The sequence below is a fragment of the Pelodiscus sinensis genome, chromosome 11 (assembly GCF_049634645.1).
Source record: "Pelodiscus sinensis isolate JC-2024 chromosome 11, ASM4963464v1, whole genome shotgun sequence".
In the NCBI taxonomy this organism is placed as follows: Eukaryota; Metazoa; Chordata; order Testudines; family Trionychidae; genus Pelodiscus; species Pelodiscus sinensis.
In genome coordinates, this window is record NC_134721.1 from 30,927,343 (window position 1) to 31,175,327 (window position 247,985).

General features: G+C 44.7%; 1 protein-coding gene and 1 long non-coding RNA gene across 4 annotated transcripts; both read left to right on the forward strand.

Moving 5' to 3' along the window:
- Window positions 1-91,804: 91,804 nt before the first annotated feature.
- Window positions 91,805-240,585, forward strand: BICD2 (BICD cargo adaptor 2). 3 transcript variants are annotated; one of them, XM_006129723.4, is made up of 8 exons: window positions 91,806-92,424; window positions 174,548-174,760; window positions 208,375-208,527; window positions 212,470-212,919; window positions 215,285-216,304; window positions 218,223-218,374; window positions 235,031-235,241; window positions 238,421-240,585. In XM_006129723.4, exons 1-8 carry the CDS (start codon window positions 92,185-92,187, stop codon window positions 238,424-238,426), a joined length of 2,445 nt encoding a protein of 814 aa, XP_006129785.2. In that variant the 5' UTR covers window positions 91,806-92,184; the 3' UTR covers window positions 238,427-240,585. The 3 variants fall into 3 exon arrangements, with proteins under 3 accessions (XP_006129784.2, XP_006129785.2, XP_006129790.2); XM_006129722.4 differs by having other exon boundaries at window positions 91,805-92,424; window positions 235,031-240,585; XM_006129728.4 differs by lacking the exon at window positions 91,806-92,424 and adding an exon at window positions 119,163-119,544 and having other exon boundaries at window positions 235,031-240,585.
- On the forward strand, window positions 110,737-116,748 carry LOC142830935 (uncharacterized). The gene is made up of 2 exons (XR_012906497.1): window positions 110,737-112,374; window positions 112,419-116,748. It is a non-coding gene; the product is annotated as an uncharacterized LOC142830935 (long non-coding RNA).
- Window positions 240,586-247,985: the final 7,400 nt, after the last annotated feature.

Sequence of the window (247,985 nt, forward strand, 5' to 3'; positions counted from 1 at the left end):
GAATGAGCTGTGCATTTGCCCTGCATGTCCAAATAGCTAATAGAGTTCTCATATTTTGGGGGGTAAAATCGCTCCCAGAGCTGCCACTGGAGCAAGACAGCTCCACACCCCCAAAACCCGATGTGGGACAGCATGTAAGTTATAGTCTGTTCCTAAATGCCTAAAAAAATGTGTGCTCTTTCCGGAGAGAAGTTTAGCATATCAAGTAAATCAGGTTTTGCTGATTAGAAAGCAAGAAGACAGGGATCTGTCAGCACAGTGTGATGCACCAGCGAGGTTGTATAATAGCAAACCTAACTATGAGTCAAAAAGCTATTCAGGGCTTTTTCAGGGAGATTCTCTCCCCTGTACTAGGCTGATCTCCTGTGCTGTGGATTGCCCCAGCGTGGGAGAGTCCCCAGCAGGAGTAGAGCTGAGAGCCACTTCCTACACCACCCTAACCTCACAGCAAAGGGTACAAAGGCTGTGCTAAGGACATTGGTTTTTCATGGCTAGCACATAGTCCCTTGGGGCTATTGCTAGCTCCTCCCCCGGCTAATCTAATCTGTGCTGCGGCCAGGTAGAGAATATGGGAATAATATCTGCTCCCTGCCAGCCTCCATCTCTGCTGCACCAAGAAGATCTCAGCCTCAGCAAAGCATTAGGGCATCAAACTCCATTTAGACTTAGCAAGCATTTTAATATAAATTCACTTTTACCTGAACAGTCTAGCAGCTATTTTATCAATTATAACTGTGACATCAACTCTCTCAGAATGTACCTTAGATTTCAAACTGCATTTTCACTCATGGTACAAGCTTTCTGGGTTTTTTAGCTGGGACTAGATTTTGTTAAATTATGTTAGTTTTCTCCGTGAGTTGTATAATTTAAGAGTGGGGGTGCAAATCTTCAGTGTGTTTTAAGATTGTGTCCAATGTGCTGACACACTCCAGCTGCTTTGTATTATTGGAGCAGCAAAGGCAGCCACAGCGAACCGTGAAACTGGCTTGTGGTCTTTTGTTAAGCCATTAGGGCTGTGTGGCAAGCAGCTTGAGAGCGCATTTCTCTCGGTTCCTCTTCTCCCCTTTGCTTCAATTCAGTCCTTAATCAGTAAGCCTTGTAACTGGCACCTTCCTCTTTCCCCTCAAGTTCTGGTCATCAGCAATGTCAGGATTCACAATGGACTCTCCAGAAATTAAAAGGTCCTTGTACTCCTGGAATTCAAACAGTGCTCCCTCAATACTCATCTAATAGGATGCTCGCTGCCTCTCACTAACTGACCAAGTTAAGTCATACTCAGCTATAGACTGTGCTTAATCTGTGTCAAGGCTGAGCCCTGGCACTTCTGAGCTTGGCAGTTTGTTGCCATAGCACCTCTAGGCTTGCTGCGTCAGTTATCAAAGTAAAATAATGGCTTCAGCCCCAGCACCTATTTCATTGCAAATTAATCTGCTAGTCTTTAAAGTGCCACAGGACTTCTCATTTTTGCAGATACAGACTAACACGGTTATCCCCTCTGAGACTTACAGATGGAAAATCTGCTTTGCTCCCACCTTGGCATCATACACTCAGGCCTGGTCTTTCTTGCTAAAAAGGATGCATCTTTTAACCCAGAGTAACTACAGTAATATGCATGAAGTATTCTGAGGTGAAAACAAGTTTTACTATGAAGTAAACTTGCAGAGGTCAACTCCCTAAAGGGGTATAGGGCTAACTACCTCAAGCTTACCTCATAGTAAAACCAAAGTTATTTTCCTTTGCTGTTTTCACCTCAAGAAAATTAAATTTAAAAAAAAATAAAATTAATGGAGATTGCCTATCTCCTAGAACTGGAAGGGACCTTGAAAGGTCATTGAGTCCTAGTCCCCTGTCTTCACAGCAGGACCAAGTACCATCCCTGACAAATTTTTGCCCCCAATCCCTAAATGGCCTCTGCAAGGATTGAACTCACAATCCTGGGTTTAGCAGGCCAATGCTCATACCACTGAGCTGTCCCTCCCCCAATACATTAGTTACCCTGAGGTGTAAAAAAACCCAAAACAAACAAAAAAAAACCCCCCACACAATTATTGTTAGTAGTAAAAGATTCTGATGCCAACATTGGCTTGCTGGCAGGTATCTGCTGTAAGGTAGTGACTGTGAAGGAAATGGACAATGTTACTTGGCTGTCCAGCCTGCTGTAGGGGAAGACTGACACCATCTGTCCCTTGTCCTATTGTTTCTATGTTTCTCTGTCTGTTGTTAATTCACTTTCTTTATCATTCTTTCTCAATATCCTTTCAATTTGAGATATACCTCAGTATTTTATTTACTAGTGAGGATTTATTTATCTATATTGTATGTTTTTACTCATCTCTGTGTTAGCAGGAGACAAGGAATAAAAAATGTCTCCTTGAAATCCCATCCAGTCCTTCTGAAGACTATAGCTTGAATTAATGGTCCTCTGTTTATTTCCCCTGTATTTGCAGTAGGATCACAGGAGGTCCACTCAGATTCTTTCTTATTCACTTCTGCCTCCCTGCAAGGCTGTGGAGAGGGTAGCTGTAGAGCTTCTCTAACTTCATGGCTGAAATAGCTTTGGCAGGCTTTTTTACATCCCCAGCAGAGCCAACAGCCTCTATAGGCCCCAGGGCAAGGTACAGCAGGTGGGGCATTGGGCAGAAGGGGCGGGGCTGGAACACCCAGACCATAGTGCTCACCTCCAGTCCTCAGAGCTGCCCAGAGCACACAGTGCTCCAGCGGTGATTTAAAGAGCTCAGGGATTCAGCTGCTACCACAGCTGCAGTAACAGCAGCAGCCACAAGGAGCCCCAGACCACTTTGAATTACCTGGCCCTGAGGCAACTGCTTTTTTTGTCTCTTCCCACCTCCATCCACAAGCCTATACATCCCTCATCCCTTTGCATCCATCTCCTGGCTTGCCAGGACTCCCTGTATAGTAATATGCAGGGAACAGAGGAAGTGCCAGTGAGCAGCATTCTGCACCACAAAAGGTGTTCACTGCGCTTCTCTAGCTGCTTGGCAACCAGTCCCTGCACTGACTGGTTCCACAACTGCAGAGGCAGGGACTAGATTTGGCTCAATGCAAAAGCTACGAAATAGGGACAGAGGAAAATTATCACCCATCACCAGTTTCCAGGAGCTTCTGGCTCTGATTTTCCCACTGCAGCTGTTCCCAGTAGAGTTATTTAAGCACAGCTGCAAGCTGGAACATTAATTCCAACAGGCCTTTGTCCCTACCCAGGCACTTCTAGCCAATAGAAGCAGAGAATAGTCCACTAGCTCCATCTTCATTCATGGTCCTGAGCCGAGGTAATTAACCCTTTTGTTACTGGACTAAAGTGCAATCCTGTGACGAACAGCTCTGCTTCAGTGGGAATGTCCTTATGAGCCTGGTTTGGGAATCTGCTCTTTCCAGATGCATGTCCTGTTTTTGGCCTACTCCAGTGAGGCCTTGCACTCCACTCAAATGGCATTTTTTATGTTTGGCTGTCTAATGTGTTCACTTGAAAACCTCATCTGACCAATTCCAACGAATATTCTTGACACTTGTGGTTGATTCTGGTGAAAACCCCAAATCCCTGATTTCCATGAAAATCCCCATTTGGTCATTTAGGATATAGGGGTGAGGCAGGAACTGCACAGAGACTGGTGTGAGGAAGAGAGGTTAAGGTAGTGATCTCAGGATTAGAGCGAGTGGGCCCTGCACTCTTATCTGGCCAGTTCTCCTTCACATTCCAGCCTGCCCTCCTGAGTAGGACCTCTTATGCCTACTTGAGCCAGGCCCCTTTTTTCTGATTTTTTCCCCTAAAATCAATAGGTTTCTGTCAGCAGAGGACTGGGAGACTGGCCGTAGAGAATACATCAACACTGCATGCTTACTTCAAAATAAACTATTCTGGAATAGTTATTCCAAAATATCTTATTTTGAAATAGCACATCTACACTGCAGGGAAGCCTGCCTCAGGCTAATTTTGAGGCTTCCCTAATGTAGACATGCTATCTCCATTTAGAACCCCAGAAGGCACTGGGGAGGAACAACTTAGAATTGCCTTGGTGAGGGGCTATTTCGAAATAGCAGCAGTGGAGCGTCTACACACACCTTATTTCGAAATAGCTATTTCAGAATAGGCGTTATTCCTCGTAGAATGAAGTTTACAGATTTCAGAATAAGCCGTTGGTTATTTCGAAACAATAGAATGACTGTGTAGACACATTGTTATTTGGAAATAACGCTAGTTATCTCGAAATAACGGTGACGTGTAGAAGCACCCGAGAGGGTACAGCTTGTCCTGAATAAACAGTTGTGCATTGAACCGAGTTAAGCAAAGAGCCATGGAATAGATGCTATATTTCTGTCTGATAAATGCGGCCTGGCAGTGCTTAGCTGTTCATTCAGAATTAGAACTTGTTAGTTTATCTCCTGCCATAAGTGCTCAAGGAGAAGGTGTGAACTGCAGATATACCCTTTGCTGTGGCTGCTCAGGCAGACCTGATTTTGATCCAGTAGCCCTCACTCCCCTTCCTGTTTTTCATTCTTTGTTCCTCAGCTTCAGTTGAGATCTGGATCCTGTGGCTCCTCACTTTGGGCTGTGGAGAGGCCTTTAGATGTGGGCAGGCTTGTGCCTGCCATTCCCTAGGTCATCAATAGGTACATTTCTCACCTCAGGGCAGGGTAGGGCACCAGGAGAGATGGCAGTTCTACCTTCTGATCTAGAACAGAGAAAGTCCGGGGGCAGAGGAGAGAAGGGGAGCTCCATGTGCTTCAACAGTTTGGGCAGGCTGCCCCCAAAATAAAACCGGGACATGCTTTTTTCGATCTGTTGTCTTCATGCACTGTGTCCTGAGCCACTGTTGAGGAGCTGGTTATGGATTACAAGCCATCTACAAAAGGAGGCTTAAATTTAAAGGCATCAGATTTTAGCTACCCAAAGTGAAACACCTGAATGGGCCCTGATGTTTACAGGACAGGTGCTCATCACTGTCTGAAAACTGGATCCTTCCGAGGTGTTTCAGAGATACCTAAATTCACTAGTCACCAGCCTTATTTTCTTATTCTCTTGGCAGAGTGTGTTGAAATGTCCTGTGCACTCATTACTTTTATACTTGAGGAAATAATACATGCTGTTTGTGCACAAGACTGAAGCTATAACTTGTTCCCCTAAAACCATTAGAGAACTAAATTGTCTGGTCCATGCTATGTACAAAAGAGATTAGAACACTGATACCCTTTGCAAGACAACATGCCGGTGTGCAATGAAACATGTAGATTAGATGTTCACTTAGAGTGGAATTGCAAGGGTTACATGTTCTGCAGGAGGCATGTGGAAATACCAGTGTCTATGGGGAAATCACAACAAAAAATGTATTTCCTCATCTGACAATTTCTGTAATGCAGTTCTGTGTTGTCAGTATAAAATTCTACAGGTTGTTGAAAATAAAAGACTGGGAAGTGGTATAAACTGAACTGAAAGCCTTTCTCATACTGAAATTTCTTCTGAACTTCACAAAATCCACAATAAAACACAGTCCAAAGACAAAAGCAACTAGCATTAACAAAGGAATCAAAGGCTGCAACTGCAAAGAAAAGTGGAGTTTTCAGACATTTACAATTTTAATTAAGTATAACCCTAAACAAAGTATCTATCAGCACTTCAATTTTCAGATCAAATGTCTGATGAAAATCATATCCTCAGTACACCAAACATCTTGGTGAAAACGTATCTTATGGGAATTTGAAATGAATGGAGATAATGCTTTGCAGACACTCTTAGAAACAAGAACTTCTCGTTTGTTTAGCCAGATGCTGCTTGCTGCTAGCAATTTTGTCAGGTCTAGATTATTACTAGGATAAATCTCTGATTGCAAGTACTATATGCAGATCATTACAGCTAATTCAAATGTGACTCAGATCTTGAAACATGTCTCTGATACAAGCAAGAAAAATAACCATTTCCTGCCTGTACTCTGGGTCTCACAAGCAGCTTGTATTTACACAAGTTGGTGCTACTTCCCCATGTCCAGCTGTTAGCAGCTGAGGTGTGAGAGGCTGAAAGGATAGTCCTGGCATCCGTGAACTGCTTATGTGCATCCTCTGCAGGCCTAAGCATTTTGTGTGTGTTTTGCCCATGGATCCATGGAAATTCAGATCCATGTGGAAGCAAAGATTTTACTGGGCACTGAGAATGTGCACATCAACCTCTCCCTAACAAGCCAGTCTCAAGCCAAAATTTGTGTAGTTGCTTGGCGTATTTTTGTTCAGGATTAGTCTCGACCAAAAACTTCTTTCCACTGAAATGTTTTGCAGAAACAAATTGATTTTGATGAAAATTTCCTCAGGAAGGTTGCAGTTCCAGGTCCCGTGAAGGATTCAGAATGGAGATTCAAACCTGAGTTTCTCCTATTGTAGAAAACTGGCCTGCCCACCACTCTGTTGGCTATTCTGGAGTGGGTGGTTCTCTCTCAATTTCTTGAAGAATTCTAAAGGTTTCGGTTTCATTCCAAAGGAGGCACAAAAGCAAATGTGAAACCTTATGAAACCGATCTTTTTTTCTGGCCAGCACTATTCTGGATATGATTAGACTGAGTCTCACTATAGCGAGCAAGACATGTTGGATAAATGGCAAGGCTAGTATGTAGGACACTATCTTTCATCCATTGATGTCAATGAGGGCTTTCCCATTGACTTGAATGCAAGCAGAATAGATCTGAATACTAGATTTATATTTAAAAGATAGTGAACCCACTTCTCCATGAATATGTTACATGTACAGAGAGGCTGGGTTAAACTGATGACAGCATTAGCTACTCCTTTTGTACTCCCCATCCTTTATTTTACCAAGCATGACACATTTTAATTAATTATAATTAGGCTGTGTGGATTCTATTTTTATCAGTAAATGTCAATAAACATTGACTTTTACTGTACATGCATAAACCCACAAAAAATTTCTGTTGGTGATAACTGAAATTTACAGATCCCAAGAAAGACGTACTGCTTGAGAAATTATTAGACATTGATTTAGGAATATTTACTTTGTATATGATGTCAGTTTGTATTTTAACATGTTTTATAGCTTTAACTTTTTGAATCTCAACATCTACTGAGATTAGTGAGATTAAATAGTGAGTGCCTGACCACCTCAAAATTTCCCACAGCTTTGAAAACTGAAATGGATAAAAATAAAAAACAATATTGAAAACCCATAATTTTGCACAACTGTGAAAATGTAAATTGATAAAATATATTAAAAAATCAAAATTGAATTCAACCAAACCTAGTTATAACACTATCACTTATATTATGTGGTGCTGTGCATCTTCAAAACCCTGAGTGAACATGAGCTAATTAATTATAATGAGTTAAAATATGTGTTTATTATATCTGTAGCTGGGACCTGCCTTTTGAGTTGAATTAATGACCTCTCCAGGTCCCTTCCAGTTCTATAATTCTACGATAATAGGAAATGCTCATCTTGGGGATCACAAAATCTACAGTGTCGGTTGTAATTATTTGATTTCTCCTAAGGGCAGACCCCAAAGTGTCCACTCTCTTCTACCCATTCTGTTCCTCATTGTCAATAGCACTATTAGTGCTGGAGCTATAACAAGCTACAGTGTTGGCTGTCATGTCTCACACTTTCCATCCTTTTGGGCATGTGTCACAGCGATGCTAAATAGTTCTCTTATGCCTATGGAACTCAGTAAATGGCTTTAACAGGCGTAATCAATTGACAGACCATGGGTCAAATCTTGACTTCCAGATGCTTTTGAATGGACCCCAAAACCTTTTTATTTACCTATTATTCTCTTTTTTTATTATTATTTTTGCTGGAGTTTGGACCTTGAATATACATGGACCAAGAAATTTAGACCTCGATAAAAAATAATTTAATACCCCATGACAGGTCTCCCTGAAAGTACACAGACAAATTTGCAGCATCTCGGTGTTTCAACTCTGTGATCAGTAAATTATGTGATATCTATTAAGTATTGTTACTGCTTCATCACCTAGCATCATGGTAGGTACCATACAGACCTATGAGGACTGATCCTCAGCTGTGCCTGGTGCCACTCAAGGAAGAAGGATGGCAAAGGTGGCATTTTTACCATTTTTGCAGCTCCACAGTTCTGGGGCAGCTAGGGATTAGAAAGGCTGTCAAGATGCTGAAAGTTATGCAGCAGCCCATAAAGGGGCATTCAACAACCATGAATCACCAGAACCCAGTGTATGTGGGTGTATGTGCATATTATATACCAGCTTTTCTTAAACTTTTTAAGATGGAGGAACACCAAACAATTTTTTTTATGAGGAACACCAAGGACTTTTTGTTGAGGGGGGGAGAGGAAGAGGATAAAGAGAAGTTATTGAGCAAAAAAAGAAAAAATAGGCTTGGGGGGAAAGTTATTGAGGGGGAAAAAAATGTCACCTGTCCCTTTAAGGGTGGCCATTTTGAACTTTGTTGTTCTCCGCGGCACATCTTGACTGCCTTGCAGCACACCACGGAATACAATTTAAGAAACACTGATATATACTATATACACACACATACTATACATTTATATTTTAAATCTGGAGTTTAAATATAGTTGCAGCCTTCATTTATAAAGCTAAAGTGACCAAACTAAATACAGGAGTCAAATTACAGAAATGTATTTATTTTGTCCACATCCATAAGCGTGCATTTTTAGCATTTTAGCATTGTAATGATTAATTACCAAATGTTTGTTCAACCTTAGAAGCAGCTGATTTTCAAAATTATCAGAGTCAAGCCTTGCTTTCATCGGACATATGAGTCCAGCAACGCTAAAGAGTTTCTCACAGGCAGCTGAGGCAGGTAGAGGTGTGTTGGCCCAGATGAACACCTCCCTGATTGTAGGAAAGGACCGCAGCAGATCCATGGTGTTTGCTGAGCAGGCTAAATACCCATCAAGCTGCCTTGCAGTTTCATGTGTGCAAGAGGACTTCATTGAAGCAAAGAAGTCCTCTTCATCAGAGGAACCATTCTGCTGCTCAAGTGGGTCCAGTAGGGGCTCCATCTGTTGTGTGATGTAGTCAAGACCTGTAAAAAACACGAAGCACCAACCAAGTCTGAATTAGCAGTCTGTTGAGACACCACAACTAAGAAGCATTACATACGTAGTTAAGTAAACTTGATCCAGCAAAGTACATTATACAGTCCACATAAAGCTATCATCATAAACTAAATTGGACAGCTAAAGAAAAGAGAATTTTAAATACTTCCACGTACTTCTTTAAATTTGAGGGCAAGTTGATGTACTCTGCCACTTCCACTGTCTTTGGTGAACAAAGAAGACACTGAAGGCGTACTGAAGATCCTGTAACATCTTTCAGTTTAAAAAGATCCTTAAGGTACGGCCGGGGGTGAACCATACTGTTGTCCACCATCTTAAGTATAAAACAACAGCTATTGTGGAAGAAGATGCTCCTTGTGAAAAATTGTAGGTCGGGATGCGAACTTTTTTGGATTGGGGGCCACTGATCTGCAGAAAAATCAGTTGGGGGGGCCACACAAGAGAAAGGCAACCCCCCCAAAAAAACCATCACTGATGTTGCTCTCAACTGAGATACCACTCCCCAGATGCTCCAGTCACATGGTGGGGGAGGGAGAGGAGGGGAGGCAGAGAGGACCAAGCTTCATGGCTTCCCACATGCCAGATTAACACTTTTGGGTTTCCAGGTTTAGTAGATTTTGTGAGCCCCCCCGAGGCTCTGGGGGGGGAGGCCAAAAAGAGGGGTACATTATGTAGGAGGGGGCTGCCAGAGAGTAGGATAGGGATGGGGGTGAGGGTGGGGGTCTGCGGAGGAGACAGGATGCTGGAGCAGGCTGGGAGTGGAGGTCTGGCCGAGAGAAAGATGCAGGAGTGGGCTGAGGGTGGAATGTCTGGAAGAGTGGGTGAGTTGGGCGAGGGGGGGTGTAGGAGCTGACCAGGGCTGGGAGAGCTGGGCAGGAGGGGGGGCCTGGGAGAGGAGGGTGTGGGGGCTGGCCATAAGGGGAGTCGGGAGGCGCTTATCTAGCTCTGAACTCCATGCCGCGCCCTGATGCTCCTATTGGCTAAAATGTGGCCAATGGGAGCAGCAGGGAAACCCTCCCATGAGCAGGTTCCAGCACTGAATGCCCCCAGCCGGGGGGAGGTGAGCAGCAGCATGTGGTGCCATGCTTATTTTCCCCCACACGCCACATATGGCCTGCAAGGCTTGGGGTGTTCCACCCCTGTTTTTGAATGAAAAGGTGTTGATGCAGCTATTAAAAGGCTTTTTCTTTGGCAGGGTCACTGTGCTTGTTGATTGGTTTTTTTTTTTAATTGTTGCTGCATGATGATTGGATGCTTTGTGCATGCGGCTATGCTTTCGCAAATCAGAATGCCGGTATGCGCAACTGTCAATGGGGTGCTGAAAGTAGTGAGTAACTAAGCACTTCTGGAAATGGTAATAGAGTAAACAAGTACAATATCTTCTCAAAAGGCTACTTGAGTAAGTCGAAGTATCACAAAAATAAATTACTTGAGTAAAGTACAAATACTGAAAAAATGTACTTGAGTAGTATAACAAAGTATTTTTTAGTTACTATCCACCTCTGCTACAGAGCAAAGCAATATGCTTCTCTCTCTCTGAGCTCTTTGTTAGGCAAATGCTAGAGGATGCCTACATACAAGTCTCCTTAGTAGAAGGGTTTTAATGTTTGTTCATGTTTCTGTAGAAGAGTGTAAGGCCACTTCTAGATGCACAAGGTGAGGCAATTGGTAAGATGTATCCTGACAGTGTTTTATACTCTATTTCTGCCTTGTGAGAATGCATAGCATCATCATTTATGAAGAATTACTGCCATCTTGTGGCTCAGTATTTTATTTACTTCCTGAATCCATGGCTGTGAATATGCAGAACATGGTACCAATGAAAACCTTACGTATTTTAGTAATAGAAATGTAGCCGTGTTAGTCTGGTGTAGCTGAAGCAAAATGCAGGACTGTGTAGCACTTTAAAGACTAACAAGATGGTTTATTAGATGATGAGCTTTCGTGGGCCAGACCCACTTCCTCAGATCAAATAGTGGAAGAAAATAGTCACAACCATATATACCAAAAGATACAATTAAAAAAATGAACACATATGAAAAGGACAAATCACATTTCAGAACAGAAGGGGAATGCGGGGGGGGGGGGGGGGGAAGGAAGGAAGGTAAGTGTCTGTGAGTTAATGATATTAGAGGTGGGGAAAGTTAGATGTCTGTGAGCTAATGGTATTAGAGGTGATAACTGGGGAAGCTATCTTGGTAATGGGTAAGGTAGTTGGGGTCTTTGTTCAATCCCACCGGAGAGTGTTGAATTTTAACGTGAATGACAGTTCAGAGGATTCCCTTTCAAGTGCAGATGTAAAAGGAAGTGGGTCTGGCCCACGAAAGCTCATCATCTAATAAACCATCTTGTTAGTCTTTAAAGTGCTACATAGTCCTGCATTACGTATTTTAGAGCTGCTTGGCTTCCATTATCCCAAAATGGGTCCAGATTAATTCAAGTTGGTTTTATGGCAAAATTATATATAATAGATACAGTATTGTTGTTACATATGATAATTTCTGGTATTAGATTATATCTTCTAGATGACAAACGTTTAAGTGTAGTGTTTGGAAAGAAGGGAAGATTGTCTCTAGATTTGCAGTGCCTGTCACTCTGTGTTGTATAAAATACAGTTATTGGGAGGGTCAGAAACTGTAATGTCCCATCAGGATACTAATGTCCTTGAAAGCACCTGAATGCATGAACTGATTGAATTGAATTTAGAGTTTTCAGAGTGGCTTGTTTCTATTACCCTACGTATTGTAAAATGACGGCCTTGGTCATCTGTTTTCGGGAAATGAAATTTTTCTATTAGAACATTAAAATGTTTAATGGAGAAAGCAGAGAGGGCCCATTTCAAACCTTTGGGAATTCTCTGCTAGCTCCAGCTGTAAGTTGTGACAACCAAAAGGCTGATATCTACTTGCCCGAGAAGCAGGGAATATGATATCATCTTTGTACTCCTACTCAGTGCTGCAGTCCAACAGTACATGCAGGTCGGCCAGGCTAGACAGTGTGGTCCTAGATAGAGAGGCTGTGGAATTTTTATTTGGGCCCATCTCCGCCTATTCAAGGAATTACATTTTCTCATAACTTCAACCCTTCTTCCACATCCATGCGCTTTATTGGTTTGGATAAAAGGCAACTTTAGTTGAATCTGATTCTGGATTTGCAAAATCAAAATCTTATGGTCTCAGCCCATGTTTTTAACTATTAAATATAAATTGTGGGTGACTCCAAACATATTAGTGAATGAGATGTGCATTTGTGGGTTTGGTTGTTTGGATTGGTATCTGGTCTTCACCTGTTCTTTTTATGGCTGTACTTACTCCTGGTTATATAGGGATATAGAAATTGCCATAACAGATCAGACCCCTGATCCACTTAATCTATTGCCAAATCTGTCACAGTGGCCAGGACCAAATGCTTCTGAGGCAGGTTCAGGAATCCCCAATCAAACCCAAATACAGTGGATTCATAGTTAATTATGGTGCATTGAGCAACAGTGTGGTGGTATGATCTACATCTTGGATCTTTTTCTTAAAACTGAACGGAATTGAGATTACACTGTTGCATGCCACAAAAAATGAGGATGTTTGCTATAGTCATTGTTAAATATAGAATTGGTACTGACAATTCTTTTCTGGGTCAGTTATAAAATATCTGGCAGACTCTTGTGATTTATTTTTTTTTGCATCTTTTCTTCTTGCTATCATAGGTTTTGAAGTTGATTTCAAAATAATTTAATAAACACAACAGAGGAAGAAAAGGAAACCTGATACATGCTACCAAGTAGTGAGCCGATGACCTACCACATTACAATGTTGCCACGTTACCGTATTTGAACTTTCAAAAAAGAGGACACACCTGAGAGGGAGTGTATCTGTATCAGTATCTACTAATAGACTACAGTCGTATCAAAAGAGCCTTGATCTCTAGACCTGCCACTAATAAGATGTTAATTTCAGAGAGATGTTTTTTGCCTTTTCACGTGAGAAACACATCAAAGACTAGATTTATGGCATTCAGAATCTCTGAGATTTGCCAGTGTATTCGTTAGTTCAGTTCTGTGTCGCATCCCTGACTTGCAGTTAAGTCAGTGGAGATTGTTGTGTGTGTTTATCTGATCACAAAGTACTTTCCAATTATTAATTGCCTAACTTGTGGTCAGAAAGGCCCAGTTATGGCTGTGCTTACACTGAGTCAAGGGGAAATCTAAAAAGAAAGCTCTGGCTGCTTAATTTCCTGTTGTACTCATTTGACATCACTGTCTCAGAGAGAGACACTGTTGCCGGCAATAAAAGAAATAAGGAAATAAATAGAATTGTGAGCCCCTTCTGTGATTGCATTTGGAGCCAATTTGTTCTTTCCTATGGTTGCTGAAATGCCTCTTTCACATTTTTTTCTATTGCTTGGAATAGACAAGTGATAAAATGTATCAAAAAGCAGCAATGAAAAAGCCCCACAGTAGGTCATAAATGGACGCTAAATGACATTATAAGTAATTGCAGTGCTTGTAAGATTGACAGCACAGGAAAATGAAGCCATCTACTCAGAACACCAGTACAGCACTACAAAGCTCCCTCCTCCATTACCAGCCTGTCATTCACAGTACTGAACTAGAGCAACCTGAAGCAAAAACTTCCTTTTCCTCTTGCAAGATCTACACCTCCACCGAGCTTTCTCTGAAAAAATCTCTCGAGCCTTGTAGGGATGTTAAGTAGTGATTAATTTGCTAATCAAGTAGTCAATGGAATTTCCATTGACTACTCGACTAGTCGATAGGCACTTCCATGTTCTGGCTTTGAAATACACAGGAACCCCTGCCGGGGTTCATTTCAAAGCCACCATGCCACATGTAGTCTGGAGATAGCAGGGGAGTCCCCCCGCTGACCTCAGACTCCATGATGTGCTTCCTCTTTGAAATGCACAGGAGTCTCATCTGGGGAATCTTGTATGTTTCAAAGCTGGCATGCCCCATGGAGCCTGGGGTCAGCCGGGGAGTCCCCAGCTGATCCTGGTCTCCACATGGTGCTGCCACTTTGAAATTCCACGAGAAGCCTGATGCCAGGTTTCCTGTGGCATTCAAAACGGCAGCACCGCACAGAGCAACTGACCCCAGGATCTATGCAGTGCTGCCACTTTTAAGTACCCCACTTTTTTTCCTCCCCTCTTACTGCCTCTATTTGATAGAGACAGCAAGGGGGGAAGCAACTAGTCAATTATCCTGTTGACTATCTGATAAGCATTTGCTTATCGGATAGTCGACTAGTCCTTTACATCCCTAAGTCCTTGTTCTCTTAGAACTCCACCAGAGCTAGAAGTGTAGTATTTACCCCCATGGTATCTAGCGGAGATATAGCCAGCATGTTAATTAAAATGCCAGCAGCTGGTCTCTACTAGAGCTCTGGTGTATCTGCATACCAGTGCAGCCATTCTGGTTCTGCAAAGTTCAGAAAAGGCCAATAAGTGCTGTTTCCTGAAATGCTATTTCAATCCAGGAATGGGACTGGCTGGCAGTTTTCTGATTTGGCACCTGGGCAAAATCCTCCAGTTTAGAGAAGTAACAGCAGTAGTGGGGACTTAGTTGTTACCATTCCCTCCCACAAAAGTGTCTCTTTTTCCAAGAAATGAAGGCCGAGCTTAGTTATTAGCTGTCTGGCTCTGTCTCTCATTGAAACCAGGAGGAGTCAGGACTGTGCAGCCAAATGCAGAATTTTTAAACCTTTGTAAAATGGCTTCTGAACAACTTTTCTCTCTTCCCAATTCTCAGGCTGGATACACACGTTATTTTATTGATTTCCAACAGCATTTTCAACAAGCCACATGAGTGTTAATCATTCCTCGAGACATTTTAGTAGAAAAAAAATTATAATGAATCATACATGTCTATGTAGATTGAATCTACAACAGGGAGATTGCTTTATGGTTTATTTTCATTTCAGCTATTTACAGATAACTTAGCCATATACATAAATATTAAATTGGAAAAGGGGAAGAGGCATTACAAAGGATTTGGCATGAAATGTGCAGGGTATTTTCTTCAGCTCAGTGAATCTGTCTTCTCAGAGTCATCATAATCAATGTGATGCTCCAATAACCTCCATTACTGTTTTTAGCTGGTCCCGTAAGTTGTCAGTAATTTCTCTTAATTTCCTTACCTTTTGAAACCGATACTTGCAGTCAGTGACACAAGCTTATCTTGTAATGGTTAATCTTTGTGCCATAGAAATGAGTAGTTATCAATGTTCTCTCTATTTGTTTCCATCTAAGTGTGGCATAAATTTTGTTGGGTTCATTGAGGCATGTGCGCATGTGCACTACCAGTAGAAACTCATGCTGTTGGCAGCAGTGGGCGCTCTGCCAATCACCTGTGCGGCACCTGAATCTCTCCTGGCTGCCTAACCACTCAGTTTACTGGGAACACTGGGTATCCTTGAGTAGGAAATGGGATATCCTGGGCCTGCACCATCCTGAGATCTGGAATCTAATTTCTGTGTTGAGATAAAGTTTGCTGCAAAGAAGTCTTGATAAAACAAGCTCCTTCTGGGCAATTTCCTTCCTCACGAGGAATTCATTAGCAAGATATTCAAACCTTTCATACAACCTCTTGCAGGAGGTCTCTCTGCTGCATTCCTGCTCTGTATGTATCATAGAAGACATGTTAAAATGATTTAAAGATCGTAACTTGCCAAGTTTTCCCTGAACCAATTGAATGGGTACCCCAGTGCACTGAAGTAAAAGAACAAGGTAACTGGATCCTTGAGTTTTGGGGGGTTTTAAAATTCATGTGTCTTCAGTTTCACTATATATATATCTCAGCTCATTTTTCAAAGCTTCATCTAATCAGTTATAGCTTTTTTAATGTTTTGGTCCTTGGTAATATCTAGCTGCAGGCAGCTATCTGGGCTGATAAAAATCAACATGTAGCAGAAAAAGCAACAGAATCACTTGCAAAGTGCTATGTATTCATGACCATCCATCCAACCATCTTGAAGTTCCAGTTGCTTTCATTAGTCTGTGTTAGGGTAAAACACAGCAAGCACTCTAATTACCTATTCTGTGGAAGCCAAACAAGAGTAGCTGATGTTATCAGTTGTTTTATTTTTTCCCCTGGCAATGCTGTGTCATGATCAGTTCTCTGTGTGGAGTATCTGGGTTTAACCAGCTTTGGTGAGAATCCTTTGGAATTCCTGTTGAGACCTTACATTGGGAACAAACAACCCTTATTTGCACGAGTGGTTGATCTTATCCATATGTGTTTCTGTATGTGAGAGAGGGGCAGTGCGATCTAGTGCATTAGAGGAGGAGAGCTATAGTCAGGATTCAAGATTTTAAAGCTGGTCCACCACTGACTTTCTGCATCATCCGTTGTGCCTCAGTTTACTTATTTGTAAAATAGTAATATAGGTTGGACCTCCCTGGTCTGGAACCCTTGGTAGCTGATGAATCCTGGACAAGGGAGTTTGCTGGACCAGGGGATGTCGGGGTTCTCCCAGGAGCACTGGCCTCCCGGCTGGCTCCCCTCCTGGCTGTCACCTTGCTCTTGCCCCCAGTGGCTGCCAGCCAGGCTGTGCTCCTAGCGCAGGGGCTGCAGGGATGGCAAAGATGCACTCCCAGTCCTCAGGATTTGCACTCCCAGCCCCCAGCAGCTGCCAGGCTGACTGGGGCTGCCAACCCACTGCTGGCCACTTTGACATTGGACTCTCAGCTGACAGCTGCAGAGGCTCTCTGGTCCAGGGTTCTCTGGTCCGGCAATATTCGTGGTCCTGGTGGACCACGGATGTTGCCAAACCAGAGAAGTTCAACCTGCGCTTAGCAGCTGTGTGTTAAGAACTAGTGAATAAGAAACTTTGATATCCCCAAAGTAAAAAGCGTGCATGTAGTTTTGATGTAACCCACATCATTGTTGTTACAAGTCCTAATATAGACCAGGCTTCTATGAACTGATGACATTAGGGGCTCGTCTACATTGGCCCCTTTTCCGGAAGGGGCATGGTAATTTTTGAAATCGCAATAGGGAAATGCCCGGGGGATTTAAATATCCCCCGCAGCATTTAAATAAAAATGTCCACCGCTTTTTTCCGGCTTTTAGAAAAGCCGGAAAAGAGCGTCTACACTGGCCCCGATCCTCCGGAAAAAGCGCCCTTTTCCGGAGGATCTTATTCCTACTTTGAAGGGCGTCACACTTTGAAGTAGGAATAAGATCCTCCAGAAAAGGGCGCTTTTTCCGGAGGATCGGGGCCAGTGTAGACGCTCTTTTCCGGCTTTTCTAAAAGCCGGAAAAAAGCGGCGGACATTTTTATTTAAATGCCGCGGGGGATATTTAAATCCCCCGGGCATTTCCCTATTGCGATTTCAAAAATTACCATGCCCCTTCCGGAAAAGGGGCCAATGTAGACGTAGCCTTAGGTGAGTTAATTGCCTATCAGAGTTGTGAAAAATCTACCCCGCAAGTGACATTTGGAGAAAGGTGAGGATGAAGGGGTAGGGGGGGAACGAGGAAGATAGTGGTGAGGGGGTGGGCATCAGGGAAAAAAAGTGCAAAGGGGGCAGGGGCAGTGAGGGAAGGGGGAGGCACCAGGAGGGTGCAGGGCTAAGGTAAGGTGCAGGAGCTAGGGGATTCTGGGTGTGAAGCAGAAGGGCAGACACCTGCTGGGGAGGGACCAGCACCAGAGGAGAGAGGCACGGCAGGTGTTTAGAGGGAGGTGTTAGAAGAGGGGATAAGGAGGGGTAACTCACCTGATCAGAGTGGTGCTACTGAAGGAGTAGTCACAGTGGGGAGAGAAGGGCTGGTGGAGGGGGGCAGGTCATAGGAGGGCTGAGGGCAGTGAGAAGGGTAGGAGTCAGGACAGCAGAGGAGGGTGAGGAGTTGGGGAGCAGCAGACACCAGGGGAGATGATGGAGCAAGGAGAGGAGACATGGCAGCAGAGAGAAAAGGTAAAGGTTTATAAAATATTTATTAATAACATGGTATGCTGCCCACGGCCAGTTTGTTTGCGCCCCACGCTGCAGTTTGGGTTTATGTGGGGATCAACACGTGGCCAGCGAGTGGGAGCCAAAACAAAAGTAGTCAGTGTAATGATCTTCTGTTGATATGTGTTTTAGTAGCTAAATTCTTGGACTGTCATTGCTCATGAAAAGTGCTGTCACATGAGTAGAAATCGGGTAAATATTGCATGTTATTAATATCAGCAGAACTCACTTAAATGGGGCCTGTGTGTTGTGTAGTCTTGCCTTAATCTTTGTATTCATGCCTGTCAGCGTGAGAGAAGCTATTTGTGTATATTTGCGTGCATATGCAACCACACTTAAGTTGAAGCCCTCAGCATGTTCTATAAGTATCAGTGTGGCTCCTGGGGCTTCCAAAGTTGAGTTGCCCTAGCTCATCCCTGACAAGTGTCTGTCTAACCTGGTCTTAAATATCTGCAATTTAAGCCCGTTGCTTCTCATCCTAACCTCAGAGGCCAAGCAGAACAATTTTTCTTCCTCCTTCTTATGATACTGTTTTAGGGTATGTCTACACTACCCTCCTAGTTCGAACTAGCGAGGTAATGTATGCATACCGCACTTGCTAATGAAGCCCGGGATTTGAATTTCCCGGGCTTCATTAGCATAAGCGGGGAGCCGCCATTTTTAAATCCCCGCTGCTTCGAACCCCGTGTAGCGCGGCTACACGGGGCTCGAACTAGGTAGTTCGGACTAGGGTCCTATTCCGAACTACCGTTACTCCTCGGGGTTCGAAGCAGCGGGGATTTAAAAATGGCGGCTCCCCGCTTATGCTAATGAAGCCCGGGAAATTCAAATCCCGGGCTTCATAAGCAAGTGCGGTATGCATACATTACCCTCCTAGTTCGAACTAGGAGGGTAGTGTAGACATACCCTTAGATACTTGAAAGCTGCTCTGATGTCCCTTTTTGGTCTTCTCTTTTCCAAGGTAAACAAGGCCAGTTTCTTCAGCCTTGCCTCATATCTCATGTTCTCTAGACCTTTCATCATTTGTGTTGATCTTCTCTGGACTTTCTCCAGTTTCTCCACATTTCCTGAAATGTGGTGCCCAGAACTGGACATGATACTCCAGCTGGGGCATAATGTAGATGGCTCATTCCCTGCCTAGGGGACGTGAGACTAGGTGGGTTAATTTCCAATCCTCCTGTTTATTCTTTTCCTAAGTTAGGAGGGCGCGGTAGTTCTGGTGGGGGTTGGAGGGGGGATGGAAGCCAGATCCAAGATCAATGAGCCCTGGGAAGTGGGCCCATTGAAAGGAGACTGGACCAGTGGATGCCTTGGGGGTCTGCAACAAGGGCCTGCTTTGGGAAGCCCCCTCTTTGGAGGTGAATGTGGCAGCATTGAGACACCACCCAAAAGCAGGCGCCTCAGACACTAACTGCAGAGTCATGGGATGGCTCTCACAGATCTTGCACATGCATAAGATGATAGATCTGCAGGAGGGGGGGCAGTGGTGCAATGAGGGGGCCGGAGGGGTCAGTTGCCCCTGGGAGAAAAATAATATAAAATTTAGTCAAAAATAGACGTCACACGTTTTTAAAAGGAATACCATATCTCCCGCCTTTTGTCTATTTTTGTCTCTTTAGGCCCCCAGTTAAAATTTTCAAAAGCACTTGAGTGACTAAAGTCATTTTTGAAAATTGGACTTGGAAATCTAAGCTCAGATTTTCAAAGGTAATTAAGCTCCTAAAGAGACAGTTGCCAACTCGGATCTTCAAAGATATCTATCTGATCTTTACACACCTTTGAAAATCTGGTCATAAGTGTCCTAGTCAGTTCTGAATGTGAGATGTAGGAGCCCAGTCCTAATTGCTTCAGGCTTTTTTTTAATTTGAACATTTATCTACACTAATTCCCCCTCCTTTATCTTTCACTATCCAATAAATACATAGATCAAAATTATAGGTGCTTTGTGAATATGCTGACTTGAGAGTGGAAAGATTTCATATTGTCATGTATGATTCTTGGTAACCCATCTCAAATATGAAAAACTAGGTTGATACCTGTACATATCAGGAGCTGTTGAATTCAGTTCACCATTTGCAGTATCTCATTAGGATGTTTAGTGGAGAAGGGCAGTGCAAAGGAGGCAGTGGTGGTGCGGTACCATATTACCTAGTGAAATCATTGGTGCTGAAATCACTAAGGACTGGAATTTGACCACAGAACTGACACTTAACAAAGACTCCATTTTTGCTATTTAAAAAGTAAATCAATGTAACAGAAAACTGCAACGCTCTCTGGTAACTTTTTAAAAATCAAACTTTAAACTTTATTGAAAAAATTGGATAGTTTGCAATTGAAAATATTTGACCTACACTTAAGGCAACTGATTTAATTTTGTGTAAAATTTTGCATAATAAAGGATGGCATTTTTTTAATGTTCAATTATATAGATATACATTTTGATCAGATCTACTTGATGTGATATTTGTGTGTGGTTGTTTTTTTTTTTTTTTCCTCAACAAAAAATCCTGGGGGGGGGCCCGCCAAAACGGTTCGAATTGGGCCCCTCACTTCCTAAAGCCGGCCCTGGCTGGGAGGGAGCTGTCTCAGACAGATTGGGGCCAACTGACTCCTCTGCTGGCTGACTGAGGGCCTTTAAAAGCCTCAGCAGTTGGAAGCTGGGGGTGTGAGAGGACGGAAGGGAGGTGGTAGAGAGACAGAGAAAGAGTTTTGAGAGAACAATCCGGAAAAGCACTAGGTGGAGGCAGTCTGAGGAGACGTGGCTGGGCTCCCTACCACAGAGACCTGCTGCAAACCCCAAATTCTGGGGTTAAGAGCGAGAGACCAGCCCAGTAGTGGCCTGGGTCGTGGCCATGTGTTAGGAGTGGGATCATCAGCTGTGAGGCCTCATAGCGATGCTAAATCCAGCCAAGGTGACCCCTCAAAAGGAGAAGTACATATGGAGGACCTGGTGAAGGCATTGGTGCAGGCCATGGCCACCCAACAGGAAGCTACCCAGATGCAAGCGGCCGCCCAGCAGGAGTTGGTGCAGTTCCAACAAGAAACCAACCAGTTGTTGATGAGCCAGGTAGCCCAGGACTGAGCCACCCTGCAGAAGGTAGTGAATCAGCTGAAAGCCCTGGTGGTCCAGGTATGAGGTCAAGGTGGGGCCCAACCGTTATGGGCCAATTACTACTTAGAAAAAATGACAGGAGATGATGATGTTGAGGCCTATCTGTTGGCCTTTGAAGGACAGCTTTGTGGGAAGCCTGGTCTCAAGCCCAGTGGGCCAGTAGTTTAGCCCCTTTTCTGAGTGGAGAGGCCCAGAAGGCGTACCTTGATATGGCAGAGGAAGCCACATCCAACTACCCCCAATTGAAAGCTGAAATCCTGGCACAGGCGGGAGTCACAGTCGCGGTGAGAGCCCAGAGATTCTCCAAGTGGAAATATCAAGAGGACCAAGCACCGAGAACTCAATTGTTTGATCTGGTCCATCTGGCAAGGAAGTGGCTGCAGCCCGACATCCACAGCCCCGAGAAGATTATCGAGGTGATCATCCTCGACAGGTATATGAGAGGGTTGGCTAGAATGACCCCACAATGTTTGAGCTGGTGGCTCTCGTGGAAGGATGGCTGGCTGCTAAGGAACTTTCCTGAAGTCCCGGGGTCAAGGTGTGTCGGAATAGGAGGTCCACCATCACCCCAAGAACCTGTGCCCCTGAAGGTTCAGGCCGAGTGCGGGCAGAGAGAAAGGGGGCAGAAGAGCAACCGGAGCTTGCAAAGGAACTTGAGGGCTACACTGGAGAGGGCCAGGGGGCAAGTCCCAATAGCCCAAAGAGATGGGGGGGCATCACGCCCAGGTTATAGGTGTTACGCCTGTGGGGAGATCGGGCATATAGTGGCTCAGTGCCCCAACTTAGAAGAGCCTATGCAATGTGCCCTGGTCAACCTTGTAGGTGTAACAATGGGCCCCCATCAGTATACCCAGTCCGTGAAAATGAATGGGGTGGAAACCACTGCACTAGTAGATTTTGGGAGCGCAGTTACATTGGTCTTAGGGAAGCTAGTAGGATAGGACCAGCTGACCCGAGCCAAACGCACTGGAATATCGTGTGTACATGGAGACATTAATTATTACCCCACCATCCCCGTGAAACTGGAAGTACAAGGGCAGGTCACAGTTTGGACTGTGGGGGTGGTCCCAAAGCTTCCCTACCCGGTGGTCAAGACTTCCCCAAGTTTAATGATGTGCTGCCACGGGACTGGGAGGAAGAGAATAGCTCCCTCCCAGCCTTACATGAATTTTCCCACAATCTGTTCTTGGTGCCTGGGGAACCCCGGAAGACCCGGCGGGAGAGGAGGGCAACTAAAAAGTTGGGGATGAAGATTTTGGCCCAAAATCAGGCACTGGCAGGGGGAGAAGCCTACCCAGCTACTAGGGCAGAAACCCCAGGACGCAATGAGCTTGAGGCAGGACCCAGCTCATCAGGAGAGGAAACTGGAGTAGGCTCCCTGGAGCTTGGACAGGTTGGATCCCCAAGCGAGACTTTTGGGCAGGATCAAGCTAATGACCCAATATATCAAAATGTCCATAAGGATGTGGTTGAAATTAATGGGGTCCCAGTGGAGGGAAGGAACAAAGGCACTGGGCCCTACTATATAATTAAAGGGGATAGCTCGTATACAGGACCAAGAGGTGGAGCAACTCTTGGTACCTCAAAAGCATTGGAGGGCAGTACTGGAATTAGTGCACAATCATTTATTTGGAGGACATCTGGGGGTGGATAAGACCCTGGACCGCATTCTCCGGAGGTTCTTTTGGCCAGGGATCTATGCAGAAGTTCGCAGATATTGTGCTTCCTGCCCTGAGTGTCAATTACACTGTTACACAATTACACAACTGAGGGCCCCACTAGTACCCCTACCCATCACTGAAGTCCCCTTTGAGCGAATTGCTATGGACATAATAGGCCCACTAGAGAAGTCTGCACGGGGTCATCAGAGTATCCTAGTTGTAGTGGACTGTGTCACTTGGGATCCAGAGGCAGTGCGCCTATGCAATACCCTGTCCAAGACAATTGCTAGGGAACTAATTGTCCACAATCCTGACTGGGGGACACACCTCGAGAAAGTAGAGGCGGTGTTGGAGACCCTAAGGAGAGAAAACCCTTACTGAAAACCCTGTGAAGTGTATAATTGGGCTGGCTGAGGCCAAGTATCTCAGGTATGTCGTGGAAAAGGGTGTAGTGAGGCCCCAACTCAACAAAGTGGACATGATACAAAAGTGGCCCCGACCAACCCAAAAGAAATAGGTCAGGTCATTCCTGGGATTGATTGGATACTACCGTAGATTCATCCCCAACTTCGCTTCCAGGGCCTGCCCTTTGACCGACCTGACTAGAGCTCACGGTCCCAACATTATAAAATGGACTACTGACACAGAAGAAGCTTTTAAGGCGCTCTGCGGTGATCCAGTTCTCATAGCCCCTGATGTTAAGAAGGAGTTTATCCTGCAGACTGATGCCTCAGAAGTAGGGCTAGGGGCCGTATTGTCACAAATGTTTGGGGAAGAGGAGCACCCAGTCCTATACCTCAGCAGGAGACTTCTGCCGAGGGAACAAAACTATGCGGTAGTTGAGGGGGAATGTCTTGTGGTAAAATGGGCCATGGAAAGCCTACGTTACTACCTCCTTGGGCGGACGTTTACCTTGGTCACTGATCATGCACCCCTGCAATGGATGCACCAAAACAAGGACAAGAATGCAAGGATGACCCGGCGGTTCCTGTCCCTGCAGCCCTTTCACTTCTGCGTGCAACATGGATCAGGAATCCAGCATGGGAACGCAGACGGGTTATCAAGGGTGCATTGTTGTCCGATCCAAGTAGCCCAATCCCATGGTGTTGAGCAGAGGAGGGGGAGGGATATGTGACAGGGTCAGGCCAGGGAGCTGCTGCAAAAAAGGGGAAAAGGCAGCCCAAAAGGATAAAAAACCCTGTAAGTAGAAGCAGAGAGCTGCAGGCCAACTAGATGCAGCTGGGAGGGAGCAGGCTCAGGGAAATTGGGTCCAGCTGACTCCTCTGCTGGCTGACTGAGGGCCTTTAAAAGCCTCAGCAGTTGGAAGCTGAGGGGGTGAGAAGACTGAAGGGAAGTTGTACAGAGAAAGAGGTTTGAGAGAACAATCCTCAAAAGCATTAAGTGAAGGCAGCTAGGGAGGGAGCCTGAGGATGCATGTCTAGCCTCCCTACCACAGAGACCTGCTGCGAACCCCATACTCTGGGGTTAGGAGCGAGACCAGCCCAGAGGTGGCCTGGGTAAGAGAGGTCCGTGCCACACGGGCCATATAGAAGTGAGAAGCAAATAAAAAACCACCCCACCGAAAAACCCTGACTGAGAAGCAGAAAGACACCACACATCTCCCTCACAGATCAGAGCCTGAGTAGGGGCAGGCTAGTAGATTTTAAGGGCCCCTCTACACTCTGGGGTGGGACCAATAATGAGTTCAGTGTGTGGGAGGGAGCTGCTGGGAAGTAGGCTTGGGGTGTGGAGACTGTGTGGGATGGAGGGTGCAGGAGCAGAGAGAGGTGTGGGCTCTTGGCAAGAGGGGGTGCAAGGCTGGAGTGCCAGCACTGGCTTCCCGATGCTGGGAGGGGAGTCCCAAGATTCAGGGGCTGGATCCAGGCAAGTTGAGGGGCCAGATTCGACCCACAGGCCATAGGTTCCCATTCCTAACCTACACCAACATCAGGGTTCTCCTATCAGTTTGGGTATGTCTACACTGAGTATTACTTAGGGTTGTCAGATACTTTCACAAAAAATACCAAACATGGTGGGGAAAAAATAGTTGAGCACAAAAACCGATCAAAGTTATTGAGGGAAAAAAAACCCAGTTGCTGCACCCTTAAATCCCCATGCTCCTCCCACCAGACGCAGCAGGGGAAGAATGTCCCAAGTGGCCTTCCATCCGGAAAAATGTTTTTTTTACTGGACAGAGGCCATAAATCATGGACTGTCCGGGCCAATACTGGACACCTAGCAACCCTAGCATTACAGGAGTGCCGCTAGGGTTGCCAGTCCTCCAGAATTGCCCTGGAGTCTCTAGAACAGGGTTTCCCAAACTATTGGTCATGACCCAAATATGGGTCACCATTACATTTCTAAAGTGTCGCCAAGTGACTCCCCAGGCGCCTCTGCCTTCTTCCCCCTGTTTTTGAATTGTCTTGGGTCACCAAGTCTCCCTGAATTGTCAAAATGGGTCCCCATCTGGAAAAGGTTGGGAACTGCTGCTCTAGAAATTAAAGATTTATCTTTAGTGTAAGATTATGCCATGCGATGAAGCCTCCGGGAATATGTCCAACCAAAATTGGCAATGCTAACCGCAGCTATACCGCTGTAGCATTTTAAGTGTAAACAAGCACAGAGGTTGTGAGATGGGTACATCTGCTAGAGTTTTTTCCACCTTCTGTCCTATCTTACTGTCTCTAATTTAAGCTGTATAGATTCATGCTTTGAGAACTAGAGGTCACTGGTGGTAACTACTGTGGCAGCCACAGGCCTGACAAGAGGGAGGGGCAGTTGCCCAGGGTCCTGGGTGATTTAAAAAGGTCTGTGGGCCCCCAGCAGTGTTCCCTGTAAATTGAACACTTGAGCAGCCATCCAGGAGAAATTAAATGCCACCCAGCTGATTAGCAGAGTGTCCACTGCAGGCAACATGTGTTTCTACCGGTGGTGCACATCCTCACATGCCTGGGTGCATACAACATTTATTCTGCACATGGAAAAAATTAGAGGGAGCACTAGCCCCCATCCGCTGCTGTGGTAGCAGCAGTCAGGAGCCCTGAGCCCACTGAAATCACCCAGGTGGGCCGCAGGTCTCCTAGGTACATGTGTGGTGATACCAGTGGTGACGAAGGCATTTGGGTGGGCATGTGGAAGCCTTGGCCATGCTGAAAGAGCATGCCCAACAGTGCAGATAGGGCTGGTATTGACCTGGGCAGTCTGGTATTTTCGCCTCCTGTCCGATTAAAAAAAACCCAGAAAATACCGGACACCTGAAATGTTTGGTATTTTCGGATTTTTTTTTCCTTGCCAGGAGGCAAAAATACTGGACACCTGGCAACCCTATGACACACACAGCAACTGGGCCCAGCCCCCCGGTCTCTCCATGGACCTCTCACCAGGCATCCTGCCCCTCCCACACACACAGCGTCCTGCTTATCTGGTTCCGCAGGGGAGCTGTCTTGTGGCTGGAGCAGAAAAACAAGATGGCCACTGGCAAAAAGCCTCTTCTTAAAAGGGCCATGCTGGTTTTTTTTTTTTATTTTTGCTTAATAACTACTGTCAGGGTCCTTTCTCTCTCTCTCTCTCTCTCTCTCTCTCAACAACTTTGGTCTCCCCCTTTTTTTTACTCAACAGAATTTTTTTCCCCAGTGTTTTTTTTGGGGGGAGGGAGGTGTTCGGTATTTTTTGTTAAACCATCTGGCAACCCTAAGTGCAGACAGCAGCCCTCTGGGCACCCACCCGTGCAGGCGCAGCATCGCCTGAAAGTCACGCAGACTGTGTCCATGTGGGCACAGTTTGTGCATCCATGGGGACATATTGACAGTTCTGCCCTGAGGTCCAGAATTTCTGTCAACAGTCAGCCATCGTACAAGTGAGCACTGTACCATAAAATCATGATGCTGTTTCTGATTCAGTTACGTTACCAGAAAGCAGAAGTTAACTCTCAGAACAGAGCTCAGGGTCACCGGTCTTTCAAAGCATTGAACACAGCTGTAGAGTCTTATGCAGCAGCCAGATTATGTATTAAAACAATAAATCAAACAGGCATTCTGGAACGCTCTCTTTGCATCAACACAGGCTTCCATTTTATTTTAGTTTTTATTGCTGTAATGAAGATCTGAACATCAGTGGGACTGGAAGTTGCCACAGATTCCACAGGGAAGTTCTGCATGCTCAAACAATCCATCCCCTTGTTTTATTTTCTAAGCCTGTGTGGTTTTATGTTACGTTTTTGTGTACCAATGCATTTTAAAGGCTAAAAAGGTCAATGATCACTTGATCAAATTTCAGCTGACGAGCCAACAGAAGTCTGGCCTTTAAAAGAGCTGAGCTGAAAAATGTGTAGTTCCAAGCTGTTACATAATTAAATGATGCACTTGCATACAGGATTTCAGAGCCCTGACTCCATTTTCTTTACCTTGTATGCAAGTAGCCCTACTTTCAGTCTGTGCAGATAAAGTGACACATCTACAGGACTTGGGCTCCCTTGCATTGGTGTAAAACCACAGGAACTTCTCTTGACAGCCCGAGACGGAAAGCAGATCTCCCCATCTTTAATCCCCTTCTTTAATTAAAAGAATAAATTAAAACAGAGCAGATGCTGGATTCAGCTTGCATAGCTCCCCAAAGCAGATGTGTAGAGGAGGGGCCCGTTTTGAATATTCCTCTTTTTTTCTTCATGTGTGCTGCAGAGTAAAGGTCTAAAGATGCTTAAGACAGAGGGAAAGAATGTAATTTGGGTGCTTCCTTTTGATGGAGCAACCGGTCCTCCCACAACTTGAATGCTCAGGGTGTACCTAACGCACGCTAACGGCCATGTTAACAATTGAGCCATTCTACAACTAGTCTACAGAATACACAGAGTCAATCCTCCTGTTCAGAAAGGCTGCATACAAGTGTACAGGCCTCTTTGGCTCCTTTGTGTTTAGTTACTCCTTATTGATAAGATCTAACCCCACTACCCCACCCAACCCCACCACGTTAGAATAGAAATAAATATAAGAGTTGTGAAAGGTGTGGGCCTGACAAGGCTGGAGACCGAAGTCCTGTTTATCCACAGAACAGATACTGCATGAGCATTGGGAATCCAGGCTTCCTCCACACGCATAAAGTTGTGTTCTGAAGGGATCTTTTATTATTAATGTCATGTACATTTTCAGAATAAACAGCCCAGTGGACAAAGCCACATGATAGACCAGTGTTTCTTAAACTTTTTAAGACCAAGGAACACCAAACAATAACTTTTTTTATGAGGAACACCAAGGATTTTTGATGGAACAAAAAAAAAAAAAAAAAAAAGGTTGGGGGGGAGTTAGAGAATAAAATGGCTGTCTGCCCCTTTAAAGGTGACCATTTTGAATTCTGTTGTTCTCCGCGGCACACCTCCGACTGCCTCATGGCACACTGGTGTGCCATGGAACACAGCTTAAGAAACACTGTGATAGGCTGTTACATGGTAACAGCTGACCTGTACTTACATAATAATGTGCCTGATCTATGTATAGCAATGTAATGATTGGCCCTGTTCCTCTCCCATTGCAGTTAATGGCAAAATGCTCATTAATTAGTGACAGCAGGATCAGGTCCAGTGTGTTATACATACTACATATCTGTTCCCTCACAGAGGTGTAACCTACAAGGGACTGAGGCGTGAGAGGGGAAGAAAAGATGAATTTACATGACAATAGTTCCTAAGTGTTTACTATTTACTCAGTGTCATCAATCTACAAAGGAGAGGGGAGGGGTTGAAAAAGCTTTTGCCACTCAAATCCCTTTCACAGGCAGCATCCACATTTGTCACAATGGGTTTGACTATACTGGGGAAATGAAGTGTTTGTAAACATGTGAAGTTGATTTTGTTTTAGGCACAGTTTAGCACCTGGGATAGACAAATACAGTCATGTTGAAAAGCATGCTGGCTAGATGTGGTTGACCCTGAGGATGGTCATGTCCTGCTGAAATGATCTCAAAATTGTTAAACCCTGTCTACACTAGGGATGTTAAATATCGGTTAATTGAATAGTCAAGTAACCTCATGACATTTTATTGATTAATTGACTATTCTATAGTCCCCGGGAGCAGGGCCGGCAGCCACTGGATCAGAGGCAGCAGTGTAGGGTGCCAGGTGGGAGCCAGTTTAAAAACCAGCTCCCCTCGCAGACCAGCTGCCTATCGCCCTGTGCTGCTGCTTCTGAGAGAGGCAGCAGTGTGGGGTGGCAGCTATCCTTGTCTGGGGGGGTTAGCTCTTGGACCTGGTGCATGCCAGAACACTTGAAATGCAGAGCTGAAGTGGGAGTAGGTCTCAGACCCAGCATGAGCCAGGACTAAGTTGGTCTGTCTGCCCACCCAGCTCCCAATACACTTTAAATACAGACCTGCATTTAATGCAGAGCTGAAATGGGGTTTGGTCCCAGACCCATCACAAGCCAGGACTGAGCCAGGCTGCTGGCCAGCCTGCAAAAAAATTCACTGGGAGGGAGGAGAGGGAAATGCGTGCTGTCTATAGCAGTGTTTCCCAAACTATTGGCCCGATACCGGGCTGCAGGAAACAAAATAACGGGCCTCAGTGTGGTTGCTGGGGTGTTCCAGGCTCCCGGAGTTCTCGTATGGCACCGGGTCCCCCAAGTCCTTGGCTGGCCTGGGCATAACCTGCAGCCCGATGTTCCGGCTCCTGGCAGACGCGTAGCTAGGGAAGGTCGGGAGCAGGGGGAGGAAGAGGGGAGAGCTGGCTACCTGAAGCAGCACTGGACAGGGGAATCGGGGCGGGCTTTGGAGATTTGGGGCAGGGGGCAGCTGGTGGAAGCAGAGCTGGGCAGGGGGCTGGCCAGGAGATTGGGAGGAGGAGAAGGGGAGAAGCAGCTGCCGGAAGCAGGGCTTGCCTCAGGCATCGGAGCTGGCCAGGAGAGATTGGGGGGCTGGCAGAAGCAGGGCTGCCAGGGGGCACGAGGTTGGGGGTAGGGAGCAGGCAGGGGAAGATGTGGGTCGGGGAGAGAGAAGCGGCAGCTGGAAGCAGGGCTGGACGTGGGCAACGGGGCTGGCCAAGGGAGATTGGGAGGAGAAGCGGGGGAGAACTGGTTGTCCGGGAGGGGGTTGGGGGAAGCGCAGTGGGGGGAGCGGGGCTGACCCGGCCATATGTAGATCTCGAGGTGCTGTCCCCCCCCCCCGGCAAAGCACGAGTGAGTCTGGCCTGGGAATTCTAGTGTGCCCCTCATCCCCACCCCCTCAAGTCGTAGCGAACTGTCTGGCTGGTAGACACACTCACGCAGCCTGAGCACATTTAGCAGCCAGGCAGTTTGAAACTACAAACTGATACATCTAGTAATAATACAACTTACCTAATGAGAAAATACCAGACATGTTGTATGTCTGGTATTTTCTCAGTTTGTTTTTTATGTGTTTATATTTTTGGGCTGCAAAAAGCAGTACTGAAAAAAAAAAAGGGTTCCAACTAAAGTAAAAAGTTTGGGAAACCCTAGTCTAACCAGATTTCTGTGTGTCTTACACTCCATTTATCCAATCCATATTCTTTAACTTGATGGCAAGAATATTGTGGGTGACCATATCAAAAGCTTTGCTAAAGCTGGCACTGGGGGCTTTGGGAGGACCAGAAACAACTTATTTGAATATTCATCATTTGATTAATGAATATGCAAATATGAAGATGAATGTTACCAGTTCTCCAAAAGTTCGTGAATGGATTTACTGGTCCCTGTGTCAAAAAGTTTGGGAACCCCTGGTCTATAGCATTAACCTATAAGCTTTTGCTAATCGGTTAATTGACATACTTTTACATCCCTGGTCTACACTAGCATTTAAATCATGCTAGAGTGGGTTAGCTAATATGTTTTAAACAAGACCTTATTTCCTTAGCTCTGATGGGGCCAATATGAGAAAATGCATCAATCGTTTAAGACTTTTTTATAGTCTCCTATGTTCAATCAGCAGCTTTGACTACCTTTGGGCATGTCTGTTTGAAATAACAAGGCAGGCATCCACACTGCCAATCCTGTTGTTTTGAAGTAATAACTCCTGCTTCTGAAGAGGAATAAGTTTATTTCAAAATAGTTATTTTGGGAGCTACTATTTTGAGATAACTTATTTCGAAATAACCTGGTGATATACACAAAGACTTAATGTTCAGCTTTAGGATTTGACCCACCCCTTACAAACTGGGGGGCTATGTCTAGATTGTGCCAGTTTTGTGCAAAAAATATGCAAATGAGGCAAAACATGGACAATTGCAGCACCTCATTTGCATAATTAATTAGGGGCTGTTTTTGCACAAGAAGCTTTTGCGCAAAAAGGAGACATCTATATGTCTCCTTTTTGCAAAAAAAACCATCTTGCGCAAGAGCTGTTCTTCCTGAAAAAATGTGGAAGAACGGCTCTTGCGTAACAGGGGGATTTTGCGCAAAAGCCTCTTGCACAAAAACATAGCCTAATTAATTATGCATAGCATAATTAATTAATTATGAGGCGTGGCAATATTCCACACTTCACCTCATTTGCATATGTTTTTGCGCAAGACGCTATAGTGTAGACATAGCCTAGGTGAAAAAGCAAGTCAATGGGAGTTTTGTCATTGACGTCCAAGCCTGTATGCTGGGTGGGTGCAAACGCACCCCTCATGGTTCCTAAGTAAGCATGCTGCAGTTGGCCGGGGGAAGGCAGGAGCGGTGTAGTGCCTGAGCTTGCCTCCTTCATGCTCCCACTGGCTGGGGGAAGGTTGGGGCTGATTTCCCCCCTCCACCAAGAGTGAGTCCGTGAGTGGGGCTGGGCCTCGTTCCTGGGGGAGAAGAAGGTAAATAAGCACCAGCCAAAGCATGGGGGAGGGAGACTCAAGCAGCGTGCCGCTCCTGCCTTCCCTTGGCCAGCCAGAGCATGCTTACTTGGGAGACTGGGGGGAGGGGGAAAAAAGCACACCCACACCCTACCAAAATTCCTGCATATGGGCCTAACTTCAATGGACCTAGGACTTCTCTCCATATGTGCTGTATTGCTTTCATTTCATTCTTGTGTTCCCCCCTCCTCAAGATATTTAACCAAAAAAAGTCATGGAAAGCTTTACATATGCAAATATTAATAGTTTATTACAGATATATGCATAATAACTTAAGAAGGCAAGCATGTTGTGATAACATGAAATATGCCATAGCTAAAATGGATATTGCAGGCCACAAGAAAGAGCCAAATAAGGCCGAGACACAGAATAGAATTTTTCAGAGGTTCCTAAGTGACTAAGGAGCTTGAGTCCCAATGGAAATCAGGATAATTTGTTCTCCTAAGTCACTGAGGTGCGTCTAGAAAAATTCCCCCTCCAGTTCCTTGCCTGCCTCCATTTTTCTCCAACTTTATCTTATTTATTGTTTACATGTATATATTCTCGTTCAGTATCTTTCCTGCTTTTCTTTGTGTTGCGTTACCTATATTAGACTTGAAGTGATCAAAGGATTTAAATCACAAAGATTTTCATGAACCTGATGCAGAATTTTCCAGATCTGATTCAATTAACTGTATACAGTTGATGGCAAGGAGAGAAGTTGTTGCCATATTAACAAGAAATTTGCCATGATCGGCGAGTCATGGTACATGATGACAATGGACATAGACACTATTGTGTTCAATGACCTCTCATGGAGACAAAGCACAAGTACAAAGGGTTTTGTGTAAGCCCTTAAGGGTTTTAGGGCATACACTGTGTGTCCAAGAAGACAATACTTAAATGGCCCTATGGACATATGCCAAACACCCGGATTATCCATCAACAAAAACTTGAAGAGCATAGCTCCTGGGATTTCCTTGGAAAGTAGAGCAACTAGGGGGAGGGGAATTCTTAGCAGTGGTTTAAAACATTTATTTTAAATATGAAGATAAGCCGGACTCTTATTCAAGGGAGCTGGCAATAGAAAAGCACAAATCTCTCTTATTTTAGCCTGAGAGCACAAAGTTTTTACTCACTTCTAAACTTATTCTGAGAATTAGACTGTATCTGTAATGACAAAAATGGGGCCTGTAATTCATGATATGTGCAGCTCCACCCGTGGAAGCAGGGTTTACATAGGCTCAATGTTTTTAACTCTGAGCAGAGTTAAACAATAGGGCATTAAACACAACTGAATCCTGTCTACTCTACAAGCTAGCAGAATGGGGACAGTGTGGCGCAGAAGGCAAGAGACAAGTCAGTGCACCCAGCTGTGGACCTGATGTAGGGGCTGGAGGGTACCTGAGTGCTGGGGCCTGCAGAGAGAGAATCCGTATAGGAATGAGGATACCCAAACATTTCCCTCCTGGGAATGCACTGAGAGATGGCAGGGGCTCTGCATTGGTTAGAGGTGTCTTTCTTTTCCCATCTGCCAGCCACTGAGTGACTGTCAATTCCCAGTGTGCAGCAGAAAAGGGAAGTGAAGGGTGGGGGGAAGGGGGGTAGAGGCTGAACAGAAAACGGATTAGAGGGAGAGAGGATCTGAACAGAAGGAAGGAGTTTAGGAAAAGGATGAAGTGTCGTTTTGCTGAGGGAAGCATAGGCAACTCCCAGCTGCCAGGGAGGGCTTACAGGCAGGGCAGTCTGGAGTAGTGGAACTTGCTGCTCCCTGATAATTAGAATCTTGCTGCCTTTAAATTGCAGTCATGGAGGGAATAAGTACGCGGTGTTGTGGTAGGCTCATCTGACAGTGGGTCAAACTGTGCTCTGATTCATCATGCAATGGAATTAGCCTAAATTTGCACTAGTGTAAGAGTAGAAATTGTCACACTCTGTGTTAGGAGACAAGATACAGTTACTGGTTTGACCCAAGCCAAGGCATGAATCAGATCATGAACAGGTACAGACTCTCAACATTGGGGGCAGCTTGGAACTCTGCTTTTGCTTTAAGGCAGCTTTGCTTAGAAGATGATTCCTTGTCAGTATGGTCTGTCAATATGGGCAATTTCAAGGAACCATTCACTTTTCCTCGGTAGTATTTCAAAATTTCCCATGGTCTGACCATTTACAACAGCCTTTTCAAACCAAAGAGCCAAACTACATCAAAATTCAGAACAAAGGGTCAACAAAGAGCCGTATAACTAAGAATGCCCCTTTGCATGACTGAAAATACGCAACTTAATATTATTGATAATTGACATGATGATTAATAACAGCATAAAGGAAACATTGGGCTCTCAGAGGTGCAGTTTGTGGATGTGGGGGTGCAGGTGTCAGGGTTGAGGTGTATGAGGGAGGGGCGAGGGGGTTCAGGTGTGTGGGAGGTGCAGGAGGCAGGGCAGGGCGCTGTGGGTGGGAAGTAAAGTATGTGGGGGAAGGGGCTGGGGTCAGATTACACTGTGTAGCCAGGGCTGGGCTACTGCACCCAGGCAGCAGTGACTGGATGAGGGGCCAGGTTAGGATCACTGCAGCTGGGTTGTGGCCTCCCCTCTCACCCATGCCAAAGCAGGAGTGGGGCCACCACCAGCCCTTCCAGTGGCCAGATGGGGGCTGGGCTGTGAGGCCTGCCCCAGAATTGGAGCCAGAGACGGGATGCTGCAGCCATTTTAAATAAAGTGAAATATTATGTCCAACACAAAAGGTTTCAACATTGTCTTTATTTGTGGCGCGGGTGGGGAACCTTCTTTGGGACGGGAGCCACTGACCCACAGAAAAATCAGTTGGGGAATACACAGGTGAGAACCCCCCAAAACACCGCCAAACCCCCCCCCCCATCCTCACTGATGTGGCCCCCATCTAAAATACCTCACTCCCCTGGTGCTCCAGTCCCATTGATGGGGAGGAGGGGCAGGGAGGACTGAGGTTCAAGCCCTCAGGCCAGATTAACTCTTCTGGGGATTCAGGGTTAGTAGATTTTGTGAGCAACAGGCTCTGGGGTGGGGCCAAAAATGCGGGGTTTGGTGTGCAGGACAGGGCTGCCAGTAAGTGAGCTAGGGACGGGGGTGCAGGATCTGGGCAGGAGGTAGGGATGAAGGTGCGAAGTCTGGGTGGGAGGTAGGGTGCAGGAGCAGGTTGGGAATAAGTTGTGGGACCAAGGAGGAGGGTGCAGGAGCAAGGGAGAGTGCAGGAGCAGGCTGGGAGTAGGGTATGGGGCTAATGGGGAGGGTGCAGGAGCAGTGGAACAGCTGGGTAGCCACCAAAAAGTTCCCCAGGGCTGGAGCTGGCACCAGATGAAAGTAGGAAGGTGGGTCACCAGCTTCCCCAAGATGTAAGCTTGCAAGCCGGGGGACTTGATCTGGGGCCGTGTTGAAGGTAGGAAGGATAACACAGCCTCTGACGATAAGGAGGTGGAGTGGGTCATCCAGTGGCCTAATGGATATGACATCCACCTCCAGAGCCTGGGCTTGAAGCCCGCCTGTGGGTGCAGCAGGGCATCCAGCCCCACCTTCTCCAACTCTGGAGCTAGCACCAGCTGAAGGTAGGAAGGTGGGTCACCAGCTTCCCCAGAGTTGGAGCTGGCAAGCCAGGTGACTTGATCTGGGGCTGTTCTTAGGCATCTGACTCTGGAGCCTGGGGTTGTGGATTTTAGTGCCGCTGACCCAGCCTCCCCAGGTGCAGCACCAGCTGAAGGTAGGGAGGTGGGTTCCCACCTTCTCCAGGTTTAGAGGTGACACCAGCAAAAGGTAAGGAGCTGGGTCACCAGCTTTCCCAAGATTGCAGGTGGCACCAGCTGAGGGTAGGGAGGCTAAGACAGCCTTTGAAGACAGGGGGGTGAGGGTGGGGTAGGAAGGGCCTAATGGATAAGGTCTCTGCCTGTAGAGCCTGGGGTTGAGGATTCGAAGCCTGCCCATGGCACAGCAGGGCAGCCAGCACCACCTTCTCCTGGGTTGCAGCTGGCACCAGCGGGAGGTAGGTCATCAGCTTCCCCAGGGCTGGAGCTGGCATCAGCTGAAGGTAAGGCAGTGTGGTGGGTCCCCCAGTGGATATGGCATCCACTTCTGCAGCCTGGGCTTGCAGGTTCAAAGCCTGCTCCCAGGTGCAGCAGGGCAGCTAGCACCACCAGCTTCCCTAGGACTGGAGCTTGTACCAGCTGAATTTAGGGAGATAGGTCACCAGCATCCCCAGAGCTCTAAAATAGCTGTTTCCACACAAGAAGGCGATCTTGGAATACTCGTGGAGAGTTCTCTGAAAACATCTGCTCCATGTGCAGTGACAGTCTTAAAAAGCAAACAGAATACTGGGAATCATTAGGAAAAGACTAGATAAAAAGACAAAATACCATATTGCCTCCATATAATGCCATGGTATGCCCACATCTTAATTACTGTACACAGATGTGGTCACCCTCCCCCCATCTAAAAAAAGATGTATTGGATTGGGAAAAGGTACAGAAAGGGCAACAGAAATGATTGGGGTCAAGGAACAGCTTCCATATGAGGAGAGATTAACAAGTCTGGGACATTTCTTGGAAAAGAAATGAGCTATGTTAGAGGTGTCGAAAATCATGAATGCTGTGGAGAAATAGAATAAGGAAATGTTATTCATTCCTTCACTAACATAACGCAAGAAGCTGACCCAATTAAATTTACAGGCAGCAGATGTAAAACAAACAAAATAGGCAACAGGCGATGGAGCATGATGATTGCCTTTTCTGTTTATTCCTTCTGAAGCACCTGGTGTTGGCCACTGTTGGGAAATAACGCTAGAAGGTCTGACCCAGTATGGCCATTCTGATGTTCTTATATAGAGCTGAAATTTATCTCCCCCTGCTGTAACCCACTACGCCCCTCTCCTCTTCCAGAGCTGAAATAGAGTCTCAGGAGTCCTGATGGGGCCTCTCTCTCTCTCTCTCTCTCTCTCTCGCTCTCTCTCCACAGAGTTAGTAACAAAGTAAGAATATATATTAAAATGTTAAGGCTAATGTGTGTCCCTTAAGTGACTTGCCCCAGGATGTCAGAATATGCTCGTGTTAGAGCTAAGTGGGTCTAATATTTATTTAATTTTTCTTTCTTGTATATAAGAATTAGATACAGTGCTCCTGTCAGCTAACTGCTAAGTTGTCTGCCAAAAAATAGAGTTTTCCAGTGCCTTAGTAACCCCTGGATAGAGCTGATGTGTATGTATGTGGGGGGAGTGGTGGTGGATGGGGTTGGTTCCCCCCCATTTGATGCTTGACTTGTACTGAGGATGCTCAGTAACACTGCTGAAGCCTCTGTCCTCAGTCCGTTCCCCTCATGCTCTGACTCTCTTCCTTCTCCTCTCCCCCCCCCCCCCCCCCCATCATGGCATGCACAGGTCAGTTTTCCCCTACCAAAATCTGAAATGGTGCCCAGGTCATGAACTAAAAAAGAGAGCACACAGCAAAGTGGCAAAATTGGAAGATGACACTAAATTTAGATGAGTCAAGATTTGAGAAGACTGAGAGGAATTTTAAAGGGACTTACCAAAGATACATGAAATGATGCAAATGAATTTAAGTGCTGATAAATGTACAGTAATTCATATTGGAAGGAACAATATGAACTACTTGCACATGTTGCTAGGTTATAAATTAGCGGCAACCACTCAGGAAAACACTGGGATACATTATTTTCAGCTCAGCGAAAATCTTCATTCAGTGTTCCACAGCAGTCAAAACAGCAAACAAGGCTTTGATATGTATAAAAATTGAATATAAAATAGTACTGAATGTACTGTAATGCCATTATATTACTTGGCCGATATGCTCTAACCTGTAATACTATGTTCCAGTCACTGCCCCTCCCACCCAAAAGAAAAATATAGCAAAAATAGAAGAGATCCAAACAGATAGTATGACCATGCCATGAGCACTGGGAGAGAGGTCTATGTAAACTACCTCTGCGAGGGAGTAGCTAACAGTGCTGGGACCAAGACTCCCAGCACGACAGCCTTGTTCACATTAGCACTTTACAATGCTGTAACTTGCTGTGCTTTTGGGGGGGGTGTGTTTTTTTCATGGCCTTAAGTCAGAAAGTTACAGCGCTGTAAAGTGCCAGTGTAGACTTGGCCCAAGTGTATGATAAAAAACTACACAATGATAAAAACCTGACAATATGGAGTCTCAAGAGTCTGGATCAGCTGACTCAGGCTTGTAGGGCTTAGGCTGTGGGGCTAAAAATTGCAGTGTAAAAATCCGACACCTTTCCTGCTCCTGGGAGTCTTTGAGGCTGGGCTACTGCTTAAGCACAAACATCTAGAGTACAATTATATAGCCCCACAAGTCTAAGTCAGCTGACCTGGGACAGTCACAGCCGTGCTGCAGGTCATGGGCATCTGGAGGCATTCTGGGGGTGGAGTGTTGCTGCCCCAAGTGCCCGCCCTCCTGTTGGGTTGCACAACACGCCCTCCTCCCTCCCCCAGTGTCCTGGGGTTATGGAGGCTGGGGCAAGCACACGCCCGCCCGCTCATCTCCCCTCCTTGTGGTTGGGGGGAATGCACGCACAGTGCACTGCCCTACCTCCCCATGATGGCCTGGGGGGGGAGGGCGGAGCCTCAGCAGAAAGGGCGGGGCTGAAGGTGGGGCAGGGCCTCTCCCAGCCTTACCTTCACCAAGCAGCAGGTCTTTTATTGCAGTTTAGATGACATTCCCTAAGCACTTAGCAAGATTCAAAATCATGATAGTTATGTAGATAATGAAATTTTATCTACATTTGCATTAACTAACTATACTCAAACTATATCAGAGATACAAACCTTCATGCTTCAGGATGTATGCATCCCAGCAAGGCAGGCAGGAAAATCATAAGAATCCTAGGGGTGGAAGAGACCTCAGGAGGTCATCGAGTGCCACCCCCTGCTAAAAGCAGGACCAATCCCAACTAAATCATCCCAGCCAGGGCTTTGTCAAACCAGGACTTAAAAACCTCTAGGGATGGAGATTCCACCACTTCCTTAGGTAACCCATTCCAGTGCTTCACCACCCTCCTAGTGAAGTAGTGTTTCCTATTATCCAACCTAGATCTCCTTCATTATAACTTGAGATCATTGCTCCTTGTTCTGTTATCTGTCACCACTGAGAACAGTGTCTCTCCATCCTCTTTGGATCCCCCTTCAGATAACTAAAAGCGGCTATCAAATCCCCCTTCTCTCCTGTAGATTAAATAAGATCAAAACCCTCAGCCTCTTGTAAGTCATGTGCTCCAGCCTCCTAATCATTTTTGTTACCTTCGGCTGGACTTTCTCCAATACGTCCACGTCCTTTCTGTAATGGGGGCCCCAGAATTGGATGCAATACTCCAGATGTGGCTTCACCAGTGCTGAATGAAGGGGAATAATCACTTCCCTAGATCTGCTGGATATGTTCCTACTAATGCTCCCCAATATGCTGTTAGCATTCTTGGCTACAAAGGTACACTATTGACTCATATCTAGCTTCTTATCCACTTCCCCAGGTCTTTTTCTGCCAAACTGCTGCTTAGCCAGTCAGTCCCCAGCCTGTAGCAGGGCTTAGAATTCTTCCATCCCAAGTGCAGGAATCTGCACTTGTCCTTGTTGAACCTCATCAGATTCCTGCACTTGTCCTTGTTGAACCTTATCAGATTTCTTTTGGCCCAATCCTCCAATTTGTTTAGGTCACTCTGGACCCTACCCCTATCTTCCAGCATATCTACCTCTCCCCGTAGCTTAGTGTCATCTGTGAACATGCAATCCATCCCCTCATCAAGGTCATTAATAAAGATGTTGAACAAAATTGGCCCCAGAACCAACTCTTGGGGCACATTGCTTGATACCAACCAGACATCCAACCGTTGATCACTACCTGTTGAGCCCAATAGTTTAGCCAGTTTTCTAGCCACCTTGCAGTCCATTCATTTAATCAGTACTTCCTTAACTTGCTGGCAAAAATACTGTGGGAGACCACATCAAAAGCTTTGCTAAAGTCTTTTGCTACAGGCAGGTTCTTCCATAATTGTTACACTTCAGAGGAAAGTGTAGGAGACTGGATTAGGTAGACCACAGTGGCCTTCTGGTATTTTATGGGAAATGAAATCTACAGATGCCTGAGCTATGGGATTAAACAGAGAACTTGTATTTATTATAGTAACTAACACTGACAACTATTGAACAGACTGTTGAGATATGTGTCGGATCTGTCCAATTGTTGAAATAAAGGATAAATTCTCTACAAAATCTCTGTAAACACCAAGGGAGACTGAATCACCCATTAAAATTGATGGGCTTCTGTGTCTCCTCTCATCAGTATCAGTTTATAACAGAGTGGTTGGAACCACTTCAGAGCCAGCTGTGAACTTCCCTAGAGTTGGGAGTAGTAGTGGTGCATGTTTGGATTGCGGTTTTATTCTGGTTCGTCTATAGGCTATAACAGCAGTAATGACCATGGTACAAGGTATCTCCTATACACTAACACCCAGCAGGCTTTCTTGGGCCACTGATTCCTCCCAGATGGTCATTAATCCCCAGAAGCATATTGCACCTCAGTTGTTACTGCTTAATTAATCCTATACTGGCTACACCTGTTATAGCTACGGGTTTTATGTCTTACCCAGTGTTAGCTCCAGTATAAACAGTTTGATGCTGTAAACAGGGCTCTTTTTTGAAGATGTGCAGCAGATTATATGCTACCAATTACATCACACTGGAAATAAGAGATGAGTGTAGCATAAATATGTAAAATGAAATTCCATACAACTGAGGGTAGTGCAGTAGCCATTTTTAAAATGACTGAGCCCTGATTTGTGTGTGCACTCCAGTTTCTTAAAAAACAAAAAACAAAAACACCTCCCTAGGAATCCATTATAATATTTAGAAATTACCAGCTTTCACATTTTTTCCCTTAGGGTGCTAGTCCTGGTTTGCTGCATGTTTGAAAATATTTTACCTTCATGTGCCCACCAGATTGAGATTTTGTGGATCTCAGCTATCCTCAGATAGACATTGCAAACAAAGGAAAGTTTGGATCAATTTTTTTTCTGAACCCTCTTGTGAGTGAAGGGAAGCATCTGCAGATGCAAAGGGAAGGAAATAGCATGTCACACAGCAAGTGAAAATGCAAACTGCTGAAATTATATGTTACATACAGATATATGTTAAGATTGCACAGTCAAGCACTCAAAAATTAGGAAATGTCACAGTTAAATTGATTCAACCTTAATTTGGCCCTCTTGTGTTGATGCACTATGATAGTCTTTATGAGATGCTCATACTCCTTTTTCCACATGCCTCATTCAGTGTACAGGATGGATGGATATCACTTAATGAGCCACAGAGAGATTAAAGTCAATAGTATCCACTGATGTTAGGTGCCCAATCTGAGACACCTGAGACCTGATTTTTCAGAGTACTTAGTATTATATAGTACTCCATATAACCAAAGCACAGCTCCTATTGACTTCCATTGCAATGGTGAGTACTTAGCAGGGTCTCAAGGCAACACATCCAGAAAATCAGAACCACACTATGAACAGCCTGATTTATAATTTTAGACTAGTATCACAGAGAACTCTGTGGTAGAGAAAGGGCTAGACTACAGGACAGCATTCAACTGCCTTATCCATGAGAACATCCTTTCTCTCCCTGAAATGCCATCTCATTCACCACACTTCCAATTACCCACTTCCCTGCAGCCTGTGCTTAGTGGTTCCTGCCCTTTAGTTGAGGGTGTGGCCTTTTAGTGTTGGGCAAAGGTGGACAGGTTTATCCCAGGCTCATAGCATACATCTTCCAAGCTTTCCACTGGACTGAATGCATCTGATATTACAAGGTTAAAAAGTCTGAGGGCTGGTGAGTACTTATGTGGTAGGCCACCTGGGAATTATGGATGCATTAAGCAACATACTTTTTCCAATTTCTGCACCAAACGAGCCTGTAGTCCTACAGACAACAGCTTCTTGTAGTATACAAGTCTGATTCATCTCCAGAGCAGGACCAGCTAGTGCAATGTATGACGCAGCAGGCTTGTGGACAAAAAAGTAAGTGATCATGGTGTATTTCATATGCACGAGGGGATCAAATAAAGGTGGCACAGGTTCTGAGCCTGTAGTTGACTGAATCTGTAATTGCTAGGAAAGTACTGCTTAGCACAGGGCTGGAGCATGCCCACTATAGATGAAGCTTTTGGAGACTTTAGCTGCCAGGGTCTACTAAGCATATGTGAACTGCTTATAACTTGATCAGATTTGGGTGCATGTTCACAGGAACAAGAAAATGCTTATCCCTGACATAAGTCACCAACTACCAAATCTCAAGTCTCTTCTCCCAAACATGGGGAATCCAGAGCTTTTCAATAAAAGGTTGCCAACATTTTTTAACACACGCAAAACAATATTTCCTGTTAGCTTTGATCTCAAAAGTTGCAGAACCATTTTGGCTGAAAGAGCCAGGGAACATACTTCAAGGAAGTGGAGGGACTATCTTGGTTTCTCCCCTACTCTGAAAAGTATAGGAATACAGTCAATTTGAAATCCAGGTTGCAGTTTTTGATGCTAATTCAGGTAGGTGGATTCTGAGGCCAATACAGATCAATTGCTGGGATCAGGTACTAAGATCCTATGTTTCTTTTGTATGAGACCTATGGAGGAAGGCCTGAAATGTATTTTATTTTAAATCTTTGAATGTAACATTAAAAGTCAGGTCCCATCTAAGCCTGCAAAACTGGGGAACCAGATAAATGACCTGACAGGAGCCAAAGCTCTCCTTCAGAAAGGAGTTCCCTCCAGGCAGATCCCTGCAACTCCATGGTGTTGAAAGTTCAGGTCGCAAAAGAGTGAAAAACAAAGAAATGAGATATTAGGAGGGGTGGAGGATTTGTAGCCAGATTTAAAACTACTTGCTTTTAGTTTGTTTTTTTAATTCTTATTTTTATATATAATTTTTTTCAAAATACAATAAACATTGCAAACTGCTCAAGTCTTCATAATACCCAAAGTAAATAAAGAGAGTTGGGATAGAGGAAGAGGGAGTGCCGTATCTTGTTAATCATAGACCTCTAAGTCAGGCCAAATTGCTTTTAATTTTTCAGGCATTATTTTCACCTGCAGAATGCCTGTAGTTAGCTCCAAGGTCAGCCATTTCAGTAGACCAGGCATCAATGTTTGCAGTGGATTGACTTATCCATTTTTGCAAGATTAGTTTTTTAGATACCAGAGTTTCACAGTGGAACCATAATGCTTTATTAATGGGTAACATCCAGGTATCAGGAATACATTCAAGGGTATAATTTAAGGAGAAGGGCTCCAATTTAGCATCCAATATCAAATTGACCTCCATGTGCCAGAAATTTTTGATCCAGGGGCATCCCTAACCATTTGAGCTATTGTAGCACAAAGGAAGTTACATTTCCAACTGCAGTGAGCATTTATGAGGCCCATTACAATTAGTTTATGTGGAGAACATTATATTCTTTTGACATCTATTTACTTTCAGTGAGCAATTAACATTTCGGAGAAAGGGAGGCTCTACTGAAGACTGAGCATAAATGTTCCCGTTCCTCCAATTTGTTGAGGTACAACTCCCAATAGTCAGGCACTGAGACATCCAAGTGAAGCCAAGAACAAAATGACTCCTGCTATTCCAAGACATTCCCGATACTGTTAAGGTAAATATTAAAAAAAGAGAAGAAAATCTTTAGCTCCCCTCTTTTCTTCCTTCTGCCCCCCCAAAAACCCCCTATCTAAACCAACCACCAATCATTCAGCTCATTTTTGAACATTACACAGACCCCTTCTTCCCCCCCCCCCCCCAAAGGCAACTGAAAATAAACTACATAAGTATGATTTGCCATTTAACATTTCATTCAGATGTGTCCCTCTTTTTCTCTGGCTCCGGGGCCAGTCCCAGCACTGAGAGAATGTTAACATACTACAGACTGAGTAAAGTACAGGTAGATGAAGTAGTATCTTTTATTGGACCAAATTTCTGTTGGTGTGTGACACACACTTTTGAGTTTACACAGTGCTCTTTAGGAAATGCAGTCTGGTAGCTGGAGTCTTTCATTGTCACTCAGCCCAGTCCCATGCAACATATTAATGTATTTACACCACGTGTAAGGTTGCCAACCCACCAGGTTTGTCCTGGAGTCTCCAGTAATTAAAGATTAATCTTTAATAAATATTGTCATGTGATTGATGCCTTCAGGAATAAGTCTAGCCGAAAATGGCTATCCTGTGTCTGGATCAGCTGGGCTATCCCCTTGTGCTGTCCGAATCTGTGCAATAATTTGAAATCCTCTGTAGTGTCTCAAGATGGCTGTGCAGTTGCTTACTCTGTTGTTCCCCCTGCAAATTAGAGTGGTGTCGCCTTAAAGTCCCTTTTCTATGGATTACATAAGAGAGTAAGGCTAAAAGATTGACACAAAGGAGGAGGGTAAAGAATTGTGATTGTTGTCTGGCCTAAGATCAGGGGAGCCAGCAAGGTTGAGGACACAAACGACATTGCAAGGTGAGACCTTGAATTGATCAGTAGTGACTACATGGCCCTGGGAATACGGTGAAGGAGTTCGGAGCACAGGTGGTGGTCTCTTCAGTCCTTCTGGTCAAAGGTTGGGGCCCAGGCAGACACAGGTGCAACCGGGAGGTGAATGCCTAGCTGTGAAGATGGTGTCACTAGGAGGGCTTTTGCTTCCTTGATCATGGGATGCTCTTCCTGGAAGAAGGGCTGCTAAGCAGAGATGGGGTTCACCTATCCAGGAAGGAGAAGAGAGTATTTAGATGCAGACTGTCTAACCTACTGAGGAGGGCTTTAAAGTAGGTTTGATGGGGGCAGGTGACCAAAGCCCACAGGTAAATGAAAAACATGGGGACCTGGGAGATGAGTCAGAAATGGAGGGAGCATGGGATATAATAGAGGTAAAGGAGAGACAAGGGAGAACTGGGGGGGGGGGGGAATCAAATCCGTATCTTAGTTGTCTGTATACAAATGCAAGAAGTATAGGGAATAAGCAGGAAGAACTTGAAGTGTGAGTAAATAAACACAACTATGACACAGTTGGTACCACAGAGACATGGTGGGATAATACATATTTGGAATATTGGTATAGAAGGGGAAAGCTTGCCTGGGAAGGACAAACAGGGAGGAAAAAGAGAGGGGTGTTGCCTTGTATAGTAAAGTATACACTTGGACTGAAGTTGAGGTGGACATAGAAGACAGGCTTGTTGAGAGTCTCCAGGTTAGGTTAAAAGGGGTAAAAACAGAGATGATATCCTAGTAAGACCACCTGCCCGGGCAGAAGAGGTGGATGAGGCTATTTTAAAAACTAACAAAATCATCCAAAGCAATGGGTTTGGCGCTGATGCGGGACTTCAACTATCCAGAGATCTGTTGGGATACTTACACAGGGCACTGATTATCCAGCAAATTCTTGGAATGCATTGGAGACAACTCTTTATTTCAGAAGGTTGAGAGAGCTACTGGGGGGGGAAACTGTTCTAGATTTGATTTTTAACAAATAGGGAGGAACTAGTTGAGAATTTGAAGGTGGGTTGGGTGAAAGTGATCTTGAAATCATGGAGTCCATGATTCTAAGGAATTGTAGAGGGGAGAACAGCAAAAGAAAGACAATGGATTGCAGGAGGCAGACTTCTTTAAGCTCAGAGAACTGGTAGTAAAGGGGAAGCAAGACTAAGGGGGAGGGGGAACAGTTGAAGACCGCTGGAAGTTTTTCAAAGGGATATTAAGAACCCAAGAGCAAACTATTGCACTGTGTAGGAAAGCTAGGAAGTATGGCAGAAGACCATCTTGGCTTAACCAGGAGATCTCAAATTACCTAAAAATCAGAAAGGAGTCATATAAAATGTAGAAACTAGGTCAAATTACAAAGAATGAATATAAGTATGTAGGGGCAAGATTAGAAAGGCGAAGGGGACTGGACTTGACCTCTTGAGGTCCCTTCCAGTTCTATCTGGTAGAGGGATAAAGAAAGTCTGATTAGTTGCAACCCTATACAAAGCCCTACATCAAGAACATCCCCAGCTGTACCAATCTGTTCTGCTCTTGCAAACTCCCATAAGGATAATGAAACTGAGTCCTTTTTGCTTAGTGCTGGCAGAGAGCTAGGAAAAACTTCCATTTCCCCCTGAAAACTTAGCCTTGTGCAAAATCATTCTAAATTGTAAGTTTTGCTTATCAAGAGATCTTAAATGTTCTGAAAGATGCTGCTTTTTTCAAAGAACATTGTCTTTAGGCTCCAGGCTTAAAATGGGAAGCAGTTTAAAAACAATTGTTTTAAATGCACATTTTTATTGGTGTATAAGTGACTAATTTGCTTAAATTTAGTGCTTTACCTTAAGTTTAAACTAGATTGGATTTTTTTTTCAATCAATAGGAGGTAGTTTAAAACATGTTAATTTTAGCTCTATGCCTAAAGCACCATTCCGAGTTCTTTGTGCAGGTATTTGTGTGGGAGAAAAAACTGTAGTAGTATATTAGTCGAGGCTGCTATTTTCAAAAGTGTTTATTCTTTGTGTGCCTATGGGCCCAACTGGAGGATTCAGTGGCCTGTGTTTTGGAGATGTGGAGCTCCTCCAACTCCCAACACAGAATCTCTAGAAACAATTCACAACTCCAGATCCAATTTAATTCCCCTCCACACTTCCACTGCAAAGTGGAATGTCTCCATGGAAGTCAATAGTTACACTGTAGAATAGTGATAGAAATGTAGCCGTGTTAGTCTGGGGTAGCTGAAGCAAAATGCAGGACAATGTAGCACTTTAAAGACTAACAAGATGGTTTATTAGATGATGAGCTTTCGTGGGCCAGACCCACTTCCTCAGATCAAATAGTGGAAGAAAGTAGTCACAACCATATATACCAAAGGATACAATTAAAAAAAATGAACAAATATGAAAAGGACAAATCACATTGCAGAACAGGAGGGGGATGCGGGGGGGGGGGGGGAGGAAGGAAGGTAAGTGTCTGTGAATTGATGATATTAGAGGTAGGGAGAGTGGGATGTTTGTGAGTTAATGGTATTAGAGGTGATAATTGGGGAAACTATCTTGGTAATGGGTGAGATAGTTCAAGTGTTGAGTCCTTGTTGGCAAGTGTCGAATTTTAACATGAATGACAGTTCAGAGGATTCCCTTTCAAGTGCAGATGTAAAAGGTCTTTGTAGCAGAATGCAGGTGGTTAAGTCATTGAGAGAGTGTCCTTTCTGGTTAAAATGGCAAGAAACTGTTTTTTCTTTGTGATCTTGTCTGATATCTGTTTTGTGGGCATTAATCCTTTGGCGAAGTGTCTGAGACGTTTGTCCAATGTACATAGCAGACGGACACTTTCGGCACGATAGCATAGATTATATTTCTGGATGCGCAGGAATATGTGTTCTTGATCTTAAAACTCACTTGGTTAGGTCCAATAATGGTATCAGCAGAATGAATATGTGGACAAAGCTGGCAACGGGGTTTGTTGCAAGGGAAGGTACCAGGGTTGGTATTAGTGTGGTATGTCCTGTGGTGGTTGGTAAGAATCATCTTGAGGTTAGGTGGTTGTCTATAGGAGACTATGGGTCTGTCTCCCAGAGCCTCTTTGAGTATGGTATCCTGTTCCAGTATAGGCTGTAGTTTATTGATAATGTGTTGGACAGGCTTAAGTTGGGGGTTGTAGGTGATGACAAGTGGTGTTCTATTGTTGGTTTTCTTGGGTCTGTCTTGAAGTAGATGGAGAGCCAGACGAATACCTAGAAACCATCTATACCTAGAAACCATCTACTTCAAGACAGAAGAGAGGTCATACACATGAAAGTTTGGAAGGGGAAAGACAAGGCGGGAGAGAGATCAATGGAACCAAATAGAAGATTATCAGGACTTCACTTTTAGTATTCTATTCAGGTTCTTATGCTACACCCATCACTAAAATATCTGAGCACTGGATACCTTTCCATTGTCTCCTCCTGTGTCTAATCATCTCCTCTTTATTCCATTCTTCTGCTCTCTCCAGATTGTCTACACAATGTTTACTTTCATTTTCTTCTTCTGGCTCTTGCTCCTGGGCCCTTGGTTCCCATTCAGCTGAGTCAGTGAGGCAGTCCTCTTCAGTGAAGGATAGGAGAGGCTGCTTTTCAGACGCAGCAGAGCTCCAGCAACATTGTGGCAGCATCTACGAGCAGTAAGAAAATGTAAGAAAAAAGATAGCATGATTGTTCACACTTATGTTTCACAACATTTCAGTGTTTACATTGCAGGTCCGTAGATTAGCACCATGTAGATTCTGAAAACAGAAACATGCAAATGGCTCACAAGGCCCTGAATAATCTTTCTCCCACCATAGTTCTCTGCCCCCATTTCCCCGTCTCTTTCCTATCCTTTGACTTTAATGCTTCAACCAGTGGTTCTCAGCCCACGGACTTCTTGTGACCCAATCAGTGCACAGCTTCAGCCCATGTGACATCTATAGGGCCATACTGGGTGGGTGGGTGGGTGTGTGTGTTTGTGTGTATGTGTATTAAGCATAGCTGCAGCCCACATAACAGAGAGATGTGTATGTGGCCTGCAATGGTAAATAGGTTGATACTCAGTGGCTTCAATCATCTCTGCCTCCAACTTAGAATTAGACCTGTCATGCTTCCTTGACCTCACCCAAACAATCTGTGTTCCTGTGCTTCCATTCCTTTCCCTGTCCTTATTATCGATTCTAACCCACCCACACTTCTTTGAACAACCTCTCTTCCCTTTTTCTCTTCCTTAGTAATATCTGCACATATGCCTCTCTTCTCTCAACTGTTGTTTCTTGTCTGATCTTGTCTAACTTCAATCCTAGGTGCTTTCATGCCAGGGAATGTCTTATTTTATGTATGCGAGATAATTAAATTAACACTGCTCTTTATAAATGGTGGTTAATCACATCTTTGATAAGGCAGCCAAAAGACTGTTGAATTAAAGATGCAAGATCCAAAGGAAAGAATTATTTGACAATGTTACCTTTAGTACATAACAATTATTTTTGTTCAAAACCTGCAATGAAAATAAGCCTCCTTGTCCCCCAACAAACTGTGACATTTAGGGCTCAATTTATTCTAGAAAAGTAAACTGATTGTGCAGGTAAGATGCTGCATCAGGTTCATGACCATAAAAGAATTTGCTCTGCTGCTATAGTGTGAAGAAAGTAAAATCCAAGTGACACTGGAAGTGAATAGCTAGCTCAAGACCTCTATTGCTTCTGACTGACATTGCTGGCTATCAAAGGAAACCTTGCTTTTGCTAACTTTTTTTGTAATTGGAGTCAGAGCAGTTACATGTTTGGAGAGCCTGAGCTTACTATAGAGGGGTATGTCTACACTACCACCCAAGTTCAAACTAGGGTGGCTAATGTAGGCAACCGAAGTTGCAAATGAAGCCGGGGATTTAAATATCCCGGGCTTTATTTGCATCTTGCCGGGCGCCGCCATTTTTAAATCCCCAGTAGTTCGGACTCCGTGCCCGCGGCTACACGCGGCACGGAGTAGGTAGTTAGAATTAGCCTAATTCGAACTACCTACTCCGTGCCGCATGTAGCCGTGGGCATGGAGTCCGAACTACCGGAGATTTAAAAATGGCGGCGCCCGGCAAGATGCAAATGAAGCCCGGGATATTTAAATCCTGGGCTTCATTTGCAACTTCGGTTGCCTACATTAACCACCCTAGTTTGAACTAGGGTGGTAGTGTAGACATACCCGAGGAGACTCCAGTAATAAGCTGAAAATGTTATGGAGGAGAAGGAGGAGAAGGACATAATGTAACACCAACAGGTGGAACCAAACCTGGGAAGCCTGTACAGCTTAAGCTATAAAGCTAGCTGGCTTTTAGAGAGAAAGAATGAGTCTCCTCTTCAGCCTTAGCTAAGTGGTAGAAGTGCCACTACAAAGAGCAGTGAACCGTACCCAGTGAGTTACAATTAACATGCAGTGAAATATTTTAAGTGAGATATAAGGAATGTAAACATGTAAGATGAGGTATAAAAACAGGAATCTAATCAAGGCAAGTTTTGTTGACAAAGCTGCAATGAGGGAGACAGACCCTAGATACAGCTACTTAACCTCGGGCTAGCATAGAGTCTTCAGAAAAGAAGTTTGGGGGACTGTTAGGAGGGAAGGGTGAGTGGCGTAATGGAACAGAATAAAGGAAATAGAATTATTGGGGTTGGACTTTGTTATGCACTGAGTTTTGCTACCATTACATTATGAGCACAATGTGTCAGAAAAGAATGCAATATTTGATCAGCATTTGCCCCTCCCCTCCCACCACCGCCACACCTGGTCTGCGAAGAATATTTTCAGAAACAACAGAGTCCTGTGGCACCTTAAAGACTAACAAATGTATTGGGGCATAAGCTTTCGTGGGGGAAAAACATTTTGTCAGGTGCATCAGATGAAGTGGGTTTTACCCAGGAAAACTTATACCCAAATAAATCTTTTGGTCTTGAAGGTGCCACAGGATTCCTCACTGTTTGCAGACACAGACTAACACGACTACCTCACTCTGAGACTTAAGAATATTTTGTCACTTATTGTTGGTTCACCTGGACTGTAAATAACTTGTTAGAGCATAGGCTCTTGAAGCAGCAGGGATTGTGAGGCAGAGATATAATTGTTCATTAAGATTTCTTCAGGGGATACCTTACAATCTCAGTTCTCTTGCGCTCCCTCCCCCCAGTCCTCTTCTTTTCACTTTAAATCAGAGCATGAATGCCAGAAACAATAAAAACAAAATTGTGCAAAATGTTGCTGGCTTTTTCCATCAAAATTTTGGAAAATTAAAAAATATCAGCCAGTCCTACTCAAAGTGCAAACTGATCGATCACTGGTATAGAAACCCTGTCAGTGATTGATGACATGTGTAGCCCCCTCCCACACATTTCCATTCCAATAGCTTTAAAGTTTCCTCTTTAATGCACTGTGGGTGATGCGGGAGAGGGAGGGTATGTCTACACTAGAAAGTTAGTTCGAACTAACGGACGTTAGTTCGAACTAACTTTCCTATGCGCTACACTAGCGCTCCGTTAGTTCGAACTTAATTCGAACTAACGGAGCGCTTAGTTCGAACTAGGTAAACCTCATTTTACGAGGACTAACGCCTATTTCGAACTAGCTAGTTCGAACTAAGGGCTGTGTAGCCCTTTAGTTCGAACTAGTGGGAGGCTAAGGCTTCCCAGGTTTCCCTGGTGGCCACTCTGGCCAACACCAGGGAAACTCTATTGCCCCCCTCCCGGCCCCGGAGCCCTTAAAGGGCCACGGGCTGGCTACTCACTTTGTGCCAGTTGCAAGGCTGCAAGCACCCGTGCCTGCACAGCCTGCACCTGCCACACTATGAGCCAGCCATCCGAGGGCTCCCAGCCCTCCACTGCTCCCCACGACCAGCCTGGCGGCTCCCGGGAGCCTGCCCGGGGGCGCAAAAGGCGGGCGCCCGCCTGGTCAAGTGCGGAGATCGTGGACCTCATCGAGGTTTGGGGGGAAGCCTCCAATGTCCACGATCTCCGCACTAGCCACCGGAACGCGGCCGTCTATGGACGCATGGCTGCCAGCCTGGCCGCCAGGGGCCACCAGCGCAGCCGGGAGCAGGTGCGCTGCAAGATTAAAGACTTGCGGCAGTCCTACTCCCGGGCCTGCCTGCCAGGGGCTGACCCGGAGGCCTGCCCCCACTTCCATGCCCTGGACCGCATCCTGGGGCCTCATGCCGTCCCTGCCCCCCGGGACGTGATTGACCCCGGGGCAGAGGGACCGCTCCTGGACACCGAGGAGGAGGAAGAGGGCTCTGAGAGCCAGGAGCCTGCTGCCAGCCTTCCCAGGACCCGGGACCCCCGAGGCACCCCACAGAGCCGCTCGCCTGCATCATCAGAGGCCGGGGAGGCATCCACCTGTGAGTACCCTCGTGTTCCCCTTATGTGTACGGGGGGCTGGGGCGAGAGGGAGCCCCGGGACCGTGCGCCTGGGCCTTGCCCACTACGGAGCAGCAGCTGGGGATCCTGCAGGGGCCCTGGCCTTGCAGAGGGGAGCTGGGTTTCACACACCTGGGCCCCTGGGGTAATTGACCGCTGGTCTTCTTGCACCACAGCTGCAGCACCGGGGACTGCAGGGCGCACCACCCCGCCTGCAGCAGCCGCCCGCGCCCGGGCAAGCAGGACAGCCAGGAACCAGGAGGACTACCAGAGGCGGCATCTCCGGTTCCTGGACCGACAGCTCCGTCTCCAGGACCACTGGGTCCAGGAGGACCTCAGGCTGCGCCAGAGGAGTCTGGAGGCCCTGGAGGAGCAGGGCCGTGCCCTGCGAGGCCACCTCCAGAGCCTGCTAGACCGCTTTCCATTTCCTCCTCCCCCTGCTCCCCCTCTTGCTCCCCCTCTTGCTCCCCCTCTTGCTCCCCCTCTTGCTCCCCCTCTTGCTCCCCCTGCTCCTCCTGCTCCCGCTCCTGCTTCCTCCACACCCCCTGTCCTCTCTGCCCCCCCCTCCACAACCATTCCCCACCGACGCCCCCGGACCCGCAGTGTGGCGAGACGGGAGAGGCACCCAGACTCCCACCCCTGAGCTTTCCTTTCCCTTCCTCCCTTCCCTCCCCTCCCCTTCCAGCTCCCTCGTCCCAGGTTTCCCCCTCCCTTCTCCCACCTTCATTCCTCCCTCCCCCACCCCAGTTCTCTGAAATAAACAGACGTTTTTGTTGGAAAAACAGGTGTCTTTATTTGACAGTAGGTAGGGAGGGGAAAGGGGAAGGGGGGGGTAGGGTGGAAGAAGGCCCCGGTGGGGCATGCAGGGAGAGGTCAGTCCTCCTCCTCCTCCACCTGGAAGCTCTCCCGCAGGGCTTCCCGGATCCGGATGGCCCCCCGCTGGGCTTCCCGGACGGCGGCGGTGCGGGGCTGACCGTAGTGTCCAGCCATGCGGTCAGCCTCAGCCATCCAGGCTGGCAAGAAAGCCTCCCCCTTCCGCTCACACAAATTGTGGAGCACACAACATGCCGCCACCACGGGAGGGATGTTGTGCTCGGCCAGGTCCAGACGGGTGAGGAGGCATCGAAAGCGGGCTTTCAGTCGCCCGAAGGCCCCCTCCACCACGATGCGGGCCCTGCTCAGCCTGTTATTGAAGGCCTGGCGGGAGGGATTGAGGTGTCCCGTGTAGGGCTTCATGAGCCAGGGCTGCAGTGGGTAGGCGGCATCCCCCACCAGGCAGACGGGCATGTCCACGTCCCCGACCCTGATGTGGCGGTCGGGGAAGAAGGTCCCGTCCTGCAGCCGCTGGCACACGGAGGAGTTCCGGTACACCCGGGCGTCGTGTGCTTTGCCGGACCAGCCCACATTTATGTCCGTCAACTGTCCCCGGTGGTCACATACGGCCTGCAGGATGACGGAGAAGTACCCCTTGCGGTTCACGTACCGGGACGCCTGGTGTTCCGGGGCACGGATGGGGATGTGCGTCCCGTCGATGGCCCCCCCGCAGTTGGGGAAGCCGAGGGCGCCGAATCCCCGGATGACGGCATCCGGGTTGGCGAGGCGGACCACCCTGCGGAGCAGCACCCGGTTGATGGCCTTGACCACCTGCGGAGAGAGACACAGCAAAGCGTCAATCAGTGGGGCGCCCGGGTGGCTGGGAGCGTGCGTGCCCTGGCAGTGCCCCGCGCCCCACTCCCGGAAGCAACCCCCCTGGCGGCGTGTAGTACGGCCGGGACAGCCCGACCCCTCCGGTGCGGGGCGCTTTCGCCTCCTCCCGCCCCCCCCTTTGTCCCTGGGGCGGCCCATCCCCTCCTCGCAGCCCCCCTCCCCCCCGGCTCGGTGGCCGACGAGCGCCGTACCTGCATGAGCACTGCTCCGACAGTGGATCTCCCCACGCCGAACTGGTTCCCGACGGATCGGTAGCTGTCCGGCGTGGAGAGCTTCCAGAGGGCGATGGCCACCCGCTTCTGGAGGGGGATGGCGGGCCTCATGCGAGTGTCCCTTCTTTGCAGGGCAGGGGCGAGCCACTCGCAGAGCTCCAGGAAGGTGTCCCTCCTCATCCTAAAGTTCTGGGTCCACTGTCGGTCGTCCCAGCGCTCCAGGACGATGCGGTCCCACCAGTCGCTGCTGGTGTCCAGACGCCAGATGCGGCGGGGCACGCCGGTGCCGGGGCGCCGCCGCGGCTCCTCCACGGCCCCCAGGGCGGCCAGGCGGAGAGGCAGGGGGCTGACGTTCCCCAGGTGGTGCCAGGCAGCCTCGAGCCATTGCTGGCAGGCTTGCAGCAGCAAGTCCAGAACGTGCACCAGAAGGTGCAGGGCGAGCCGTGGCTCCATGTTGCCACCTGCGGCGGCCCCCCCGAAGGGAAGCACCGACACAGACGGGCACAGAGACCGACGCTTTGCTGTCCCTCGGCGAGGTTGGCAAGCAAGCAGGAAAAGCTGAGAACCGGCTGTCCAGGGGGGGTCCCTTTAAGCACGAGCCTCAGATAGCCTCAGACAGCAGCCACACAAAGCAACTGCTGACCTGATGCCCTGCCAGAACCGGTTTCAGCTGCCCTTAAATGCCCCCCTGCGTCCAATCAGTGTGGACGCGCTAGTTCGAACTAGCAAAACGCTAGTTCGAACTAGTTTTTAGTTCTAGATGCGCTAGTTCGAACTAGCTTAGTTCGAATTAACTAATTCGAACTAAGTTAGTTCGAACTAGCGCTGTAGTGTAGACGTACCCGGAAGGAAAATTCTGCCACAATGTATATGATTTAATTGGTGTCCAGGGGCTCTTGTACCTCCCTCTGGCAGTGTGTCGAAGGACACTGTGGAGATGGAGAGATGTTTGTTTTAAACAAAAACTGTATGTGCTTCAATTCACCTGCTTGCTATTGTTCTGGCTGGTTGTATGGAGTTAACTCAAAGGAGGGCGTAAGGCAGGAACAAGCAGAAAATGAAACCAAGGTAGAGAGATGGTGGTGACAGGTAGGATTCTTGAGCAAGGTAGTCTGCTAGGGGAATACTACCTGTCTATTGCCAGCCGGGTTAACAAGACTGTTTTTCTAAGGCCAGAGAAAGCCTAAGATTTAAAAAACACTGCTGTTAAACCCTGGCCAAGAAAGACACAAGGGCATGAGCTGGCAGCAGTTTCACTCTGGGAGAGGCACAGGGTACTGGGAAGGGGGAGAGAAACTGAGAGAGAGACTCTACTCTTACTCACTACTCAGGTATAACCTGGGCAGAGCCTGCAGCAGCAAGGCCACAGAATACAGGCAGGGGATCTTCCAGATGTACCTGGTACAGCTGGGTTTGCCTCAGCATCAGAAGAAGTGATGAGCAACATGCAAGCTCCAGGGTGGGGGGCCTACTGTCTGGTTAACTCTTTCCCCCAGCTTGCTTTGGGCCTTTTGGTAAATGGGTAATGCATTTGTTTGGAAAGAGATGTTCCGAGTCCTTTTATTCAGCGGGTGGCCACAGTTGCAAATCCTCCTTGAGACTGCACATAGGCGCTGCCCTGAATCCCTCAATGTAGGGACCGCCGCCACCTTTCCCCTGTCATTCCTCGTGCCCTGGCTTGCATGCCCCAATGCCACTCCATGGAGAATGAATATGGACCACCTCTCAGTCCTGGGGCATCTGTATTTGTTAAACCAAAAAAATCTGTCAGTGTATGTCCAGGGCTTGCCAAGCGGCGGCCAGCCGTGAGGAACTGCATGCTGCACATGACCTGTTCAGCCACGCTGGGCTAAAATCTACTCCCCACAGGCGAGTAGATTACATTAATTGTCGAGCCCTGGGTATGTCTACTGTGTGTGTGCGCATATATATTTGCTGTGTAGACAGCTGTTATTTCAAAATTTTCCTAGTGTCTACACAGCCAAATCGCTATTTCGAAATAGCGGAGGGCTTATTTCAAAATTGGTAAACCTCATTCCACGAGGAATAGCGCCAATTTCAAAATTGCTATTACGAAATAAGCACTGTGTAGACGCTTATTTCGAAATAGGGGGCCTCCAGCCCTTCCCAGGGTGCCCTGCTGGCCACTCTGGGCACAGCCAGGAAAACTCCTCTCCCTCCCCTCCCGCCTGGAGCCCTTAAAGGGGTAGACTCTGGCCACAGTGCCTGTGCCAGCTCCAGGCCTGCCAGCAGTCACTGCCCCTGACCCACTGGCACCAAAACATGAGCCAGCAAGCCACTGGCAGCCAGCCCTCCACTGCTCTCCAGGACCAGTCCCCCACCTCCCAGGAGCCTGCCAGGGGCCGAAAAGGTGGGCACCTTCTGGACCAGGGGGCAGATCATGGACCTTATTCAGGTTTGGGGGGATGCCCCCAATGTCCATGATCTCCACACTAGACAGAGGAATGTGGCTGTCTATGGCAGGATAGCTGCCAGGAAAGGCCACATCTGCACCCAGGAGCAGGTGTGGATGAAAAAAAAAAAAAAAAGGAGCTTCGGCAGGCATATGCCAGGGCCACAGGGCGCAGCTCCCAACCAGGGGCAGACCCACACACCTGCCCCTATTTCGATGTACTGGACTGCATCCTGGGGGGCGGGATGGTCCGTGCCCCCCAGGTGGCCGTCAACCCTGGGGCAGAGGGCCCTGGTCAGGGCCCCAAGGAGGAGAGCCAGGAGCCAGAGGAAGCTATCATCACCACCCAGATGAGCCAGGACCACTGAGCTGCCCCAGCAGACCTGTTGCTGGTGTCCTCTCAGGCCAGGGAGGCAACAACATGTGAGTGCCATCACTGTCCCCTTATGCGGGGGAGGAGGGAGGATGGAAACCAGGGACTGCGTGTGTGGGCCTTGCTGTCCACGGATCGTGCAGCAACCCATGCATGTACGAGCATGTGCCATGCCACCCTGGGCATGTGGCCCCAGCTGGCTGCCACACAGGGGCCTTACCCTGTTAGCCACACGCGTCTGAGAGGAGGCATGACATTCTCCTGACTTCGGGGTGGGATGCAGCAGGACGCCCTCCCTCCACAAGGCCACTTTACACAGAGGCAGGGAACATGCTCCCCCGCCCCCCCCCCCCCCACACGCTATATACACCACAGGGGCATGGGTGTGGTCTCGAGGCAGCTCCCACTCCCGGGGATAGCAGGACATTCCGAACATGGCCTGTGTGCAAGCACATCGGCTCTGATGGTGCAGGTAATGGTCATCCTCACCTTACAGAGGCGGGGCTGGGCCTCAAACACTGTGTCCCCAGGGATAACTGACCACTTCTCATTTCTCCAGCTGCGTGTGCAGGGCGCACCACCCCACCCAGGACATCCTCCTGCACCTGAGGGCTCCGCAGGCCCACCTGTGCAGTGGAGGGGTACCAACAGCAGCATCTAGGGAACTGCGAGCCCTGCACCACACCCTCTAGAACCGGGTGCAAGAAGACCTGCAGCTCCAGCGGGAGCAACTTGCTCAGGGCCATGCCATCTGCCAGCACCTGGAGACCCTCGTGCAGAGCGTGCTGCCTCCTGCCACTCCAGCGCCTCCTGCCTCCCCAGCTACTCCTCCTCCTCTGACTCCATCTCCCCCTCCCGCTTCTCCCTCCATTCCCTCCCCACCCCTCTACCCCTGAGGATGCTGAGGTCCCCGCACCTGCGGTGCTGGGAGACAGTTGGCCCGACGAGGCCCTTAGCTTTCCCACCCCTTCTTCCCCCTTCCAGCTCCCTCCTCCCAGGTTTTCCCCTCCCTTCTCCCACCCTCTCTCCTCCTTTCCCCAGTCTCACCAGAGTTTCATTCTGTTCCCCCCACCTCCCAGTTTTGTTAAATAAAGAGAGTGTGTGTTCATGAAAATCTGTGTGTTTTATTTTACATTAGGGAGGGGTAAGTTGAAGGATGTGAGGGAGGAATGAGGCACAAGCCCCCAGTGTGGCAGACCAGGGAGGCTAAGTGCTCCTCAGGGCGGAAGCTGTTCCGCAAGGCCTCCTGGATACTGACAGCCCCCCGCTGTACCTCCTGGATGGCAGCCTGCAGAAAGTGCAGCTAGGCTTGCGGCAACATGTCCGAGAGAGGCACCAGAGTGCCCAGGGGCAGCTCTGGCTCCATGTTGCAGAGTACTGTGGTGTCCTGAGTGAGGGCAACCAGAGCGCACACAGACAAAAATGCTTTGCTGTTCCTCATCGAGGTAGGCAAGCAAGCAGGGAAACCTGAGAACTGGCTGTCTGGGGTGGGTCCCTTTAAGCACAGGTCTCAGCCTCAGGCAGTGGCCACACAAAGTAACTCCTGACTTGATGCCCTGCTGGAACTGGTTCCAACCAGCCTTAAATGTGATGCAACGTCCACTCAGTGTGGACATGCTATTTCGAAATAGCAAAACACTATTTTGAAATGCATTTTGTGTGTAGACGCATTATTTTGAAATAAGATGATTCAAAATAATGCTGTGGTGTAGACATAGCCTATAAAACTGATCAGTGTGTTCCCTGGATCCAAGGAGTTAACCCACCTAGGAAAAGACTGTGCTAGTAACTTTCTTCTAGCTTTTGTACTTACTGTCCAGAAAGCAGCATATTTTGCTGCTGCTTCAGTCCATTAACTTCCTCCTATTTCACAGTTGGGTGCTATTTTCCTCCAGGGGGAGAATCACAGAATAAACACACTTCAAAGAATGAAAACTCTCAACCCCATTAATGGCTTTTTTTTTTTTTAGTTGTGCCTTTAGCAGGAGATGAGGCACCATATCTCTCTTTGTACCTTTGCAAATCTGCCCCGAGCTCTCTTCAGTGGTGCTATGTTGATTCATGACCGCTGAGAATTTGGCCATATGTACCTTTTCTTATGAGGACTTGGGCTCGTATCCTAGGAAAAGGGACTTGCACCCTGTACTGTACAGAAATGGCAGGAGGTGTATACTAGCACTGGCATGGATTCCTCCCTCCTCACCCCCATTGTGGAGGTGACCTTACGGCTGTAGTTTTTCAGATGAGAGATTTAAATCCTAGCCCTGGCTATTGAAATTAAAGATCCCATGGTAGTTGTCACCCAAGTGTGGGGGAGTAACCTGGCCCTGCGCTCCCATCTACCCTCAGACTTACTCTCAGGTAGCAGATCGACCAGATGGTTTATTAGTCACCAGGGACACAAGGGCCCAGAGCCATGGCCCTGGCTCTGGCCCTCCTTCTGCCTCCCAAGCCAGCCTGGTTTCAGCCCCGAAGCTGGGCCCCTTTTCTGGCTTCCCAGGCAAAAGGTGTCACCTGGTTGCACCCCCTCCCAGGCTCAGGTTATGAAGGGCACCAGCTATTGAGTATGAGTGGGAGGCTATCCCATCCAGTATTCCTGTCACCACATAGGTATTGGTGCAGTGCCCTGGGAAACTCAGGCACACACACAAGGTTATTATAGCATAGTACAAATCACATGCAACATAATGAGGTGGATGAAATCCTCACAAAGGTGAATAAAATCCCCACTTTGTCATAGTAGTTTTCTGAAATGTGTTTACAGTGGTTAACACAGAGGGCTCTGATTTCTGACTGGGGTCGCTAGGCACCATCACAATATAAATAAAGGCACTGTACTTACCACCTGTTATTATCAACATTCCTCTGAGTTGAGTAGGGCCTAATGTTTGTGAGGGAGCAGATAACAACCACTTCCCTTAGAGCAGTGGTCACCAACCAGTAGATCAGGATCTACTGGTAGATCTTGGACAGGACCAGTCCAGAAAATTTTAGCACCTGAGGTGAGGAGCTCAAATGACACCCCCATGTCCCCTCGCTGCACTAGCAGCAGACACAATTTTCTACACTCTGGGTCCTAGTGGTGCCCCCCCACAGTCTGGCACCTGAGGTGGCCGCCTCCGTTTGTCTCATGGTATGGCCAGCCCTGATCTTGGCGCCTCTCACAGATGATCCTGACTGGTGTAGCCAAGAGGCTCTCAAGAGCCGGCACGTCAGCTGCCCCTCTCCCTGGGGAGCCTCTTGTGCAGAGAGGGGGCACAACAGGACTTGGGATGGAAGGTGTTTGCTGGCTGCTGTAAGGAGTGGTGCAGGGCCAGGGCAGGGGTGATCCTGCCTTAGCCGCACTGCACCACCACCCAGGAGCCACCTGAGGTAAGCAGTGGCTAACATCCCGAAACCCTACCCCAGTCATGAACCCCCTCCTACACCCCAAGCCCTTGCCCTAGCCTTGAGCACCCCTACATCCGAACACCCTCCCAGAGCCTGCACCTAGAGCCTCCTTGAGCACCCCAAATGCCTGCCCCAGGTTTAGCTCAAAGTCCCCCTCACTTCAAATCCCTTAATCCAAGATCAGAGCCAGCACCCCAACCATCTACCCTAGCCTGGTGAAAGTGAACAAGGATGGGCAAGAGAGGGAGGATGGGGTGGGAGGGAGGTGGGGCAAAGATATTTATAGTTGAGGTAGATCTTGGATTGCACTTAAATTCAAAAAGCGATCTTGTGCATAACAAAAGTTGGAGACCACTGCCTTAGAGTGACAGCGAAATTATTTTGTATAGAATCAAGTGCTAGATATAAAATCTTGCCTCCAAGAAGTGCCTTGTCCTGAACAGAAAGGAGGGCAGAGAAGGTCTCTGCTCCAAAGAGCTTACAGGTAGTGGGTACCTAGCTAATGTCAAGTGTTTGGGGTTATATTATTTGAGAGGTGCTATGAAACCAACTTCTATCCTAGTTTCTGAAATTGTTGAACCATTATTTGATTATGAATTCACTGTTGCGAAGAATATTGTCCAGTGATTAAAAAAGGGAACTAGTAATTAAAGCTTTTGGGTTCTTTCCCCAGCTCTGCTATTGATGCAGTATGATCTTGGGTAAGTCATTAACAGCAAGATTTTTTATTTAAAAAAAAAAAAAAGTCTTTACTTTTGAGTGCCTTAATTTATGGGTGCCCATCTTTCCATTTTCTAGATACAGGGCTGCTCAGGACCTGTTGGCTTCAGCACCTCTGAAAAAATCAGGCACCCCAAAAAATCGAGGCACCTAAAATTCAATGGCCAATTCATTGCTGAAAACTTCCTATATATAGGCAAAATGGGTGCAATAAAGCTTGGTCTCAAATGAGTGTTGTGTGGCTTTGAGATCTTTAGCTAAAAGATGTTACATACATGCAAAGCTTTCTTCTTAAGACATTTCTTTTCAAAGAATTTTTCCTCCAACGATCAGCATTCCTGGAGTCAGGCACCAGCTCTGCAGAAAGCAGCTCTGCAAAATTCTGACTCATCTTTTCCAAAGTAGGCAGCATTACAAAATATGCGTAATGGCAGTTCACAAAAATAGATTCCTCCTAGCATGGAAAAAGAATCCACCACACTTTTTAATAGAGAAAGTCCTGTGTTGGCAGGCAAAATGGACCATAGTGATGCAAAATATACATCAAATGTTGTTACTACACAAAGTAACTATACTGAAAAGAAGACTTCTCTAATCTTTCACTTATTTTAATTTTAGGTGTCCCTAAATACTACACGGTACATTTTCAGCCAGACTGTGATTTTTAAGTAGATAGTGTGTCTTTAAATTACATGCCAAGGCAGCTGGAAAATGAAGGGGTTTTTTTTACAAGGGTCAGAGTGGAAAACATTTTCACTGGACCAGGAGAAACATTAAGGAATCCTCTGTAAACAATTCCAGCTAATCCAGATTACAATATGAAGCTTGAGGCCGCAAACTCTCAGAGGAATAATTTTCCTCATGTAATTTTATTCATGTACATAAGTGGTTGCCCATGGTTTGGCAAGCCAGTGTGGGTACAGCTCAGCAGTTTTAGGTGGTTGCTTCTAGTCTAAATTATATTCTTCCTGGTTCCAACTATTTACTGGTTTGCTGCTAAGGTTGGGACCCAATTTTAAATAAGTGATTTGCCCACCCAAATTGTTAGAAACTGGTTTATTTCTTTTTTATACATTGATTTCTCCTGAGCTATAATTACATCTATTAATACAAATCCACTGCATTCTTGTGGCTTTTATAAAGGAGCTGATTGATCAGATAGATAAATAAAACATGTCTATTCAGTAAAGCTCATCTGTCCTTATAGTAATGGACAAACTGACTTTGTCCCACTGGGACAAATAACTAATGACCAGGACTATTATGCTAATGTGGCACATATGTGACCATGATAAAGAGACTCCAATGTTCTGATTAACACCAAGGTTACCTGAGGCTATGTCTTCAAACAGCATGCACAAGGGTCACAGCTGCTTCTCTTCAGACATCAGTCTGCAATTTCTTGCAAATTGACAGCTGTTCTATAGCAGTAGCACTTTCAGAACCAGATAAAAATCCTGCATGAACCTTTGCCATGAGTCATGAACATGTGAGTTGGGGTGTGAACAGAAAGAACTGTCTTTAGGCACTGTCCCACAAGATGGAACATGAATATTGACTGTTGTTATGCTCAGTTTTACACGAGCATGGGCATTTTAATGCTCCTGGACTTGATAAAGAGAGGGAGGGGTCATTTATAGGAAGCAGAAGGAAAGAACATGACTGTAGATTGAACAGTGCATCAGTCCAAAGAGAAAATAGAGACCAAAGACAGTATTTCAAAGTGACTAATAACTTTTTGGATGCCCAACCAAACAGCTAAGAGCCAAGTAAGTTAGGCACCCAAAATCACAAGTTATTTTAAAAAATCTGCCCATAGAGTCTTTGGAGCGATTAACTTGCTGATGTTAGTGCTTAGCTACCACTGTGCTGGGTACTTAGTATATGTCAGAAAAGAGAAAGCAGAGTCACTCGAGATTATTTAGAACAATCATCCTCTTTCCTTATAGCTTATGTTTGTGTTTTGACTGTCACTGTGGAATTGTAATAGAAGCTGCATTCCTCTGTGGTACACGTGAGCTAGTATTATTATTTGTATTACTGCAGTACCAACGGAGCCCAAACCATGGATGAGCATCCTTGGGTGCTAGATGCTGTACAAACACAAAATGAAAAGACCCTCAGGAGCTTACAGTGTGACAGCTATAGCACTGATGTGTTGCATTGTATTGCTGAATTGTAGCACTCTGCAAGAGAAGACACAGTATTGAAAAGATCTTATGGAGACTGGGAAGAAATGAAACTTGGAACAGAAAAGCCCATTGCTTTTAGGGAAGCATTAATAAATGTACATGCTTTTCCCTAAAAAAATTAACACTCATAACGGCTTTGAGGGAAGGCAACAACAAAATTAGATGCAATGAACTAACAAGCATCCCGTATCTCTGTCAAATGTAATTATCTGGCTGAGCTGGGACATGTCTAGAATATTTGTATCGTAGGTGTATTTGGAAATAATTAGGGAGTATGCTGATGATTATGTTCTTGGCATCATATATGACGTGCAGGCTCTCACTTATGGTATTGCTCTTTGTCTGTGGGTCTCTATTGTAGTAATGGGCTATAATTTCCATATAATTTGCAGTCATTAGCTGCTGTAAGTACATTAGGCAAGCCAGGAGAGGAACCTTTTAACATTTTTTTTTTTTGCATGTGTCATGTATGGAATGACAGGAGCCATATAATAATGCATGTCTCATGACATGCTGGCTAGGGTGATGTGGTGTGTCGGACTTATGATGGTGCAGATATCCATGATAGTTATAGAAGATTTTAAGGCTGGGGGTAGGAGTCAGGGCAGGGGCTGGGGATGTGGGGGGCTCAGGGCAGGGGCTTGAAGGTGTGGAGGACTCGGGGCAGGGGATGGTGGGGAGGCTCAGGGCAGAGGGTGAGGAGTAGGAGTCAGGGCAGAGGATTGGGAGGTGTGGGGAGCTCAGGAGAAGGGGTGGGGGTGCAAGAGTCAAGGCAGGGGGTTAGGCAGTGTGGGGGAGCTCAGGGCAGGGCATGGGGGTGCAGGAGTCAGGGCAGGAGGTGGGGGTGGCTGCTGGCTTCTCCACGGGTCAGCCAACAGTAGTGAAGGCTATGCTGCATGGCTGGCAGCTGCTCCCTGGGGCCAGCCCCAGCCATACTGTCCGGTTGCCGACTGTTGCCCTGGGCCAGGCCAGGCCAGTTGGGGTCGTGCTGCTTGGCCAGCATGTGCTCTGTGACTCTCTAGGGCTGTCTGGGTGGTGGGGGCATGTTTGCTGTCCCCTGTGATCATTCTGCAGTATAATTGTACCTGCTGTCACAGCCCTCCCTTTCCATTCGATAAGAAACAATCACATTGCATACACATCCCATTGTCATGGCACAACCACACCCAGACCTTGCTTTAAGTTCCTTTAAGAGGAAGCTACATACCAAATTTGATGGTCCTAGCTCTTACCGTTTAGGAGGCGTTCTTGAACAAATTGGCTCATGGACAGACAGATGCACAAACTCTTTCATATATGTAGTAGCATGACTAGCCAGTTGCTGCCTTACAGCCCATCCACTGCAAAACCGAAAAACATTCCCCTTCAGATAAAATATTGGGTGTTACTGGTCATGTTCCCAGCCCGTTACTTGTTCTGTCACTGAAAGACAAGAAAAACCTCACTCCACTCGTACCTCTTACCCTGTGATTTGTTCTGTTTCAATATCACTAAAGACATTCATTGTGCTCAGACTGAACAATGAGTATACTTTGTAATATTTCAATTCCTTACACTCGAGTGAAGCTTTGCCCTCCATGTTTTCTCTTGGCTTTGCATCCCATGGCAATTATTTTTCTTATAAATAATTCACATTTTAGCCTGATTGCTTGTTAAATTGAACTCATATACAGTGTCAGTTGTATTCCACACTGTGCTGGGAATACAGCCTTAATGGTGCACCAGTCCCTTCTCAGTTGATACAGAACATATTTCCAAGACCCTATCACTTTATATGACTATTACAGAAGGTTTTAAAACATTCTCTTCCATTTTTAAGGCCAATGTTGACGAATTGATTAGACAAACTTTTATTATGCTGGGGATAATACAACAACCAATTAGGCCAACTAAACTCCCCCTGTGGTGTATCTTCTATAATCCAGCCCAGCCCAAAGGGTTCATGACTTGGCTCAGTGAAGCTCTAATACAGGAGATTCACTGCTGCTTTTATGCTGTTGCCACATTAAGACTTGCCAATGTTGCATCATGAATAGAGGAGGAATTTAAAAATGAGTGGGCTTGTGGTATCTTAGAGACTAACAAAAATATATAGAATCGTGAGCTTCTGTAGGTAAAACCCACTTCATCAGATAAATTGGAGTGGAAACAATAGAAACTAAGATATAATATACAACAGCAGGAGAGGTACCTGTCAGTTGTAGGACCCATGTTAATGAGGCTAATTAAGTGGGCTGGATGTGTCCCATACATAGCATTTGATATGGAAATGGTGATGTTAAAGGTAGGATAAATTGGTTGTGTAATGTGCTGATCAGTTAATGGCTTCGTTCAAGTCCAGGGTAATGGTATCAAATCTGTAGATGAATTTCAGTTCTGTAGTACCTACAGTCGGTGCTGCTGTTCTATAGCAGTAGCACACTCCATCAGGGTATGTCTACACTACAGCCTTAGTTTGAAATATCTTATTTTGAAATAGTTAATTTGAAATAAGATATTTCAAAATAACGCATCTACACACAAATGCATTTCAAAATAGCGTTTTGCAATATTGAAATAGCGCGTCCACACTGATTGGACGTTGAATCGCATTGAAGGCCAGCTGAAACTGATTCCAGCAGGGCATCAGATTAGTAGTTACTTTGTGTGGCTGTTGCCTGAAGCTATCTGAGGCTTGTGCTTAAAGGGACTCCCCCTGGACAGCCGGTTCTCAGCTTTCCCTGCTTCATTGCCTACCTTGCTGAGGGACAGCAAAGCATTTTTGTCTCTGCTTTGGTTGCCCTGACTCGGGACACCACAGCACTCGGCACCATAGAGCCAGAGCTGCCCCTGGTGCTCATTTTGGATGTCTTGCCGCAAGCCTGGCAGCAATTGCTGGAGTCTGCCTCACAGCATCTGCTGCAGCCCAACCTCTAGGCCCTCTTCTAGACCCTCCTGGGGGAAGACGAGGCGCAGCAGCAGTGCCTGGACGCCAGCATGTCCCGCCGCATCTGGTTTCTGGACACCAGCAGCGACTGGTGGAACCATATCGTCCTGGAGCACTGGGGAGACCAACAATGGACCCAGAACTTCAGAATGAAGAAGGACACCTTCTGCAAGCTCTGTGAGTGGCTCGCCCCTGGTCTACAGCGATTGGACACGTACATGAGGCGTGTGGCCATCGCCCTCTGGAAGCTCTCCACACCAGATAGCTACTGATCCATGGGGAACAAGTTTGGCGTGGGGAAATCCACCGTTGAAGCAGTGCTCATGCAGGTATGGCAGTCTCCAGCCACTGTGCCTGCGGGGTGGGGGGAGGGGATGGGTTGACCCAGGGAAAGGTGGTGCAAGTCCCCTCCCCGGGAGGGTTTGTTCTGTCCCAGCCACACTATAGACTACCCGTGGTGGCCAGGATTGCAGGGGGGTTGCTCCTGGAGAGGAGGTGTGGGGCAGTGGCAGGGAGAGAGCACTGTCAGCCACCCTGGCACCCCAGTGACTCTCGGTTTTGTGTGTCCCTCTGCAAGTGGTCAAGGCCATCAATAGAGAGCTGCTCCGCAGAGTCATCTGCCTCACTGATGTGGACGTGGTCATCGAGGGCTTTGGCACCCTGGGCTTCCCCAACTGCGGGGGGGCAATCGATGGGACACATCCCCATCCGTGCCCCAGAGCACCAGGCCTCCCGGTACGTAAACCGGAAGGGATACTTCTTGGTTATCCCGTAGGCTGTGTCTGACCACCGGGGCCGCTTCCTGGATATTAACATGGGCTGGTCCGGCAAAGCACACGACATGCGGGTGTACCGCAACTCCTCTGTGTGCCAGAGGCTGCATGCCGGGACTTTCTTTCCCGACCACCACATCGGGATCGAGGATGTGGACATGCCTTTGTACCTGGTGGGGGGATGCGGCCTACCCACTACAGCCCGGGCTCGTGAAGCCCTACACGGGACACCTCAACCCCTCCTGGCAGGCCTTTACTGCCAGGCTCAGCAGGGCCTGCATCATGGTGCCTTCGGCTGGCTGAAGGCCTGATTTAGATGCCTCCTCATCCACCTGGACCTCTCCGAGAGGAATATTCCGCACATGGCGGCGGCGTGCTGTGTGCTGCACAATTTTGTGCGAAAGGAAGGGGGAGGCTTTCCTGCCAGGCTGGATGGCAGAGGCCGACCACTTCGCTGGCCTATACGCACAGCCTCGCATGGCTGCCAGCTGGGAGGCCCATCGGGGGCTGTCGGTATCTGGGAGGCCCTGCGGGAGAACTTCCAGATGGAGGAGGAGTGAAGTCTCACTGGCGTGCCCCACTGGGGCCTTGATCCTTATTCCACTCTCACATCCTTCCACTTTCCCCTTCCTAACCCCCCTTCCTGATGTAAAATAAAAACATGTGTGTTGCCAAAAACAAACTCTCTTTTTATTGAACATAACTGGGGTGGGGGGGGTGGGATGAAGGTGGGAGAGTGGAGGCGAGAGGCTGGGAGAGGGGAGGGGTAAACCTGTGAGGAGGGAGATAGAAGTGGGAGGAAGGGAGAGGAGAAGCTCAGGGTTGGGGGTCTTGCTGGTCCACCTGTCTCCCACAGAGCCGGATTAAGACCTTTAGAGGCACTAAGCACTGAAAAGATTATGGTGCCCTTCCATATGTAATTCAAAATAAAAACAACACTATACTGTCAAATCTCTTTTTTTTTCTTTTTTTTGGCGTCCCTGCTTTGCTGGTGCCCTAAGCACGTGCTTAGTCTGCCTATTGGGTAATCCAGCCCAGACCCCTAGCACCCGGGACTGCACCCATGCCCCTGTGCTGTATATAGTGTGGAGGGAGGGGAGATGTGCCCTGCCTCTGCATAAAGGGGGCTTGTGGAGGGAAAGCATGGTGCAGTGTCCCTCCCCAGGGTCAGGAGCATGTCATTTGCCTTCATGCATACATGCGTTTGGGTAACAAGGCTAGGGCCCCTGTGTGGTAGTGAGCCGGGGCCACATGCCCAGGGTGGTATGGCACACGCACAGGTTGCTGTGTGCTCCGTGATCAGCAAGGCCCACACGCGCGGTCCCTGGTCTCCCTCTTCCCCCTCCCATGCCCCGCATAAGGGGACAGTGATGGCATTCGCATGTTGAGGCCTTCCCAGCCTCGGACGACACTGGTGACATGGGGGTCCTGGGTGAGTGCCATGCTCCCTCTGGGCTCCTGCGACTCCTGGCTGTCGTCCTCCTCCTCCTCCATGCCCTGGTCATGGCCCTCTGCCCCAGGGTGGATGACCACCTGGGGGGCACGGACATTCTACCTCCCCCCAGAATGCGGTTCAGGGCATCATAATGGGGCAGGGGTCTGGGACAGCCCGTTTGGGAGCTGCCCCGTGGCCCTGGCATAGGCCTGCCGCAGCTCCTTTATCTTCATGCACAGCTGCTCCTGGATGCACATGTGGCCTTTGGTGGCCAGGCTGTCAGCCATCCGCCTGCAGACAGCTGCGTTTCTGCATCTAGTGTGAAGATCATGGACATTGGAGGCCTCCCCCCAAACCTCAATCAGGTCCATGATCTCCGCACTGGACCAGGAAGGCGCCCGCCTTTTGTGGCCCCTGACAGGCTCCTGGGAGCTGCGAGCCTGCTCCTGGGGAGCAGTGGAGGTCTGGGTGCCAGTGGGTTGCTGGCTCATGCTGGGCCAGGGGCTAGGGTTGCCAGGTGTCAGGTATTCTACTGGACAGTCCAGTATTTGCACTCTTTGTCTGGTAAAAAAAATCAGAGAATACCGGACATGTGCAATCCCAGCTGGGAGGCGGGGCCACGATTGCTGGTCTGGGCCCATCAGAAGGGGTGGGGGGACTGGCTGGGAAAGGCAGTACTTATTATCCTGCACTTCTTTTTTTTTTTTTTTTTAACTCAACCAAAATACCACGTGTTCGGTATTTTTGGGGGAACCACCTGGCAACTACCTGCTGGCTCTGTGATGGCAGGCTTGCAGCTGGCACAGACACTGTAGCCAGAGTCTACCCCTTTAAGGGCTCTGGGGCTGCGGGGGGAGCAGAAGAGTTTTCCTGGTTTGGCCCAGTGTGGCCACTAGGGCACCCTGAGAAGGGCTGGAGGCCCCCTATTTCAAAATAAGTGTCTACACAGTGCTTATTTTGATTTAGCTATTTTGAATTTGGCATTATTCCTCATGGAATGATGTTTACCAAATTTGAAATAAATGCTCCGCTATTTCGATTTAATTTAAAAATAGCAGTTTGGCTGTGTAGATGCTGGTAAAGTTATTTCGAAATAACGGCTGTTATTTCGAAATAACTTTGCTGTGTAGACATACTGTAATTGGTTAGTGAAGCCCTGATGTTGAGGCTTATATGGTTAGGTTCTGTGGTGGTGTCGCTTGTAAAGATATTAGGGATGTCATAGTGCAGATGACTACACAGTTAACTAATAAGCCCAGGCTTATTGGTTAATCTTGTCAACTATACACAATTCTACCCCCGCTTGCTGCCTCTGAATCAGAAGCAGCAAGAGTGGGGAGTGGGAGCCAGTGCCTGGGAGGAGCTAGCTTAACATCCAGCTCCACAAGAGCACCGAATCCGCCTGCCTCCTCCTCCCCCTCGTGCTGCTACCTCTGATAGAGAGGCAACAGTGCAGAGGATGAGGGAGGTAGGCTGGAGCCAACATGTGCAGGGAGCCAGCTTTCGAGCCCACTACCTGTACGTATTGGCTCCATGGACCTGTCTGTCCCCTCCCACTTGCTGCCTCCTGGGTACCAGAAACCCTGGACTAGACTCTCCTGCTCTAACTTTGCATTCCCTGTTTTCCCTTTTTTCTTTACATTCCTTACCTCTTCCCCTCACCCACTTTCCTGTTTTTTTCCAAGATGGCAGCCCTAGAACTACACCCTTCACTAGAAATGAAACACTCCAAATAGAACAAATGGACTTTCAACAGGTGCATCTTTTATATCCCATTGGCAGCCAGGCAGCCCACAAATCAGCTGTTGGGAGGAATGCAACTTGCAAATAAAAATGGGCACCTCCTCTCTTGAAATATTCCAGTGATCTGACTGAGAAGCTGCGACCTTTTCGCTGTAGATTTCATACACTGCCCAGATTGTTAAATGAACCTGTCCCCCCTCTCCAATGACTTCTAATGAAAATCCTTGCTTTTTAGCAGAAACTGAGAGTCTAAATTCCTCTTTGCTACAACTCTATTGAAATCACTAGTTATGCCAGGGAGGATTTTAGTTTAATATGCCCATTAGTAAGATCCTAAGGGGTAGAATTTCATTTTCTTAGACTTTATTCATCATTTATTTTCTCAGTGTCAGACAAATCCCTGTATAATTATTATCTCCCAGATCTTGTGCATTTAAACTCTTTTAAGAATGAAGTAGCAAAAACACAGTAGAATACATCAGATTTTAAATTTTGCATGTACATAGATTTGTAGTTTCTGATAAGGAATAAACTGTATGAATGCTGTAGACCTTCATGTCATTTGTAATTCAATTTGTACTTGTAATTCTCATTGTGTATTTGCTGTGCTTTAGGGAATAAAAGAGGAACTCTCTGATAGATAGTTTAAAACTCCACATTTTAAAACAATAGCTGTGTTTCCACCAGTGACTTTGAGGTACAGTATACAATGGGCTTGTTCCAAGAAGTCTTCCATTGATTTCAAAAGTGTACATGTGTCAGATTATGATGTATGGATGTGGGCGTGACATCGGGGCTCCATTGATGTCAATGGTAAAATTCCCATTGACTTTGATGGGATCAGGATTTCATTCTATATGTTTGTCTTTTTAAGGCTATGCTTTTAATTCAGTTGCTCTATATTTTCTCTGCCATTATGCATATAGGTTCTCACCATTTTTCTAACAAAATACATGAACACAGGGCCTGATTCTCATTGCATGCACACTTGTGTAAATCAGGAATAACTCCAGCAAAAGCAATAGTATTCAACTAGATATCCACCCACGTAAGTTTGTGTCTTCCCTGTAAAAACAGAGTGTGTTCTTAAAGTGGGGTATCTAGCTCAGGGTATGTCTACACTACAAAGTTTTTTCAGAAAAATGGCCATTTTTTAAAAAAAATTTCAATTATGTCCACACTGCAATCACGTTCTTTCGAAATAAAATCGAAAGAACTGAGGGGTTTTTCTGGCATTGGTAATCCTCTTTCTACCAGGAAGAAACCTTTTTCTGAAAGAGCTCTTTCGGAAAAAAGGCGTGTGTGGACAGGGAAGAGGGAGTTCTTACGCAAGAAGAAGAAAAAGCACAGGTGCCCTGCTGGCCACTCCATTCATAGTAATCATAGTTTAAATATGAGATAGTATCCACGCTGAATGGATGCTATCTTTCGAAAAAGCAGATCGCTTTTTTTATGCGCTTTGGCAGTGTGGATGCGCTCTTTCAGAAGAAGTTTTTTCGGAAGATCTCTTCCAAAAAATCTTCCAAAAGAAGCCTGCAGTCTAGACTTAGCTTCAGTTTGAAACCACAGTGGTCACATGGCAACTTGACTTTTAACTCTTAGTAATTTGAGCTTAATTCCAGGTGTGACTGCTCTCTAAGGCAACTGCTTTCTAAGGCTTCCCACCACCTTGTCCTGCTGAGGCAGATCCTCTGGTCTCCCCCAAGACAAGACACAGAGTGGCATTACCACCACCCTGCAGAGTTACACAGACACTGAACTGGTTCAGCTCTAGGGCTCGGCTGTAAGGGTTCAGCCCCCAGGAAACCACCACTCCAAAAGGGACCAAAATCCCAAATAAATCCATCCTGCTGTGTAAACGTTTTACACAGAGAAAGTTTGTACGGTCTACCCACTTTATCAATGAAAAAGAGAGATGCACAGGGGTCTCTCCCCACAGGTAACACTGGGCTTGATAATAAACAAAAGTGTTTTTATTCAGTATAAAAAGTAGGATTTAAGTAGTTGCAAGTAAAAACAGTCAGACCAAAGTAAGTTACTAAATTAAAATGAACAAAAAACACTTAGCTAGTTCTAATCCACTAAAACTTGCTACATGTAAATTCTTACCCTAAACAGCTGTTCTTGTCACAGGTAAAAAGCTTCAAGTCAAAGTTTATCTTTACTCTGGCCTGTGTCTACAGCTTCTTCCAAGTTCTTTCTTATCAAGTATGCTGTTAGAGTGGGCCTGGTAGTTTCAAAGACCAGCCGGAGACAAAGGATTGATGGCTTCCCATTGCTTAGATAGACTTTCACCCAGGGTGGGAATCCTTTGTTCAGCACCCTATCTCTCCAGGTTCTTTTTCAAGGAATCTCCCTGTGGATGCGCCACTCTCCCTGTGGGTGCTCCACTGTAGGTCTCTTGGCGCCCCTGCGCTTATAATTAGAACTTTGTAGCAGCAGTACCCTGGATGCTGACATGCGTGCATGGTGCCACTTGTGTCCTAGTGAGTGTGCTGACAAGTTGGCATCATCAATTGTCCCTCAGTTCCTTTTCAACCGCCTTAGGTTTGGTTGGAACCCATTAGTGCTCTGGTTCTTCATTGCAGATAAAATTTGTATTAGTGTAGTTCTTCTAGTTAGAGTTTTTCCTTTAGTTAATTCAGGTGCCTTTCCTTCCTTCCCTTCCTTTTTTTAAAAATGAGACAAAACAGACACAAAAAATCAATTTTTCTTTTCTTTCCTTTCCTTATTCCCCCTTCTCAGTTAGTTGGGTAGTAAAGCCAGGCTTCCGAGAGTTCAAGATATGCCTTACTTGCAGACTGTCTCTCCCCATATCAGATGGACATGCCCAATGTATTCATTGTCTGGGGCAGGATCACTCCCCACAGAAATGCCATCATTGTGAAAAGCTTTCCTTCAGGCCCCTAAAGGCCAGGAATCTGCAACTCAAGCTCCTAATGATGGAGAAGACAGTAATACCAACATCAGAACCGATATCACAAGCCTTTCCGCCCCTAACGTCTTCCCCCAGCAGTTTTGGACCAGGAGACAATGGTACCACAGGAGCCTATAGCTAAGAAGACTTCAGAGAGGAAGCATACATCTTCTTACACCACATAAAGGCCTACACAAAAGGTATTCCCTCAACAGAAGCCATCCTTGGCATTGACGACACAGGCTTCAGGGGATAAGCAGGTTCCGGGCTCATCCAGTCTGGATAAGTCCCGAGGAGTGGTGCCAACCTAGGAAACATGCCCTGAGGTCTCAGTATCAAAACCAAAAAAGACCGCCTCTACACCATCGATACCGATATCATCGCACCAAAACAATCAGCACTGAAACTGGCACAGCACACCGGGTCTATCGGTGCAAGGCCACTCAGATCCATCGGTGCAGACCCCATCTAAGATGGTACCGGGGCTGTGTACCAAGACTTTTCACGGCAACCATGACTAGACCAGATGATGTGTCTGTACCAATGCCACAGCATACCCAGATAACTGCTCTATTGGTACCCTTATTTCTGCCATCACTCCCATTGACCACATAAGAAGAGCTTCTGGTCACGTCGGTACCAAGTGCCCTCTTCTTCAGCACCGATGCCACTCCTATCCTTGAGGGACCCAGCAGGCTTGTGACCCCTTCCAGCTCAGCCCCACCCTTTTCTAGTGAGGATGAAGACAACAAGGAAATCTCTTTCTCTCTTTGCCACTCTTTACCCCAACCTGCCTCGGAACAGCAACAGCAGCAGCAACAGAGCCAAGAGCAGATGTGGCAGCCTGTTCCCTGGTTTCCACCCCTACATTTTCCCCAGTTGTGTCAAGGATGGGATTCTTGGGCCCCTTTCAGAGCCCAAATGGCAACATCTCAGGCTGCTCCACAGCACAAACCACAACCAGTGGCTCCAAAATCTCCGGTATTGATGAGGTCTGACACCACCCAGGAGGATATAGGATATCTGGAGGAGACTCAAGAGGAGGACATTCTCCCCACCTGCCATTTGTCCTCCTCTTCGCCCGATGAGTCAATAATGCCCTTGCCACCGACATCTGGGAATGACTTCAGGTCCTTCCAGAACCTATAGAAAGGGGTTGCAGATTCGCTGGATATCTTCCTAATGGAAGTTCCTGAATTCCAGCATAAACTTACTGACATTCTTCATGCCTCGGCCTCATCTAAGATACCCCTCCCAATAAACAAGGCCATCCTGGACCCAGCCAAAATCATCTCGCAGACTCCAGCCTCCATTTCTCCAACATCCAAAAGGGCTGACAAGAACTATTACGTACTAGCCAGAGGAGTAGAGTTCCTGTTTACTCATCCAGCTCCTAACTCCCTTGTGGTCAAAGTGGTTTGCACCAGTGGCAAACAGACCCACTTCAAGTTGACACCCTACGACAAGGACTGAAAGAGGTTGGATATTTTGGGATGCAAAGCTTATTCATCTGTATTCCTGCAATTTAGGAATACTAATGATTCGGCCCTCTTATCAAAGTACACTTATACCTCTTTGACAAAATGAACATTTTTATTGAACGCCTCCCAGAGGAACACATGGCACCATTTAAGTCCAATCTGGAGAAAGGACCACTCATAGCCAAGACAGTGTTGCAAGCCTCCCTGGATTTGGCTGGCACAGTATCCCATTCCTTGGCATCATCCATTGTCATGCATAGGGCCTCTTGGTTGCACCTCTCAGGGTTTCCTAGGAAGATGCAAAATACAGTTGAGGATCTTCCCTTTGAGGATCAAAAACAATTTTCTACATTGATGGATGCATCTCTTCACACACTCATAGATTCTAAGGCTACACTACAGACCTTGGGCATGTATGTCCCTCAGCCTAAAAAGCAGCAGAACCACCTCTATACGCTTCATGATAGATTGTCTTTGTACACCTCCCAACAGAGAGGCTACAACTTAAGGTGGTGTCAGAGACAGCAGAAGAGGAGACAGCCTCAGGACCAGTCTATTGCATCCCAGCCTGCAAACTCTAGATAGGCATTTTGAGAAATTGGTAAAGGGTTAAATATCAACTCCTATTGGGAGTCATCATCAATATAGTCTGCACCTTTTCCATCAAGCCCGGTCTCATATAATTTCAGACAGATGGGCATTGGACATAATCTCCAGGGGTTATACTATCCCTTTCCTCTTCTTCCCTTCAGTATAACCCCCTTCCGCATCCCTCTTCAGGAACCCCTCTCATGAGACTCTCCTACAAGCACAGATAGACAAGCTTCTCACAATGAGGGCAATAGAACCACTGCCACCTCCACACAGGGGAAAGGCATTTCATTCCCAATACTTCCTGACTCCAAAAAAAAAAATCAGGAGGCTGGACACTCATCTTGGACCCACACAGACTGAACAAATACCTAAAGAAACAACACTTCACTATGGTAATGCTGGCAAAGATAATCCTGTCTTTGGAAAAAGGAAACTGGATGTTGTTCCTTGACCTACCAGCTGCCTTTTTTCACATTCAATTCGCCTACCACACAGGAAGTGTCTCAGATTCACCCTAAAAGACTGTCACTGACAATACCATGTCCTTCCTTTCAGACTCCCCTCAGCCCCAAGGGCATTTCAAAGGTCCTTGTGGTAGCTATAGCTCACTTACAAAGATCAGGAGTGATAATCTACCCATATCTAGATGACTGCCTTATAGTAACTCCCACCGCCCAGCTAGCAATGCAGTCCACAGCAAGAACTATCAGCTCGTTCAACACTCTGGGCCTGCAAATAAATACACACAAGTCTCACCTGACTCCTACTCAGGAGCTGGAATTCACAGGTGCAATACTGGATTGCATCTGAGCACAAGCCAGACTTCCACTTCAACTTTTCTAGTTCCTAGCTCTATTGGCTCAAACAATGATCAACAGCTGCACGGTGTTCACCAGACAGTGCCTTCAGTTGCTCAGCCGCATGTCAGGACAATGTCCCATATGCCCAGTTACACATGCATTGCCTTTAGGCATGGCTCTGTTCCGGCCACACAAGCACCATCGTCACGAGATCCTGAGCCCTCCAAAAAGGGTAAAAGAATCCCTACAGGGTGGTTGCAGCCCAACAGCCTTTGCAAGGGAGTGCCATTCCAGTGAAAACCCTCTTCTATCACAGTAACCATGGACACTTCTCTAGAGGGATGGGGTGCACACCTAGACGAACACAACATTCAGGGAAGATGGTCTCCACCAGAGTTAACACTCCACATCAATATTTTGGAGTTCCAAGCAGTCAAATGAGTGTGTGACCTCTCTCTGATTTGCAATGAATGAGTAAGAATATTGACAGACAACACTGTTTGCATGTTCTATATAAACTGGCAATGAGAGGCCAAGTCTTACCATCTTTGCAAAGAGGCCATGGCTCTGTGGCACTGGTGCATTGAGAACCACGTGTGCACTTTGGCAGTCTACCTCCCAGGGAAGCAAAATGTGACTGCAGACCATCTGAGCCGAAACTGTCTTCAGAAGTACAAATGGGAGATACACCCACAAGTCTTGCATACCATATTCCAGAAATGAGGGTTTCTGGACATAGACTTGCTTGCCATGTTTCACAATGCCAAATGCCCCAAATACTGTTCCAGGGCAGGCCTGAGCAAGAACTGCCCAGGCAATGCCCTGTTGTTTAAGTGGGCGGACAAACTAGCGTATGCTTTTCCGTATCACCTCTATTCAACAAAGTCATTCAGAAAATAAAGCAGGACAGGGCCCAACACATTCAGAGGTTACACCTCAAAGCCTGGCTCCTTCAAGGCTGAGCACATCTAACACTATCTATTCGGAAGAGATCCGTCACTTAATCACTAACAGTTGCGAGCACCGGGAAAACCTATACTAAAAAATGTCAACAATTCATTCTTTGGGCCACTCGCATCTCACGATCACTTCGCTCAGCACCTCTACCAAGAGTGCTAGACTACCTGCTTTCCTTGAAGAAGAGAGCCTCTCAAATTCATCAGTAAAAGTTCACCTGGTGGCAATCTCAAGCGAGCATTCCCAAATAGAGGGGCACACAGCTGTCGCTCATCTGACTAGGAAAAGGTTCTTGAAGGGACTCAACAATGTGCTCCCTACATTGAGGCAAATCACACCATCCTGGGATCTAAACTTCATTCTTACAACCTTGACTGATTGTGCCTTTGGACTAATGGCGACTTGTTTGCTTTTGCATCTCTCAATGAAAGTCGCTTTCCTCATGGCCATCACCCCAGCAAGAAGAATTAGTGAGCTCACCACACTCATGGCTGGCCCTCCTCTTTTTACAGTATTTTATAAGGACAAAATGGTGCTCAGACCTCACTGGAAATTTCTTCCCAAGGTGGTTTCGCAGTTTCACATCAACAAGCCATTATACTTACCTGTCTTCTGCCAAAATCTCCTCCAGACACCAACGCCCCTCGTCTCCATGCCTTAGATGTCTGTTGCACCCTTGCTTTCTACCCTGAAAGAACAAAGTAATTTAGAAGTTCTCCTAGATTATTTCTGTCCATAGCAGATCACTCCAAAGGTCAAGCCATTTCCAAACAACAACTCTCTAAATGGATAGTTAATTGCATCAAGATGTGTTTCTTGCTCAACTAAGTACCATTCCCCGATCAAGTACGAGTGCATGCCACCAGAGCAGTAGCTACCTCTACAGCCGTCCTACACAATGTCCCCATCACTGACATTTGTAGGGCTACAACATGGGCTTTAGTACATACCTTCACAACAGATTACACTGTAGATAGGTATGCCTCTCGACACACTAAATTTGGAGTGGCAATTTTGTCCACTGCTCAGTCTGCAGCTCTAAAGCCCCTCCTTCCAAATTCTCAGGGTACTGCTCCATGGTCACAGGGGACAGTCCATAGGGACACTTCTTGAAGAAGAAAAAAGAGGTTACTCACCTTGTGCAGTAACTGGTGTTCTTTGAGATGGGTGTCCCTGTGGGCTCTTTATGACCCTCCTTCCTCCCCTCTGCTTAGGAGTCATAACATCTCTCTGCGGTAGAAGGAACTGAGGGACGGTTGATAACACAAGTGCATTGGCACGCTTGCTACGGTGCAAGCGGCACCACATATGTGCATTGGCACCAGGGATACTGCTGCTAGAAAGTTCCTATTATAAGCACAGGGATGCCAAGACCCCTACAGTGGAGTGCCCACAGGGACACCCATCTCAAAGAACACCAGTTACTGCACAAGGTGAGTAACCTCTTTTTTCCAGGTTGGCATGGTCACATGTCTTTCAAAGACCAACCACAGTGTGAGTTTACAAACAAGACCATTCACAGATTGTTGGTTTGAGTACCAAGTCATTAAGATCCAGAGCATCAGTAACAACCCTCATTAGCACCTTTACAACTAGAAATAGATCCACACTCCAAATGCCTAGGGAGGTTGTGGAATCTCCAGCACTGAAGATATTTAAGAGCAGGTTAGACAGACACCTGTCAGGGATGATCTAGATGGTGCTTGGTCCTTCTGTGAGGGCAGGAGACTGGACTTGATGACCTCTTTAGGTCCCTTCCAGTTCTAGTATTCTATGATATTTCTAATGTCACATACCAGAATGATACATGTACAAAAATAGGATACACAGTTTTATCAGAATGTAACTTTAAAATTGATACATTACACTAACAGTTTTGCATAAAACATCTTTGAGTTCTGCATATTCATATCCATAAGCCAATTTTCATAAAACATGATTTATGGATCCCCTATAGACTTTAACTCAAGCTGCTAACCTGAGTGAAAATCCAGTTGCCATGTCTCCATTGCTATTTTAACCCAAGTTAGCGAAGTGTAAAAAAAAAACCACTTTGATTTTACATTGAAGTTATGCCCTTAGTGAGATCAGAATCAGTCCCATGGTATAATCTGACCCAAATATATAAAGCCAATATGAATAATATTCAGACACAAAACTGGTAGCTGCCAAAATGCCCTATTAGACACGTAGTTGTTTAAATGGTCAGCTTTAGCCATATACAATTAACTGTCTACCCTGCTTTCTAGGCTGTCTAAATGCTGCCATGGGGGATGCCATTAATTGTGGCCTTTGCAACACAAGCATTTTAATGGTGAATCCTTTTTATAGAAAGCTGATTCCCCCTCCCTGCCCTTTTTTTGGTTAATTAGCTTTGGGGTTTTGCATGTCAGGTGTTCTTGATCAGTTGTATGAAAGCAGCACTACCTGGGAGCTGGAGCAGAGAAACAGGCTTCATAAAACATGGGCCCAAAGAAGTTTTTTAAGGGAGCCTGAAGCTAGACTCCAAAACCAAAATATGGGCTCCTCCCTAAATATTAAATACTCAGCAGCTCCCACAGATTTTAAAAATACAGCCATTTATTTAGGAGCCTGGACATGGATTCAGAAGTCTAACTTTAGGCAACCATATTTTAAAATCTTGATTAGACGTTCTACTGCAAATTCTGACACCGATCTACTGACATGATTGCTGAGGGGTTATTTCCCAGTACTATGTTTCAGTTTCCCCAACAGTAAAAGTTGAGTTGACAAAACCCTACTTCTGTAAGGCACTTTGAAATCCTCCAATCAAAGCTTCTGTACAAATGCAAATCATTATTATATATTGCACAGAGAAATGGAGTATGACATAAAAATCCATACATTCCTGAAATATGTAGTTGGACAGTGATCCAAAGCCCACTAAAATAAAGAGAGAGACTTTCATCCACTTTAATGGTCTCAATTTGCTTTTCAGATTTCTGCTAGCAGTGAACTGGATATCTGAGAGAGACAAATACAACTGCATTTCAGTCTCAGCCAGACCCATACATCTTTACTAAAATATAACATATAGAGAAAAAATGTGGAGGATCTTTCTTTATTACAGATCACTCCCAAAAGAAGGTCTTGAAGTATGAAACACCAATGTTTGCTTCATTTTCTCTTCCCATAATGATCTGAAAAATAATCAGGTTGTTTCATTAGTCCACAGTCCTGCACTCTTCTTTCCATTTTCCTTTTCTTAAACCTGAGGCTGTAGTAATTAAGTTTCCTTATATTTTGTATTGACATAGTTTGAGGAAAATAAAACGGAAATCAGACCTGCTGTGTGGTGTTTAGTGAAACAGCCTTTTAATTCATTCCACTAATTCTTCTATTAAAAAAAAAAAAAGCTGGCAATGAGAAACATTGTGCTCAAGACATAACAAAAACAATAGAGAAGGGAGAGCAGCCATTTCACACCTCATCAAACTGCCTAACTACAGAATGGACTTGAGCCAGAGACAATTCACAATGCAATTTCTGTAAAGTGGGACAAATGCTCTTCACGTACAGGAGACTCTCCCAATTTGTGATTTCATGTATTCGCGGGATACTCCCATCCCCAAACCCTGCCCCTTCCTGCCACTGCTCTGTCCTTTCCATTGCACCCCATCCCCTGGTCTGGGGGGAACGTGGCCTGGAGGGAGGATCTGTTGCGGGGTGTCGGAGCAATTGGGGGGGAGGGGAGTTACACTCATTGCAGTAGCCAGAAGCTGTGGGGAGCTTGCTATGAGGGGTTTGGGAGCCATGGGGAAACAGAATACTCATTCGTTTCTCCTTGCTCCCAGTATTTGCGGATTTCACTATTTGCAGTGGTGTCAGGAATGCATCCATCGCAAATGGTGAGGTTTTACTGTACACATTATGGAAATTATACTAGTATCGATATGTTGGAATAATTATGCCAGGCTGCCAGCATAGTCCTGTAGTACAGATGCTGCTTGAACTAATATTTGTTGTTATAGGAACTCCACGTTCACCAAGATAGCTATGTCGATGAGAACTCTCTTCTGTGAATATAACTGTGTCTACGCTGTGGGGGAGGGGGTTATGTCAGAATAGCCACATTGTTTAGGGGTGTGATGGTTTCAGACCTCTGACATACATAGCAAAGATGATATCACTTATTATCTACCAGGCTGAAGAGTGTGTCTTATCTACTGAGTGACATTAACTTCCTTTAAATGGACCAGATTCTGGCCCAGAACCTGGGCTGTGTCCCAGCTATGTTCAACTCAAATTGGCAGGGTGCGACAAAGATAGCTTGAAGCTACCTTTGATGCCTCCTAATCCTGTGTTTGTGTGGGGCCTGATCTGGGCTCCTGTGTGCATGAAAGGCTAAAGTCCTGTGAAAAAGTTGGACAGGAGGCCTAGATCCATAAATTGCTGACATTTATATTAGCTTAAATAATTATCCACGTTTGAATTGCATGTGTATTTAGTAACTCACTTTTGATTAGCCATAAATATAGAAAGCAAAGCTATAACTTGCAACTTGAAAACTTTTTATGTTTCCGATATTGATTATTTCATAATATTTAAAACAATAAGAAAAGGCAACTGGTCAGCCCCACCTAAAAAGATGGGCTAGGATAGGGTAAGGAAAAGGAATTCCATCAAATCTAAATTCCATCAAATCTAAATTCACAATGAAAACATTGTGCCAGTTGGCCTTAGAATGGTTTTCAACCCATTTTCTGAAAGTGGTACACACTTTTGTGTGGCCACTCATTTTATTTCAAGAGATGCTTACTTTGATTTAGCTTAAACCAGTGAAATAAGCCTGGTTTAAACCAAACTAAGGGTGTGTCCACACAGCCTTTGGTACTAATTTAACCAAATCAGTTTCAAAGTTACAACTTGAGTTAAACCAGTGCAACTCTCTCATGTAGACAAAACTGAGAAAGCATAAGCAGTCATTAGCAGTAAGAAGTGGCTTTATGTGCAAGGCTGTTTGTAATACAAAGACAACAGATACAAGCAAGAAAATATTTAATAAAAATGCCCGCTTACTCCCCCCCTCATTTCATCCTGGCAGAATAGAGAGCAAGTATTCATGCTGAGCATCTGCTGGTTGATATGCCTGGCAGATGGCATGCCAGACATACTATCATTCGTTTCCAGTTCTCTACCTTTGGCAATAAGCCAAACAATTATTAGGCTGGATATCCACTCAGTGAGTATCTCTATGTTCAATGTACATGCCCAAAGATCAGCCAAAACTTCCTTACTAGTCTTAGGAATGAGTCACATTCTTTGCCTGTGCATGGGCACTTTAAAGAATTAAATTTTGTAACAAAAATCTGTATTCCCTACATAAATGTACCAGTATGAGACGTAAACTGGCAGATTTCAGTCAGTAAACCTGGAAACTCCCCAAAATTTCCTGTATATACTAGTAAATGATGCACAGCCAGAGTATTCTATCATTGAAATAAACACTTCAAAGGCCCCTAAGATTATTAGTTTCCATTTTGTGTAAAGACCAGTCATCAACACAGATGAGTTATTCATGCAAATGCAGTGTCCAGCATGATATTCTGTAGTGGAATGTATTTTCAGCCCTTCCAATTGAAGAGTGAAGTAGAAAGTGAAGCTCAGGGAACCGTAACATAGGTATGCATGACATGTACAAGCCCAAAGACAGTGGGCCAAATTCTGACAGATCTTGCACACAGGCATCTACTAGAAAAAGCTTTGGCAGCAGTGGGAACATGGGGTGGACATTGGCCTTACATGTATTCCTTCCCTTATATCTTCATAGTAAGCCCATGACAGGTGACACAAAGGGGCATTCTGGGGGTGAAGCAGCATGATCTGCCTTTTTATACCTATAGCCATATGTCTGGTCTTGCAATGAGCCCAGCGCACCCGCCTGTGTTCAGATAATTAATTCCTTTCCGGGAACAATCTGCCCAAAGGGTCTGGGAGTGGTGCAGAGTTCTGGCTGCCTGCCAGAGTGCAGATTTGCAGGAGTGTTACTTCTTGCAGGGTGTGTGTATAGATACAATAGGCACTGACTTACAGACCCAATTTCGAGAAGGATGTTTTTTGTCTCATCATTTGTAGTAGCTGAACTTTACACAGATTCATCTCAAACTGACAACTGTATATCCTTGCCATATTTTAGTACAGTTGAACTGGTCTAAAATGAGATATGAAAATCTTAGCTTGCATCGCTCTGATGTCTTCATCCTATACCTTACTTCTTGGGCTGGCTGTCCATGTTCACACACCAGGAAACACTGTGGTAATTCAAGCTTGGTTGGAGCTGATCTTTACTGTTAGCCCCTTGAATGGTTCGAGGCCTCACATTACAGTGCCTGGGAGGTTCCACTGGGGTACAATAAGGAGGGTTAAAATTGAAATCTTCTGAACAATAGGGAGTGAGAGTGTCTGTTTTCTCAGACACTGGGTTTATTACACATGTTCTACTATACATAGAGTTACACCTTGAATCAGTTGGGTAACAGCCAGGGGTTTGTATGGTTGGAGACAGCAGAAGAGAGGTGGTCGAAATGACTGGTTACCTTGTGGCTAACTATAATCAAGATCTTCACAGAAACTTCTTGAAGCAGATGAGGGGGTTGCAGACATGTGTAGCACGTACATACACATTGCAGTCATTATAAGTCGTCTCAAAGTTCTATCTTTGGCAATCTGTTCTTTTCCAAAAATGCCCTCCAATGCCTCTGAAATAGTAGTTCCTAAGTTAAGAATTGCTGCTGAACATTTCTCTTTGCATTTTGAAGAAGACTATTTAGCAAAACATTGCAAAATGGGATGTGGTAATGAGACTTCAGTATTTTTATGAGCCACCCAGAACACAAATAGTCAGTTACTCAAATCTGATCTATGACAGACCAATTAGCACCCCTTACACCTAAAACCAGTCCAGCATTGCATGCTTTCATGAGTTTATAATGTATCTTTCAATATTCAGTGATTTCTTAAAATCCTAGCTTGCATAGGCAAGTGATTATGTAAAAATCTCAGCTTTCACTTAAAAAGGGAAACTAAGTTCCTAGTCCTGTGGTTGAAGAAAAAAACACGAATATATGACCTGAGTGCACTGTAAAAGCTCAGCAACCAAGGCAAATAAAAAAGAACCCCAAATTTGTTATTTTTCCAAAACCTCAGGATTTTTTGTCAGCCTTTTTTTTTTTTTTTTTGGCATCTGACTCAGACTCATGCTTTTTGAACACTTAGGGTTGGCAGTACAACTGGTCAAGAAAAAGGAGGAGAAATCAACAAAAATATTTTTTAAAATTCCCCATTTTATTTTGGCTTTCAAGATTTTAAAATTTCATCAAGTTTGGCCAGTTCTAGTTGCTCCATTGACTTTACTGGTGGTACAAGCAACCAGTCTACCAGAGTGGAGAATCAGGTCCTGTGTCCATAGGTGGTGAATTATATGGGCCTGGGCACCAGGGATATTCCTGGCCCAGGGAACCTGCTCCATCAAAGACAGGGACCAGGGCACTCCCTGCATGCTCCCCTCTCTGTTCATCCCTCAGCCCCACCTGCAGCTCCCCAGTGATTTAAAACACCCTGTGTATCCCTGCTGCCACAACCAGCTGCACAGAGAGGCTAGAGCAGCTTGCAGCTGCCAGCACATGTGGCCCTGTGGACCTGCAGGAAGAAGATCTCTGTGCAATGCTCCCAAGTCCTAGGAGCAGCTCACAGAGACTCCTCTTCCTCTGTGGAGCTGCTGTCAGAGGGGGGTGCCTTAGGTCAGTGCAGCACCACCCCCAGCCCATCTCTCCTGCACCCCCTCAAGTACCCTACCCCTCCCAGAGCCTACACCCTCTGCCGCCATCCCCCTTTGTCCCCAAACTCCTGCACACCCTCCAGTTCCCAAACACCCTCTCAGAGCCTGCACCCCTCACCCCATCCAGTCCCCATCCTTCCCAGAGCCTGCACCCCAATCCCCTGCTCTAGCCCACAGCCTGCACCCAGAACACAGACTCCCTTCCAGAGCCTGCACCCCTCCCCCATACCCAACCCCACCCAAATCCCCACCGACAGCCATAGGCAAGTGCAGGGGAGAGAGTTTCAGTGAGGGAGGAGTGTGGGCTCTGGATGCCAGAAGCATAGCAAGGAGAGGGCGGGGAGAGGCAGTTGCCCTCAGGCACCACACTAGAGGGACGCCAATTTAGCTGTCTGTGAAAACCCCTTCAGCGCAGTCTGGGCAAGACAATAAGACCTGGCTTCTTTTTATGCTGACCGACTCTGTGCGAGATTGGAGCATCCCCATCATGGTGACCCTGAATTGGGGGGATGGAGGCGTGACAGCTGGAGTTCAGGGCTGACTCTGACTTCCGCCCTCTCCTGGTCTGGCTGGAGGCTGGGCTGCAGCTGCAGGCCGGGCAGACCCCAGAGCTACGAAATCCACAAGAGCTGCAGGGGCAGTTGCAGGCAAGGGCTGACCCCTAGAGCTAGGCCTCTCCACTTGCTGGAGGGGAGTAGATGGAAACCAGGGCCAGCTCCTGGAGTCCCTTGCCCCCATGAGGAGCCACCACAAGAACTGCATCACACTCACCACTGGCCAGCCCCGGTAAGGTACCCCTGCCTTCCAGCACCCTTCCGTAAGCCCTTCACCTCCCACCACTATCCTGGACTCCTGCACCCTCACTCCCAACCCTGAGCCTGCCCCAAAACCAACCCCCTGCATGACTCCTTAACTTCCCCCGCACCCCTCCAAACACCAACCCTCTGTCCCAAACTCACCTCCTGACACCGTAACCCCCTGCCCTGAGCCCCCGCACATGTCCCATCCCTCTGCTTAAGAACATGAGCAAAGCCGGGGACATTGCTTGGCGCTCTACAAAGACCGGATCCCACTCCAGCTACATTGCAGTGGCTGCTTGCAACCCAATGCCACCCGGGACCCGCACAGCAGTTTTAACCCTGGTCCCTTTGCAGCCCGGCCTCGTCAGCCTCCTTCTGCAGCCCTGGGTCCTGAACTTCCCACAAGCCACTGTCTTGCTGCCAGGCTTGCCGCAGATACACCGGATGCACACAGTGCGCTGCCCCTGCACGGAGCTCAAGCAATTCTCTGGCTTTGGTCGCCCACGTGGGTGCAATTCATTGTCACCCCAAACTGCCGGGACCCGCTCGCCTTGTGGGCTGCGAACTCCCGCTTCCCATGCAGCAAATTCTTCACTTTGGCCAGACAGGGGCAGCACAGAGAGTTCAAGCCAAACCCTGTTCACATGCTCCCCTCCCAGCGCAGATTGGAAAGTGTAAAGTCTCACAGGTAGTTACAAATGATTGGGGGGAGAGGGGTGCAAATTTTGCCTTTGCCCCCAAGTGCATAACAGCCTCGCTACGCCTCTGCTGGATGCTACCAACATTTCTGCAAACCTGCTGCCCCTGCGTGTCTCTCCCTTTCTCATTGAAATTAGGTTCCCAATTTATCACAGAAATCAGGCCCATACATGCTGGGGAGAGGAGGGGGCACAAAAGCACACACCCCCTACGGTCCCCCAAGTGAGTATGCTTTGGCCAGCCAGGGAAAGGCAGGAGCAGCGTGCTGCCTGAGCCTCCCTCCCCCATTCTCTGACCAGCCTGGGAAGGCTGGGGCTGATTTCCCCGCTGACTTGGGCAACTATGGGAAGTGCATTCACACCCTTAAGGTCGACATTTAAAAAAAAAAAAAAAGCACAGAAATCCTGCATATGGGCCTGGAAATGATAAGCCATTTGTTTTTCTATTTATTTCCTTTCTGGGAGCTGGTAACAGCTTTTGCTAACTGCTATCCCTTTTGAAGATTGCCAGCTCTTGAGAAATGTATGCTTGGGATATAGTTTTGGAGGCTGACTAGGTCCAATAAAGGAAGGAAATTGTTTTGTAACAGTCTTTGGTTTTGTTTATAACTCTTTGGGTAAAATTTAGAGGGAATGTGCAACACTTACATTGAAGGTATGTCTACACAACAAGCGCTACAAAGGCAAAGCTGCAGTGACTGTAGCATTGCATTGTAGAGACACTTACACAGTGATAAAAAGGGTTTTTCATTACTGTAGTAAATCCATCTCCTTGTTTCCATTGACCAAGCTGTGTCTGCCATGGGTTAGGTTGATCTAATTAGGCTCCAAAGAATGTGACATTTTTCACTGCCCTGAACGAAGTAGCTAGGTCAGTCTGAGTTTTAGATGTCTCAGAGGAGTAGCCATGTTAGTCTCGAAGGCGCTATAGGACCATTCAATGTTTGTTAAGTATTTTTAGTTACAGACTAACCAAAAAATATAGGTGATATTATGAGCTTTGGTGAGTACAACCCACTTTTTCAGATGACAAATATGGAGCAAGGAGTACAAATATATAGCAGAAAAAGAGAGAAGAGGAGGAGAGGAAAAACCTGTCAATTAAAGTGTCTATGCTAAATAAGTCTAACAGAGTGGGCTGTGAGTGCCCGATACTTAACTTGGGATGTCATTTGGGTGTGGAATATAATGGCCCACCCAAGACAAGTCTTTGCTCAATCCTTGGGTGAATGTGTCAAATAACAAGGGTGGCAGGGTATGAAAACAGCGGCAAGTCATGTGTAGCAGTTCTACTCCGGGACTTTCATGTTCCCTGGGCCAAATTTTGATCTCACAGTGGTATAGATATGGAGCATGTCTAATAAAATCAAAGGAGTTAGTAACATCAGCTTATAACACTGGTGTAAGATCAGCAGCAGTTTGGTTGCATGTAGTGCATGCAATGGGGGGTTTAAAGGAGCATCGCATATGAAGAATTGACATGAATTTAGAGGAAAAATAACGGAGTGTATAAAAGGATAGGTTTTGGCTGTTAAGGGTGTGTGAGGTTTTCTAAATTAAGTCAGATACATACAGGTTTGCTGTTAACACAGAACTCAAGGCATTTTGAAACTTGAAAACTAAAGGAATATTCGTTAACTGCAGCAGACTGTTTACATGAAACTTTTGTTTGTCATCTTCAGGCAAATTTGTTACAGGGAAGAGAATTTAGGCATTACCTCACTGTATTCACATGTCAAATTCAGCCTCTCTAGATGAGCCGTGCAGAGTTTGGATTGGCACAAGCTCCTCAACAACACATTAGCCTTGTAGTCATGAAGCCACCAAGCTAACTTCAGACATTAAAATACTTTATTAAAGAGGCATGTTTTTATATGTACCAAGGTGGATTTGGATGAACGTAGGTACTTAGAAGATTAAAGCAGCCTGAAAAAGCCCTAGAGCTGTAGGCACTGCCCATGTAATGTACTATGTTCTAATCCTCATGTGTGCTCAGACAGGTAATTGTTTTTCATTATGTTTGGCATTTACCTGCCAATTCAATACCAATAAAATCTGAGCTGGGCCTGCTGCAGTAAAGGAACGTCAGGCAAGATCTGAAGCTGACATGCAGAGGGCAAAATAGTGCTCTCAGTTATGCACAGGGCATAACATTTTTCACAGCTCGGATGATGTATCTAGGTCAATATACGTTTTTGTTGTAGGCCAGGCCTATGAGCAGAATGTGGTCAGGACAGTTAGCCCTACATCACGGCTTATAAATTAATTCTACTTATTGTGGAAAAGTAATTACGGCATTCACTGTGTCCTGTTTACTCTTTTTGGTAACCATCATACTTTTATTCATGTACTTATTGCGGCATCTTCTGTGGGGTAAGGTCAGTGAGGACTGTCCTTCCATTGTTGCCAGCTACTCTTCTTGCCTTTGTGGGGTACTGGCATCGATGGGCGAGCACCTGGAGATTGATGTATTGCATCTGAGCAGATGTGATAAATCAATAACCAATGGATCAACCATTGTAGCATCAATCCCCAGCATAGTAGAGACAAGCCCTTAGATACTTATATAGCTCTCCACATTCCTGTAGTGCCTGAGCACTCTACACTCTTCAATGCATTTATCCTAATATTAATCCTGTCATAAGCCATTATTCCCAGTTGGGGGATGGGGAACTGTTAGATGGAGCCACTGACTTGGGAGAGATGAAACAATGGAAAAGGAAGAGATCTCCAATCTTCCTTAGGCACATGGAGGATTTACTGGGCACAATCATCATGGGTATGTCTACACTACCACCCTAGTTTGAACTAGGGTGGTTAATGTAGGCAACTGGAGTTGCAAATGAAGCCCGGGATTTGAATTTCCCGGGCTTCATTTGCATATTGCTGGGCGCCGCCAAAATGTCCACTAGTTCGGACTCCGTACCCGCGGCTACACGCGGCACGAACTAGGTAGCTCGGATTAGGTTTCCTATTCTGAACTACTGGTACACCTTGTTCCACGAGGAGTAACGGTAGTTCGGAATAGGAAGCCTAATCTGAACTACCTAGTTCGTGCCGCGTGTAGCCGCGGGCACGGAGTCCAAACTAGCGGACATTTAAAAATGGCGGCACCCGGCAATATGCAAATGAAGCCCGGGAAATTCAAATCCCGGGTTTCATTTGCAACTCCGGTTGCCTACATTAACCACCCTAGTTCAAACTAGGGTGGTAGTGTAGACATACCCCACATTACTCTAGGTGGGGAAAATTATGGCAAGATGTTTGCTTTCATCTTGTAATTTACTTGCTACCTCATTCTTATGGCCACCCCTGTGCAAAATGGTAAGAGGTCCCCTCCCCTCAGTACTCTGCCAAGTGGCGAATGGTACTCAGTCCTGTGTAGCCATGACACTGTCCTCATCAGCTGTTACTGCTGTTTCTTCCTCCATGCAGCTGGCTGTGATGTTCTCTGGTTTCTGGTGCTCCATCCAAAAAAGATCAAGAAGCCAGGAGATAGCTGATAGCTAGGGAAGAATGCTAAGGAATTCATTCTCTGCCATCACTAGCTGATGCTAATGTTAGATGATGTTGGGCCATTGAGGCTGAAACTCTGGCTGGCAGTTAGGTGTGCAAATGTGGTGAGTGGCCAGTGAAAATCCTGAGCCATATTCACAGCTTCATAGGTCTAAATATGCTACTGCTATGGTGAAATACTAATCATGAACTAATAACTGTACAAAGTATTTAACAAAATTATACCGAGCAAGTAAGATCTTGTAACTTCTGCAAATGTGCATTGCTTATAAAATTCCTTTCCTCTGCATTCTAGTCAGTTGCAAGCCTGGTCTCAATAATACATCTTATGTCACTTACATAGCAAGTTGATTTAGGCCCCACTCCAGCAAATAATTTAAGCATGTGCATAGCTTTAAATGTGAGGAGTTCTATTAAATTCTATGGACTGACTCGTGATTAAAGTTATGCATGTGCTCAGGTGCTTTGCTGGATCTGTATCTTTGAGACAACATAAAGTTTGGTCATGTGTTCACCTTCCCTCATTCATCTTAACTCCCGTATGTCCTTCTGAAAATCTGTAAATAACGATAGTAAAATAATAAAGATGTTAACACAAACATCTAAAAAAATATTGTGCTCCCTGCAAGCTGCTTACCTTTCCCCTTGTTTTCTGGTGTTTCCTTTCCAGCTCTACTCCATTCCACTGTCTGTTGTCATTTCCCCTTTTGTGCTTATCTATTTAGACTGTAAATGCCTGGAAGCCAGAACCTGCTTTCTTATTTATCTGCCCAGCACCATGCTCATCAGTGACTCTACATAAAGAAATAAACAAGCTGAGTGAAAGAAGAATTATACAAAGACCCCAAAGGTAGCAATGTAATTGCCATGACTACCTCATAAACAAGTAGGGTTGCCAGATATTTTCACAAAAAAATACTGAAAAAAATTGGTTGAGGAAAAAAAAGAAAAAGAAAAAGAAACCCCCAAACAAACAAAAAACAAACAAAAAAAACTGGGGGACCAGTATGTTCTGTTTTTTTTTTTTTACTGGACAGAGTCCACAAATACCAGACACCTGGCAACCCTATAAACAAGTGCCCCCCAAGTCAATAATAAATACCTTTACTTTTTAATTTCAAATGACAACATCAGCAAGCATGACAGTTCAGTTATAAATATAGGGAGGAATCTATAGCAACATTAGAAGATCAACAAAAACAATTAGAGGTCTAGAGAAAATATGACCTATATCTGAGGAAAGTCAAAAAGAATTGGATTTGTTTAGTTTGGAAAAGAGAATACTGAGAGATGACATGATAGCAGCTTTCAAATATTTAAAAAGGTGCTATAAGGAGGAGGGAGAAAAAAATAGGTCCAAATCCAGGCAAGCCAGGGGCTACATCCAAACCCCAGGCCTCAGATTCCACACCCCTAATCTAGATAGAGGTAGGTCCTGCCATGAGGGCAGGGAACTGGACTTGACCTTTTGAGGTCCCTTCCAGTTCTAGTATTCTATGATTAAAGGTACTCCTACTTGAGTGAAAGCCTTACAGTACAACTGTTGAAACTATTCCTTGTAACTAGTTAATGCTATCAGAATGCTATAGATCACTTTTAGTTTTTTTAACAATGAAAGAAACAAAGCCAGCACCCTGAAGAAGCATGCATAGTATGCAAGAGCAAACACATGCTTCCATTGTTGCAACCTTTGTTCTCTCTCCTCCCCCCATTCTTTGTAGCCTTCTCTCTTTGTTACTTCTTATCTTCTAGTTAGTAGGCTCTTTAAACCCTTTCTTAAGTACATAGTATTCATTCAGGCAAACATTACCTTTTACTTCACTGGGACTAAGGAGTGAACGGTTTCAGGGGTGGAGAACCTCAGGCCTTGTAGCCAGATGCTCCCCCCCCCCCACTTGCCTGGATCCTGCTCCCCTCAGGGCTGGAGCACACAAAATCTACTAAGCTTGGCCTCCCAAGATTCTGGTGTGCAAGGGGAATGTCTTTCTCCTTCTGAGTTGGCAGCCACTGTCAGTGAGGGTTTTGTTTTTGTTTCTCACTTGTGTGCTGCCCCTGACTGATTTTTGTGTGGGTCAGTGACCCCCAAACCCAAAAAAGTCCCCCACCTCTAACTTTACAGGCTTATGCAAGACCTTGATCCTGGAAAGACCTATACATATTACAAGTTGCATCGACTTCAGTATGTACTAGCACATGCCTAAATCCATGTCCCAGGTCCCCAAAAGATGTATTGTCTTTTGGCTGAGACAATACTGGGTTTTATTTGTAAAGTGCCATACACAACAACAGCACTGTATACACCAATCAATGAATAAATCAACACAGAACTACAACAAAGAAGTCAAACAGATGAATATGACCGATGGTGATGAAAATATTTTTGGGGGAGGGGCGGGGGGAGAGAGGTTTTGTCCTGTTCTGTTTAAAAGCCAGAGGGCTGCGAGTTATATACTAAGTTCACTTCCAATCACAGACAATGAGTCCGATTCCCAAAGCTATTTAACTGCCCAACTTCTGCTGATTTCACTTGAGTGGCCCCTGTTTGCAATGAACAGCAACCTACTGTATGACCTTCTGCCCCCCGCCGCAAGAATGCAGCCACCTATGTGTAACGCAGCCTGTAGGGGTCACTGTCACAAGTGAAAGTTGCCCTGATGCCGAAGAGGATCCTAACCCAGCCCCCGCTGCCAGCTTCTTCCCCCAGCCAGAATTCCTCCAAGAGGCTGGGCTGCCTTCCAGCTGGTCTGCCCGCCCTGTGCATTGTGGGACTCGTAGTCCTCTCCGGCGCAGGCTTGCTTGGCGCTAGGGGGAGGCGGGACTACAAGTCCTACAAGGCCCGCGGGGCAGCTGGCGCTGGCCGTTCCTTTTGAATGATTTCACTGCGCTGTGCCTGCCCAGCGCGTTTCGCAGCAGCCTGCCGGAGGAGGCAGGGAGCATGGTGTAAGGGCCGGGCGGGGAGGGGGCTGCCGCCGGGGACGAGAGCCGCCAGCCTAGCGCCCAGCCCGGTTCATGGCAGCCGGGGGAGCTGGCAGCGCCGCAGCGGGGCCAAGTTGTGCTGGCGCAGGGCGGCCCATGGCAGCCCAGCGGCTGCGGGGCTGGTAAGGGCGCTGCGTCCGTCCCCTCACTGCCCGGCTCGCCCCGCAGCCCCCCTCGCTGCGCTGCCCCGTCGGACGGGGCTGGGAGGCGCCGCGCCCGGCCGGCCGAGATGGCTCTGGCCACGGAGGAGGAGGAGTACGCCAAGCTGGTGATGGAGTCGGAGCCCGAGTGGCTGCGGAGCGAGCTCAAGCGGCTCTCGCAGGAGCTGGGCGAGACCACCCGGGAGAAGATCCAGGCGGCGGAGTACGGGCTGGCCGTGCTGGAGGAGAAGCAGCAGCTCAAGCAGCAGTACGAGGAGCTGGAGGCGGAGTACGAGACCATCCGCTCGGAGATGGAGCAGCTGAAGGAGGTGAGCCGCGGGGTGGTGGCCCGGGGTGACACGCCGGGAGTGGGCAAGGCAGGGAGCGCGGCGCAGCGGCCGCAGCACTGTGTGACTTTGGGGGGGGTCCCCTCCGCCTTGGGGGTCCCCTCAAGGTAAAGCCGCTGCGGAGCCTGGAGTGGCTCCTGGGGCGTGGTCCTCCCCCCCCCCAAAGGCACGCAGGACCGATGATGCACCCGCAGGGCTGCGGCAAGGACTGGCTGATCGCTGCCTGCCACGCAGCGGTGGAGATATGGCGGGGGCGTAGGGGATGCATCGCTCCTGGGAGCTGCTCTGGCCGGTCTGGGCGCGCGGGTGGATGTGATTCCCCCTCCCCGCGAAGTTTGGCTTCAGCTCTCGCTGGGCAGCAGCTGCGGGCTGCATCTTCCAACTGGGCTGGAGCGCAGCATCCTGCCCAGTGCGGTGTCACGGCCAGATCCGGCATCATCACGCTCATCACTGCTGGCGTAATGCTGGGCAGCCCTTTAAAGGGACAGCTCGGCAATTCCTCTAAGACCCTCTGCCCTTCCCATGACATCTGCTGTGTCTTCGCTCAGCTGGGCGCCAGGCACAGGAAAGCGGATACTTGAGGCTAATGCGCTGGAGATCAAGTGCCAGTCTGGGACTGAGTGTGCTCCGTGCAGGGGGAAAGGAATAATGGAAGTGACCGTAATTCTGTTCTTTGCTGCATAATGGTACACAGCCCAGGGCTCCCACAAAGCACCTCTTACATGAACCCAGTTCCCTGACTGTGAGGTGCAATTTGATATTGGAATCAATTTTTTCTCTCAACTTTCCCATCCCCCAGATATACACTGTTTTGTGAATTGCATTATTTCAATCTGGTTGTTTATAAACGGGATAAATATGGGGAGTGAACTATGAGTTACATTAAATAGATTTCCCCACCTAAGTACAAAGCTTTAAAATAGTATTTTATTTTAAAGCAGAAAATTTGTTGAGAGATAACTGTTAGGAGCAGGCCTTCTTATAATAGGTTGAATAATTGATATTGAAATATTGGCTACTGAGCATTCCGAGGATCCTTTCTGCACAGTGCTGAGGGGTCTCTAATAAGTTATCCTTATAAGAAACAGTCTGTAAAGACCAGCAAAGGAATGAATGGCTCTGCATGTGTAGAAATGCCATACTCGGTGCCAAAGATCCACCTACTGCTGAGCCGTTTGACACACTGTGTCAGCCATCCATGTTAGAGCTTTAATGGGACATGGAGCTTCCTGGCAACAGAGCCAAAAGTGCAGAAATAAAATAATTGGCCTTTTGAGCATTAAAGTGTAAAGCAGAGGCGTGTCAGCATTAACTTGGAAATTCCTCGTTGTTGCTGGATTGCCTTAGGGCCAAGTGCAGGCCCCTAGCTTTGAAGTTCCTCACCTCACAAGTGAATGGGTCAGGGGGAGCTCTCACTTTTCCTACTGCTAATTGTTCCAGGCCCTGGAGATCATCTTCTGCAACAGTAGACTGAAGGGAAAACTTCACTTGGCATGGTGATTATAGGGTAATTACAGTGAGGTTTACTTCTTCTCCCCTATCACTCAACTAGGGGTGGGGACAGGTAAATATGCTCCTCAACCCCCCAGGCTCTGTAAACAAAGGCTGGGGAGTCCCTTAATCTTCAGCCAGCAGTGAAGAGACAAAGCACTTCTTTCCATGAGTCCAGGAGTGTTGCTCTTCATCTGTCCATGTTACAGGATGCCCGTGAGGGCAGAGAGCAGCTGTGTTCACCTATTCCTCTGGCCCGCTCAGCACCAAAGATCTAATCCTCCACAGGGTGAAAATGGAAGAGCAGAGGAGTGGAAGAGAACCAGAGAGCTATGGGAGGGCGGGCCTAGGCTGAAGTGGCATAGGCTCAGATCACATGGAGAAGCGGAGGAACTGTAAGAGGCTGGAGATCCAAGAGTGGAAAAACAGGGCTTGAGCGACCAGAACTCCTGTTGAGGGGGGACCAGGTACCTAGGAGAGTAGGGATCGAGCTCCTGCAGAAAGGATTTCTCAGTGCTCATTTGAAAGTATGGAGTTCCTGGGGATGTAGAGGGAATGAGGTGGAAGGGCATATGATGCAATGCAGGGCAGTGAGGAAGAGCATACAGATGCTCTTGTCTGTGGCCAGACTGTATTGGGCTATCTCTCTCTCACAGGGTCCTAGAGCCAGAGCCCAGGCCCCAGCCTGGAAGTCTGCTAAGCAATGAAATGCCTGTCAGCCTGAGCCCCATGAGCCTGAGTCAGCTGGCATAGGCCAGCTAAGGGTTTGTCATTGCAGTGTAGCCATACCCAAATTTGTTTCTGTGCAGGTCTGAGCTTGTTTAAAGCAAACCCCAACTTAAGCTTTTTCCCATCAATAGGATTGTTCAGTCTCTTCATATCTCAGTCTCCTCCACCCTTGGCTCTTTTGTCCCTCTCTCCCATTGTAAGGTCTGTCCTTGCAACCCCTGGCCCTGGCTCACCTTCAACATCTGCTTCCCTCTTTCCTGCTGCTCAGTCTCTGACAATCCCATGACCAGATGGCTTATTTCCTTGTGCTCCCATCAGTCTCTCTTCATTCGTCTGTTATTGCTTGCCTTGTACTTGAATCTGGAGTTTACCTAGAACTTAGGAAAACCTAGTGATATTGTTCAGGGCTGTGAAAAATTTCACATGCTGAGTGCTTTAGTCAGGATCACCTAGCCCCCCATTTAGACATAGCTAGGAGTGATGGAAGGATTCTTCTGGTAATCTAGCTGTCACCCAGCTTGGAAAGGTGGGTTGCCATTACCTGTGTTGCTGGAAAAATTCCGACACAGCCAGCCATGGTGTTGCCATAGCATTGTATTGCAGACAGACCCGGAGACTGTAAGTTGTTTGCGGCGTTACCTGACAGGTTAACTGGTTATCCAGTTAACTACCAAACATTATTCGTAATGATTACTGATTTTGGGCTGGAGCAGCTCCACTGTCTGCCACAGGCGTCTGGAGCAGCTTCTGTCTGTGGCAGGCTCAGGCGCCCTGAAGACAGTAACTGCTCTGGAGGGGGCTGAGAGCCCCATGGGCTAAGCTGCTACTGCAGCCATGCTGGAACAGACCCCAGCCCAGATCCTACGTTAGTCAGTTAATGGGTTAAACATTAGGCTAGCCTGACTGGTTAACTGATCAACTGGGATTTTATATCCCTGGCAGAGGACTGCCTTTTCTGGTTTTGTGTGGTGCCTTGCGCTGTGGGGTCCTGGTCAATGACTAGGTCTCCTAGGCACTATGCTAATACGGATAATAATACTGTAAGCTGAAGTAAAAGTGGGTGCTCTGAATTCAAAGTAAGAGTGGTTACACACACATGTGTACTAAAACTTGTTTAATGATCTTGGTGACACTTTCAATATAGAATCTCAATGTTGGTTTAAAGCTGATTTAGACTTTGCTTTCCCAAGAAAGTTGCAAAGATTTAACCTACAGTGTGAAGGGAAACTGATTTAATGAAACCAATGCAAGCTTCTGTGTGGCCACTTTTATTTGGGTTTGAATCTTTAAAAAAGCTTATGTTAGCTGGAAGCAGGTTGAAAAATGAAACCCAAGCAAGCTGTTCCTACACTGAAAACATGCCCACACAGGTGTTTGCACTAATCTGACTAAATAACTTGAAAAACTATTTAATTTGAACTGGTGCAGCTTTTCCTATTACACAGACAAAGCCTAATTTTTGTTGATTAGAAACCAGTTTAAGCTACATAGATATTAAGGAAGTGCAGTTTAAACTGATGTAAATGTGTCTACATTGGGGGGTTTGGTTTGTATGCCTGTGACCAAGTCGGTTTAAATTGATTTACTTACACTGGTGCAAGTTTTCTGGTATTGCTCAGCTTCCAAAATATACATTGTAGGTAGAGGAAAAGATGCTACTGTGAGGCCTTGTGAAGAGGATGGTGACCTATATGAAGTCATGCGTAGAACAAACACTTCCTTTTCATCCTTCCGGCCTCCTTCAGCCTCATGGAATAATAATCCCTAGCTCTTCTTCATTCATTAGTAGATATCAAAGCACTTCACAAGTATCATTATCTCTTTTTTACAGATGAGGGAGAGGGAAACTGAGGCATAGATAAGTAATGTTACTTGCCTTAGGCCACCCAGCAAGCCAGTGGCTGAACTAGGAATACAACCCTTGTCTCCTGTATCCCAGTGCAGTGTGCTAGCCAGTAGGCCCATTGCCCATGATTATGGGATGCTATGTCTTCAAAATAGGGAAAGATAGGAAAAGAACCTTTTTCTCCCACTGAAGATAGAGAATTGATGAATGTTGTAAAATGTTTCAGAAATGAAGACACCTTAAAATCACAGGTCAGCAGTTGTTAACCCCCATGATTTTCTCCTGCCTTTTATATTCTGTTTGTCTTGTAACTATCTCCTACCCTTCCATGTCAGCAGTCCTAAGAGCTGCTCAAGTACCCTTCTGAATCCCCTAGTCAGCCCAGGCAGGGACCATACATAGCTCCTCTAGCTCCCATGATTTTACAAAGGAATCTGGACTTCATTAGGATCCACTAAACCTTAGCAGATGCACACTGGGCATTCTCAGAAGGGACATTTTTTCCCCCTTAGTGTTTATGTAACTTTTATTTTAAAAAATTGTTTTTCCAGACTTCGCTAAGAAATGTTCACAGTCTCACAGGAGATCTGCCCTGTATCAAGCTCTGAGATGCCAGCCTGGGTTATGTAAGCTTTTGCTAGAGTAAAGCAGGGGCTTTAGTGTCAGGGTTTGCCCAGAATGGAAGTGATCTGTCAATAGTCATTTGATGAACTGACGTGCATCTGAGTCTCCTGTGCTGAGAGATCTGGGCCCCACTGTGCAAAGTGCTGTGCAAACACATAAGGCAAAAGATCCCCGCCCTCCAGAGAGTGGTTTAAGGCAGGGTGGGGAACGTTTTTTGGGTCGGGGAGGGGGGAAGCAAGGCACTGGTCCACAGAAAAATCAGGGGCTACACACAAGTGAGAAGAGGGGGGGAAAAAAACCTCACTCATGTGGCCCCCAGTTCAGAAGGGGAAAGACACGCCTCACATTCCACTTGCCCCGCACAGCCTAGAGGGGCCCAGGCTAACAGAGTCTGCGTGCTCCAACCTGGCGGTGGAAGGCTGCAGCACCAGCATAAGTTTCCCCAATGCTGGGCAGGGAGGGCAGAGTCCTGAGCCTCCAAGGCCAGATCGAGGCAAGCTGGGGGCAACAGCTGGCTCCCAGCCCTTAGGTTCCCCACCCCTGGTTTAAGGAGACAGCATTATCCTCGTAAACTGGCTGTGTGCAGGGGATCTGGGGGAGGAAGGGGTTCTTTACTGGCCCTGCCCAAGCTACTCGATTGCCACTCCTGTAGCATCAGAGCTTCAGTAAGTAGCACTGGTGGACCAGTATGCTCTGCTGTCATAGTCACTTCTCCATCAGTTCTATCCTCCAGCTCCTTTCCAGCAGCGTACTAGTTACACCCACAGATCTGTGCTCCAGATGATGTAAGGAGTGACCTCCAGCATTTGGACCTTAAATCTTCCCTCATCTCTTCTACCCATGTAGAGCAACTGTTTTGTGTTCAGGGCCCTTGGTGAAGACTGGAATTCCCCTCCTGTATGCCAACTCATGAGTGTGGTGAAAGCTATCTTATCTCACAGGTCTGTGTGGATTTGTGCTGCATTTCCCATTAATTCGTTGTTTCATTTTTCATTTATTGTCACTGAAGGGAACTAGAGACTTGAGTACAGATAATCTCCAGTGAGGAATGTAATTAGTGAGGAGGTAGTGACCTATGGCCTAGGTTCTGTAAAGCAGAATCCATTTCACGTGTTCACTAGGCAGTTACACTACAGTGGGTGGTTTATTTCCTTGGGGACTGGATGATGATGATAAAAAAAAGTAGCTGGTTCTCTTGCAGTTACATGTTGCATTAAAATAGGATGCAACACAAAGTGAAGTAATATAAGGACACTTTCATAGACTTTATTACATTGGGGTGTGATCCTACAAACCTTTGTCTGAAACAAAACTAGTTGTGTGGGTAACAGAGGGTGTCCTGCCTGAGCGAGGACTGCTTGTAAAACTCAAGGTTTGCACAATCACCCCTGGATGCAAAAGGGGCTATCTGGAGAGTCGGATTATTGGCAATTTAGATGATTTATGGGAGAATGTGGTTTGGAATATTGACTGGAAAAGCAGATAGCTGCTCTGTATGGTACTTTGAGTTGTGTTTTGAGATGTCATTAAGATTTATAGCTAGCTGTAAATTCATATATGAAACTGGATTCTGCCCAAAGCTGCTTTTTGATTGGCTCACAAGGCTACTTCAGGGCAGTTAGATTCATGTGTAAATCCCCCAGCAAACATGGGCATGATTATAGAAACAAAAAAATTCATACTAAATGTAAATATACAGTAGCAAAAAACCATATGAACAGTGTTCCTGTTTCAAAAACCTAGCAGTATAAAAACATGTGCAGATACAGCACAGTTATTTGCACCTAAAGTATATGAGGTGCTTTCAAGGGGAAAGAAAGTGTTAGGTGGGGAAACGGTTGCCAGGTTTCCGGTATTCTACCGGACAGTCCGGTTTTTGGGGCCTCTGTCCAGTAAAAAAATTGTAGAAAATACTGGACACGTGCAAGGTCCGATATTTTCTGGTTTTCCGGCGGGGCGCCGGATGGAAGCCTGGTGGGGATGGGGGAGTGGCTCGGAAGCGGGGCGCAACCGGTGCTGGGAGCCTCTGGTTGCTTGGCGGGGGGGGGGGGCAGTGAGACCTGTCCCTGCTCCTGAGCGCTGGTCAAGTGCGTGGTGGAGCCGCAGCCAGACTCACTTCACCGGGACTGTGCGTGGGAGGGGCAGCGCCCTGGAATCTGCACGTGCCCGGGTCAGTCCTGATCCCCACCGGCTGATTTGCTCCCCCCTCCCCCGCCAGCCCCTCTCCGCCTGCTCCCGTCCCCTGGCCAGCTCTGCTTCCTGCTGGCCGCCCCTCCTCCAATCTCCCCCAGACAGCCCTGCTGCCCCCGACCTCCCCGCCCCCGCCAGCTCTGCTTCCTGCCGGCTGCCCCTCCCCCGGCCAACCCCACTGCCCCTGACACACACACACCCCCTGCCGCCAGCTCTGCTTCCCGTCCCTCCCCTTACTCCTGTCCCCCCGCTTTTCCCCGGCCAGCCCTTCTCTCCCTCCCCTCCCCCCAGTCAAGTTTGTCCGGTATTTTTCTTTTTTAAGCCTACCTGGTAACCCTAGATGGGGAGGGGAGAAAAACCAGAATGGTCTCTTCTTTCCTATTTAATATTTTTAGCTCATGCTAGTTGCTTCATAGAAATACAAAGCCTGCATTGGTTTTCACTAAGACTTTTTTCCCCTTTATCTAGCAACTTGCAATTGCCTTCTCAATAGTGCATCAGATGCACTTGGAATGATTTCAGTTTAGCTGATACAATTCAAGCATAATGTGAAAGGGATTCATCTCTGTTGGAAGTAGCGATGGGTTTATAGTCAATACGCACGGGCACCAAGGAAGTAGATAGGATAAGGTTTCTACAAGAATGTCCTATCTAATTTTTAATAGGCTTGCTGTGCAGGGGAGGCAGGCAACTAGTGAAAATGGAAAAATAAATCTCTGTTCTTTAATATAAAGATCTGTTTGAAAATAACCAGGGAGTTCATTCTTTTGTGAACTCTTGCTTTTGCATTCTGTGTTCTCTCTTTCTCTCTGTTATGAACTACCTGGCTCAGTGAAGGTACATAATCCAACAGTGTGCTCTGATATATTTAGAAACTTTCTTGTTTAAATCAAATACAAACCTAAGCAGGCATAATATATTGCCATCAAGATAATGCAGGGCAGGTAGTAAGTACTTAGTTAATACATTCCTTAAGTCAGGGAACCTTTTTTGGGTCAGGGGCCACGGACCCACAGAACAATCACTTAGGGACCACACACAAGTAAAAAACCATCACTGTGGCCCCTGACTGAAAAGGAGAAAGACACTCCCCACATTCCCCTCACACACCAGAGCCTGGGGGAGCCCAGCATAGTAAAAAATTTTTTTTGTGTTCCAGCCCGGTGGAGGGCAACAGCAGTGTAGGCTCCCCAGTGCTGGGTGGGGGGACCCTGAGCCTTGGAGGCCAGATCCAGGCAAGCCAGGGGCTGCAACTGGCCCTTAGGCCTGAGGTTCCCCACCCCTGTCTTAAGTATCTGAAGATCAGGCTATAGGCTTCATTCTGCAAAACACAGTCAAGGTGTAGGTATTAATGTACCCCTGAAAACACACATTGCCATGTCTCAGTGTGATTACTGATGGCTGCTGGATCATCAGGATATCTTAAAATACTTGACAGGCTATCAGCATCATTATCTCACTTTTTTTGTACATGGGGAAAACGGAGGTACAAGGAAGTGAAGTGACTTGCCCAAGGTCAGCGGCAAAATCAGGAGTAGAACCTTGGTCTCTGCAGTCCAAGCCCAGTTCTCTAGCCAGTTAAGCCACACTTCGATAGAATTACAAGCATATTCTACAGTTTAGCTTTAGGGTACCTGGTGACTTCTTCCCCTCTTCCTCTGACAAAATGCGTAAACTAGCACTGATTGGTGACAAAAAGATGAAGAGGGAACTTTTGCTTTGAGATTAAAGGAAAAAATCCACTCATCGGATTACATTCTGCTGTATAAAATTTAGGAATTTTGTGTAGACAGAATTCTTTCTACTGATTACTTAAATAATTGACCTTTTGTTTGAAATGAAAACTCAGTGTGGGCCAGATTCAGACCTTGGTTATACTGTGGTAAATCCAGAATCAATTCAGATGTACGCTATGTAGCTAAGTCAGAGTCTGGCAGTACAAGTAAAAGTTTATATTTTTGTACATATTCTCTTCATAGATGTAGTAAGCTACTTACAGGCTAATGATTGGTATGTTTGGGACAGAAGGCAGGAATAGTAAGTGTGAGATTTGAAAATTCATTTTGAGGAAACTAAAATCTTCTCTCTTACTCATAAGACTAAGACCAGTTGACTCAAAGGAAATTGCCTACTTCTCTGATTTTTGACATGACACAGTTCAGCTGAAGGGACACCTGCTATTGTCTTGATAGTTTTGAAAAAAATAATTCTGTTGCATGTCTTTATTTAAGGAGACACCCAGGAAAAAAAAGTCCCTGAAAGTTATGCATGCCAATTCTTGCTGTGCTGCAGGTGGTAACCAGTTAGGCTGCCTATTGCAGCGGTCCTGGGTTTCAATACATCACTCACATTCTCTAGATTAACATTGCAAAGTCAGAAACAGTTCTCTTCCCTCTGTGGTAAACAGGAAGATCCTTCAGATACACTTGAATGCATTCTTGTTTGCAGTGTTGTTATAGCTCACTGGGCCCCAGGATGTTAGACACACAAGGCAGATGAGGTGGTAATTTATAACGGATCATCATCTATTGGTGAGAGAGGTCGGTGTGCCAGTAATTCAAAAGCTTCTCTAAGAAGAGCTATCTCCAGAAAGATCCTCACCTGCCTTGTCTCTCTTTTTATATGAAGTATCATTTTCCTCTTTCACAGCAGTTTATCCAAAATATAATTCACTCACGAGGATGACCAGTTTCCGTTGTTTTTTTACTGTAATACCCAGTTGAAAAGGGATCCTGGAAGTCCCATCTGAATGGTTTAACTTTCCACATCATGATGCGGTATTCAGTGTAGTGAAATTTACCCACACTCCAAACCAAAACAACACTGGTCAGCACAGCAATATTGAGCTTGGTACCTCGGTGCTATGCCAGGGTTAATGTGTGCAGTGCTGCTCCAAACCCTGCCCACCTTTACTTCAGTGGGACCATTGGTATATGTAAGAGAGTAGGAAAAATTCTACCCACTTCATGAAAGGGTTCACCTGAATTGTTGAATCTTCTGGTGGGACCATTGTCCAGGTGGATGTGTTGCTTGCTTTGGCTTAACATATGAGCCATAACTGATTCTTCTCAACATAGGCATCACATGAGGACATGAGAGGGCACATGCCTCCAACACCGTGGGCTGGAGGGGCCAGCCAGCAGCTGGCAGAGGGAGTAGCGGGGGTGGGGGTGTCTGGTGTCCCCACGCTCACTGTCAGCAGTGGGGCAAGTAGAGCAACAGCCCCAGCTCTCTGTGCTCCTCCAGCCATGTTGCTCGGGGGAAAGGTGGGACCACCCCTGCACTCGCCATCCGGGAGTGGAATGATGCAGCCGGGGGAGCAGAGTGATCTGGGGCCATGTTGCTCTGCTTACCCCACTGCCACCAGTGACTGTGCAGGCAGAGGAAAAAGTGAACTGCTGCTGTACCTGCCCTAGTCCCATCAGACCCCCGAACCACAGTGCTCAGGGCAGAGGCGGAGCAGGGGTAGGGCTGGGGCTGGGGTGGAGCGGGGGTTTGTCCTGCCCCCCCTTCACCAGTCGCTCCTGATTCTCAAGGTAACTGTCACATTACAAAAGCAGCCAGAAACTCCGAGCAGGGCTGGCTTTCCCTTCTGTTAGGTGCTGTGGGAACTCCCAGTCCCTGCCCCCAAAGAGTGTGAGATCTACAAAGGGTCAAACTGTCCCCTTCTCTTCAGGCCAAGAGGTATCAAAATGGTGCAAATCTGAGCCCCAAATAGATTCCCTCTCCCCTTAGGGCAGCTCATGGGGCAGCCTTTTCTCCTCACGCTCCACACGGGGCCGTCTCATGGCTGATTGTGCATGGGAGGTGGGGAGATAGGAGAGGGCAAAGGCTCGCCATATAACATTATAGGATCCAGAGGGAGGGCCAAAGGGAATGAATATTGTCAGGAGTAAGTGCTCCTCTCTTGGCTTCCTTGGTGAGGGAGGGTTGTTGGGAACCCTTGATGTACATAGGGGTGTTCTTGTACAAGTAGCTCCACTGGGGGGCAGGGAGAAGGGGCTGGATGAACCGGGGGAAACAATAGAAGCTGGTGAATGCCTCCCTGATGTACAAGATTTTTCTGTAGATAGCCACGTATTATGTGGCTTGCACTCCTTCTGTGACCAGTCAAACCCTGGCCTGCCCTAATGCTGGGATGTCACTCATGATCCTTGTGTGGATTTTCTAGGGGGAGGATAAGTGAGCCTCTGAGTCACAGCTTTTAATTACTGTTCAAAGAGCTGCTGGGCCAAATGCCCTGCTTGTGTGACTCCATAGATTTCAGGGCTATTGCACCAGGTTAAATTTGCCCCTGTGAAAACACAAGCCTTTAATCCATAAGTAAATTTGAGTGATTTGGAAAGCATCCCTTTTTCAAGAACAGTGGTGAGTGGGTGAAGGCGGGGGAGCTGTTCGAGGCATTGGAGTTAATAGGTTCACCATTTCCTTTTCCACTTTACTGTATGTGAGGTTATGACTAATCTGCTGCACTGTGGGCCCACAAGAAAACTTCCAGTGGGTGATTCATCCTCCAGGCATTTCATTTGTTTTTTCTTTTCTCAGTATGTGAGAATTGTTTGTTCAGAGCTGGTAACCAAGCAACCGTGGAATATAACATGTATTTGAAATATGATCCATAAAGCCTTAACAGAGGGAAGTGACATAAATCAATAAACTTTGCCATCCAAATGAATGTCAGAACCTCCGATGATCCAGGCAGGAAAAGTCCGTTTCAAAAGTAAGAGCTGGGAAATGCATAACTGCTTTGATTGATATCTTCCTGCCTCTTTCTCCTTCCACTTACCCTGCCTTTCCCGCCTACATGGATACTTTTCTTTTCCCTCTCAGGCCGCAATGTATAATAGGCTGCAGATTATATACATCCTTAGTAGAAATGGGCTGACCTGTGGTTAGAAATCGAGGTTTGAAGCAGCGTTCACACTAATTTTTCCCACTCCTGAGCGGAATGAATTTTCTTACATGCACCAATGTGGAGGTGATTTGTGATGCAGCACCTTCATATTGACACATGTAACAAAATTCATATGGTTTGAGGGGGACCAAGGAGTTCTGAGTGTGGGAGGGGGCTCAGGCCTGGAGCAGAGGGTGGGAGTTAGGGATGTAAAATCCTGTTTATATAGTTAACCAGTTAAACATAATGTTTAACGGGATAACTAATTAAATGGGAGTAAGCGGGGGGAGGAGGGCGTTCCAGCTGGCTGGGCTGTAGTGGCTGGCCTGCCCACCATGACCGGGCTGGAGCGGTTCCCGTGCCATTAAGAGTGATGCTTACCAGGTAACTGGTTAACTGGTTACCTGTTCCCATCCCTAGATGGAGTGCAGGGGTGTGAGGGCTCTGGCTAGGGGTGTGGGATCTGGGGTGGAGCTGGGGATGAGGGGTTATGGGCTGGGACAGGGTTGGGTGCAAGATCTCTGGGAATGAGGGGTTCCGGGCTGGGGGACTGGGGATGAGGGATTTGGAATACAGGAGAGTGCTGCAGATTGAGATGGGGTTGGGGTCCCATCTATGGTGGGTCCAGGGATGAGGGGTGCAGGAGTTGGCTCCGGGCTGCAGGGGGCTCGGGATGGGGTGCGGGGTTGGGGCTCAGGCTTACATAGGGGTCTTCTGGTCAGCAGTGCTAGAGCCGGCTGACTGGAGCCTGTCAGTCCTGGGCCACCATCCTGCGCGCCCCGCAAGCGGCCAGCAGCTCTGGCTCCTGAGGGGGGCATAAGGCTAGTTTCCGTGCCTAGGAGCTGGAGCTGTTGCCACAGCCCCATGCTAGAGCCAGTGGACAGGAGCGCCTCCCTGCTGGCTGTGGCAGTTTTGGGGTTTGGAGAGAGGCATCTCTCCTTGCTGCAGCCCTGCACCCATGCTGATTCTGCAGAGTTTTCTTAAGCAAAGAGTCTATCCACTTAGAGGATGGAAAGTTTTTCTCCAGTAATCTCACAAATCAGGCAGATATGTTTATACTGCCCCGTAATCTGCGAGCACCAAATTATTATTGCTTCCTAGGTATGTGAGGAGTTTGTTACAGTTGATAGTCCATGTTCAAGATCAAAATCCTTATTCTTGGTACAGTGTGAATATCCAGGCTGAGATTTCTAAAATGGACTAGGAAATTTAGCCTCACAAACACCACTGAAATTAGTGGGTGTCCTGTGATGAAATTGTCAAATCAGCTTTGAACATCTTAACCACTCCTACCGACATGTTCTCCTATTAAAACAAACACACGCTTTGTTTATAAAATAGGTTACGTTGTTGTTACAAAAGGGTGGGCAGTCATTTTTGATGGTGAGACACTGCAAAAATTTGCTAAGTGGTCAACGACCACACTCCTATGTTAATAGAGGAGATGTGAGGTCTGGGACGGAGGCTGGGGGCAGGAGAGGATTCTCGCCTGGGGAGGGATGTAGGAGAGGGTGCAGAGTCTAGGAAGGAGTTAGGACCAGGGGCAGAGGTGCGGGAATGGAGTACGCAGGGTTTGGATTATGACCAAGAGGTTTGTAACCTGGGGCAGAGGATTGGAGTGCAGGATCCAGGAGGAGTTTTGGGTACATGAGTGGATTCTGACCTGAAGGAGATGCAGGAAGGGGGTCGTGACCTGGAGCTGCGGTGCAGGAGTGGGGTTGGGTTTAGGGACGTGAAGGACTAATCACTTCCCCCCACTAATCCTCTATCAGAAAGAGGCAGCAAAGAGAGGAGGGGGGAAGAGGAGGAGGTATTTCAAAGCAGCAGCACCGCATGGAGTCTGGGGCCACCTTGGACTCTACATGGTGCTGCTGCTTTGAAATGCCACATGCAGCCCAGGGCCAGTTGGCGTGTCCCCAGGCTCCCCATGGCATTTCGAAGCGGCAGTGCTGCATGGAGCCTGGGGTAAGTGTGTGGGGGGTGTCCCCGCTGATCCTGGGCTCCACAGGGTGCTTCCACTTTGAAATGCCATGAGGAGCCTGATGCTGGGCTACCTAAGGCATTTCAAAGTAGCAGTGCTGCATGGAGCCCAGGCTCCACATGGCGCTTCTGCATTTGAAGTGTAGCAATAGCCCCCAGGGCTGTTGTTACACTTCAAAGATGGAGGTGTCCTATTGACTAGTGGATGCAAAATGCATTGACTATTTGATTAGTCAGTTACTCGCAATTTAACATCCCTAGTTGGGTTGTGACCTGTGGCAGAGAGTTGGGGTGCAGACTCTAGGTGGGAGGTGCTTGGCATAGTAGGTGGCTCTCAGCCAGCAACCCAGTAGAACCGTTGGGTAGGGTCTGTGCCTGCTGTGCCCTAATACGCCACTCAAAGTGGCCAGCTGCTGCATCTCTGGATACTACGCTGTGGGGGGTGGAGCATCTGCATGTACCTTCAAACATGGCCCAGGCAGCTCCCATTTGCTGGTCTCCTGTAGACTAAATGTATGCTACATTGTTGGTGTATCAATAGCACTGTAGTGTAGATACAGTCTACGCCAGGGCTACTCAACATGCGGTCCGTTTGTTTACGGTGTGGGATCCTTTGAACATGGCCTCCACTGGGAACACGCTGTACTATGGCACGTCAATATAATGGTCTTCTGTTGACATGCGTTTTAGGAGTTAAATTCCTGGACTGTCAATAAAAGTGCTGTCATATGGGTGGAAATCGGGGAAATACGCATTTTATTAATATCAGCAGAACTGACTTAAATGGGGCCTGTGTGTTGTGTGGTCTTGCCTTAATCATGCTCGTCAGTGTGAAGGAAGCTGTTTGCATATATATTTTCTTGTATATGCAACCACACTTAAGTTGTGGCCCTTGGCATGTGCTGTGAGTATCATTGTGGCCCCCACGTCTTCCAAAGTTGAGTAGCCCTGATCTACCCAACAGAAGGTGTTATTCTGTCAGTGTAGGGATGCAGTCTTCCAGGATGAAGTTTTGCGTTTGATGGAAGTTCTTTTTTGTCAACATAGCTGTGTCTACACTGAGCACTTTGTCTGCATAGCTACACGATTAGGAGTGGCTTTTGTCTTCATGCCCCATACCTATGTAGCTATGCAGATACAACTTTTCAGTATAGGCCAAGCAGGCCTGCCAATTGGTGGAGGGGAGGATGGTAGTTGCCCCAGGACCTGGCAATTCACAGTGGTTCAGGGCTCCTGGATGCCACCACTGCTACTGTGGCAGCGGCGGTGGCTGTAGTCCCAGCCCTTTAAATCACAGCTGGATTGCCTGGTGAACCGGGCAGCATGAAGGGCTGGGGGGGCAGGCAGTGCTGAGGGCTGGCTGCCCCAGATCTGCCCCTTCTGCCCAAGGCCCCTCCCCTTTTTGGAGCCTAGCCTCCCTCACATCTTGCCCAGGGGCCCATGGAGGCTGTCAGCACTCCTGAGGCCAAACATAAGTTCTTGGCCTATGTTTGGACAAAAGGAAGGACCCCCCCCCTTTTTTTTCCCCTCACCGTTTTTCCTTTGCCCAGATGAGGAACACAGCAGGCCTCATGTCTAACAGGAACTGAGTCAAGCGCCGAGATTTTCATCTCAGCTCCACCGATGACTTGATTTGTGACCCTGGACAAGTAATTTATGCATTCTGTTCCTTGCTCAGTACTGTTTTGTAAAAAAAGAGTGAATGGATTTAGCATCTAGACTCTCTTGAGCTGCCGTGGAGGTTTTGGTTTATATAGGGACTAGAAAAATCTCTCAGTAATGAGTGTGGTGTAAGTACAGAATTAGTTTATATTATTTCATGTTTAACAATCTCATTGAATGTTCTATCCAGGCTCCCATAATGAGTCTTAGAACTTGGTGAAAGCTTGCAATGAGGAAAGTCTGAGTAGGAAAAATGGAGGAGTTGTTGGAGGTGTGGTTCCTTGTTAGCATAACTCAAGAACACTGGTATTGGACATGTGGCTCTGGGGTCACATGTGCTCTCTGGGGACATATGTTAGGTTTTTTAGATTCCTCCAAGCAGCTGATGGGGGCCAGCTGTAGAAAACTGACTGTTGATGGGTGTGTCCCAAGTGGTGTGTCCTATGTGGAGTTCCAAATTTGCATCATGGTACTGAGTGTGGATATGATCACACTGAAGTCTGATGTGTAGAAGAAAACAGCACAGTGCAGTACCAAGATACTGCTATATGATTATTTTGTGGCTCTTTGTGATTTAGTTTGATGAGAGAGTTCTGCATTCATTAGCAGAAATGCTGCTCCTCTAAGCTGATTGCTACTACTCTCAAGAGACAGCCGGCAGAAAAAACTGTTGGGTTCACCAATTTCATTACATAACACGTGAAGAAGAGGGGTGGTTATTCTCCCAGAATTTTCTTTCTTAAACTATCCATTTGTCACTGATCCAGCTAGTGTAATTGAATTATTCCTTTGTAGATTGCTCTTGATTCAATTTCCTCCCCTCCCAGAACTCTGTGGAATAGTCAGGTCTGGGAACTCTGCTCTACAGGTTGAACCTCTGCAGTGCGGAGCACTCTGGTCCAGCAATATCTGTGGTCAGGAAGAACCATGGCTGTCGCAGGACTAGGGAGCCCCAGCAGCAGAGGTTGCCTGAAGCTCAGAGCGGAGCAGGCCGGTGGGGCCAGTGGAGCTCGCAGGGCACCAGAGCTTACAGCTGGCAGGGCTGCCAGGAGTTCCGGCAGGGTTGCTGAATAGCCAGCGGGGCAACCGGTAGTTGTAGTTGGGTTGCCGCAGTTTGTGGGGCTGGGAGCTCCGGGCAACCTCTTTCACCTTGTTTACATCCCTACTAGAAATAATAATTAAAAAAAGAATGAATCCCATGATTTTCCTGTAATTCCATGACTCCAGGAGCTGCATATTTTTTTTGGAAAACCTGATGAGACTTGCAATTAAAACAATGAATTGGTCTCACTCAAACGAAATAGATGAACACCTAAGCTGTGTAAAGGTGCAGTTTGTTCTCCTAAAGCCTGCATATAAACAAGTATATTTACAAAATCATGCCCTTGATCATGAGGCCTTTTGTGCTCAAGGTGAGTTGAGGGCCAAGTTTTTCAAAGATCCCTTTGTTACCACTTTTCTAAAAACAGCAATAAATAAATGCAATGCAGTCTACATTGTGTACTAATTACTTACAAAGTGGGAGATTTAATGGCAACACAGACCCTGAATCTGATGACTTGGATGGTAGTGTCTGTTTTCCCCTTGGCAATGCAAGATTCTGCACTAGCATTTCCTTGGAATAGCGCCTGGGCGAGAAAACAAGTTGTTTGGCTGGTTAGTGAGGTGCTGTTACTGATGTTTGGGTTTTATTTTGTAGTTGCAGCAACAATTTATTTAGGTTTCTTTGTTTCTTTTAGCTGTTCTCTCCTCTCTCCCCCCCCCCCCTTTCAAATTAGTTAGGGACATTTTATGTGCAGGAAATGGGGATGGCTGGTTTATGAACACAGCTGGTTTAAATAAAATTTAAACCAGGGTGGGTATGTGGAACTCCCTTATTTTGTCCAGGGCCAACAGATCTCAGTCAAGATCAGATAACTGCAGGACTGTGGTGAATCATATGATGATTTAAAAAGACAGAACAAAAGATGAATCCCTCAACATCTAATTTCCCAAGATGTTCTGTATTATATCGCATTATAACAGCTGAAGTGTTATTTCAGGAGTCATCTTAAGGCTGTTTCCCTCATTACATTTGTAAGAGTGTAAATTGAGGGAAATAGCGTGTATGATTTCCTATTGGAGTTTAATCCTTGATTAAAACTCATTCATTCAGCTCTGTTTTGAGATTGTGAATTCAGAATTGTGAATTCAAAGGAAGAGCAGTGCACTTGGCAATTGTAAGAAGTCCGCAGCCCAAGAAAAATTGCAATCTAGAATTGCAGAAATAGCAGACTACCTCCTGAAATAGAATCCATTAGATCAGCTCTGTTGTTTTTCACATTTGTGAAACAGTGCAGGCAATTAAGCCCTGAGTGGTTGGCTTTAGCTAATTTAATGTGACCTTGGTGAACTGCATTACAAAATCTCTTTGAACACATCAAACCTAATCATTTTAAATGCAGATCTCACTGTAACACACATCTAACGTAATACATAATTTAAAAATGTATTGAATGCTGCTATTAGGGCGCACACATACGTTTAAAAAAACACATAATATTTCTCAGATGGACATGGCTGTTTGCTTTTAGATGTTTATGTATTTGGTGTATGTATTTTTGGCAGTATGCCCCGCATTGTGAGAGAACCTACTTTGTCCTGTTTATATTTTCTATAGCTATTGTTTATAAACAGGAATAAAAAACCTTTCATTAATACAGTGCATGCTTTAAGAATGTAGTTTTTGAAAGTTCTGTTCTATGCTTTTTTAAAGTTGATTTTTAATAATTTGATTTACTGTCTCCTTATGCAGAGGTTTACTGCTCCCAGTTGGGGGAATAGAGGAAGGATGAAATACTGACTACAGACAGATCTTATCACTACTGTACAAGTAAATAAATGTCTACACTGACCCTTTTCATTGTAAATACTTGTCTACATTAAGCATTATAGCATCGTCTCTCATCACTGCAAGCACAGATTGGGCCAAATCTAGAGCATTAGTGGAGTTGTATACTTGGCCTGTTCTAGGGCTCTCTGCTGGAGTTGTAATAGTGGGTGGTAGTTAGACAAAACCCAGAGTTAGTTACCACTTTATAGCTTATCTCTTGGAGATTTTAAACAGCTATTTAATTTTAAACCTATTTCCTGGCTTCTAAATGAAAATTCTTCCTGAGAGTTCTATGTTTTTCAGCGCATTTTTCCTGTGAGAAATTAATATAATTCTGGAGTCTTGTCATGATTTTCTATTGAAGGTTATAAAGGTGTCCCATTGAGTCCATAGTGAAGGTTGTGTGAAGATTTTGACCTTTTAAGTAGAAAAATTCCACATTGTAATGGCAGATTTTAGTTTCTACATTGAAGACACTTCCATTTCCTAGATCAACTGAATTTTTTGTTTTCTTGGTGTAAAATGTATGAGGAAGCATTAAAAAAGAGATGTCTAGTACTTTATGGAGAGTCATGTGTGTTTTCAGACCTGCCTACCCAAAACACTCCTATCTCTACTAACTCCAAGGAAGAAAGCAGTTTTCTGTAGGGATCTTAGCTAAGGTGGGCTGTAGGGATGTAAATAATCATTTAATTAGTTAACTAGTTAAACGATTAAAATAGCTACATTCTACATTTACCCAGTTGACTGGCTGGCTGTCTGGCCTGGGTTGCTTATGCACAACTGGGTGGGGGGTTCCTGCCAGCCTGCCTGGATGAAGTTCGACAAAGCTGGGGCCCCCAACTGCCTGCAGTTGCATGTCCGGGGATGAAGTCTCACTAAGCTAGCCTGCGTAGCTGGGACTGGGGTTGCATCAGCCTGCCCCGTGTGGCAGGCCGGTTATAGTATAAGCTGGCTCCTGGTGTGCACCAGCTCCTGGCTGCCGGTCCTGCTCCAGGGAGCTGGTTGTGATGCAGGCGGTGTAGTATAAGCTGGTGCATGACAGGAGGAAAGAGTCAAACTGAAACAGAAACCGGTAAGCTGACGGTTATCGGTTAACTGTTTAAACGGTTGAACTCTTGCATCCCTGGAGGGCTGAGAAGAGGACTTAGTTGGAGATGTATGTATTGTGTGTGGCATCTGGGGGAGCTTAGGTTTTATCTCACCTTCTAAGAAGTGTGAAAACTACAACTATCTTGGCTACATGAGGGTTTTCTTGAGTGCTAGCAGCTAAATAAGAGCACCTCTTTTCCTTTGCAGGGAAAGGCAATTGTTATTATGTAGACCTTCAAGTCAAGAGCGTGACTCTAAATGTCTTACCTGTTCAGTAGCCGTGGAAAGGGCATTGCCAAGGGATATAACCACAAGTATCTGATCTACGTCTTCAAATGGCACAATAGCAAAAGGGGGAGTTGTGAATGCACCATGTCTGAGATTGAGCTTTGCCCAGCGGTGGTGTGAAATCCCTAGCACTGGTCTGTTCACAAGATGGGCATTAGCTATGTTTTGAAGACTATTTTTGTCACTTAGTAAACCTTGCTCTAAAGCAGTAGCTCAAGGATTGGATGTAGCATGTCTTGCACTTTGAGGAGCAACTTCTGCAAGGTGACTTGTTGCATGATCCAACTTTGAGGAGCAACTTCTGCAAGGTGACTTGTTGCCGGTTGATCTCCTGGTTCTAGTTATTTGTACACAGGCCTAGGCAAAATACCCTCCATGGGCCGGATCTGGCCCACCACGCTGCTAGATCCGGCCCTCAGACGCAGTGGGGAGTCTCAAGCAGATTCCTTACTTGCCCCCTGCATGCTGCTGAGAGAAACTGCTGCTGGGCTTTGTTTGAACAGTTGCGAGCCTTCTCACGCTGCTTCTGTTCCCAGCAGAATCCCATCGGTTGGTTGCTTGTTGATTGAGAAGCGCTCTCCCTCTTCCCCCTTGTCAGGCTCATAACTGTTGAAAAACTACAGCCAGTGCAGGGTTGGGGCAGGCAGGGTCTGCTTGAGAAGGCTGCTTGCTGGGAGTCAAGCAGGTAAGTTTCCCAGCCAGAGCCTGCCTCTGACACCCCAACCCTTTGCCCCCTACCCCATATAACCCAAATCCTGTCCCCCTTCTACGCCGTATCCTCTCCCAGATCCTGCACCCCAGTCTCCTGCCCCACGTCTCAACCATTTCCTGCCCAAGGTCACAGTCCAAACCCCTCCATACCCTCCTGCACCCTAATCCAGATCACAACTGCCTCCTTCATCCAAAATCCCTCCCAGACCCCACACCCTTTCCTGCACCCCAATCCCTTACTGCAAACTCTCTTCTGCACCCAACCTCCATCCTGGACCCTGCACCTCCTCCATTAATATGGAAGAGGGCAGCCCTTGACCACTTCCCAAATTCTTGGGGTGGCCCCTCATCTAAAATTATTCCCCACCCCTGACCTAGATACACATAGGTTTTGGGTCATGGTGCTCCTTCCTGTGGCCATTTGGGAAGATGTTGAGCTATTTGCCCTTGTGTAGTTTCGATGAACACATCTGGAAACTGTCTTTTTGAAGTCTCCATCTGTGACAATAGAAGGTTCCTGGAAGCATTTATACTTACTGCTCTGTATCTAGTGTGAGTTTATGTTCTAATGGAATTACAAACATTGAGATTTTTATTTCACACCTGTTAAAACATGTAATTGACTTCTGTCAAAACACTTTGTTTTAAATCCTACAGCTTTTCTTGTTTGTTTTCATTGTTTTAAGATAACACAGGAGTTGGGAAATTGAACATTTTATAGCCTGGGTGGATCTTTTTCTTTTAGTAATATCAGCAAAGTGATACCAAGGGGAGTTTGGGGAATTTTTTCCTTATTTGATGAACTAGAATACTGTTTCTTTGTATCTCTTCTTCACACTGGCTGCGTCTAGACTGGCATGATTTTGCAGAAATACTTTTAACGGAAAAGTATTTCCGCAAAAGAGCATCTAGATTAGCACGGATGCTTTTGCACAAAAAGTGCTTTTGCGCAAAAGCATCCATGGCCTGTCTAGATGCGATTTTGCATCGCACGTCTAGATTGGCAGGATGCTTTTCTGCAAAAGCACTTTTTGCAGAAAAGCGTCTGTGGCAAATCTAGACGCGGTTTTCTGCAAAAAAGCCCCGATTGCCATTTTCGTGATCGGGGCTTTTTGCGGAAAACAGTACTGTGCTGTTTACATTGGCCCTCTTGTGCAAATGATTTGCGCAAGAGGGCTTTTGCCTGAACGGGAGCAGCACAGTATTTCTGCAAGAACACTGACGATCTTACATGAGATCGTCAGTGTTCTTGCGGAAATTCAAGCGGCCAGTGTAGACAACTGGCAAGTTTTTCCGCAAAATCATTTGATTTTGCGGAAAAACTTGCCAGTCTAGACACAGCCACTGTGTTTACTATTATCAGCAATACTTATTACTGGCAGCTCAAAATACAGGCAGTCCCCGACTTTATGTCGGATCCGCACTTACGAACGGGGCTTTTCTCGCCCCGGGGCTTTTCTCGCCCCGTTTGCCCGGGAGCAAAGCCGCCCAGGCAGCGGGACCCCCGCCGCCTGGGTGGCTTTGCTCCTGTCCCCCTGGTCTGCTGGCGGGGTTCCAGACCAGGCTTTTGTTGCGGGACGCCTCGGGTAGAGCAGCTGGGGTGCTGCCGGGTTGGTCCTGTGGGAACCTACTGGGCAGCGCCCCAGCTGCTCTGTCCCAGGCTCCAGATTCAGCAGCTGTTGAAACGGATCAGGCTGATTCCAGGAAGCTGGGGGCAGAGCAACTCTGCCTCCGGCTTCCTGTAGTCAGCCCCTGGTCAGTTTCAGTGGCAGCAGCTGAATCTGGAGCCAGTTCCGACTTACATACAAATTCAACTTAAGAACAAACCTATAGTCCCTATCTTGTACGTAACCCGGGGACTGCCTGTATTCAAAAAGCATGAGGCAGGCCCTTAATTTAGGATTTAAAAAAAATGGTTTGCCTTCTAGTTTTTGAATCTTTAGGGTGCCCTTTGATTATGTTTTCAAAGGGTTTTTTAATTCCTCAACCATGTTAGCTTAGAAACCTCTTAAAAATGTTCTCCAAGAGCTGGGGCTTGAAGTAAAAATATCCAGTATTGTGAGATTTTTAATAAAAATATGACATTTGGCATCACTGAATGCTTATCTCTGAACTTCATCAGGTTTATCTGATAGTTTCGGTAGCTTCCATGTATTACATTTGGCTGTGCAAAAATTAATCTGTATCTTACATTTATGATTATATCTAGAGCTGTTAAATGTTGGATCCATTATATTAAAGCAATGCAGCTGTATGAGGCACTTCAGTAGAAAAAAAATGAAATGGAAAACCAGCTTCAGAGTGCTTCGGTTCAAGCGGCTTCTAGACATTATTTATCAGTGTGTGAGACAAAAACAGTATTTGGCAAGAGTTCAAAGGACAACTAATCAATGCATTTGATTTGGGTATAAGTTAAGAGCAGAGATACATTTGTCAGTAGTAGAGCATAAACTTATTGGTTAGTTGACTAGTGACTCAACTAGTCATTCCCCCTCCCCCTGCATCTATCAGAGACCGGCAGAAAGTGAGGAGGGAGCAGGTTTAAGAGCTGGTTCCCCCCTAGCACCATCTCCACATTGGGGCGGGAAGGAAGGGGAGGCAGAAGTATAGAGGGGGACTGGGCATGAGCCAGGGACTCCCTGCTCGTGCTTGGTCTCCCACCCTGCTGTGCTGTACCCTGGCAGCTCTTAATACACTTAAAAGGCAGAGCCACAGCAGGGTTAGCTCCCCGACCCTGCTGTGGCTCTGCAGTTCCCCGTCGCCCCCATCACCTAATCGACAATGGAAATTCTGTCGACTAGTCTATTAGCTGATTAAATGTCATTTAACATCCCCAGTAGAGCATAGATTTCATTGGTGGAAATACTGCAGCAGTCTCAAGTGTTGATCCCTTGAGGTTATTGGTGTACCCTCTGCTTGATTAAGTGGTGAGGTTTAGTTGCCACAAGGTACTTTAGATACTATAACGGTAAGTTGCTCTTGCATTCCTGGGGGAGAGTTACATTAACTTCATTTAGATAGCTTTTTGATTGTGTGACCCTTCCATCAATTTCCATGAGAGGACAGCTTGGAAAGGTGGGGATACTGAGCCATCTGACAGTGAAGGGGCAGAGTTAATTCTGTTTGTGTGTACTGTGGAAATTACCTTAAAGGGGCATCTCCTGGTTATCTCCTGTTTGGGGTCTTGAACTTGGAAGTTCTGGAAGCCATGGTAACTGCCCATTTAAGTTTCTTGTTAGTGAATTTTTAATTAGCCTCAGTGAAGACATTTTAAGCTTTCTTACAGAGTGCACTTGGGGAGAGCAACTACGTCCATAGTTTCGTGCATTATCTTTTAAGGGACAGTTGTTGCTTTGCTTTATTAACCAGCATGACCTCTGTTCTTCATTATGGACCTGATGCTTTATCTCATACCTATCTTTAAGCATCTATGTAGTCCCAGTGAAATGAGACACTTCATGTACTTAAAATTAGGTACATGCTTAACTACCTGGCTGGAGTAAGTGAATATAAAAATTACTCTGAAGTCTTGTACCAATATCCTTAGTGATAAGTCAGAGTGAAGTGATGGAAACCACTGCTAGTATGGCTGGGAACTCTTTGCTTAGAACATCACCAGGTTCAATCACAGTGGGATTGGTTGTCTGTTAGTATCCGATTTTTAGTTTCTCAGCCCTTTTGACTTTCTGAATGACACTGTTTGGTGTAGCACGGCAGTATGGCATGTATCTTTGCCATGCCAAAACAAGAGTCCCACCTAGTCCATTGTGATAACAAAGGTAATTTGTAGTTATTATTGTTCTTACTCAGCGGGGGTGGGGAACCTCAGGCCTGGGGGCTGGATGCGGCAGCTGGCTTGCCTGGATCTGGCCCCCCCCCCCAAAGTTCCCCCAGCATTGGGGAGCCTGCGCTGGTGCTTCAGACCCCCATCCCCGCTGCTCCATTGCGGGGCTGGAGCACACAAAATCTACTAGCCTGGGCCCTCCAGGGTCTGGTGTATGAGGGAAATGTGGAGAGTGTCTTTCTCCTTCTCAGTTGGGGGCCGCAGTTAAGGTTATTTTTTGCTTCTCACGTGTGCAGCCCATGATTGATTTTCTTTTTTCCTGCGGGTTAGTGGCTCCTGACCCTAAAAAGGTTTCCCACCACTGCTCTACAGCTAACTGGCATGCTGTAATTTAATTGGGTGTACGAAGGAGACTGTACAAATAGTGGCTTTCTTGGAGCAGCTACCAGACCTGTGTGACAGCACTGACTTTCAACTGCTAGTTATTATCCAGACAGATGATCTTTAAGGGCACTCAAATTATTGTCGGAAAGGCCAAAATACATATACTATGAAGAGTCTTCCTCCCTTAGATAAATGATAAATCATAGCAAAATACTGTCAAGTATCAGAGGGGTAGCTGTGTAGTCTGAATCTGCAAAAGCTACGAGGAGTCCTGTGGCACCTTATAGACTAACAGATTTATTGGCGCATACAAGTGTTTTTTTTTTTTCCCTAAAAAGTGGGTTTTTCCCACGAGAGCTTATACTCCAATAAATCTGTTAGTCTATAAGGTGCCACAGGACTCCTCGTAGCTTTTGCAAAGACCCACTTTTTAGGGAAAAAAAACCCACTTGTATTAGAGATAAGGTAGACATGCGTCTGACGAAGTGGGTCTTTGCCCATGAAAGCTTATGCGCCAATAAATCTGTTAGTCTATAAGGTGCAGCAAAATACTGATACATCCATGTTTTACTTTTTTAAACTCTTGAATTCCAAGATTTTCCAGAGGTGTAATTAGCCCTGTGACTCCTAGAAGGATATTGTTTTTTAAATGATGTCTAGCGTCCCTCCCAAATACCTCACCTGTATCTCTCCCCCCAGTAGTGGGGACCCAAGAACTGACCCTAGCTATTTGATAAGGAAATATTTAAGTTAAGGTGGGAAGTTTAGCTTTTTCAGCCCCTCCACTCTTAAAATGACTATGCAGGTTGAACTTCTCTAGTCTGGCATCCTGAGGACTTGAGTAGTGCTGGAACTGAGAATTTGCCAGACCATGGGAGGTCAATATTTTTTAGCAGTATTACCAATGCTTCCACTACTTTCTGGGCTCTTGGAAGATATTGAGGAGTAAATCAGAGCTAAATAACAGCACAGAACACTAAGAGCCAGGACTGGTGGCTGTAAACAAACTTTAAGGGACTTCAGGAAACTTTGCCACACCCACTATAAGTGGCCACCCAGCTAACTAAAATCATGCCGATCGAAGGATGTTGCTGGACTAGAGAGCTTCAACCTGTATTTGTATTCATGTGCTATATTCCATAATAACAAAGATTGAACCAAGGTGTGCACGAACACTTCACCCCCAAACCAGCATGCTGAGTTCAACTTGTTCTCTTTTGTATTACATGATTAACATAGTAAGCATATGATCTGACAAAATCACCATCAATGAAGTACCATGGTTGGCAGCCATGCTGAGTGTGGAAACGCTGCTGATGCAGTGGAAAATGGCCTGGGTTGGCCATGTCATAACGTATGGTGTATTAGAGAACTGTACAGTGAATTAGAAAAAGGCAGTAGAAATGCTGCCTGTCCCAAACTCTGCCTCCAGGATTGCCTCAGCGGTGTACGCAGTCTCTCAGGCTGGACTTCATGACCTAGGAGGATATGGCCCATGATGTCGTGCCACTTTGGCTGGCCACAGGAGAGAATGCGACACAATATGCCCTGGCACACTTCCTGAATCTGGCATGTGGGAAGTAGGGATGATGGAGAGGCAGCTTAAAAGGAGCAGCCTCTGCTTGGATCCCCCACAGAAAGGGGCTGCTGCCACACTGCTCTGCTGCACCTGATCAGAGGCGGCAACAGGCAGTGGGTCCATGAGGGGACTTGGTTTTTAAACTGGCTCCCCTCCTAGACCAGCTCCCACTTGTATCAGAGGCAGCAGCGTGGGGCGTCAGGGAGCTCCCCAGCAATGGGGCTGGAGCTCACTTGCTGCCAGCCCCAACTCTGGGTCTGATTGAACAGTCATGCAACAGATAATATTTTATGCCGTTACATGACTATTCAGTTATACCATAGCTAACATCCCTAATGGTAACTGATTTCCAGTCATCCTCTTATTTGAGTACAGTCATTAGATGCACGTAAAATATGCTTCATATTGTGCTCCACAGCTGTTGGATATAGTGGTAAGGCTTTTCATGGATTGATTTGTCTGGCAGAATGAATATTTGCTGAAGGATGAAGTGTCTAGGTGCCAGATTTAAACAAAAAAAAAAAAAAAGGCAAGTTATGTAGCTTTTCAGCATGACTTCACTGTGAGCAGTGGCATGTGGACTTCATGTATGCTGACTGCTGGGATACTTTTAGTGGCGCTTGTCATGAATGGAATCTGGGAAAGGGTCTCCAGTGATCAGGAATGCCTGCTCTGACTCTCAGCTATGTCTCTTGTGTTTCATTTAAAGGCCTCTAGTGCTTTGTTGCATTCTTATCAGTTTTGAAATCCCTCCTGTATATTTTTGTACTTCCTTCTCCACAAGCATGATTTATTGGCGGTGACAACAGCGATCCTGAAAAGGACCTCAGAAGAGCTGCAAGTCAATAAAACCCAGTGCTGTTCATGCTTTTCCTTAGAGAGGATACTGCTTGTTGCCTGGGTGCTGGTTACCTCTGCCAGGGATAAAGACGACACTAGAAGGTGCTGCAGTGGCTAAGAAGATGTATGGACATCTGTGAGTCAGGGCTTTACTGGGACTGCAGTGAGCCTGAACTGGCTGTACCCACATCTCCTGCCCCCTTGGCCCTCACTGCTAGGTTCTGCTCTTTACTTCAGGCTGAGCCGTGGCATGCTGGCTGGTGGGGAGAGGGAAGCTGTATTATGCTCTGGGATTTGCCAGCAATGAGCGAAGGTTTTCTGTTGTTGAAATTCTCCACTATTCTGTGGGTTAATATTCCCAACGTACCTGCTGGGGCACAGGGTAGAATTGACATGAATTTGAAAAGGTAGCACTATCCAGATAGCAGCTGTATCAGGGACACCTCCCTCCTCTCAAGAGAAAGTCAATTGATCTATTATTTATGGGAAAGGGAAATGGGCAATATCTCTTTAAAACTTCCTGGCCTTTCCTGCTAAACCAAAATCCTGACCTTGTTTGACTTGTATATTTGTCCCAAGACAAACGTGTGGGAGTAGAACGTGAAGTATAATGCCTTTAAAGAATAGGTTTCTAGGGGGCCAAGCCACTGTATAATGAAAGTACATATAGCTTCCTTATGAGTGGCTGTGGATTTACATTATAAATTGTGTGCCTTTTGAGGTCGTTTGTTGTTCTCACTTAGCCTGAGAGGCCAGATGCTCTAAAATATAAATGAGTTATTGGGGACTCAAGCAAATGGACTTTTTAGCTGTGACACAAAGCCTGTTAACATAAAAATTGGTCTGATGTTCCCTCTGACCTTCCTATTGTGGTGGTTTGCAGGGAACATAGTAAGGCATTCATTCCTTTAGTTCCCGTCAGTGTGTTGGACTGCAGCTGGAGAATGTGTCTTGGAATTTCACGGATCCAGTTTGGCTTTCTCCCTGGCAAAGCTGTGACAATACTTTAATAGATTTTAAGGTTCTTAGTTGCTGGAATTGTGAGAACCAGTTGCAAAGAACATTTTATTGACCCTGTGGTCTACTGTGCCTATTCTACTTCAGTATAGTCCATTATGCCTCTTTTTTCAAACTAGCCCCATCCTGTATTTTCTCACAGTGGGCACAGCATACTGTTAAGGTTGATATTGTGTTTTAAGTACGCTTCATAAAGAATCTCTTTTTTTCTAATTTTATTTCCATTATTTGTTTCTGTAGCAAGGTCATTTACATAGAATGTGACAATTGTGACTGGTTTATTTTGCTTGCCCTAAGTTTCTACACTTGCTGCACAGTGGTATGCTGTATTAGTTGTGTATTAGCTTTGTGGCACTGTACATAATGTTAGGCTTTGTATGAAGAATATGTAGCCTTGTGCTTCAATAGGCACTTGAATACTGTCTCCAGAAGACAATCCAGCTTTTGGATTTTGTTCCATCATGTCTGTCTTTTTTTTTTTTTTTTTTTTTTTTTTTTTTTTTTTTTAAAGAGACTTTAAATCAATTTACTTGTAAAAGATTGCCAAAGCTCATCGAAAGAGGCCAAAGTTTATTGTTTGGTCATGAAAGCCTTTCAGTTTGCTGTATCAAATTGTCTAACACTTCCTATTGTTAGAGCCTGGCGCAGACAAAAAATGTGTATCTGCATTCGCAACCATATTCACAAAAATGAGCCGTGGATATCTGCATTCACATCTGTGGGATTCCACAGAGATAAAGTGGATATCCACAAATTTGCAGGGTTCTAGATACAAATTTTGTATCTGCAAAAATGAGCCATGGGTATCCTCATCCATATCCATGAGTGCGAATACCCATGGATATAAGGTGAATACCCATGGATTTGTGGGGCTCTCCCCATTATCCTTTAACATACTGCTTTAAAAATAGCATAGATCTTGATTCTGGTATCTGAGGCACTGGAGTATGGCATGATGATATTGCATGCTTCTTATTGTGCTGTAATGTTGAATTTTACTTTAGGTTTGTGACATTTCAGGACTGAAGCTAAATCTCATGGATTTTTATTTCTTACAAAAGATAGGCTGAAAAACAGATTCAAGTGTTACAGCTAAGGAGCACACGAGCTAGGGATAGTTAGAAATCCCCCCCCCCCCCCCCCGGCCCTCCCTTCCCCAAGTCTGTCTTTACAGCACCACGGAACCTCACACTATGCTAAGAAGGGTATGAAAATGGCATCCTCTAACAGTGTAATAGATGTAGCAGTGACTACAGTTTTCCTCAGCTCTGAAAATAAGACCAGCCCTTATATAGGCAAAAAGTATTGCTTCCTCATCCCTTTTTTAAATGTATCTGCTCGTGTGTGTTCATCGACTTCATTTAGGGCTCTATTTTGCTCTTGGTTATAGTACTTCTCATTTTTTGTGGTTTAATGACAGGAGTGGAGTTATTCATCTTACTCCTGTACAAACCGTAGGGATACATTTCCCTTCCTAACTCCAGAGCTATAGAAAAATTAATAAAGCTTCATTGCTCTTCTCCAGAAGTAGCTCCATAGTGGCTGAGCTGGGTTATTTTCACTTGCACTCATGTAAAAATGATGAAGAATGTATGTGGATAGTAGCAATGATACCGGACGTAGCGGGAACGGGCACAAAATCAGAGGTGATACACAGTGTAAGTTGCATATCAGTGAATGTCCGTTTGACTGTATGGGGCTGGAAGGGAGAGGTGTCAAAAGAAAAGCAACTGGCTGAAGGAGGTTTTTTTTAAACGGACACCCACTTAGTCTGTGTACCTGATTGCATGTTCTTCTGGCCCCTCAGTGTGAGTTACACCAGCCAACACGCTGTCAACGTTAAGGAAATTTTGCATTGTTGTAATTACGTTGATGTAGTCTAGGGATGTTAAATTGCATTTAATCAGCTAATCAAGTAGTTGATGAAATCCTAATGTAGATGCACAGCACCCATTTAAGGCAAATTTTGCAGGAATACATTTTAATCCACCATCTTGCCAAAGTAAATAGCACCCACTGTGACTGTGCCATTGCAGTGTGGCTGGGTGAAGAGATCTGATAGCTCTCCTTAGCATGGACAGGATGTTAGACTCCTTTGAATCTCGAACTCTGGTGTCGGATTGTGGACACAGAACTTTTACCATCTTACACACAACCTCTGAATTAATCTAGACCAGTGGTCCTCGACCTTTTGGGGCTGCTGGGCACCCGGGGCAGGGCCACACATGTGCCCGGGGGCGGGGCTGTGCACATGCCTGGGGGCAGGGCCACCCATATGCTGCATGCCCAGAGCTGGCGCCACCCATGTGCTGCATTTCCAGGGCTGGCACCACAACTGTGCTGCATGCCCAGGGGTGGGGCCGCCCATACGCTGCGTGCCCAGGGCCGGAACAGCCCATGTCCTGTGCTCCCGGGGGCGGAGCCACCACTGCCCGTGCACCGCGTGCTCGGAGCTGGCGCCTGTGCCACACGGCCCGAGGCCGGTGCCGCCCCTATGCCGTGCGCCCAGGTTGGCGCCGCCTATACGCTGCAAGCCCTGGGCCGGCACAGCCCTTGTACCACTCACCCAGTGGCAGGGCCGCCCATGTGCTGCATGCCCGGGGCCGGCACAGACCTTGCACTGTGCACCCAGGGGTAGGGCCGCCTAACCACCGCGTGCCCGGGGCCAGCACCGACCATGTGCTGCGCACCCGGGGCTGGCGCTGCCCATGCGTCGCGCGCCCGGAGGCGGGGCCATCCCTGGTCACTCGGCGGGTGCACAGAAATGGCCCGGCGGGCACCATGGCGCCCACAGACACTGTGTTGGGGACCACTGGTCTAGACCTTTCATCCAGCATTAGCTAGTCGTGATGGCACCATAACGTGTATCGGCACAATTTGGTTGCCTTACTGCTTGCTTGCAAGTAATTCCATCATACTCCAGCATGCGGGAAGAGCAAAAAGAGAACCTCTTTGCATTGATATACCCACAATGAGTATATTGTGCATTTATTTTTTTTATAAAGCAGTCTGAATATGTAAATGCACAAAGTAATATTATCCCTATTCAAAATAAAACACATATGTCTTAGTCAAATAATGCATTTTGTGAACTCTTTGTAAGGACCAGTTGTTACATGCTTCCAATAGTAAAGATGAACTGAAACACTTAGGAAAAGTTAATGAGGAAAATGGTTTAAAAACTGAAATAATTCAGTTGCTACTTTCATATAACATACAATATTTCTAAACACAATTTCTTTATTCTTACCTGCTAAGACCTGAGTTCATGATTCCATTTTCTTCTTTTATCGCTGATGCAACCAGCACCAGTGGAGTGTAGACACAGCGTCTGTCTGTCTAAACTAGGGTTTAAAAATCCTAGTGTAGGTAAGACAAGTTTTTTGTTTTTGTTTTTAAACACTTTAGCTTGTTAAGGTAAGACTTTGAGGAGAGTCTGCTTGTTGAATATTTGTTAAAAGAACTTGCCTTGTCTACACAAGGATTTTAACTTTTTCTTTTCCCTAGTGAGAAGTGTTGAAGGTATGTCTTCAGTAGACTTTTGTACCTTGAGCTGATTGCTAATTGCAGGTTTGGGCCAGGCTATAAATGTTTGTTTACCCTAAGGATCATCCTAGGGGCAAATAGCAGCCTTCTGTTTTCGGATTGTATGTAGAACAGCACTATGGGGGCAGAAGAGATATACAGTGCCAGGAAGTTGTACAGGTATTTGCTGACAGCAGAGGAATTGAGAGACTCAGGAATGTTGGGTTTCACTCCAGGCTCTGGAGGGGACTGGGCTTTAGTGGGCACAGAGTCTTCTGCTTCACCCCCTCCAACCTGTCCTGTTTTAGTCCTTTCTCTTTTCCCCACCCATGTTTCCTCACTCCGATGTCTTTCTTCTTACCTGCCTCATCCTAGTCTCTCTTCTTCTTGTGCTTCCATTCCCTGTCCCATTCTTTCTCAGCCATTCCCAGTCACCCTTTCCCAGTTTGTTTTCTGATCCGTATCTCCCCCAATCATCCACTTTCTGCATTCCCCATCTCAGTGGCTTCCTGTCTTTCCTCTTCCACCCAGCCTCCTTATCCCATCTCTGCGTGTGTCTGTCTCTCCTCTCCTCTTGTTCCCGTTTCCTTGCCAGACCAGTACCCATCTTGTCCTCTCCACACCCAGGGTGTGTCTAAACTACACCCCTCTGCACAAGGCATAAGAGATCAGTCCGAAAAGGCTTTCCTTGTCGACCGATCCCCATCTAGACTGTCGCTTTTTCCCATCTAAGTGCCACGGCAGCAAAAAGCAGCGGCCATTTCTATTCAAAAGAAGCACGGGATATTTAAAACCCTGCTTCATTTGCAATAGTGATGTGCCTAATCTACATCCCTCTGTTGGCAGAGCGGTGTAGTTTAGACACACACTTAAGTCTCCTCAGCTTTGCACTCCCCCCAACCCCTAAATCTGGCAGCAGGGTGGGAGCAGAAGAGAAGGCAGGTCAGCCCCTGATGTAAGGCTTTGTCTAAGCAGAGATGTTAAACTGCTTTAAGTGTTTGATTAATTAGACCAGTTCAGCAGTCTGAGGGGCATGCTAAATTCAGTTTAGATTGGGCTTATTTTGACTTTAGCTTGTTGCATGGGCACAGGTTAAACCACACAGGTGTTTACTCTGGCTTAATCAAATATGTTTTAAAAAAAAACAATTTGCAGTTCAGCCTTTGCATGTCATCCAGACTAGTGCAGGTAGCGCCATAGAATTCGTGGTGCAAGTCATCTGTTCTGCCAAAGAGACTCACTGAGTTCAGGTCTTTGCAGATTAGACTTATCAACTCTTTTAAGACCAAAAGGGACCAGGGCCATTCGTGGGGGGAGGTGAGGAAGGGACCTGGGGCAACTGCACCCCACCCCAGGAACAGGGCCTGAGCAACCCCTCCCCAGGCCCTGCCATGCCTCTTCTCACCCCCACTCCATCCCTTCCCCCACGTCCTGCCCCTGCTCCATCCTGCCCCTGCTCCATCCTGCCCCACCTCTTCTCACTCTTGCTCCACTCCACCTCTTCCTGCCCCGTTCCCCATGAGGTGCAACTCAGAGAATTACTGGAGGGAGGGCTTGGTGCAGGGCAGCAGCAGGGATCAGCATCCCCTGCACTCACTGGGGCAGTGGGCTGGGGCCAGGATGCTGTTTCCCAGTCCCCTGAGTCCTGCATCATTCAGGGAAGCAAAGTGCATCAGGCTGGGGCTAGGGCCAATGCAGTCTGCTTCCCACCACTGGGGTAAGTGTGTGTGCTGGGCCACTCAGGTAATTCACCAGGCTGCCCTGGGCCCCACAGCTAACATCTATATAAAGACCTGGGGTGGCCACTGCAGGGCCTCTCTCCCCCAAAGTGTGGGACCTGGGGCAGCTGCTTGAACCATCCTAGGGATGGGACAGCTCTGGAATGGACCATCGTGATCATCTGTTCAGACGTTTTGCACTGTCTTGGCCACAGAATCTCCGCATCCACTCCTGTAATATCACCCCACTCCCTCTGGCTGATTTACTGAAGTTCTTAAATCATGATCTAAAGACTTCAAGTTACAGAGACTCAACCGTTTTACACAACGATTTGAACTTCCTTGGTTCAGCACCCTTGTGACCAGAGCAGCTGTTGGGCCGGCTGGACTACACTCCTGGCCACCCAATGGTGGCCAAGCTCCTAGAGGACAGCAGCTGGGGCTCTCTGGTTGAGAGGCTCTTAGGTCCAGCAACAATCTGAGGTCTTGCTGGACCATGGATGTTGCCTGACCAGAGAGGTTCAACCTGCAGGTTAAAACTGCAAGTGACCCATGACACAGAGGAATCCCCTATGAAATTGGCTAATTTGACCCAGGTGAAAATTCCTTCCTGACTACAAATATGGCAACCAGTTGTTAGACCCTGAGCATGTGGGCAAAACCTACCAGCTGGATACCTGGGAAAGAATTCTGGGTAGCAACCCAGAAGCCTTCCCTTCTAGTATAATGTGTAAAGGCTGTTGTATCATAAAGATGAATGATCAAAACTCTGGTTTTATGCCAGGCTATAAACGAATTAGTTAGCCTGCAAACTAATTACCTAGCCTATTGATATTAAAACTGAATAATGACCATTTCTCTTGATCTATCATTTCTGGAGACCATTAAGGGATCTCTGTTGATTTTCAATAAAAAAAAACTAAGAGTGGACTTTCCTTATGCATGGTGGCAGCTTCTCTTGGCCCTCAGCCGCCCCTCGGATTTGCATGGTGATGAATGAAGGGTTTGTGTCTTTCCTAGGGGTTATGTTGAATATGCAAAAGAGCTAGCAGCTGCTCCTAAAGAATTGTGTTTCTCCCCCCCCCCCCCCGCTCCCTCCCTGGCCCCCACCTTTTCTTGCACATAAGGAGGCCTCCCCACTAGGCCTGAACTAGGAGTCCAGATTCAATGAACAGACAAGTTCAGTTTAGTGCCTCTTTGCTTCTGACTCCGTAGTTGTCTCTAGCCATTGGAAGATTTACTGGATAAAAGCTTTTCATTGCTGCCCATGTCTGCCAGTTCCTGTTGCAATTAAGGGGTAATCTTTTCTAAATGGTGCTAAATTAAGTCTAAATCCCTCCTTCATGCCACATAAGAGGATGAATCCCTGGTTTTCTAAAAACAGCTTATTGTTTGGGACACTGTCCAATCTAGTAGTACAACAATGGTCCGGATAAACTGACTGGTGATGGAACTCTAAACTTTTTTTATTTAGTTGAAAATATATAGGCAGCCCATGAAACGCCAGAGAAAGGGAAGCCAAACAGAGGAAATCTTTTACGGTCTCCTTTAATTGCTTTCCATTTTGGTTTGGAACTTGGGAAAAATCATATCATGTCTGAAGCCCATTATCTTGTTTTCTTGGATAACATTGGCTCAGGCTGCTAGTCTGAAGTACTTTGCTTCATTAAGTAGGCCGGTTTCATTGTAACATGTATCTAAACTTTTCCTGTGTTAATGTTCAAGTGAACATTAGGGGGATAATTGGTGTGCATATGCCATGACACTTCAGCAGCCATCACAAGTTTATTTTTGGGAGAATAGACCTGGTGCTAAGGTTTGTAATTAAGAAAACCCCTCCTCTCAAATTTAGGATTAGAGGCCAACAACTGTTGGTTTCCCCTGCTCCCCTACCCCCCAATAAAATTACTGTAGTGTAAATGACAATAGCCTCCAATTCTTACTGCTCTCAATAGTGGTTGGTAACTTGTGCTAATAAATGACGTGGAAGCAACACATTTTAATTTACTGAATGAGATTTGCCTTTTTTCTTTTGGATTGATCACTGGCCTTGCCTAACAGAGAGCTTCTTTGTTTATGGTTTTCTTGAGAGAATTATAGTTTCTGTGGTGCAAACAGCAAGAAATAGGATTCCATACAGCTTATTCTTAACAGGCCCACCAACCAACCTGTGCCAGTAGCGGAGAAGATCTCACTGATTTACAGGCATTGGCTGTACCAAATATGTCCACCTGCATGCTATTGTAAAACAAATATGTCCACTTGCTTTATTATTCAGGGTTTTTAATACAGTTATCTTTCCTTCATTATTTTGGAAGTATCTCAGGAAAATCGTTAAGTGAAAAGAGGTATGGTCCTAGGAAGAGTGTTTTAAGTTCTGTGTTGCTTTCTGCTCCAGAATACATGTACATTATTTGAATCATCATTATTATGTGGCGGTTCTATACTTCTCGAATGCTGCCATGTAGAGAGCGGAATTGCATTTTTCTTAAATGTATATCTAGTCTCTAAGATCATATGCCTGATCAGATGAATGGACCCCACTATGGTATATAAACTGCTTGGTGCATGCTGGGATGATGACAGATGGTCTTGAACCTGTGACCTTTAGGGTGTTGAGCCTTAGAGAGACCCTAGGAACATAATTAATGGCTCTAAAATCTGCATTCAGTTCTTATTAAACTTGTAATTCAGCAAACAAACACATCCTTAGTAGAATTCTGAAGTCATGGGTGAATTTAATTATAAGAAGTTTTCAATTAGCAGCTGCCATCTGTGGCAAGTGTTCAGAAAGCAGTCAGTGCCTGAGTGAACAGCCTGTAGTATGAGATAATACAGTAACTATCTCCAACAAATATCCTTAGATTAAAAAAACCCAACTCAGAACAGCTGACTAAAAACTGTTCTTCTGAAAAGTAGACATTGAAATCAGGTCACTGTAGCAATTTAGGAAACCCTGCAGCCCCACATACATTAAAAGGAGCTTGGTTGAAAGTTTGAATTTTATTTTAAAATGTTGATAATGGCGCTTCTCTTAAAGTTGTTAGATGTGAAATTTGGTGAGAACACTGTACTAGAGTTTAAACCTTCTCTTGAACTGCTTGCAAATAAAATGCTGCTGCCTTGGGCTAATGCTCTAAAATCAAAATAGGAAGGGAAATGAATCATAGAAGAGTAGGACTGAAGAACCTCAGTAGGTCATCCAATCCAGTCCCCTGCACTCAAAGCAGAATTCAGTAATAATGAGATGGTTCCTGCCAGGTGTTTGTCTAACCTGTCCTTAAAATGTACAATGACAGAGATCTCACAACCTCCCTGGACAATTTATTCCAGTGCTTAATTATCCCTGACAGTTGAAGCTTTTCTGATATCCAACCTAAACCTTCCTTGCTGCGATTTAAGATGAATTGCTTCTTGTTTTATCATCAGAGATTAGGGAGAATAATTTTTCTCCCCACCTTGTAACAACTTTTTAGGTACTTGAAAACTGTTGTCAGTCACTTCTCAGTCTTATCCTCCAGACTAAACAAAACGTGTGTGTGTGTGTGTGTGTGTGTGTGTGTGTGTTTAATCTTCCCTCATAGGTCGTGTGTGTGTGTTTAATCTTCCCTCACAGGCCCTATCAGCACAATGTAGAGCAGAATTACTTCTCATGCTTTGCTTACAACACTCCTGCTGATATATCCCAGAATGATGTTTCCTTTTTTGGAAACTGTTACACCATTGACTCCATATTTAGCTTGTAGTCCACCGTGACCCCCTATTTCCCATTCCTCAGTACTTCTTCCTGGACGATCATTTCCCATTTTGTATGTGTGCAACTGAGTGTTCCTTCCTGAGCAGAATACTTTGCATTTGTCCTTAATAAATTTCATCCAGTTTACTTCACACTGTTTCTCCAGTTTGTCCAGATCATTTTGAATTTTAATACAATCCTCTAAAGCACTTGAAACCCCCTCCTAGTTTGGTATCAAGTATAGTCCAGTCTGTATGCCACTACCTAATATTTATGAAGATATTGAACAGAACTGGACCCAGGCCAGATCTCTGTGGGACCTCACTTAATATTCCCTTGCAGCTTGACCATAAACCACTGATAACTACTCTCTGGGAATGGTTTTCCAATTAGTTGTGCACTAACCTTCTCGTAGCTCCATTTAGGCTATACTGAAGCTGATCAGAAACCAAAAGGAAACTGGCCAATCTGTTTTTTTTTTTTTATTGTCAAACTGGGTAAAATTCAGAAAGTAAAACAAGTCATCAATACTGAAAAGTAAATTTGATTCTTTAGTACTTCCTTGTAGTATTTATACCAGTATGAAAAATGTTCAGTATATTTTTAAGATGCTTACAATCTGGCGATGTCACTTTAATTAGTACTGTTTAAAGCAGTGTTCCTTAAACTTTTTAAGACCGAGGAACACCAAACAATATTTTTTTTTTATAAGGAACACCAAGGATTTTTTGTTGAGCACAAAAAAAAAAAAAAGGGTGGGGGGGAAAGGGTCAGGGAAAAGTAATTGAGGGGAAAAAATGGGCCCGGGGAAAGTTATTGGGGGGAGGGGGGGAAGTCGCCTCCCCCTTTAAGGGGAGCCATTTAAAATTCTGTTGTTCTTTCTGGCACACTGGTCTGCCACGGAACACAGTTTAAGAAACACTGGTTTTAAGTGTTAGGGATTAGTTTGATTTAATCTCAATCAACAGTGTCCGTTTCTTTACCAGAACAATTTACAGCCTGCTGTAGGCCAGGTATACATGAGGGATGTTAAATTTCGTTAACTAATTGACTAGTTGATGGATTTTCCGTTGACTAGTCAGTTAGTCCAGGTTGCAATACTTTTTGAGCAGGGCCCACTTCAAAAATTTTTGAAGTGGCCGTGGGCTACCCCAGAAGGGACAGAACCTTTAAATGGCAGAAATTGAAAGGGCTCACTCATCTCCTGTGGCTCTTTGGCATCATGTTAGCCAAAGACGGGAGCTGCAAGCCCTTTCAATTCCTGCTATTCAAAGTGCTTGCTGCTCCCAGCCTGCGTTGCCTAGGAGCCAGAGATGTGTAAGCTCTTTCCACTGCTTCTTTTTAAAGTGCTTTGTGCCTTCCCTGGGGCTGTTGTCTGACAGCCACAGGGAAGGCGTGAGCCCTTTAAATAGAAACCGTTAAAAGGGCTCGCAGCTCTGGCGCCACTAGCGCATTGCCTGGGAGCTGGAGACACACAAACCCTTTCAACTGCTTCCATTTTAAGGGCTTGTGCCTTCCCTGCAGCTGCCAGGCAACACGCTGGGGGCGGGGCCTGGAACGGCAGCGTGGGCTAGATCAAAGCCCTAACTAAGCAAGCTGGATCTGGCCTGCTGCGTGATTTCTCCTGCCCCTGGACTTTTCCTACCCCAGAAGGTTCTTAAAAGGCAGAGCTGCAGCAGGGGGGACCCTGTGTGAGTTGGGACAGCTACTCCCCTGCTCCTCCGCAGAGACAGTGCTGGGGGGGAAGGATGTTAAGTATTACGTAATTGTCTAATCAAAAAGTCTGTTGCTACACTTTAAAGGCAAAAGCGCCAAAGCCCAGGGTCAGCTGGGGACTCCCCCGCTGACCCTGGGCTCCGCGTGGCGCTGCTGCTTTGAAATGACATGAGGAGCCCAATCCCAGGAGGAGCCCAATGACAGTAGTCTATCTGGGGAGGAGGGGAGAGGAAGCAAATAGTTGACTATCCTATAAGCATTGGCTCTTGCTCCCCCCACCTTGCTGCCTTTGATAGAGGCAATAAGAGGGGGGGAACAAGTAGTTGAGGGACTTAATGGATAGTCAACTAGCAACTTACATCCCTAGTCTATGCTACGGAGAAGGTCAACTTAAATACACAATTCCAGCTACATAATTCCATTACGAGCTTTGGCACCATCCTCACAGTGGGGTGATGATGCGAGATACCCTCCTGCCAGTGCCAGCTCCTAATTGTTTGCTTTAGTGGGTCTTGACTAGACCCGCTAAATTGAATGTTGTAAGATTGATTGCTGCATCATTGATCTTCCCACAAGCAGAGATGTGGCCTTAGACTTGATTGTGTGCTGCTTTGTAACCTGTGGAGTCATTTTTACCTGTGCTTAGTGGGTGTAAAATAGAATTAGATCCAGAAAATAGCATTTTACTGACACTTAGCACAAGAGGCAAGGGACTAAACATGCTGCCTGGGCAACAGAAAATCTGTCCTCTTGCCTCTCGAAGGAATATATGTGATCTTACAAGCTAAATCAAAAACTACATGACATACCTTGTGAATTGTGAAAGGCTGTATTCTAGTGTGTGTGTTTGATTCCTTATAGGTAGAAATTCCATAGAATCTGTTTATTCTCTTATTCCATTGACTCCCTATAGGTGGAATCTGTTTGAGATTTGATTATCTTTATTATCTTGGCTTACATAGCTCCAATTGTTAGTACTGACGTTATCCAGCCTTTTAAAAGACCTATCCATGGTATTTGACTTGATGACCCACGACAGTTGTAGATTCCATTTTGACTATAAGTTGCAATAAAGCTATGTTGACTTTTTATGGTCTACATTCACATCCCTTTTAGTTTTGTTCAGTGTTACTTTGTTATGGAACAAAGTCCTGATGGGACCAATATGGTTTTATTATGCCTTTCAGAATTCTGAAACCCCTAACTCATGTTCAGTTCACTCATTTTTGTATGAACCTAATTTTTGCTTTCATTTTATTTGAATTTCCTGAATGACTCTGAATCCATTTAGTCTATGCTATAATTTCAAGGTGAAGCCAGAATTGGGTGCAGTAGGAGAGTTTCAAAAAAATATTTTTTTGCATAAAATATCATGATATTCTTTATTTCCATCCATTTTTAAATGCAAACATCACATTAGCTTCTAATAACAGCGACTGTATTCTGAACATCACTCCTCTTGGGATTATTTGCACAGAATCCAAAGTCTTTTTTTCCATCTGGAATTTCTCTTATTTCCCAATGTATTTTTATTAATCAAACCAACTTAGCATCATCAGCAGTAAATTGTCATCCTGGTCATGCTCTAAATAATTCATTTTAATAACTCTGTTCCTTGTTCGGCCCCTGGGATATCCTACAATTAAGTTATATCTACTCTGAAGAGCAGCTATGCACTGAATCCGTTTCCTGTTGCTCAACCAGTATGAAATTTGTGATAAGAATTTGCTCCTCACTCTTGTGGTTTATCTTCCTAAAGAGTTTTTTTTTTTTTTAACTGGGACTTTATCTAGAGCTGTTTGAAAATTCAGTTAAACTATGTTCAGTAGGCTATCTGTATTTTTTCTCTTAGAAGCCTTGCAGATTTGACTCTAGGTGGTGTATTAGCCAAGGGGTGGGCAGTAAGTGACCTGTGGGCTAGACACGGTTATCCTGGTGGGCCGCTGGCACTATTATCTATCTTTGCAGCTACAGGAGGTGGTCACTTGTCACTCCTGTTGGCTTCGGATTGCTGTTCCCAGCCAATGGGAGCTGTGGGAAGCAGTGTCCCGATCTGCCTAGCGATCTGTAGTCCATGGGAGCTGCAAGCAGCCTGCAGACACGCAAATAAATAATGTGCCAGCAGCACACCCCGGGTTCACCCAGGTACTAGCCTAGATAGGAGCTGAAGAAGCGGTTCTCCAATCTGAAACCTCTGGTGTCTTCCTTTCCTTTTATTTTATTGTGTTTTGCTATTTACTTATTTGCTTATTTACTGTGCTTGGGTAAGGCTTATTTGCTGTGTCACACCTTCATTCTTTCAGATTGCTCTGCTGACTACCAGCTACATCGTGATTCTGGGCATCTCTAAGTGAGTGAGGAGCCAGAGCAGTGGTGTGGGAGGAGGGGGGAGGGGCCGACTGGGGCACAGGCTGGCAGCCAGGACCTGGTTAAACCTGGGAGTGCAGCAACACTTCCCGCAACCACAGTTCCTGTGCCTGTGAGCTAGTTTTCCAGCTCTCGCTACCAGCAGTTGTGCTAGGAAGAGCAGGCGGCTATGCCACGTATGGCAAAACTATGTGGCCTGAGGGCCACCTCTCAGTGTGAAAATTGCACAGCAGGTCTTGAATGCTCGTGAAGGCTGTGGGAGGGGGTGAAAGCTTCTGGCTGGGTATGGAAGGTGGACGGGGGTCTAGGGTGAGGGCCAAAGATGAGGGGTTTGAAGTGCAGGACTGTGCTCCAGGCTGGGACCTAGGGGTTTGGCAATGGGGAAGGGGATTGGGTTTGGGACATGGGATGTAGAGCTCAAGGATGCGGACTCCTATAGCAGCTCCTGGAAGCAGCATCATGCACGCTTCTCTCCCCCCTTCCTATACGGTAGCACAGTCAAGTGGCTCTGTGCAATGTACCATCCATAGGTATTGCCCCCACAGGCCGTAGTTTCTGACCAATGGGAGCTGCAGAGCCAGCACTTAGGGTGCAGCAGCATGTGGAGCCGTGGCTGCCAGTTTTCAGCAGCCACGTGGAACCACAGCATGCGCAGAGCAGGCCCCCAACCACACTCCGCAGCTGGGTGCCAGAAGGGGACAAGCCCCCTAACTGCTCCCCGGCAGGTGCTCAAGAGCCGGAGTAAAATGTCTGACAGGCTGAATGCAGCCCGCAGGCCATAGCATGCCCACTCCTGAGCTAAGTCCCATTGGAATTGCTGCTGGAAACTCTTGTCAGCAACAGGTCATCTCGGTAGTGTATACAGACTGATAGTGCCTGATTCTGCTTTCGTTTCAATCCTGAGGGACTCCAGTGAAATCAGTGGAGCTGCAATCTGTGTAAGACTAAGATAAGCAAACTCTCCACCCCCTCCCCCGCCATTGAAATAACAATTTCCCCATTTTCCTCTGCTGTCAAGATGAGTACGAAGAACATGTCTTTATTGTGCGGTAAACTTGCCGAGTTTGTACTTGGCACTAAGTGAAGTGCCTTGTCTTCACAGTGTTGTTTATCTTGGGCAAAGCTCCCATTCATGTGTTATTCCAAAGTAAAAAATTCATCTTTCTTTTTAATAGTGAAGACCAGGCCAAAGAGAGTGCTGCTCTTCCATTAGCTCAGCTATTTTTTGTTTTATAGTCACCTCTTCCCTTATAGTTGTCAAAACAAGTGGCTTTAGGCGTGGCTAACTAGATTCCATTCTTAAGTTCTTCCACCCTAGAGTGACCTTTGAGTAGTAAGTGTGGCATGCTTGGGTAAGGCATTTCCTTCACTCATCTGACCTTGTAGTTTCTAGCAAGGAATTGCCATGTTTCAGTGATAGGTATTTGAAATCATCTCTTTCTTTTGGCTCCAGTTGGTGTCTGTCATCCCTTACTAGCTCAGCCATTGGGACTTAAGATAGCCATGCTGATATGATGATCATTATATTCTAACGTTTTGGTTATTGCTACTTGTTGCCTACGACTGTGGTACTCTTCTCTAGTATTCTTCCAACCAGAAGTTCAGTACTTGTTAACAAGTTCCCTCTTACTTGGTCCTTTGCTGCCTCTCCCCATTTACACTTTTAAAATGTGGGTTGTTGGTTTTTTGTGTTGGTTTTTTTTGGGCCACTTATCTTGGCAGTTCTCCCCAGTCCTCACCTACTAACTCTTAATTTATTTTCCTTCCTACTCTAACCTATTTTCATTGCTGGTAACCTTGTTCCCTTATAGTGAAGGTAGGCTATGTAAGACAACAATAAGCTTTAATGCCTTGATGTAATCCATTTGGATCCCTGCCATTTCACTGTATTGTCAGGAGGAGGATATGGAACAGCAGAGAGGCTGCCTCCAGGCTAAATCGGGATATTGAGCTCACTGCAGACAATCTAGACTCCTATTACAGGCTTCCTGTGTGCAGAGAGCACAGTCTGGACATTATCTGTGGCAGATGACCTCACATTGCATCAGCTTTGCTTTTACAACCAGTATTGTCCCAGCAATGGCTCCTTTGTGTTTACAGTAACAAAATAGATTGCATCAAATTAAGGCCTTGAGAGAGAAGCTCCATGTTTCAGGGATAATTAGTATATGGGGAGCTCCTAGGAAAAGTATAGATTTTATTTCTTAAATGCACAGCTGGCTAGGGGAAAACCTGTTCTGCAGCATTACAGGAAACAAGATGATTTGAGTAACCGAGAGTCTCAGTTTAAAGTAACGGCTGTTTAAGTCCTGCTGACCTGCATATTTTAAAAAAACATTGTGAAGTGTCAGTAATGCTTTTAATATTGAACTGCAGATCAGAACAAATTAGTATTTTAATAACAGCAGGATCTCTGCCCCCACAGCATGTGAATAATCTATAGAGAGTTTGTAATGCTATATCTTAAGAGTATGTGAGTCTTGTCTGGGCTGGGCACCTGTTAGTCTTTGTGGGTGCAACTGAGCCATGTGGCACAGAATATCTTGCTCAACAGTGTTTATATTCTTGCTGCTTTGTAACACCAAAGTGGAACATCTGCAAACCTGGAGCTTAATTTTCAAAAGTCCTGAACGTCCCTAACTTCCATCTGAAGACAAGTCAATGGGAGCTGCAGGGCTTGGCAGCTTCGTGGATTGGGTTCCTTCCCTGTTCATCTGTTGTGGAACAACTTCTGTTCTAAATCCCTCTCAATTCCCGCTCTTTACACTAGTGAAACTAAGGGTACGGCTTTGTCGACACTTAACAGTTTAAAGTGCTGGAGAATGCTCTCCCAGTGCTCTCTGTAAACCCCCTCCACAAGAGGAGTAGCTGGGAGCGTAACTTGGTTTACACTGGTGCTTTACAGCACTGTAACTTGTTGCTCTCGGGAGAGGGGGTGTGTGTCTGGTTTTCACACCCCTGAGCCAGAAAGTTACAGCACTCTAAAGTGCCAGTGTAGACTTGGCCCAAAATTTAGTCCTCGGTATGTAAAATTTAATATGATTAATTGTGCTTTTGAATCCGCTCTCACCAGTTGCCATATCTAAGGTAGGGATAGGCAATAATTTTTAATGGGAGGGCCACTCCAAGACTTTAAGTGGTCAAGAGCTACACTTCTGTGGAGGAGGCGTGGGGTCTGAGATGCCGGGTGGGGTGTAGAAGGGAGTTTGGGATAGAGGACTGGGGTGCAAGAGAGGGTGTGGTGTCTGAGAGGGAGTTTGGGTGAAGGAGGAGGTTATGACCTGGGGCAGGAGCTCAGCGTGCAGGGTCCAGGAGGACGTATGGGTGCAGGAGAGGATTCTGTTCTAGGGGAGGGATGTAGAAGGGGGTCTAGAAGGCAGTTGTGACCTGGGAGAAGGGGGTGCAGGTTTGGGTGGTGACCTGGGGCAGGGGAATGGAGTGCAGTGTCAGGGAGGGATATGCGTGTACGAAAGGATTCTGGCCTGGGGAGAGGGGTAGTAGGGGATGTAGGGTCTGGGAAAGAGTTATGACCTGGAGGAGAAGGGATACAGAGGGTTTGGGTGGTGACCTGGGGCAGCCTGGGGAAGTTGGAGGGGGAAGACAGGAGGTGGGGTGCCAGAGGCAGGCTGTGCTGGGAAGCACTTAACAATGTGGCTCCCAGCCAGCAGCCCTGCAGGAACCTGAGACAGGCTTCATGCTTGTGTCCTGGGCTGGTTGCTCCACATGGCTCTGCTCCAGCACAGAGAGAACGGATGGAGGGAGAGATGGAGGGAGGAGGCTTTGTTCGCTGCCCCTGTTGCCAGCAAAATTTCTCAGCTTCTATTGGCTGGAAACTGGCCAATGGGAGATGAGGGATTTTGCTGGAGGTATGGACAGCTCATGGAGCTTCCTTTCCTTCCCCAGCATCCACAGCAATTAGCAGCCAGTGGCGTGAGCTGCTGTGTAGTAAGGGTGCTGGCAAGGTGGCCACGAGCCGGATCCAGCAGCTTGGTGGGCTGGACCTGGCCCACTAGCTGCCTCTTGCCCACTCCTGGTCTAGGGCAAGATTATGGCTGCAGTTGGCGGGAATGGTGTTTGTTTTGTTAATAGCTGAGTTGTGAAGAGCTTAAATGATTCCCACCTACAGGGACACAGTTAACATGTGCCTTTTGACAGCCATTAAATATTATGCAAAAAGTAAAGCACATTCATGCTTTAGTTTTCATGAGCAAAATCTAAAGATTTTAAATTTAAGATTGCTAGTACTTTTAATAAGCATTTTATTCTCATTTCATGAGGGGTTTCCTGACTCTGAAACCAGGCATATGTTTTTGTGAGTTGCATGTCAAGGGGCTGCAGTACTGGTATCACACAAATAAAGCAGCAGAATGGCTTGAGGGTAACGATGAGCATTTTAAAAAAAAGTCTCTCTTGGCTTTCCTAGATCATTGTGTGGAGTTTTGTGATGTAACAACTTAGTTATTTTCATAATTACAGATTTTTCTTATTTACTTTTGACAACAAGAATAATGCAACATTTTAACATGGTGCCAAGTCTAGTCTAAGATGGAGTTTCGTTGTTGACTTTAGGCAAAGGATGATCAAGTCCAGCATATCCGCATACAAAGTGAGTGGGCATTATGTTAACATTCCTTCTTGGATAGTTATTTTGCCAGTTTGAAACGACGTAACCATTTAGTTATAAAACTGAGACAATGAAAAGAATATGAAACTGTAGGACTGTAAAATTCCTATGCTTAGTTTATGTGCGGAGGCAGTCATGTAACTTATCTGCTTTCATTGAAGGCAACTGGGTGTCTCCATTATTATTGGTGGGAATTAATCTCTAATTATTAAAATTACATAGCACTTGAAACCCTTTAGAGAAGAGGCGATAAGCAATCTAAAGTGAGGTTCTTTTGGCTATTGTGCAATGTTTACAGTAAGTCTGAATGTACAGGTCCTATTTACAGTTTCTTTAGTGGATACTTTTGTGACATTCCACAGGATACAATCTGGACAATTGAACAGAAGTGTCCCCTCTTAGCACTATATCCTGAGGTGCCTTTTACACTGCTTTGATGCTAGAACAGCAACACCTGGAGGGAGGGAGGGAGGGAGGGAGAGAGGGAGATATATATATATATATATAATGAGATTGATTGATTGATTGATTGAATCAAATCCAGCAAAAGCTCTTTTTAGTGGAAACAACCAGGGGTGCCAGATTTGCAAAAATCATGCCCAGAATGCCCCAAACTTGCACTCCTCCCACGCTTCAACTCTCCCCACCACTGCCGCCGCTTGCCTTTGGGTGGAGTAGCGGTGTGGGCTGTGGGAGGGAGTTCGGGTGCTGGGTGCAGGCTCTGGGCTGAAGCAGGGAATTGGAGACAAAAGAGGGTGCGGGGTCTTGGAGGGTGTCTGAGTGCAGGAAGGTGAGTGGAGTATGGGTGGTGGCTCTGGCCTGGGGTAAGGAGTGGCAATCCTGGGTGTAGGTTCTGGGAGGGAGTGGGATGTATAAAGAGGTGTGGGAGGTGCTACACTTATCTGGGGACACCCACTTCTGGCAGTGGCTCCTGGGATGCAGGGATCTCTGGGTGTTGCCGCTGCCATGAGCTCCCCTCCAGTGGCTCTGTGCATCTCCTGCCTGCCACCCCTGAATGATTTAAAACACCCTGGGGAGACCCGCCACCACTGGTTGCACAATGGAGTTAGAGCGGCTTCCAGATACTCACTCCCACGGCTGCTGGCACGTGTGCTCCTGAGGTTAGGAGGGGGGTAGGAGGACCAGGGAATGCAGGGGGCAGAGAGCCTGGGGGTGGCCTGGCCCCGAACCAGGAATATTCTTGGTGCTGGGCACCACAGGCCCATATAACTCACCGCCTGTGAAAGCATGTGTTCTATTGGGTTATATTTTTTCCAGTCTTCAAGTTATTAAATAGGAGATGACTGCTGTAAGTGGAGAGCTGGAAAAGTATTCTTGACCAGGAGATGTAAAAATAGCTACCAGCTATTTCGTAATGACACATGACCCTGCTGTTTCTTCCTCACTTGCATGAATTCTGTTTGAAAATTCACATGGGGCCACATGAATATAAAGGAAACCTGTGCTTCCTGTTTTCTCAGTGTGTAAGTAAATCACTGGAACTGCATATTCCTTAAAGATTTCAAACCCAAAAAATCTTTCTTTAAGGCTTCTATGTTAAGCAGAATTGTTCAGTTCTTTGTCTTTTTGCAGCTTCTCCTTGAATCACTTGTGACCATGAGATTACCAAGAGCTAGAGTATATAACACAATTGCAATCACCCCCCAGCAGTAGCACTGTCACTTTATCTTGCATTGATTCAGCTCTGTGCTTTAGATTAAATGGTGCACACCAGTGATTTAGCTGCCTTTTTTTTTTCTGGCTGAGTACTGCAGTCCCTCTAGATTGCCCTGTTTGGTCATAACCCTTTTCTTGAAGTACAGCTTCTCTCTCTCTCTCTCTCTCTCTCTCTCTCTCCTTTCTAGAGCATATTTTTAAAAAATGATAGATGCTAACATGAGAGGCAATAGCAAACTGAAGTACCTTGGTTTGCTGCAGAGTGTGCACTTTCAGCATGAGCTCCAATTAAAAAGGAAGAAAATAAAAAGATTTTTAGACAGTTGTAAGTAAAGTACACACTTGATGGAAACATTTATGAGCTTGTAATTGGGTATTGTTGGGGTGAACAATATGGCCCTTGCTCAGCTTAAAAATCAATTTCCAGTTTAGCCATTATTATAGCTTTTCAGTACAGAGGAGGATAAAAAGGGGAACATGAATCAGAAATTGCTTTTGCAGTATAGTAATAGTTTGTCACAAAGTAATTTTTGATACTTGCAAGTAGGAATAAGAGATCCTCTGGAAAAGGGCTTTATTCCGGAGGATCGCGCCAGTCTGGACGCTCTTTTCCGGCTTTTCCCCAAGCTGGGAAAAAAGCGGCGGCCATGTTTATTTAAATCCCGCGGGGGATATTTAAATCCCCCGTGGATTTCCCTATTCTGACTTGCCTGCTTTGCATGCCTCTTCCGGAGAAGGGGCCAGTCTAGACGTAGCCCTTAGGTATAAGTTTCTGCTAGGAATGGTAAAATTAGGGGTGTGAACATGTAGCCTGGGCTCATCATGGTTACAAGTAGACCCCCTACCCTGTGCTGCTGCCTGTGTGTGAGGCGGGAGGATAGGCGGGAGGCAGCTCTGTGGAGCCAACACATGTGAAGATCCGACTTACGATGGCTTCCCACATGTGTTGGCTCCTGCCTGCCCCCCTGCACTGCTGCCTCTGGGAGGCAGTGGGAGAGGGGGAAGTCGGCTCAGTGGGAGCTAGCTCTCCATGGACATAAGCTCCCACCTCCACTTCCTTTGATGCTTCTGATACATCACAGAAGGAGGAGCAGGAGAGAGGAATCTTAACACGAAGAACAATGAAAATACCCAAAGCTACATGCTTACCTATTTGGTGCAGAATTCCAAAAATAGCAACATGTAGAAAACATCAGTGTCAACTTAGTATTGCAAAGGGGGTGGTGAGAGAAATACTAAACTGACTTGTTGAATAAGTAGGAAAAAAGTGTGGTTTGGATATGTAAGTGCAGATTTCATGAGTATAACCTTGCTGGCCTAATAGATAAAAGGCCATTTATCTGTATAAAACATTCACTAATGTATTGAGCCTTGACACTAAGAAGCACTGGATAGGGCTCTTAAATAATTATACGTATCTTGGTAGTCATCAATTAGTGCGTAATTAAGGAGTGAGCAAAATTTGTGACCCCTCCTTTTAAGCATCAAAAGTTGTCCCCATTTTAAATTGATGGCACTTGCCCCCTACTTCCCATGTGTATGGGGAGCCTCGGCATAACTGTGAAGGTTAACCGATGAGCCTAGGCTTATCAGTTAACCATGTACATGGTTACACTTTCCCATCTCTAATTGTTAGTGCTCTTACGTGAGTAACCCATCACTGGGTCATACGGTGACAAATGTTAAGAAAGGGACACATGAGGTGTGTGAATGTTTTTTGTAGTGCACTTGAGTTTCTGGCATAGCATCTTCTGTTTACAATACTACACCATTCTGTTGCTTGACAGTGTTTCTTTTCTATACAGCATATATTACTGGAAGCAAGTTCAGTGAGAGGTGGCTGTATGCTTGGGGAAAGTGAATGGTTCTCAGAGGTTTTTGACTTTCTTTCATTTTATTAAAACGGTGTTTCAAAATTATTTCATTGAGATGCATGGTAGGTTGTGAGTCTTTCCTGGCCTTTCTGTTGTGCTTTGCGTTCCAAAGGGATGTTTTTAAATGGAAAATCTACAAAGCTTGCTTTACTACTGAAAGTTTGAAATAGGATCTAACACTGTATAATTAATATAATGCTTCACAAACGGTTATCCTCCCAACACAGCTGTGTAAGTATTGTTACTTCTGTATTCCTCTGTCTATTTAACAGAAAGTCAAGGGTCAGGCTGGGTCACTAAGACACAGTCTTGCGTATGGGCCAGTGTTGAGACACCTTGCTCCAGGGGCAGTTCCAGGAGCTGAACTCAACACTTTCCAGAGCTCCTGGGGAGCACAGCTACTGCAGGGCCCCATAGGAAGGTGACATGAGCTTTCCTCCTGGGGCTGGCTCGAAGGGAAAGGAATGGGGTGTTGTGTGGCCCCACTTCTTGCTTGTTTCTTGAGGGGGCCTGATCAAAATTTTGTTGGAGTTAGTGGACCAACTCCCACTGACTTCAATAAATTGTGGATCAGCTCTCTGTAGATCTGTAGGTGTGAACTCCCTACCATGGAGGTTGGGAACTTGTGGTCCCTTGCAAGGTTCCCTCTAAGCTGCACAGACCCACAGCGGCTTAATCAGCCTCACGCTGTAAGGGGCTGTAAGGGGCTCAGGGCTCTGGGCATGGAGCTGCCTGACTGGACTGGGCTGATTAAGCAGCTGCAGAGCTATGCTGCCATGCAGCTTAGAGAGAACCTCGGTCCCTTGGCTCCCCACCAGCACTTGTTCAATGGCTGGCCACAATCTGGCCTTAAATAACTAGCCTAAGTCCACAGACAAAGTCCGTGTTTTGAGTTGAATTTTTAATTTGTGAATTTGCAGGCTGCCATACCAGTGTTCAGACCAAACCTAGTTCAAACAAGGCCCCACACACTCTAACTAGTATTCTATGAGTTAGTAAGAGTGTCTACTGAGATCCAAAGGTTTACATAGATAACTTTACATTATTTCCAGTTTAGGGTGTATACGAGGGTGTATAAAGGGGCTCCCCCTACCTGAGTTTCCAACAGAGGTGTGCTCCCCAGTGGAGCTCTTACCTGCTCTAGAGCATGCGTGTGGACTGTGAGTTTTGCAGAGGAATGGTGCTCCCAGATTGTGCCCCTGTGGCTGGGAGTCAGTATTTTGTTTATAAACAGATCTGGGAGTCGTTAGATGAGCCTGAAAAGCAGGAATCCCGTGCAGGGGGTGGGAGATGTTGAAGAGAGCAGGCGAGAGACTCAGAAGAAACACAACCAAGCCCTCTGAGCCACAGTTACATTCAGAAAAGAGGGAGATTTGACAGGCGTATGTGAAAAGAAGGGCTAAAAATGAGGAAAGTAATAGCATTGGTATAAAGAAACTCCCTCTCTACTTGTGGTACTTATGTGTGGTCCCATCATCGTAGTATATGGGCACCTCAGTGTCTAACCTATTTCTCTTCACAGCCCCTCACTGAGGTAGAGCAGTGCGGTTATCTCCATTGTACAGATGACAATGAGGGGGATGCAGATTAAAGGCCAGGTTTTCAGAGGTATTTAGGCACCTCATGAGATTTTGGAAAGTGCATAGAGAGCTAGGTGCTTTGCAAACCCCACTAGATACTTAGCTGCATCTTTGGGTGCCTAAAAACCTTTGAAGCTCTATCCCTAAGGCACTGTGTTGAGGTCATGGGGGAAGTAGAACCCAGAGCGCCGAGGGATGGCTACCTATCTACTAGCCTAGCCTATCTCTCTGTGACATGTTGCAAAAAACAAAGAAAGATTCTGATATATGGGAGGAAACCCGAGGAAACCCCAGAAAACCAGTACTCAGATTCCAGGAAATGGTCTCAGGGGGTGATCAGAGAGGATGTCATGATTGACACCGTGAAAAGCAGTGCAAAAGTGAGGAAGTCAGAAGCAAGAGAGAATGGGAGTCAGATGAGAGGAGACAAAGGGATGGCAGATTCTGCCCCACGCTGGGTTGTAGAGCAATGGCTGTTGTGCAGTTTTACACTTCTAATTGAAAACCGTCATTTTTTTGTCTGAATTTGAGAAAAGGAAGGAGTAAGAGAGTATCCAATGAGTCTCAGATGTGTTTATTCCTTACATCCTTAGTGTTTCAGCTGTATTCAGGCCAATTCCAGATAAACGATCAGAAATTGCACCCACAGAGTCCATAAAGTTGACATTTATTGTCATGATATATATTTATTTGCTGGGCACCATCTGTTTGCTGAGCCCTATTTAGAATAGGCCAGAAAATGTTGTCCCTGAGCCATTCTATATGAGAGGTGTAACCCTGGATACGATGGTTCAGGGACCTATTCCTGTACAAATTCGTGGCATTCAAGCTCTGGGAGGGAGAGAGAAGAGCAGGGACAGAGCGCAAATCAGAGGGTTTGTGGCACCCCAAAAGTGCTGGGAGGGAAGTGGAAGAGCAGGAAGTGAAGGGTTCCAGTGCCCAAGATGTGTATGAGGAGGGGAGCAGATGGGGTGTATGGGCTGCAAGTGGAATCCCAGTGAGCCGGTTGCTCACAGCTGCTGTAGTCTGGCCTTGAGCCTCTACTGCTGGCTCTGTGCCTAGAATGGCTCTCATGCCACTGGAAACTGATGTAAAATGGGGGATGAGTTAAGCCTGTTCCTAAAGAAATGGGCTGTTGAATGGGAGATGGTTGCCCTTGTGCAGGCTGTGCTATAAGCCCAGGCCTAAGTTGGCCTTGTCTAAATGCAAGTGACTACCCTCCCCAGGAGTCTGTAGGAATCTGGCTGTTTTCACTTGCTCTTACCACCTTTGTTGAACCCAGGGTCTTTAAATAAATGCCTTGATAGGCAGTTTTTATCCTCTTCACTGTTTCTGCTGTTGTCACATTGCCCACCTGACTTGTCACACCTGCAGCGCCCTGCAGAGCCGGCGCTGTGCCGGTCAGTGAGTGGATCCAGGCCAGTCTGGTGGGAGTGGGGATAGCTATTGGAGGAGATGATGCGTTAGGAATCTGAGCACGTCTTTGCTAGCTGCAGATGTAGGATTCAGAGAACCGAAAATAAGCCAGGTCTTTAAAAGGATTTCCAGCCTAAAGCTACCCTGCCTGTAGTTTAATACAGGAATAATAGTGACTAATACTATGTGGTGGGGACACTGTACATTATCTAGGCCTTAAATGTTCATCTCTGAAAGAGATTTTTAATAGCACAATATGAGCAGCATGCTAATCCATTATCCTGACGCTTTTGGTTTACAAAGTGGCATAGTTGGGTAGATGTTTGCTATGTAAAAATGACGTGCAGGGACAGTATTTCAGCTGGTGCAAATCTGCTTTGATCTAATGATTTCAATGAAACACTGTCAGTTTGTCAGCTGGGAATCTGGCCCACAGACACTGCAGAATGTGGTTCTGACCCTACTGCATCAAAGCAGTCAGTGCATCCATTTAATTTTGTGAAAGATTTAAAAAAAAAAAAAGCCAACCATTTTAAATGTCTTTAAATGAACTCATGAATGTATTTTTTTTTAAAAAAACCTGATTTTAGAATTTTTATATAAAAATGTCTAGTTTTTCAGCTGGTTTTTTTGGAGGGAGTGTCATTTCTCTCATCCCAACTGCCCTCCCCACCAAAAAAAGTTACTTTTCTTTATTTTCCCCCTCAACAGACAAAAATGAGCCTCATCCTATCACACAGGGCAGGCATGTGTGTGGAGTTCTGTGGATGGTGGCTTGTGTAGACATAAGCCATGAGACCACCTTCCACAATGCCTCCTGTGGACTGTAAAGGCCCCCCACAGTACTAGTGGATAGAATTTCATAATAAGATGGAGAATATCGTAATGCCTCTCTATAAATCCATGGTATGCCCACATCTTGAATACTGCATGCAGATGTGGTATCCACATCTCAAAAAAGATATGTTGGCATTGGAAAAAGTTCAGAAAAGGGCAACAAAAATGATTAGGGGTACGGAACGTTTGCCATATGAGGAATCATTGATAAAACTGGGACTCTTCATCTTGGAAAGAGAGACAACTAAGGGAGGATATGGTGGAGATGTAGAAAGTAGGTAAAGAAGTTATTTACTCTTTCCCATAAAGCAAGAACTAGGGGTCACCAGATGAAATTAATACATAGCAGGTTTAAAACAAACAAAAGGAAGTACTTCACACGGTACACAGTACTACAGTCTTTGACTTCACAATAACTTCTGTCAAGGAGTTCCACAGGTTGACAGGGTTCAAAAAGAGCTAGATAAATTAATAGAGGATAGGTTCATCAGTGGCTATTAGCCAGGATGGGCAGGAGTGGTGTCCCTACCCTCTCTTTTGTCAGAAGCGCATGGATCGCTTGATGATTCCCTGTTCCTCTTGGGCACCTGGCATTGGCTACTGTCAGAAGACAGGACAGTGGACTAGATGGATCTTTGGTCTGACCCAATATGGCCGTTCTTATGTAGATGAACTTCTCTCCTCAAAATACAGGACTATGTAACACTTTAAAGACTAACAAGATGGTTTATTAGGTGATGAGCTTTCGTGGGCCAGACCCACTTCCTCAGATCAAATAGTGGAAGAAAATTGTCACGATTGTATCCTTTGGTATATATGGTTGTGACAATTTTCTTCCACTATTTGATCTGAGGAAGTGGGTCTGGCCCACGAAAGCTCATCACCTAATAAACCATCTTGTTAGTCTTTAAAGTGCTACATAGTCCTGTATTTTGTTTCAGCTACACCAGACTAACACAGCTACATTTCTATCACTATTCTCTCCTCAAATTAGTGAATAGTGCCGGTGTTAAGTAAGGATGTTAGGATGTTAAGTATCGAGTAAATGACTAATTGTGTACTCTATGCAATTTGTGTCGAGTAAATGATTAGTTGATAAGGGGCCACTGCAGCTCTGTAGTTTAAATGTAGTGGGAGCCGCAGACAGCCTGGCTTCTACAACATTTAAACTGCAGCGGGAGTAAGCCCAGGACCTTTGCCTCCCTGGTCCTCCCTATACCAGAGAGATGGCTCCCTCCAGCACTGGCTCCTGCTTCTTCCTCCTCCCACCTTGCTGCCTCTGATATTGGTGTGTGGTGGTGGTGGTGGGGGGGAATGCAAGTAGTTGACTATTTGACTACTCTTTTACATCCCTAGTGTTAAGTAGAAGCATTAGCTGTAAAGTATTATCTGTGGCACAGTCTACTTTGGAGTCTGGAAGAGGTTGCACCACCTCCTCCATACTTGAGATGCGTGGTTGAATTGTGGTCTGTAAAAGCAGATGCCTGTGACTAGCAGTCAAGAGTGTTAGTTCATTGATCTGTTATGATGTACTAGAAAGGAAAATCTTTGTCCCACGTCTATCAGACCTTGAAATTCCTGCTTGATGGAGTCTTTTTAGATTCTCCTGTATAGGAGAATGTGCATACTTTTTTTGTTTGAATGAATCTAAAACTGTAATCGAATTTTTAAACTCAGCAAAATTCACTTGGAGCTTCTAATTTTCTGCTCCACTGCAGTTACTCTGTAATTTTCTTTGGAAATCTTGAATGGATGCCCCAATTCAGCCACTTAGAACAACTAAAGCAGCTGCTGGTTTGCCATTTCCTCCCAAGCTATGTCAAAGCCAGGGAAACTGTTCCATGTAGTGTTCTGGTTGCTGGAGCACTGCTATGCTGAGTGTCTCACAGTCAGAACGCCAGAAGGGAAACCCACTGAAGAAGATTTGAGGGAATGTGTAATGAACTGTATTTAGGTGTGGGCAGTTGTGGGCGTAAGATTTTATCCTGACAGCCATTTTTGCACCAGCTTCATAACAGAACGATATATCTTTGATGCAGCCAAATGGAGAAATGCGAATTAATTAATTATCTTATGACTAATGTTGCTTGGCTCTGAAGTTCACTTAATCCAACTACATAGTTGCTCATGACTAGCCCCGTGAAGGAAATGCTTACTTACTGCTTACTTAGCAGTTCTGACTTATGTATTTAAATACCCAAAAAGGAGTATACTCTGAATACCCCGCAGTGCTTTTTGTGAAAGGGAGGGTGGAATGGGTGTCTGCTCCTATTTGTGCCATATATTATTTAGTATGCTATCGACTGAAAGAAGCAAAGGCTTGAATCTCTTTCAGTAAAGCAGTTTGAGGGAGAAACAGCTTGTTAGGTTGGCTCTGGTTTCCTTAACTGAGGGTAAAAAAGCAGAGTGCATGATACTCCTCTTGGGAGTTTTTGATTAACAGTGCTCTTATCTTCGGTTTGTTTAGTTATTTATCCACAAACTTTTTCTTTTGATGAAAGAACAACTACGGTACCAAATCCAAAGGGGGGATTTGTACACATTTTTCATGGATTTTTGCAGCAGGCAAAAATGAAGCCAAGACACAGCAGGGGAAAGTTACATGCACTAATGCTCCTGAATCACATGCAAAGCAAACCTCTACTGTTTGAAGTATAAGGAATGGATCATAGTATTCACCTGCTAGTTGTTCCCCAAACAGAAGTTCTTTTAGCACAGTGAACCGGGCAGCGGATTATTCTCAGCAAGTCTATCATTCGTACACCACTTTTCTTTGTTCACACTCAAGCTTGGCCTAGGAACTTATGTCGGTAAAACTGTGTCAATCACAGGCATGGGGAATCCACACGCCTGAGTGACATAGTCATACTGGCTTTCTCCCAGCTTCTCCTGTCAATGGAGCTACTGCATGTCATGGAGATGGAATAACCGATGGTGACAGGAGAGCTTCTCCCACCAGCATAGTGTAGCATCTTCACGAAGCACTACAGCGGTACAGCTGCACCGTTACAGTGCTTTTAGCATAGACGAAGACCTTGTTTGTGCATTTCTGTTGAAAGACGTAGTTAGGGTCCTTTTTAGACATGTGTCATCCTGGAACACATGCACATTCCTTTGCTTCCAAACATTGCCTTATTGTGAGGAGATGCTGTGCATGGTAATGTAAATGTAATCTGAGAACCCAATGCTCAACATCTCTGTGAATGAGCAAAAGCAACAATTAATGCCTCCTCATGTTGGTTCATCTGGTGAGTACGATTAGATTCATGTATCAGCCTTTCACTTCAGAGGAAAGGGCAGTGTGGCATTTATTAAGGCCTGCCCAGTGTTGCTTGACATTTCAAGACCACATGTCACTAGATGCTCAGCCAGATGAAATTTGAGGAGGGGGAGAAAAGAACTTGGATGGATCAATGCAGTCACTGGAGATGCAGAAACAAAAGTAAGGTTGCGCTGAAGAGACCAGCATGACAAATATGATTATTCCATCATTTTAGGTAAAGACTGGAGCCCAGGGACATGTTGAAGCTCAAATTGGCACACAGACACACTTAGGCACACAGTCCTTGGGCTGTTAGTGACGCCCCATATATCCTTCCAACACACAGGGTTTAATTGCTGCCTGCTGTGCAAGGCGTTCTGACTCCAGGGTGTTTGCAGAAGGACAAAGGTCACATAATTTGCTATTAGCTTAGTTTATGGCAGCAGATTGATCCTGTTTCTATTGTATTTCTTTTCAAATCACTCCTATTTTTACACATTTTTTTTTTTTACCTCTGGAAATTGGTTAGTGAAATAATTTCATTGTGGAAGAGTGAGTGGGCAGCTGACAAATATCAGTGATGCATTAGGTATCCAGCTGTGTAAGCATCTCACTGCTTCCCATTTGCAATGACAAAGTAAATCAAATGATAACAATGTGTGTGTGTGGGGGGGGGGTGGTTTTTTTTGGTCCCCAGTATAAGTTGAATGTCAGAAGAGAAGAATGAACATCTAAGAGCAGATGTAGGACCTGTGGTGCATGAGAAGTGTTTCTGCTTATTCTTTTGAGTAGTGTTTTCTGAAATTGATGTCAGAGAAGGGTTTTGTTAGTAATTACAGAGGAATCTTTTTCTATATGAAAAATTGAACCAGAGATGCTATAATGTATATTTTAGATTGGTCCCTGCCAAGTTTAACTATGTTATGTAGGTTTTTTTAAACATCATTAAACCACAAACAGAAGTACTTTCTATAACTATATAATTGAATTCAGAAAAAAGGCTAGATAAGAGAACTCTTTGACAGCCACTCTGATATATACAAGTTCCTTCATTCTGCTTTAGACTGAAGTTAATTCTATTCATTTATTTGTTCCACTATCTGTCTCTTGTTTTGTTTTTGTTGTTAATGGTCTGGTTTAGTTATTGTGCTTGCGCCTCAGAATTGGTCTCATCTTTTTTTCTTTATATGACAGAAGAGCTGAATTGGGAAAAGATAAAACTAAAACTTACCAAACATTTTTTGGGGGGAAGAGAGGTTATCTGATTATTCTGGTGCTTATAATTTTCAATACCTGCTTGTGGCACAGAATAGTTACTATCACCTCTTTGAAGATGGAAATTCAGAAACATGGTGGGACTGACGCCCAGGTTTCTAAAGGTATAATGCATTGAATTTTCCAAAAGTGATATAAGTGCCTAATTCACTTTTGAAAATGGGACTTGGATAGCTAAGTCCCATAGGCCTTGCAACACTGAGCAATGTGTTAATCTCTAAAATCACTTGAGCTGCACCTAAAGCCTTTTAGCATCTGTGTATAAGTGACTTGCCCAAAATCACATGAGGTATCTGAGGCAGAGCCAGGTATTAAATCAAGATCTCCTGAGACCCAATAATTTACATTTTAAATGCTCAGCTTTGTTCTTACGTGCCCTGTTTAAATGGTTCTATTTGTTTTTATTCAAAATAAAAACTTTACTGCATTTAATATTAACCCAAGGTGAGTTCTGTGTTTTAGGGGGAGCTTTTATCCTTCAAATTTTGTTTGGGCACAGGGCAATAGAGGGAGGAAAAGTATATTTTATGGGTTAATGGAAATGGGTAGATCGCCTTTATCTTGAAGGACTGAGCAGCTTGAAAATACACAGGGAGTGCATAAAGCCAGATATAACAGCATGGAAGGATTTTTGGTCTCCTCCCCCAAATTTCATGTTTTTGTATTGGTGACAGCCTTGGATTAGAGTAATGTTGGAGATTTCATTTTCTGCAGATGCGTGTTGTCATACTGTTGTCCAGTCTTTGACCTCTGTAGCTATATCATCCTCTCTGTGTATGAGCCTAATTCCCTCTGTACTCTTTAGCATGTTGTAACAAGATTTTATGGTCAAGCAAGATTAAGAAAACCAAAAAACAATTTAAAATATAGTAATAAACTAGGCCAGGCAGTGATAAATTCGTGCGCTGTTTGAGAGGGAAAATAATTTTTCCAGTGGTTCTGTTGTTGAATATTATTCTAATATGAAAACCAGGATTCCTAATTATAGGATTGTTTTCAAATTTGAATTGTGGTGTGTTGCATTTGAAGAGAAGAGAACCTGAATCAAATGCCTGGATAAGAACACTATTTAATTTTAGACAATTTAAGACTTGGATTAGACATCAGTGGCTCAGGTTGATTTCTAATCTTATTCTGTGTGTGTCTATGTCTGTGTCTGTCTGCCTGCTGTGTGCACACAGATCTTGATCCTACGAACACTTATACACATAGGGCTGCTGACTCTGTGGGTACTCGAGTGCTGGAGCATGCACAGGGAAGAATTTGTGGGTGTGGAGGACTCAGTGGTGCCAGGCTCCCTTCCTCTCCCCTCCATGCTCCTTGACCGCTGCTGGACCCACTCGCCAGAAGCGCTGTGAGGGTGGGAGAGGATCTGGAATACAACAAACAGCTGAGGGGTCCCTGGAGCCCGGCGGTGCGGGCCTGCTCAGGGGAGAAGGCGGGGCAAGGGCAGGGCTTGGGGCAGGGATGAGACCTGGAGTGGGGGAGAGGGTGTAAGCACTGACTGAAGGGGAAGTCAGCCCCTATTTTTATACACATTTCAACTTTTTACATGTGAGCAAACAGTCTTGTTAACCCAAAGCAGTGCCTTAATTAACATGATTTTTTTTCTTCTGATGCCATTTCATCATTCCATGGTTTAACTGTCCTGAGATCAAACTGGACACTTAAAAAAAAAAAAACACAACAAAAACACTTCATTATTTTACCTTGTGTGATTTTTTTTCCAATATTTTTTTCCTTTCTGAGTTTCTAAGAAATTCATGAGCTTTAAATTTAAAATTGAAAAAAAAAAATCATGTCTTTTAAGGACACTGAAACCTAAGTTGTCTGGAGCATAGAATGTCATTGTTTGTGTTTACACAATGCTCAGCCTACTGGCACTTGAATTGTATTGGCTACTGCTGTGATAATAAATGATTAATAACAACAGTGAAAGAACTGAGAATAAGAGAACTATTGATTCTCAGAGAACCTAGGTTAATAAGGAGGCAGCATAGTACAGTGAAGGTCAGAGTCTGAAGACATGAGTATGAGTCTTATTCCTGCTCTTACATTGATTCAGTGTGTAACCTTGGACCCATGATTTAAACCTGCTTTGTGCCAATGACTTCTCCATGAGCAGAATTGGGATTATAATGCTTACCCGCCTTTGTGAGAGTGGAGAGATTTCTGGGATGAAAAGTGGAATATAACTGTTAAGTGTGGAGCATTGTAAATCACTTAAGTACCTGTCACTTTTTTGTGTTTCCGATGTACATGGAAAGCCTTAAATAGTTACCATGTGTGTCACAGACAACTCGAAGGGCTTGATATGAACAATAAAGACACAAACTTAAAAAACCACAAATGCCCTGGTAGCACTTTTAAAGACTAACAAAACAGTAGATGGTGGTATGAGCTTTCATGGGCACAGCCCACTTCTTCAACTCCGGTCATCTGAAGAAGTGGGATGTTCCTGCAAAAGCACATGATACCATCTACATGTTTTGTTAATCTGTACAGGATAAACTTAAAAAACAACAAATGGTCTGGTAGCACTTTATAGACTAACTCGGCTACCCCCTGAAGCTTCCCAATAATGACACAGTACCTTGTGACAGAAGGTGAAATGATATACTAAAAATCTGTAATATTGTTTAACCCCCTGAAAGGCATTTTTATTGCTTTAATTTGATGTTAGATCTGAATTCCTAATGCCTTTTGTGGCTTATATGAAAACCAGAAACCCTTGATAAAAATGCACTTTAGCACCTACCATTGTCCATTACCATTCACTTCGGCCTAACTTTATCTGCTGACTGCCTTGGATTACACTACATATGGTTACAGTAACCATCAGTTTTTGATCTTATGCTTTTTTTTTCTAGCAGGGTGCAGCTGTGACAGCAGTGTCTGATTTAATTTTAACAAATCATGTGGAAGATCCTATGAATTATATATGGCAGCCTGACCCATTTGCAGGCAAATCTGTTTGTGGTGTAAGACTGGTCATGTGCTGTCTGTGTGATTGCATTTGTGATTAAGGTTCCTAACTGCAGAAGTGCTCACAGTGGTGGTCTCATATGATTCACCGTAACAGTTTGTCTATTGTTCAGGTGTTTAGGAAACAATGGAGAGGTTTTGGAAATATCCACATCTAGAAATCTCCGTTGGTTTGAGTGTACTGCTTGTGCGCGGGGGATTCCATTAGTCCAATAGTGGTTGTAATTACCTAGTGCTAATTTTAGCTCCGTGACTAAAACGCTAGGCAGTTTGTTCTCTGCTATAATACTGATGAGCCTATTGTGTAATCTCTCAAATGAATGTTACAAATTGGCAGAGAGCAATTCTTTCATTTTGTTTAGGCTGTTGGCAATGTGTTGGAGAGATAAGATGGGTGATCTTGTGTTGGACCAACTTCTGTTGGTCGGAGACACCTGCCTTTCAGCCACAAAGGGTTCCTTCAGATCAACATGTTTATCAATATACCACTAATGGAAGGGAAATGCTTCAAATTATATTATTACTAATGGTGGGCTAGATAGCAAGGAATTGCTAATGCTACAGAATCTTTCACCATTAGATTAGTAGTGACCAGAAGTGATTACTAGCTGATGGCTGCTTAGTGGTCTGTGAGAAACAAATCAATGGTCTCCAGTGGACAGATGTCTACATCAGAAAGAGAAGGTATTAACAATAACACCAATTTAAATGTCAGAGACTTCCTGTATTCAGCCTGGCACCAAAAAAAACAGCCAGCCAGAGCGACTTAATGATATTTTAAGGTCCTCTGTTCAAGTGAAAGGTCTGGGAATCCCATTTTTTTCCAATCCTAAAGCATTTCCTTCTAGCCTTTGCAAGTTTTCAAATATTTGGACTCCATGATCAACATCATTGATGTTTTAACTGTGGTATGATTTTTGGAAGAGGGCTTGGAAATGAGAGTTTGATGCATCTGAAAAAAAGTATGATATGAAACATTTAGACCCACACTTGGGAGGTGAGGGGGGGGGGGGGGAGTCTGTGCTCACTCAGTGGCCAACTGACATGCATGAAACACTGAAAAGTGCCCATGCACCATGTGTACATGTAACCTCAATCTGTGTGTATGCCTCTGGACTTTGCAATCATACTACTTGGCTAGATCTGCTTTTTATTTCACTTTTAAAAAAGAAAAGTGGTCCTCCTGATTCTAGTACTGCTCTGTAAAATTTGTCTGAGAACTGGTGCTGGGCCTGTGAGTGACATCAAAGCAATTAACCAATAGCACTGATGGCTGCACTGATAGAGAAACCATGTAGTAAAAGGGACAGGAGCCAGATTTCCTCTCACCCCCTCCCCCATTCTCAAAGGTGATTTCTGCAGGTTAGTTGGGGGCTGTGTGTGTGTGTGTGTGTGTGTGTGTGTGTGTGTGTGTGTGTGTGTGTGTGTGTGTGTGTGTGGCTGAATTCTATTTTGGCTGGCTCGGCAGTTTCTACACCTAGTGTCAAATTCTCTGTGGTCAGAACCCCTTTGGAGGCACTAGACCTGTGGTGTCCAACCAATTCTGAAGCAGTAGCCACAATAACAAGAAGTCATCCTGTGGCACCTTATAGACTAACAGAGATTTATTGGAGCATAAGCATTTGTGGGCAAAGACCCCCTTCGTCAGATGCATGTCATGGTGCCACAGGACTTCTCGTTGTTTATGCAGATTCAGACTAACACAGCTACCCCTCTGATACTAGCCACAATAGTGACTACTGCTATAGTGAAATAGCCACACTTAACTAGCCAAATAGTCACATTGCTCAAGCCAACTAGCCACACTGAACCAGACAAATAGCCATGCATAGCTAGTGGCTAGCATGTTGGATACACGGCACTAGACTGTTTGGCTCATGAACTATAATAATACTTCTCTCAATAATAGATACAGACTCACAAAAGTCAATGAGACACACAGCCAGCAGCCAGTCTGCAAAACAGTCCCCTACTTCATAAAGGTGAAATCATGTTACCTCCAGACTTGGTGCAACTTTTGCTACATTCTTCAAGGAGATTAAGATTTGCTTGTCAGACTCTTCCACACACTTTCCATCCCGTTTTTTTGTGGGTTCGTATTTTTCTTTTCTCTTTTTGTAAACTGTTAGGATAAAAACAAACAGGTTTAAATAACACTTGAGACAATCTCCCCACCCTAAACTAAATGCACTGCAACAGCCTGTGCTGAATGCAGGGTTTTAGTGCTCCTGTAACACAAATATTGGTAATAGCCTTTCTGGATGGTCACTTTGCAGTATGTCCCTCTGTGATAGTCTGAGCAGAAAAAAATTATGATCTTATAAGCCAATTGCATTTTTTTCTACTGGATAGGAAATCTAGTGAGTCTTGTAACTTGCCGTGAGCCTGCCATCAAATTCTGGCTTTACTGGATCTAAGGAGGGTCATGAATTCCAGAGCTGAGTGCTCTGTTAGCTCCAGAGTGAGCTGCACAAATGACAGAGGATTTTGTAGTTTCAGGTAGGGAAGGCTGTACACCCTTGATTATTCTTTTGGCATTGGAATGGGCTTTGCAACTATGGCCTGAGACAGGAGAATGAGCAGATACCTACGTGACAACGAGCCCTGTCAGGGAACACAGGGGTCCACTGTCAGTTTTTGATGTAGCACAGTAATTTTAAAGTTTAAAAGTTTGTGTGTCAAAATCTTAACCTTTTCTTTCTTTCTGAGATTAATTTTCCTTGTAAAATATGCAAACATCATTCTAATTTTTACTGTAAACAGCTGTATTGAGGTAAACAATGGTGGTAATACTTGCTAATCTGAACAAGTTTAAAAGTTCTAAAAATATGAAGAACAAATCCAGCAGGATCACATATGGATCATATTTCTATGAGGGACTTTATGTTCTGACACATGTTTAACGTATAATTTAAAGAACTTTATTAGGAAGTCTACCCAAAATGTTGAGCCTCTTAACTGAGGAAACAAGGACACACACATTTTACATGAAGGTTCAAGGAAAAGAATACAGATGAATGCGATGCAAGAGGAATGCAAAGTTTGTTGTTGTTAATGCTCCATGCTGGCAAGTGACTTGACTCCCAGGGGATCTATGTTTCTTACATTTGTTTCACTACTCAGTTCATTATAGACATAATGAATGTGTTAGTGTGCAGCACTCAGGGAAACTATAGAAAATAACCGTCTTTATTTTTAGTTTGAATCTGATAACCAGAAAAATTTAAGAGCTGATACGGTGATAACATTTTGTAATTAAGTTCAGAGGCTGAAATGTGAAAGCGTGAACAAAAATCCTTGTGGCTTTTAGTGCTAATTAATCATCTTGAAGTGTATTAACACATCCCGATTAGTATAATGTTGATGAGATATACTGAGAACTCAAGTGCAGCAAAGTTGCTGTGAGCAAACTAGTGCTGTTTAAATTGCAATCTTTCTTGCCATTGAGGGTAGAATGCTGCATCATTCAGACTCTGCTTCCAAGCAAAATGTTGTCTCGCTTTTACATCTGCATCTGGGTTAGCAATAAAGAATGGTTCTCCAAACAAAATTGGGAGCCCACATCCATGCTCAAAGTGCACGCAGGTTTACACTTGGATTTCAAATAAAAACCTTCATTTAACCTTCATGGTTTTCAAATTAAAAAACCTTCATGGTTTTCAAATAAAAAACATCCATATTTTGTCAAGGAAAAGCTGCCCTGCACAGGCTATGCCTGCTTAAAGCTGCATGTGTGAGACACAGAACAGAGATCATTATTGAGCAGGAGGTTTACAAACAAAACCCTCTGTGACTTCTATCATCATGGGACTGCAGCGAAACCTCTGCAGGTTTTTGCTGGCTGTTTTTAGCCTTGCACATCTTTATTGGACCTTACCAGAAATGGGTTCCTCAAATGTAACTAGACAAGTGTTCTCCTCCTGTTCTTGAAGATTCTAATGTGTAATGAGGAGAAAAATGTGCTTCATGGCATATTGAAACATCAACAGCACTGGGAAGCTTTACAGTGCGTTCCAGGTTGCTACTGCAGTGTGGCATGGGATCTTTTTCATTCCTGTGTGAGAAGCAGGCCTGTGCTGGTGCATTGTATCCTGTAAGATGCTCCTACCACTGTACCATTCTGTAAATTTGATTGTGAGGAAGGGTACCAATGCTCATAACAAAGAATTGTCTCCTGAATTTTATCCAGTTAAGGACAAAGAAATTGCCATACTGAATCAGACATGGTCCATTCAGTGTGGTCCATTTAGATCTGTATCTTGACTCCAACAGTGGTTTACGTATGAATCCTTGCATTTGGCAGATGTGGGATAATCTGCTCCCAACATAAAGTCTCCTTCTGATAGTCAATTAAAAAGTATTGCCATTAAAATGTCTAATCCTTTTTGGATCTTGCTAAATTTTTGGCTTCAATGATATCCACTGGCAGTAAGTTCCGCAGTGGAATTGCCCACTGTGTGAAAAGGTATTTCCTTTAATCAATATCTGTTGAAAGAAGATAACAGATCTGAACAGGCACAATCTAGCATCCCAAATTGCATTTAGCGAACTTATTTCTCCCCTACAAATCTGCTATTAAATGTGCTTGCATTATGGAATGGTCTTCTTCATTTTTGTGGCTAACAGGTAAACAGTTGGGATTCCCAATTTTTAATTTTTCAGTGACAGCTCTTGAATCTCTCCATAATCCCAGTTTCAGGCAGTTGTAACGGGCAAGATATCAAGATGAAAGACTCTGCTTGGGTTGGCATTATAAAGGTCCTTTCTCCTCTTGTTGGTGATGGAAGCTATGAATTTCAGTATTAATACCTGGAAATGTTGGTAGGGTACACATGATTCTGCAGAGTAAAGATTTTAAGTCATGTAACCAAACGCCAAATAGTAGAGCATTGAAATTGCTTGGAAATCTCTGATATGTAAAGAACGTGTGATGGCCCTAAGCATTTAGCTGACAAAAGAAATACAATGGCAGGTGGGAGTGAGGGGTAAACAGAAGTCAGGCTCTCTTCCCTGGATCGGTTTCCCATCTTAGGAAGTCAATATCATTTATCTATGGTATAGAGTGGTTTGGAGAACAAAGAGCAGCTGTGAATCTGTGAATGTCATCCTATAGTGTGAGCGAGAAAACAAAGAAGTAAATCTTTGCCTTCCTAGTAGCCTGTAACTGGAAAAAAATGCAATTCTAGCCTTTGGGGAGAATTTTGTCATCACAGAAGGAGGTTGACTTAAGTTGTCTGCTTGCTTGAAAAAGTCAGGTAGGTTGCCACCACACTCTTGCTGTGAAGAGCATTCACATGATTAGATCCTCAGCAAATATGAATTGACATATCTACACTGAAGTGTTGATAGGATTAAAAGGTGTGTTTGCTTACACAAAGTCCTGAATTCCCACCTGGGTTACAACATGATCAACTCTAAAGGATCTGAAAGATTTAAACTCTCTACGATATCAGTAAGACAGGGGTCTCCAACCTTTTTAAGCACACGATCACTTTTTGAATTTAAGGGCAATCCAAGATCTACCTCAAACCCAAATACCCTTGCTCTGCCTCCTTCCCACTCTTTCTCTGAAGCCCCACCCCTGCTCACTCCATCCTGCTCCCCCTTGCCCATCCTCACTCAGTTTCACCAGCCTGGGGCAGAGGGTTGGGGTGCAGGCTCAGGGCAAACTCCCTCCATCCCAAGTCTTGTTGTGCCCCTCTCTGCTCTGTGGAGAAAGGATAGAGTGGGAGAGGGGGCACCTTGACATCAGCACCCCTCCTGTCCCTCCACTGCCCTGCCCAGAAAGTAGGAGGCTCCCCAGAGAGAGGGGCAGCTCCAAGGCAAAGGGCAGGAGATGAGCAGCAGTGGGGGGAAGGGGCAGCTGAAGTGCCTGCACTTGATAGCCTCTTGGCCAAACCAGTCAGGATCCCCTGTCAGAGGCTCCAAGATCCACCAATGGATCCCGATCTACTGGTTGGTGACCACTGCAGTAAGACATAGAATTCAACTATTCAGCTGATTTGGGAACAACTGCACTTTCTGCCATGTAGGTGTGGTCTTTGTATATCTATGACCTTGTGCTTCAGATGTGAGATGAAACTTAAGCTGTATTCACTCGTTCTTGTTAAAGATTTTATCAAAGATATTGGAGTGAGGTAGCCATGGCATCTTGACCAGATTCCATTTTGCATAATCATATGGGCCCTACTGGGACTTTGCTGTTATTTAACTCCCTTCATCACTCCTCTCACAGTTTCTATTTGATACTGTAGTATTCCTCACTCATTTCCTGTCCTGTTGCATCATCACACAGAAGTGGCTGTGTCTTAGTGGTGGACGCAATAATTGTGTGTGGGAGGGAAATAGAGATGTGGGTGTCTAACACATAATTTTATCAGGTCTTAAAATGTATCTGTAATAAGGTAGGATATTAATTTAAAATGCTTATATATTTGTGATTAAATTCATGAGTGTCCCTCTTATGCTAGAATGAGAGTGCCTTATTCTGAATTAGCGTAAGCCATTTTGGAAGTGGATTAAACTAATATAGAATAAGGCACACTTACTGTACAGTAAATGCATACACAGAGGGAATTAATCAGGATTGACTTATTTCAGAATAACTCCCCTTTTAGACAGTCCCTTATACTTCAGTTGAGTTATTGTGAAGACCCCTATATGGATCAGGACTCCATAGTGGTGAAAGTTGTAGAAACCCATTGTAAGATCTTTGGGTCGGGAACTGTTTTTTCTTCTTTTTAAGTTAAAATAACGACATGAATAATGTAGGTCAGGGCTACTCAACTTTGGAAGTCCCTGGGGCCACAGTGATACTCACAGCACATGCCGACGGCTGCAACTTAAGTGTGATTGCATGTACATGCAAATATATATGCAGATAGCTTCTTTCACACTGATGGGCATGAATACAGAGATTAAGGCAAGACTACACAACACACGGGCCCCATTTAAGTCAGTTCTGCTGATATTAATAAAATGAAATATTTCCCTGATTTCCACCCATAAGACAGCACTTTTAATGAGCAATGATAGTCCAGGAATTTAATGACTGAAACGCATATCAACAGGAGACCATTATATTGACTCGCCATTATGGAGCACGTCCCCAATAGAGGCCATGTTCAAAGGATTGCACCCATGGGCTGTGAGAGCCCTACGTAAACCCAGACTGCACTGTGGGCCGCAAACAAATAGGCCGCATGTGGACTAACCTTGATGTAGATGGTCACAAGGCTGCTGTGTTTTGGTTTCCCTGCCTTCTGAAGTGGCCAGGGTGAAGTCAGATGCCTCGCATGTGTTTTTGAGGGGTTTTTTTTATGTTTAACACTTCTTTGACTCTTGCTTATATATCTTATTTGACTCCTACCCTAGTCTCTTCTCCTTTTTTTTTACTGTTTTCTATTTTTAGCCCCTGCCATTTCACTTTTACATGTATTTCGCTACCCTTTATAGTTTTTTAAAAAATGTACTTTTAAACTCTTACTTCTCTTGAGTTTGAACATATTTTTGTATAATTTAAACCCCAGAACTGAACCCAACCGCTACAACTTGGGTGGGGTGGTGGTCTCCAAACAGAAAGGAGCTTTTGCAGTTGATCAGCTGCTGGTTCTGTTATGCCTTTAGGTAGCAGAAATATCATGACTACCTTGCATGACTTCAAATGCCTTTGGGTCTTTAGATATTTACTGTCCGACATCCTGAAATGTAACAGTAACTTGTCCCCAACTGTAGGCTAAAACTGCTCCATGTCTTGAATGCTGTGTGCTAGACCAGTGTTTCTCAACCTTTTTTTTAATAAAGTACCTCTTTAAAAAAAAAAAAAAAAGTACCCCCAGTACCTACAGTTTTCAGACACACACAATTTTTTTCTACCATTGCAACATATTTGTGTTAACCAACTTCATTGTAGCTGGGCAGGCAATGACATTTTTGGGTGTTAAAAGTACAAAAATAATAAAGCGCTATTAAACTTAAAACAAAAATTAAGTTTTCTCCAAATTTCAGTTGTGTTGACATACCCCCAAGACTTCTTTCGAGTACCCATAAGGCTACTCGTACCACTGGTTGAGAGACACTGTGCTAGACCATCTCTAGTAAACAAGACAGCGATCAGAACTGTGCAGTCCAATTCCCCGCTTCCCCACAGAACCCTACTGAAGCCCATGTTTGTAAAATAGAGTGAAATTCTTTGCATGACTTTGCATAAATGTCAGGTTATATAACTTAATGTTACATTAATGTAAAATAATAGACCAATAGCATTTCTAGAAGACCCAGTCCCACCTTTATGCTTTTTCTATTGTTGCTTGTTAGCACTTTGCAACTGGCTATAGCTGAGAACAGTGACAGATCCACCAAGTCCGGGGGGGGGGGGCCGGGCTGGCGGCAGAGGCAGGAAAAATCAGCCACTGGGTGATAGAAGAGTCTGGGCAGGTGGGGTAGGGAATACTTTTTCAGCAACCCCAACCCTGCTCCTGGGCATGGGGAGGAAAAGGAGCAAATAGGTTATGGAGCTGCACTAGGGGGATCCTGGATGGAACAGCGTGGGCCCCAGGAAGGAGCAGAAAGGGTGGGTTTGTGGGTGGAGAGAGGCTCTCCACTTGCTCTGGCCCTGCATCACAGGAAACCTTAATTAATCTGCCTATGGCTCAAAAACTTGAACTTGGTCACCGCAAACATTCATGTTTGGAATCTAAGGAACCTCAGTTGTGGTGTCTACAAACTCAGTAACTTCCCTCTCTGCTCACTGTTCAAACACCTGGTTGAGCAAATGACTTCATTAAGTTTCAGAATTGTCCAGTTTTGCTTCATCCTTCAGCACTGAGCTGCTCTGGGCTCCTGGCTACGGACTTGGCGCTTGGCCCAACAGCAAAATTTAGCTCTGGGGAGTGACAAGAGGAGAAAGCGTAGGTTTGTTTTGTTTTACTGTTGTCTAAAATGGGCTATATGTCTCTAGTATTGCAAGAGGAGTGCTGTTTTCCTCAATAACAATCCTATACTCTCCCGAGTTGTGTCTGAGTACAGCACCTAGTACCTTTTGCAGGCAGTGCTCTGATACCGATAATAATGCATAACTTCCCTGCTCTGGCTGGCAGAAGAGCCCTATTATTGGTTTTATAAAGCTGTACATCCAAGTGGTCAAAGAAAGGAGGAACTGAGTTCTGGCAGCTTCTACTCTCCGGAGCTGAGCATTTGCACTTCCGCTGAATTAAAAATTCCCCAGCTGTTTTCATTTACAGAGGAAAAACAAATGCACAGAGTGAAAGGAGAGTAAATTAAAAAAAAAAAAACCCAAATCAACAAAACACAAACAAAAATAAAAGCACACACAACACCCCCTCCCCCTCCAAAAAATAAAACAAAACCCCTTGATGGCATAAGCAGAGAGTTTTTAATTCAGGAGTTTGCTTTCTGTCATTCTCCTTCAAAGCATCTTTCTCCTGTGCATCTATCCTCCTCCCAAGCCCCTCCCCCACTTTCTGCCTGTCTCAAATGTTAAACTGAGGTGGGAAAAATTCTGGAGATCCTCATAACCAATTAAATTCAGAACATCCTGAATAAGTAAGTGGTGGTTTTGGGGCAGAGAGGGGGAAAAAAGACATGCGGTGACATGAAGAGAGTAAGAAAGTACTTGCATATCTCAAGCTCTACCTATGCACGAGACACCTGTCAAAAAACATGTTTGTTAGTGTGCAAGACTTATACTAGGATCTATAATACATTCATAATTTGGCTCTAATTTTCCTGTTAGAGATCTTATTTGAATAAATTAGTAGGCGGCAAGCACAGTTGAAAATGACTAAAAGCCAAGCATATGCTCTCATAGCATTGCTTCAAAAAATATTAAAACTACCCTAACGTTGTTTGTTTCCTCCATGCTGTTGTGGATTCTTCACAAGCAAAGAGCCATACAGAAAATCTGCATAACTTTTACTTCCAAGAATAACCATAACAATGTGCTTGAGCAATTGCAGGATCGAAGCCTAAATCATAAATAGATTTTATTTTTTATTGGTGATAAGCTAAGTATATAATAAATCATTCAGGACTGAGACAGCAGACAAATGTAGAGGTTCTGGTTCGTTTTGTTTAAAACCTACAGGTTGGATCTCCCTAGTCTGGCACCCTCGGTCCCAAATGAGGGAATTTGCTGGATCAGGGGAGGTCAATGCCAGCCCCTCCTGGCTGCCTAGCTTGGCTTCCTGCTGCTGGCACCTGTCCAGGGCTCTGCTACCAGGCACCAGCCCCCATCTAGGCTAGGCTGCCAGCCCTCGGCCTCCTGTTTAGTCCCTGCTGCCCCCAGCTGTGGCACTCTACTCCCAGCTGCTTGCACCCAGCCCTTAGACTCCATTCCCAGCTCTCTGGTCTGGCCACATCTGTGATCTCGCTGTACTGCTTTTTCCTGATGAGTGCTCCAACTCCCTGACAATGCCAGTCCACGGATGTTGCCCAACCAGAGAGGTCCAACTTGTGCATGTCTACTTTGGGTGAACAATTACTTTAATTGTTATACATTGGCTGTTGCACACAAATGACCAGATGCCCAACTGGCCTTTTATTATATGCATATATCTATATGCACAGTTGTGCTATCTTATGCACAAATTAATAATACCTAGCTACATAAATCTATAAACTAAGCATGCAATTGCATGTACATTTTTGTGTGCACTCATGCCTTAGAAACTATGGCCCTTAATGTGATTGCTCATGTTTGATTTTTTTAAAAGGTTTTTTAATTAAAAAAGGCTGATCCTAACCTCGTAATCTAAAATGTAAAAGGCTTAGTACATACGGCCCAAAGACAGATTATAGGACATGAAAACATTCTTTGCCACTTTGATGTGTTCAGGCTGAGAAATCTCAGATAATCACAGAGCCTAGCAAAGTATTTTATACAGAGTGTCCCTATTGGGTTGATTCACTTTTTTATTTTTCAGTTGAGTTCATATTTTTGAGGATCTGAGGTTGATAAAGAACTTCAACTGTTTCTTTTATCTGAAGGTGCCTAGCTTTGTTTGTTCTAACGTTGATACATGCTGTCTTGAGGTTGCTTTGTACTTTGGCACCTGCTGCTTTTTAATCTTCAAGATATCATTTTATATATTTCCACACCTTTCTTTTAATCCTCATAATCATACATTTTTCATAAGCAGTTTGCTTTTCTCCCTTTTTCCTTCAGTTCTTTACAGTGACACCCTTCAGTTTAACAATGAGTGCAGCTATGGCAAGTGAATTTCCTAGTAATTTTCATTAAAACATTTCATTAAAAACAGTTTGGTTTTTTTTCCTAACAGATCTGCTTATTCTGCAGGGAACACCCATGATTTCTTCTTATTTCTGTTGCCAATAAAATGAATTATTGGCTCTTGTAGCATTTTCAGATTTCTGTGGGTTTTTTTTAAGTATCCATAGTTTTAAGTAGGCCTGTCCAATCTATGTCTTTTGCTTTCCATCCTGTAAACGAAGGGGATGCCTTCATCATAGAGCTAGTTTGAATGATCAGCACCCAAGTTAGCTTAGCTTGGCTGTTAACAGCCCCACACCAAGCTGGTGTCAAATTTCACCAGGCCCTGGTCAATATGTTTGTGTATGGGCTCTGCTCTGGGCCCCCTAATTCAGAAACTGACAGTACAGGCAGTCCCCAGGTTACGTACAAGATAGGGACTGTAGGTTTGTTCTTAAGTTGAATTTGTACGTAAGTCGGAACTGGCGTCCAGATTCAGCCGCTGCTGAAACTGACCAGCAGCTGACTACAGGAAGCCCGAGGCAGAGTTTCTCTGCCCCGGGCTTCCTGGAATCAGCCGCTGATCAGTTTCAGCAGCGGCTGAATCTGGATGCCTGGGACAGAGCAGCTGGGGCGCTGCCGGGTAGGTCCCTGCAGTGCCGCACCTCGGCGCTGCGGAGACCAACCCGGCAGCACCCCAGCTGCTCTATCCCAGGTGTCCCCAAGTCAGCTGCTGCTGAAACTGATCAGCGGCTGATTCCAGGAAGCCCGGGGCAGAGCAACACCAGCGGCTGAATCAGGACGCCTGGGGCAGAGCAGCTGGGGTGCTGCCGGGTTGGTCCAGTAGCTCCAAGGAGCGGCGCTGCGGGGCCAACCGGCAGCGCCCCAGCTGCTCTGCCCCAGGCGTCCATGAGAGGCACTAGCTGCTCCCTCCACCCCCCAGCAGATCAGGGAGATGTGGAGCAAAGACGCGGCGGACCCGGGCGGCGGGACCGCGTCGTGTCTGGGCGGTACCGCCGCCCGCGTCCTCCGGGGCGAGAAAAGCCCCGTTCGTAAGTACGGATCCGACAAAAGTCAGATCCGCGTAACCAGGGACTGCCTGTATATGCATAGGGTTGGCAAATGCTTGTTGAATGGCTCTTTCACAGGTTCAGTGCTCTGCTAATAGGTCTGGTGGGCTATTTCACTTTTATGTTAAGAAGATCCTGTTCAGAGGGATCAAAGCCACAGAACAGAGATAGGAAGAGGTGGGTGGGTAGGTGGACGTTAAGACCCACTGGTGCCCCACATTTTCGGGTGCCCTACACAATTGGGTATTCAGTGTATGGGTAAGAATGGTCCTGACTTTGGAGTCAGTTCTATTATATCTCACTGGCTATTTTAATAGAGGTGAGATTCTGCACATGAAACTGATGAGCATGATGATTTGAGTTTTAATGACTCTTCATGATGTAAGTTTATACTGAATGGAGATGTCACCAACATGCAGAAATCACTTTGTTAAAAACCAGTTACCCGATCCTTTGCTTGTGTGTGTGTGTGTGTGTGTGTGTGTGTGTTACCTTTTTATACCATGCCCATCAGGTACAGAAAAATCCATTCACTTCTACTAAGAGACTTAAGCTTTGATCCTTTCCTATAAACACACACATGATTTTAGATCTTGGTTGATTAAAATACCAACAAAACTTTGCTTTGTAAGAGTTTGTAATTCAGAAATTGGGTGTGATTTGTATAACATGTGATTCTTGGCATTGCTCCACTTCATCCCATTACTGTCCTAATTCCTTTTTCCAGTTCTAATCAACTGTGGAGAGCTTTGACTTAGCCCAGTGACAACATAAATCTGGATAATATTGTTGCATTTTATCTTTAAAGTTTTAAGAAGAGATGTCTAGTAGTTTGTTTTCACCAGTTAAATTTCTGGGGCACTTTAAAATAGAGTAGTGATTTAAAAACAATTTTTTTTAAATCGACCAATATAAGTAATGTAGCCAAAGTGAAATTTTGTTTATCTGAGAGTTTTTAATCCTCCCACACCATGTTGTCTACTTCTTCTCCTCCTCAAATCATCTTAAATTAAAGATGATACTATAAAAGGTATTTGCTTTGAACCTGCTCCATTTGCCGCCCATGGCAAAACTTCTCTTGACTTCAGTGGGACCATAATGGGACCTTATAACAGGAACACACTAATGCAAATTGGATTAACCATATATATATATATATAGGGGTGGAGGTGGGAAATATGTATATCTTTTTGTTTGGAAGAACAGCATTGCCATGAGCAAAAGAGAGCCCATTTTATAGAAGTTACTTCAACCGATCAGTCACTTTCTTCTGTGTTGTTTGCTGTTGTTTCAGATACTTAGATTTGGAGAAGAGCTCTTTTTATTTAGAATTGTATCTTATTCTTATGGAAGTGCATGAAACAACTGATGTGGCTTACAGCGGGAGTTGAACTGTACTTGCAGGGTCTTTTTCTGCCTTAAAAGGTCACAGATTGTAAACTGCCTTTTTGGTTGCATATTTCTTATTCATATCTCACACACATTCCACAGGTTATATACATATTCATAAGCAATATGGTTTCTAGGTAAAGTTGGGCCTCATGATGACCTCGAGTGCAAGAAATTGCATTGTACTAAAGATAACATACCACAGGCACAATAAAAAGCTTAACATAAATTATAACTAAGGAAGTCAAGGTCAGGGAAGAAGGGAAAAGCAGGGTAGTATGTCCAGTTAGCTAGACTCCAGTGGAAAGGAGGAAGGGGGGTCGTGTCTGACTGATTACTGTTGGTGGATCTAACATCTAGATAAATAGGTTCAAGCAATACGTTTAATAAGTTCAATCCACATGAAAATCTTTCTTTGAAGAACAGCTCTGCTTTCATGTGGCTCTGCTGAGTCACCTGAAATTTCAGAAGATAGGAAGTTCTTATTACCGTGAGCAAATTATGAAATATATTAGAGAAAGATAACAGTCATGTCATTGGTGGGAACTTTCCCTCTTTTGCAGTCTTTCTCTCAAATGGGAAACGAGGGAGTCAGGAAGGAGAAAGAGGGGAAAGATCATTCTTTGTTCCTGACTGCTACAGACTTTGTGTAGCCTTATCCTCTGCTTCCTTATCTGCAAAATAAGGATAGCAGTATTATTCACACCACTGTTACTGGGTGTTAAACAACAAGGAACCCTGTGGTACCTTAAAGATGAAGGTCACGTCTTTAGCAGCCAAGTCAGAGATTGATGTTCTGGTATTAAATTTATTGGGTCTAGTATAGACCCATACATCAAAAGATGAGGGCAGCTCAAGTTGGCATCTGTATTCCTCACAGTTGTGAGGAATAAGGGAAACCAAGGGGAGCATTTGCTTCCATTGGCCTCTCACAGTGGGGATGGCACCAACCTTGGTTTAAGGTAAGGCAACTCCAGCTAAGTATTCTACGTACCTGAAGCCAACCTGCCAGGTGTAGTGTAGAATTGGCTTGACAGATTTATTAGGGCATAAGCTTTCATGGGTAAAACCCCCTTCATCAGATAAATTGGAGTTTACAGTAGGGATGTAAGCGAGTCAGGTAGTTGAGTTAACTGCTTGCTTCCCCTGCCCACCCCACTGCATCTGTATCAGTGGCAGCAAGTGGGGGAAATCAGGAGACGGTGCTGTGGGGAGTCGGCTTAAAAGCCAGTTCCCCTCAGCACTGTCCCCGAGGGGCCACTGGCTCCGCCCCCCCGCCCCCCCCCCACGCTGCTATCCCTATCAGAAGCAGCAGCACGGGGGGTGGGGTGCAGGCAGGGAAGGCTGCTGCGAAGCAACCTCCGCCAGCAGTGGGTCCAGGCTTGCCACAGGCAGAGGCTGCTCCATCAGCAGCCTCTCTCTGCAGAGGGTAACAGCAAGGAGCCAGGACTCCCCATAGACAGAGGCTGCTGCCACAAAGCAACCTTAGCCTGGGGCTGGCTGCGAACAGGGGGCTGCGGCAGGATCAGCCTGTGCCCACGGCAGCAGCCCCTGTCCACGGGAGAGAGGTGCCAGCTTCCTTCTGGGACCCCCCACTGACAGGGGCTGCTGGATCCAGTGCAAGCTGGGCGTGAGCAAGTCTGAGATCTACTACATTTAAACTGCAGATGCACAGCAGGGGTAGGAGCCGGGCTGCCTGCATGTCTGGCTCTTACTACATTTAAACTGCAGAGCTGCATCAGTCTTCCCTTATCGACTAATCATGTAGTCGATTAAAATTTTATCACCTACACGATTAGTGGATTAACCGCCTCTTAACATCCTTAGTTTACAGAGGCATGGGTATATATCCGTTAGTCTCTAAGGTGCTGCAGGACTCCTGGTTATTTCTGCAGATGCAGACTAACATGGCCTTCCCTTTGAGACAACTGGGTGTTGTGAGCCTGACTTGATTAATGGCGTTAAAGTACTTGAGATTCTAGGATGCACTATCTGTGTTTTCAGTAAAAGTGTTTGTTTGTTATGATGCAGGGTTAGACTGCAGATGGTAGGGTTTTCTTTCAGTGGCTGCACTATTGCCAACTGTTGTTATGGTCAGATCTATTGTACTCCATTGATCTGTGTTGTATTGATGTTTTTCCATCTTTACAGTCCATTACTATTAAGATGAAACCATGAAAAGATTCTAAACAGCTTGCACTTGTGGGAGGTGTGAAGCTGCATTTTATGACTTGAATCCATCTTAAAACAAAACCCAAGATTGAGGGTTGGTGTTTTAAGACTGAAGGATTTGGGAAGGAGAAGCCATATGCATGTAACATCTTTTTGTTGGTAGCAACAGATGCTAATAAATAATCTTGTTGAACAGAGGCATCATGTGATTCTGGCTGGCTGTGTGGGTCGCTTTGAAGCCTACTTTGCTCATATTTAAGTAACACGCGATATTTTGAAAGCATTGGATACCTGTTTCCCCACTGCTAGGCATCTTGCATAGTCATTTTTCACCAGCAGAATGTGAATATAAAATGCTACCACTGGACTGCCTGGAGAATTCTGACTCTGGTAGCATTTTATATTCCTGATGTGGGTGTAAAGAAATGGCTACCCAAAGCCTGGGGCTTGGCAATTGGAGGAGCATTTCCCCTCCCCGCCCCCAGTTGCTCAGTGCTAAAACGAAAAGTCATTTTTACTGTGTCTCTGGTGTGCTGCCTTCCATAATACTAGTGCCACACATGATACTGGCCTAGACTAACCTTATAATAAATCTTGCATCACTCATTTCAGCAAAGTAGCTGCCATCAGCAGTCGGATCAAACCTCTGCTTTTATTGAGTAAATTAAAATATCAAAGTCCTCTTTCCCTTATGAACTTGACTATTACCGGGGGCAGTAAAATGGTTATTGTTAATCTTTCAAAATGAGTTTAGCTTAATTTTTTAATATTATGCTTTCATTTAGGGCTCACTGGTTAACGTCTACAGTTCTCCTTCCCTCCCCCACTGCCTCAGTATCAGAGAGCAGCACGGGGATGCAGGTGGGAGCCAATGCACGCAGGGGACTGGGGGGCAGGGCGGGAGCTGGTGCCCATGGGGAGCACTCTCTCCCTGCATGTAACTGCTGACATTTTCAGTGGTTACATGCTTATTTGAATAAATGTACTTTAACATCCCTACTTTCAATTATTAGAAAAAAGGAAGGTAAAACTGGTGTCCTGCTGTCCCAGATTGCCATTGGTTTTCTCCTTGAGCCTACAGGACAATTGTCCATAGCCTTCAACTTTCTGGAGTTAAAATAAGCATTCACAGATGCAGAACTGGTGCAGAACTGTGAATAATTCAGGAAGTTTGTAATCATATAATATTATCCACAACCTCAGTTCGAGTAAAATGTTCCTTATTTGTAATGTAAGCCTTGAGGAAATCAACAGATCTGTGTGGGACAGAAATATATGTGGGTCTAATAAAACATTCTTCCATAATGAAGAACTGTTCAGAGACATACAGATGGCAACAAACAGTAGCACAGCATTGATATATGGAAGCTCTTTGCTAATGTAGCTGGCAACACCTACCTCTAGTTAATTAAGTAACAAAGATTTTTGACTCTGACTACTGACTTCACCATGGGGGGCGGGAAACAGTATGATGAACAGCACATTGGGAGGACAGGCCAGAGAGAGATCTGGTAGTCCTTTTAATGTTTGTATCTCCTAGAATTTGTAGTCACCATCCACCAAAACTTTACCTAGATTTCGGTAGCTTGCTATGTTCATCTTCAGTAGAAAGTGTCTCCCTCCCTGTGTATGTATACATTATACACATGTGCACACAAACTATGTGAAAAGAACAGTTAAGGTTGCAAACTCTAGCTCTCAAAAGTTAGGAAACGGCAAAATTAGAGTTGGCTGGGCAAGCTTAACTGTGCCCCCTTGTGTGCAAGCATTATGATATCATCTTTAATTACATAGTATTCGCATCCCTTCCATTTTGAATTCTCTAGTCAGGGTTGCATTTTTGTGATGGGTAAAAACACCTTTCTGCAAGGATCCCTTTATAAGTGGCCTCCTTCCTCTTCTAGATGATTACTACACTAGAGAATTTACAACAGTGCAGCAGTGCTGCTGCAAGCTCTGTTTAATGTAGCCGCTCTAAGCCAAGAGGAAAGAGAGCTCTCATCAGTTTTAACTACTGGGCCTCCCAGGAGCTGTGGTAGTTATGTTGGTGGGAAAAGCTGTCCCTCTCCATAGCACTGTCCACACCAGCACTTACGTCAATGTAACTTATGTATGTTGGGAAGCGTATTATTTTATTCAACTCCCTGAACAACATAAATTATGCCAACATAAGCTGTGCGGCGATGTGTGAACTTAGATGTTTACCTCCACTTTTTAAAAAAAGACCTTGGACACATGCTGGTGTTTGAAGCTTGTTAATCACAGTACAATAACTGGGCAGTTTAGTAGGGGAGAGCAACATGAGCATTCAGTTGAGGAGTAAGAGAAACATTACTTCATTCTGAATTCTTCCCGTCCCGCCGATGGTTCTGTCTACATAGCAAAGAAAATAAAAGGAGACTGTGCACACCCCTGGTTTTAATGGTGCTTTAATGTTCATGGGTTTCATGCATGTTACTAAAACTTGTTTTTCTGCTAACATTTGATTTTAAAGACCGACCTGGACTGTAGCCATGGATAGTAATTACATTTTCATTATAATTATGGACAGCTGGAAATAAAATTTTCCATTCCACATAGCTTATTACAGTTATGTAAATAGTTAGTTAGAACATGAACATATGGGATCTTCATTATTAAGTAGAAGAGAAGCACAGCGAGACCATGATTAAAAATGGGAGAACGCTTGAATTTTTTTTCTTCGTGTATATTCAGTCTTAGGAGGTTTTTTGCATTTACTTTATTTTTAGCAGTTACTTTGGCATTGGTAACGGCTAGAGTCAGACTACTGGACTAAAAAAACCACTGGTCTCAGGCCCATGGCAGGGGTGGGGAAACTGCCTTGAGGCCTGGCAATTCCAAGGAGCCCGGGGCTCCCGGTAGCCACTGCCACCACTGCATCTGCGGTGGCACCGAAGGCCCTTGACATTGCAGCTGCAGTTCCGTGCTGCATCAAAGGGGCATCTCTGAGGGCTGTGGAGTGGGTGCCATGGTTCGAGAGGCACTGAGGGCTGGCTGCTCTGGCCCTGCCCCTTCCAGTAGTATGGAACCTTACGCACGCACATTGCCACAGGGCCCAGCGAGGCTGTCTGATCCCTTCACTAGTTTGATCCAGTATGGCAATTCCTATGTTCCTATTACCTTGGCCATAGGTTGTATTTGCACTGGTGATGTGGTGATGAAATACTGCTTTATTGCTGGTGTCTGAGGGGCATTAACTCCTGTAAGAAATCGTAAGCGTGACACCTGCGTCCAAAGGATTACATGTAAACTAGTAATCGCTCTCAAGAACTGCTCTGTAGGTAACTTACTAAATTGGTTTTAGTTTTGCTTAGACTTTTTTTCTAAAAAACGAGTGATCAGAAATGGGGTTAAGTTGTTGTAACCTGCTCTGTGTTAGCAGCCTGCTGGTAAGAAAAGCTGCCCATATTGAAAACAGTTGATTTTACTGTGTAAATAGACATCGAAGCCGCCTCCTCAATGTGGTACACTTTTAAAATGCAGGTCCAAACAGGCTGATTTTCATTCTGGGGGGTGGAGGGAAAATTGTCAGTGTGTTGAGGTGAAGCAGCTTATATAGTGGATTTTTTTTTTTTTTTTTTTTTTTTGCTATCCCTTTGACACTTATGGAGATCTGAGGTATTAGGCTTTTAAGCTGCTTTGTACAGTTGAAACTCATTTGACAAGGACTTGCACAGATGGTGCTTTACTTTCGGTCTGAAATGTGACGCTTTTTAATTTCCCTTGGGTTGGCTGAGTGACTCTGGCAAGAATTTTCTCAATGGGCATATATCAGCTCGTCTCTGATTTGCTTATCTGAAATCGAATTCACTCTGATAAGAGCAATAAGTGGGTGCCTTTAACACTAGGCAGGGGAGACATTATCAATCACCTCTTTCGGCCCTGGTGTGGTCAATAATTACTGTATCACTAAATGCTTGTCTAATATGCAGAAGAATGAAATGCTGAAACCTACTTATACATTGGAAGCAAATTTCCTGTTGTGGTGGAAGGATACATTTGAAGAGCGGACAAAAATGATTAACGGGAAAAAATGTACAGTTATCTAAACAAGGAGTTTCCTTTCGGAGGAGGAAATGCTGGTTTGTCCTTGATTTGGCTTCAAGCATAATGTTAACGTTAACTGTAAAATGCCTGCATTATTGAGACAGGCATCCTGAAAATTGTGCTAGCACCTGGAAGCCCTGAATACATCTTGGGGTGGACTGGGGCAGGAATACGTACAGTAGTTTAAAGATAGCATTCAGTAATCTCATTGACTCCAGTCCATCTGTCAGACAGATTGTTATCAGTATATACCTACTTAAATTAAGAAACCCTTTGCTTTATAATGTCTTTTAGTGAAAGCAGTTGACTGGACTCTAAAAACAGGTTCTGCCATCCACGACTCACTGAGTCAATAAGACCTGCATGCTTGCAGCTCAAGGGAGAATTTTGCTGTGAGAATGCTTTTCCCATCACAAATGAAAATCAGGAAACAGGCTTTTCTGATGCCTGTTGATGTAAAATCTGTTTTCCACAGTTCAGTCTTCACAGCAGCAGACCTGACCACTTACAATATTTTTATTTTTGTCCCCCCCCCCCCCCCCCAACACATACACTTTCTCCCTCAGCATGGTGTACAGTGTACCTGATCATCACACAGGTAATTCGTCCAGTTGGTGACTAAGGCCTTGATTCAGCACAGCACTTGAAAACATGCTTAAGTGTCATTAAGCAATGAGATGTAAGCATGTGCTTAATTTTAAGCATGTGCATAATCTCATCAAGAATTTTGCTGACTTGGGACCCTGAATCCTGATCAACACCACAAATATAGGTAATACTGGCAAGAGGGATTGACATAAAACCTGCATATACTGCAACATTTGTTTTGAAGATGTGTCTTCTCTTCAGAGCAAGAAGTTGAACCAGGGAATAAAATGACTCCTGGCAACATCAAATGAAGAGTGGGTTCATTGCCTCTCTGTCTGAGCATCTGTGTTCATGCTGTTTGAATGCTGTTGGCATTCAAAAGGAGGTCCTTCATTAGTATAGTGAGCCACTGTTTGATATTACAGGTTTTTTTTCAGTCCAGACTTTAGGGGAATCCTCTAAACTGGTGGTTTTTCTTGTGTACAAAATGTATTTATTAGCACAGCATTTAAATTAAAATGGCAGCCACAAAAATGATGAGTGTGCAGTCAACCTTGAAATTTCAAGCAGTGTGAAATGTAGTAGATAGCTTGGGTATCTAAGGTTCTATATGTCTATTTGTTCATACATCACAGCTAAGTCACTGGGAACACCATGGGGGCTCGCTTTTGCTATGTTCAGGGGCCCTGTTTGGGCAAAACGGTTTCCAGTTACAGGGTCAGGTCTTTATCCGCATACAGCGAGAGCCTCAGCTGGTATGTATTAGGGTAGCTCCCTTGAAGTCAATGCACCGGCTAACAATCCATCCTGTGATGTAGCAAGTGATTGGAATGCAAGGAAAGGTTATTTAATTATTTATCTTGCAATACAGAAATGTGGAAACATTCATGAACTAAAATGGAAGTAGCGGGGGGTTTTGTGTGTGTGTGTGTGTGTGTGTGTGTGTGCGCGCTCGCAAAGTTTGATGTGTGCATTAATTAAAGATACTGATTCTTTTTTTCTTACCATTCCAGGCTTTTGGACAGGCTCATACCAACCACAAGAAGGTAGCAGCAGATGGAGAGAGCAGGGAGGAGACCTTGATTCAGGAGTCTGCTACCAAAGAAGAGTATTATATGAAAAAAGTCATGGAGCTGCAGACTGAGCTAAAGCAGCTGAGGAATGTCCTTGCCAACACCCAGTCTGAAAACGAACGCCTAAACTCTGTCGCACAGGAGCTGAAAGAGGTATGTGAATGGATGCTATGCATCATGGCGTCAGTCGTGAGAACACTTTGTGTCTCCCATTGTGAAATCCCAGCATTCTGCTTCATACCTATGAAGCCATCCTGGATCCATATTCAGTGCATTCACCCTGCAGCCAGTAGGACAGGGTGTCTCTCTTGGGATGCAACAAAGCACGGTATCCAGCTAAGAAACAAGAAACTTGCTTAGCTCAGGCATAATCTCCTGACTCAGTTCTGTCTTGGCTTGCACCCTGGCAGCAATTTCTACAGTGAGATCAGTGGGGTTGGATCAGTGTGAGATGGGACAGAATTTAGCCCTTGTTTTTGGTTAATTTAGGCTGCAGGATGTTCTAACTTGTATAAGATTAAAACCTTGCACTTGGTTACTGTCAAGGTCCTATTATGATTTATTTGTGTTGTAGTTTGTATTTCATAGTAGTGCTCTGCTGTTCATAGGTCACTTGAACAGCTGTCGCAAAAGATCTGACATTTGGATTTCAATCCTGATCATAATATTCTTATAGTGCTGGGCTGTCTGGAGGCAAGAAATAGAGAAGTTTAACTGATTAAACAATCAATTCCATTATTTATGGATATTATTTATGGCTGGGGAGACTATATTTCCTTACGCTGAATATGGGACACCAGCTGGGGGGGCTGCCGGTGCACGTTGGGGGGCCGGGAGAGAGGAGCTGCCTACGCTTGGGGCTTCAGCAGGTGAAGCCCCGAGTGCCAGTGGCTCCCCCCACCTCTCCCTGCAAGGATGAAATTCAGCCTCACAGCATGCAGGGAGGGGAGGGGAGCCACCGGTACTTGGAGCTTCAGCTGCTTGAGCCCCAAGCACTTGTGGCTCTCTTTTTCCCCTCCTCCCTCCCCCGTCCCAGCTGCGGGGAGAAATACAGAATGACCTGAATGACCCAACCCGGGGAATTACTGTGGGGCCTGGTGCTGGCAGCAGGGGTCACCCCTCCCTGCACTCACTGCAGCAGCAGGAAGTGAAGTGAGCCAGTTCCAGCCTGCTGTGCTCCCCCAAGCCCGACTGCCAGACGTGTCACTCCACTTCCCACCGCCCGTGAAGCAGAGTGACCCAGCTGGGAGAAGGTGGAGAGCAGGCTGGGACTAGGCTGCTCCTCTTCCCGTGGCTTCTGCCACCTCTGGTGAGTGCAGGAGCAGCCCCGACCCCCACTGCTGGTGCTAGATCCCCATGATCCCTCAGAACTCCCCAAAGCATGTGGCTCAGGGAGCTGCTCCTAACCCTCCGATGCTTATAGCTCAAATAAAAACAAAATCCTGCAGGTGTAGAGTAGGGATGTAAAATCCCGTTTGACAAGTTAATTGGTTAAACAGTATGTTTAACTGGTTAACTGCTTAAACAGGGATGGGGCTGCTTTGGCTGGGAGCCCTGGCCCCTTAACCATAACCAGTTAACCATTTGCATTCCAAGCGTGGAGGGAGCTGAAACCAGCAACATTTTGAGTTTAATGTTTACGGATTTCAAATAATTCCTTGAATTGAAATAAGATTAAAAAAAAAAGTTTAAACGTGCTAACTTCCTTGCAATTTATTTCATAATTGTTTATTATGAGACTTGTTGCACCTGCCTCTGAATCCTTGGATACTGACTGGTGAGTAGTTCTTATATAGGTTAGTTATCTGATACCTCTGGTATACATTTCACATTGCTGAATGACATACAGAGGCACCTGGTTTAGTTTTCTTTTTCTTCTCTGTAATTGAACGCTATATTCATGGAAAATATGTGGCAGAAGAAATTATGCAGAAGTGGGAAATCTTAAACTGAGTCCTTCTGGAAAACACAGTTTTTTCAGCACAGTAGAATAAAATCAGTCAATACCTTGCCTTTTTAGTATAACAGCATGGGGATTTGCAGCATGAATTACTACAAGTTATTGACCAGGAATAATCTAACTCTCTGTTATTGCTGATTATGTGCCATGGTTGCAGGACTATAAATCTGGAGTCAAGCCATGCTGCTATGCCCAGGCAATATGAGCATATGAACCAGTCTCTGCAGGCACATGCAAAGCTATCATGTATTTATTTCCTTCCATTAAGACCTATTTAAATCCTTTCCCTTCTCTTCCTCCCGTCCAATATCCAACGTGTTGTGTACTTAATGAAATTTCAAATGTTCCTTGAAAAGTGCTGATAGGCAGATTTGATTCCAAAAATCAGTGAGTCAGCAGCAGTGGTTTTTGTACTGTCTTGCTGAGACATCTCTACCTGATTTTCTTAGAAGCATTATGTTGATTAATAGAATGTTGTCAGGTTTGCACTAGGACAAGCTGTTCAGGTCTGTACACACTCTTTCTCACTCACACGCACGCTGTTTGTATGAGATGGAAACTTTTTTTTTGGTGGTGGGGGGAGATTTGTGCTAGAGAGAACTGAGCAGTTCTAAAGAGGGAAGCAGCAGTGACATCAGATCTCTCCTGAGAACTCAAGGAGATTCTTCCGTTGTTTAAAAAAGGAAGTTTGGAGTTTTCCTTGTTTGGGGTGGGAAAATCTGCTGAATAGCTTCACCTTCTTGTCTGACAAGAAATCAGCTGTGAGAATAATTTAGAGAATTTAATTTAATGATTGATTCAGTGTAAATTTTAAATAGATAAATTAACGTAGAGTAATCATGCATCACAAATATTGTTTGATGTTTGCAGAACTGTGTATTTTTTGCTATAGTCCATGTGTATTCTAGTATTTAGATCTCTGCTGATGAATTTGAGTACTTAAGAATAATGCTGCTTGAAAAAGAGTGGTTGAGTGTTACTTCCTCTGTCTTCTCATTTGTTTTTCTCTTTTCCCCCATTTCAGTCCCAGCTGTGTCTGTGTCTAAGAAAAAAATAACACAAGGCCTTTAATGCTAAAATGAAAACATCTGGGCCAGCTGGCTTATATATTTTAGAATTCCCCTCCTGTGAAGGTGCTTACTTCTGTATAACATTTAAATTTAAACCATCCCATAATTACCATTGTGAGCTGTAATGGGGAAGCAGTACATGTGATTGTTATGTTGTATTAGTTGTCACAAGTTCTCGGGTCTGTTGGGAGCCAAGTTAAAATGCAGCAAATTTCTAACCTGACAGACTCGCCTTTTTCTAAAGCAATGCGTGAAGAAGTAGCAGAACTTCAAACAATGGCTATTTCCCCCCCATTTTCTTCAGTGTATTGAAAAAGCAGAATCATTTTGTTACTGAGTTGAGTGAAACTGCAAAAAGCCATGTGAGTTTCTCCTTCAAGGAAGAGTTGTGCGTACAGCACATACAAACGTATTTATTCAAAGCCATCACAGGGGACAATTGGAGGAAATTATGCTGTAACAGTTGTAGTGGTGAGGGAGGTATCTCTGCTCCATCCAGTATGCAGGCAGGCAGCCTCAGATTTACATAGAGACAGACACCAAACTGCAGTCCAAGGAGACTCCATTCCATGTGATGTATGCAGAGTAGTGCAGCTTCCCTCTCAACTAGGGATGTAAAATCCCCGTTTAACTGGTTAACTGATTAAACGTATTGTTTAACCAGTTAACTGATTAAAGAGAGGGCGAGCAGAGGGCTGCTCCAGATAGCACACCCTCTCCCCACCTCAGGCAGGGACTGCATTGGCCTGGCTGGAGTAGCTTCTGTCTGAGGTGGGATCCCCACAGGGCTGGAGCAAGCCCCCTACCTGTGGCAGATGGGGACCTGAGATCTCTAGTGGAATACGACATTGTTTGCCGCCTCCTTGATTCCCTTCAGGTCTGGTCCAGGCTGGTAGTGACTAGTTACCTCAGGAAGGAGAGTGGTTTGTCAATGGGATCTGAAATGGTCTCAGTTCATTTCCTAGCAGAGGTGCCCTCATAGGAAAACTATAAAAAAAAAAATCAAGAATTTAGTGGATAGGGGAGACCTGAATCTCAGCTATATTTAGTGATGTCGGTGGAGAAGCTAGCACTGCCCGTGCAGTAACCTGTTGTGTGGACAGCCTTTCTCATTACAACATTAAAAAAGAAGATTAATTCATCCTCAATAACAGACCTGAGGAGTTGTGCTAAGATTGATTAGCAGCAAACTCTTGAGTTATACAGCACAACATTAGTGTTCATGTAATGTAGCAGGGTGTGTTTGACACTGAATGCCTACAATAATTAATAGATTCCAGCGGAAGAAGAGACCATTGTGATCAACTAGTCTGAACTTCTGTGTAGCACAAGCCATAGAACTTCCTCCAAATAATTCGTAAAACATACCAGTAAGAAAAACATCTAGTATTGATTTACAAATTGCCAGCCATGGAGAATCTTCCACAACTGTGGTAAATTTATTTCAATGGTTAATTACTCTCATTGTTAAAAATGTACACCTTGTTTTCATTTTAAAGTTCTGAAATATCTAGTGCTGTTACCACTGTTTTCTATTTGGAAACCAGCAGAGGCTATGTCCGAGAGGACATGTGCAATAAAACGGTCTTCTCATAAGCATTTGTGTGGAGTTGGTGAGTGTTTTGCTAAGGAGGTAATGAACTCGGGTACACCTAAAGATGCTGCAGTAGATCCAAATGTTTTTGATGGTTATGTCCATTGAACTTGCTAGTTCCGTCCTGTTGAGATCCACTTGACGTCAGTTTTCCATTGAATTTTCTAGTTCAATCCTGTTGAGACAGATTGACAGGGTGGTTACCAGATGTGAATTCAAGTGCTGGCATTAGCTAGCTCAGCAACTCTTGTGCCCCGGAGGAGTCCTTGGTGGGAAACCTGAACAATTGGTAATTACCACTCCTTTTTTTTCTCTTCTCTTCTGCATTTTAGCAGTAGGATTGCAAAGCAGATTATTGAAACCTCACAAAAGCCACGTACAGTAGATAGGAGCCAAAAATAATTGCGCAGTGCTTTCCCAGGAGAGCATGGAAAGTGGAAAGATGCCGCCGTTTATATAAAACTGAAGAAAATGTCCCTCAAAACAATTGTATTGTTTCAGTATTTGGGCTTTAAAAAAAATCAAACAAATTTTAAGTATTAGGCTAGGAAAATGACATGGCTTTATTTCATCTGCAGTGAATTATGCTTGAAATGCAAAATTCTATTATTCAAGAGTGACCACGAAGGTATGAACAAGTTTCATTCCTCTAAAACCGTAAAATGGCAGCTGTTTTCCTAAGGCTCCTTCTGAAGAAAGCTTTTTGTGTTGCTTTGTTCTGTATTATCCGTTCTCTTTGCTTGGCTGCATTATATAAAGCAAACTGCAAGGCAATCTACAAAATGCAGTTTTCTGATCCTGCTGCCTGCAGGGATTTCTCCTTTTTGCTTTCCCTCCCGCACCATGCTTTGTTTACTTATTTATTATTCAGCATGGTTAATGCTGACAATCATTTTTTCCCCTCCCAAAATATGATGCTATGGGAGGATACATTTTCACAAAATTCTGAATTTGCAGAAAGGCAATATTTTGTACATGACTGTTTATTTCCAAAACCAGCCCTTTCGCCTTTGGGGACAAAGAAACTGTGGAGGCGATGTAGGGTAGCAGGTTAATGTTGTATTAAGGAATTAGCCCAGTCACTGTACTTAGTGCCCTTTTTCTCTTACACATAAGTATCCTGCGTTACATCAGCCCTGTCCAGACAGGCAAGCTTTCTGACTTTAGCTCATGCTGTAGACAGCAATTCCTTTTTGGGACTTCTGCCACACCCAACTAGGCTGCACACTAGCTCTCCCTATTGACAGTAGTTGTGTACTGCCTGCAGCCTAGGCTGCCTTTCTCTCTGGGCCTGCTTACCAGGCAGTATTTTTGATTTTTTCTTTCCCTCTTTCTAAGCAGTATTTCCAACAGGGAGAGAGCAGTAGCCTAGGGCAGGAGCAGTGTGTGCTCAGTGCCATCAGCATTTTGGGGTGTGGTCCAATGCTTGGATCTTCTCTTTAGACACACAAGTTCGGCAGTGTCTCACTCAGCCAGCAGCAGTGCTAGAAAATGTCATGAAGAAGGTATTCAGTATCTGGGTTTAAAAATTCCTTTCATGATTTGAGCTGGTGCACAGCTTCAGGAACAAAGGCCTGGGGGCAGTCAGAGAGGAAAGGGAATGCCCAAGGTTGGGGAACCCTCCCAAGCACCTGCTGAGGCAAAAACTCTCATCAGGGAGGGCAAAAGCTCCTATGTTTGGGGCTCTCAGAATATTGCCTCTCTTGATCACTCTGCCCTAAGGGATCACCCAAGGGTTTGCTTCTCGGGGGCAGCACTGACTCTCTCTCCTGGCCCTGATACTCCTGACTAAGTCAGGGTCAAAAGCTTCAGGTGTGCCCTGGGCCCTCAGAGAAGTTCCAGATCCTGGTCCTGCTCTCCCTATAAAGCTCCCAGTAGGTCAAGTTCACATAGGTGCCTGCCAGTGGTCTTGGATCCTTTAGTTACTTCGACCCTAGTGGCGGCAATGTCACCAATTTCGGATCAACTTTCCGGGGGTTTGAGACTTGGCATAAAAATATAGGACTGGAGATGGGAAAGATATTGCTGAAAAGCACAGAGCCTGCTCTATTCATAGCCATTTGTCTGTGGGAAGGGCGTTTTGATTTCTAGCAAGTGTGTATTTTTAGGTGCCAACACTGTTACCATGGTAGTCCATTAAGCTGGCTATTAGACTCAAAGCACCCGTCTGCCTACAGCAGCACTGTCTGGTGCTCTTTTTGAAGTACACAGTAGGGCAATTGTTCAAGTCCTCCAAGTTCCCATAAGCACTTGCCTTAGTATCATAAGTAATGAGAAGAGTATTCCCCAGTCATTGGTGCACTTCTCTTTCCCAGTAGGATTTACAGCTGAAAATCTGATAAATGCTGATTAGTCTTTTGTGTGTTATTACCCTCTTTTTCCTCTTTCAAATAAACTGGTAAACTGTTTACCTCTTTGTTTTAGTACTGTTTGAATTTTCTTTTTAAAACAATAGACAAGAAGTTGAAATAGTACTTGTATTCTGACTCACTTGCTAGGAAACTGAAAGTAAAGGTCTCAATTTACCACATGATGAGATGAGGTAATGATGGAGACATTAATCCTATAACATCAAAAATGTGCATGCTCACGCACACTCCCACACTGTGTTCAGGCAGATGGACTCAGACCCATTCCCTTGCCTGAAAATTGTATAATTGAATAATTGTATAAGACAGGATGTGGAAAAACAGTTGAAGTAAGGAGAGAGGAAGAAATTTATGAGAATAGGAAGTTGTGGAAGAGACTTAAAGGAGGAAAGAGGAGTTGCTTAATGATAAATAGAATATGGAATAACAGGAGAGTAGGTGTAAAGCTTGAGCTTGATCTATACCTAAAAAAAAACCAGATCAACTTGGCAAAATACAGTGAAAAATTTGCTGCCTTGTGCAACATAGTTAGGTCGACCTAATGCCCAGTTTAGGTACCACTAGCTACCAAGCAGAGGCGAAAGCAAGCAGGTGCGCCCTGATGTGCAACTCTGGCAAGAGCTGGTTGAAGTGCACAAAAGCCAGCAGGGAGCTATTTAAGGAGCTGGCGTGGACCAGGTTGCAATAGGACAGCACCTGTAAGAAATTTTAAATTACTTTCACTCCTGCTACCACATCTTGGAGCATTGATGGAAGAACCTTTGTCATCGATGTAGGTAGCATCAGCATAGCTGCAGCACTGTATGTGGGTCATTATATTGTAGACATGGCCTGAGTTTAGGGAAGGGATGAAAGAAGCAAAAGGAGAAAGTAAATAGGTGCATTAAGAGCAAAAGAGGGAGTTTGTATCAGAGATGTAAATGGAGTGAGGCTGAGGTGCCTGTGTCTGACCACCTGTGTCCAGTTCTGGGCCTCCCACTACAGAAAGGATGTGGATGCATTGGAGAGGGTCCAGCGGAGGGTGACCAAAATGATTAGGGGTCTGGAGCACATGACCTATGAGAAGAGACTGAGGGATTTGGGTTTGTTTAGTCTGCAGAAGGGAAGAGTGAGGGGGGATTTGATAGCAGCCTTCAGCTTCTTGAAGGGAGGTTCCAAAGAGGATGGAGAGAGGCTGTTCTCAGTAGTGACAGATGGCAGAACAAGGAGCAATGATCTCAAGTTACAGTGGGAGAGGTCTAGGTTGGATATTAGGAAAAACTATTTCACTAGGAGAGTGGTGAAGCACTGGAATGGGTTACCTAGGGAGGTGGTGGAATCTCCATCCCTACAGCTTTTTAAGTCTTTGCTTGACAAAGCCCTGGCTGGGTTGATTTAGTTGGGATTGGTCCTGCCTTGGGCAGGGGGCTGGATTTGATGACCTCCTGAGGTCTCTTCCAGCTCTATGATTCTATCTAGAGGAGGTCAGGGAAGGATTTCCACGAAGGAAGATGACTTAGTCATAGCACTGAGAAACAAAGACATCGTTTTTGGAGAAACATGGGTAGGAAGAGATCTTAAGACTGTGAGAGGTGAAGGACAGTGGAGTTGTCAGTGTTGGTTATGGAAAAACAGCACTGACCTCCATAGTAAAGTTTGATACGCACATGAAGCAGATGGATCAAGCAGCAGATAGTTTTGGAGAAAGTAAGTTTAAGATTTTAGGAAGACAGGCAACAGTTGAAGGTACAGGAGGTAAATGGGTGTGTGCTTAGTTAAATTTATCATAGGCACAGAAGCTGATGCTGTGGAAGCAGAGGTGCCACCTAAGGAATAAGAGGAGGGGATGAAGAGAGGAAACGTGAGGAATGCCAAAAGGGAGGGAGGGAATAAGGACCATTTCAGAGGCATTAAAGGAGCAGTCAGAGGCTATCTTCACTTCCAAATTTAGTGTGGTGGCTGGTTGTTTTTTGAGTGTGTTGGCATAAGCAGAGTTCACGTGTTTTTTACACCTTCATTTTCTTTATATTCTCCATCTTTTATGCAAGTACCTGAGCCTTGTCTACAATAACGCTTATACCAGGGCTCAAAAATAGGTAGTCCAGACAGAGAGAGAGCGAAAGAGGTGAACCATGGGACAGTAAAGGTTACCAGAAGCAATAATGGGGGGAAATGAAGGAGAGAGTAGACCCATATATTATAGAGCTCGTAAAAAATACAGTAAAACACGTGACAACTTTTTTATTTAATCATTTTGTATGTTTTGTGGTGCTCAGACACTTTTTCTTGAAAACAAACAAAAAATCTCAGCCCTCTTCCCAATACTGGGCTGAAAAATGTGTGTGGCGGAATTGGCAGATGTCTTTAGATTGCTGTCACAGGCTGTATATTGCATGTGAACGCACAAAGTTAGTTCCTCAGTTCTCTCAGCCCTGCTGTTTTGATTCTTTCTCAGGTTTGAATTCAGTTTTGGCTCTTTTTTCCTTGTGGGGATGATTTGATATCTCACATCACTCATTTCCATTTTCATGCATCCTAGGGGGAAAAATCCTTCAAACAAGTTAAATTTTTATATATTGCCTTTCATTCTGAAAGTTCCAACGCATGTTACATGCATGCTTTCTATTTCACCACTGTGAAATGTGGCCTCAGAGGGGGAAGGGCAGCAGACATCTGGTGTACAGCACTTTTGCACAACAGTTTGGGAAGGTAGAGAGGATACTAAAGCAAACACCAATGTGTTTAGGAAAAACACATTTAGGTCCTTAATACTTTCACACTATAGACTTATTACCCCTCTGGAATTCATACCCGTGGGACTAGAGAGGGCCTAAATATTCAAACAAAATAGTCTAGCTAGTGCACACCATAGTATTTTAATCCAAAATATTTTTTTCAGTTTATTGAAGAAAGGCTTTCATCTATACATAAATAAATAAACAATGCTATCAGAGGATGCAGTTTAAAAAACAACAACACTCTTTACACCAAAATCATTAATGGAGTTTGAATCCGGATGTTCAGAGTTATATTTGGTTGCAACCTTTTGTTTGCGGACTGACAAAGCTCTTTCCTAAAAGCATGCCAGAAACCGGTTAATGTCTCGAAGGAACCAAGCCTATCAAATTTGATCGGCAAGATTGGATTCCTTATCACTCCAACATATTGAAAGAATTAGAAGGGTCACAGTGTGAATTTTTTCTTCTCTCCCTTCTCTGCCTCGCTCTTTGACTCTAGAGCACTGGAAGGGATGACTGGGTAAATGGGCAGAGTAATTGCCTGCCTTTTGTTCATTACAGGAAGTTCAAATGTGGCAATAACAGTATGATACAGGCACGCTGCTGGGTGCTGTCTCAGCATATTGCAGATGGCTACAGATGGCAGCTGTTTTCTTCCCACCTTTCATCTTCATTGGCGTTGATTTTGCACTGACAACTTCCCCCTTTTTTTGATAATGATGAGAAATTTGTATTTTTACAATGGGGAAGTAGCATATATCATTTGTAGCCCGTTGAGAAATAATATAAAATCCCTTTCAAAGAAGATGAATTGTCATGGAAATTGACTTGATTTGCTTTGCATGTATTCCAGGAGGCATCTGCTCCTGATTTCTCCATTGTTGTTGTGCACTGATATATTCAGAGGAAAGATGTTAACAACAGCATTTCTCTTCCTGTAATGGCTGCTTCCTAGAGAGTCAGAATTTTGAAAAATAAATTAATGCTGGAAATTCAAAGAGAAGCATGTGTCGCTCTTTAACTGTAGTGCATATTTTCAAATTCTGGCTGTAGGGTAATGCATCAATGCAGAGGATTCGCCGCATTATTTATTAATCTATTATTTTTGTGTTAAGAATCTCAAAGGTTCAGTTAGTAGCAAGATGCCAAGATACTCTATTGTTTGGGAATTGACCTTTGTAGCATTCATGACTGAGAATTTTTCTCATTGCGCCCCTTTTAATTAAGCTGGTATGTGACCATAGGTGCTGCACTGGAAAGAACATAGCCCCTTTTTAAAAATGGCTGTTTCTTCTGACCTTCATTTTGGCCTTTTTCTGCTTGGAGTTTTCTAAGCAGCATAAGCTCTGGAAAAGTAAAACACTCCCCTATGAGGCTACGTCTACACTGGCATAATTTTCCGGAAATGCTTTTAACGGAAAAGTTTTCCGTTAAAAGCATTTTTGGAAAAGAGCATCTAGATTGGCATGGACACTTTTCCGCAAAAGCACTTTTTGCGGAAAAGCATCCGTGCCAATCTAGACGTGCTTTTGCGCAAAAAAACCCCATCGCCATTTTAGCCATCGGGGCTTTTTTGCGCAAAACAGTACTGTACTGTCTACACTGGCCCTCTTGCGCAAATGATTTTCGCAAGAGGGCTTTTGCCCAAACAGGAGCAGCACAATATTTCTGCAAGAACACTGATGATCGTACATGAGATCATCAGTGTTCTTGCGGAAATTCAAGCGGCCAGTGTAGACAGCTGGCAAGTTTTTCCGCAAAAGCAGATGATTTTGCGGAAAAACTTGCCAGTCTAGACACAGCCTGAGAGAATCTGAGATCTGATCTGAAAACTGCATGCACAATGTAGATAGAGTGTGACTGAGAATAGTCTAACCAGTATAATTCCGGTCATCTGAAGAACTAGGCTATGCCCACGAAAGCTCATGATACCATCTACGTGTTTTGTTAGTCTATATAAAGTGCTACCAGACCAACTGGGCCAGCCTTAGGCTGATTCGACCCATTTGGCTGAATCGGGCCCCACGCCTAAGGGGGCCCCACGCCCCTGAACTCGGAAGTGCCAGCGAGTTACAGAGCCGGGGCCCTGCTCCACCACTATGCAGAGCTGGGTCTCTCCCCTGGCTCTGCCCGGAGTGGGCCCCGGCCCCCGCCTCCCCCGCCAGCCCTCGGGCGTGTCCTCCTACCCTGCCCCCAGAGCGTCCCCCTAGGCCTCGAAATGTCCCTTCCGCGCGTGGCTCCTCCTCGCCGCCTGCCGCTGTCCATTATGTGGCACTGCACGTGGGCAGGGAGGACGCCCAGGCCTGATGTGACATCACGGCCCGGGATTTTGAAACTCCTGGGAAGCACATTGTGGGGCCTCGCTGGTCCCAAGTTCAGCCTCCGAGGCCTGAGCGCGGACTCCGTCCCTGGAACGGGGAAGGCAGAAGGTAGGGAACGGGCTAGTGCAAGGAGGTGGTGGTGGTGGTGGGGGAAGGGAAGGGGCTTGGGTGGAGGAGAGGAGGCAGAGGGGGAGGGGTGCAAAGAGAAGGGGCTTGGGTGGGGGAAGGGAAAGGCACCAAGGGACAGGGTGCAGGAGAGACAAATGCTAGGGGGCCAAGTGCAGACAATGAGGGAAAGGGCAGGAGGGGACCTTTCATCATTTGTGTTGATCTTCTCTGGACTTTCTCCAGTTTCTCCATGTTTCCTGAAATGTGGTGCCCAGAACTGGACATGATAATCCAGCTGGGGCCTAATGTAGATGGCTCATTACCTGCCTAGGGGACGTGAGACTGGGTGGGTTAATTTCCAATCCTCGTGTTTATTCTTTTCCCAAGCCAGGAGGGCAGTGTAGTTCTGATGGGGGGGGGGGGGGGGGGCTCTGCAGAAAGGCAGCCCGCAATGTCCCCTTCCTGAAACCTTGTGCAGGTGTTAAACAGCTGTCCAGCCCACCCTAGAGGAGATTGCATTTCAGCATGCCTGAAGCAACACTGCACCAGCAATGGACAGGAGAATGGCTCCCCGGCATGGCTTGCTCATGACTGCTTCAGTCCATTGGATGGGCCTCAGCCTCTTTCCTTCTACTCCCCTGCTTTGCAATGGGGCTGCAGACTCTGGGGGACAGGAGTGGAGGCAGGCAGAGGTGTCTCCCTGCAGCAGATGTAGACACATCTCTGTATTAATCATTCTCTCATTGAAGTTTTTAGCTTTGTATTGAGTCATTTTACATGGAAACTTTGTATTGCGTCTCGGTAGAATAGTCCCTAGGACAAGTGAGGCAGAGACTGTCCCTGTGGGGTGAATGAGGTGGGACTGGATAAGGCAGAAGGTGAGCACCTCTGGGCAGATGCAAAGGTTGGAGAGCGGATGGAAGCCAGATCCAAGATCAATGAGCCCTGGGTAGTGGGCCCATTGGAAGGAGACTGGACCTGTGGATCCCTTGGGGGTCAGCAGCAAGGGCCTGCTTTGGGAAGCCCCCTCTTTGGAGGTGAATGTGGCAGCATTGAGACACCACCCAGAAGCCGGCACCACAGACACTAACTGCAGAGTCATGGGATGGCTCTCACAGATCTTGCACATGCATAAGATAATAGATCTGCAGGAAGGTGTGGGGTGGGGTGGCGTAGTGAGGGGGTCAGTTGCCCTGGGAGAAAAATAATATAAAATTTAGTCAAAAATAGACGTCACACGTTTTTAAAAGGAATACCATATCTCCTGCCTATTGTCTATTTTTGTCTCTTTAGGCCCCCAGTTAAAATTTTCAAAAGCACTTGAGTGACTAAAGTCATTTTTGAAAATTGGACTTGGAAATCTAAGCTCAGATTTTCAAAGGTAATTGAGCTCCTAAAGAGAAAGTTGTCCACTCGGATCTTCAAAGATATCTATCTGGTCTTTACACACCTTTGAAAATCTGGTCATAAATGTCCTAGTCAGTTCTGAATGTGAGATGTAGGAGCCCAGTCCTAATTGCTTCAGGCTTTTTTTTTGTTTGTTTTAATTTGAACATTTATCTACACTAATTCCCCTCCTTTCTCTTTCACTATTCAATAAATGCATGGATCAGAATTATAGGTGTTTTGTGACTATGCTGACTTGAGAGTGGAAAGATTTCATATTGTCATGTATGATTCCTGGTAACTCATCTCAAATATGAAAAACTAGGTTGATACCTGTTCATATCAGGAGCTCATTTCCTCATTTGAATTCAGTTCCTCATTTGCAGTATCTCATTAGGATGTTTAGTGGAGAAGATTGTGTGTGATTGATTGATTGATTGATTGATTGATACATACATACTGTGGGCAAAGTATGGGCTCACAAGAATTCCTCCATTGTTTCACCATGAGTCTCAAAACATTTGGTTGTTTTTCTAAAGACCTGGAGTCAATTGATTATGTAGGAATCTGAGCTTTCATTTAAAAAAAAGTTCTCTATACTTCTGGGCCTTACAGCTAAGGAGGAAAGCTTTAAAACATGAACCCTAAATACTCAAACAAATGGCCAATAAAAATCCAACGTTTCATTTTTAAAAAAAATCTTATGATTTGTAGACCAGTTTCATAACTTGGTGTAGGCATTCCTTGTGATTTTTTTTGGGTTGGAAATACTGCTCTTTGATTGGTGAATTTAGAGAGGTCCCTCCTTCAGTTTCCCTTTCCACCCTCCTTTTTTGTCACAGGTCATCAGAGAATCATAGAGACAATGGAGAGTAGGGTGAGTCCATGACTCTGGTTAATGACTGGTCAGGGTGACTTACTATTATCAGCCAGTGGTCTGAATGAGCTATCTACTGCCATCTGTTAGTCAACTGTCACATCTAACTGAAAGTCACAGAAAATGGAAACTGGTTTTATTTCTGATGGTGTAGAGTCTATTTGGGAATCCTCAATTATATCTGACCCTTTACATCCAGGCTGTGTCTACATTGGCACCCCTTTCCGGAAAAGGGATGCTAATGTAGACTTCAGAATTGCAAATTCCGCGGGGGATTTCAATATCCCCCGCGGCATTTGCATTTACATGGCTGCCGCTTTTTTCCGGCTTGGGGATAAGCCGGAGAAAAGCGCCAGTCTAGACGTGATTCTCCGGAAAATAAGCCCTTTTCCGGAGGATTTCTTATTCCTACTTGAAAGTAGGAATAAGAAATCCTCCGGAAAAGGGCTTATTTTCCGGAGAATCACGTCTAGACTGGCGCTTTTCTCCGGCTTATCCCCAAGCCGGAAAAAAGCGGCAGCCATGTAAATGCAAATGCCGCGGGGGATATTGAAATCCCCTGCGGATTTTGTTATTCCGATGTGTCTAATCTGCATCCCTTTTCCGGAAAGGGGTGCAGTGTAGACACAGCCCCAGTGTTTAAAGGCAGAGCTGACTAGAATCAATTGAGAGTCCTTGTCTTGTCTCAGTGATCGCTTGAGCAAAAATCATTGATAAAATCTTGGGTAGACTGACCTTGGACTCAACATGAAGGCAATGTGTTGAAGAGCAGTGCAAAGGAGGCAGTGGTGTGGTACCATATTACCTAGTGAAATCCTTGGTGCTGAAATCACTAAGGACTGGAACTTGACCACAGAACTGACACTTTCGTAACAAAGACTCCATTTTTGCTATTTAAAAAGTAAATCAATGTAACAGAAAACTGCAACGCTCTCTGGTAACTTTTTAAAAATTAAACTTTATTGAAAAAATTGGATAGTTTGCAATTGAAAATATTTGACCTACACTTAGGGCAACTGATTTAATTTTGTGTAAAATTTTGCATAATAAGGGATGGCATTTTTTTTAAATGTTCAACTACATCGGTAAACATTTTGATCAGATCTACTTCTGATGTGATATTTGTGTATATGTGTGTGTGTGGGGGGGATCTATATGTGTGTGGGCAATCCAGGATCTACCTCAAATCCAAACGCTCTTATCCCACTTCCTTCCCAGCCCCTTCTATGAGGCCCTGCCCCTGCACCACCCTTTCTCTTTCCATCCCTCCTTCCTTTCTCACTCACTTTCACCAGGCTGGGGCAAAGAGTTGGAGTGCAGAGGGGAGAGACAGGCTCTGGTCTTGGGCCAAGGGGTATGGAGAGTGGGGGGGAGTTCTGGGTTGTGCCTGGGAGATTCAAGGCGTAGATTCTGGGAGGGAGTTTGTGGGGATGGGGGAGACGCTCAGGGCTGGAGCAGAGGTGCAGGATGGGGTTCAGGACTAAGGCTGGAGTTCAGGATGTGGGCTTAGGTCAGATACCACTTACCTCAGAGAACTTCTGTCCGGCAAGGTGGCTGAGGACAGGCTCACCCCCCACCCAGGCCCTGCGCCACTCTTAAAAGCAGCTGTGTTCAGCAGTGGCTCCTGCAGGAGGGTGGTGTCTGCAGGCCAGGGTAGCACATAAATACTCCCTGCACCGCCTCCTTCAGGGGTCCCAGCAATGTGGTGGCTGCTCCCAGAAGTGGTGCAAAGCAAGGGCAGGGAGGAGCCTGCCTTAGCCCTGCTAGACTGTTAGTAGCCAATCTCCAAGTTTGGCTGCAGGAGCCCCCAGGAAATCAAACCTGATTCCAGGGGATTTCCTGCCAATGTTCCCTCTAATTTTTTTTCATTCATATTGAGAATGAATTTTGTTATGTGCACCATATCGCTGTAATGTGCTGATGTGTACCACCAGGAGAAACCAAAAACTTAGAAATGTAAAATCTATTCGTAAATGACCTTTTAGGGATAATTACTCCAGCCATGACAGGCTAGGCATTTTAGAGCTCACTACTCAAAGAACTAAATTTAAGCATACAAAAGAAATAAAAATGATGAAATGCACAGACCAGGGAAAAGCCTGAAATAACACACATTAAAAGAAGTAAAGGTAGCAACACCAACACCACCACAAGTATGTGTTGAGTCAAGAGGTGAACGTGAAAGACTCTGATAGAAATGTAGCCATGTTAGTCTGGTGTAGCTGAAACAAAAAACAGGACTATGTAGCACTTTAAAGATTAACAAGATGGTTTATTAGATGATGAGCTTTCGTGGGCCAGACCCACTTCCTCAGATCAAATAGTGGAAGAAAATTGTCACAACCATATATACCAAAGGATACAATTGTGACAATTTTCTTCCACTATTTGATCTGAGGAAGTGGGTCTGGCCTACAAAAGCTCATCACCTAATAAACCATCTTGTTAGTCTTTAAAGTGCTACATAGTCCTGTATTTTGTGGAAGACTCTGTGTGAGCAACTGCCAGCAAGCTCCCTCCATCCCTCCCACACCCTGTTGTGTACCCCCTCACCCCACATTGTGGAGATGGGATAGAGGAAAGGGGGTCACCCTGACATCAGCACCGCCATCTCTCCCTCCCTTGTCCTGCACAGCAACCAGGAGGCTCCCTGGGGGGCAGCTCCCAGGTAGGGGGTAGGAGCAGCAACACAGTGAGGGGAGAGGCAGCTGAAGTGCTAGCACTTGATAGCCCACCTGCCAAACCAGTCAGGATCATCTGTCAGAGGCTCCAAGATCTACCGGTAGATCCTGATCTACTGGTTGGTGACCACTGCCCTAGATGAAAGGGATTGAAATCTATATAGTTCACAATTTTTATCTTCTCCTTTAGTCACTAGTGAATATGGGGCTCACTCATGAAATCCCACCATGTTTTGTTGCTTGTTAGAGAGGTCTGTTGCTCTTCCAACAACTGTTGTTGATCCAGACTGAAGGATTTCATGAAGTTTGGGATAGTTTGCACTGCACAAAGTCACATCCTTTCATGTGTCAGAAGCTGATATCTCTTTAATTTATCACCCGTTGTAAAAATAGGCATGGCTGAAGGGGAAAGCAAGTGATAAGGCAAGTTAATCAAATGGCTGCTTCCTGCTGTGTATGTTTGTTTTGATTTTCCTGCTTCCCTCTTTGCATTAGAGACCAGGTCCGGGGAATGGCAATGGGAAAAATAACTCTTTCTGATCCTTGGTTGAACATTTTAAAATGTGGGTGAAAGTTGCCATCATGTGACAAGTAACTTAATGACCTCTGTGAAAAGAGTTGGTGGTCTCAGTCTTGATCCTAATAAACAATTGTCTACAACATAAAAAGCATCTGCTCATCTGAGAATAACTGGCAGTGTAGCTGATGGTTTCAGCAGAGCGGCCAGTCACTGAAGCCAGGGTTTAGATCAGTGGTCCCCAACGTGGTGCTCACGGGCACCCTGGCACTCACCGGGGCATTTATGTGCGTCCGCCTACTGACCAGGGCTGGCCCGAGCCATTCTTGCGCCCCAGGCACCCAATGCATGCGCGGCCCCGGGCACACAGCGCATGTGCAGCCCCGCCCCCGGGTGCCCGGCAGCCCCAAAAGGTTGGGGACCATTTGTTTAGATGCTGCATTCTTCCCTCACAAAAGAACTGAGGCGATCTAGTGAAGCAGATTGAGGATCCATCTTCAGTGCCTTTAGCTTGGTTCCTTGTATTTTGATAGCCACTATAACTGAGCTTCTTTAATTCCATGCCTTTCTCTATTGTTTCCAGCCAGGCTCCTGACTTTGGTGCTATTTGAACAAAAACTGCTTTTTTTCACTATCGTCCAACTCTTGAAGGTGGATTTGGATGAGCTGAAGAGCAGTTTCTGTGTTGCCAGCATATTGCATATACCTAATCTTTATCCCATTTTTATCCCATTGCAGCTATTTCAGTTAGGGGTGTGATTTTGTTTGTTTTTTACCCAAAATAGTTACCTCAGTACAACCTCTAGTGTGCATACAGTTGAATGAGTTTAAAGGTGCCATGTACTAGCTCAGTTCATTTCCATATGGGAATCAACTGAACCAGCATAAGAACATCTAGACCGGTATAAGAGTCCATACTGTTGTGCTACTAAAATACTTAACGCTTTTTAGAACTAGATATTGGGAAAGGCTGTAGTATAACTCTTGTGTGTAGACAAGCCCTTGGAATGCATTACATTAATCCCCTATCCAGTGAAAGGAAAGTCCACTGATTTGAATAGACAAATCATGCTTGGGCATCAGTGATTCTTTGTGAGGTCTTTGTAATGGGAAGACCATCAAAAAGGAGAGGACGGCAAAGGAAGGATCAGGAAACAAAATTTAGCCAATACTTGACAAATGGCCAAATTGCTACATCTCCACATCTGTTTCTGTAAATTACAAAGACTTGAGAGACATTCTTTGGAGCTCAACTGAGAGAAGAGCCCAGCAGATTTAATCTGCAGCTTGATTATATTAAAACCACAGTTATTTTACTGAATCATCAGCATGTTTTTAAGGTCTGTCTTTCCTGCTGAAGAGTAAATAGAAATGGCCAGAGAGACAAAAAAACTGTTAATCATTTCCTTTTTATTCATTCATCATCATCAACAACCATGGGCTCAACACCGTGGGTGTCCAATACCTCCTCACTATTTCCTTCCATCTTTCCCTGTCCAGAGTGGCTTAGTTTCTGTAAAGTAGCTCTGCAGCAATCTACTATATCATCTACCCATTCTCTGTGGAGTCTGCCTCTTCTATTCGGACCATCCATTATGCCGAATACCGGGGTCTTAACTTTTCGCTCATTGTTCATTTTGCAGATATGCCCAAATAGCTGTAACTTCTGTTGTTGTATAACCTTCTGCAGTAGGTTCTCTTTTGGCTGTATCTTCCTATATAATTCCTCGTTGGTGACCTTCTGCATCCATCCTATTCCCAGGATTTTTCTATAACTCCTCTCGAACGCCAATATCCTTCTCTTCAAATCTTTCATTATCATCCATGTCTCACATCCACACAACAGGCTGCTAAATACACACGTTTTCAGGATGCTCAGATTTGTTCCTAAGCTAATTGCTTTACTTTTCCAGATCTTATCCCTCGCCTTCTAACTCACTCTTGCTTTTGCTATCCAAAAAGTGACTATGCGCAGTCTTCAGAGTTGGATGTTTCATCACAAGGAAATTTGCAGTATGCGTGAAGCCAGATAACGGAGTCCGGGCTATTGAAATTGGAATTCTAGGTGACTCCTGTTACGTGAATCCATCTTGGAATCATTAGTTTGATTAGAGCATGGAGCAGAGCCTCAGCTATAAACTTCCAAATGTAGGGACTGCCATTTCAGCTGTAGCTGAGCTACGGTGAGGAGTCCAGCTATCATCGGGCTGTGTAACATAAAGCAAGGCTGGAGAATTAAGCTTTAATTGAATGCCACTATTTTGGTTTCTATAAAAAGGATAGAGAAGGATTTAATCCAGTAACCTTTTTCTAACCGTATATTTTCTAACCGTATATTTTCACTGTAGAGCTAATTTATGTGATCAGCACCCATTAGCATATTTTGGGCTTGAGCAGTCACCCTGCAAATAGATATGTGTTGCTACACTCGCCCATGTATGTTGCTAATAAGGTGGGTTCAAATTAAGACAGGGAAAATTCTTCCTGAATATTGGGAAGAACCTTTTGATGTGAGACTTGTTACCCTGAAGAACAGTCTTTTTTTTTTTAGAGAGGTGGTGATGCCTGGAACATTTGACACTAGACTGGACAAAACACTGTAGGGAAGGATCCTGCTTGGGCAGGGAGATGGACTGAGCAATGCAATCTAATATTCCAAGTGTTTTATTAGTCTAAATAACAACAAAGCATCTTCACTCCAATTCCAGTGAACAGTTTGGAGATCGCTGACAGTCATGTTGATTGTGATTTGCTGGCAGAGCCATCATGTACAGAATCAGAAAAATAATCCTTGATCTGTTCATAATCTGCCAGTTGATTTGAGTATCCGAATAGGGCCATGATGTTTGCAGCAGTCTGGCAATAACAAAAGAGAGACAGTTCCTAAATATAAGGCTGTAGATCAATTTCTGGAAAGAAGAAAACTGCCTTTCTTTAGTTTATTATTCAAACCATCACATCAGATTACATGTATTTTGTTGTTAGGGAACACAATGCAATAAAAATAGGTCAGTGGTTCTCAACCAGGGGTACATGTACCCCTGAGGATACACAGAAGTCTTACTAAGAGTTACATCAGCTCATCTAGATTTTACATAAACAGCACTGGCAAAGTCACTACAAAGCAGAATTTCACACAATGACTTACATCTGTATGTATACACTGAAATGTCTACTGGAATATAAATATTGCACTTATTTTATAATTATATGGTAAAAAGAAGACAATAAGCACATTTTTCTGTACTGTTGTGCTGTGGTACTTTGGTATTTTAGGTCTGATTTTGTAAGCAAGCAGGTTTAAGTGAGATGTAATTTGGGATTGCACAAGACAGATCAGACTCCTGAAAGAGGTACAGTTGTCTGAGGTCATTCTAGACTTTATGGTTTAGACAGGAAATTGGAACTTTAGTGGTTTCAGTCTTATGGCTCTTATTTCAGCACCCCGGCCAGTGTTACTTTAACATTTCCTTGATACCCTTTGTGTTTTGAAAGTCACCAGATATTTTTTTTTCTTCCAGGCAAAACAATGCCACATTCCTAGGCTTTTTACTACCATTTTCAAATGGGGGAGGAGCACAGAGCAGAGAATGTCCTGGAACTAAAACAAGGAAACTATCTTTTATAATAGGGTCAGATGTTGAGTTAAAATATTACTTGAAGTTGTGTAGTTAACATACAACTTGTAACTGTCGCTTTTATACTCTCTCTCTCTTCTCCCCTCCTCCCCCTTTGTGGGGGTAGAATGGGAAGCTAGATTTGAATGTTCAGATGTTGCATTGCCAGATTCTATGCACCCCTTTATATCTGTCTGGCTGTCAACTCCCTTTGTTTTGTTTATTGCACATTTTGTGTTTCTGTATGTGTGCTTAGTCTTCTCTCTGTTTCCTGTCTACTAAAAACAATGTCTTTGACCTTCTACAAAACATCAATTTGTTGACTGCTACTCTTTGACTATAAAAAGGTGCATTCAGATCATCTCTGAATACTTTCCTAGGGCATGATTTTGCCCTGATCTCTCAGCTAACCATTTATACTGGGAACTAAAGTGTGTCTTGGAGAATGGCAGGCAAGTCGTCTGAATGCTGAGAGTTCTTACAGATTGGTTGCCCAGTTATCAGTTTCCCTTCTTGATCTCTCTTCAGCACTTTTGTCTAAACAATGAACTGTTTAAGCTGGGAATGTAACATCTAAAATACGTGAACCTCGGAGCTTCAAAACTACATTCAAGTAACTTTTTTTTTTTTTTTTTAAAGATCTCTATTCTGGAGTGGAAATGGGACTTCTCATCATGTAATCTAAAAGCAAAGGTTTCTCTCTGGATGTAATATGAAGTGTCAGGCTTCTTGAGAATTATATGGATTATGTCCCTGAATTTAGGTCATCCGGGAAATTCTAGGCATGAGAGTAGCTCAGCAGTCTGCTTTGTTATGTAATGTTCACTATAGACACTTGGGGTGCAGTCCTGGATCCAGCTGAAGTCAGGCCAGAATTTCACCTCTGATCAGCTGTGAATCATACTGTGTGGTTTTTGTGCTTGAAAGCTCTTATGTTCGCTGAAAATTTGAGAAACTGATGAATGGTGCTGAGTCCTGCAGAGCCTTAGATCACCTTCACGTGTATATATGCAAAGCCTAAAAGAGACTCCTCTGAGTGATCCCTAAAAACCCTCTCCCTATTAAGCGTAATGGGGGAAATGGCGTAGCAGGTTTCCAAAATAAGCCTCAGAAGCCTGTTTTATAAACAGCCTCTGCTGTTTGCTGCCCACATACATCAGGCCCACCAGGATGCTTCTTTCTTTATGCAGTATCTTTTAAAATGGGTCCCATTTTTAATGCTGTATAGGTGCTTACTTTGCACTGATGGGAGGGGCGTGCCAAAGTAACTTTAAAGATCTGGCCCATAATCAAGTGACAGCACGTGGACTTGCAAGCTAGAACAATTTCTAACAGTATGGTTGACTGCTGTGATTAATTTATCTGCCCCTAATAACCTCGCTCCACTGCAAGGAGAAGTAGGGGTGAATAGGAACATTGCAGTTTCTTCATTTTCTTCAACCTAGACAACTTGTTTCTCCTCTCCTGGGATTTTCTGGGCTCAGACCACCTACCATTTAGGAGATTTCTGGAATAACTAGAATGAATTCTTTAGTAAGAAAACTAGTGGCCTCTTCCTAGTACATCCCTGAATCCTCCAGTGTCTGGCTTGGTCCTTGCAGTACACTCATGAAGCAGCAGTGGCAGAAGAAATAGTACCAATTCTGCCGGATGAAGGAGCCTGGGAAGGAAGACACCCCACAGTCCCATTGTGCTGAGGCTAGAGAACCCATGACTGATGGTAATGATAGTGGCCCTCTGGCACTGCTTGAATATCCTGGGAGGAGAGGAGTGAATGTGCTGCTGACTAGTAGACATGTAAGAGGAGAGGGAAAGGGTGACAGCAGGACACATGGAAGCCCTTTTAAAGGCAAGGGAGAGGGATGCCTGGGTTAGTGGGATCTTAAGATGGGGTCCAAATGACCAGAGACCTTGTAATCGTACATTTCCGTTTCTGTTCACAGCTGTATTGGGGTTTTGTTTTGGTGGTTGGACACAAAGTTCTTCATTGGCCAAACTTCTTTCTTTATGCAGCATCTTTTAAAATCAAAGGGTCCGATTTTTAATGCTGTATTGGTGCTTACTTTGCACTGATGGGAGGGGCGTGCCAAAGTAATTTTAAAGATCTGGCCCATAATCAAGTTCTGATGGAGCGTAGAGTGTCATTGATTCTCATGCGAACTCTGTTGGTATGTAGTTAGACCCAGGCAAAGATTTTTTTTTTTAACATATGTACAAGTGAAGTCATGCTGGTGTTGGTTGTATAATAAGGCATTAATTTCTTTCAAGAAGTGCAGAAGATAATACTGCTGTGAGGCAAATTGGACTGACATGCATGTAGTTAGTTAAGGATATCTTTCTGGCTCTGGACTTCGTTTTGGTTCCCTTGCCATGCTATTGTGTGTTGCTTCTGGCATTGACTAACTTGGATTTCTCTTGATAATTACCAAAAAACTGAGAAGCCGCTGATGCCTGTCTTTTGGCACATAAAGATCTTCCAAAGACATGTTTTAAAGCAGGTGTGCCTGCCTTATGCCGCCTCCACAGCACGTTCATTCCTTCCCTCATGGCCAAGTTAGCGAGAAAAGAAAATCTCTTTCAAAGCAAGACCTTCAAAGAAATCCCTTGATTTGACACCTAGTGTTCAAATAGATTGATTTCCCCTTAGTACACCTAAGAAGGGTTAAATCTCTTCCTGACTAAAATGAAGGACATGGAAAGCTGCCCGTCATTTAATTGTCAGATTTGAAAAGCATCTGGAGTTTTAACTGTTCTTAGCAAGCAGTTCAGTGTAGGGGGAGGGTGAGATTATTATAATAGTGCCACATTGTGCCATTCCCACCACTATTGTTATGCTTGGGTCAGCATTTTCCTTGCAAAGTCCCACTGAGAGGAGGGGGGCAATATAGAATTTGGACACATGTATGCACACACAAAGCTGCAAAATAATATGCTCGTTTCTTTTAAATAAAAGTGTGTACACAAATAATCATTGTGACTGGATGCAATTTTGTGCTTTGCATTTATAGCACGCTGTTTTGCAGGTGACAAGCCCATGTCGACTGCAAATCCCTGGTGCTTGGATTTCCTCAGATATGTGGAATCTTTTGCTTCTAAGACTTATCTGCAGGATGGACTTCTTTGTACCAGGATTGTTATACCAATAGAACTGCACTGGTGCGAGTCACTTTTATACCTGTGTACTGCAATTATAATAGGGGTTTGCACTGTTGCAGCTGCATTAGTATAGGCCCCCCCCCCCCCCCCCCCAGAATAAACAAACCTGCAGATTACTGGCCCAGGATGGAATCTAGTGGGCAGTAGTGACTAGTGAGGTGGGAGGAAAGCCACAGCAGATACTTTGGGGTTAGGTTTGAGATTTAAGACAATAGGGGTGACTGGTGCCTGTGGGGAAATGGGGTGCAGGGAGGGCCACCAAGATGGACGGGGGGGCATGAGGAACACCCTATTTAGCAATTAAAATTTTGGTGGGGGCATAAAGAAGCAGTGAACCTTCAGAACGCTACCACCTATGGACAACAGCATAGATTATTTGATCAAGGTGAGATCCTCAAATAAGGAGTACAAACAAATACAAACTGACAGAAAATAGACAGTGATGTGTCTGTAGTCCCAGCTGAATGTGCACAGATGTCAACTCTCCTATTAGCCCTGACAAAGAACGTATTTGGGATTGTACTTTGACACTTGGCTCTTTGAGTGGTTCAAAAATCTGAAGTGTTAATTAGCAAATTGTGTATTAAGCAATGGTTGCTAATCAAATCTCTGTATTATAGCAAGGCTTTGTGCTGATTAAGACATTATAGAAGATTTAAATGCCTGCGGGTTTATTGCTCTGGGCACTTTTTTAATTAAGCAAAGCTTTAATATTGCACAGAACAGGAATCCATAATGATGTGTTAGGGGTTTTTTTTGAGGGGGAGGGGTGATCTACTGTTGCACTAAGCCTTTCTTTAATGTTATAGCCTCAAAAAAGCTATTTATTTAAAGGGTTTGTAAGGTGTGACTAAAATTTGGAGCTATCCAGGTAAACCAGACACATCACCTTGGAAATAAAAATGTTTAAAAATTTGAGAGATTAGTAGCTATGATGATGAAGGCATTTGCTATTTTCCATAGAATAGATGTTTGGACAGAAGGAGGACAGGGAAGAAACCAGTCATTCATGTTTACCCCTAATGTTTCCAATTACCTGCATGGAATTTAGCTGCATGACTCTGTTAAAGTATTTTAAAAGGTAGCAGGAGCTATGTATTAGATATGGTAGAATGTACAAGGAATGGTTATCCCTAAGTCTGTCCCCCTCTGGCTTCAGGCGGGGGAAGAAAGGTAATGCACACTAGCCCTCTTGGAGCTCCGAGGATGTTCCATCTCTTCCTCCCCCTTCCCACCTTTTATTTCCCTCTTGTAGAGTTCTTGTGTTTTAGAACTCCTCTTGTCTGTCCCAGGAAGACTGGCATACTTCATTTGCTTGAGCTCTTTGGTTTGCAGAGGTATTGTGCAAAGTTTTTGGAGTGGTTTCCCTTACAAACCAGAAATTGACCCTTGGTCACTTAGGAGTTGGCTCCAGTTTCATGGACCTCAGCAAATCTGACATGACTTTAGGGTTAGTAGTAAAACCTAAAGATGGGTAAGATTGGAGTTGCATCAGGAAGCTTTCACTAGGGTCTTCTTTTATCAGAATATCCACAGATGTCACTATTTCTGTTAGAATCTGGGGTCAGGGAAGAAGGGAAACATTTTGTACAACTCCCTTCTGCAAAAGCTGACTGAGACATCTCTGGTGGAATCTGCACCTAGTTCAGACTCCTGCTTGGAAGGTAACCTGTCATGCGAAATGCTGTACTGCTGAGCCAGGCACAATGCACCTATTTAGTTGTTGAAGAAACAGATAATACTTTTGTAAAGAGATGATGTTTTAATGAGATGGCTTGGAAATGAGTCTTTTTGACTTGAATATAATGTACCTTTTTTTTTTTACTCAAGTTATTTCCCTCTTAAGTTAAATCAGGTTAAAATATTATAATTTTTAGAGTGTTTGTGCTAATATGTATGTGGTTCAACCAAACTAGTTTTTAAATAATTTTTGTTTATATCTGCTGTAATCTACAAATGGTAGGTTCCCTGGAGATTTTTACTTTGTGCAATTACAGTAAGTGACCATCCTGTTCCCCTTGCATGTCTGTTTCAATTATTTCATGACCTCACTTTTTGCGATGCAAGATAGACTGATGGGTGCTTGTAAATAAAGACACATGAATAAATATTTGCTGTTTTACTAAACATTTATGAATAATGCTCCCTGCAAAATGTTGAGGAAAATAATTAATCAAAATTCTTAGATAAGTGGTAAAAGTTTGTGCACACAGATTTTGTTTCTGTATTAATTTCTGTTTATGTGGAGTGTCTACAGATGGAATGTGGTAAGAAAACAGGGGCAAAACCTGCAAAGGAAAACAATGTATTTGTCTGAATCCTATAGTACAAGAAATGGACACAATAAACAGAATGTAAACAAAACCCAGGAGAGCACAAATAGTATGCATCACAGATATGGTAGCCTGAATTGCTAAATGGGATTAGCAAGGGATCTGTGAGTTATAGCTAGAAATATCCATAATAGTACATTTATAACGGGGATGATCACCCTGAAGTATGGATAAATCAAGTACAGGCTGGACCTCCATGGTCTGGCATCCTGGGACCTGACTGGTCCTGAACGAGGGAAGTTGTCGGAGCAGGGGCAGTCCCCTGTCACCGGCCTTCCAGTCACCTGACAGTTCCTCTTCTGGCCCCGGCTGGCTCCCATTGCCTTCAGCCAGCTGTGCTGCTGGCCCTGGATGGACCCCCTCAGCCCTGGGACTCCCAGCTGTGCTGCTGGGTCCTCTTGCTGCGGCGCTCCTACGCCACCTGAACCCCCTGCCACAGGGCTCCTACCTGTGCCGCAGGGCTCCCTGCACTGCCTGAGCCCCTGTCATGCTCTCAGTTGCATCGCCGGTGGCTCGTACAGAGCTTCTGCCTGTAGTAACGAGCTACCAGTAGAACCCTAAGTTCTCCCTAAGTAGCACATCACTACAGGGAGCAGCTCTGTACAACCCACCAGAGCTCTCCATGCTGTCTGAGCTCCCTGCTGCAGGGCTCCTAGCTGTGCCGCAGGGCTCCCTGTACCACCTGAGCCCTTGTCGTGTGATTCCTGGCTGCACCACTGGAGCTCCCTACACTGGTGGAACCCCCTGCCGCGAGGCTCCTTACGTCGCCAGAGCTCCCAGCTATATCGCGGGATTCCTTCTGGTGCTGTGCTCCCCACATTGCCTCAGCTTCCTGCTCACCACTGGCCTCCCTGCCCCTGGGCTCTCTGGTCCAGGACGGATGTTGCTGCATCAGTAAGTCCAAGTTTAGGGTGGTACAACCTGTACCGTGCAGTTGATATAAAATCTAAATGGCTGTCCTGTCTGTTCTGGACCTGGGGTAGCACAGGGCATTGCTGCCGTGTGTCATTTGCTCCTTTGCCTCTGTGTGTGTGTGTGTGTGTGTGTGTGTGTGTGTGCGCGTGCGCGCGCGCGCGCACCTTGGTCTGAGATAAGATTTGCGCAGGTGAGTAGGGAAAGGATGGGGCAAATGAGACTCCTCTTGTGCGTTCCCAATATGCAAGTGTAGCATTTCAATACCTACTACAGCTGAAAGTCATTTTGGACACTTTGTGATGGCAAATGGGAAAAAGCAAAACCAAAAAGCAATGGAAAAATTCAGAAATGTGATGCCGAGGCTGCTTTAGCCTCTGGAGAGATGACCAGGATCCCCATAACCACTTGTGGACACCGCCGATGGTCTTAGCGACCCAGCTCCTACTTTTGCGATAAAAGCCTTCTGCTGGTAGCTAATGTAGCTATTTCTGTCCCTCACGCCTTATGAGCTGCGGTGCTGTTTTGCCACGGAGCCTCTACCCTATTTTGTGGCCAGGACAGATGTACAAGGAGACAGAATTGAACACAGGTTGTTGTAAATTTGGCCTCTCCTAACATTGGCTTTTAGTCTAGGTGTTCAGTTATCAGGTTTTTGGGGATGTGAAAGAACTGTGTGGCTCAAAATTAACCCCTGGAATTGCTCTCAGAATCAAATGGGTAATCACTGTAGTCTGAGCCACAAGTGAGTTTTAGTTTGAGATTGCAGAGAAATTGCTGTGGGATGCTAGTTGCTGAGACAGACAGAAACATTCAGAGAAATATTAATCTGTATTCACCACCTCGTCAGCTTTCTTGAAACTAATGACAAGGCCTGCTGTCCTAGGTCGGGTAGAATGGCCTTCCCAGTTTTTATGCTGATTTTTTAGTTCAATGGTTTATTTCCAGTTGAGACCTCTATATAATAGCTGCTGTACAATGATAAAGGAAATCACAATCCCTTGCAATCTCTTTATGCATCTTTCCACAGCGATGCTGTGTAATGGGGAAAGGCTGAGGATTTGAGAGTGTTAATATTTACTGGCTATGGCCCCAAAACATTTTTCTTATATGAAATACCAAATATACAACTGGAATATTTTTTTTCAAAGTACCAGTTGCCATAGCAGATGGATGTCTGAAAGCAAAAGAGCAGACTTATAAGAACAATATGTAAGGTTTGCTCGGAGCCAGTTAATCACAGTGGAAGAACTGAATCTGACCCAAAAATGGGGGAGGCAGATTCTGCCCTCCAGAACCTACAATGTTGATACAAAAGAACATGTATTCATGTGGGCTTCATTTGCAATACCAGCCCATATCTAACCATGGTCAAGATGACTCAGTGAACATGAAGAACGAAGATTGAATTTATACTGTACGAATAAATGACTTTCATATTTAATTGGACAATGCTTCTGGAATATGTCCGTTCTAAGATCTGCTGCCCAGACTTTCAATCCTAGGCATCTTATATTTTTTAATGTATATGTATGGGCAGATGGAACTAGTTTAAGTGCATTAGCGTGTTGCATTTCAAAGACAACTGCCTTTAGGGTAGTGATGTTATTGCTAATGAGACTTCTCAGGCAGCTACACAGTGCTTGTATTTATAAACTTGCCTGCTAGAGAGCCTGAATTAGTTATGTAGTGATATCCTTGGGAGTGACAAAAAGCTGATATTTACTTTATAGGTATAGGTGACTTTACCTCTTTTTGCACTTTCATCAACCGAAAGTGAAAGTAATGCCAATCGTGATTAGAGGACTGAGCCAGACTGAGAGTGTGTGTTACATCATGGTGGCACGGCTTGTGATGCAATTTATCAGACAGAGAGAGAGAGAAGGATTTTTTCCAAGCAGATTTAAATGCAGGGTTTGCAGAGTGACACAAAGCTAAGACTGTATGAAGACAATGGAAAAACAAAGCTTTCTTTTCAGTAATCAAATGTAACAGGCTGTGATACTAACAGGCTAGCTCAGGCCAGAGCCATAGGCCAATTCACTTGTCTCTGATTATCAAAGAAGTGTTAAGTGTATTAAATATTCTAACTAATTCACACTTCAGTTAGTAGAGATCAAAAGAGAGGCTAATGTAATTGTATTCCCTTATCAGTAATCGGTGTCTGCTGTAACATTGTTTCAGCAAAATCATAATTTAAGGCCTCTACATTTTTATATAAATATCCTGTCCCCTTCCATGGCATGCTCTCCCAGTGTTCCCTCTAACATTTCCTGTCCTTGGGCTGGTTGAATTTTCTTATGTGCAACATCAGTATTGAGGTAGTGTGTGGATGTGGACCACAAACAAAACACAAACACACACACACATTTTAAGCAGTCCATATGAGTGGAAGAAAATATATTAAAACAAGACCTTTGTCTAGTTGCTGTGAGGTAACCTTAGTGACTACAAAGGTGCTGTACAAAGGTAGGGAATTAGCCTTCTTCCATTCAAGGAAGCACAGAAGCCCCAGAACAAATTAACACCTGGCTTCAGGGTTTGTAGTCAGATGCATGTTTCAAAGAGCTTGCAAATAAGGTTTCATCCTACAAAACAAGTGTGACACCTACTACTTGCTACTTCTGACTAGGGATGTTGGCAAGTAGTTGACTGGAGTATCGATTACTCTTCTCTCTTCCTTCCCCCACTGCCTCTATGAGAGGCAGGGGAGACAGGAGCTGGTGCTCGGGGGAGCCCAGGCTGGCTGTGCACAGGGGCTGCTCTGGCAGCAGTCCCTACCCCTGGCTAGCCCTGTCCGCTGCAAACAGAGGCTGCTCCAGCACCAGGCCTTGTTTGCGGTGGACAGGGCTGGCTGCCATGAACAGGGGCTACTGGACTCGGCTTGCACTGGTCCGGGACGCTGCATCTCTGTAATTTAAATGTTGTAAGAGCTGAACGGCTCTTACTACATTTAAAATGCAAAGCTGCAGCATGGGTAGCTCCCAGCACCAGCAGAGACTGCTCAGTCCCTGGTCAAGCTGGCTCCTGGAGCTACCCTTGCTGTGGCTCTGCAGAGCAGCCCTTATCAATGAATCATGTTGACTACATGATTGGTCAGATAACTAATCCCATCAATTTCAGCTGAGCCACACTTTCACCCTCTGTGTGGCTGTTTTCCTTTTAATTAAAGGGGTTATTGCCAAGTGTTTAGTGCCATTTGTCTCCTGCCTGGAGAAAAATAAAAAGTAAATGTCTATTTGAATTTGATATTTTCCCAGTTCATCTTGTATGCAGATAGAGAAGTTGGTGTCAGTGATGGGAACTCGGTCTCTAGATTCACCAGGAAAAACAATTGTACCCTAGCATACAAGGGATAATGTGGAATTGGCCTGCCTAGTTTATTGTCAAGCAAATGTCTACTGTTTCTAATAGCCGTGACTAATATCTGTGCTGTACAATGGGGATCCCTTCAACAACTCATCCTGGGGGAAATTAAGAGGAGGAAATTCCACTGATAGAATATTTATCAGGAGAATTGATGCACAGTTCAGAGAAAAGGAATGAGCAGAACCGTTTCAGGATCTATTCAATTGGATGAATATCCTAAGTTGTGCAGAGTGAGAGAGAATTTTTGTGTAGCAAAGAATATTCCTCAATTTAGTAGGAGAGGGAGCTTTGGCATGCTGATAGCCACTAGCACTGAGCTTTCTTCTGTACTGCCAACAATCATTTGTCTTAGTCATTAATGGTATGAAATGAGTGCAGTGTAATTTCCTTTGGTCTGGAGACCAGTAGATTCAGTCCATGTTCTTGGTGGATATATATATTGTGTTTTACATAGGGAGTGGGGGAAGTAAACAGCAGACCCCAGAGTTCCAAGTCTTGGCAGCTGGAGAACTATGAGACAGCCAGACACCTATCTATAATCTCTGCAACTAGCAACATATACACTTGCTTGGAGTAAATGTGATAGGGGCAAACGGAATGTACAGTCTGCTAGACAGCCAATAAATCAGGGTGGTATGTGTATCTTCCTTGCTCAGGAAGGAAGCTTGCTATTTTAAAATCTGGGCTTGTACATATCCATAGACTATGCTCCTCCTTGTGAAGAACGGGACAGGAAAAGATTTTAAAATTATTTCTTAGGCTTGCTTACATCTGCTGCTCTATCTGAATCGCCTTAAAATGCTCTCTGCCCCAATTCTTAAATAACCACCCCGATGTTTTCTCCAGGCCCTCCTGTTCGCACCATTTAGGTCATCCAACCTTAGAACAGAAGTATGTTGGTGACTGAGGTGACCACTCAATCACTGAGTGCCATTAGTGGGCCTTGTAAATAAATCCATACAGTTTGCTGAAATTTTGTTCATGCAGATGATTCACCGGACTATTGTAGGTAGAATGTGAGTTGAAAAATCATAACTTTTCACAGATCAACTCACAAATAGAAAAGAAATTAAACGTGTCCAAATATTCATTGTGAATCTGAAGTCCACCTCTACTCCATACACACAACTTGGTTTAAACTTATGTGAGAAGTGGGGTAAGTAGAGCACTGAGGAGTAGTGCAACCTTGTTTTTCAAACAAAACGATGAAGGATTTAGAGAGCACACTACAGTGAGAATATCTTGATGGTGTGGGGAGAGTTGTTAACTCACATGAAGGGTACTGTTGATTTCAGTGGAGTCTATTTCTTGCTTGCTAAAAGTAAATAGACTAATTTACACAGTTGAATCTCTACTTGAAGTTGGAGGGAGCTAACTTAATAAAGTTAACTTTATTGGATTTGTAGTTCCAGGTGATTCAACTCCACATATATCCTTAAAACACAAGAGACTCTTCTCTTGGCATCCCTACTTTAATAAATCTATTTTTGTGTGTGTTGTGTCTTGGTAAATGCCTGTTTGAGATCTGTGCTATGTACTGTATCTTGGTTGAAGAGGCTGCTGATTTGCACACAGTTTTGATGGATTTGCAAGCAGTCGTTCTGGTTTCTAACCAATAGTATAAGAGAATCCAAAGTAATCTCTCTCTACTAGTTTGCATACCAGCACTGGGGAAGAATGAGATATTTTTGTTGTGTATTGGCTAGACTGCTGGGTCGAAGATAGCAGAGACAAGATGAGAGAGCCTAAAATGCTGAATTAATAATAGACAGCCCCTCTCCATTTATTTTTAGCTGTATTGTAATGGTTTGAATGGCTATTATCTTTGTGCTATCAAGGGTACAGCTGCAAAATATTTGACTGCTCTTTCATGGCTGCATAATTTGTAAACTTTTTTCCTCTGAAAATAGTTTTGTTAACAATTAAAGTATAATTTTCACTGTTGCTGTTCATTGTAGCTTGAAGCAAAAATATTGTGTGGAAAAAAATACTGGCCAAAGTATAGTGAGACATCCAAACAAATGGAATCTGTGCTAGGTCACCATTTATTTGAATGTCTCCACATACATGTCATGCAATTATTATTTGGTTCATTATATTGGTTTTCGTACTCATGTAGCCGTAAGTGCTTGCCAGGAAGGAGTTGGATGGTTGTGAGATGACTATGTACGGAGACACACGATTTGCTCGGCATTGTCTTGTACAAATCTTGGGCTGTTACTAAGTGAAGGAATATTAGCCAAGTTGCCAGGATGCACCTTTCCTAATTCTAACCAAATTATTGTGCTGTATTGTTAGCACTGAGGATGGGCTAACATTCTGGTGAGGAGGATAAGCAATGAGGCTGAGTGTTCAAATGTGGGTTGCCTAAAGCTAAACTGTATTTACTCCTAAAAAGCTTTTTTATTTAAATGCCTGAGGAGGGATTGAAGTGAGTAATTTCAGACTCCCAAGTGGGGAAGATTTTTGTCTTGATTCTTACAGCTTGTGAGTGAATTTTTCTATTAGTGTTGCCTTCTTTGTTCTGATACTTCACAGGAGGGAGGTCCTAGGTGGGGTACTCACCTGTAAGATAAGCAAGTAGACCATCATTAATTAATGTGTAAAGTACTTGCTTCCCTGAAGCTATACCTCAAAATGGTAGTGGGGGAAAAGGTGCTGGTTTTTCTCATTAAATAATGGGGAGGCATGTATGATTTAAAATTTGAAGTATTGTTCATATAGCAATCACTTCAGATAGTTTAATATAGACACTTATCTTGTTGGTACTTCTTTCACAGATCAATCAGAATGTGGAGACCCAGAGAGCCCGTTTGCGAGATGACATCAAGGAATACAAATTCAGAGAAGCTCGTTTGCTGCAAGACTACACTGAGCTGGAGGAGGAGAACATCTGCCTTCAGAAACAAGTGTCCGTCCTCAAGCAAAACCAGGCAAGTCCTGAAATAATCAGCCTGACTCAGGCTGCTCCTGTGTGCGCAGAAGTTACCATACTAGGACATGCCTCTGTGCCCATTAGCCAGGAGTGGGCAATGTGTTTTGGTGATTTTGAAAAGTGGTCAAGGGCCGTACTTTTCTGTGGAGGAAGTGCAGGTTCTAGGATGGAGGTTGGGTGCAGAAGGGCGCACAGGGTAAGGGACTGGGGTGCAGGAGATGGTATGACGTTTGAGAGGGAGTTTGGGCAAAGGAGGGGATTGTGATCTGGGTCAGGGGATTGGGATGCAGGGTCAGGAAGGGAGTATGGGTGCAGGAGAAGATTCTGGCCTGGGGGAGGGATGTAAGAGGGGGTAAAGGGACTGGGAAGGAGTTGTGACCTGGGGCAGGGGATGCAGATGCCTTGGACGGTGAGCTGGGGGAGAGAGTTGGGGTGCCAAAGGCAGGATCTGGCTGGAAGGTGCTTACCTAAGTGTCTCCTGACCAGCAGCCCTGCAGCACCCCCAAGGCAGGCTGAGCTCCCTGCCTGCTGCAGCCCCAGACTGCTTAAAACTGCAGGATGCTCCCTCCATTTGGCTCTCAGCTCCGGGAGGGGAGAGACGCTTGCACTGCCCCCGTTTCCCAGGCCAGTCTCTCCGCTCCTATTGGCTGGTTGTTTCCAGCCAAGAGGGGCTAAGGATTGGGCTAGGGGTGGGGAGATCACATGAAGCCTCCCTCTCCCTCCAGAGTAGAGAGTTACATGGAACAGTCTTGCATTTGAAACAGTGGCTGATGTGTGCCTGAGTGTCCTGTCATGGTGGCCCAGAGAGGTTATCTTGCCCACCCCTGCCATTAGTGCATGTGCAGCCACATCTCCCCACCCTCAAAAGGCTGCTCCTAGCTTTCCGCTAGAAAAATCAGTCCTCTTGTATTGTGAAAGTTCTTCCTGAAAGTTCCTTCATTTCTTCTCTGCCAATAGTGCCTCTTGCTCATTCCCCTCTATTAGTTCTTTATTGGCCTCATCTACATCCTACCACTCCCTCTTTTTCTCTGTTGGAGGCTGATCCCCTGCTACATCGGTTATTAGAAATTGTCATCTTGCTGCTCTGATTCTTCATCCCCTTTTCAAAATATATCAGCCAGTCTCTCCTATAATTACCGTAATATATATTTTGGATAGTTCTTCAGGTTGGTGCTCGCTATTTCTATTGTTTTCCTAATGTTCAGTCGTCTCCTAACCTCCTATTGTGATATTTTGAACACTGCTGTAATTGCTCTGCATTGTTAGATACTAGTGTGGTACACATGCTGGAAAACTAAATATTATTTTATTGTACAGTTCTAATCATCTGCAGATTTTCAGGAAGGGTGATTACATATTTGCAATGAGTTTAGAATTTTCTTATGTTACTGCTTCCTACAATAATTAGATCAGAATTGTTTGTATTCAGTCTCGGCTGTATACAGAGAAATAGTTATCTACTGATGTCTAGTCATTCTTTCCCGTCTGCCAAGATCCTGTCCATTTAATTTTATAAACACACATACAGCATCACAGTTTGGGAGGCTCCAGAAAATACTGCAATGTTACTGAGTTAAGAAGCACTTGGGAAGAAAATGTAGCTGTGCCTGCCTTAGTCGGTACATAGAAAACATGAGATTGAAACTTACCGGGATTTGTTTTAACTTTCATCCACTCTCCCTGCCTCCCCCAAGAATTAAAGGGATTGTTCAGCAGAAGGCATTCTTTCAACTAGGTGTTGAGGTGTTCAAATATAGTATGTGCACTTCTAACCCTATGAAGGTAAAATTCTTCCTGGAGTGCAGAGTTCTGCACAAGCTCTTTGGTGTGGACTGACTGCACAGCTGGGCCTCCCTACTGCCTGTATGTTCAGAAGAGGGCTCCACATAAGCCATGAGTAGGCCAGCATATAAGGGAAGCTGAAGGTGAGCCAGGGCTAGGTGGATCTGGTCATCCTAACATCACACATTGAGGGTACGTGTTTTGATTGAGGCAAATTAATTCCAATTAATACAAAGCACTGTTACTTATGAGGCTCCCCCTCACTGAATATATTAATCCAGATCTTCTTCTGAGGAACTGGCATATTTGTACTCACTGCATTTACAGCTAAAGTTGGTCCTCAAGAAAATAACTGGGAAATAGTACAAACAGTGTTGTGCTTTTTATTTAAAAAAAAAAAAATCCTCTTTTGCCAGCAGGATTTCACTTTGGCCCATAGGGAAGCAAGTGAATGGGCTAGATACAGATCGGACCTCTCTAGTCTGGCACACTCTGGACTAGCAACATCTGTGGTCCAGCGTGATTTTAATTAGCCAGATGTCTGCTTATCATGGGTGTGGCCAAGTCTCTTGCAGTCCCATAAAGTTTGTTTGCAGCCACCAGTCCTGGCTCTCAGTGTTCTGAGCTGTTGTTTAGCTCTAATTTACCCCTAAATGTCTTCTAAGACCCCAGCAAGCAGTAGAAGTGTTGGTAATGCTGCTAGATAATATTGACTTCCCGTGGTCCAGAAAATTCTATGGGTTGACACCAGTCAAGTCTTGAGGATGCCAGACTAGAGAGGTTTGACCTGTAATTAACTCTTTGTACTCAAAACCAATTATAATCATTAATGCTGACTTGGAGCCTCAGCCAACTTTAAGTCATGCAGTGTTTGGTAGATGACTGCTGTTTCCAGCAATTGCTGGTTTCATTGTGTGGCTTGGATCCTTTGATAATGTAAATTATATCCTAAGTATACTGGTTTAGTGGGTATATTTAGAACTAGAGTGAGTAATTTCTGTTCATGACATTTGGATTTTTTTCCTTTTCTCCATCCCATAATCCCACCCACTGAATTTTATTAGTTTTTAATTAATCCATTGAGACAACCAAAAGAAACCCTCAAGTCTTTCCAGACCTTCATTTACAGAGCGGAAATAACACAGAGGGCACATATCTTGAGTAAATTCTGGTTCAGCTATTACACACTGGGAAAATATTAATATTTAAAAATATTTTTTCCCTCACAGACAAAAATAAATACAATACTTCGCACTTCTGCTACTCTCCCCCCCCCCCCCAAAGAATCCAAAAAGCTGTACAAACATTAATTACCAGTAATTAAACTTTTGCAACATCAACGCATAACGGATAGTTTGCTCATCATTGTACAGATAAGAAAATGATAGTAATGCGGTCAGATTTCATATCGTATTGTCAATCTAGGTTTGATTTAAATGCATCCTAGTCTGTGCTTAGTAATAAAGCATTTTGTGTACATTTATAATATATAAGGCTCTTCATCACTGTGTCATAACAGTTTTAAAGGACCGTTTCAATGGAATTATGCAGCAGAGAATCAGGCTTGCAGATTTCAAATCTTTGGTTTTAAATATGGTGAGGATTAGTTTTTGTGAAGCTTGGCACGCAGATTTACTGATCAAACAGTGGGCATAATATGCTGCTAGGGAAAACTGTTGGGTGCTGCCTCTTTACAATATGGTGCATCTCATAACCAATGTTCCCTCTAAACTTTTCCATCCACATGCAAAATACATTTTTGCACTGAGGCACGTGCGAATGTGCACCACCAACAGAAACACAAAACCTAGCTGGAGGCATATTGTGCTAATCAGTTGTGTGGTATTTGAATCTCTCTTAGGTGGCTGAACATGCACAAGCTTACAGGGGACACTGCTCAGAACCATTCTAATTAATTTGGAGTAGATCAACAGTATTTCACAATTTGCTCAGAAAATATTTATTGCATGCACTCTCAAAGATAGATTAAACAAATGATGTCTAGAGTCATGGTCCAGGAACTAGAAACCTAAATCTAAAAACTACTGCCCGTGCACCATAATTGCCTAAATAAAATACACATCAGTGAAGTGTGCTGACATTGCTTTGGGTGCTCTTACAATCAGGTATGATAGTGTTTTTATCATATGTTCTCTAGGTGGAATTTGAAGGCCTAAAACACGAAATCAAAAGGCTTGAAGAGGAAACAGAATTTCTCAATAGCCAACTGGAGGATGCCATTCGGTTGAAAGAGATATCAGAACGCCAACTCGAGGAGGCCTTAGAGACCCTGAAGACAGAGCGTGAGCAGAAGAACAACCTTCGTAAGGAGCTCTCCCATTACATGAACATCAATGACTCCATGTACACCAGCCACCTGAACATCTCTTTGGATGGACTGAAGTTCAGTGATGAAACCACAGAACCCAATAACGATGAAATCATGAATGGCTTTGAACAGAACTGCCTCAGCAAAATTAGCAATGGCAAAAATACATCCACACCCAAGAAAAATGACAGCTTCCCTCCGGGTCCAAGCCTGGTTTCGGATCTTCTGAGTGAGCTAAATATATCAGAAATCCAGAAGTTGAAACAACAGCTTGTGCAGGTAAATGTCAAGATTCTAGATAATGAATCTCTGTTACACTCAGGCTAGGTTTATACTGCAGGCTTCTTGTGCAAGAACTGTTTTGCGCAAGAGTTCTTGTGCAAAAGGTCTTCCACAAGAGCGCGCCCACACTGCCACGTGTCTTTGTGCAAGAGATGCGCTTTTGTGCAAGAGCATCCATGGCAGTGTGGATGCTCTCTCCTGCAAGAAAGCTCTAATGGCCATATTAGCCATAGGGGTTTCTTGCTCAAGAAATTAATGTTGCCTGTCTACACTGCTTTCTTGTGGAAGAGCTCTTGTGCAAAAGGGCTTATTACTTGTTGGGAGAGGAATAACTCTTCCGGAAGAAGCCCTGTTTTCCGACGCTGTACTGTAAATTTACTTGTGCAAGAACACACGTCCAGTGTAGACACTCCGCACATTTCTGCTCAAGAACAGCCATTCTTGCGCAAAAAGCCTGCAGTGCAGACATAGCCTAACAGTCTAGGATTACTTGGGGTGACCCAGTATTCTCAAAAGATCTTTTTCATTCAGCTTCAAGCACATATTAAGGATACATTCATAAAAGGGACTCAGCGTTCCCTCTAAAGCTGGCAGCAGCACAGCTTCATAGGTGATTAATCAGCCTCCCTCTGTCAAGATTAATCACCTGTGAAGCTGTGCTGCCACGCAGTTTAGCGGGAACACTGATGGGACCCCTGTAAAATACTAGAAGTGGAGCCTTTTCATCTGTCATTATGTGGCAAACTGAACATGTAATATCTCCTGCTCCCCGGAATTTAAGGATATAACTGTTCCTTTGGGGTCTTACGATCCATAGGAGCCTATGGCCAGTGTAGATTTTATATTAAAATGAACAGTTCAGCCATTCCAAAGCACCACCGTGTCACTTATTGGGGTCAGGCTGATACAAACTGGAATGGATGGTCTCTCCAGTGCACCTATGGTAAATTGAATCTGTTGTGCATTGGCAGGGTTTTTTTGGTCCATTTCAAAAGTGTTGCAATTTAAAGCAGAAAACACTTTGCTTAAATATTGCCAGTTGATCTTGTCACTTCTGTTGTCTGAAACTGAAAAAACATGAAACATGTACAAATACGTTAATATTTGTATTTTACTAGCCCTGAAAGACCTTTTTCAGGATTAAGGCTCCTTTTCTGTTAGACTCTGTTCCAAAGACGTGATCTCTCCCCAGAAGATAGACCCTTTCTCACATGCTCTGTTTTGACTTTGACATGGTCAGTCTCTCTCTCTCAAATACTTTAATTCCTGTCTAATGCAATTCATAATCTGATGAAAATTAAGTCCATTATAATTTCTTTAGATCTATGCCATGAATTATTTGCATTTCCTATATTATAAGCAAGCCGCCCAGAGTTGAAGAATATAAAAGAAGGCATACATGAGTTAGCCAAATAATTTTCTGATGTAAAAAAAAAATGGGACTTAATAAAAACTGGAGGGTAAAGCCAAGGGGGATGTTGCTTTTGACAAAATGTTTCATTTTTCCAAACTGAGAAATATCTGGGGAAATCCCTGAATTCTTCAGAAGTGTGAGAAAATACCCTCAAATTTGTATGTATATTCTTTCTCTTTGGGGTATTACTGTTTAAGTGGGCAAGTTAAATTTTCACTGAAATGGAAGAAAGTAGCACTTTTGTACCTTCCTCACAGGAAAACAAGATTAAGTGAGATGGGGGGGAGGTGAGGAAAGAGGTGAGGTGGTTCATCACTGTGTCTCATTCTACTTCCCCTCCCACAGTCCGCCCCCCACCACAGTGGAAAAAGGGGAGAAGTTTATAAAGTGAACGTCATGTTTTTACCCTCCCTGCCCCACCAAAATAAAGTTAATTTTTTTTATAGCAAAATAAACACAAGACTAGTTTCAACCAGTTCACAAGTTTCCTGAAGATTTAGTGCCCTGTGTTGCAATGTGTGGTGACAATAGTTTGATGTCTTTTATCTTTTTCTGTTGCTAAAGGGTTAATCTGGATTGACAGTGCTATGCCAAACTGCCACTATTGACTGGCTTTGCATTTTGATTGTATATTATTTTTACATTGCCTAATAGTATCCTAGGTATTTTACAAGACAACACTGGTTTCAGCCCAGCTTTGGCTGAACGGACAATGGTTTTACTAACTTCCCAAACTGTGGAAGGGGAAGGCAAAACAGGAAAGAGTGTGTTTGTTTGGGAATCCTAAATAATGCAAGAACCACCGTATGATGCAAATTAGTAATGCCAATAGGTTTTGAGACTGAGCTGAATGTAAGTGGAGTTGCCTTTTTCTCATATGATTGTACAGAATCAAGCTGCACCAATATTTACTTCCAGAAAATAAATGTCTGACTTTATGTATTTCAGATGGAAAGAGAAAAAGTTAATTTGTTATCTACACTTCAAGAGTCTCAGAAACAACTAGAGAATACCAGGGGAGCCCTTTCAGAGCAGCATGAGAAAGTTGGCAGGCTCACAGAAAACATAAATGCAATGAAAAAACTCCAAGTCAGCAAGGAACGTCAGTCTGCTCTTGACAATGAGAAGGAGCGGGATAGCCACGAAGATGGAGATTATTACGAAGTTGACATCAACGGGCCAGAGATCCTAGAATGCAAGTACAAAGTGGCTGTGGCAGAGATTGGGGACCTAAAAGATGAGCTCAAAGTCCTTAAGGTCAAATATGAAGAGTGTGCGTCCAAATACGAGGAGGAGAAGAGCAGGTATGAGACTGAAAGCCAAGCTCTTACTGAAAAGATCACCTGGTTAGAAAAATCAAATAGGCAGGATAGAGAACAGGTAGCCAGGCTGGAGAAGGAGTTGAAGAAAGTAAGCGACGTTGCTGGAGAAACACAGGGAAGTCTCAGTGTAGCTCAAGACGAGCTAGTCACGTTCAGTGAAGAACTGGCCAATTTGTATCACCACGTCTGCATGTGCAACAATGAAACTCCAAACAGGGTGATGCTGGATTATTACAAAGAAGGTAAAGGAGGACGCAGCAGCCCAGAGGGCAAAGGTCGAAGGTCACCGATCCTGCTCTCTAAAGGACTGCTATCGATAGACCTAGGAAAGGCCGAGAGTGGAAGTGGTGACAGCAGCCCATCTCCAGTGTCATCCCTCCCATCTCCAGTGTCAGATCCGCGGAAGGAGCCCATGAACATTTACAACTTGATTGCTATAATTCGCGATCAGATCAAACACCTGCAAGCGGCAGTGGACAGAACAACCGAGCTGTCCAGGCAGCGTGTTGCCACCCAAGAACTTGGGCCGGTAGTGGACAAGGACAAGGAAGTTCTCATGGAGGAAATCCTGAAGCTGAAATCCCTGCTCAGCACCAAGAGAGAACAGATAGCAACCCTGAGAACTGTACTTAAGGCCAACAAACAGGTGAGTAGGCTTTGCAAAGATGAAACCCCATGGTTTAGAGCTACATCAGTAGTTGATGCGTGCTTACATCATAAATAAAAACATTAAAGAAGATTTGTCAGTAACGACCCTCATTGCCAACATCATTAGACTCTGCAGTCATGGGTGAGGCCTGAATTTCACTCAATGTGAATAGTGTAAGGAGGACAGAAGTTTTGTGGTGTCGTGCAGTCCAGGGAGTCAAAACTTTGGTATGGTTCTGCATTTCATTAGTTCCAGTTTAGCTGACATGATGAGAAATGGAACATGGCTTCAGTGTAGTGCACAGGGAGTATATGAATATATTCTGACATCAGGCCTGGGCAAAATATAGCCCATGGGCTGGATCCAGCCTGTAAATGCATGTTTCCCCCTCCCTCCCCCATGCAGCTGAGAAAAGCGGTTGCTGCGGTGCTCTGTTTGAACAGCTGAGAGCCCTGGGGAATGGGAGAGAGGCTTCACATGCTTCCTCTGCCCCCAGTGCAATCAGGCAGCTTGCGAAGCACCCTTCCCACCCCCCTCAGACTATAGATATTCAAATACCAGTGCGGGGGTGGGACAGGCAGGGAGTCTGCCTGAGAAGGTTGCTGGCCAGGAGTCAACAGGTAAGTCTTCCAGACAGAGCCTGCCCCTGGCACCCCAACCCTCTTCCCCCATACCCCACATAACCCAAAACCTTTGCTCATCCTCCTGCCACCATATCCCCTCCCAGATCCTGCATCCCAATCCCCTGCCCCAGGACACAACTGCCTCCTTCACCCAAACTCCTTCCCAGACCTCACACCCTCTCCTGCACCTCAGTCCCTCACAGCAAGCTCCCTTCTGCACCCAACCTCCACCCCAGATCCCACACCTCCTCCATTAATAGCATGGAAAAGTGTTCCCCTCAACCACTTTCCAAATTCTTGGAGTGCCACCACCCCATGAAAAATAATAATGCTATTGGCATCTTTTCAGAACTGGAATAATGGGGTGCTTGATGTTCAGGAATAAGTACACTGACAGCTTTCTGGGCAAGATTCAGTAGTGACCGCCTAAAACATAGTAGGCTATCTTAGTGCAACAAATCAATAATCATTGCATTCACTGACAATAAAAGGTAAAAAAATATTTTCTTATTGGAGACTTATTTTTGCTGGGCCTTTCAAAGGGATTGTAAAAAGTATCTCTCTTCTTAGATTTCACACAAAATTCAAACATTCCATGGTAATGAGACTGGTAAGAGCAAAAAACAAGCAGAAATGGAGTTTTAAATTTTGGAGACTGGATTGTGTCATTTTGATAACCATTAATAGCACAGCTGGATTAGAATACTTGTGACCAGCTGTTTCTAGTGCATCGAATGACAAATGTTTTAATTTTATTTAATCTAAAATTAAGGTGATGCAAATTCAAATTTACTTCAAAGCGTAGGTTAAGATTTGAACTCATAAATAAGACTTGTATTCATCATGTTTGTAATGTTACTGTTTGAGAAATATAATCCATCCTGAAAATAGGTGCCGTTTAGAAGCTATATGAAGTTACAGTCCCAACAACTTGCAAATCAAGATTAGGTCCTCAATTTATCCTGTTTAACTTATTGTGTCTTTGTTGGTGTTGATACGGTTTACAGTAGCATTTGACTCAACAAAGAAGTGTTGGGAATATATACACAACTAACTAAATATCCTCAAGCTGACCTCCTTGAGAGGGTGCAGCATGGTTTGAAACATTCTTTTTGTGCTCTGTCTCCAATAGGCAATTTATTTAATCTATCCAGGAAAAGATGACGAAGTTTAACATTTCAGTTCTAAGTAAATGTTTCATTGTATGAATGGAGATTAAAAACCTCTTAGCTAACCACTTTATGAAGAGTTTAATTAACTGGTACATTTTTGTTCTTCTTGGTAAACAATAGACTGCAGAGGTAGCGCTTGCCAACTTAAAAAGCAAGTATGAAAATGAGAAAGCTATGGTTACGGAGACTATGATGAAGCTGCGTAATGAACTGAAGGCTTTAAAAGAAGATGCTGCTACCTTCTCTTCTCTGAGAGCAATGTTTGCTACAAGGTAATGAACACGTAAATTCTCTTTGAGACCCCTAAACACTCCTTGTTTGTATGTGGAATAAATAGAATGTGTTAGTTACACGCAGCAGTATTGACCATACAAGGATGCCATCGTATTAGAGAGGAAAAACAAAGGCCTTTGTGTTTCTACTGTTTGAAATGTTTAATTAAAGTGACTAGCAATTACCTTTTTCTGTTGCTTAGGAGAATGACAGGGATGTAGCATGCTGCTGTAACAAATTATACTGACTCTGGAGTGGGGGTCTTTTATAATGTGAAAATTGGGACGAGAGTAACTAGCTTCAGTGACTTAAATTCAAGTTGAGAGGGGATTGTGTGTAAGAACATAAAAACGAGCATTTATTACAGAATGAAAATGCAGCTATAATTGAATCCTGCTGGTATACAGAGTAATAAGGAAAGTGCAGGCAAGCACTGAAGACTATGCATCTATATATAAATAAACTAAAGAAAAAATTATCTTAGAGCTATATAGGCTGCATTTGGCACCTGTCTCTCATGCCATTTACAAAGCTAACTGTATCAGGGTTGCATCACTTCTTGAATGTGGAATTTGTTTTTGCCTTGCTTAACTGTGCTCTGTGGTGTTCCTGGAGAACCTGCTGATACATCACACGCTGTAAAAGGTGTTAGCACGCCATTGTTGGTCTGCATGTTGCTTGCAGCTGCCTGTCTCTGATTTCCTCTCTCAAGCCTACAAAACTCGGGATCGGGGGAGTACTGGGGAAAATACACATTTTGTTTCTACATCCAGGTCTCCTTCAAAGCTAGAAGGTCAGTGAGCCGCTGACCGAAATTAGCTTGAAAGAAGCTTTATCTAACGTAGGCAGTTCCAAGTTGGTAGAGTTTTTAAAAAATCATGCAGAATTGTATGAACAATACAAAAGGGGCATGGCAGATGTTGTAAAAACCACCATTTAATGTAACCTGATAGTGAGGGTGTTTTGCTCTATTCATTTAAACCAAACCATAGGGGAAGACAGGTCTTACTGTGCATCCTTATGCTAGGTACTGCTTCTACCTTTTTCTTGGCTGCTGTGAGCCATTTTTACGCTGAAAGGATTTTCGGTGCCGTCTGTCAGATAGCAACACTGTGAGGAATAATGGGAACATTTGTGAGGACTCTGCAGCTTCAGGGCACTTGAGAAGATGGCTCCAGAGCAGCAGTCACAGGGATACATCGCTCAAGCGATGACAGTGTTGGGGAAAAGTGCAGTGTTGGATAGATAGCAATGCTGTATTTCCCTGGAGTATCCTTGCATTTTGGCTTGGCACAAAGAGAAACTGGATATGGAGAAGCTTTGAGGATGACTATTTGGCCAATTGTTATCCTTACACAATGTAATGGCCAATACAGTTTTTTTTTTCTTGTATTGTTCTTGTTTATCCTTATACAGACCTGGAATGAATACAGACAGATCTTCCCATGGCTAGTAATAGATCACCGAGAAAATGGCTGGAAGCAGTAAGTGCAGGGGGGTAAGAAGGGAAACAAACAGCCTATTCCTTTTTAACTTTCCTACAAAAATGTTGTTAGGTAAAGGTAGTTGGTGCTGAGGTTTTTTTATTAAGATTTGTGTGTCACCACAATGGATTTTCCCTTCAACAGGAATTTCTCTCTCCCACTTTTGAAAACCCTCTTTCAGTCGCCCCAAAGGATTTTTCCTCTCTCTGTGTCATACAATGAAATGCTGCAGGGGGGAGTTTTCCTTCTTCCCAGTGTACTGTCATTGGGAGCTCAACCCTAGTCTTTCACAGGTGAAGCAAAATGTATGTAACATGAGAAGATGCTTATGTAAGGAGGTAGAGAGAGAGTCTATAGTAGGGATGTAAAATCCCATTTAATCAATTAACCGATTAAGCAAGATTCCACGGACAGGGAGCCTGAGCCAGCTAGAGGAGCCCCTCAGCCCACAGGGCTGCCAGCTTCAGGCCCTGCAGGGCTGATGGCTCCTGGCGGTGGGCCTGGTTGGGCTGAAGCAGCCCTCCACCTGCGGCGTGCCATGGGCGGGGGGGAGGGGAGCTGCTCCTGGGTGCTGGTTAGCTGGTTAGTGGTAAGGGAGGTACTTGCTGGGTAACCAGTTAACTGTTCACATCCCTACTCTATATCTCCCAGCGGAGGGATGAGCTGGAGCCTGCAGCCCTAATGCTCAGTGAAGTCAATGAGAGTTCTGGATGAACAAAGAACTCAGCAATGGCTCTGGTTTCTTAACACCCTGAAGATGTGCTTGTGCAGTTGAATATCAACATTTCTGAGATCCCATTTAACCGAGGCCTTATAATGAAAGAGGAGGGAGCAGTCAGGAGTGACCCATAGAGCATAGGAGCATAGAGTGACCCATAGAAAGTAGAGGACTGCATGAATCAGCGTGCTAGTCCTTTACCTTTGAACACCTGAATTCATATGGTATCTTAAGTCACTCATAAGACTGCAATAATCCACCCATCTGAGAAATTCAGAGAATTGCACACAGATTATTTTATGTCTAAACTGAGGCTAAGTGGCAAAGTTGTACAGAACTTGCAAAATTCCTCTCTTGGCCTGATTATGCCCCTTAACTAGGTCTGTAAAGCAGTGGTCACCAACCAGTAGATCGGGATCTACCAGTAGATCTTGGGGCCTCTGATGGGTGATCCTGACTGGTCTGGCCGGGAAGCTATCAAGTGCTGGCACTTCAGTTGCTCTTCCACCCATTGTCCTGCTCTCTGCATGGAGCTGCCCCTTGGCAACCTCCTGCTTGCTGTGCAGGGTGTGGGATGGGAGAAGAGGGGAGGTGCTGATGTCAGGGTGTCCTTCCTCCCTCCACTCCTGTACCCTGTCTCCATACAGAGAGACATGGAGGGAGCTTGGCAATGCAAATCGTTGTCATATTCTCACAGTGTGTGTGTCTCTCTGTCATTCTCACAAACACACACTCTCCTGACCCAACATGTACATGGGGAATTAGTACTGCTTGTAAAGTGGGTTGTTTTTAGCTGTTGACTGGTGTGTGCATTTCATAACTTGCATTTCTCTTATGCTTACATTTAATTCTTTGAGAAGTGAGTTCTAAAATGCCTAACCTGTCATGTCCGGATGGTGGTTGTGGTCCTAGAGTTTTCTGGCATGTCCCTGCAGCCCCTGGGAGGGTCAGCATGCAGCGTCTCCATGTGCTGTCCTTGCCTGCAGATGCTGCTCCTGTGGCTCCCATTGAAGGCTGTGGGGTTGGTCCCTCTTGTGGGTGAGGGGTAGTGGATGGAGCCACTGCTATTCATGCCAGGTGCTTTTGGAGGTGGTAGGGGGTCAGGGCGGGAGGGGGCCTGCCTTGACTCTGCTGCTGGCTGTCCCACTGCTCCCATGGTTGGTGGAGCTTGAACCTGCCATCCCCGCGGGAATGCCCTACCCCCTGGGCCACTCCAGAACCCACCCCACCTCCCTTCCATCAGCGGGTCCCTTGTCTCGCCTTCCTAATGCGGGAGCCAGGTGCATCCCTGGGGCAGCTGGTGTTGGCTGTCTAGCCGCTCTCGGGGGAGTGGTGGAGGAAGGGGTGGAGGGACTCAAGTTCCCAACCCTGCGCTCCCCAGGCACATACCCTATCCCCTAGGGCACTCCAGAACCCATCCCTTCTCTCTCCTTTCCTTAAGGGAGTCCCCTCCCACACGCCAAACCCCTTGGCCCAGGACCAGAGCCTGCACCCCAACTCCCTACCCCAGCCTGGTGAAAGTGAATGAGATTTGGGGAGGAAGGGAAATGGAGTGAGCAGAGTGAGGCCTCGGCGAAGGGGTGGAGCAGGGGCAAGGCCTCAAAGAAGGGGCGGGAACGAAGCCGGGCAAGGGTATTTGGGTTTGAGGTAGATCTTACATTGCACTTAAATTGAAAAAGCGCTCTTGTGGTTAAAAGGTTGGAGACCACTGTTGTAAAGGGTTAAATGGTTACCCAGTAAGCACTTACCAGAGTAACCGGTTAGCCAGTGACTGGCCTGGCTGATGCAGCCCCCCACTCGTGACATATCGCAGCAGCTGGTTAAACATGTAGTTTAAGCCATTAACTGGTAAACTGTATGTAAAATGTTAATGGGATTTTACATCCCTGCTTACTTCCCTGACTATCAAATTCACACACACTGTGAAGAGTTAAAGACACTGGGCAGAGAAAGGGGGAGGAGAACAACAACTTAGTGAAGAGTTTAATGACTGGGTTAGATATCCAGGTTCAAAGCTTCATCTCATCTACTGTGCTAGCTTCCAATAGTGAGGACCTGTATTCCTATTGGATGCTACAGTGGATGAGATTAGTATGAATCGGAATTATCAACAGGGAACTGGACATTTTGTAGCTTATGAGGGAAGCTGAAATAATAAAAACGTGTTAATGATCTGGGGGTGAAAACAGAGGCCTCGTTTTGCTTCACAATAGGTTAATTCTACTAATTTGACCTTACTATCAACTATTTTCAATAAATAATGAAAACAAAACAGAACTTGAGATGTGGACAGCAGGGGAAGCCATGCAAAACATAGTTTAAAGAATAGCCTTTTCCATTAGATACACCTTCAGTAGCTTAATTTTAGGGTAGTAGACTCATATGAATGCTGGAATATCTCCCCGCACATAAATAAATATATGGACATACTCATTTTGTCAAGTGGCCTCATAATAGTTGAATAACAGGACATAAAAGTGCAAGCGGATTAATCTATTTAATAATCGTGTACACAAAAATGTGCACGCAATTGCCATCCATGCAAATGAGGATAAAAATATTGAGGGATAGTCAAAATCTTCCATAAGGATCTGAGAACACACTTAATTAGGGCTTTAATATTTGTTCATGAATCAGTTCATAACTATTAAATATTTTGTTGTTAATTAGCAAACTCTCCGGTAGGCGAAAGATGCAATAGGTTTTCCATTGAAAATGCCAAGAGAGAAGTCAACGGAGTTTTCTTTCAGGTTTACAGTTTCTAATAGGAACCTTTGGTGGTTCTAAATCAGAGGTGGGGAACCTCAGGCCCGGGGGCTGGATGCAGCCCCTGGCTTGTTTGGATCTAGCCAATCTTATAGATTAGCAGTTCCCTGAAGCAGCTGTTGAAAGTGTATATTTAAAAGTCATGAATCTCTGAAGAGTTTTTTATATAGAAATACACAGCCCAAGTTTACATTTTGGAATCTGGTGTATATCTTGGGGAACATCTGCACTTAGAATTCTGCAAAAGCAGATCAAGAAAATGTGTGTGCTGTGAAGAGATTCACTCTAATAGAGAAATTGTTCTTTTAAAATATACTCATAATATGGAAGTATAGTTGCACACATTGATATAAATTGTTTATTTTTGAAAACAAGTATTTCATTGCAAATGTAAAAGAAAAAATGCTCCACAAACTACTCTTATTTATTTACAAACTACCTAGTAGTTACTACTTAGCATGTTGTAAATTGGTAGCTAACTTAATAACTTGTTTTAAAATTTCAGTGTTTTAATGCATATCTTGGTGATGAGTCGAATCTCACTTTTAAAAGGGATTTAAGTGCTTCAATCCCATGCATGGAATTTAGACTCTGGAAACCCTTTTTGACAGTGAGACTTAGGTATCTAAATCCATTTGGCATTGCAGCACTGAGTGAAAGCATCTGCACCCAGAAACCTTTGAAAATCTGGGCCAAAGAGACCAACCTGATCTGTGACCCAAGATGACACAGTAAAACAGTCTGCACTGCCCCCACAGGAGCCTGACGTCTGACCCTTAGTCACACTATAACACTAAGAATAAGAAGAAAATGCCAAGATTCAGCAAAAAGACCGCAGCATTAAGGTTTACTATGTAAGGGTATAATGCATGCGAAGATCAAAGCAGCTAAGGAAATAATAAGCAAGATATTATTTGAGGATGGGGAACAAATATTCCTGTAGAGGGGTGCAAATTCAACTGGAGACCTAAAAGCAAAATGAGAGACTTATCAGTTCCAAAGACAAAACATTTTCTAATGTGGTGTTTGTGTGTTTTATGGAAGAAGCTGAAACCTCAGATCAAACGAACACATTCAAACGAACACAGAAATATTCTGCCTCTTTTTCTAGCAGAAGAAAACTGACTTCAGTTCTGCAAGGAGGACAAAGTGAACAGTAACAGAAAAAAGAACATGCCATTGCAAATTCTCTGATTCAGAGCGAAGATTGCTGAATCCACAGAGCTGAGCAAGAGCCTGAAGAAAATGGTTAATATAGAATATCAGCAAATAAAATCTTACAGTGAACCTCTAGTCTATAGGGAAACTTTCTTCCCAGAATCTAAGGACAAGTGAGAATGAGATGAGAATAAATTGTTTTCCCTCCAGAATAGAGATGGAACAGTAATTAAGAAATGGCATCCTGTAGAGGATAGATGACTTTGACATGCAGTGTACAAGTGCATCTAGATGTAATTAACACACACCCTAACGCTCCAGAGCTTTATAAGTAGCAGGTGAGAGGGAAGACAAACTGCAGCTAGTCAATAGGAGGAAAGATGCCATGTTAAAAAAGGACAGTGCACAGCAGGAGAATTGAGGAAGAATAGTCCTAGAATACCATCAGAATAAGGGAACCAGGCTGTGACTTCTACCACCTAAACAGTAATTTATGAAGAATGATTGTTCACCATCACAGAGAAAATATCCGACAGTCCATGTGACAATGAAATGCAGTAAATTTAAACACTGGCAGAGTGGTTACAATAACTAAGCTAATTTGGAGGATGCCCATGGGGCTGATAGAAAATGAAAGAGCTTAATGATGGAAGCTGTAAACTGAACCAGAGCACAATGAAATGTACATGCAAGAAAAATACATAACGAAATGGGCTTCATACTGGATACAACTGTTGTGGAACAAGATGTAGACTATTTCTACATTGGATAAATGCTCATTTGGAGAAGCCAGAGGGAGAAACTGATGGTGAAAACTAGGCTAGAGTAGAGTCTCATGAAGCCTGACTAAGGCTATGTCTACACTGATGTTTTTCTGAGATACCAAAGGTATCCCGGAAAAACACTGCCACATCCAGGGAATACGTCTGCTCGTCTGCTTTTTTTGGCTCTTATGAGTAAGAAGGGCTCTTCTGAAAGAAGAAGCTTTTCCTAAATTTGGCCCAGTGTAGACAGACCAAATTTCCAAAAAGCCTCTTCCTGAAAAACTATCGGAAAAGGTCACACAAATTGTGGGGCACACTTTGTGTACCTTTTTCCAATACATCAGCGTAGTGTAGACATAGCCTTAACAAGCCTTTCTCTCCACTTTCCCCAGCCAATGCTATCGTACAGCTCAGAGACAGTGAATGATTCTGTGTGAGAGACCTTTTCCAGGTCTGCTACTGTGCACTGCCAATGTCCTTTGTGCAAGTAACAAGACACAGTGGCAGAAAAAAGAATTCACAATGTATTTGATAGAAATGGTGTAAAATGACACTAGTGGCTTCTTGTACTGATTTGTGTATTTATATCCGTGCATTTATCCTAGGTTTTATATTAACAGACTTGCCAAGCCCCTGGGCAAGGTGTGTGCATTGGGGGGTCAGCTCCACACCCCCAGAAGAGATGGGACCTTGGATGAAAGGGGCAGGCCTGTGGCGAGCCTCCCTAAGGCAGCCCTCAATGCTGCCCAGAGCAATGCTGCATAGGGCTCCAGCGGCGATTTAAAGGGCCCTGACCACTGTAGTAGCAGCGGCGGCAGCCAGAGCCTTAGGCCCTTTTGAATGGCCGTGACCCTGGGTAATTGCCCTCTTTGCCCCCTTCCATCAGCAGGCCTAGTCTAGGCACTTCAGATATAAGACTGAAAAATACAATAACAATGGCCAACAGGTTCCCTCAAACTAGAATATGACCAGAGCTAGATACTCAATAATGTTCAGATATTCCCCTTGAGGGTAGCTTTATGACTAGGTTCATGACTGGGTCCAGGGAGAGCCGAGTTCAAAGACCTTCGCTTTCCCATGGGATTCTTGGCAAGTTGCATAATGACTGTGCATCCTAGTTCCTCATTTGCAGAACTAGGATGACGAGACTTCCTCACCTCACAGGAGTGTTGAAAATACTTGGCAGATGATCATATTATGTGGTCATGAGGGCATCAGAGTACACATAGAATAGAGGAAATACCAGCCTTTTGTCCATGCTCTTGGAGCTCTTTAGAACTTAAGTGGGGGCGAGGGGATTCTAAAGCCCCTTTCCTGGAGAGTGCCCTGCCAACAGCTCATCAAAACAGCAGCATTTGTAAATTAAATGTAATAACTATTTAAAAATAATCATCTGGAGAATCGCTGCTTGATATCTTCCAGGACAATTATCTCCATAATACAAAGGCCAAAATCAGATTCACACAGCTGGATCCTTCAATCCTTCCTCACTTCCAAGGAATTCAATTGGACTCTGCCACCCGGGTCTTCCTACTTCCATCCTATTGAAGGGTCATGACCAATCTTGGAAAAAATTGAATTTGCCATTAACAAAATACACAGGAAACCCCACTTCTGTATCAGGGGCGAAATTAACCCTGATGAACCATTTAATTTCCATCTAAATCATGTATGCAGAACAGAAGACCTCTGTAGCTGCTCTCTGCCACTAGCTACCTGTTAGTTACTAGGTGACACTTAGGATTTTGATTTTAACCAATGAAGGCCCTTCCTATTTGAGAAGCATTTATTACATATGATTGAGATAAGTGATCTAGAAAGCTATAAGCCCATAAGTAACTTTCCATAAATATGCAGTTAGGATGAATTTTCAATGTAAGATGTCCAGGAGATTACAGGGAGGAAAAGAAAAATCAGAGTCAAGCTTTCCAGTAGGTATTTGAATTGGTTTGATCTCTACTCCCAAGATGTATAAATCTGGGATCTTTTTCCTTTTTTACCTGACTTTTTTTTATTCATGTATTTTTTTTTAAAATTCATTGGAAAGAATGCCTCACTTACATGGATCTGCCAAGCATATGTGCTACTGATGTGTGGTGCAACATGGGCAGACCACTCAAGGTTATGAAGCAACTTGATAAAATATTTCAGACCTTGGATTGGGATGAAGGCTGTGACCCTGCTGTTGGATCCATACAAACTCATGTGCAGAGGCTTACTGACACAGGTCATGACTGGGCTTCACCTTGTTTATTACCTTTAACTAAGGTGCATAACTCATTGCTAATTTAGAGACCAGTGAGCCCCTTCACTGACATCAGAGTGGATGAGACAGCTGCAGTTCAATTAGATTGGGTTTTTCCTTTCTTTTTCTATTTGTTTTCTTTGCTATGCACTTGTATGTCAAGGCGGCATAGGGCATTGGGATATGGATCTTTGTGTATGTGTTAATCTAAATGAAGTGAGTTGAGAGTCCAGCACCTTTCAGCACTGCAAATGAAGGCTAACTTCTATAGCCCATCATAGAGAGAAATTCCATCAAGTCCAGTGGGAGTTTGGTGTGAGAAAAGATCACAAAATTTGGCCTTATGTGAAAGAAAATTTGTAAATTAGAGTTGGTGTGTCTAAAATAGGGGTGGGCAAGAGGCAGTCAGCAGGCCAGATTTGGCCCGCCATGCCACCGGATCCAGCCCGCGGCCACCTCCCCAGAATCTGTAGGTAAAAAGCAGCTCACACTGTGCTCTGGAGGCTGGAAGGGAGGAGGGAGCCTTTGTGTGGTGCCCCACCTCCCAGCAAAATCTCTCCGCTTTTATTGGCCAGTTTATGGCCAATAGGAGCTGAGAAATTTTTCTAGGGGGTAGGAGTGGTGTGTGAAGCCTCCCTTCCTTTCCCCCCTCTCCCATGCCCAGAGCAAAGCCACATGATGCAGCCAGCCCAGGAGCCTAGGACTGCAGCAGCCAGCCTGCCTCAGGTTCCTGTAGGGCCTAGGTAAGTGTCTCCCAGCCAGAGCCTGCCTCTATCACCCCACCCCCTGTCTCTCCTCCAACTACCTGCCCCAGGCCACCTCCCAAACTCTGCACTCCTTTCCCCCCTTCTCCCAGGTCACAACTCCCTCCAAGACCCTGCACATCCTCCTATAGCCCTCCCCAGGCCAAAATCCTCTCCTGCACCCACACTCCTTCCTGGACCCTGGACCCCAAGCCTCTGTCCCAGATCACAACCCCCTCCACCCAAACTCCCTGTCAAATCCCCACATCCCCTACTGTACCCCAGTCCCCTGTCCCAAGGTCCCATCTGCACCCAACCTCCATCCCAGATCCTGCGCCCCCTCCATAGACCACCTCCCCCCATTAAAAATTATTGCTCTCTCCTGGCTTAGAAGGAACTGTTCAAAATGGCTGGTGGTTCTCTCTAGGCGCTGCCTGCACTAGTAGGGCAGGGGTGGGGAGCAAACACTTTGCAGCCCTCCCCCCCCCTACCCCTTGGCCAATCAGGGCCTAGGAACAGGGGAGCATGCAAAGTCTCCTCCCACCAGGGGCATCTGCTCCTAGAAGGAACAGCCCCCTTCCACCCATGGCCCTGCCTCTTCTACTCGAGGCCCCCCCCCTGCAAAATTTATTGCCCATCCCTGGTCTAAAATGAGCCAGTCACTTGTGTTTTTTCTCTCTGCATTGCATGGTGAGCTGATGCAAAACATTAGCCATTTAAAACTTGGTGTTCTAATTAAATAAATTCAAATAGTATTTAGCTATATCTTGCCTTCAGTGCTCAGTCCAGACTAGGGATTGATTAGGTGGCAGAGGAAAAGGAAGACTTTTGCCTTCTGCCCTCTAACTTACAAAGCAGCAACAGAACTGGTGTCCATTTTCTACTGTAGCCTTAAGTGGAAGGATAATAGAGTAACATAATGACGTTTCACCTTCTTTTCCCTGACCCACCTCCTTCTCCACAGGCCCACCCATCTAGCAGCATAGATACAGTGTTTCTTCTGCAGAGAAGGGCCTCTTCATCTGTGTTCCCAGTAAGCTGAGTACTTGGGTGGCCACCGAGGAGAGATTCAAATGCCGCCCAGCGAATTAGCAGAGCGCCCACAGCCGGCAGCATGTGTTTCTACTCATGGTGCACATCTGCACATGCCTCAGTGCACATAACAAAAAATTATTTCACACAAGGATGGAAAAGTATTAGCGGGACCATTGCTCTTCATCCCTGCTGCTGATGGTGGAATGTTAGGATTTTTCTCATCAACTTTACTTCAAATGTAAAGAAATAGTTTAATTCGGCAGGTAGTAGCTAATACCTCTTATAGTCATGCTGTGCTCTGTCTCTGTTAGGGTCCCTGTTCATTAAATGTCATTTTAGCCAGTGTGTTGATATATTTTTCATCTTTTAATGAAGAGGAAAAAATGGGTGACACTAATCTTCCCTGCTCTAATTTCTAATGTAAGTGACAGTTTAATCTAATGCGGTAAAGGCTAAAGTAGCTGATGCCATTTCCAAAGAGGCCTCTTCAGTTACAATTCTTGTTGTGCTTTACTGCTTTCTTATCAGTTGGCATTGTACTGATCACAAGTGAAAACAGGAAAACATAAATGGATGTAATTGAGTGCAGGCGCCAATACTGGGTTGCATTTTCAAACACGGATCTTACAGTAGAAGAACATGATTAAAATATATCCGGATTAATTAACCATTTGGAACACACTGAGGTTCAAGCTGCTCAAAATTTATGCAGAAATAAGGTGAGATTGGCATGTGCAGGAAGTAATGCTAATGTTAAATGGCTTTGCTTTGGAAAATGAGGTCTTTAACCCTCGAGACATTGATATTCAGCATGCTTTTGATTTTGATTTTTAAGGAATAATTTAGCTTTAGACATGGGCTTTTTAAATGTATAAGTTTTAGTTTTATGGAGCCCTTCAGGGATTTTCCTCTCTCTGTATCATCAGTGATTGAGGTTTTTATAGAGTAAGATCTGAAATAAGCAATACAAGTTGATGGCTTCCTTAAAGTCTTGCTTATTTTATCGCTGATAATTGACCAGGAAAACAACATCAAAGCCTTATGTTCAAGGTCTGCCTCATACGCCTATAGAAGTACATGCACCACAGACTTGAATTATGCTAATCTTATTTTCCTTTGTAAGCATGAAAGCTCAATTATTTTAGTTTCAAAAGTGTGTTCAGAACAAAGGAATCTTCAGTTCCGCCCATCTAACCATGCTACATTGAATACGTTGCATAAAATATTGCTTTGTACAAAGCATGTGAATTTATAAAGAGGGAAGATGTTTTTCTCTTATATCCGCAAAGCTACCAGTCAATGTCAGTTCATGTAAAAACAAAGCCATGATGTTAGTGTGAATTGTTATACTGCATTGATATAAGATAGTGCCAGCAACTATGGTTTCTAAGTTTACTTAGGAAAGGACTACACTGTTTTAGAAAATTAAAATGTTGTTAATAATTTAATTGGGATTGGTCCTGCTTTGAGCAGGGAGTTGGACTGGATGAACTCCTGAGATCTCTTCCAACCCTAATCTTCTGATTCAATGAACAGCTAGGGGAAGGAAAGCAAGTCAGTGGTACAAGTATAGTAATTGTGTAAAATATGCATCCACATCTAGTAAAACTTGGATCTTTTTGAACCCAATTTGTTCTGTTTAAATGGACCACTACTCTGGTATGCAAAGCATTACTTTTGTGACTCTGCAAAGAAATCCTGCACAGTCTCAGGCACAAAACAGGTTAAGATACTGATTTATTTCACTTACAGAATAATTTAGGCTAAAGAACCATTCAACAGAATGGATTCAGGAAAGAGAGACACAGGGCATCATATACATGAGTAAAACTCCAAGACATTCTCACCCACTTGCAATCATTCAGGATGGTAAGATCCCCCAACTACCATTCTGCTGTTGCTGCTAGCAAGAAACCACTACTTAGATTAATGGAAAAGTGTGAGAATAGAATGGGTTAAAAAAATTGAAATCCATTTTTTTTAAACTGAGTTAATCATTATATGTGGTCAGTTTTATAATCGGCATTCATTGGATGTTTAAACATTGCGTTAGCAAAAAGTTTGATGGTGCAGTGGTTTAGTGCAGTAGCCTTTCAGAGGTGAAATCTTGGATTTAATTACAGCTTCAATCACACATGGACTGAGTTTACTGGCCTCATTCTAGTCCCTTACAGGCATTTGTCCATGTTACCAAACTACCACCCAGCTGGCACAAACGAACATCTTTGATCAGGAGACGCCTTGATAATCCTTAACATGCAATGTTTCTGCTATGAAGGTACATTAGTAAATCTGTGTGAGAGGCTGTATTCTGCGTCGCCATGGTGTTCTTGTTCCTAGCCAGCCTCTTGCTTGCAAGAGGGCTGAAAGTGAAATCCACACTTCTCACCCTCCTCAAAGTTTTTAATACAGGTTTTAATCCTGGAAATCAAATAAATGGCTGTAGCAATTCTAAACCAGCTTTGCCGTAGTGAGGTTGGGGGCTGAACAGTGCAGTTCAGATGGAAAAGAAATGGATAGTTTTGATTGTCAGAAAACGGTTGGAAAAGCAGAGAAATTCTTCCCTGATGTTCTCTCTGAATGATGTTACCTCAGTGAGAACCGAGGGCTGGGTGTGGCTGAGGATAGCTGCCCTGTGCAGCATCGTTTTTCGGTAGCCCTGCACTATGAATGCCTGCAGTGCAAACTGGGACAGATCTCTGGCCATCCTGAGAACTTCAGTCCTTTTGGGCTATTACTTGTCCTTTCAGCCTCCCACTTTGCCTTCTGGGAACAAAATACATCTTCCTCTCCCAGTGTAGATGGAATGGAGCAGCGATACTGCCGATGAGGGCCAAGCAATTTATTCCTGTGAACATTTCTCTGCAGGATTGCTGGGATGTGATGTTGCACAGAGCAACTATCCCCATTCACAGCCACCCTCTATACTTATTCCATAGCTGGGGGATTTCGGCAGCGAAGCTTACATGGGACTGCAGGGAAAATTATGGGAGAAGAAGGAAGGTGATGGCCTTAAAGGTTCATTGTTCCTTCCTCCAGCCCATTTAGGAACACTTAAGCTTGTTTCCTGTTGCTTTCTTCTTTCCTCAATACCAGTGACAAATTAGAGGGGATGACTTGGTCTATAGTTAGGGAAGTATAAAGTCTGGTTCCTTTAGCTTTGGGGTGGTTTTTTTTTCAATTGTATCTTGGAAATATATCTGTTGTGTTAACCTCCTTTTCCTGTTTACATGGGGTCCAAGGTACCCATAATTCTTCACCACTCCTTCCTGTCCTTGGCATGGATTTGTAGGTCTTGCCATTACAGTCCCTTTCTCTTCAAGCTGCTTTTGACAGTCTTTCCATCATATCCTTGGTCTTCCATATCTTTTCTTGCACTCCTCTTCTCTTCCTTTTCACAAGTCCAGACCGCCTCAAACACATTCGCTCCCGCCTATTACTGAGACACCCAAATTTATCTTCCCCTTTAATGAATTCCAGGCCCACTCTGTTAGTCCTCCACTTGCCTGCCATTTGTCTCAGTATGTTATTTTCTACAGTTACCTGGATGTATCATCTTTTCTGCCATTTTGAGACTCAACATCTTTTCCAAACCAAGGAGCATGCAGGGACAAACACATGAAGTGTACGGTTTTTCTTTTGCTATGTTACTTAATGATAGGTCCCATTGCATTCCTGCACTCTGTTCTCTGCTGCCCTGGCATTCTGGCTTCTTCTTTTCATTTCTCTGAATGTCTCTCCCATACTTCCCCATACATTCTTTTTCCAAATCAGATTAAGAATAGCCATGCTGGGTCAAACTCATGGTCCATCTAGCCCAGTATCCTGTCTTTCAACACTGGATGACACCAGGTGCTTTGGGGGAATGAATAGAACAGGCAATCATTGAGTGATCCATTCCTTGCCGATCACTCTTAGCTTCGGGCAGTCAGGAGGCTGGGGTCGCCCAGGGGATTGCATACGTGAGCACCTTAGCTAATAGCCATTGATGGATCTGTCCTCCATAAACTTATCTAGTTCTCTTTGAAACTCAGTTATGCTTTATGCCTTCACAGTATCCCCTGGCAACAAGATGCACAGGTTGACTGTGTGCTGTGTGAAGTAGTATTTCCTTTTGTTTGTTTTACATCTGCTACCTATTAATTTCATTGGGTGACCCCCTGGTTCTTGTGTTATGGAAAGGCATAAAAGACCCTTCTTTTTTCATATTCTTTACACTAGTTTTTTCATTGTTTAGGCCTCTATCATATCCCCTTCTAGCTGTCTCTCTTCCAATCTGAAAAGTCCAGTCTTGTTAATTTCTCCTCAGATGGACACTCTTCCATTTCTGTACCTTTTCTAAATAATCCTTTTTTTGAGATAGGGTGACCAGAACTGCGTGCAGTGAGCAAGATGTAGACATATTGTGGATTTAGAGCAGGGGTGGAAAAACGTACAGCCCATGGGTCAGATCTGGCTGGTGGCTTACCCTGATCTGGCCCATGAGGCTCGAGCCTGCCTCCTCCCACCCTCCAGTAGTGGGAGCTGGTACAATGGCTGGAACACTGGCTCCCGCTGTGGGGAAGGGTGGGAGCTCTGAGCCTTGTGAGCCTGATCATAGCAAACCACGGGGTGAATCTGACCTACAGCCTGTGCCCGGCAGCAGGGAGGTTGGATGTGATTGGAATATACTAGGGATGTTAAATATCGGTTAATTGAATAGTTGATTAACCTCATGAATTCTTATCGGTTAGTTGACTATTCTGTAGTCCCTGGGGTTGGGGTTGGCAGCCAGTGAGATCCCACCCCACTCCCGAGGAGCCCCCTGCTGCTGCTGCGTGGGGTGCCAGGTGGGAGCTGGTCCGCGAGGGGAGACAGTTTAAAACCCAGCTCCCCTCACAGACTGGCAGGGTGGCAGCAGCCCTTGTTTGGGGAGGGGCGAGGCCTGAGCTGCTGGAACTGAGGGAGGCTGCCCGCCGGCCTGGCTCCTAATACACTTTAAATGCAGAGCCACAGCAGGGGCAGGTCCTGGACCCAGCATGAGCCAGGACTGAACTGCACTGCTGACCAGTCTGCTAAAAAATGTATTGGCGGGGGGTGGGGGGGGAGGAGGAAATGAGTGTAGTCTGTAGCATTAACCTGTAAGCTTTTGCTTATCAGTTAATCAGCTACACTATTACATCCCTAGAACATACAAACAAAGGGAATTTATTAAACATCTTTCATCCTTCTCTCTCATGGAAAATAGGGAAATGAATTCATTTGAGTCAATGGTAAAATAGCATTAATGGCCATTTCATTAAAAGTTATAGGACTCCTTCATCCTAACCTAAACTTTGGAACGAAAGTCCTAACTTTCTGTAATAGAATGCTGCAGTTCTTTGAAGAATGAGTAATGAGATGTAACTCCTCATTATCAGGTCAAATATATTGCACTTTCATGCTAGTGTGAGGTGCTCAATTTTCAGACAAAGCCCCATCACAGAGCATTCAGGTACCATACTTGAGTCATCAAGGAGGCTATAATGAGTACGTAAGAATCTGGAGTGGGAGAACGTGAGCACTAAAGGGATTTGGAGATTGACAGATGGAAATAATTGGGCTGCACAGTGGTTTTGATGAAAGTTCCTATATAAATATGCACAGAACAGATGACCAAACTCCTTCCTATCAGCTTGTGGCCATGCCTGCTGAGCACATGGGATTCCTGCTTTGTAATGGGAAATAGGGTTGCTAAAGTTTCTTGATATATTTTCATTGCAGATGTGACGAATACGTCACACAGCTGGACGAAATGCAACGCCAGCTCGCAGCAGCGGAAGATGAGAAGAAGACTCTGAACTCCTTGCTTCGTATGGCTATCCAGCAAAAACTGGCACTGACCCAGCGCCTGGAGCATCTGGAGCTTGACCACGAGCAGTCCAAAAGGGTGCGCACTAAATCTGCTTCCAAAGCCAAGACCAGTAACCCCAGTGTAAGTCATATCCGCTCCTGTGGAGACAGATCTGATGGGTCTGCCCTTAACAACCAGGTGTTTTGTGAGAAGTATAAGATCTATTGTGACTAGAGAAGGCATGTAGGAAATCATATTATGCATCTAATTTTTATGCTGTAATTGTCAGCATAAATCCCCACTATCTAATGTTGCAGTGAGTTGACTTGTATTAGTATGTTGTTAAACCATGTAATACAAATGGTATTATGCTGGTCTTAACTGTAACTAATTCATACGTATGGAGATCTTATTAACAAGTTAATAGTGGAAAGGAATTTTAGTTTCCACAGTTAACATGTCTGCTTTTGCTGTTTATGGGTAAGTGTTAAAAGTGTATACCTGATGTACTACATCTGGCGTTACTAACTGTAGTTTGATTAGCACAAATGTGATCCTTTCCCCAGGGTTACAGCATACTTAAAATAAAAAAGATGCTTAAGAGCAGGAAAAAGCAAACCTAAAATCTCCTTGTTAGTGTGTTTTGAAAAGTGGTGAAATGCAACACTTGAAATTAGATGTGTAACATGGAAATGCAGACCATTTCAAAATTAGTACCAAAACTAGATTTGTTCTTTGTGGCAGTCATCAGAAATTTTCTGCCATATCACCACTGACCAATGTCCCAAAAGCTTTTATAAGCTATAAAAGTTGGAGAAACATAGGATACATTCTTAAACTGCTTTCTTGTCTACTTCAGAGGGTTACCCTAAAGAAACTTGCACATTTATATTATATTTAAAATTATGCAATATTACCCCATCTGGAATAAAATTGAAAATTAAAAATATTAGGATCCTAACTGATATGCAGTTTCACGTTAAAGTTATGCTGTCGAAAAAGTATCACATATGGAAAGGATGGCTGTGGTCTCGTGTTGCTTTTTGCAGCATAACAGTTTGGAAATAAGGTGTTTTACATATTACTATATCCACACCATATCTGTACAGAATTAATATTACTGTGTTCTACTATTTTTAAGCCACAATTACAGTGCTTCTCAGTATTAATCTTAATGGAATAGTGTTTCAGAGCTCTGTTTTGTTTGTGGGTTTTTTAATATACAAAAAAAATTGCATTCCTTATGCAAGCACACCTTTCACAGGGCTCTACATTATAGGCACAGGAAATTTGACCCATTCATCTTGTTAATAAATATTTATGAAGTAGGTTAGCATATGTATTAAACCTTAAAAAAAAATTACTTTGTCTCCTATTGGACTTTTAAGGGGCCTTTTTAGCCACTTAATTTCAATATGTTTGATAACATAAAAAAAGTGTACTTCATAATTGGTGCCTATACAAGTGATAAATATACAAGATTGAAAAACGTTGCTTTTAAAATTGTGGAAAATTTGTGGAGCACAATAAGGCACATTTTTTTAAAACAAAAGTTTTTAAAGTGCCTCGCCTCAAACTTTATTTTAATGTAAAGCCCTGTTCATTTTGTACTTTTTCAAATAATTTTGTATGCTTATAGTATTAACTGAAAGTAATCCAAGACTGCACAGTTGTGTCTGCTGATAGTGATGTTTTCTAAAGCCATTCTAATATTCCTGGTGTAGTTCTGCCTCATTTCACTATCATTCCTTGTAGATGGTCAGCAGCTTGCTTGCTGTGTATTGCCGCTCTGCCTATAAGTAGTCAGGAGATATCACAATCTAAATGTCAAGTAATAAGGAGCACAGCCCGCTTTCCCAATGGAGGGAAAACATAACCTTTGGCTTCTGAGAGGTTTTTAAAAATGCTTCTAAAGTCCACACCAGTGAAGAAATCTGGAATCGGGATTATGAAAATTATTGTCTTAAAAAAAAATCAGTGTGGCATCCTTAAATTTGGTGCTCGAATCACATTTGCCAATTTTTTTTTTTTTTTAAAAAGAGTGGATTTTCCAAGCCTAGTATATTGCCCAATTACTTGTGTACATGAGATGTTTAAAAAGACACTAATTGTGGCCCTAAAAGCAGGCTTCTGTGCATCGCTTACCTGATTTTTAGTAACCACTGTGTTCTCCTGAATTTGAGCTTTAATATTGCTATGTAGCAGGTTTGATATTTTAGAAGCAAAATACCTTTTACCAGTTTTCAATCCTGCTTTCTTCTTCTTTGCTGCACAATCCTCCAAAAGGCCTTTATTCTTTTCATTTTTGCATTGTGGGCAATGATAAAGAATGCCTTGTAAAAGTAGGCATTTAGATTACATTTTGCTCCATTAGAAGCAGCTATTGTTTTGTTTCCACTTTGGTAGGGAGCTGTTAATGCCATTCTTATTGCTTCCCTGTCCCTAGTGGTACTGTTGTCACAAAATACTAATGACAAAAAAGGTAAATTTAAGAAACTACGTGCATTGATAAGTTTTAAAGTTAAATGAAACTTTATAGGAAGATTTCAGTGTTATTAGCAGGTGACTATTACTATCAATATTGGCTCACGTTGCCAGTACAAATTAAGAGTAGCTTTGCTACATCGCAGTCATCTTAGTAACCCTTTCCATTTTTATTCATCTCTGTGACTCTTAAGATAAAAAACAACCTGAGTATTTAAGCTTGTCAAGTACATTTTTTTTAAAACCTCATCTAAAGAGCAATGAGTAACAGTACATAAAAGTGACTTGTTCCTGTTGTGTGTATGTTTAGCTAAATATATTTAAGATTATGGGAGGGTTGTACTTTTGTTAAACAAATCTCTTGAAACTTACCTATGCTATGTTAAGTCTTTCATTTCCCTTTCAACGGGTTGGGATTTTGCTTGGAAAATTGATTAAGCCATCACCTACCTCTGCAAGCAGGCTCTTCTTTTGAATGATTACTGTTCTCTACTGACCTGCATGTTTTTGGGAGAACCTAAATCTTCATTGATAATGTCTTTTGCATACTCACTGCTGTATCCTCTGCTCAACAGCATAGCTTTATTCAGTACTTGTAAGAAACCTTCCTGCAAAGCTGTTGCTTCCGAGCACTACTTATGTAAAGCGTTGTTCATTAGCTGGGAAAGCACACGCCAACTAAAATGACTGCTTTTATCTTGGGAAACTAACAGATGTCCCGCAGCCGACTAACCTGCTATGGCGATCTTGCAGTGCACTCTGTGTTAAGTAGCCAGTTCTTTACCTGATGAATGAGTTCCCGTTTTTCTAATGTTATTCTGTTTTCCATTTTTCAGCTTTAGAGTAGTTCCTGGAGAAGGCCTTTTCATCAGGGCAACAGTATTTCTTAACCTGTCTCGTTATGGTTAACAGTGGTAGCCTGTTGCACAAAGAATGGAAACCACTGACCTGATTCTAGATTGTTGGGGGTTTTTTAAACACCTTTTCCAATATATTACCTACAACTTTATTTTTATGTTGCAAGTCATAAAACAAACAAGCTTTACCTAATAAGTGCTGCTGCAGGAAGAAAACTTACAAGTGCTGAAGAAACCTACTTTGAACCTAATGATCACCTTATTAGTTTATGATCTACTAGAAATGTTCAGATGGGGGAATTTTTCTTATTTCATTGCAGATATTCCTTTTTATCTGATTGTTAAACCTGTGCACTTTTGATATTTTGATATTTTACTTTACCTTCTTTTAATTCCTTATGTAGAAGAGTTTATCTAAAATGCAGTGGTTAGTGCTTATAGTCTCTCTCCCCATTTTGGGCTTGTGTTGTTGATTTTCTACATCAGCATGTGGCAGAGATTTGGACTATTTTTGATTTTGCTCTAGACAGTGTTTAGAAAAAGAGTTTCGGCACAAAAACCAGGAGCTCTGCTAAACGATATATGTGCTGTGCTTCAGCAGCTTTTTTATTATTATAAAATGTTAAGCTTTATGTGTTAAAATTACTGATTTTTTAAACTGCCATGTTCATTAAGAAATCCAGGGTATTCAAATTCTGGGGTTTTTTTCATATTGTATTATTATTCTTAGGAATAGTTCAATGTAACAAGAAGAAAACTTGACTTTGCTCTAGTTAAAACAGTAATAGGCACTTGAAAAATATTAAATAGTATTACCTATAAATTCCAGAATTTCTGGGTTTTAGGAAGGTGTGAAGTATAATTGATTAACAGAATTTTATACAACTGTATGGCTTAAATTCCAAATTGGAATTGTTTTGTTACGTCTTCATTTTATTGTGCCAAATTATGGTACATTTAGAAAGATAAATTCTAAAGTTGTCAATGGATAGGGTGTTCTATGTCAGAGCCTTTTTGTCATTAATTATTGCCAGTAGTGCCTTTAATAATTTAAGTAAGACTCCTAGAATAGCGTAGTCTATACAAGAAGAAATGGACAGTTGTTTTGGAACTTAGTAAAGATGTGGAGCAATAAGTGCAAAGTGAACTCCCCTTTCGCACATTTTTAATGGGTAGTCTTAAGACAGAGATTATATATACACACAAGAAATTGTAAAAAATACTGTTAGTCAATGATACTTCACCGTGCAGATCTTTGCAAATTCAGGGGAATAGAAAAAATAAAATAAAAAATGAACCCGAATACACTTTGGGAACCAAATGGACTTTTATTGAACAAACGAGCAAGATGTATTAACACATTTGTGGCTGCAGTACAAAGGATGTATTGGGAGCGTTGCTGTTCTGTTAGCTGTGTATGGTGGTGGATAACAGTTTAACCATAGTATTGTTTGGAAATGTGAAAGACAAGACATTAATATCTTTTCTTGCATGTTGTATCTAATCATTGTAATTTCAGGAAACAGAAAGTGAAAAGTGCATCAACAAGCTGTGCCTACCTGCCTTGGTGCAGTTTGTTGAGGCTAGCATGAATGATTAAATTGGTACTTCTGGGAGCAGGGGGGACTTTCCTCCCTGCAAAAAAAGTACAAATTGTAATAATATTGTCAGCGGGGAAAAGATTTCTGTTTGCTGGAAGAAGCATTATTATTCCTAGATGTGGGGACTTCTATTTTCATCTTCTGTTTCAGTATTGATTCATAAGAAATATTGTTACATTTAAAATTTACTACATTTGTATGTGGGTATTTATTTGAAATGATGTCAAAGTACTGTATTATGTTTTATGTGCATTACCCTTTTAGTGGTGGATTGGTCTCCATTTAATGTCATATGCATGTACTCTTGCCAAGTAACCTTTACACAGAACTGAAAAAGTAAATGTCATTGCTTAAAAGAAAAATGTGGAAAACTGATTCTTATGGAAGGTATAACTATGTGTTAATTTGATAACTTTAGAAGGCATAGAGGGGCAAATGTTACTTCCAAATTAATATTTAAAAATGTGTAATGTAGGAAAGCAATCTGCCTGTGTAAAGGTAGTCTCATTGGCAGTACCAATAAAAGAGAAAAGGAGATCTGTTTATTGTTTTGGGTTTGTTTGTTTTTTGCAGTCTCTGACATTTTAATTTGTTTAAATATTCCTGGGTCATTAGAACTGTAGCACAAGGTTAAATGGATATTTGTATTTTTGTCATAGGTTTTACCTCAGAAAAACCTAAAAGATCATTATTTACATTTGTGTATAGTTTGACTAGAAAAAGGAAATAATACATTTATTAACTTTTGATCATATGTTTTAACAGTAATGTCTGATGGACCCTTCAGAACTGGGAAGGAAGTTGTATATACAGCTGACCTAAAACCAGCTTAAATATAGGCACAAAGTCAGCTGTAACTAGACAACTTTTTATCAGTCCAAACAAAACACAAAGCTAGGCTCTAGGTTACTATAGTTGATCTTGACCTCTAGGGACATGAAATATAGGTTTGAGGGGATTTTTAAGGTTTATAATACCATCCTCCCCCAAAATTGGGGTTGTCCTAACCTAACTCGTTGTAGCTTATGTTACCTGATATTCAATTCTATTAGGAAAAGCTAATCAACCTCATATGCATTGGACCTTGAGCAAGACAATGGACCGTTTCTTTATTTAGCAAGTGTTCATAAAAAGTGTGGTGTTCTACCTGCTACATACTCAGAACTCATGTCTGACAAGGCTCTTGGTCTGATCCTTTAGTGCTTATTCATTCCAAAACTTCCCTTAGCTTTAATTGACATTTTCCCTGCAAGATTGCTATGCCTGGGGAACAGATTATACATAATATATATGCAAATTGAGCTCTCACACAGAACAGAGCAGCTCAAACCATAAGAGCTTAAATAAAAATCTGTGTACTGGGAAAAATAGCAAAATAATACAAGGAAGGCATTTAGCTTCATTTGTCTACTGGAAGATTGACCTGGCAATACTTGGGTCCTTAACTCAATTTTTGTTTTAATTCATTTAAAATCAATGCTCTGGAGTGGGACTGGGGATGAGGGGTTCAGTATGCGGCTGCCCTGGGGAGAGAGGACAACCCCAGCCCCCTCTCACCACAGCAGCTTGGGGCCAGCTGAGAAGCACCTTTCCATGGCCACTGCAGCTCCAGTGTGCACAGCCAGGGGAGGAGTGCATGATCCCCCTTCTCCCCCATCTGGGGCAGGTCCAGGTTCATCTGCCCTCTGTGCTCCTCAGCCAGAGTGAGGAATGCAGCAAACTGTGCGGTTTTCCCTCACTCCCTTTCCAGCACCTTTCACTTGCTGAGTGATTTTGACTATTTTCTGAGAAGTAGTCCCATTCCAGGCACATCCCATTGTCCTGGAACAACCAAACCCTGACCCTGCTTTAAGTTATGATAAGAGGAAGCTATAAACTGAATGTGGAGGTCCTAGCTATTACCATTTAGGAGGAGTTCTTGAAAAAACAGACAGACAAACTCAACTATACAGTAGATTGTTTTAATGCAATGTTAATTTCCTATGCCAGTCTTCGTGGTTTGAAAATTGGGCACCTCTGCTGGCTTGTGGCACACACTGACTCCAGTGACTTAGTCCCAGAGCTGAAATGCCAGACTGACAAATGAAGAAATGCATCCAACCAATTTCACCAGTGTAACTGCATGGATTTTAAAAAACAAATGTAGTTCAAATGATGCAACTTTGTATGTGTAGATCAGGGATGGGCAATAATTTTTAATGGGGGGTGGGGCATTCCAAGATTTTGGTAAGTGGTCAAGGGCTACACTTCTGTGGCAAGGGCGAGGGGTCTAAGACAGCAGGGTTGCGTGTAGAAGAGAGTTTGGGATAGAGGATTGGGATGCAGGAGGGAGTGTGGAGTTTGAGAGGGAGTTTGGGTGAAGGAGGGGGTCATAGTCTGGGACAGAGGAATGGGATGCAGGATCCAGGAGGGGTTATGGGTGAAGGAGAGGCTTCTGGCCTGGGGAAGGTGAATAGGAGGGAGTGCAGGGTCTGGGAGGGAGTTGTGACCTGGGAAAAGGGGGAGAAAAGGGGTGCAGAGGGTTTGGGTGGTGGCCTGGGGCAGGTAGTTGGGGGGAGAGAGGAGGTGGCATGCCAGAGGCAGACTCTGACTGGGGAGCGATTACCTAGGCAGCTCCCAGCCAACAACTCTGTAGGCTCTTTGCCTGTGGGTTGCTCCACATGGCTCTGCTCTGGCGGGGGATTAGGAGTCTTTATTCGCTGCCCCTACCTTCAGCAAAATTTCTCAGCTCCTGTTGGCTGGAAACTGGACAATGGGATCTTGGAGACTTTGCTAGGGGCAGGGATAGCACATGAAGCTTTCTCCTCCCCGTCCAGCTTGCAGAGCAATTAGCAGCTTGCTTTTTAAAATGGCTGCCCCTGCTCCATATTAAGGGTGCCAGCAAGGCAGCTGTGGGCTGGATCCAGTGGCTTGGTGGGCCAGATGCAGCCTGCTAGCCAGCTCTTGCCTACCCCTGGTGTAGACAAAGCCTGCATATAACAGGGCTTTTTGATTTTGCAAACATTGGATGCTCGTATCTTTACCCTTTCAACCAAAATGTATCTTCCCTTTTTCCTTTTATACAGTATAGTATTTTTCAAAAAGGGCAACGTGTGGAACTAAAATCTTAACTTGCTCAAGTAAAACACCATGACTGTGAAAGACGTAAGAATATAATTCAGGTGTCCCCTGCTCTGAGCACTTAACCACCGTCCCTAGAGGACTCCAAATAGGCAAGGAATTTGTACAAGGAGCTCACTTTGAGAGATCCCAAAGCCAGAAAAGACCATTGTGATTGTCTAGTCCAGTGGTTCTCATATTTTTGTATTGGTGACCCCTTTCACACAGCAAGTCATTCAGTGCAATCCCTCCACCCCCAAACGCTTTAAAAAATATTTAACACTATGAGAAATGTGGGCAGCAAAGTGGGATGTACAGGGAGGCTGACAGCTTGTAACCCATTACATAATAACCTCACAACCCACTGAGGGGGTCACAACCCCCAATTTGAGAACTCCTGATCTAGTCTGACCTCCCGTATTACACTGCCCATGGAACTTCCTCAAAATAATTCCTAGAGCAGATCTTTTAAGAAAAACATTAACACTTGATTTAAAAATGGTCAAAGATGGAGCTTTCATCACAATGATTGCTAAGTAGTTCCAATGATTAATTATCTTTGCTATTAAACAGTACAGTTTATTTCCAGTCTGAATTTGTCTGACTTCAACTTCAAGACATTGGATTGTTTTATACCTTTCTCTGCTAGAGTGAAGAGCCCACGATTAAGTATTTGTTCGCCATATGGATACTTCTAGACTAATGGCATCACGTCTTAATCTTCTCTTTGTTAAGCTAAATAGAATGAGCTCCTCTATCACTACCAGGCATGTTTCCTAATCCTTTCATCGTTCTTGTAGCTCTTCTCTGAACCCTCTCCACCACTTCATCAACACCCTCCTTGAATTATAGACACCAGGAATGGACACTGAATTCCAGCAGCAGCCACACCAGTGCCAAATACAATTTACAGGAGTAAAACAACTTCTCTACTTCTGCTTATGTTCAGCTAATTATACATATCCCTCAAATCTTTTTCAGAGCCACAGCTTCCCAAGATAGAGTCCCTTACCCTGTAAATGTGGTCTACACTTTTTGTTGAAAGATGTACACATTCAGTCATATTAAACCCCATTGTTTGCTTCAGTCCAGCTTACCAAACAATCCACAGTGTTCTGAATCAATCATTGGTCCTCTTCATTATTTACTCCTCTCCTAATCGGTGTGTCATCTGCAAATTTTATCTTCCAGGCCATTAATAAAAATGTTAAATTCACACAGGCTCAAGAACCAATCCCTGTGGAACCCCACTAAAAACACACTCATTCAATGATAAACTTTGGATTTCGCTGTGCTCTCTGGAGAGTTGTAGTGTGTATATTAGTAATGTAGCACGAGCACCTACGGATATTTCCAATAATTGCCTTGGTTGTTGTCTCTGAATTTTCAGATTTCTCTTTTCCTCTAGCAGCTCCTGTTCACATTCCTGCTCCTATAAAATAGCCATTACTTCCTTGCCAAACTGATTTCCTTTCTGTTCTAAAGGGCAAAAATGGTTCAAATTTAATTCTGATTCCATTATTCCATCTCCTAAGAGAAATAGAGATAAAGAGCCCCATGGCCTTAAAACAGCTTTGGATGTTCTTCAATACACACACTTGATTTTAATATCCTAGTATAATGGTATTCTTAGTGAGCAGTTTATCAGATGCTGCTTGTGTTAAACCAGATGCCTATTACCTGACCATAAAATTATAATTAAAGTAAATTATCTCTCATTTTCTATATAAAAGGCTGAATCTGTTTTCTTCCAGCAGTTCTGAGGACTTTTTTTTTTAATCCATTGCACAGTTATTGCAGTATGTTTAGTTATTGATTGTTTTTAAAGCAGACCTTTTACTCAAGCAAAAGAAAAATACAGACCAGGAATTTTAGAATCACAAACCACCTGATCTCCAGTCATGAGAATTTGTTTCTAATTAGGCTAGTTCGCAGTGAGATTCTGACCTGCACCCAGTTTCAGAATGAGGCACACAAAGCTATTTATAATAATCTTCAGTATATTGTCATACATAGCATGTCTTATACTTTGAATTTTACCTTAATACAGCTCCGTGGGCTAAAAGCAAAGTATTTGATCCAACAGTGGATCACCAGCTTCTTGTTACCGCCAAATTAACAATGAGTCTTCATTAAACCAATTAAAAAAATATTTGCTTTAGTACTTCTCCTGCAAAAACAGGTAAAGAAATCTGGGTTTTTGGAAGAACAAGCCAAACCAGATTGTCAGTTCTCCAGTGATAGTAGCAATCTTTAAAGCAGTGGTCACTAACCAGTAGATTGGTATCTACTGGTAGGTCTTGGAGCCTCTAACAGGTGTGTGATGTAGAGGGGGCTATCTACTTCTATAATCCTGTGTTTGCTCTTTGCTGTATTGTGTTGTGTGATTCCTGGTGACTCACTCCCGATGTGTATTGGACCCAGACAACTGAGGGCCAGACTTAAGAGATCACAACTCCTGCTCCAGAAGGGAGAAAAAGGAGAGGCAAGGCTGAGTCCAGGCTGGGCAGTAGGCCCTGGGGGATGAGTCAGTCTTGTCTGGGCTAGGAGGAAAGAAGGGGCTCAGGGCAGGAAAGGGGGGAGAAGGGTCCTGGACCCCTTCTCCCCAAGAGGAATAATGCTGCCTGCCTTGGCTCCTGTGTTACCATTGATCCTAAGCTACACTGTATCCCTGTGAACGAATAAAACCTTCTGTTCTACCTGCGGGCTGAGAGTCACATCTGGCTGCGGATGGTGGTGCAGGGTCGGGGACTCCCCAACGCTCCATGATGGCCAAGAGGTTATCAAGTGCTAACACTTCAGCTGCCCCCTCCCTCCCCTGCTGCTCATCTCCTGCCCTTTGCCTTGGAGCTGCCCCTCCCTGTGAGAGCCTCCTGCTTTCTGTGCATGGCAGGGGAGGGAGAAGAGGGGTGCTCATGTCAAGGTGCCCCTCCTACTCTGTATCCTTTCTCCACAAAGCAGAGAGGGGACATAACAGGACTTGGGATGGAGTTTGCTGGCTGCTTTAGGGAGTGGTCCAGAGCCAGGGCAGGGGTGAGCCTGCCTTAGCCCCACATCACCATCAACCAGGAGCCACCAGCAGTGCCCAGCTGGAGCCCACATCCCAAACTCCTACCACAGTCATGAACCCCCTCCTGCACTCCAAGCCCCTACCCCAACCACCCCTGCATCCAAACGCCGGCCCAGAGCCTGCACCTAGAACCCCCTCCAGCACCCCAACCACTTCCCCCAAGAGCAGCTCAGAGCCCCTCACACTCCAGATCCCTTAATTCAAGACTAGAACCTGCACCCCAACCCTCTGCCCCAGCCTGATGAAAGAGAGTGAGGATGGCAAGAGAGGGAGGATAGGGTGGGAAGGAGGTGGGCAGGGGCAGATGACCATTTTGAGGGGCCCCGGGCAGCATAATTCCGCGGGGCCCCCCTTTGCCATGGCGCATGCGCGGGGCTTTCTGAAGCGCGGGGCCTGGGGCGGCCGCCCCGTTTGCCCTGCCATATATCCGCCCCTGGAGGTGGGGTAAGGGTATTTATATTTGAGGTAGACCTTGGATTGCACTAAAATTCCAAAAGTGTCTCATGGTCAAAAAGGTTGGAGACCACTGCTTTAAAGTATGAGTCAACATAGGCTCAGAGAACAGCTTTTGAGCCATGCTGTATTGGGATGGAGAACAGAACATATTCTCCTTTACTGTGCAAAAAGGTGATTTTTTTCTGGCAGCAGTTAGGTGGTTACTGGGTAACTTCTCTACCTGATGATTTTCTTGTCCCTTAAAGAAGTGAGTTTTCTTATCGTTGCTGAAGATGTGTGTCCTCCATAGATGTAAGATTTCCAAAAAGTATCTATCTACAATCTGTGCTTACATAGCGCTGCGTGGGAGGATGTTTTGCTTATTTAGTCAGTGCAGATACTTGAGTCACACAGCAAGAGGCTCAGACTTCCTTGAGAGAAGATAAATAAGGTCTCTTACTGAAAGTCAGAGTGGATTAAGATGTGCAGGTCCCGCTACTTCGCTCTAGAAGTCTTGATCCTGATTCCTGACCATTAGACGGAGGGGATAGATAGTTCATCCTTCATGCCTATTCACTCCTTGGCCTCTGTGCTGTGACTTCCCAGCAACATGTAAACCACTGGTGAATGGGTGGATTAGTCATTCTGGGTTAGGAGGAGAGAAGGGGCTTAGGGCAGGAAAGGAGGGAGAAGGGCCCAGGATCCCTTCTCACTGGTGAATGGGTGTTATGGATCCCCCTCTATCAATCCACTGGGGACATGAGGAGTTAGCTCTTGAGTTCAAGCTGAGGCAGCTTATGCTCTTAGTTCTGGAGAGCCTCTAATTCAATCCCTCTGGTAGCAGTTGTCATGTGCACATTGCAAACACTAGTGGTGTGTACCTCTATCACATGGATACCTGAGAAGGGGATTTCAAACACATCCTAGCCAGAGTCTCTTTGGTGGCCTAATATCTGGTATCTGTTTATATTACCCTATGAACCAGATGGAACTTGAGTGAGTCTAGCACTGAGGCACCACCAATATAAGCAGTTTATTCCTGTTAGATGCAGAAGCAAGTCTCTCATATTGTACAATTTATTGTCTGTTCCATAAGACCAAAGGTCCATTTAACCCACTATCCTGTCTTCTGACAGTGGATAATACCAGGTACCCCAGAGGGAATGAATAGAACAGGTAATCATCAAGTGGTCCCTCCCTTTTCACCCATTCCCAGCTTCTGACAAACAGGGGCTTAAGGACACCATCCCTGCCCATCCTAGCTATTGATGGACCTATCCTCCATGAATTTATTGAGGTCTTTTAAAAATCCTGTTAAAGTCCTGGCCTTCACAACATC

Coding starts and splice junctions, on each gene's coding strand:
- BICD2 (XM_006129722.4), top strand. CDS start 92,185: ATGGCTCTGGCCACGGAGGAGGAGGAGTACGCCAAGCTGGTGATGGAG. Junction 212,920..215,284: donor TGAAACAACAGCTTGTGCAG/GTAAATGTCAAG, acceptor TATGTATTTCAG/ATGGAAAGAGAAAAAGTTAA. Junction 218,375..235,030: donor AGAGCAATGTTTGCTACAAG/GTAATGAACACG, acceptor TTTTCATTGCAG/ATGTGACGAATACGTCACAC.